This window comes from Eubalaena glacialis, chromosome 1, assembly GCF_028564815.1.
Source record: "Eubalaena glacialis isolate mEubGla1 chromosome 1, mEubGla1.1.hap2.+ XY, whole genome shotgun sequence".
Lineage (NCBI taxonomy): Eukaryota > Metazoa > Chordata > Mammalia > Artiodactyla > Balaenidae > Eubalaena > Eubalaena glacialis.
In genome coordinates this window covers 237,516,004-237,804,361 of record NC_083716.1, presented here as the reverse complement: position 1 = coordinate 237,804,361, position 288,358 = coordinate 237,516,004, and the positions used below count along the sequence as shown (strand labels likewise).

The window sequence follows — 288,358 nt, the reverse complement described above, 5'->3', positions numbered from 1 at the left end:
CACAACTACTGAGGCCTGCACGCCTAGAGCCCGTGCTCCACAACAAGAGAAGTCACCGCAGTGAGAAGGCCGCGCACCGCAACGAGGAGTAGCCCCCGCTCGCCGCAACTAGAGCAGCAACGAAGACCCAGCACAGCCAAAAATAAATAAATTAAATAAATAAAAAAATAAAACATTGGGACCCATTGTCAAAAGATAAAGCAATCAACAGAAGCAGACTCAGAGATGACCCAGATATGGTAACTATCGTACAGGGACTTAAAAAATATTAATACGATAAAGGGACTGGTTGAGAAGGTAGAAAATATGCATGAACAGATAGAGAATTTCAGCAGAGAGATGGAAACTGTAAGAAAGTCAAAGAGAAATGCTGGGGGGGCGGGGGGAACCCCACAGTATCAGAGAGTCCATCTTTGATGAGCTCGTCATCAGACTTGACATCTGAGGAAAGAATTAGCGAATGTGAAGGTGGGCAGTAGAATTACCCAAACTGAAACAAAAAGAAAAACATAGAGCATCCACGAGCTGTGGTAAATTAACAGCACTGTCAATGATGTCAACTCCAGCTTGTAATTTGAGTTCCAAAAGGAGAAGGAATTGGGCAGAAGAAATATTTAAGAGATAATAGCTGAGAATTTTCCAAAAATAATGAGATGAAAAATCACAAATCCAAGAAGGCCAGAGAAACCCCCCCCGCAAAAAAAAAAAGCAGGATAAAAAAACAAAGCAACAGCAACAACAAACAGCCACCTAGACATTAAAGTCAAACTGCTGAAAAATGAAGATGATGAAAAAAATCCAAGAAAAAAAGTCTTGGAGTCATTCAGGAAGAAAGACACCTACACAGGAACGGGTGATGTGAGCTACAGCAGACTTCTTACTGAGACTATGCAAGCTGGAAGACAACGTGTGGCATTTTTCAAGTACTAGGGGGTGGGGCCCCAAACCCCTGTCTGCCCAGAATCCCCTACTCAGCAAAAACATCTTTCAAATATGAGCTTGCAATAAAGACCTTTCCAGAAAAAATGCTTATAGAATTCATTGCCACCAGACCTGTGCTTCATGAAATGTTAAAGAAAGTTCTTCAGTCAAAGGAATATAACAGAAGGAATTCTGGACCCATACAAAGAAATGAAGAGCTCCCTAAACCGTATAAATGAAGATATATAAAATATACTTTTCCTTATTTTATCCAGGAAGTGAGTACATGGAACAGAAGCCATAAGTTAACATTGAAGAGATGCTCAGAGAGGTATTGAAAGGCTGTAGAATGGAAGAGTTTGGGGCCTCTCCAGCACCCAAGCACCCCTCTACTCCAGCACCTATCATACGGTCTCTCAATCGCTAGGTCACTGTTTTTTCTGCCCTGGCTGCCCTCTGGGTCGTGACCCCAAGTGCACAGGGCACACAGGGCCTCCCTCAGTCCACGTGAGCAGCTAAGTGGATGGGGCACAAGGGGGGAGAGAGTGGGCAGAGGCAGTGGAGGGTGTGCAGGACCCGTGCCCACAGGGGTGCATGGTTTTTCTAAGTGAACGAGGACTCATGTTCCAAGTAGAAAACAGAAGTGGAAAAAGCCACAGGAAGTCAGGACAGACTGGGTCCCATTGTGAAAAAAATGAATTAGCACACGTCAAGGGCCTGGCACAAGGTAAGTGCAAGTGTGTCAGGTATTATTAAAAACCAAAGTCCAGACTTTTGAGCTGGTCGTCCATCAACCACAGGGCTGCATGTTACAAACACTAGCTTGAATGGTCGTCTTTTTCCCCACCTCAGACCCACTGAATCAACGTGTAGTTTTAGGTGTTCTGCAGACGCAGTGACACACAGTCAGTCCTAAATGTTGTTCCCTACGCTCTGCCTGAGGAGTGAAGCTGGGATGTCCCTAGAAGGAGGTGGTGCCACCTCTGGGCTGGCCAGCCAGGATGGGAAGGACCCCTGACCCAGGGACCCGTGACAGCAGGGACCCCACGCTGAGGCCACGCTGAGGCTGAGCCGGTGGTGGGCTATTCTGGGACGAGGCACTCTCTCCTTGAAATATCCTTCCAGTCTGCAAAGCCATCCCCGTCTAAAAATATCCCTAATGTGCAGTCGGCTGCCCACTTCATCCTGTTTATTTATACTGAAGTAACAGCTGAAACTTTCAATAAATATTGTGAGCCCTGTCAGCAAGGATGTGATAAAAGAATTTCCTCCAGAGTACAGACATTCTTCTGTTCAAAAGAACATTGTACTGACGGAAGGGGCCAAAATAATCATGAAAAAATATGCTTGCTTTCACCCTCTATTTTCAGTTCTCATGTAATGGAATGATTATCCTTTTTTTTGGCCAGGATTTTCTATTCTGGGCCCCTAAGTGAACTTTGCTTGGAATGTTCCTGAACACTGTGGTGGGAGTATTTCCAATATATCTGGGTCCCAAGTCAAGGCTTCTGGTACCACGCTTCATGGTTGTTTTACTTGTTTGACAAGAAGGTGCCCACTGATGCCCACAGGGGAGTCGTCTGCTTTGGGGACACCAACTAGCCCTGTCTGGCCCTGACGTGGAGTATGTGTGAGTCTGGGCCCTGGTGCCCTGCAGAACTGGGTTCAAATCCAGCTCCACCTCTTATGCTGAGGGATCCCAAGGGCCGCATCTCACCCATCCAAACCTTGGTCTCTTTATATTCAATGAAGAGACAGGTACCCACCTGACAGGGTTACTGGGCAGATCAAGTTAAACAAGGTCAAGGGCCTGATGTATAACAGGTGCCCAGTAAGTGGACAGCTTCCTGACAACTGGTGTGTGGCCCCTTAAGGGTCCATTTCTTATTCCATAAACTCGTGTAAACGTTGACCAGGCAATGTGTGTCTAAGCCCTCAGAATATCTGAGGAGGAACCACTATTTTGGTTCACTTTCTCTGGACCAGTATTTGCTTCCATCAGCCCAGGACAATTCACAACCTGGTGGCTTCCAGCAGCTTTAAATACCTGCTGGGAGGAGGGGAGGTGGCACCCCCGGCACCCTGGCAGCCGGAGCAGGTGAAGGTGAACAGGGCCCATTTGAAGCCGGCCTGGGGAGCCTAATAAGCAGCTGACAAAAATGTCTAACCTCACTTTTAAGGAAAAAAGAAGCAAACATCCAAATAGAATCCATTTTCAAATGGAGAATACTCAGGACTTCCCTGGTGGTCCATTGGGTAAGACTCTTCACTCCCAATGCAGGGGGCCCAGGTTCCATCCCTGGTCCGGGAAATAGATGCTGCATGCATGCCACAACTAAGACCTGGCACAGCCAAAATAAATAAATAAATATTAAAATAATAATAATGAAAGAACAAGGTAATTTAAAAAATGAGAATACTCAGTGCTGGTGAAGGTATAGTGAAATGAGGCGGGTGCTTGCATCATTGCTAATAGAAGATAAACTGGTAAAATTTTTCCGAAAAGCAGTTTGGCAATTATGTATCGAACTTCAAAATCACGGACAGCCTTTGAGCCAGTAATTCTATTTCTGGGAATTATCCTAAGTTAATAACATGAAATGTAGTCAAAAATAATGTAAGAAAATGAACATTACAGATTTATAATTACGAAAAAGAGCAAAACAATAGGACAGTGATGAAAAAAATTGCTTATAAGAGCCTCGGCTATGTAGCTATTAAAATGATATTTAGGAGGAAAATATTTACGTTACAACGTTGAACAAAAGAAAAAGCAGTTGAGACCAACTTATACAAACAATGTGGTTTCAGCATAAAATGGTCCAGGTAGGAGGGGAAGAGCTCAGAATGTTAGGAGGACTTGTCACCACTAGAGGGTAGTGAGATGAATGGCTTCTATTCTCCTGTCTCCGCTTTGGGGGCATTTTCCAAGTTTTCCTCAGTGAGCATACATTAGTTTTATATTTTTAAACAGCTCACTGAGGAAAAGGCCTGCAGAAAACTGGACACTGTGGTCCCTGAATCTGCAGCCGTGGGGCGCACATTTCCTCATTTCTGGGGCAGCGGGGGCCTTCGGCGCAGGGGACTCGTGTGCGGCTCGAACTCCCCAGCAGCTGGGAGGACCGGGTGGGAGGACCGGGTGGGAGGACCGGGTGGGAGACGGGCTGAGACGGGCTTGCTGGGGGCCCGCAGGCCCGGCTGCCTGGGGGGTTGCACCTTGCCGGAGGCGCGGCTCCTCCACGTCTGGCGCCGCCCAGGGCTCAGAGGGCTGCGGTGGCCCCTGCCCGCCTCCCCGGCCTGGGGAGCCCAGTCCTGCAGACCCCGGCCCTGCTGAGCCAGCAGCCAGCGCGCGGCCTTTCTTCCCTCCGCCCACCTACCTCTGCTCGAGTTGCGTGGGGTAAACCCCGTCCCGGGCAGGGCAGCGTCCCCACCACGGGGACACCCTCTCTCCCAGCCTCTGCTTCCAGCACGAGGGGTTCTCCCCCGGCCACTCCAGTGGAAGGAGCTCTGGGACCCCCCTCCTAGGGGGCACCGGGCTGGCAGCCCTGCTCCAGGCGGCAGTGCTGGGGCCTGGGCCCCGCCAAGCGACATAATGCGGCAGTTCGGTGGCTCACCCGCCAGCGGGCCCTCGCACACCTTCAAGGCGGCAGAACTCCGGATGTCCGCTCACTCCCCGAATGTCCCCAGGGCCTCGGCGGGCCGGCGGCTTCCCTCCATCGCTCGCCTCCTCCCGGGTCTGGGTGGCCTCCGGGGTGGAACGGACCTCCCTGCCGTCCCCGCACGGATGCTGCGGGGATTAGATGCCCGGTCCCGAGGGGCGTCCGGACCTGGGGGCAGGGAGGGCCCTGAGGGTAGGTGGGGGGCTCCGAGGGCAGGACCCCCTTTCGCACCCATCCCCGCCGGCTCCCCGCCCCAGGCGCCCAAGGACTCTCGGCTCCCAGGAGCGGCCCCCGGCCTCCTTGCAGGAAGGGCGAGGCTACCAGACGGCGCCCCCTTCCCGGGGACCTCCGCTCCTTGGTTCCTCCTCCCCTGATCCCTTTCCTAGGGACCCTAGGGACTCCGCCTTACCTCGCCCCTCGCAGTCAGCACCCCGCTCCCTCCCTCCCCCCGGGCTCTCGAGTCTTCTCCCTCTTCAGCAGCCCGGCGCATCTGCCCCCGCCCTGCCCGCCAGGTGAGGGGCGTTGCCGCTCTGCAGCCCTCGCTCCTTCCCTCCTCCGCCGGCGCCCAGAGACTGCAACGTCCGACACCCGTGACCTCCCCACCCCCATCTGAAGCCTTGGTCCTGTGCACAACGGGCGTCCACACCTGACTCTCGGGATGCCCCCCACCCCAGCCCCATCTCTCATGCCTGGGAAGCCTTGCCCCCTCTGAGTTGCCACGAATCCCCCCATTTCCGGGGGTCCCCTCCCCTCCTCCAGCCGTGTCACTGTGACCAGGAGTAGGCAGAGTGACTAGCCTTGGTGGGTTATTAACAACCACATTTCTAATACCAGCTTCCACTTCTCTGCACTGAGCATGGGCCGGGGCCTGGGCATCTCTGCACCCCTTCTCCTCCCCCAACCCAGCTTAGTGAGGGCAGCCATCAACCCCCTCCCCTGCTTTCCTCTTCTCTGAAGCCCTGGGCTCCATCCACCATTGGCTCTTGGGGCCACAGCCCTGGCCTCTGCCTTCCGCCTCCCCCAGACCACTGTCCACAGACTCACCCTTGCTTCAGGCCTTCAATGCTCCCTGCTGCACCTGTGCTGGATTCAAAAGCCCTCATGTGGCCCCCACCTCTCCACTCTCAACTGTACCCCCTCCCTCTCACTGGCCACCCTGGCTGATACTTCTGCCTCAGGACCTTTGCACAAGCTGCACTTTCTACTTGTAAGGCTCTTAACCCCATCTTTACAAGGCCGACATCTGTGTATCCCTCAAATGTCACCTCCTCAAACAGGTGTTTTTTAATGCTTCAACCTCATTTGGATCCCCCGGCAAAGGGGGGTTTTCCATCATAGTTGTGCCTTACTTTGTACCTGTACTTTAACTGTTGATTATTCACTCACTGTTGGTCTCAACAACTTGACTGCAAACACCATAAGGGCAGGGAGAGTGTAGGAAGAAAAACCCCACTCAACCTGTTCACAGCAGCATCTCAAAGGCAAGAGAAACAAAGGCAGAAGGGACAGAATGAGACAGATCTGCCTGGAGATGTGAGTAGGACAGCAGGAGTGGTGGTCTTAGCAAACACAGCACATTCCAGCGCAAAAGACAGTAAACCGGAAGAGGGGGCGTTTCACACTGGGAAGAGTGTTATCGTAGCTTCATAGGACGAAGACAGCCTGCCGCTGTGAGTAATCGCGACGGACTCAACAAAATCTTCAGGTTAGGTGCATAGAAACTAGTATAAAAATGAAAAATAAAGTTAATAAGCCTGACTCAGTGACTATATGATGAAGTTTCTATCCTACAGAGAATCAACAATCTTTTCAAAAGTCCCTGGATCCTATTTAGGTCCAAATAAAACTTGACAAATTCTCAAAGTGGAGATTTTAAGTCAGTATTCTTTGCCATAATATTAGAAACTAGAAATTAGTGAGAAAAGGATAAATTAAAAAAAGATGGGATCCCTAGAAATGGAAGATCACTCATATAATTTTAGGGTCAAACAAAGATTTAAAAATTCAACGATAGGCTGTTAAGAAAAAATAATGGCAATACTGAACGTGAAAATCAGTGAAATATAGGTAAAACTGAATTCTGAGAAAAATCTGCAGCTGTAAATTATCTTATTACTAACCAAAAATAAATGAAAATAAATGAAGAATCCAAATCAAGACATTTAAAAAAAGAACCACAAAATAAATCTCTCCAAAGGGCAAATAATTTAAATGCATTAATAATTATTAAAAAATAATATTTATTGATATTTTAAAAAACATAAAAATGAAAAAGTAAATTCAACAGTTGATTCTTTAGAAAAATAGCTACAATGAAATAGTCACATTTCTGGATAGTCTAAGCCAGAAAAAAAGCAGAGAAAACACCACCATACAAAACCTCAGACAAAAGATTAGAAAAAGTATGAGATTAACATGCAAAACATGTATGTTAAAAGTTGGAAAATCCTTGATGAATTGGGATGCTTTTTGGGGAAACAATAAATTATCAAATCTTGATTTAAAAAGTAGAAAATCTGAGAAGAAAAAACAGAAAAAGTTGTTAAAGAATTACTTTCACAAGAGGTGCTAGGCCCAGGTAGTTCTTTCAAATTCTTCAGATCACACCTAGGGGCAGGACAGGAATAAAGACCCAGATGTAGAGAATGGACTTGAGGACACAGGGAGAGGGAAGGGTAAGCTGGGACGAAGTGAGAGAGTGGCAAGGACGTATACACACTACCAAATGTTAAATAGCTAGCTAGTGGGAAGCAGCCACATAGCACAGGGAGATCAGCTCGGTGCTTTGTGACCACCTAGAGGGGTGGGATAGGGAGGATGGGAGGGAGACGCAAGAGGGAGGAGATACGGGGACATATGTATATGTATAGCTGATTCACTTTGTTATAAAGCAGAAACTAACAAACACACCATTGTAAAGCAATTATACTCCAATAAAGATGTTAAAAAAAAATTCTTAAGATCACAGAAAAAGATGTCAAGCTTCCCAGTTCTTTGAAAAAGTTAACAAAACCCTGATCCCAAACCTCTTAAGATGGCCTGCCCATGTGCCTTAGAACACTCAGGAACAAGCAACAGATGTTCACTTTCACTTATAAATAGACAAAGAAGTCCTATTTAAACTGCTAGCAATTTTAAGCTAGCCATATACAATAGAATGAAGTAGGTTTATTTCAGGAATGCTTTAATGCTATTACAATAAAATCACACTTCAACTTGTCAAAGGAAAATAACATATAATCATTTCAATACATGTTGAGAAGGCATTTGATAAAACTGAACATTCGTTTCTGATTTTAAAAAACCCCAACCTTGTAAAGCACAAAGAAGTTCTTCTTAATGTGATTTAAAAAATCTCTCTCAAGCCAATAGCAAACACCACATTTGCTACTGAGGCATTTTCATCACAGTCAGGAATCCATTTATTTAATTTTTAGGTGGCCAGGTCTGTCTTCTCCCTTGTGGTTTCCACCTTTGGTATCAGGGCTCCCACCCAAGGCTTCATAAATAGTCACTGCAGAGGCCTTCCAAAGTGGGGAGGGGCTGCCCGCGCATCGGGCTACTTCCTCTGGGGACAGAAAGCCACAGAGTGGCCTGGCCTATGTCAGGCTCGGAGCGAGCCTGCCCCGCCAGCTCATCTCTGCAAAGGGCCTCTGACCACAGACAGGAGGGCCGAGTGGCCTTCAGGGTGGGTAACCAAGCCCACGTGGGGCACTTTTCCCACAACCCACGGTGGGCACACGGGAGCTGCCCGGAGGCAGTGCAGGACAGGGCACTTTTTGTTTTTCTTGACGCTGCGGGGAGCATATAAGGAAGTCTTGTTAATGGTTTGATTCAAAACATTTCACTTCCAACCCCGGTGTCGTCTGGGAACGCGTGCTGGGCCGGCAGGACCCAAGCCAGCGGTGCACCTGGAGCTCACCCGCACCTCCGGGACTTGCAGTGGGGGTCTGTACCATGAAGCCCTTCCTAAACCAGGCAGATCAGAGAGGTCCCATCAAGCTGGGAAAGTCCAACGAGACCAAGTGACAGGAGTCGTCATGCATTTCTGCCGGCCCAGGGCTGACCTACAGGACACCTCGCCAGGAATGTTTTGAAATCAGTGTGACCACAGCGTGCAAACTCACACTTGCAGAGGAATGTTTCCAAGGTTCTGACTATGTCGTAGAACAGGGACTCCTGGCATCTGGGCCACCCCGTTTTCCCTGGGAGCACTGGGAATTGCCAGCCCCACCCCTGTCCAGGAATGACAGCATTGGTGAGCCCACGTCAGGAGGTGTCCACTAAGACTCTCGGATCAGTAAATAAACAAAACGACACTACAGGCTTCATACAAAGCCTGCTGAATGGCGGAGGTAAATCCCATCTCCCATCTCCGTGACCAGCTCCCTGGCTAAACTGTACCACCCCGACTGCGGGCACTGGCTGAGCAAGGTGGACGGATGCCATCCTCTCGGAAAATGAATGATACGAATAAAGCGGAGAAAAGAGAACCTTGGAGGGGGTTTCCAAGGCAAGAAGAGGAAGACATGGAAATGGGCCGGTTTTTTCTCCGCTGGGTAGGAGACAACAATCCCTCCGGAAACACTCCCAGCCCATCTGGAGGTACCATCAGCTGAACAATGGTGGAAGCAAGGTGGTCGGGGAGGACGGTGGGACCCCACCGTTGGACAAGCTCTCTTTGGCCCCATCCTCGCCATGTCCCCTCCCACCCCGGGCCTTTGGCTTCACCCCTTCTGTCTTTAGCTCTTTCAGTCTCTCTTCTCCTGGCCTGGAGCTAGCCTGGCTGGCCCACCCCTGAGACGTTCCACCAAGGAAAATGCGTCAGTGGAGTTCGGGAGATGCTGCACAGAGGGGGTTCCCCCTCACACAGTACAGACAGGCCCTGAGGGGCTTCGGGAACCCAGGGCTCCCAAAGGCACTTCACCCCAGTCCTCGTTTCCCTTAGAACCGATTCCTTCTCCACCTGCCCCCCCAGGATCCCCCCACCCTGCAGACATGGAGGAGTGCGAGCCTGTCTCCTCTCACACGGTCTTGTTTCCGGCTGCTTCTCAGGGCCCCGTGTAGGAATGACCTGCTCCCTGACCCTCAGGCCGAACGGATTTCACACGCCTCCTCTTCCGGAGGGGTGTGGTTCTCCCAGCCCTGCTTCTACAGCCGGGAGGCGGGAGAGTCCTCTCGCCCGCTGCCCCCAGTCCTCCCACCCCCCGCCTGCGGACATCCCCTTTCTCCAACCTCCAACCCAGTACTCTGGGGATACGCCTCCTGAATGCCACCTCTGCGCCCCGCGGCTCCCCCACCCCGTATCTCGCCCATCCCTCTGCACGTGCTGCAGCTGCCCATTTGCTGCCCGTCCTCCCCGGACTGTGACCTCAGGGAGGGCAGAGCTCAGTTCCCTGCTGTACTCCGGGCCCCGGGACAGGCGCGCCCTAAGGCTCGGTGCACGATGGTCAACGGATGCTGTGTCTGCAGCTCCAGGAGCCGCTCGGAGCCCTTGCTCCCCGAGCCTGGGCTGGGAGGGAGGGGGTGTTGGGGGTCACCGTCCCTTCCAGCCTGGGCTGTCCTGGGGCCCCAATGTGGGCAGAGGAGCCCTGGGGGCATCTGGGGTTCCTGCCTGGATAGGGGGTCTGCCGTGGGGAGTCCAAGGCCCCCAGTACACACACCTCTCAGAAGCACAGGCTGCAGCCCCTACATTCAGAGCAGTCAGTGTTCCCAGGGCAGCCACACAACCCGCCCTCGGACGCTGCCCGTAAGCTGGAGGCGCATTTTGGGGAAGGAGCGGGGGAATGCCCTGAGCAGATTCTTCAGCTGGGCATCCAGACTGGTAGGTCGGGGCCACCTGGAAGCAGTGAGGGCAGTCACATGGGGCTGGGCTGTGGGAGGGGCCATGTGGGGCCCTGTGGGGAGTGGGAAGGGTGCCCCCTCCTCCAGGCAGGGCGCGTGGCTTGGGCAGAGGAGCACAGGCTGGATATCAGCTTCTACCTTGGCTCGCTGCCCTGTGAAGCTGCTGTGTGTCCTTGGGCAAGAAACTCAGGGTCTCTGAGCTGTGGTATCTCCATCTGGGCAGACAGCCCAGGGCTGAGATGGAGGCCAGGGAACCCATGCATGTGGGAGTGGTCCCCGCTCCCCGACCCCCGTAGGGAGAAGCGCCCAACCAAGGCAACTGCTATCAACTGAGGACGCCAGTGTTTTCCTATGTTTCTGGAAGATTTCAGCAGAGTTTGGTGGATAACCCAGAGCTTTGCCACCGCACGGGGCAGCTCGTGACCCAGCCCTGGTGTCCTGAGCTTGGCCCTGGTCAGGCCACGGCACCTGCTCCCTCTCCAGGGTCTTCAGACAGAGCACCAGCTCCTTGCTGGCCCCCAGGCTTCATCAGCCGGGCCCAGCCTGCGAGACGCACCCACGGGGGAGGAGCAGGAAGGCCTAGAGGGCGCGAAGGGGCTGCCGGGCACCGGGCTGGGAGATCGGGTTCTAGGGACCCAAGGCTGCAGACACCGAGCGAGGCAGGTACCCGGACGGGGCGGGTGGAGCTCACCCTTCCGCGTCTCCAGACGCCCTACTGCAGTTGTGGGGCTGGTCGGACATCCACAAGGGGTTCTGGGCTCCTGCTGGGAGCACGTGCACGCTGGGCCCTGGGACAGGCCAGGCCCAGTTCTCACCCCCCTGGGCGATGGACACCCCGTAAATAAGAGGGAGCTGTGGGCATGCAGAACGGGGACCCGCTCAGGCTGGGGTACGCAGCCCACATACCCCCCGCAGCCGGCTGTGACCCCTGATGGCAACACGCCGCACCCCCGTGACAGTGAAAGGCCTGGCCCTCTGCCATCCAGAGGACAGGACACACTACGGCTATTTACGTGGAGACTCCTCACAACTGCTCCCCTCCTTACAGACCAGGGAGCTGGGGAGGTGACCGAGTGACTGGCCCCAGGTGGCAGCGAGGTGGTGGCCCAGGGGTCTGACTCGGCTCTGCTTGGCTCCTCCACGCAGGCCGCTGTCCCCTGCTCCCCACTGAAGCCCCTCTTGGGGAGGGGGCATCCTGGCCACCCCGCCCCCTCCCGGGGCCTGGCCTCCTTGGCCTCCTCCATTGCGCCTGTTCTGTGGGCCCCGCTCCGGGCAGGAAGGAATCTGGGCGCCTCTGCTCAGGCTGGCAGGAAGCGAGAGGTTTCTAAATCCATCCCTGGCTTCACATGCAGCTCGCTCTGGCACCAGGCACAGCCTGGGAGCTGCCAAGCCAGGCTCTCCACAGGCGGCGGGGCACGATGCCTCCTCGGAGAACAGGCCGCTGCAGGAACCAGACTCCAGGCTCATGGAGACGAAGCCACAGTTTTGAAATTCAGTGGGTGTCCTCCGAGGCCTGGCAGGTGGGGCGAGACTGAGCCCGCAGTGATCCTGCCCTGGGCTCTGAGAACACTGGGGGCTATGCCCACTGTGGGCCCGGCCACACGTGACCCCCTCTGACCCGCTGCAACCCTGGGATCTCCTGGGACCCCCGGGCGGACACCTGGGTCTAGCAAGGTGAAGTCACCGGCCGGCCGCACCCGGGCCCGCCAGGGCCTCAGGGCTCCCACCCTCACCAGGACAGGGGTGAACACACGTGTCCGGGTGCCAGCATTAGGTAGGACAGCCGGGCGCTATATTTGGATACTAACCCCCGGGGACGTTATCCTTGTGAAGCAACGCTGGCGGCTGGAGGGTAGGGCTTTCTCCTCCATCCCCTCTCGGCCCTGCCACCAGGGCTGTGCGGAGCACCGCTCTCTGTCCGCCCTGCCCAAGAGGCCCTTTGTCTCCCTGAGGCACTGGATTCTCCTGGGACCCCCGAGAGCTTCCCAAAGCCTTGAAGGACCCACCCACATATCCCACTAGCTTGCTGCCTCTGTCCAGGTGGCCCCCTTCCCTCTGTGCCCCTCCTGCCCCATCCCCCTTGTTCGGAGCTCAGGGCAACACTGAGTGTCGGGGAAGGGCCGTGGAACATTCTACACCACGGAACATCGACCAGTGGTGGACTTTGAGTACTGAGCCTCGGTGCTTCCACCTTTAAAACGGATACAGTGGTCCCGGGCTCACAGCAAGGGGGAGTGAGTCCCCCCTCCCCCGCCCAGTAGGAGGCAGTCATGAGGCTAAGAAGCCCCCACTGAGGTGCCCACCACGCCCCGCACATGGGTAGCTGGCCATCCCTGACCCACAGCTGTGGAGGAGCCTCTGCCTCTGAAGGAAAGCCCCCGAGGGCCAGCACCATTTGTCTCCCAGCCCGGCCCCGAGTGGGCATGGAGGAGGGAAGGAAGGGAGCATGGCCTCTCCTAACTCGATGGAGCCACTGAGACCTGCCAGCAGGTGGGACATTCACGTGGAACTCCGCACGGGCCTGGCATGGGACACGCTGTCAGGAAACGTGAAACGGCCCGCCTGTCTGGTCAGGTGTGCAGACGCCAGGCTGGCGGAAGGGGAACACAAAGAAATGCCCTACCCTGGGCTGCTTCCAGGAAAGCACGGAAGCATCAGTGGTCACGCTGGCACGGCATGGCAGCCTGAATCCCCCAGGGTCCCATGAAGATGACCTCTGGGCAGGGTGGCACTATCCCAGGCCAGGTCACTGTGCCACCAGGACAGGGGACAGTGGCTGTGGCTTCTCTGTACCCTGACAGCTTCTTGTCCTATCCTCGCCCTGGGCAGAAGGCCATGCCGGCTGGCAGGGTGACCTCTCACCAGGTTCCTGCAGGGCGGCCTTGACACCCAGTGGGGGGTTGGAGCTGGGGGCCATCCCTTCCTACTGCTGGGGTTCACCCCGAGGGAGCGTGAGGGGCTCCCCAGCAGCCAGGGTGCTGGCAGGAGGTGTGTCCAGGTCCCGAAGCCTAAACCCACAGGGCTGTGGCTCCAGGAAAGGGAACCTGCCCCCCCGAGTCCCCAGCCCCTGCTCAGTCCTCAGCCAACAGCTGCTGAGCCGAATTAAATATCTGGTTCTGAACCCCTTCACGGCACCAAGGTGCTCTCACCTGACTTTATAAAGGAGAAGAACCATAACCAAGTAGGGTAGGAGCAGGCCACCCCTGGCCCCCTGGCCTGGCAACACTCTGTCCCACCTCCCCGGGAACATGTGCCCGTGCAGGAGGGCAAGCCACTGTCACCCCCAGCAAGGGTAAAGCTCCCAGTCATCCTCAGGGGCTTCTTCGTGACCCCAAATCACCCTGGGACACAAGCTTGGACCATGAGCAGCCCCAGAGCACCAGGAGGATGAAGACACATGGAAATAAGTGTCACAGGGACCCTGTAGACCCCTCTGGCTTCTGGGAGGAGGTCTCAAAACTCCCCCACCTGCTCTGGGACCAACTGGAGAGGGGGTGTCAGGCACTGGGGCTGCCCATCGACTCACGGCCCCAGTGGTCCTGGCTGCCAGGGTATGAGGACATGTGTCTTGAGAGCTGCCCCCAGGCAGCCCTGACACAGTCACGGGGGCTCCAGGCACACGTCCTGCATGCCTGCCCTATGCCTCTGCCATCTCTTCCTAGTCCCATAGTTCTAGCAACCCATGAGCAACCACGCCCGAAAAAAGGAGTTCATATTTAAAAGACAAACCAAAATCTCTTCTGCCTTCTCTGATAACATAATGAAAACCCAGAGACAATGGGACAACAGCTACGTGAACTTCAAAAAACAAGGCTGTTCATCGTAGGTTTATTATCCTGTCAAGCTGTCACTCGAGTACAAAGCCAGCGAAAAGCTCCTCGGAAATTTCTGAGGTCTGAGAATGTACTAATTACATGGCTTATTTCTAGGATCTACTTCAAATAGTTGCCAGAATTGAAAAGAGGCATATGAAAGGGAATGATGATGTCAAAATAATAAGCCATGTTTGAGTTAACAGTCTATTTGCACAGATAAGGAACCAAGAGCCCTGCCAGATCAACAGTTATTGCTGATAAAAGTCAGAACAACAAAGAGTACCAAAAAAACCGAAATAGAGGGCAGAGAGAAAGAAGTAGGTTTTAGAACATTAGCTGAAATCAATGAGGAGAGGCAGAGAGGAAGAGATAGGTAGATAGACAGATAGATGGACTGAAGGATGGATAGATAGACAGGTAGGTAGGTAGACAGAGGTAGATAGATAGATAGATAGGATAGGTAGGTAGGTAGATGGATACAGATAAGTAGATAGAGGGATAGATAGATAGAGGGATAGATGGATAGAGGGATAGATGGATAGAGGGGTAGATAGATAAGTAGATAGATGGATAGATAGGTAGATAGATAGATAGGTAGGTAGGTAGATAGATAGATAGAATAGGTAGGTAGGTAGGTAGATGGATACAGATAAGTAGATAGAAGGATAGATGGATAGATGGATAGAGGGATAGATGGATAGAGGGGTAGATAGATAAGTAGATAGAGGGATAGATAGGTAGATAGATAGATAGATAGATAGACAGATAGATAGAATAGGTAGGTACGTAGGTAGATGGATACAGATAAGTAGATAGAGGGATAGATGGATAGAGGGTAGATAGATAAGTAGATAGATGGATAGATAGACAGACAGATATGGAGGAAGCCAAAACCCCAGAGACTCCTGCTCTTTCATCAAGTAGAAGCCAAAGTATGTTGTTTGATAATGTAAGAAAATCAATACAGGAATAAGAACATCTGTGTTTCACATTTCATGGCTGGTTGAGTGAAAAATAGCTTGCCAATATTTCCACCTCATTTAAAAGGTAAAAGAAAATACATCATGTTTCAACAATAGGGAGAAGAGGAAAGAAATCAGCAACAAAAAATGGAGTGCCTGAAAATAGAACAAAAAGGACAAATATGATGTAATTTTCTTTGCTTCAAGGCTTGTCGCTCTCCAGATGGAAAAAATAAAAGCCAGCAATAAGCTGTCTGCAAGCGAGATAATAAAAACAGAATTAGACTGGAAGCCTGAGAAGAGCTACTGGTAAACTTCAAGCAGTTGGAATACTAGGGTTTTGATGTTAATATGAAGCCAAAGATCATTAAAGCAAAAACTATTAAGTATGATGAGGAGACATATAATGATATTTCATGGTTGATAACGGGTGCATAATAACATGGAATCTCAATGTTATAAAAACAGAGTGAAATATAGACATCAGACCTGCTAGAAAAATAAAATAGAAACAATAACAATATGATTAGAATGGAAGAATCGAATACTCCATCATCAAGCACGTAAAAAATTCAGAAACGCACAAAGGGCTGGATAACACAACGACACAGAATTAATGATTGTTTTGGTGGGAATTAAACAGAATGAACAGAACATGCTTCATTTTTGAGTATTCATGGTATGTTCACAGAAGGTCATCATATACCAGATCTCAAAGAAAATCTCAATAAAAATACAAGAGCAGAAATGATTTGAGCTATGTTCTCTCACTACATCAAGAAGAGATTAAGAACCAAATAGAAATAAAACATATGAGAATTAAAATACACTTGCTTAGAAATAGAGACACAGATGCAGAGAACAAACGTATGGACACCAAGGGGGGAAAGTGGTGGTGGGGTGGTGGTGGGATGAATTGGGAGATTGGGATTGACATGTATACACTAATATGTATAAAATAGATGACTAATAAGAACCTGCTGTATAAAAAATAAATAAAATAAAATTCAAAAAAAAAAGAAAGAAAATACACTTGCCTAAAGAAAAAGCTGTAAACAAAACAAAAAGACAACACTCACAATGGGAGAAAATATTTCCAAACGAAGGGACCAACAAAGGTTTAATCTCCAAAGTATACAAACAGCTCATTCAGCTCAATATCAAAAAAAACCCAAACAACCCAATCAAAAAATGGGCAGAAGATCTAAACAGACATTTCTCCAAAGAAGACACACAGATGGCCAAAAAAGCACATGAAAAGATGCTCAACATCACTAATTATTAGAGGAATGCAAATCAAAACTGCAATGAGGTATCACATCACACAGGTCAGAATGGCCATCATCAAAAAATCTACAAACAATAAATGCTGGAGAGGGTGTGGAGAAAAGGGAACCCTCCTACACTGTTGGCGGGAATGTAAATTGATACAACCATTATGAAGAACAGTATGGAGGTTCCTTAAAAAACTAAATATAGAATTACCATGTAGTCCAGCAATCCCACTCCTGGGCTTATATCTGGAAAAACTATAATTCGAAAAGATACATGCACCCCAGTGTTCATTGCAGCACTTTATACAATAGCCAAGACATGGAAGCAACCTAAATGTCCATTGACAGAAGAGTGGATAAAGAAGATGTGGTATATATATGCAATGCAACATTACTCAGCCATAAAAAAGAATGAAATGATGCCATTTGCAGCAACATGGATGGACCTAGAGATTGTCACACTGAGTGAAGTAAGTCAGACAGACAAAAATCATATGATATTGCTTATATGTGGAATCTAAAAAAATGACACAAATGAACTTATTTACAAAACAGAAATACAGTCACAGATGTAGAAAACAAACTTATGGTTACCAGGAGGGAAAGAGGGGGGAGGGATAAATTGGGAGATTGGGATTGACACTTACATACTACTATATATAAAATGGATAATTAATAAGGACCTACTGTACAGCACAGGGAACTCTACTCAGTACTCTGTAATGACCTATATGGGAAAAGAATCTAAAAAGGAGTGGATATATGTACATGTATAACTGATTCACTTTGCTGTACACCTGAAACTAACACAACATTGTAAATCAGCTATAATCCAATAAAAATTTTTTATAAAAAGAAAAAAAAAGAAAAAGCTGTCTGAAGAAGAATGTTAAGAAGATAATGCCTGTCTATTAAGAAAAAAGGATGGAAAAATGGACATATCAAAATCTACAGAAAGTGACGAAGGAGGTCCTTAGGAAGAAACATCACAGGTTTAAATGCTTTTATTATGTTAAAAAAAAGTGAGAAAAAATGATGAACTAAGCATCTAAATGATATCTTAGGAAAGAAGTATATATTTTTTAAAAGAGGCGAGAATGAATGCTGAGTTAATGCCAAAAATTTAAAAAAGACATTGTTACGTAAAACCTAGTCTATTCTCTAAAGACTATAAAAGTGGGCACAGTTAATGAGAAAGTGGGTCTCCTGATTTCCCTTTGATGAGTGAGGTGGCATCTACCCAAAGGAAAAATGGGGAAGAGAAACATGAAGATAAAACAAAACTTGGATATAGAGGATAGTAAACATTTAAGGGGATACTACGCATCATTGTGTTTTAGTGAGAAATCTGGAGGATATGGCCCAAATAAATATAGCTGAAATACAAAGAGGAAATAAGAAACAGCCAAAATTAATCCATAGTGGAGGAAGAAACTGGAGAAAGGAACTCCCCAAACCACCCAGAGCTGACGGCTTCGATGATGAATTCATTCAAACTTCCGAGGAACAAATCGTTCTCGGGGCACATCAATTATTTCCTACCCTTGACCCCAATCGTCAGCTAAACACATATATTCCATTAGGCAAATAGGAGTCTAATCCTAAAACCCGGTTAAGGAAACTCGAACAGAGGGAAATCAGGAACTGTCAATCAAGAAAATGCCATTATGGGACTTCCCCGGAGGTCCAGTGGTTAGGACTCCACGCTTCCATTGCAGGGGGCGCCGGTTCCATCCCTGGTAGGGGAACTGAGATCCCGCGTGCCACACAGCGCAGCCAAAAAAATAAAGAAAAAGAAAATGCTATTATACTATTTTCACTGGGGAGAAAACAGAGGCCCACAGAGAGTTTAAGCAGTGACAGAATCAGCAGGATTCATGCCCAGGTGGGTCCTATCGGAGCTCCACACTTTTTTTCCCCCACGCTTGCTTTTTGTACTAATTGCTAAAAGACAGCACCCAAAGGTAACAAGTGGTCAATCCAAGTAGGCCAGCTGCCAATCCTCGGGACGTTTGGGGGCCTGCGGGGCTCCCCATGGGAAGGACTCTTGCAAACAGGTGATGCTTCCTGAGTTGACTGATTGATACTGGCTGTCTCAATTAGGATCTCAATAGGACTTTTTATGGAATTTGGCAAAATGGTTCTCCAGTTCTTTCAGAAAAATAGGTGGAAAATATATCAAAGAGAGCACAACACAATGTGAAATATAACAAAAATGAACACACTAGTTTCGGAGGAGCTCTTCTAAATTGTAGAAAATATCATAAAGCCATGATAATTTAAGTGGTGGAATATGGCCCCAAAACATAGGTAAAAATTAACTGAAATAGACTCTAATGTGTACAATAAGGTATTAAATGTGTTAAACTAAGAAGAACCGAACAAATGAGGTAGGAAAAACTATTTAACAAATTACGTTAGGATAATCGAGATAGAAAGGATATAAATTTTAATTCATGCCTAATGTAACTGCGTTAAGAAGATAAACATTATTTCAAAATACAGAACAACTAAATAGAAACAGAATGTAATGTTGTGGCCACGTGACTCAACTGAATTTGTGGAACAGATAGGACCCCGCCAAAATCACAGAGCTCTGAGGAGAGAGTAGGGGCACACATGTTAACCGAATAACTAACTAAAACATAGAAAATAAACATCACCAGGATAAACACAAATGAAACATGAAGAGAAGATATTTAGAACAAAATGACAGAGAGCTAATCTCTACCATAGTCAAGAGTTTGTAAAAGCAAATTAAAAATACCCCCAATGACTCAAGTATAAATAGCAAAGGTTAAGGTCAGATAATCTGCGTTTGAGAAAAAGCAAATTGCAAACAACTGAGGGAGAATAGCTCAATCCTCCTAAGAGCCAAAGATGGGCAAATTGAAACCAAAAAGGAAATCTCATTTAAGCCTGCAAAGATAGTCTCTACAAACTCAATACTCAGGAACCTATGAGGAAATACATATTTTCCCATACGTTGCTGGTAATGTAAATTAGTGAAATTCTTTAAAAGGGCAACCGGGCCAAACCTATCAAGAACCACAGAATGTTCATGTCATGTGTTGTAGCAAGCCCACGTGCAAGAATTCTTAAAGAAATTAGTCAAAAAAGAAGTAAGGCTCCGCGTACAAAAGTTCTTATAGCAGCATCATTTATAATATCAAAACCCTGGAAATGGCTCAACACAAGTAGGATTGGAAATATCAGGACATGTTAGTTTGGCCTTCCTGCCATTGACCTAGGCTGCCTCCCCTGCCCTGGCAGTGAGGGTCAACTCACCTTCTCTGCTACCCCAAAGGAGCGTATTTTTAACAAAGTGGGGTCTCCATTTCTAAGACAAGGAGCTGCAGAAGAGGGCTCTCAGACCTAAGGCCTGTCCCGAGCGTGTCCTGCAGGGCACCCTGCGCGTACGTGTCCAGGGCTTAAGTCCTGTACGAAGCCTGGGGAGAAAGGTGACCTCCAAAGATGCCTGGGGCGTGGGCTGCTGTGCTGTGCCTCGGCTCCCAGACCCCTCCCACAGAGGACGCGGAGTGTGCTTGGGAGAGGACCACCACCTGGATGACTGATGAGTGGATGGGTCCTGGGAGACCCTGTCACCGGGCTTGGGGTGGGGGCTCTGGTGCGCAGGGTGAGCGCTGGGGTAAAGACAGCATTACGAAGGGACATCTGCTAGGATCCCCCCACCCAGCCTCCCCTGCCCACCAGCGCACACCCCAGCCTCATCTCCCATCACGAGCCCGCCCTGCCCCCTTCCGTGTGCACGCAGCTCCCCGGACAGAGAAGTCCCATCTGCCTGGACGGTTCTGGGTTTCCCGGGCTGTGGGGAAGGGGGTGCAGCAGTGTGTCCTGTGGGAGGCGGGGATGAAGGTGCAGAGCGGGGAGGCCCCGTCACCGGATGAGTCCCGTCTGCCTGTCCTTCCGCTCAGGCCGGGATCTGCTGAGTGTCATCTGCTTCTGACCTTATGTTCTGACACTGGCCTGATTTGATGCCCAACTGTGGAGATTGTGAAACAGGGCGGTTAATGGTTTGATGGAAAAAGACATCACGGCAGGCCGGGTGCCAGGGCCCAGCGGTCGGTTAGCCCCGCATCTGGGGATGTGCGTTCGTCCTCTCCCAGGGGAGCAGTGGAGAGACCCCGAGGTCGACGCGGCAGCCCTGGGCGTGGACGGTGAGGGCCAGGGCCCTCCTCCCCAGCTTCGGGCTCCTCGGCTGTGGGCCTGCAGGCGCACCGTCTGGGAGCTTTCTGAGACCCTCCCGCCCCTCACCCTCACCTCCAGGAGCCCAGCTCGGGTGCACGAAGCCCCAGACGGCGCCTGCTTGCCTTCTCCAACATGCCTCGCCCCCGGCATCGGTCCCGTCGCCCCAGCCCTGGATCTGTCCCCCAGGCCAGCTGTGGCTGAGCTCCCCGGCCGGGGCGGAGGGGTCTGGCAGGCCTCCTGAGAGCCCCCGGCCCGCCAGCAACAGGCCTGTGCTGGCGCTGCAGGGTCTCGGGGCGCACGGCGCACTCCTCCCCCGTGAGCTGGCATTCCCGAAGGCTCTGTTGCGATGCCATCTGGGTGCGGGCTTCAGGAAGCCGCCTTGGAGAGCGCGGGGCAAAGGGCGCCCGTTTCCTCTGCCCGCCCAGCAAACCTGAGCACGTGCTGCCTCCTTGTCACAGCTGGGGCCTGACGCACGCGGGGTGGCTGCGGGGAGCCCGGGGTCTCCTGCCCCACGGCCCACAGGCAGCAGCAAGTAGCGGCGTCGCCCGCCCACTCCCACGCACCCGAAGAGCCAGCGGGAGGTGAAATGAAGCAGCAAAGAGTCCGGGAAGGGCTGGGGAGGCCCGCGGCCCCGTCCTCGGCCCGCCTTCTGGAAAGCCGTGCCTCCACCTCTTCCCCGAGCGCAGGAGCCCCAGCTGAGGCGGGGCCAGGGGATGGACCGAGGCCTGAGCAGAGCCGGCTTGGCTTCCCAGGGCGGTTTGGGGGGTGCTCCTGGCACGGTCCCTCCTCTAAGGCCCCCAGAGGTCCAAGATCGGCCACCAGCTGTCCGCATTCCTGGGCTTGAGGGGGCGGCTGTGCTGTGGGACACCTGGAGGGTCCCCCGCATGCAGGTGGGCAGAGGGTGTGGGAGGGGCGTCTGTGCCAGGTCGTCCCGACGAGCATGTGGCCCGAGCATGGGCGAGTATCAGGGCAGATCCTTGACAGACAACCCACGAGGGCCCCGGGCCCAGCTCCGAAAGCTCCCGGCTGTGAGGGGCGCGCAGGTGGGCCGGCCTCCAGGCCAGGCGTCCTGCAGGGCTCCGGTGAGAGGCTTGCCCAGCACCCTGGGCGTGGGCCCCCCTGAGCCCCGGGCGGGATGGGCCGAGCACAGCAGGAACCCCAAGAGGGTGACGGCCTCTGCCCCAGAGAGACCTCCGTGGTTAAGGAAGATGCCTGCTCTCAGTTCCCGTTGGGATCAAAACCAAAGCAGCTGTTCCAATGCTGCTGCTGAGCTGGGAAGAATTTCCTGACTTGACTCTTTTCACGGGACACACAAAGAAGGTCCTTTGTTCCAACAGCAGGCCGGGGATCACGGCAGGCCCAGGAAAGACCCCGCGGTGGGTCAGCGCACCAGGCCTAAACCAACAGGCACCTGGAACCGGAGGGCTAGGCTTGGAGCCCACGGCTGCAGGAGCAGCTCCGCGAGCCCTCTGCACCCTGCTTCTGGGTCCTTCACTTAACTCACTGGGCAGCTCCTCCGCTCGCAGGCCAGAGACCCAGCCTCATAGCTGGGCTGCGGCTCAGGCCAGGCTGGAGGGCTCTCACGGCCCAGCACGGGGCCAGCGTGGCAGGGAGGGGTTCCCGGGAGCAGGCCACGGGGACCCAGGTCCCTTGGACCCCGAAGCCGCCGTGCGCCGAGGCGGACACGGTCAGGGTTTACAAACCTGGAGGCTTTGGGGCAGAGAGACTGGGATGAAGGTGAAGTTGGGTTCTCTGATGACCAGCTCGGAAGGCGGTGCCCCGTGCCCCTGGGCCACCTCTGACCACCTTTGATACCTTCCCCGGCCCAGGTGACACCTTAGAGCCTGAAGCTGTGCAGGAAGTGGGGGAGCAGGGCTGCCCCCTGGTCTCCTAAATCCACCCAGCATTTCTTGTCTGGGGGAGAAAATCGATATGCAGTCACTTTAAAACCAGCCGTTTTCTGGTTGAGTTCTGCACGTTCCAGATTCCTCTCCCTCCCCAAACAACACCAACAGGAAGGTCTCTGGGAATGAGAGTTTCTGATGACACATTTCCCCACGTCCTCTATAGCTTCCCCAATTAGATTACGTTCCCAGTTAATATGTTAAATCACGTTAAATTTCCATTAGTGAACCAGGCCTGCACTTTAACGAGCTGACCTCTGGCACACGGTGGACTTGGTCTGGCGCACAGGGGGAGCCTGCCCTGCTGGGCTCACTGGCCCTGCAGGGACCCAGAGCGGGGATGGGTCAGACCCCTGTGGAATCTGAGGCCCCCAAAGCATCCTCAAACACGGGAGGACTCAGGAGTAACCCCCGAGCCATTCTCACGACGGAGGAGCCAGGGGTCCCGGTCCAGGGCTGCTGGAGAGAGGTGCCTGCATTGGCTCAAACACAGAATCTCGCTGTGTAGCTATGGTCCCAGGGTGAGCTCTAACTGTTACAAACCTTGAAATGCAAAAACGGAGCAGGTCCACATGCCAGGGCAGGTCACTCAAGAATGTCCACTGTCCTCCTGTTAGAACAAGTCATCAGCCCTTTGCTTTCCCTCGAGAAATTCCTATCCGTGAGCAGCGGCGCACGGCGCTGCTGAGAGCCGGCCAGCAGGGGCAGGCCCCGACGTACCCATGGTGGACTTTACCCCCAAGTGTTCTGGAGTGTGCGTCCTATGGAAGACTGTCTGGCTCGCGTGTGTCTGTGTCACTTAGTGCGAAGGTGATCTCCTCTGACCTGCAGCTGTTTTGAACTGGAGTCTTTTCTGATTTCGGGAGAGCCCAGAAGGTTCCCTCTGCCAGATCAGAGCCGCCCTGACCTCAGGCGGCAGGCACCAGGTGGCTCTGGCCCTAGGTGCGCCTGCTTTAGGGGCTTCCCACCCTCAGCTGCAGCCTGACCCTGAACCCCAGACCCCAACAACTGCCCAGTGCTGCTTGCGGGGCTGTGGCCTTTGCCTCACCCACAGGCCTTAGCTACACTTGGCTTGGACAGGGGTCCTTCCCAACACCCGTGCCCTTTGCCAGACGCCCACCTGGCTTATAGTCCTCCAGCTCCAGCAGGACTCCCTGAGCCAGCCCGCTGTCCGGCTCTCTGCCTGCTGGTCCCCCACCTTGGGTCCCTGCTCTCCCGCTGGACACTGTGCTCTGGTCATGGTGATGGCCCTCCTGCTTACACCCTCACTATGCCTAGCCTTCTCTCTGGGTCCCTCTTCTTTTCTCCTTCCACCCAATCATTTGGACAAGTTTGTCCACCCCAAGACCCCCCAGACCTCCACTGTTCCAGGAGACCCTGGAAAGTCTGCCCTTGGCTTGAGCACCAGGCTTGGTATTGAAACTGAGCAGGACCCTGTGGGGCTCCTGGGCACGGAAGCCTTTCTGTGTCCCCTGTTTCTTGTTTGTAGGGAATAGACTCCAGCCCCCATGACCTTCCCTGAGTTCCAGAGGGCAGATTCGAACAGTTGCTAATCAGGGAAGGGAGGGGACGCAGAGACAAGGGAGGAGCAGCCAGGAAACAATAGTGCAGCCTTGGGGCAGGGGCCTGGTTCCTCCTCAAGGGATACACATAACAATATCTTTGAGCTCTTCCACAGAACTAAAACCCAACAAATGGAAGATGTTGGCATTCTTCATTCCAGAGAAGACCAACTGAGGTCAGATTAAAGGAACCAGAGAAGCTCATCAAGAGATTACCGTGAGACCAGATTAAAGGCGCGCAGGCCCTGCGCACACCCTAATCTTACCAGCAACCCCACCCTTGAACTATTGCTATAAAACTCCTCACCAAATCCTCCCGGGTTGGGACACACAGTGTTTGAGGGCAGAAGCCTGCTGTGTCCCGCTCTGCCTGGCAAAGCAATAAAGCTATTCTTTTCTACTTCACCCAAAACTCTGTCTCCGAGATTCTATTTGGCACCTGTGCACAGAGGCCAAGCTTTCGGCATCATTATCCAATGCAAAGGAACTTCACCAGGCCCACTGGATGTTGGCGGGGGCAGAGATGGCCACTGAAGGCCAGCATCCACCTCCCGGGGAGCCACACTTACACAAAGAGCATCCCCACACTGCCCCCTGAGATTCAGGAAGCGGCCACCTCGTGCCCTTGGGGAGTGTTAAGAGCTGGGACTTTGACTCAAAGAGACCTTCCTTACTAGCTGTGACCCTGGGCAGCTACAGTGGGAATTACAACAGTTCTGCCCCTTCCTGAGTCGCTGCCTACTTAAATGAGATAGTGAACGTTCAGGGCTCAGCACAATGCCCGGCTCATAGTAAGTGCTCAGTAACTGTGAGCTATAATAATAAACTCTTTTCTTGGACTGAGGGAAGTGACAACTAAGTAAGCATTCAGTAGGCAGTGAGCACCCATTGATGGTTCTGGAGGAGAAATTAATGTTGTAGATGCAATATTAATGAAATTAATGTTGTAGATGTAATATGGGGAAGGCTTGAAAAGGGACCATTTATAAAAGTATGAGCAAAATGCACAGGGAAACTTAGTAAAGGACAAAGTGGCATCTCAAATCACTGGGGGCAAAGATGGGTTCATTAATAAACAGGACAACTGGGCAGCTCATCTGGAAGAAGACAAAATTTGCTTCATAATTCACACCACAAACCACAATTAACTCCAGGTAGACCAGGGGTTTAGACGTTGCCACTGAAACCATATATGAGCTCGAGAAGAAAACATGGGTGGATTCCTCTTGAATCTTGGTATAGGGAAAGGCTTTCCAACTATGACTCAGATCCAGAGGTGAAAAAAGATCAACTCTCATGTGACTACTTTAAAAAAATATTACGCGGCACCAAAAATGCTGAAAACAAGTCAAAAGACAACTAACAAACTAGGAGAAAATATCTAACATGTATCACACACAAAGGGCTACTCTCTGTTCTGACTTATAAAGAACTCTTTAAAAAGGACCAGAAATGGTCTTGATAGAAAATGGGAAAAGACATGAACAAACAACTCACAAAAAAGATTTGAGGATGGCCCTTAAACGTAGGAAAGATGTTCAGATTCACTTGTAACTGGACACTGCAAATTAACACTCCACTGAGACACCAGTTCTCATTCATCCAACGGGGAACATTCAACGTCTGATGACAGTCTGCTGGCGAGGCTTGGGGAAATGGGCCCTCCACTGCTGGCGGGGTGCAAACCGGTGCACACTCAGGAGAGCGATGGGCAGTACTTAATAAAACCACGTGTGCTCTTACTGTTGACTCTGAAGATACAGCTCCAACAACATGAAAATGCATCTGCACAAGGTCATTCACTTCAACACTACCTGAAATTGGAAACTACTGGGAAAACCTAAATGCCTCTTCATAGGAATGCGATGGAAACACTATGCATGGTGGAGTATTATCCAGCTGTAAAAATGAATGGGAACATTCTCTGTGCACTGATAAGGACTGCTTTCCAGGATATACTGCTCAGCGAAAAAAGAAAACCCCAAGTGCAAAAAGAATATCTATAGTGTAGTATAAGAATATCTATAGTATAGGATGAGTATCTGTATTATAGTATAGTATATTTATAGTATAGTATGAGAATATCTATAGTATATTATTGTACAGTATGGTATAAAGATATCTATAGTATAGTATAAGAATATCTATATTATGGTATAGTACAGCATAAGAGTATTGATAGCATAGTGTACTATAAGAATATCTATAGTAAAAGACTATCCATAGTATAGTACAGTACATTATAGTATAAGACAATCTATGGAATAGTATAGTATAGGAATATCTGTAGTACAGTACAGTATATTAGGTTGGCCAAAAGGTTCTTTTGGTTTTTTTCTGTAAGATGGCTCTAGTAGCACTTAGTTGTCTTTAATGTCATTGGAAACAATTTTGTTAGATTGTATGTGACAGCTGTCATATCAGCGTGCATTTAAAAAAAGACGTCAAATTGGTGAATTTTTGTGTAGCCATTTTAATATTGAAGATGGAAGAAAAAAGCAACATTTTCGGCATATTATGCTTTATTATTTCAAGAAAGGTAAAAATGCAACTGAAATGCAAAAAAAGATTTGTGCAGCGTATGGAGAAGGTGCTGTGACTGATCGAACGTGTCAAAAGTGGTTTGCGAAGTTTTGTGCTGGAGATTTCTCACCGGACAATGCTTCACGGTCAGGTAGACCAACTGAAGTTGATAGCGATCAAATTGAAACATTAATTGAGAACAATCAACGTTATACCATGCAGGAGATAGCCGACGTACTCGAAATATCCAAATCAAGCGTTGAAAATCATTTGCACCAGCTTGGTTATGTTCATCGCTTTGATGTTTGGGTTCCACATAAGTTAAGCGAAAAAAACCTTCTTGACCGTATTTCCGCATGCAATTCTCTGCTTAAATGTAATGAAAACGTTGTTTTAAAAACAAATTGTGATGGGTGATGAAAAGTGGATACCGTACAATAATGTGGAACGGAAGAGATCGTGGGGCAAGCGAAATGAACCACCACCAACCACACCAAGGGCTGGTCTTCATCCAAAAAAGGTGATGTTGTGTATATGGTGGGATTGGAAGGGAGTCTGCTATTATGAGCTCCTTCTGGAAAACCAAACGATTAATTCCAACAAGTACTGCTCCCAATTAGACCAACTGGAAGCAGCACTCGACGAAAAGCATCCAGAATTAGTCAACAGAAAATGCATAATCTTCCATCAGGATAAGGCAAGATCTCATGTTTCTTTCATGACCAGGCAAAAGCTGTTACAGCTTGGCTGGGAAGTTCTGATTCATCCGGCATATTCACCAGACATTGCACCTTCAGATTTCCATTTATTTAGGTCTTTACAAAATTTTCTTAATGGAAAAAATGTCAATTCCCTGGAAGACTGTAAAAGGTACCTGGAACAGTTCTTTGCTCAAAAAGATAAAAAGTTTTGGGAAGATAGAATTATGAAGTTGCCTGAAAAATGGCAGAAGGTAGTGGAACAAAAGGGTGAATACGTTGTTCAATAAAGTTCTTGGTGAAAATGAAATATGTGGCTTTTATTTTTACTTAAAAACCGAAGGCACTTTTTGGCCAACCCAATACTTCATGTAAGAAAGAAGAGGATATAAGAAAAAAAATACGTCCACCTGCCCATTTGTACAAAGGAATACAAGAAGGAAAAACCGGAAGCTAATGAGACTGGTACCCACAGGGTGTGGGTGGGAATGGGGTGAAAAGGATGGAGAAATGCGGTGGGGGGAAATGACACTTCTCAGAAGCTAACTTTGAGGACAGCTCTGACTCAGAGCCCCAGCGTGATGGGCAGCTCTCTGCATCAACCTGCCCAGGCTTTAGTTCCCGGTTACTCAACCAAACACCAACCTAGGTGTTGCTGGGGCAGTTCTGAGATGTGGTTCACCTCTACAACTAGTTGGCTTTAAGTAGAGAGATCCTCCCTGATCATGTTGGGTGGGCTTCAGCCTCCAGTTGAAAGGCCTTAAGAGCAAGTTAAGAAATTCTGCCTCAAGGCTGCAGCCTTGGCTCCGCCCAAGAGTCTCCAGCCTTGGCCTGCTCTACAGATTTGAATTTGTCACACCCATGATTGCAAGCCAGTTCCTTGAAATAAATATCGTTATATATAGCCTTTCCCTACACCAAGGTTAAAGGGGGGTTCTCCCGTGTTATTTTTCTTCTTGTGCTTGGGTGGTCTCATTGGTCACATCTAAATCCCTGGTAGGAATACATGTGTATGTTTATCTTGGCTTCTGAGCATCATTCTTTAATCAAAGGAACCGGGGCTCCTTGGAAAAATGGCTGATTCCAGGGCTGGGGCAGAAAATGCACAAAATAAGCCTGGAGAATCTCATGGTGCCAGAAAGTAAGGAACTGCCCCCAAAAGGATGTGGGGTGAGGGGGGGATGTCAAAAGAACACAAAAGCCAATTTGAGGGTGCTGTAACTGCCAAAGCTGGGACAATTTAAGGACCCTTGTGATGGTGTTGGACCCACCCAGATAATCCATATAATCCCCCCATCTCAGGGTCACCTGGTTAGCAACCTTAGTTCCATGTGCAATTTTCCTCCCCTTCACCATGTAATGTAACATATTCCCAGGTTCCAGGATTAGGATTAGGTTCCCAGGATTAGGATGTGGTCATCTCTAGGGGCTGTTATTCTGCTGACCACAGACCCCGGGGCTGGCTGGCCCCAGCTGATTTGCTGAGATGCTGTTATGATGAGGACTTCTCCTTCCTCCTCCCACAATTATCTTGATTTTCTTTTTAAATAAAGAAATTTCCTAGCAACCTCACCTCCACCCCCGGCTTCTATTTTCAGCTGTATCACCACACGGCTCAGCTCGGATGATGGCAAACTCTGGGGCCCGGGTGATAATTACTCCTGTTTGCACTCTAAGCAGAGTTGGAAACCGTCTGCGGTGGCTTCGTTTCTAGCAACATGTCACCACTGCTTCGTTCAGAACGTCACTTGCCAATTGCGTTACCTCTTCTGCGAGGCCACCTGTTTGGAATATTTCTACACAAATCACTTGCACAGAGCTAGGGGGGAGAGGCGGGGGTGGGGGGAATGTTGTTCCCCAGGGACCCTCGTGGTGTCTTCTCTGCTTCATAATAATGTGCACTCTCTAATTTAAACACAAATCACTCAGCGGAGGCAGAAAGCCAATTAGCCTAAAGAACAGGCTCTGCTGATTTTTAACATCCTGCCCCTCCCCCCTTTGATTGCTAACTCATGATTGATTTCTCAGCTCAGAAAAGGAGACCCTGAAGTCTGGGAAGAGGCAGCGGAGAAGGAGGAGGGTGAGGAGACCCCACCTGGCCCGGGTCCCACTCAGCCTCTGCTCAGACCCTGGAGGGCCGCGCCGGCTCCATGTTAATTGCAGGGGCAGGAAGCAAGCATCCCCGCGCCCAGCTCCTGTGTGTCCCGCACTGTGCTGTAAACCGAGGTGCAGGTCTTTGTACAGAGGACATCGGAGCCCAGGCTGGAAACCCGCAGACATGCTGCGGACCCTGCTTGCCTGGCAGGGTCGGCCGCCCACCTGTGATCTCGGCATCTGGGGGGTATTTCTCTTTGCCTTTACTCGCCCACTGGAGCCCTCAGATGCCCCCGGGCCCTGAACGCTGAAGCAGAAACAACCTGGGATAGTGACTGCAGACACGCCAAGTTCTGATCTTTGCTCCATTAGACGGAGGGGACGGGGCCTGGGCGGGGAGAGAGGCCGACCCCGCTGAGCGGCCGAGGGGCCAGGGATGAGCCCTGTGGGGCAGGAAGAAGGACGTCTTGGCAGAAGGACTGAGTCAGGAAGGGGAAGGGGCTCAGCTCGAGCTGGGCCGCCCATGGTTCCAGGAAGCTCTGAGCCCCGAGCAGGCAGGAAGGACAGCCCTGGCCGGACCATGGGGATGGAGGGAAGCTGCGGGTACAGCCCTGCCCTCGGGGTCTCCTGTCACAGGGACTCGGCCTGGCCGCTAGAACTTGCTCCCGGCTACCGGCCTCCCAGACTGGACAAGGTCCAAACGGAACTCTCGGCCGCCTGCCACGCTGGCGCCCGCCACCCACCGTGACCCCAGGTCGCCGCGCTCAGGCCTCCTCCACGCCACCGTCCACGCTCACGTGGCAGGGGCGCCCTTCTTCGCCCTCACCCTGGACCCGGCCCGTGGCGCATCCACACCCTGGACTTTGGTGAAGCACCGCAACCGTGGCCTTGAGGGAAACCCTCTCACGGGGCCCGCGGCCCCGCCCCCCGACACGCCCCACACGCCGGAGATGCGGACTCACCTGATGGTCTTGCCCCAGTCGCACCACAGCGGCCTCCCGACGGCCTCCATGTCCACCTGGAACTGGGCGAGGCAGAGCTCGTGGAGGAGGGTGCTGAAGGTGGCGTCCTGGCAGGCGGTGGCCATGAAGAGGTGGCTCACTGCAACGACAGCCCCCAGACGACGGTCACCCTCCGGCCTCGCCGGGCCCGCCTGCCCCCAATGCGGGTCAGGGACTCTTCTGTCCACAGCCCACATCCATCGGGGCTCCCAGCCCAGGGCCCGCCGGGGAGCCCCGTCTGACTCTGAGGCCACCAGGATGCCCTGGGGTCCCCGTGATCCCCAGAGGGGGCGTCTAGGCTCCAACTGGATCATTTCTTCATCAGTTGTTTCGGGGCTGAGCAAAGGCCCTGCCTGCTAATAGCGGGTCTGATGACGATGTCTCCCTGGGCGACAGCGACAGAATGGGGACCGCACTTCCTCTTGTCTGGGGCACAGGGTCTGACTCTCACACCACTCCCGACATGGTTCCCAAGGCCTGCACTTCACAGACATGGAAACTGCGGCCACGAGAACAGCTTGCTGGGACCGGACCCTGGTTCATCACCCGCGAGGCCACGAGGCCTCTGCCCGGGAGTGAGGAGGAGGAATCCGCCCGCCCCAGGGAGGGCCAGCGGCACAGGGTCCTGGAGACCGCTGCCCGCCCCTCTTCCTCTGGCTCGTGTGGGCTGGGCCGCAGCACCCAGCACCGAGCTCACATCCTCTGTGTGTGGATGTTCAGCAGTTAGAAACCACCCAGCAGACAAACTGTCACGTGAAATGTTTCTACCCTCCCGCCTTGATGAAGGTACAGTCAGAAATTACAAATGGTCGAGCAGTGCCCTGCACAAAGCAAGATTCACTCATTTCCCCCAAGCCCAAGACTGGCTCCCGTGCATGCCAGGCAGGTGAGGAAGCTTCTCCCCTGGGTCCTCCCCCCGCCAGGCCTCCTCCCCCTCCCGTCTTCAGGCTGAATGTCCACTGTCCACCTTCTTGCCCCTCTTAGGGGTGGGGTCGGGGTCTTTGCATTCCCTGCTTGGGCTCTGCCTGCAGGCACCCAACCGTCCCCCAGGCCCTGCTGTGTCCTCTGCCTGCAGGCACCCACCCGCCCCCAGGCCCTGCTGCGTCCTCTGCCTGCAGGGCACCCACCCTGCAGGGCACCCACCCGCCCCCAGGCCCTGCTGCGTCCTCTGCCTGCAGGGCACCCACCCTGCAGAGCACCCACCCGCCCCCCAGGCCCTGCTGCGTCCTCTGCCTGCAGGGCACCCACCCTGCAGGGCACCCACCCGCCCCCAGGCCCTGCTGCGTCCTCGGCCTGCAGGGCACCCACCCGCCCCCAGGCCCTGCTGCGTCCTCGGCCTGCAGGGCACCCACCCGCCCCCAGGCCCTGCTGCGTCCTCGGCCTGCAGAGCACCCACCCGCCCCCAGGCCCTGCTGCGTCCTCGGCCTGCAGAGCACCCACCCGCCCCCAGGCCCTGCTGCGTCCTCGGCCTGCAGAGCACCCACCCGCCCCCCAGGCCCTGCTGCGTCCTCGGCCTGCAGAGCACCCACCCGCCCCCAGGCCCTGCTGCGTCCTCGGCCTGCAGAGCACCCACCCGCCCCCAGGCCCTGCTGCGTCCTCGGCCTGCAGGCACCCACCCGCCCCGCCCCACCCGCCCCCAGGCCCTGCTGCGTCCTCGGCCTGCAGGCACCCACCCTGCAGAGCACCCACCCGCCCCCAGGCCCTGCTGCGTCCTCGGCCTGCAGGCACCCACCCGCCCCCAGGCCCTGCTGCGTCCTCGGCCTGCAGGCACCCACCCGCCCCCAGGCCCTGCTGCGTCCTCGGCCTGCAGGCACCCACCCTGCAGGGCACCCACCCGCCCCCAGGCCCTGCTGCGTCCTCTGCCTGCAGGGCACCCACCCTGCAGAGCACCCACCCGCCCCCCAGGCCCTGCTGCGTCCTCGGCCTGCAGAGCACCCACCCGCCCCCAGGCCCTGCTGCGTCCTCTGCCTGCAGGGCACCCACCCTGCAGGGCACCCACCCGCCTCCCAGGCCCTGCTGCGTCCTCGGCCTGCAGAGCACCCACCCGCCCCCAGGCCCTGCTGCGTCCTCTGCCTGCAGGGCACCCACCCTGCAGAGCACCCACCCGCCCCCCAGGCCCTGCTGCGTCCTCGGCCTGCAGGGCACCCACCCGCCTCCCAGGCCCTGCTGCGTCCTCGGCCTGCAGGCACCCACCCGCCCCCAGGCCCTGCTGCGTCCTCGGCCTGCAGGCACCCACCCTGCAGGGCACCCACCCGCCCCCAGGCCCTGCTGCGTCCTCTGCCTGCAGGGCACCCACCCTGCAGGGCACCCACCCGCCCCCAGGCCCTGCTGCGTCCTCGGCCTGCAGGCACCCACCCGCCCCCAGGCCCTGCTGCGTCCTCGGCCTGCAGGCACCCACCCGCCCCGCCCCACCGGCAGGCCCTTCCAATCCCGGGGAGGAAGGGCTGCGCTGGGAATTCTTGGACCCGGGGACATGGGCGGACGGCGAGCTGCCACTTGAGGCGCTTAGGCCAGGTAGGGGTGTGCGCTCAGGTGGGAGCCCCTGGCCCCTCGGACTCCTCCCCCTCGGCCTCTGTCTTCCCATAGTAAAATGCAGAGGAGCTGGTACTCCAGTCCCTAGAATATTCGGGCGCCGCTCAAAGCTCTTTACGACTGCCCTGAGGTGGGGTCCTGTGGTGATCATCGACTTGCAGATGGGAACTGGGGATTCGGGGCTCAGAAACAGGCCCAAGGTCCGAGCACTGGAAGCGATGTAGACTAGACTGAACTAGCCTTGCCTCCTTCGGGGCCTGCACCCAGCCAACTCCCAGACCGCGAGGCTCGGGACCAGGCCGGAAGCAGGAAGTGGGGCAGAAGGCCTGACCTGTCCTCTGCTGCAGATCTCGGGGAGGGGGTAGGTGAGGAAGGTGGGGCGTGGTCAGAGAGGTGGTGATGGCAGGGGGCTGGGAAGAGCCATTCTAGTGTGCGACTCTGGGGGCTCAAGAGTTAGTGCATGGGGGGACGAGGTGGGGGGATGGGTAGGTAGGTGGATGGATGGATGGGTAAATGGGTGGGTGGATGGCTGAGCGGCTGGGCAGGTGGACAGTAGGGTAGATGAAGGAGTTCACACACCCCAGACGGGGCTCTGACCGGCCCACGGTGGGCAGAACGGAGAGCCGAACGGGAAGCTGAAGGCCCGGCCGGGGCGGAGGGGCGGACGGGCTCTCAGAGGAAGCCTGTGGACTTGGGAGAGGAGCATGTGGACGCTGGTGCTGGTGACGGGTAACAGAGCCGACGGGCTGCCTTAGACAGAAGCGAAGGGCAGGCTGCCCCTGGGGGCCGGGAGGGCAGGCCGGGCACAGGGGCCCCTCGCAGGCAGGAGGACGATGCTCTGCCGCCGCCCCGCCAAGAGTCTGAGGCGAGACGGCTGGCGGGGGGCCCCGGGGCCTCTGCAGGGCACTCACCTCCTGCCAGAGCCTGTGCCCCTGGACGCCGGGCCAGAGTGCGCAAGAGCCGTCCCCTCCCAGCACCGCTGGTTCTCAGCATGGCGGGGACTGGTGGCCAGTGACAAGCACGCCGGGTCCGGGCAGAGTCGGAGGCTTGGGGTCGGGGAGGGCTGCGGTCGGAGGGAGCCACGACGAGGCCTCTCTGCTCTCCCAGGGGACGCGATGGCGGGGGCTCCACGCGCCTCTCCAGGATCCCCGTGACGACCCTGCGCCCCTGGATTCCACGTCCCCTGACACGTGACGGGGTGGGAGGCTAACGAGCCCATTTACCTAATTTCGGTGACAGACTCCAGGCTGGACACATCTCGGCAGGGGGGCCAAGCTAACAAAGTGACATTTCATAGCAGTAAAAGTACAACTCTGTGATTAGTTACAAATAAAACCCCGAACGCAGGGAACCCACGGCACACGGAAGTGGAGGTGAGGCCAGCGGCCCAAGCTGGAAGCAGCCTCGGGCTGCACCTGCCTGCGCGCTGAGGTGCCTCCTCCCGTACCCGCCGCCTGGAGGGTCCCACCGTCCCCCAGGCCTGAACAGGCAGGCTGGGTGCCTGGAAGCCGGTCAGATGGGGAGGACCCCCGGGGTTTTTAGCTCGAGAAGCCGGGAGTAACAGGGGGGAAACGGGGAAGATGAAAGGCTGGCAAGAGGGAAAGCCCTTCGGAGGACCCGCCCTCGACACCCTGGGAAGGGGCGCCTGGCTGGGGGTGAAGGAGTGAGGCTCCCGGGGCGCTCAGGGGGCCGGGGAGGGAGAAGCGGGAGCCTCTGAAAGCCCCTGAGTTCACGCCGCTTCCCAACAGCCCGGGTGTGGCCCCCTCAGGGTCCACACAGCATGGCACGTGCACCCGAGGGCCAGCCGCGGGGAAGGGGCTGCTCCCCACCCCTGCCCTCTCAAGACACCCCGAGGAAGCCCACCTGCTTGGAGAGGAAGCGCCAGGGGCCGCAGGTAGCTCGGGAAGGCTTAGACACAGACTCACGGGGGAGCTGCAGCCTCACTCTGAAGGCCGGTCGCCCCTCCGTGTGTCGCCCCCCCCCCCCTCACTGCTCCTGGCATCCGCTCTGCGCTCCCCACCTGGACCGCCCTTCCTGGCAAAGCTCAGGCTCAAATGTCGCCCGTCCTCCTCCCTAAGGTCCCAGCACCCCACCCCCCCCACCTCTGCATCTAGTGCCTTGTTTAGGGCGGGCGGACGGTTCTTTCCTTTCTCAGAACCACTTTGCTGTCCTCTCCTCGCCCACTCTTTCTGACTCACGCGGATGTCCTCCCTGGTACCCAGCGGCTCTGCATGTTAATATTTGTCAGGTGAACCAGATGGTGACGCCCAGTTTATCAGTGGACATTCTGCGTGGGAGTGAAGCATGGTGCCTCGGACCATCCCAAAGAGGGTCAGGAAGCGCGGCGGGCTCCCCTCCTGCTCTGAAAGGGCTGGTTTACGGCTAACGCGCATCTCAGGGCGCTGGGTGCTCGCGACAGAAAGCCATGGGCTGATGTGGGCACTGGAGAGATCTGATCTAGGGGAGCTGGGTGGCTCCCGAGTCCCTGGAAGGTCAGGGAAGCAGGGGCCCACAAGCCCCAGAGTTAGTGCGGGGGGTGGGTGGAGGGCCAGAGGCCGAGGGCCTGGTTGGAATGGGCTCCGAGGGACGTGTCCTCAGGCCACAGCTCCCCCCGTGAGGGGGTCCCTCCCTGACGCTCGGGTCGGCCTCCTCCTGCTGCCCCCTCCTCTGGGCTGCACACATCCAGCAGCCACCTGGCCCGGCCCGGCTGGCTCAGGCCCTGAGTGGCCACCCTGCCCTTCGGCCTCAGGGGTCACACTCTAGCCCGCACCATCTGTGCGCCGCCCTACCCTGGGCTGGCTGCAGGGCCTGCCCTGTGGCCTTGACCGGCCTGGCTCTGGGCTGGTCCCTGGGCAGCAGCTCCCACCTCTCTGTGAGCCACTGTCTGCCTCCCGAGGGCGGGACCTCTGCTCTTCGGAAACAGACACCCACACCCGCTGCCCTTGCTCTCCTGCCCTGGGGGAGCCCAGAGCCTGGCTGCTCTCTTTGCCGTCGTTCCTGCAACTGGCACGAGGCTGGGCAAGCTGTCTGCGTGAATCTGGAAACCAGTTTCGTTTTTAAGTAGAGGAGAATGACACTTAGATTTAAAAAAAAAAAAAAGAGCCTGATGTGGTTTCTTTCATTGGAAAGAGAGGAAACTTTATGGTTTCAACACTGAATAAAATTGCCCAAAGTTTTAAAACCAGCTGTTTGGGGCCAGATGGGTTCCAATCCTGTGTGACTGCAAATTTAATCATTCATAACTCATGTCTTTAAAAGGCCGAGTGCAAGGCTGCCAGGCAGACAGCAGCGAGTCGAGGCAGGACTTTCCCCGGCGTCGGCATCGTTCAGTTCAGTGAGCCTGGGGGCGCCTAGAGAAACAGCTGGAAAATGTCCCTGACAGGAGGAGAAATGGCAGTGAGATCCCTACGGCCATGTGCCCGGGGCCAGAAAGATGGGGCGGCAGGCTCCCCACGGGGCACCTCGGGGCTCTGGGGCATTTGGGTTTTCTACCGAGAGATGAGGGCCCAGAAGTGAGGACCTGATAGGTCTCATTTCATGCCTGTGCCCTTGGCCTGTGGCTGCACGTCTGCAGGACGGGCCCATCCTGCTGCCACTCATCCCACCCCACGTTTGCAGAGATGGAGCCGCAGACTCACACGGTCCTCCCAGAGCTGGGGTGACCGGTGGGAGGTGAGCCGAGGGAAGGGCACCTGCTGGGGGGCCTGCTCGTCAGAGTGACCGGCTGGGGCCTGAATTCAGAGCCCGTGAGCCTCCAGGGCCCCCAGCACACTGCCCACCCCCACCCCCAGGCCAGGCCCAGAGGAGGCCTCGCCACCTCTTGGCCACAGTTTCTTTCTCTGTGAAATGGGAACATCCCACACCAGGTGGGCAAACAGGCCTGGCTTCCAGAAGACGTGTTCACGGAATCAACCCCACCTCAAGACGAGTGGCCCTCCCTGTGGATTTGCAAACTGAGTGGCCCTTAGCGACTCACAGGAAGTGCCAGCCTGACCCCAGGGCCCAGCAGGGGTGATGGGAGGGGGCAGGAGGGGGAGGGGACAAAGGCATGGGACACTTCTGGAGGTGACGGATATACATGCTCACTGTCTTGAGTCCACGTGGGTGTATACATATGCCAGAACCTTCCAAATGATACACTTTAAACATATTCAGTTTATTCTATGTCAATTAGACCTCAATAAAAACAATAAATCTGAAGGGAATGTCAACAGTGGGTTATCTCTGAGTGGTGTAATTACAGATGATCTTTATTTTCTGCTTTATGCTTTTCTACATTTTCCACAGGTTAAAAGTATAATTTCTAAAATATTCTCTCTGTATTCTGTCCAGACCTTTTCCTAATAGCTATCGGAAAAATCCTTGCTCGGCATGTTCTTGCTGAATCACTTTTTACTCACCCAGCTAGGGCCAGCAGGGTGAAAACCATTCACTTCTAGGACTCTCCTGGGTACAGCCACTTGGGAACCAAATGCCCAGGCAGCTACATGCCTGGCCTGCCACTGAATGCCCCAGAGGATGATGTAAACAGAACTTGGTTTGAACATGTTACCTTCAGCCTTTCTCAGTCTACTCTGGAAAAAGAAAACAAAAACCCAAACGACAAAATGAAAAAACAAGAACTCTGTGTGTCCAGTAAAAACTCCTACTCAACCCTCAAGGCCCAGTGAACCATCACCTCCTCTGCCCTGCTCAGCACAGATCCCTCTCTGACCGTGCATCGCGCTGTCTCCTAACCCTTGGTTAGCCACTGCGGCGCCTCGGAGACTGCGTCTCCTGCACACCCAGCGCCGGCCCTCAGCAGGCTTCTGGCTGACGGCACACTCACTGAAGGAGCAGATGTGCTGGGGCGCACCGCACTCCTGGCCAGGGACAGCTCTCTTAACTTTCCAGGTCTGTTCTGGCTTCTAGAAAGCTCAGAGTGGTTTGGCCTCAACCTGTCCTCAGCCAGCATCTTGTGAGATGCTTCTCTCTCCTCCTTGCTTAAATACTCTGTTGATTTCATCCCGTTCTGGAGGGTTTTGGGGGCTGCGTAATGTGATACCAGGTCATATTTTGGTGCCTTAAGGTGCCTGTGTGTCTATCAAGAGCCACTGTCTGTATTCTCTTTGGAAGCAAGTTGGTATAAATGGATAGAATGCAGATCAGGCTCTAGATCGGTTACACATCAATTGCAAAAGGCCTGCTACTTCCCCTCCCACTGCCACATGCTGGGAAAGCCCCATCGAAGGTGGTGACAACTGCAGCTCACGTGGCCAGCTCCTGTCCTAAGCCCTCTACGGGCATTAGCTTATTTAATCCTTGCAAGTCACCAACAGGGCAGGTGTTATTCTCCCATTTTACACATGGAGACAGAGGGGCCCTGAGAGGTTAGATAACCTGCTCAGAGTCACACAGCCCAGGAGTGGTGGAGCTGGGGTGCAACCCCTGGCATGCTCATCTCAGACCACGTGGGAGAGATGGTGAGGGTGGCCACCTCAGTGCCAGAGACCCTGAAAGCAGCCCCAAAGGCTACAGATGATCGATGTCTGCTGAGGCTTTGAGAGCCTCGAACCAAGTCACCTCTGCAGGCTGGCTTCCCCAGGGCCACCTCCCCATGAGCGGCCTGGAGGGGTCTCACTGGAGAGGTGGGAGTCCCACGAGATAGATGCCTGTCCGTGTGTAGGTGCCCCGAAGAACACGAGGTCAAGCCAAGAGCCAATGGCCGAGCTGCCTCTCCTCCCGGCACCGGGGCCTCCTAGTCCCAGGGGACCAGCACTTTCTATCTGAGCAGGTACAGCCGACTCAAGCCCATTGCTCCCACTAAAATCACTGGTGTCCTTAAGGAACACGTGGTGCCCTCAGAGGAAAACAAAAGGATTTTCATGATTTTAGAAACTAATTTCATCATCCTGTTAAGGGAGTCTATCTTTGCATGATTTTCTGACACGCAGATGAATCGCTGCACAGCAACTGGAGAAGCACATCTCAGGGACCTTACCGACAGGGGCTGGGCCAAGAGAGCCTGGAGACGACCTCTCCAGAGGATGGAGAGCCTGGGGCCCAAGCGAGGAGCTCCCCAGCCCATCCAAGTGCCCATTCCTGCCGCCCGCGAGTCAGGTTCTCCTGAACCGGCTCCATCGGTCACCACGCTCCATCGTTGGTGGGCCGGAGGGCCCCTGTGCCAACCCCTGAGTGGGTGCCGTGGTCCCTCCAGCATTCCCCACATGGCCCCTGGGCATCTCCCCACTGCCAGGTTCCGTCACACTGAACTTCCTCTAGAGCGAAAGCACCTCAGCTTCCCCTGAGCTCTTCCTCTCCTGTCTCTGTTCCACCTAACGCCCTCTCTCTGCAGGAGGTCAGCTGGTCCAGCTCGCCCCCTGTCCCAGGATGCTCTCCATGCCTGGCAAGAGGAATTCCCGCCCTTGCCACCCTCTGAGGAGCCAATCAGGGGCTGAGAGAGAGGAGGGCCAGGGGCCCTTCCATTTCCCCCTCAAGCAGCAACTTGCTCCAACGAAGCCCTCACCTAGAAGATTCTCCTGACTGTCACCTGATTTTGATCCTTGTGGTCAGCCTGCAGACCCACTGTCTCCTTGCTCTGGCCCAGGGATGCTGCTTCTCCTCCTCCCTCCCCTCCTTGAAGTGCCTGCTCTCTGCTGGATGTGGGAGGACCTGTCAATGTGTCCCCTGAATCCACGAGAAAATAGGATGCTAAATCAGATCAAACACCTAAGCGATGCAGAATAACATCCAAAAGGTGGGCAGTGGAGTCACACAAATGTAAGACCAAAAAATAATAAAGCACAGTATCATCCCTGACAAAGTTAAATTCCACCTGGAAAGAAAGAAAGGGCATCCCACACCCATCAGGACAGCTACCATCAAAAAACCAGGAAAGAACAAGTGCTGGTGAGGATGTGGAGAAATCGGAACCCTTGTGCACTGTTGGTGGGAATGTAAAATGGTGCAGTTACTGTGGAAAACAGTATAGCAGTTCCTCAAAATAGTAAACATAGAACTACCATATGATCCAGCAATTCCACTTCTGGGTATTTACTCACGAAAATTGAAAACAGGGTCTCTAAGAGATACTTGCACACCTGTGTTCATAGCAGCGTTATTCACAATAGCCAGAAGGTGGACGCAATCCAGGTGTCGTCGATAGATGAATGGATAAACAAAATGTGGTATATACGTAGGAGGGAACATTATTCAGCCTTAAAAAAGAAGGACATTGTGACACATGCCATAGCATGAATGAACCTTGAAGACACTATGCTAAGTGAAATAAGCCAGTCACAAAAAGACAAACACTATATGATTCCAATTCATGTGAGGTACTTACAGGAGTCAGAATAAAAGAGACAGAAAGTAGAAAGGTGGTTGCCAGGGGCTGGGGGAAGGGGATGGGGAGTTAGTGCTTCATGGGCAGAGTAACGTTTTGGGAAGATGTAAAAGTTCTGGAGGTGGATGGTGCCAATGATTGCAGGACAATGTGAATAGCCTCAGTGCCACAGAACTGTAACTTAAAATGGTTAAGATGGTCAATTTTATATGTATTCTACCACAATTAAAAGTAAAAAAATAAAATTAGAAAAACAATAAAGAGGACACAGAAGGTTATGCTATAAGAACCCCTCACGTGGATGTGGCTGGCAGGGATTAGGTGTGTGAATTCCCCACTGTCCCAGGGGCACAGAGCGTGCGGGAACTCAGCGGCAGAAAACTGAATCAGAGAAGCAGCGTGGGGCTGAAGCACAGCTCTCACAGCCCTGACACAGCTGGGCGGCTACGATAAGGAAGGATACGTACGTAATATAGTTTAAGATGATGACTAGAATCAACACATAAAAACCCCACACTCGGGAATTCCCTGGCGGTCCAGTGGTTAGGACTCGGTGCTTGCACTGCTGAGGGCCCGGGGTTTGATGCCTGGTCGGGGAACTAGGATCCTGCAAGCTGCTCAGCACAGCCAAAAAACAAACAAACAAACAAAACTCCACACTCTTGTTGTGGGTTTAGGGACCTTTTACAAAAGGGAAATTCTGCAAGGCCCAGAAGGATGCCTTCACGCACACTAAGCTGTGGTGGTGGTCTACGACTGCTCCCTGACCACAGTGTGTCGGGGGAGAAACCAAAAGGCCGAGTCACTGGGATTGTTAAAAACTTGCTTCCAAATAAGTCATATTTTAAGAGGATATAAAACCCACAAAGACAGAAAGTCAAGAAAATATTAACAACGGGCACAAGACAGAAAGAAATTCAGGGGATGCAGCCATGATGCCAAAGAACAAGTTTCATTCCTGAAAAAGAGAGAACAAAAACAAATGGATTTGGCATTCAAGGGAAATGAACTGGTTCTTCTGGGGGTAGGGGAGGGGTCTAATAACAGAGATAAATCACTGTCTCTTCTGATCGAGAAATGACAGGAAAATGCCAATTCACAAAACTGGACCAGAAATGGCAAACATATGTCCACAGATACAGTGGGAAATAGAAAAATAAGATACTTACCTATATTAATGATATATTGGATAAAATGGACAAGTTCACAGGAAAATGTGAAACATTATCACCATAAGAAATAGGAAACCCAAGAGGACCAAGACCCATGAAAGACACTGAAAACGTTCTCAGTTATCTTCCCTGCCAAACAGGGCCCCACTCGATGGTTCTGCAAGTGAAAATGAAGATCCTTCAGGTCCTGGAGGACCTCTTTTGGGAAGAAACCCCAGTGCTGTTAATAAAACCCACCAGAGAAAGTGCAGAGCAATCTCACTTAGGAATAGCAAAGCATAACTCAGAATAAGCAGTGGGCAACAGACTCCCAAGTCTGCTGAAAGGCAGCACAGGGACCCAAGGAACACTCCATTCATCCCAGAAATGCAGGAAGATTCACACTGGCGAACCCCCTCTCCACCTGGGGCCCCATTTCCCCAGTGCCAGCAGCCCGCCCCTCAAGGAGGGAATTCAGAGCTCTGCATGCTGCCAAGGAAGAAATGATTCTTCCTTAACATCATAAAAGAGTATTTCACACATGGAAAGAAGACTCATTCTCTATCCCTTCCCCTCCCCATCCCTAGCAAAGATAAAATAAAATTAAAAAAGCATCTTGCCCAAAGGAGAAAGACTGAAGGTTCGAGGCACTGTTGCCCTCAGCCAGGAATGAAGGACGGCAGCTGCGGCCACACCCCCTGCTCAGCAGAGAGTCACCCTCCAACCAGCTGGAGCAGGGAACCAGGAGTGTCAACATGGGGAGGAGGTGATCACCCCTCCTTACGGATGATCTAATGATCTATCTGAAAAAGCCAAGGGGGAGAAGAACGAAAACAAAACAAGAAGCTGGCACTGTTAGAAACCACCATGCGCACAAAGACGGCCAAGCGTAAAACAAATGCACAAAAAAGGAGCTTATGTTCCAGCAACGACCAGATAGAAGATAAATTGGGGGAGATATCCCAGTCATAGTAGCAGCCAAAAAACACAAGATTTCTAGAAATTGAACAAGTAATCTGCAGGAGAAAAGGAATCCTGTGGGTGGGGTGGAGGACAGACTGCTGTTTCCTGAACAGGTGGTCTTGTTAAAATCCTCCCAGATCAATCAACAAATCAGGGCAATCACCATTCAAATCCCAACAGCCATTTAGCTAGAAAATCAGCAGACATTCCAGATGAATCAAAGATCTGCATATCTAAAACCCTGGCACGCCGGAGGAAACCCTCAGTAGGCACGCACTCTGGTTGAGCCCTCTCTGCATCTTCTCAGAGGACCTGACCTTCTCCAGGTTGCACTAGCTGTCACCTCTTCCACACTCGCCCCCGCCAACTGCCCTCCCCAGTCTCTGTCTCAGCCTCTCCTCGGCCTCGGCCTCCCCTCCCCGGCCTCCCTCGGGAGCCTGCGCCCCACCTGCATCCACACCCCCGGGGCTATCCCTTCTATCCGAGGCTCTCACACCATCTTGACACGGATGCCGCCCCAGACGTCTCTCCCAGCCACACTTCTTCTGTGCCCTGCAGACACCTGCCTACTTGCCACCATCCCTCCCTGAGTGTCCAAGGGGACGTGTCACCCAACGTGGCTGCTGTGGATAGGGCCACCAGCTTTAGCAAATAAAACTACAGGACGCCCAGTTAAACTTGAATGGCAGGTAAACGAGTTCTTTTTAGTATAAGTATGTCCCAAATATTGCTTGAGACACTCATACTAAAACGCTTTGTCGCTTCACTGACACGGAATTTAACCGGGGGCCCTGTGACTTCCTGGAAGCCTCGGCTGTGATGCTCCAGCTGTCCGGCCTCTGCCCGCTAGGTGCCCAGCTGTTCTGCATTCCTCGCTGCTTCCTCCCTTCCCAGGCCCGAGCCCTCTGTCCACCTGTGGAACCCTCTGGAGCCTCGCCAGTCCTTCCAGCTCAGCCCCACCTTCCCTCGCCCTGTCTCCCACGCCCAGCCCCCACCCAGCCCCCGCTGGGCTCCGGCACAGCAGCCCAGGGCTCTTTAAACCATGTGTTCCATCTCGTCACCGCATTTAATATCCTCCAGGTCTGCCCGTTGCCCTTGCAATGAAATCTGAACTGCTCCCCTTGGCCCAGAGGATTGGGTCCTCCTGTAGCTTGGCTCAAAGCCCTCTTCCCCTCATGCTTCCATCACAAAGGTTTCTGGAAAGTTCCAAGAACCAAGGCCTTTGCGTAACTGTTCTTGTGCTCTGGAGCACTCTTCCCGACTCCCTGAGGCTTGAGATCAGGGGCCCCGCTGCCCGCGGCTTACTTCTTTCTGCATAGATGGCACCCTTCGCGTACGTGGCTCAACGGAAGCACGGCTTCTCAGCCTTGGCACCATGGGCGTTTTGTGCTGGACCCTTCTTCGTGTGGGGCTGCAGCGGGCAGCCCCCAGCAGTAGGCTGTGTAGCGGCACCCCTGGCTTCTACCTACTAGAAGCCCCTTCCAGGCCTGACACCCTGGGGCCCACTTGTGTTCTGTACCAGGTAGAAGTTACCAGGAGAAATTAGTGCCTCCCCGGTGCTCCCTTACCTGCTCCTCCGCCCAGCCCGCAGCCATCCTTCCTCTCGCAAATGGACCCTGGAATCTTCTGGAGGCAATAAAGGCACATGCAGAGAGGACCAACCTGGGGTGTCAGTGTCACCAAGTTTCTGTTACTTGACTACGCCTTTCAGGCCTCTTCCCCCGTAACACGGGTTTGCTATGTGATACGTGAACTGCTTTCATTCTAGCCGACAATTGGCCTGAGTCTGTGACAGTAAGGCAGGCGTTATCATTCAGTCATTTGCTGGGTAAATTGCTGCCTTTGGGCCTCCCAGGTGAGGTCTGGCTCAGGAGAACCCTTCCTGGTGAGCCTGTCGGGTGTCGGGGTGCAGAGCCCCAGGGAGCAGGGTGGGTGCCACCCAGCTTGGCCGCGGAGGGCAGAGGGATGCGGGCCAGGTCTCTGGTCCCACAGAATCAACCGTGGGAACTGCACCCGGGAAGGAGGGCGCAATCGTGGAGGGAAATAAAAGAGACACTGTGAGGCCTAATGAGGAATAAATAAGAACGGCTTGGCTGTGATGCGACGCTCGGGCCCACAGGGTCCCCTGCTCCCCTGCCGAGACTTGGCAGTAGACCCTGCTCCAATGAAGCTGCTTAGAGTCTGTGTTTTGAATGATGACTGAAGTGATGTCTTTCGATGTCAAAGAAAATACTAAAATAAAACAATCTTAGGGAAAAACCTTTTTTCTCCACCGACAACAATACCGTCATTATGTTACAAAGAATAAGTTCTTGTTTAGGTTGGGAGCCTCCTCTTGCCGCTGTGTTGACATAACCCTCCTCGCTAAGAACAAACACGTTCTCTAGAAATGTTACCCAGACCCAAGGTCATCCATCCTGGAGCAGGGAGGGCTGGTGCCAAGGACATCCCTGTAGGGGCTCTGTGTGTGTTGTGTGTGTGTGTGTGTGTGTGTAGGGCTGGTGGCTGGGGCCTGGGGACAGGACCGAGCCCCATCAGCATCGTGTTTTTCTCCATTTGCCAGGAAGAAAGTGAAGAGCAGGGGCGGGCGGGCACAGGGCCAGGGTAGGTGCTGAGGCCACAGCAGCTGCCCCATCTCCCCTTCACCCCTCCTAAGGCTGCAGCGTCTCCTCCTCGGGTCTTCCCGGAGTCCCCAGCAGAGCAAGAGGCTCTTGGGCAGGGATCCCACAGCCCTCAGGCGTGTGCCCTTCTCAGAGCCCCGTGAGCCTCTGCCACATATCAGGCACTGTTCTGCAAGGGACACGCCTGGCTCAGATGTGATGGGGTTACAGGATTGAAAAGTTCACCTCTCGGGGCTCAATCTAGCCTCAGTCAGGCTCAATCAGGAGAGGTCTTGTCTGCCTCTGTCGGCTTGGACAGGTGCCCTACTCCCAGTCCCCCGAGGTTCCTGGGATGGGATCTGGCACCCGGCACTCACACCCAGCCGAGAGGAGAGAGTCAGAAGGCTCCAGGAGAAGACGGATTGTTCAGCCTGGGTCCCGTGCTCCTCCCTGAGATGATCCTGGGGGGCGGGCTGGGGCCAGGGCCCACTGAGTGGGGAGCCCTCCGTGCCAGGTGGACCTCGGGAAAGACGGGCTCTGTGCCCAAAGGAGTGGGATGCTGGTGGCCAAACCCGCGGGGCTGCAGGGTCGGCAGCTCAGCATCTTCACTGGAATTCACACCACATGGGGCACCCACATCGCACACTCTGCCAGACAGCACTTCTGAGTAGAAGCTGTGAAACTGCTTCATTCTGGGAGAAAAAAATTAGGAGGAACAGACTTTCCGAACTAGCTATTTGCCTTAAGTAAGGATTCCACCTACAACGTTTCCTTGACGTGTTGCTGCCGCCACTTCCAATGAGGGCGCAAACATCTCTCAACAGCCCTGGCCCGGCACTGACACTACACACGCCGACTGGCATGCGCCTGTGGAAGGAAGACAAAACCCAGAAACTTCTCCCTGCACCGAAACAGAACAGAGAGGGTAAGAAACAAACACACCAGGTCGATTAGCAAAAAGAATCCTTCCTATTTGGATTCCAGGATTAGAACCGCCTCCAGACGTAAAACAGCATGGTAATCTGCAGTAGTCACGTCGACTGCATTTCCTGTGATGCCCCGGTCGGTTCCAAACAGTTATACTTCCATTTATACAGACTCACATATTTCAATAAATATAGCAGCCTTGCAAGAAAACCCCCAACCGCCTCCAGCATGCCAGGGAAGGTGCGTGTTTCCCAGGACAGATGACAGATGAGTTCGTAGAGGACAGTGTCAGCCAGCCCTCCTGAGTAAAGGTGGACTCATAAAAACAGCTTACAATGAAGTCATCATAGACTAACTCTGGGTCCTCTGGAAATGCCCTTCCTTTCTGATTGATGAAAAATAAGAAATGCCACCTTGCTTTTCTGGGTAGCAAAATCTTCATCACCAAGGAGATCTAGCTCACGTCACCACTTGGGAAGAAAACTGTGTGCTCCTGTAATTCTTCTAATTACCGCTGGGCTCCAATGACACTAATTAACGGATAACCTCATAAAGTTGTGTTTCTTTTTCCAAGATATAACATCAGCCAGACCTCTCAGAATAATGTTAAGATTCTAGCATTTGGAACTTCCACCAGAACATGTATTATTTTCTTGGTAAACAAGGAAGGTCTTTATATGTGACCGTGAAAGAGTGTTTTATTTATACAAGTTGTAGAGGGTGCAGTTTCTGGACAGCAGTAAAGAACATGTATTTGTTTATTTATGTTTAAGAAATGAGCCAACCTGGCTCTCTAACTTGCTAAAACAGAAATGTTCATTTCTTAGGAAACTAAAACAGTAAGTTCCACATCAAGCCCATAGATCCTAATGCAAAAGAAGAGAATAATATTATTATAAGACTGGGCTGGGCTTCCCTGGTGGCACAGTGGTTGAGAATCCGCCTGCCAATGCAGGGGACATGGGTTTGAGCCCTGGTCCGGGAAGATCCCACATGCCACGGAGCAACTAAGCCTGTGCACCACAACTACTGAGCCTGAGCTCTAGAGCCCGTGAGCCACAACTACTGAGGCTGCATGCTGCAACTACTGAAGCCCGCGCGCCTAGATCCTGTGCTCTGCAACAAAAAGCCACAGCAATGAGAAGCCCGCGCACCGCAACGAAGAGTAGCCCCCGCTCGCCACAACTAGAGAAAGCCCGCGCGCAGCAACGAAGACCCAACACGGCCAAAAATAAATAAAATTATTTAAAAAAAAAAAAAAAAGACTGGGCTTTTCACATAGCTTCAGCCAAAACACTAATGTGGCAAGATCAGCTTTCAGATTACACTCTACTGAAGCAGATACTAAGGGTTTTAGGCAGATCCAACACTCCCTGGCGAATAGGGAGATTGGAATTGCAGCCCCTCTCGTCCCAGACAAGCCCCACGGCCCCAAGCTGCTTCTCCAGCAGCTACAAAGCAGTGTGGTGTCATCCCTTCACCGAGGGGCACCTCGCAGCAGGTGCTTCAGACCAGCATCATCTGTTCAGCAGCCAGGACACAGGTTTCCCAGGGCTACTGGATTCTTTCACTTTAAAAGACCTATTTAGTTTTTATTAAAAGGTAACTAACTAAATACACGAAATGAGTCCAGCAATTAAAGCAGTTTAGGAAGGTTGCTTAGCATTTTGTGAAAACATTGTGGACAGGGAAGTGAAGATGACAATTTCTCGTGAAATTTTGCTAAGGCTGGTGCAGGTTCCTGTCACCACTGGGTTTCCATCTACAGTCTCTCAAAACAGAAAGCCGAGCGTGTCCCACCACCTCACCAACGGTCCCTCTTTGAACTTCTATTAGCCAGAAGTGACAAGTCAACAACAAACAACAACAAGTTGTGGAGATGTCCCCGAAGAGGACAAAGAACATCTGCGAAGGAGGCGTATTGGCACATCAGCAACTGCTGGCTGTGACAGAGTCAGATTTTCAGTTTTAACTAATTTTCTAGGTAAACGGCCCGTGGTCTGATTCCGAAACCCTGAAACGGCCGCACCCGCAGCGCAGAGCCGGGAGCAGAGGTGCGGCAAGGGGGCCGCGCGGCCGCCGTTTCCTCCTGAGCCGAGCGCTCCCGTGGGGCCGGGGTGGGGGGGAAGCGCCCGCCGCTCCAGAGCCCGCGACGCCTCCGAAGCCGCCCCTTCCCCCGAGGGAGGCGCCGCCCGCGGCCCCGTCCCGAGCCGGAGCCGGGGTGGCCGGGACCCCCGCCCTACTCACCCAGGAGCAGCCAGAGGCCGCGCCGCGGGACGCCGCGCAGGCCCCGGGCCATGTCCGCAGCCGAGTCCGCCCGCCGCGCGCCCCGCCGAGGACTGAGCCCGCCGGGCGACGCGCCGGCGGCGGGGGCGGGAGCGGAGCGGGCGGGAGGCGGCGGCAGTGCGGCCCGCCGGGGATGGGGGGCGCCGGGACCCAAAGGGACGGCCGACAGCGGGGGAGCCGGGCTGGCCAGCACCTGCCGGCCGGGGCGCCGGGGCCGAGGCTGAACCTGCGAGGCGACCCGGCCTTCGGCGAGTAGCCCTGAGAGCGCGGAGCGAGCGCGGGGCCGGGACCCTTCCCGGGCGAGCGCACACTCGGGCTCCGGGGGACCCTCCTGAAGTGTTTGACAAACAAACAAGACACTTGTTTAGCTAGGGCGGCTCTTCTAGACAGGGCATCTCCACGTCAACCCGGGCACCATCCCTCCTCCTCTCCCTGGGTTACAACCGCCCACTCCTACCTCGGGGGTCTGCTTTGCAAAAGGCCAAGGCCACCCTTGCCCATCCACCTCTCCCAAGGTGCAGGCACTGGGGATCCTGAGAGAACAAAACCAGTCCCGGGGCCTGGGGAGACTCAGAGTAACCAAAAAAGGACCCATAGATCCAATGAGGAAGTGGAAAGACAAGATGAGGAACAGGGTGCCGGCGCAGGGGAGGAGGTGCACGGAGGCCCCGGGGCTGGAGGGAAGAGGGCTCCTGGGGGGACAGAAAGGTGGCCCTGGTGGACTTGCTGCCTAGAATGGGTGGTGAGAGGCAGAGGAGGCTGGGAAGGCCTCGTTCTGACTCCGAACTTGTGTAAAAAGAGAAGGGCTCCCTAGGGTGACATATGAGAGCCCCGGGAAGCCTGAGGAAGCGCAGATTTCCCCAGCTTGCTTGCTCAGACCTGACCTGGGAGGCATCAGCCCAGCATAGCTGAGCTGACCTGGGCTCTCTAAGCTCTTCTGGTGGCTGGAATTCACCTTGCAGTGGTTCCTTCTTGTAACAAACTATTCCAAGAACTCTGAGCAATTGAGTAAACTTATGCTCATGAAAAGGAATCAGCCACTGCCCTAGGGAGGAGGAAGAATCACTACCCCGAGAGCAACTCACATCTTTGTGACTGAAGCTTCATACACGTAGCAGAGTGCCTAGTGCAGGGTTCTGTGGTCAGCCCACGTGGGCTGACTCAGCACTTCCCTCTGCTGAATGAAAGGGAACAGGGCCACCTGCTGTCAGCTCAGAGAACAGGCAGCAGCTGACAGCCAGGTGGTTGGGAGGACACTCAGGGCCAGCATGCCTACAACCTGGGGGTTCCAAGTGTCCTGATAGGGGTCTGTGTCAGATGGTGGCGGAGGCCACATGCGCTCTTGACTTGAGTAGCCCCTCTTCCCAGACCTTAGGAAGACACACCCCAGTGGATGGCCTGGCCTCTCTCACTTTATTCATTTAAGAAACATCTGAGTCCCAACTGTATGCAAGACTGTGCTGCGTAAACAAGGCAGGCCCTGCGCTTCAGTTGGTGGATCTAGTGAGGAATGTCCAGAAAATCTAAGTAACATGAATGCTGTGATACAGGAACCACACGTATGGGGCCTGGTGTGCCTGGCTCAGCTGCAGTGTTAAGAAGCCTTGAGGGCTGGGTGGAGGAGTGTGTGAGGGGCTGCAGGCCAGAGTAAAGAGCCAGTGACCGGGGACCAGGCCAGGTGGGAAAGGAGTGGTTACGGGAGATGAGTGGGGCCCAGCCCAACCCTGTTAACCCTATACTGGGGACAGCCAGTCACTGGTTAGGGAGAAGAGCGGGCATCTCTGCTGCTCTCAGACTCGCCCTCCACTCACCCTTTTGAGTCACCCTTTCCACCCTTGGTCTGTGGGCCTCTCTGCATCTTCTTATGGTCAGCTCCTTCTTCATTACCCCAGGCACCTTCATTAACCTGGGACCCCACTGGGGTCAGCAGGAGCCATTCTTTGCAACATGTTCTCTGAGGCTCAACTGCAACAGGAGGCATGGTCTGAGCAGGGGAAGCCCTCTGCCATTTCTCCTCCATTTTCTCACACTCACCACCCTAACAGACACATGTACCTAGCAAGACAAAGTGTATTTCTCAAGTTCATGTACTTAGGAAGTTCACAGTTCTCTTGGGAATGCCAAAGTCAAGAGGTATACACACCATGGCACTTTCTCCCCTAATGGTTTTCTTTTCTGCACCTTGGGTCTGGGTAAGAGATGCCCCAGTAATTATGATGGGTTTTCCCTTCTGCAGAGGTAGGAAAGTGGCACAAACTCTTTAACACTTGTTCTTATAGCTGTGACACATATCTAAGAGTTGACAATTTTGCCCTGGCTAGATTTTGTCCGATGTATCTGTATTTCTAGCTGGTAGCATGCAAAATCATTCCTCTCCCTGGGCACCTCCATCTACATGGATGCTAGGTTAAACAATGGAAGAGTTGAGAAAATGGCCAAGTGCTTTACTGTATGCACAGTAGGGTTAAAGACACAATCTAGACAGTTCAACAAGACCTGGTCAACTTTACTAAAAATTCAAAATTAAAAGAAGACTTCTGTTTCCAGCCATGATGAAATAAGAGGGACTGGATTTACCCTCCCCACTTCAACTAAAAAACTGGACAAAACAGATCAACAACACTTGTCACACTGGACCACAGGAGAAGGATCCCTAAGAGACAGGAAACAGCTCTATTACAAATACATAACACAACCACACTGAAGGCGATCAGGAATAAAAGACAGAACCTAAGTAAATTTAGAGAATGATATTCTGACTGCACACTGTAAGGATAAAGACAAAAAGAACTTTACACAAATGCTGTACTCCAGGTAGTAAATGTTTCTCCCAGGGGTCTGTTTTAGCAATGCTGTCATGACTTGATGTGTATGCTAGGTCTGAATAAACAACTACAGGTGTGTCTGGGTGCACAGATTGACAGAAATGCATACATTTCCTAGTTCTCTCTGCTGAGAGGGCCTACGACCAACTCCAACAGCAGTGGGCACATCTACTGACCAGATCTTGGTTTCTAAACATCATTCTCAAAGAAAAGGAAACACAGCTTGTTGGAGAAGTGGCTGATTCCAGGGCTGGTGCAGGGAACATATAAGATGAGCCTAAAATATTCTGTGGTGCCAGAAAATAAGCAAGTACTTGAAAAAGGATGGTGATTTTCAAAGACAAAGAACCCAACCCAAAGAAGCTCCTAATCCCTACAGCTGGAATAATCTGAGCGACAAAATAAGCAATGATAGTGTTATAACTCACAGAACAGAATGAACATCACTGAGTCCATATTGAAATAAATAAGTGAATAAATACATGGGGGAGAAAGGACAGCTTTTCCTTACGGGACAGCTTTTCCTTACTTACCACAAGTAGTAAATGTAGAAGGAAAGAAAGACATACAAAATCATCATTAGACAAACACCACAAGAATAACTGTTTCAGGCAAGATTTGCTGATGGATGCTAAACCAGTGAGCAAAAGTTTTAGGAGAAACAGGTATTTACATACTATCAAAGATCTCCCTCAATTACGAAGGAAAAATAGTAATACAAATAAAATACAGTGGAGGAACCCAACAGAGGCCGCCATAACCAAGTGATGAAGGATAATATCACCTGTAGGAGATGGATCATGTATCCCAGATATGAAGTACTGAAGACCTCTTCTGTGGTATTCTTTATCAAAAAATGCATAACCTCAATCTCATCAGGAGAAAACAGCTGATAAAATAAAAATTGAGAGGCATTTTATAAAAATAGCTAATCAAATACTCATCAGAAGTGTCAAGGTCATGGAAGACAGGAAAATAACTTAGGAACTGTCCCAGACTGGAGGGGATGGAGAAAACACAGTAACTAAATACAATGTGGGACACTGGAGTGGGCCCTGAAGCAGAAAAAGAACATTAGGGGTTAAAATTAGTGAAATCTTAATAAGATCTGTGGTCAGTAGTACTGCACCAATGTTAATTTCCCAGTTTTGATAATTTTACTGTGGTTATGTAAACTGTTAACATTACAGGAAGCCCAACCAAGGGCATACATGAACTCTCTGTACTATTTTTGCAACTTTTCTGTATTGGCTCTCAGCTTCCTCGCAGGAAAACCGAAGTTGTTTATAACAATGTCCATAATATACATAATAATGACATTCTCTGATCTGTCAGGGGACTATCACTATCAACCCTAAGTATCATGATGTTATTAAAAGTTCTATATAAATACTAAGAGGTGGCGGTTTATTTAATACTCATAGCTCACACCTACTTTATCCCCAAGAATCAAAATTCAGGCAAAGATACACAGAACCTATAAGCAATCTTATATTGTTCCTAGCAGTTCTCTAGAGGTAACAATTATAGCTGTATTAGTTTTCTATTGCTGATGTAACACATTACCACAAGCTTGGTGGCTTAAACAATACAGATTTATTATCTCATACTTCTGTTAAGTCAGAAGTCGGAGACAGGTTTCACCAGGCTAAAATCAAGATGTTGGCAGGGCTGCATTGCTGCTGGTAGCTCTAGGGGACAATGTTTCCTTGCCTTTTCCAGCTTCTAGAGTCCACTTGCAATCCTTGGCTCCTAGCCACCTTCCTCCATCTTCAAAGTCAGTAACAGTGGGTGAAGCCCTTCTCGAAATGCCATTTCTCTGGTTCTCTCTTCTGCCCAACCAGATAATTCAGGATCATCTTTCCATCTCAAGGTCAGCTGATTAGCAACCTTACTTGCTTCTGTACCCTTAACTCCCTTTTGCCATGTGACGCATTCACAGGTTTGGGCATGAAGACTGGTCAGCTTGGAGGGCCACTGCTTCGCTGACCACAGGAGCTAACACTTATTAAACGTTTTACTATATGCCAGATAGATACTTTGCAATAAGTAACAATGATCAATAATGAAAAAAAGTTAAGTCAATATATGCAGAACTCTGGCTGAAGAACTATTTTTTAAAAAAGAAACTACCTGTAATATTGAGCTTCTCAGTTATACATATTATCTCCTTGGACTAGAATTAACATTGGCATTAGGCAGAGCCAACTGGGAATTTTTAGTCCCACTTTTTTGGTGATAGTCTCAGGGTATTTTACAACATCCGAGGCCTCTGGTGATCTCCAAACATAACTACCTGTATATTCTATGTGGTACAGCTAAAGTGCTCTTTGGTGTCCCAGTAATACAGTATGAAAGAAAAATGCTTCTGAGCAATAATTAAGTCTGCTAAAATTATCTGCAACTTTGCTGGTTGAAGATATTTGGAAACCTGGATAATTTGACCAGTCTTTTAAATTCTATAACAATTTAATATAATTAACCAATGTCAAATTAGAGATCTTAGAGAATAAGATAAATATTGCTTTTTCACTTGCAGTTCCAAAGATTCATGAATTTCTCCAGTTTCTACACTTTACTTGGGAAGCTTAATAACAGTGATCAATTTACATGGTCATGGCTAAAAGCCTTTTGATCTAAAAGTTGCCTGATCTTTATACCTTTAGGTTTTGAAGAGGACATCTTTATTTCAAAAAACCTCAAAGTTATCATTTCAAATGATCCTTTCTATATTTTCAATTACTAAATTGAATTCAGTAATTTGGTCTCTATGTATTCTAAAAGAGAATTCCACTGAATTAAATCCTTCTAGAAACAAACGACTAGAGGTATACTTCTCATGGCTGCTAGTATGTTAAAAATAATGTCTAATCCATGTTTCAACTTTATTAAAAAAGGTTACTCTGAATGTAGCCTTTTAATAAAAATAACCATATGATTTAACAGATAGGAAGAAATCTCCATAATTCTAGGATTCTACTAACTTGATGTATGGCCAAAACTAGAGAATCATCTACTAATTTGATGATTCTCAAGTTTCATTTAATCGAGTCCTTTAAAAAAAATTTTTTTTTAATTAATTAATTTATTTTTGGCTGCGTTGGGTCTTCGTTGCTGCACACAGGCTTTCCCTAGTTGTGGTGAGTGGGGACTACTCGTCGTTGTGGTGCGCGGGCTTCTCATTGCGGTAGCTTCTCTTGTTGTGGAGCACGGGCTCTAGGCGCACGTGCTCAGTAGTTGTGGTGCACGGGCTTAGTTGCTCCGCGGCATGTGGGATCTTCCCGGACCAGGGCTCGAACCCATGTTCCCTGCATTGGCAGGCGGATTCTTAACCACTGCGCCACCAGGGAAGTCCCCCCCAATTTTTTTTTAACATCCTGGAACCCAATTTCTGGTAGACGTTTGGACTGGGTCTGGTAATAACCGGAGACAAATTAATATACGAAATAAGCCCAAAAAGTCCATGAAAGAGGAAAAATTTGAAATCCAATAGTTTGATCTATAGCCTTACTGTCCATTTGTATTCCATATAAACACTGGTAGGTAATTTACACTTGGAAAATGCCACCAAACCTGCAGAAAGTATTAAATTTTACTATAGAGTCTACCTTTATTAAATATAAGTACACCAAATATAAATGTTAAATGGGTAACTTTTAATCAAGCAATACCAACTAAATATTGAATGCTCTAAACATTGTAAACTGAAGAAGAAAATGCATATTTGTTCATCTTACTACTAGTAAAACTCCAACTTTAAACAGTATGTTACTTTTAAAAGTAAGCAATTAAAGAAATTTATGTTATCAGATAAAGCATAAAACTAGGTCTTGAAAAGTGTTCCAATTTACACTCTAACTTAATGTAACAGAACTTATTACAAAATGAACATAATATGGTGACCATTTAAATTTAAGTACTTTACCAAAGTTCACTCTTCCTAGTGAAAGCAGGGAAAATACATCTAAATGTTTAATACTAAAGTCATAAAAATGCATTAAATGTATACAACAGTAATTTAACTATCTTGGAAACTTAAAAATATACATATTCCAAAATGTATATCTATAGACTCAGTTTATTTGCTATCCTATGGTCCAATATAAGAGTCTTAAAGACAACTGAAAAGTGGAACTAAGGACTTCAGGTAAATTATATTTTTCATGTATGAAATAATAATAAACCTTTTCTTGGTCAACATTTAAAAAACTGATTTAACACAGAGTTTTAAAAATGACACCATTTCTGTTTCTGATCCAAAACATACAGCTTCAAGTCTCTAAGTAACAAGTTTGAAATATAAAGTTTATAAACATTAAAAATTATCTTTTAATTTTATATAGAGAGATCTTTATATTGTAGAAACAACAGTTGCTAGATTTTAAGAGAGGGCTATATAAAGTAGAATATTATAAACAGCTAAACCCATTTACCAAGCCTATTTAATTGCATCGTTTTGCTGTTACCACAATTTTTTCCTAAGTGCTGTAGAATATTCTCTGCAGGAGGGAACTCATGCTTTCCAAAGAAATTCTATAGGTCAAGAAAAGAAGGAAGAAATCAACAATAAAATGTGCTATGATAAATCTAAATTCCAGAAAAGTATATAGTTATCAGTACACTCTACTAAACCAATCATTGTAATTAAACTGATTTATCATATAAACGAATATCATATATACTTATTTACCATTAAGTTCTACCCCTTGACTAAGCATATCACTAAACTCAGTAAATACTCAGAAGTGGAACTGTTGGATCATGTGATAATTCTAGTTAATATTTTGAGGAAGTGTCATACCACTTTCCACAGTGGCTGCACTATTTTACATTCCCATTAGCAATGCACAAAGTTTCCAATTTCTCCATATCCTCACCAACATTTGTTATTTTCTGGTTTTTTGGGGGGATACCAGCCATCCTAATGGGTATGAAGTGGGTATCCCATTGTGGGTTTTTTGGGTTTTTTTAATAAATTTATTTTTGGCTGTGTTGGGTCTTCGTTGTTGCGCGCGGGCTTTCTCTAGTTGTGGTGAGCAGGGGCTACTCTTCGTTGCGGTGCATGGGCTTCTCATTGCAGTGGATTCTCTTGTTGCAGAGCACGGGCTCTAGGCACGCAGGCTTCAGTAGTTGTGGCACGTGGGCTCAGTAGTTGTGGCTTGCAGGCTCTAGAGTGCAGGCTCAGTAGTTGTGGTGCACAGGCGTAGTTGCTCCGCGGCACGTAGGATCTTCCCGGACCTGGGCTCGAACCCGTGTCCCCTGCCTTTGCAGGTGGATTCTCAACCACTGCGCCACCAGGGAAGTCCCCCCCACCACCCCCTGCCCACCATTGTGATTTTGATTGCATTTCCTTAGTGACTAGTGATAATGAGCCTATTTTCATGTGCTTATTGGCCATTTGCATATCTTCTTTGGAGAAATGTCTATTCAAATCCTTTGTCCATTTTTAAATTGGGTTTTTGTTTTTGTTGTTGAGTTGTAAGTATTCTTTATATATCTATATAGATTATATAGATAGGTAGATATAGATATATAAGATAGATATAGATATAGCTATATTCTTTATATCCTTATCAGATAATATGGTTTACAAATATTTCCTCTTATTCTGTGGGTTGCCTTTTCACTGCTGATAATGTCCTTTAATGCACAAAAGTTTTAAATTTTGATGAAGTTTAATTTATCTATCTTTTCTTTTGTTGTCTCTGTTTTTGGTGTCATATCCAAGAAATCAATGCTGTGAAGCTTTTCCTCTGTGTTTTCTTCTAAGAGTTTTATACTTTTAGGTCTTACGTTTAGGTATTTGATCCATTTTGAGTTAGTTTTTGTATACAGTGTAAGGCAGGAGTCCCCAACCTTTCTGGCACCAGGGATTGGTTTCATGGAAGACAATTTTTCCACGGGGGGTGGGGTGGGGGAGGGAGCGGGATGGTTTAGCCGGTAATGCGAGTGATGGTTTAGGAAGTAATGCAAGCTACGCGGAGCAGCAGATGAAGCTTTGCTAAGCTAGCCCGAGGCTCACCTCCTGCTGTGCGGCCTGGCTCCTAACAGGCCATGGACCGACACTGGTCCCCGGGGGTTGGGGAACCCTGGTGTAAGATAAGGGTCCAACTCTACCCCAGAGATTACAACTATACTCTATTTATCAAAGTCTGATATCAACTGGTACATGTGTAGAAAAGAATTAACATAGCAGGCCTGAGATGACAGTCATCTGTAGAAAGACCTGCTTGCAAGACACCTCCCTGGTGTCTAGGAACTTAGATTTCAGGAGGGTTCCCACCAATCCTAGTAGTGATAAGGGTGGCTCACTGTGCCAAAACTGTATAAACAATGTAGTTTGTGCTGAACAGCTGCTTTCCTTCTGAGAGTCCGGAACTTTTGGTCCATGCTAGACGGTGGGTACCTATATGCCCAGCCTCCAACAAAAATATTAGGCACTGAACCTCTAATGAGGGTAGACAACATTTCATATGAGTTGTCATAACTCATTACTTGAGGAAAAAAGCATGTCTTATGTGACTCTACTCGGGGGAGGACTCTTTGAAGCTTGTGCCTGATTTCCTCCAGACATCACCCTATGTGCCTCCTCCCTTTGCTGGTTTTGCTCTGTATCCTTTCATTGCCATAAGTCATAGCCATGAGTACAACTATATACTGAGTCATGTGAGTTCTCCTAATGTATCACTAAGCCTTGGGGGTGGTACTGGGGACCCCCGACACAGGACATTTTACCCTCTTCCCAAGCTACAAGGTGCTCAGAATAGTTGCAGTACTTAATCCTCTCTCAATTTATATGCTACTATTGTCATACATGTTAATTATATTAGACCCTATAAAATACCATTATTCTTGTTTTATACAGTATTAGTTGATATAAACATTTTGATCTTCAGTACATCTGCATCTCTGACCTTTCATCTAAAATCAGTCCTTCTTCCTAGAAAACACTCTTTAGTATTTTCTTTAATACAATGGGTCTTCTAAGTAACAAATTATCTTAGTTTTTAATTGGGTAAAAATATATTTATTTCATTTATTCTTGAAGGCTCTTTTCCTGAGTGTAGAATCCTAGTTGGTAGAATTATTTGGTGGCTTCTGTTGAGAAGCAGATGTCAGTTTAATTATTGCACAATTAAGGTAAATTTTTTTCCCTCTAGCTGCTTTATAGATTTTCTTTTTGCTTTGAGTTTTCAAGAAGTTTTTCTGTGTGTGTGTGTGCATGTACTGCCTTTTATTTCTCTTGTGTATCCCTTATTCATAAAGCTCTGGGGCTCAATACATGGTTTTGATTGACTTTCAGCAGCTTTGCATGGTGGTCACAAGGACCATATTCAGGCAGTTTTTCGGATGCACTGAAGCCTTACTTTTCCTGCTTGGGATTTGAAAGGGCTTTACTACATTTCTGGCTTAATTTTTTTCATCATTTAAAAATTTTTTTCAAATATTGTATCTGCCCAATTTTCTCCCTCTTCTTTTTTGGTTAAAACTCCAGTTGCACAAATAATTAGGCTTTCTCGGTACGTCTTTATGTTTCTTACCTTCTCTTTTGTGTTTTCCATCCTTTTACCTGTGTGCGTCATTCCATAATTTTTCCGACCTTTCTAATTCTCTAATTTGTCTAATATGCTGTAGAACCTATTAACTGAGTTATTCATTTAAGTAATTCTATTTTTTATTAATGGAATTTCCATTTTAAAAGTATTTCCAGTTTTATACTAGCATTCTCAATGTCTTTTGTCTCCCTGAACATAATACATCTGAATTAATTAGCTTTTGCTGTGTAACAAATCACCTTCAAAACTTAATAGCTTGAAACAATGACCACCTATTTAGCCTCTAATTCTGCCAGTTAGCAATGGGCTGGACTCATTTTGGTGATTTGTCTTATCTTGGTTGGGCTCACTCATGCATCTTTGGACAGCTGCCAGGTTGGGTAGGTTATCTGCTCATCTATGCTAGATTCTGTCACATGTTTAAGGGCAGCTGGCTGTAGGCTGGAATGTCTTAGCTATCCTCCATGTACAATTGGTCCTCCATATCCGTGAGTTCTGCATCTGCAGATTCAACCAACCTTGGATTGAAAATATTTGAAAAAAAAAATTCCAAAAAGCAAAACTTGAATTTGCTGTGTTCTGGCAACTGTTTACAGCATTTATATTGTGTTTACAACTATTCACATAGTATTTACAATTGTATTAGGTATTACAAATAACCTAGAGATGATCTAAAGTATACGGGAGGATGTGTGTAGGTTATATGCAAATATTACGCCATACTACATAAGATATTTGGGCAACCTCAAATTTTGGTATCCGCAGTGGGTGGGTGTGGGGGGAGGTCCTGGAACCAATCCCCCATGGATGCTGAGGGGTGGCTGTGGCCTCTTGTCCTCTAGCAGGCGCCCGGGGTGTCTCTATGTGGCTGCAGCAAATTTCCGAGAGAGCAGAATGATCAAGGGCTCTTGAGGACCAGGCTTGGGAATGGCATAACTTGTCAAAGCAAGCGAAAAGGTCAGCCCAGATTCAGGGGGTGGGAAAACAGACTCCACTTCCTGATCAGAGGAGCTTCCAAGTCACACTGCAAAGGGGCCTGGTTATAGGGAAAGGAGTAATTGTGGCTGTTTTTGCAAACAATCTATCACATACAAGTATGGTTTTTAAAAGTGTGTCTGCGGGCTTCCCTGGTGGCGCAGTGGTTAAGAATCCGCCTGCCAATGCAGGGGACACGGGTTCGAGCCCTGGTCCGGGAAGATCCCACATGCTATGGAGCAACTAACCCCATGCGCCACAACTACTGAAGCCCGTGTGCCTAGAGCCCGTGCGCCACAACAAGAGAAGCCACCGCAATGAGAAGCCCGCGCACCACAACAAAAGAAAGCCCACGCGCAGCAACGAAGACCCAACGCGGCCAAAACTAACTAAATAAAATAAATAAATCTATTAAAAAAAAAAAGTTTGTCTGATAACTCAATTAGCTGGAGTCCCTGTGGGTAATTTCTGTTACCCGGTGTTCATGCTAGTTTTCATTCATGTGGTCTTATTTCATTTGTGATTAGTTGTTTTTGATTGTGTGCTCTTATTTACAAAGTTATTAGTATGTGCAACAATTCTGGTAGAAACACTTTGAGGGCTAAAATGATACTACCTCGTTCCAGAGGAGTTCTGCCTTCGCCCCTTCTAGGCGCACCTGGCAGAAGTGGTAACCCCAGATCGCCTCGGTCTAACTTGGGCTCTGGAGCTGAGTTACAGTTCCTCAGAGGAACTGCCTACTTCTGGTTCAGTCACTCCTGGAGGCGAGTAACCCACCGGTGTCCCAACTCTACTGCGGAGGCCCCACCCCCCTGGCTTCAGTGTTATCAGAAGGGTCCCTTAAACTCCTAGCTGCCCCACCTGCAAACAGTACTGGGGGAAAGTGGTCCCAAACAATGGGCATATTTCCCTGAGACTAATCTTCTCTTACACTGGCCAAATAATTTATAGTATCTTGACAGTTCTCCAGTGCCTTCAAGCAGATGTCTTTATATTTATTCAGCTTTTCTAACTGTTCTCCATGGAAAGTTGGCTTTACTCACCTGGACAACTATAACTGGTAACAAATCCCCAACCATTATTTTATAAACAGGGATTCTATGTTTGTGTGTGGTAATTTAAAAATACATACACAAATTCTTTGATACACCTTTCTTCAAAAGCGTGGACTGCACGTAGTGACTCGCATCTGATGGAATGTGGCAGAAACGACAGAGTGTGACTCCTGAAGTTAGGTCACAGAAGATACTGCAGCTTCCATCTTGCTCTCTCTCTCTCTGATGGCTCTTGCTCTGAAGAAGCCAGGTGTCATGTTGTAAAGACACTCAAGCAGCCCTATGGCAAGGCCCCTGTGGTGAGAGACAGTGGCCTCCTGCCAACAGCCATGGGAATGAGCCGTCTTACAAACAGGTCTTCCAGTCCCAATCAAGCCTCCTGATGACCACAGCCCAGGCCAACATCTTGACTGCAACAGCATGAGAATCGCTAAGCTAAAACCACCCAGCTACGCCATTCCTGAATCCTGACCTGTGAACTCTGAGATGATAAATGTTGTGTAAGCCAAATAATTTTGGGGTAATTTAACATTACCCCAAATAGTTTTGCATTAATAGTTTACAAATACAGTATGCTTGTTTTTAGCTTTTATGTTATTTTATTATTTTCAATATAATATTATTTTTATTTGAAAAGAAAATGGAATCCATAGCTTAAAATGTTTACTATTTAAATACGAAAGGTATGACTGACTTACCTCTTATTGCTTCTTTTATACCTAACCGGAAGCAGAGTTTTCCAAAACAGAGGAAGTCATCCTCACAATAGCATTAACAGACAGGCCACTGAGAGAGCCTTTATGATGCATTCTAACCTCCTGAAGAGCGTCTATAATGTGATCTCTGTGCCAAAGGAAGACACGCATGAGCATCTGCCCTCTCCAAAGCAGCACATTCTAGATATGGCTAAGGTACTGAAAGGAACGGTAGTTTACATACAACTTATAAAACCACTTAAAATGTAATTGTAGTCACTACCTGCCAGCTTTCGGATGTAGTTCAGCCAGTCTCTTCATGATCTTGGTAAAGCTACCCAGGTTCAATGTATTTGGAGGTACAAATTGAATAGGTGCATCAGGTAGTAATTTAGTGGATTCAATCTGCCTACAATTCTTCTTGATACCCTAAATAAACATTTTTAAAGTTTTATTTAAGTCAGTAACGATTACATAGAGATAATCCAGCTTATTCTAAATTTAAAAATTACAAATAGTAAAATCAAAATTCCTAAGATATTTACTTTGATTTGGGATTATTTTTTATACCAAGTAAATTTACTTGAGATGTATTCAGGGCTATTTATTTAAAAAATGCCAAATACATGATGAAGTATAATATACGGGCTATGTCAAAATCAGCTTTTCTCAAACAGGATTCTCATCTGATCCACGGAACACAAAAAATGATGTTAACTATTTTCTCAATTTTCCCTAAGATAGGACATAACTATTCCATTCTAGATGCATAGGAGAGAGAGTCATTTGCTATATACAATGGATATCTTAGGCTTAGGGCATGAAGGCTGAATTCTCTTACCCAACCTGACAGAGAAAGGCTGGCCTACAAGGTAATTATATGTACATATTTATATCGTATATTCTATATCTTATTTACTAAATGTTTAATGTACACAAACTATATGCCCAGAACATGCTGGAGTCGGGGTGGGGAAACTAGTGCTATAAAAAAGAACCTCCGTCACTTATGTATCTTATAATTCAACTGAAGAGACAAAATTAAAATGATCAATTAATTACTATTAACCATGCAAGTAGGATATAAATTATATGAAACCACTGTACATCCCATAAAAGTTCAACAAAGGAGGAGGTGCTACTTGCAAACCTAGATGAAAAGTCAGGGTAAGATATACAAAATATTACATCTGTCACATCAGAATATTACATATTTTACTTATTTGCTTATTGCCTTATCTCCTTCATTAGATTTAAGCTCTGTAACAGCACAGATTTTTGTGTTTTGTTCATTGCTACATTCCCAGTGCCTAAAATAGTGTACACAGTTGGTGTACTGTTTACTGAATAAATAAATTTTGGGATACAATAGTTTAAATAGTAGTTGAAACCACAGAGAGGATGGGTTTCCCAAGAAAGAGCCAAACTGCTAGTAAATAACAGTAGCTACTATTTACGGAGTACATTCTCCATGACAGGCACTGTTCCAAAGAATTTTCTGAATTAAACTCATTTAAAGCTCACAACATTTGTGAGGCAGGAACACTTATCCCCATTTTATTTTTTATTCTTTTTTAATAAATTTATTTATTTATTTATTTTATTTATTTATGGCTGCATTGGGTCTTTGTTGCTGCATGTGGGCTTTCTCTAGTTGTGGCGAGCGGGGGCTACTCTTCGTTGCGGAGCATGGGCTTCTCATTGTGGTGGCTTCTCTTGTTGCAGAGCACAGGCTCTAGGAGCGCGGGCTTCAGTAGTTGTGGCACTCAGGCTCAGTAGTTGTGGCTCGCGGGCTCTAGAGCGCAGGCTCAGTAGTTGTGGCGCACAGGCTTAGTTGCTCCGTGGCATGTGGGATCCTCCTGGATCAAGGCTCGAACCCGTGTCCCCTGCATTGGCAGGCAGGTTCTTAACCACTGCGCCACCAGGGAAGTGCCTATCCCCATTTTAAAATAAGGAAGCTCAGACACAGAGGGCAGTAACTCGCCCAGCCCATGAGTAGGTAGCAAAGCCAAGTTATGAATCTGTTGTTCTTAATCATCACTACCTCTTATTATAGACAATAAATATTTTCTAAATGAATGAATATAATGAAAAAATGTTGAGAATCTGAGAAGAAAGGTGACAAAAAACTGCTAGAAAAGTAAGAGTATAGTTTAACAAAGACAGCAGTAAGAGCTGCCCTGTCCACACACTCTAAGACAACATACTCCTACCCTAGCCCACGGTGCCCTATTTATTTATGACACATAACCTTCCCTCTACCAACTCCATGACCTGCTTCCTCAGCTAACAAGACCAAGAGTGGTGTTACCTGAACTCATGAACACCAAAATCATGGGCTGGATCAGATTCCCTGTCTAAAGAATGTGGAATTGGAACACAGAGCAAATGAGTTAGTCAAATGATAACAGGAGCTTGAACTGAAAAGTACTGTAGAGTTAGAATTAAGCAAAATAAAGCCTAATGGAGGAAAAGAGAAGTCATGAGCAGACAGAGAAAGCCAGTGTGCAGAGAGAAACAGGAGGATGGAGCTTACAGGGATGCAGAGGCAAGAAACCAGGGGCACTACCTGAGAGAGGCAGGGAGGAGCCATAGCTCCCAAATCTCCAGCTCAAGCGCCCTTGTAGCCTGACTGCAGTTTGTTTCCTTCCTTCCTATTGTGGATTGAGGTTATGCACCAAAAAACCCATCCTAAACACGAAGTGTCACTGAGACGAAAGGAAAAGAGTTGAAAGAAAGGAATGACCGGCACCAAATAGACTAAGTGGTCAAAAAGAAGGTAGATAGGGAGAAAGACCAATAAAAACATCACTAGTGACTACAGAAAGAGCACTGTAAATAAAATTTTAGAGACTGGGGTCAGATTATTAGGATGAAGAAACAATCAAAGAAACCCAGACATTGGGTATAAACTACTTGTTTGGGAAGTTTGGCAGGAAAAACACAGAACAAATAAGGACGGTAACTTCAAAAGAATGAAGTCAAGTGAAAACGTTGTTCGGATTAAGAAGAGTTGTGCATAACTGTGAGTGGAGAAAGGTCTGTGAGTAAAGAAATGGTACTAATGGTACAGAAAAATAATGGGATAACTCCAGGAATTAGGAAAGGACGGGGTAAAGGACATAGGGAGAAGAGATCCCTTTATCTTATTCTTAAGGAAAAAAACAAAATTCATTTATTCAACAAATATTTATTCTTTCATCCATTTATTAAAAAGGAATTTTCTCTGATCTGTAGAGTCAAACTAATTCCAGTAAAAATCCAAGGACTTTTTTAATAGATAGTGACAAGCAGAATTATGAAATTTATACAGAAAGGCAAAGAGACTAGAATAGCCAAAATAAATTTTGAAAAAGAATGAAGTTGGACTTACTATTAAGCTATTATGATCAAGACAGTGTAGTACTGGTGGAAAGTTTAAGAGATAGAAGAGAACAGAGAGTCTAGAAATAGATCCACACAAATATGGTCAACTGATTTTTGACAGAGGCACAAAGATAATTCAGTGGAGACAGGATAGGCTTTTCAACAATGATGCTGGAACAATTCCATACACAAAACAAAACACAACCAAAAAACCAAAACCACCTCAATTCATATCCCACACATTATAAAATTGACTCAAAATCTTTGTGACAATGGGTTATGCAAAGATTTCTTAGACACAACATTAAAAACACAAGTTAAGGGACTTCCCTGGTGGTGTGGTGGTTAAGAATCCGCCTGCCAATGCAGGAGACATGGGTTCGATCCCTGGTCCAGGAAGATCCCACATGCTGCAGAGCAACTAAGCCCGTGTGCCACAACTACTGAACATGTGCTCTAGAGCCCGCGAGCCACGACTACTGAAGCCTGTGCACTGTAATTACCAAGCCCATGCGCTGCAGCTACTGAAGCCCACGCGCTCTAGGGTCCTCATGCCGCCAACTACTGAGCCGGCATGCTGCAACTACTGAAGCCCGCACGCCTAGAGCCCGTGCTCCACAATGAGAAGCCACCGCAACGAGAAGCCCACGCACTGCAACAAAGAGTAGCCCCCACTCGCCACAACTAGAGAAAGCCCGTGCGCAGCAACGAAGACCCAACACAGCCAAAAAAACCACAACAAACAAACAAAAAAACCCCCACAAGTTAAAAAACAAAAAATCAACAAATTGCAATTGGTTAAAAATTAAAGCTCCTGCTCTGAGAATGACACTATTAAAAGAATGAAAAGACAAAGTACAGGCTGGGAAAACGTATTTGCAAATTATATACCTATCTGATAAATGATTTATATTCAGAATATAAAAAACTCTCAAGAACTCAGTAAGAAAATGCATAAAGCTAAGTGAAAGAAGCCAGACTAATAAGGCTATATAATATTCTACTCACAGGAGATTCTGGAAAAGGTAAAATTATAAGAACAGAGCACAAGAGAATGTTGTGGAAAGATGGAACTGTTCTATACCTTGATTGTGATGGTGGTTACATGCCTGTGGCATATGTCTAAACTCATAGACAGCAAAAAGAGTGAATTTTACTATATGTAAACTTAAAAAAATCTATGGAATGCCTATAGGATGCCAGGCATTTTGCTGAACAGTGGAGAGACAAGAGTGAATAAGTCAACTTTATCACCTGCCATGTGGCGTTTAAAACCTCAATGTGGTAAAGATGAGAGCATGCATAATAAAATGACTATATTTTATGGTTTAAATAATTATGAGATGAGGTTAGCTGTGAAAAAAAGAATGATGAAAGTGTTAAGTAGCTACTTATAGAGTAACACTATCCAAGAATAAAGAGATACAAAGACTGAAAAGCATTGGCAGAGAGCCTAGTTACAGAGAAACGTTGTCTCTCTGCGGCTACGCCTGTAAAGATCTGTGCTTCCTCCAGGGACGACTGGGGTTGTACAAGAGCAGGTTAGGGCGGATCCACTGTTAGAAACAATTCAGACTAATGTCCTTATTCCCACTTCAAGGCTGCTGTCCTAGAGTTATTTGTCCTACAAAGCTACTTATCGCAGTATAGTGTATATATGAAGACCATTTAAGGGCTTGATCAAGAAAACTAACCTTTTGGTCGAAAGGGAAAAACTCACTGTCTTGCTCAGATCCCAGCTGCTGCCTCGGCCTAGTTCTAGGCAATCTAGAAACAGAGGAGGCTGAGTTGATTTCTTTGCTGATGTTTTTCTCCAAATTATTGAAACTAACTTTATTTCCATTTTTGGACGAAAGTGGTGATGTGTATTCTCCAGGAGTTTTGACAAGCCGCACATTTACTGATTTCCCATTTATTTCTATACCATTCATTTCTTTCACAGCCAGCTTTGCATCACTGTTTTTTTTTAAAGCAAGAGATGCATATCTAAAATATAAAAGCAGAAAACCAAAAGGTTCTTTGTTAATGACTTTAAATGGCCTCAAACTTAATTGTGTAACTACTGGCTAGCATGTATCTTTTATAAGAATAACTGCTCTTAAAAATAAAAGTTACTATACTTACCTTGGGATCAGGAAGAATATTAAGATAACTAAATACAAAAAATTAAAGATGGGAAATAAAAGGTAGTTAGTATTTCTTCTGAATTATCACCTGTTAATTTTATATTAAAATGTAATGTAACATTTGCAAAGCTGATATATGACAGTTGCACAGATTAGTGTTCTCGGGACAACTGGTTTAGCCATACCAAAAAATTAAAATTACTCCCTATACACAAACATAACCTCCAGATACAGCGAAGGCGTAAAGGTGAAAGGCAAAATTTAAAAACATTTAGCAGAACACAGAAGAGAATGTCCTTATGGCCTTGTAGTGAAAAAATACGCAGTCCAAACAGAGTTGGACAATCTAACCAGAATTTTGGCCATAAAATTGAGAGAGCTGGGCAAGAGCCATCCTTCTCAAAGTGCCAGCTCCAGATGGTGTCTGTCAATGGAAGGATATATACCAAATCTGAAGAGCAGTTGCCTTCAAAAGATGGGACTATGGATAAATTTTTATAACCTCCTTACACTTTTGTATTTAACTGTACTTCCTAAATTTCCACACAGAATGTATAATATTTCAAAGTAATAAAAAACCATAAAGTTTCTTTTTTTCCAAAGGATTCAACAAGACGCTAAAAGAATCTTTCACATCAAGTAATACTCCTGGGAGTACAACACTACTTTAATATAATGAAATATATTAACAATATATTAATTAATAGGTCCAAAAAAAGCATATGATCTTAAGTGAATCCATTTAAGACAAAATTAAACACTTATTTTTAATAAATTTCAACCCAACTACAAATAGGATCCTTTTTTAATTTATAAAGATTTTCATATCTGAAATAAAGAGCTATCATTTTTTGTGATAAAATAGTAAAGGCATTTCCATTAAGCTATCACCATTCTTATTTGATACTTTTGAATGTTCTGATAATGTCACAAAACAGGAAGTAACAACACACATACTGGAAATGACTATATGTAGATGATATAGCCATCTACCTAAAAAATAAAAAAGCATCAACTAAAAAGTAATTAAAATAAAAAAATAATAAAATTAAATATAATTTTCTGAGTACCTACTATATGCCAGCCTTTATTTCTACTGGTTTACTTATTTATCTCATAATAGTTCCACAGTAATGCTATGTAGGTACTACTATTATCCTCACTTTATAGATAGAGCCTCAGATGCAGAAAGGTTAAGTAACTTGCCCAAATGTATTCATCACGTTACTGACAAAGCTGAGACGTGAACCCAAGCCATCTGCTATAGAGCCCGTTCTCTTAACTAATGCACTCGACTGCCCCCATGAAATGGTATGAAACAAGATAACTGCAGAAAAATCAATAACTCTCCTATATCTCATTAGTAACAAGTTAAAAAGTACAATGAAAGAAAGATTTGATTAAGAACAGCACCAATTAATGACTGTAGCTATTTGTCAACGTGTATCCCTCTACTAGGCTGGGAAACGCTTGCGGGAATGGCGCCTGGCTTAATCACCACTGTGGTTCATGTTCGGTACAGAACAGACCTCTGTTAGAACCTAGGGCATACCCAGTAAATGTACATTCATTGAATCTGGGAAACATACCTGTAATTAGGAGAAGAATCATAAATTGAAATGTCAGAAATTTCATATTTCTGGAAATGAGACCTTAAATCAACCTAAAACAAGATAAATAGAAGTTTGTGAAAGGTAGAAAAACAATCAAAATATGAACAATTAATAGATTTGAAAGTGAAGCTCAAAAAATAAATCATGGCATACCTCAGACACTGAAGGGCAGAGACCACCAACATGTATCAAGTAACCTTTATCTCTTCGTAAGGGTTCAACATTCTTCATTTCTGCTTGAAGATAAACATACAACAGAAGATAATCATTATTTTATCAATATTTTTAAGAGAAAATGTGAAAATTGTTAAGTATTTTATTTTTTATTATCAAAAAGATTATTATAAAGTTATTAGCAAATATCAGCACTAGGCTGAAGATTAAGAGCTTGGAGTATAGTTTCAAGATTTCTGGGCTTTAATCATATGTTAAAAACAAAGAGGTTGGACTGATTGATATTGTCTCTTGTGGCTCAAAAATGGATCAATAAATAGGTAGTCCTGGCTGCCTGATGGAAACTGAGAAGCTTTTTCTGTTCACTATGTACCCCACACCTGCAAAGTGCCTGATGAGGGTTTAGAGGAAAAGAACGCCTGAAGGAATACTGATGTTGGACTAGAGTACGGAGAGAGAATGGTGGGCCTCTATCTACTAACTAAATCTTGGATTTAAGCTTTTAGCAGACAGTTTTCTGAAAAAGAAATGAACATTTTAAACTGATTTACTCTTAAAAAAAATGACATCCAAATGGCCAATTTTCTCATTTTTCATATTTATAAAGAAATACAAACAGGAATAAAATATTAAAACAGTGCAATCCCCCAAAATAATACAGAAGAAGACAAGCGCTATTTTATAAATGAGCTAGGTTAGGATTTCTTGTTAAATTGTTAAGAACCAACCTAGTGTAAACTTCGGATCCCCTTTGTCTTGTACTATTTGATTTTCTTGTATTCCTGAGAAGTCAGCTCCTGTCAGGTTCTCTTTAGCATCAAACCAGTCTTCACTTACTTCTCGGTGATTTTTGGAGTCTGAGAAATTGAACACACTTAGCAAGGAACTATGTACAATGTTTAACCGTGAGAAATTATCTGAGTGATCTGCTTCCCAGTTTTACTTTAATTAACACTGATTCCCAGCTTATTAAAAGCCTTACTTTTCTGATTTTTAATTATCCTTTATTGAAGAAGAGATTTATCTTTATAGACAGAATAACAGTGAACATCTTTAAAAACGGGTTAAGCCGTGCTGCAAGTCTTTATTTCACTAAAAAAGGAGCTTTCTCTTCTCATTGAGGACAAAACTAAAGAAAAAACCAAAAAACCCATACAATTTACAGAGATACAAATTGGACAGAAAAAAGAATTTTCAAAATGGAAAACATGAACCAGAAGAACAAAAGTCTGTATTATTATTTGGCATTATCAGATATATTAAGTAACCTTAAAGATATCAAGTAGATGTAATAAGAACATACTTCACATTTATAATCTGAATGATGCCATTCAATTAAAAATATTTAACTTAATAGATGGGCACGAGGGATATTTTAAATCTTATTATCTGCTTTCTGGCAATGACACAAGACAAACATTTTTATACTGACCTTTATCATCAAGTTTTAGTTGACTAAAGTCTATATCTACGTCACCATTTTTTAAACCATCCTCCTTGGGTGATGTATCTTGTTTAGGATGAATGTTGTCAGGTAATAGAGACATCTGAGGATTAAAATAATAAAAACAACAATAATAAATAAGGAGTAACAGTTGCTGCACTCTATGTGACAAGCATGCCTCACTGGCATTATTTACCCTCACAACAACAAAGGCTATGAGACAAAATCATTATTGACCCAGTTTATGGGTGAGCAAACTGAATCTAAGTAACCTGTTGCTTTATGTCTGTCACACAATGAGAATTATGATTTGAAACTAGTCTATGTATAGTGACTGTATGCTAACACCACCATTATTTAGCAAAGTGTGGCATCCACACACTAGAAGTACCTGAGATGATTTTTGGAGCTGCACATATAAGTATTTTTCACATTAACATCAACAGTTATATATTTAACGTGTGGTTATATGTACCTTTCATTTATGGGGAGTGATATTTCTTTCTCATACATAATAATAAGTTACTCTTCACAGATAAATTTTTTAAAAGAGGAGAATCATTTAAAAAATACAAAGCAAATAACACTATAGGTAATACCTGGCTATGAAAAATTGTGAAGGTGGTACATAAATAGCTGAAATTTAGAAACACTAGACTATACGATGCTGGCTTTCATGCATAACTTAATTTAGTAGGGTGGGTATTAAAGCGTAATCCTAACAAAGTAGATATTGTTTTAGAGCCAAAATCAAGATTATAAAAATGTTATATCTGCATCTTGTACTTTTAAAAAGATTTATTGTTCTGCCCAAATAAGCAGGTTACACCATTGCTACCTTTACAATGATGAAAAAAATAAAAAAGTAAAAAACAAAACCCCTCCAGAACATTATATATCATTAAATGGACAAGCTGTTTAAGCAAACTATGTAAGAAATTTGAAGATATAAAAATCTGGTTTTAGACCTGTTAATTCTTTGTGGATAACTGAGATTTTCTTTTCTTAAAGAGTAGAACAATGGAATAAATGATTTGCTAAAGTAATTTACTTTTAATCATTTATCTTAATAGAAAGGAATATAAATCAATCAAATATTTATTTCACTTTTGGCTTTGGGATGCATCTTATTGTTTAAGACTACCCAAATAATAATATAACCTCAGGGTTAAGACTAAAGTCAGAAAGCAGAAACAAACTTCAGGGGACTTCCCTGGTGGTGGCGCAGTGGTTAAGAATCCGCCTACCAATGCAGGGGACATGGGTTCGAGCCCTGGTCCGGGAAGATCCCACACGCCGCGGAGCAACTAAGCCTGTGAGCCACAACTACCGAGCCTGCGCTCTAGAGCCCGTGAGCCACAACTACTGAAGCCCATGTGCCTAGAGCCCGTGCTCTGCAACGAGAAGCCACCGCAATGAGAAGCCCGCACACTGCAACGAAGAGTAGCCCCCGCTCGCCACAACTAGAGAAAGCCCGCGCACAGCAATGAAGACCCAACGCAGCCATAAATAAAAATTAAAAAAAAAAAAAAAGAAACAACCTTCAGTTTTCCTACTCCATTGATAATGGAATATAACTCATGTTTCTCTATCACTTCACAGTTTGCAGAGTGCTCTTACACAGACTGTCATCTGACAAACATTTCCTTGGGGGAACAAGAGAGATTAAGAAAGCCTATGAAAGGCACTTAAAAATTATTTTCATCATTTCAGCAAAGGAGGAATGAAAACTTTGCCCTGTCTAAAATAAATGGGGAAAAAAAAATAAATGGGACATTATTATTTTAACTAATTAATTAATTATTTTTGGCTGCGTTGGGTCTTCGTTGCTGTGCGCGGGCTTTCTTACCCAACATATACTACTGACATCCGTTTGATCAGGACATTATGCTCCTTCTAATCAGTTATATCCCTCAAATGGTAGTACACAAAATAAGCCAGCTGAGTGAAAAGAAGGATGTGAGAGCTTCTAAAAATTATAGTTTACTTTGTGCAAGCCATAAGATTAAAGATTTACACTTGATGAACTACTCTAAAAAAATCTCACTTGAGAGAGTGTCTTTTTCAGGCTCGAAGAACCATCAACATCACGGGTACTTTGATTATCTAGTTCAGAATCTGCCCCTGAAAAGCTAAACAGATAAACATTTCATTAAAGCATTTATCAATGTTCTGAATAAGGACCAAAACACAAAACAAAGTTAGCTGAATTAGCAATGTTTAAGATCTAATGAATTCTAAATTAGATAAAAACATAACTTACGTATGTGATTCTTCTTTCATTAGCTGGAAAGAAAGAGAAGGGAAGAAAAAGCTTTTAGCTTAAAATGTTTTCTGTCTAAATGAAGTAAAATTTTATTCCTAAAACATAAATACATACCCTGGAAGCAAAAGCAGAGAAGGTAGATAATAATTTTGATTCTACCGACAGTGGAGGCAGCTCTTCCAGTGGTATACCCTTGTTTATCTTTTCTTTCAAATTCACATATCTAACTTTCAAGTCTTCTAAAACTGACAGTAGAGCTGATCCTAATTCCTTCTTAGTAGAATTACTTGATAAATTCCTGTTCAAAAGTTAAGTTCACAAAACTAAATTATTTAGGCCCAAGCCACCCATTTAAAACTAATGTCAAATTATACACTTAATTCTAACTCTATTAGACCCCTGAAATTTTTTCTTTTAAATGTTTAGTAAAAGAAAATGAATCACAGAAGATGTGTTTTTCCAGGGGCAAGATAAGCAATCCTCAGTATACATATAAGCCAGACAGAATGTGGTCGAACGTCACAAAAAACCCTCCAACTGACTTCATCCGAACTTGGACTTTATAAAGAAACCCTGAATCTGTCTTTTTACTGGATTCATCATTCCAACATGCACTGTTGCCTCTCCATGAAATTAAAATGTACTACTTTTTAAAGTCTGTTACCCCTAGGCCAGTTAACAAACCCAGTTATAATCCACCCCTCTTCTGCCCTTTAAAAATGAAAACTAAAGAAATTTTCTAGAATAAACTTAAAGTTAGTGATAAATTTCTAGGAAGATACAGATTTAAAATTAACAATCACCTATAACTATAAATAGAGAATAACCTTTAAAAATTGTGAATCACTATGATGTACACCTGAAACATATAACACTGTAAATCAACTGTACCTCAATAAAAAAGCAGATAATAAACAAACAAACCCTAACAATCACCTATTTAATCCTTCTCTATTTTCCATTACAAGTTTGTAAATATCACTGCAATGGTGATGACACATTTGATAGTGAACATTTAAAAGGTGCAACTCTGCTTTGATGGCTCTCTGCATTATTTGCTGACAGCACTTTGATGGCAAATTCTTCTCCATCTCTTTAGAAAGTTGAGGTTCCCTTTGAAATAAAAAAATTGGATTAGGTAAGATTCCAAATATTTTTCTGTGTTAATGACATACCTCCAGAAACAGATTTAAAATTTCTTACATTTCTCTGTCAAGTTTAAATCAATTTCTACTAAAGATGGAAAGGCTGCAGAAAACAAGGATGTCAAGAGTCAATGCTAAATATATTCCTTTTAGGAGTTCTCTGGTGGAACAGTGGTTAAGAATCCGCCTGCCAATGCAGGGGACACGGGTTCGAGCCCTGGTCCGGGAAGATCCCGCACGCCACGGAGCAACTAAGCCCGTGCGCCACAACTACTGAGCCTGCGTTCTAGAGCCCACGAGCCACAACTACTGAGCCTGCGTGCTGCAACTACTGAAGCCCGCGTGCCTAGAACCCGTGTTCTGCAACGAGAAGCCACCACAATGAGAAGCCCGCGCACCACAACGAAGAGTAGCCCCTGCTCGCCGCAACTAGAGAAAGCCCATGTGCAGCAACGAAGACCCAACGCAGCCAAAAATAAATAAATAAATAAATAAATTTATAAAAAAAATAAATATACTCTTTTTAGAATTCAAGAGAGTAAATAAGTCTCAAATTCATACTTTATTTTACCAAGAAAAGAATTCTAAAGTAAAGTACTAATTTATCCAGAATCAACAGATTTTTCAACCTAAATCAAGCACTGGCCAGCATTTTTAAAAGTTATAAACATTCTGGAGGAAAACTGTTTTTAAATGTTATCTTTTAAACAGAAAACATAATTTACATTTTTCTTAATAATAATAATGCTTATGTTATTATAAGCAAATATTTTGCTGTTATAACAAAAAGCTCCAAAATCACTATTTCTTTGAATGTTAATAGTTCTTCCCTTGCTAATACCTGCCACTTCTAACTATTCTCGATACATCTGCCTCTGGAAACCAACTCTTCTATTTAATTTTATAGGACTGGATACCAGATCAAACTCATTAGAAGAATAAAGGATGAATGAAGGAAAAAGCAAATGATCTCAGAGCATGAAAACCAATTTGACTTCTCAGAGACTTCTCCCTTTCCTCTCCCCCACCACCTGGTTCTCCATGGATGCAAAGTAAATTATACAACGAATTAAAATCAAGATTAAAATATCCCAGTAAAAGTATTTGTTTACTTCTTCAAATATATGATGTTTTCCAAATGTGCTATTTTGTTTTGGACTACAGGGGATCAAATGAAAGAAAACGAAAGTAATTAAATCAGTGTGGGTTTGGGTTGGATAAATATAAGATGCCATGAGTTTTTCTGAAGGAATTATTCAGACTGAAATCTCAGTAAGTGGAAAGCTTTAACATTCTACATTGTTCTAATATTTATTTCTTTCAAGGCAAATGGCTGAAGCAGACAATCTCTTTAAGTCCCTCCTGGCTATTATTCTATATGGTTAAGTACCTACACAAAAAGCAAATTACTATTTTGATTATTTCCTCATACGTATCTGCAAGCTTGTATGTCTGACTTACCTTTCAGAATGTTTCTTTAAGTCTGTGAAATCAAATGTTTTCCTTAATTCCAGGGAATCCTGAAAACATGATTTAAAATCAAATTAGACATATACGACAAAACAATAATACATGTTGTATCTGGTAAGATGTAAAATCCAACTTCTAACTGACTTTGTGGCAATAGCTGCCAACAGAGAAGAACAGAGTTGGTAGCAATCTATTCACCTTTTTCCTTCATCCAGCATTTTCTCACAAAAGCCTCAGAAACCCCTGATATAATTCAATAAACCAAAACATTTACATTAGCCTACAGTGCCTCTTTATAAAGTCAAATAAATTTTTATTATTAATCATATTGGTTTTACCTTATTCAGGAAATCTCCCTTAGGTTTTAAACTGTCAACGGAGAGAGATTTCCCCAAAGATCCTTTTGTCATAGCCATCTGTGGATCTTCATTATCTTGACTGTATGCCCAATCTGTGTTACATGCCACACTTCGTTTCTCACTTTGCCACTCACCAGGCCATTTTTTATTCATCATTGTTATCTCTGTGTTGCTTGATGTAGATATTACAGAAGATCTTGCACTCGTCGCCCTGCTTGTTGTGAAACAAGCCCTAAAATCAGTGCTAACATCCACTGTTTGATTAACTGTGACTGTACAACTTGGTACATCTGTCACTGATTTGGGACATGGTCCTTCCATATGGTGAAAGCATGCTTTATTTGTGGTATTGCCATTAGCAGCTTTTAGGGCGCTACCTTCTTCTATTGCCTGGTTATCTCTGATTGCAGACCTTGGTAGAGTAACAGAAAAATCTAAGGCTGGGTTAGGGGTGTTTTGTAGGCTTTTATAACGTGAATACCCACAGGCAGAAATTACCGAATCATCAAAAATAGAGGTCCAGGAAGTTTGACAATCTTTACAGGGCTGGAGTAATGTCTCTAAATCTTTGTCTTGTGGTAATGTGCTTGGATTTTCAAGGTGCTGTAACATTTTTTTCTCAACAACCGAATTTCCACAAAAATCTTTACTTTTAGTTATTTGAGACTTCACTTTGCCAGTACAAATTTTAGTTTTTAATGCTTTTTGAGGGTTCAAGAAACCACTCTTAGATTGAGATTCCTGGTGTTCAAGAGGACTACTCTTTAGTACAATTTCATCAAATACTGTGTGGTACATTAAACTAGTGTCTTGTTCCATACACTTTCCATGTTTTGGTTCATGATATTCTCTTAACATAACAGAATTCTGAAATTTGGAGACATGAGGTGAACCTTCTTGTCCATAAACATCAGCTGAATCTAAACAGGTGCTAGAATTACTTTCTAATTTAACATGATTATCTTCTAGATTGCTAGCACAATTAACTCCATAACCTGAACTTCTTAGTCCCAAAACTTCCAGATTAGATATGTTTAATGTCTTCGTTTGGTCAAAAGATAAATGGTTATTTATATATTCTTGTTCTTCCACACTGTGATATTCCTGCTGTGAGTCATCATCTAGATCACGCTTTTGCACATCTTCAGGAGTTTCTTTATAATCATCATCTGAAATCTTGTAGATTCTTTCCGAGCCAACAGTCTTATTACCTCGATGATTCAAAATACCAAAAAACACCTCCTTTCTTTTCTGCATTTCATAATCTAATTCTGAATTTAAATGAATAAGACTTTCATTCTTCAGTTTTGACTCTGAATGATGTATACAGTAGGTTTCATTCAGGAAAGCGTTGTCAATACTACCTTCAAACTCACTTGACTGAGAGTGAGTACTCTCTATCTTAGTATTTGGACTCACAGTAAAAGATGGCTCCAATAACTCTATTTTGTCAATACTGCCGATTTCTTTGTCATTAGCTCTTTTTTCTAATGCCAAGGAATCCCAGTCATAATCAAGAAAAGTCAATTTGGCTTCTTTACAACCATTAGGAGATAACAAATCTTCTTCCTTACGATTAGAAGGCTCATCTGATTTAAAAAGAAAAAGGATGTTAGCAGAAACATTACAGAATTTAAACCCAAGACCTTAGATGTAATCTGGCCTAAGCTCTTCCCAATGTAGGAATATACTTATTACATTATCCATAACAAATATCCCTAAATAGTTGCTGCTATGGACTGAACTGTGCCCCCCTCAAAATTCATATGTGTTGAAACCCTAACTCCCCATGTGGAGACGGGGCCTCTGGGAGGTAATTAAGGCTAGATGAGGTCATGAGGGTGGCACCCTCAAAATGGGATCAGTGCACTTATGAGAGAAGAGACACCAGAGAGCTTGCTCTCTGTTTCTCGCCACCATGTGAGGACACTGCAAGAAGGCGGCCATCTACAAGCCAGGAAGAGAGCCCTTACAAGACCTGACCATGCTGGCACCCCCATTTGGACTTGCAGCTTCCAGAACTGTGGAAAAAACAAATATCTGTGTTTTAAGCCACCTCCATGGTATTGTGCTATAGTAGCCCCAGCTGACTAAGATAGGAGCTAAGATTCTTCTTGAACTCTTTCAGTGGCAAAGCATTTACTATTTAGAAGGCAGTCATTCCCTTTGTAATCTTTGGGTGCCTCCTAGTGTCCTAATATCAACCTTAGGCACTGCAGAAATAAAACGAAGACGACGTGGGTGCTGTACCATGCTGCTGATTAGCAGGTAAATGCTTAAGAAAGGAGAAGTAGACGTCAGAGAAAACTGTACATTTAAAAACTGTTTTGAAACAAAATAGTTATTTTAGGCAAATTAAACAGCACTACAAAATTAGCTGGGTGAAAAAACATGGCATTTTCAGGAAATTATAAGCCAGCTTGTGTCGAGTGAAATAGCTCTAAGGGAGTGAAAGGAGCTGTGAACAGAAAGAGGCCTTTTATGATGTGTTAAGGAGTCTGGTTCTTATCCTAACGCGGAGGACCACTGAAAGCTTCTTAAAAGGCTAGTCATGTGAATGCAATTGAGTTTAGACACCTCTGGCAACAGTAAGAATGAAGGCTTGAAGGGGGAGACTGAAGGGAGACAGACCAAGAGTACAGAAATGGGACTGGAAAAGAAGAGACTGGTAAAAAAGTTCCACAACTGACAAGACTTGGTGGTCAATTAGAAATGGTAGATAAGGGAGAGAGAGATTAGTGGCTTTCAAATACATATTTTTTTTCCTTAAGAACACAATCAGAAACACGTTTTATATCAAGATCTAGCATGTATGTGTCTGTATAAGTGAAACAAACATTTTACAAAACAGTAATTACTCCAATTATGTCCAAAGTATTCTGCTATTTTCTAGTCTATTTCATTTTATTAAAAAAAAAAAGCTGATTACAATCAGCTAAGCTGATTTCATGATTCATCAATTAGCTACCACCTGCTTAAATATCTTTCTAGGATAATGCTAAGGGTTACAGCTTGGTATTACAGATGAATGGGAATATCTGGTGCTAAAGAGATAGGAACTTCATGAACAGGAGATTTAGAAGATGAAGAGGAAAAGCAAGGGGCTGGGGAGGGAGGTGGAGGGAGAAGATAATGAATTGTTCCAGGCAAGTGGAGTTTAAGGTTAGAGATAAAACACCCAGATGTGAATGTCTAATAAGCTGTTATAAATATGGGGTTGGAGCTAAGGAGAGTAGGGTCAGATACAATTATAAACTCATGTGCTGATTGTGTTTTTCTTAGAGATTTGTACAGGAGTTCATGATATATTCTGGATACTAGGTGTTTGTTTTTCACATTTATAATATAAGTGACTTTCCCCCAGTTTATTGGCTATCTTTTAACTTTTTAAAATATTTTGTCATGCCATGGGCTTTAAGATTATTTAGTTAAATGAATCAGTCTTTTCTTCTCTGACTTCTGGGTTTGTCTCTCTGGCCTCCCCTACCACATGATTATAAAAGTATTCTTCTATAATTTTCCAATTCTTTGTGTGGGTGTATGTGTGTAACACTTAGCCCTTTCACACTATGTAGAATTAATGCTTCTCTCTAGCATGAGGTAGGAATCTAACTTAATTTTTTTCCAAAAAGGATGGTCAGGTGTCCTAATACCATTTGCTGAAAAATCCACTGTTTCCCGTCTGACTTGAAATAGCATTTTTATCACATTCTAAAGTCCTCTTAATAGTTACAACTACATGTATTCATAAGCATATAAAGGTTAGTCAGCTTGCTTTTTATGCCCTTGTTGATTATTCTCTCTTCTACCATTATGACAGAAAGAGAAATTTTAGATCCATGTGAAGAAAAAACATACACAACTTCGGTAGCAGAGGTCAACCTGCCCACTTTCTACTTATTACCCTGAAGGCAACTGTACCTGTCAGTAGTTCCTGAAAGCCTGCCTGGACAGAAACCCTCTCCTCTGGCTCACCTTCTCTCTCCTAAATCTTCCATTTACCTGAGAGATCCTATGTAGGCTGCCCATATTTACCAAAAATCACCTGAGTCATCTGTCAAGATAAAAACATGCTGAATCTTACCTTACTGGTAGGAAGGCTTAAGATGTAGCAACACTGGAGAGGGAACTATCAAGACTAATTACATTTAATACCACCTTCCACCCAGAATAAAGCCAACTGGACTAGCTTCTCACCTTTCTGGATGTTTCCATTACCGTGGTAGCCTTTACCAGAAGCTGTCTCAACCACTGCAGTGGCCTGCATCACTCAAGGACATATATCCTAGAAAAAGTATAAATACTGAACTGTTATTATACTCAGCATTATATTTTAAAAACTATTAGAAAAACAAGAATCTGACAAAGTAGTAATTATAGTCAAATATTCTAATATCAAAGGCCTAATAAACAAAACTTGTAAGACATTTGAATAACTTTTTTTTTTTTTAATTTATTTTATGTATTTATCTTTGGCTGTGTTGGGTCTTCGTTGCAGTGCGCGGGCTTTCTCTAGCTGCGGCAAGCGGGGGCTACTCTGTTGCAGTGCGCGGGCTTCTCATTGCGGTGGCTTCTCTTGTTGCGGAGCATGCACTCCAGGCGCGCGGGCTTCAGTAGTTGTGGCGCACGCGTTCAGTAGTTGTGGCGCACGGGCTTAGTTGCTCCGCGGCATGTGGGATCTTCCCGGACCAGGGCTCAAACCTGTGTCCCCTGCAGTGGCAGGCAGATTCTTAACCACTGTGCCACCAGGGAAGCCCTGAGTAACTTTTTTAAAGGCATGAACAAACAGCTACATAAAAGACTGTATTATTTAAACAGACAAGACATATTCTTCTAAAATTTCCAAGGAACATTTAAAAAGTGTTAGGGGGCTTCCCTGGTGGCGCAGTGGTTGAGAATCTGCCTGCCAATGCAGGGGACACGGGTTCGAGCCCTGGTCTGGGAAGATCCCACATGCCGCGGAGCAACTAGGTCCGTGAGCCACAACTACTGAGCCTGCACATCTGGAGCCTGTGCCCTGCAACAAGAGAGGCCGCGATAGTGAAAGGCCCGCGCACCGCGATGAAGAGTGGCCCCCACTTGCCACAACTAGAGAAAGCCCTCGCATAGAAACGAAGACCCAACACAGCAAAAAAAGAAAGAAAGAAAGAAAGAAAGAAGTCAGGAGCTCTTTAAAACCAAAAAAAACCAAAAACCGTGTTAGGCTACCCAAAAAGTCTTAATCCAAAAAACAGAGTATTAAAGGCTACAATGTGACCCTATTTATGTCAAACCCAGAACAAAAATGTTTCCAAAACAAATTGTAGACTTACTAAAAACCAATGACATGATAAGTCCCTACAATGAAATATCTTTCAGCAACAAAAAGGAACAAACTACTGATATATGTACACTGGTGGATTAATCTCAAGAACATTATGCTGAATGAAAGAAGGCAGACAAGAGATCACATATTGTATGATTCCATTTAAATGAAATGTACAGAAAAAGCAAATTTATAGAGACAGAAAGTAGATTAGTGGCTTTGTGGGACAGGGGATGGGAAGGGGGGTTAATGGTATCATTTCAATTTTAACATATGTGCTGCTGAAGCGAGCACAGGAAGGGTTAACTGTAAATGGGCATAAGGGATTTTATCAGAGGAATTAAAACATTCTGAAACTGACTTATGGTGTGACGGTTGCACCACTTGATAAAGTGACTAAAATCACTGAATTGTACATTTGAAACGAGTGAGATATATTTCAATAAATCTGTTTTTAAAAAGTTAATGACAATGGTTCTTTGAACCCAGCTGCTACATGAGGAGGCCCAAGCTGGTCACCTGTCAGAAAACCAAGGCACCCTAATGGACACATGAGTGACCCCAGAGAAGACCAGCAGAAGAAATGTCCAGCCAACCCACAAAATCATTTTGAGCCTTCTGGCCTCTAGTTATCATCACTGTCTACACCCCTAAAAAGCTGAAGTACTTGTCAAGGGATTCTGGTGACCAGGTATTACAAAGGTTCCTGATGAGTTTGGAAAAAAAAAAAAAAACTGATTTTGTTCTAATTCTCAATGAACTATTTCAATCGATGATCCTGAACAAATCCCCAGGTTTACTCTCCCTGTTCTACAATGAGAAGACATTACAAAGCAGAAGAACTCACTCCTTGGAGACAGTATGTCTAGCTTTGAAACCTGATTTAGACACTTAATATTAACAGTGTGAAAAAAATTAATGACAATGAGAACACGGGACTTCCAAAATATATGGGACCTGCCCAAAGTTATAGCCAAAAGAAGTCACAGCTTTAGATTCTTATTATTCAATAAAACCAAAATAAATGATTTAATAAGCAGTCAAGAATCTAGAAAAGAACTAAAGTCTTTATTTCAAAAAGTTGAGGATAGAATTAGTTAAGACAAAAGAAAAAGTGACCAATTTAAAAACAATAAAAATGATAACTAACACCAAGAGCTATTCTTTGAAAAAATGAATTAAAGTAGATAATATCAGACAAATCTCACTGACAGTACTGAAACAAAAGCCAGCAATGAGAAAAGAAGCATTTTAACAAAACATAAAAATGTACTTTTAAAAATTGAAATTGCTATATACACCTTTGATGGATAATTTGCAAATTTAACCAAAATAGCCAATTTTCTAAGAAAATAGTTTTTAAAAAAACTTACAGAGGGCTTCCCTGGTGGTGCAGTGGTTAAGAACCCGCCTGCCAATGCAGGGGACACGGGTTTGAGCCCTGGTCCGGGAAGATCCCACATGCCGCAGAATGACTAATCCCATGCGCCACAACTACCGAGACTGCGCTCTAGAGCCTGTGAGCCACAACTACCGAGCCCGTGCGCCTACAGCCTGTGCTCTGCAACAAGAGAAGCCACCGCAATGAGAAGCCTGCGCACGGCAATGAAAGAGTAGCCCCCACTCGCCACAGCTAGAGAAAGCCCGCACACAGCAACAAAGACCCAACGCAGCCATAAATAAATAAATAAATAAATTTATTAAAAAAAAAAAAAACTTACAGAAAAAGCTAAACAGAGAATCAACAATAGAAAAAATTGAAAAGGCCATCAAAGTTTTATCCTATAACAATTCCTATCAAGCCTACTAAATTCTTAATTCATCTGTATAAACAAAAAAGTTCTAGGTCAAGTGAACCAAAACTCTAACCTGGTCATAAAAACAGAGTGACGGTCCCTCAATTAATTCCCAGACTTGTGTCAGTGTACAGACCTAGAAGCCCTTGAATGAAGGGGAGGCTGGGTCTTCTTCAGGAAGAATCCCAAATACACTACTAAAAATACTCTTCCCTAAATGGTCCCTAAAGCCTTTTACCAGGGTAATTGTACATTGGGGAAAAGAAAATAATCAGGGGACTCCGGGAGGGCTCACGCCAGAGAGTGCTTCCCACAGCTTCTGCTGCCAGTGTCCTTGTCCCCGTGGTGAGCCACAGCCACCCCCCACCTCTGCGGGAGACCATCTAACACTAGTAGGTTAACATTTTAGGCAGAAGAGAGATGTGAAAATGCCTCAAGATAGATAAAGTCTTGGCCTGCTGGAGAAATTCAAGAGTACTGTGTGATGGAAAATGAATATGGACATGATGGCTGGACCTGGAGCAGCTATCTTGAGCCAGCAGGTAACCTTGGTAATGGAGCTACATATGAATGAGCAATCTCACAGAAAGTGCTGGATCTCTGAGGACTTTGTGGAACAGACTTACCATATCAGCATTAAACTACTTATCTCTAAAACCTTTCCCTATCCAAGAAATAAATTTTCGTTTTACCTAAAAAAAAAAAAAAAAAAAAAAGAAAGAAAATAACCACACCTTTCAGGAACACTGGCTCTGAACTGACACTGATTTTAGGAGACCCAAAACATCACCGTGGCCTTCCAGTCAGAGTAGGGGCTTATGGAGGTCAGGTGATCAATGGAATTTTAGCTCAGGTTCATCTCACAGTGTGTCCAGTGGGTCCCTGAACCCATATTGTGGCTATTTTCCCACTTCCAGAACGCATAATTGGGAAAGACACTGAGCAGCTGGCAGAATCCCTGCAGTGGTTTTCTGACCTGTTGAGTGAGGGCTATTATGGTGGGAAAGGGCAAGTGGAACCATTAGAATTGCCTCTACCTAGGAAAATAGTAAATTAAAAGCAATGCCACATCCCTGGAGGGACTGCAGAGATTATCCAAAGATAACTCCTCTCCTTTTGAGAAACAGCTCTTGGTCTGCTACTGGGCCTTGGTGGAGACTGAACACATGGCCCAGGGCCACTGAGTTATCATGCAACCTGAGCTGCCTGTTATGAACTGTGTGTTATCTGACTCACCCAGTGTGCACAGCAACTTTCCATCATCAAGTGGATCTGGTACATATACATATGTGATCAGGCCCTAGCAGCCCTAAAGGCACAAATAAGTTACATGAAGAAGTGACCCAAATGCCCATGGCCCCCACTCCTGCTACACTGCCTTTTCTCTCCCAGGCTGCACCTATGGACTCATGGGGAGTTCCCTATGATCAGCTGACAGAGGAGACGACTTGGGCTTGGTTTACAGATGGTTCTGTGTGATACGCAGGCACTACCTAAAAGTGAGCAGCTGCAGCATTACCAGCCCCCACCCCTCAAGGACATCCCTGAAGGACACAGGCAAAGAGAAATTCTCCAGTGGGCAGAACTTTGGGCAGTGCACCTGACTGTTCACTTTGCTTGGAAGAAGAAATGGCCAGACATGAAATTATATACCAATTCATGGGCCGTGGCCAGTGGTTTGGCTGGATGGTCGGGAACCTGGAAAGAACATAACTGGAAAACTGGTGACAAAGAAATTTGGGTATGTAGACAGACCTCTCTGAATGGGCAAAAGACGTGAAAATATTTGTGTTCCATGCGAATGTTCACCAGAGAGTGTCCTCAACAGAGGAGGATTTTAATAATCAAATGGATAGCATAATCCAGTTTGTCGATGCCAGTCCGTCTCTTTCCCCAGCTACCATGTCAACACCCAGTGGGCTCACGAGCAGCAGCACCGTGGTGGCCCGGACGGAGATTCTGCACGCACTCAGCAGCAGGGACTTCCGCTCGCCAAGGCCAGTCTGGCAAACTGCCAGCAGCAGACACCAGTACTGAGTCCCCAGTACGGCACCGTTCCCCAGGGTGATCAGCCAGCTACCTGTTGGCAGGTTAATTACACTGGACTATTTTCACCATGGAAGAGAACAGTGTTTTGTCCTTACTGGAATCGATGCTTACTATGGATACAGATGTGCCTTCCCTGCACACAATGCTTCTGCCAAAACCACTATCCATCGACTTTGAGAATGCTTTATCCACTGCCATGGTATTCCACATGGTAACGCTTCTGACGAAGGAACTCACTTCACAGCAAAAAAAAGTGGGGCAGTGAGCCTGTGCTCAAGAAATTCATTGGTCTTACCATGTCCCCCACTATCCTGAAGCAACTGGCTTGACAGCAGAGTGGATGGCCCTTTGAAGGCTCAGTTTCAGTGCCAGCTAGGTGACAATACCTTGTAGGGCTGGGGCAAGGTTCTCCAGAAGGTGGCATATACTCTAAATCAGCATCCAATATACAGTACTGTTCCTCTGATAGCCCCAGGATTCATAGATCCAGGAATAAAGGGGCTGGAAATGGGAGTGGCATCTTTCAATATTACCCCCAGTAATCTACTAGCAAAATTTTTGTTTCCTGTTTCCACAACATTATGCTCTGCTGGCCTCAAGAGGAATGCTTCCACCAGGAGACACGACTCCACTGAATTAGACGTTCAGACTGCCACTTGGACACTTTGGGCTCCTCACGCCTCTGAATCAACAGGCAAAGAAGGGAGTAACAGTGTTGGCCAGGGTGACTAATCCTGACTACCAAGGGGAAACTGGATGACTACTTCACAATGGAGGTAAGGAAGAATATCTGTGGAATACAGGAGATTCCTTAGGGAGTCTCTTAGTATTACCATGCCCTGTGATTATAGTCAATGGAAAACTAAAACAACCCAATCTAGTCAGGACCACTAAGGCCCGGACCCTTCAGGAATGAAGGTTTGGGTCATCCCCCAGGTAAAAAGAATACACAACAGGTAGTAGAAGAACGCAGTTATAAACACCTGATACAACTATGTGACCGGCTGCAGAAATGAGGACTGTAATTGTAATGAGTATCTCCTCCTTATTCTGTTATGAATATATATATGTATACATACATCTATTAAGCAAATACCTTTGTTTCCTTTCCTCTCTTATTCCCTTATTATGTAACATAAAATGTACTGACCTTATCAGTATTTAAGTATTGTCAACTTTACATAACAGCATTTACGGAGAAGAGTAAAATCACTCAAAATTTTACCTCCTCTTCTGGGGCCAAGGGATTAGCACATTTTCAGTTGTATGCATGATAGCTGTATCATATTAGGTGAAATTATGATCTTGTAATTTTCTTTATTTGGAGATTAAGCATGGTTTAAGGAGATGCGTATGGGTGCCAAGTTGACAAGGGGTGAACTTGTGATTGTTAATTTAATGTGTCAACTTGAATGGGCTAAGGGATGCCCAGATAGCTGGTAAAAAATTATTTCTGGGTATGCCTGTGAGAGTGTTACTGGAAGAGATTAGCATTTGAATTGGTAAACTGAGTAGAGAAGACCACCCTCACCAATGCAAGTGGGCATCACCCAATAGGTTGAGGGCCTGAATGGAGCAAAGAGGTGGAATAAAGGTAAATTTGCTTGAAATGGGACATCCACCTTCTCCGGCCCTTGGAAAGGTGACCACTGCTTTGCTTGGAATCTCAAGCTCCTTGTTCCATGGTCTGCAATGTTCTTCTGGGCAGGAAGTCAGGCTACACCAGGGCTCATGTTGCAGGTTTCCTTTCTTTCAGAAATCACAGTCCTGTACTGTCCATTATCCATCTGAAAACAGTTGTTTCACACACGTGGCCTAGTTTTCAAGTTGTTTTATGGCAACATGGTAAAACCAGTCAATTACTTCATCATGGCCAGAAGCCTCATTATGCTTGAGAGTATGTTTTCTGACTACAGTACAATTAAGAATAACAAAAAGGACAATAACTTCCCAAATATTTGGAAATTAAACAACACACTTGTAAATAATTCATGGAGAAATGAATATATCAACAATGGAAGTCAGAAAATAATTCGAACTAAATGATTACGAAAATACAATACATCAAAATTTCTAAGATGCAGCTAAAGTAGTGCTTACAGAGTAATGTACAGCGTTAAGTGCTTATATTAGAAAAAAAGGTTTAAAATTAATGATCTACCTTAAGAAACTAGAAAAATTAGACGAAATTAAACCCTAAGAAAGTAGGATGGAAATAATAAAGAAAAGAGAGGTAAATAAAACAAAAATAGATTATAAAAAACACATCCAAAGTTTTTTAAAGAAATTAATAAAATTTATAAACCCTTCACAAAACTTATCTAAGAAAATGAGAAAACACAAACTACCAATATCATGCATGATAAAGAAAGGGGACATCACTACAGAACCTACAAATTTTAAAATGATAATAGGGTATATAATGAACAACATGATCTGATAAACTCTACAACCTGAACATACTTCCATGAAAATACAACCTGGATGCAAGAAGAAATAAACAATCTGAAGAGTCCCATATCTCTTAAGAAATTAAAACTGTAGTTAAAATCTTTTCCTCACAGAAAACTCCAGATGTAGATGGTTTCACTGATGAAGTCTACCAATCAATTGAGGCAGAAATAGAGTCAGAATTCAATCCTAACCAAAGTCCATTAGAGAAATATGGATGAGGGGCAACTTCCCAATGTTTTATAGGTCCAGTAATATCTTGATACCAAAATCTGAGGACACTGCAAGTAAAAAATAAAGAGACCAATACTTCTCATGTACAAAGACTCAGACATCCTAGAGTAATTTTTTGCAAAGCAAATCCAGCAACACATAAAAAGAATAATACATTCTAATCAAATGAAGTTTATCCCAGGAATACAAGGTTGGTTTAACATTTGAAAATCAACTGATGTTATTCACCACAGTAAGAGAATAAAAGAGAAAAATCACATGATTATCTCAATAGATGCAGAAAAAGAATTTGATAACATTTATTAAAACTTAGAACCAGGGATTTCCCTGGTGGTCCAGTGGTAAAGAATTCACCTTCCAAAGCAGGGGACACGGGTTTGATCCCTGGTCGGGGAACTAAGAGCCCACATGCTGCAGGGCAAGTAAGTCCGCACGCCACAACTACTGAGCCCGCAGGCTTCAACTAGAGAGCCTGCGTGCCGCAAACTACCGAGCCCACACGCTCTGGAGCCCATGTGCCACACTAGAGAGAAGCCCGCACACCACAACGAAGAGCACGCACACCGTAATGAAAGATCCCGCATGGCACAACAAAGATCCCGCAACTAAGACCCAACACAGGCAAAACAAACTAACTAAATAACTACATAAATATTAAAAAAAATTAAAAAAACAAAAAACCAAAACCCTTAGAACCAATTCATGGTAAAAAGCTCTCAGCAAACCAGAAACAGTAAAGATCTTTCTCAATCTAATAACAGGTATCTACATACAAAAAAGCCCCAATTAACCCTAAAGCTAAGATCATGCCTGATGGTGAAAAATTCAATAACTTCTGTCAAAAACAATACAGTTATTCTCTCACCACTTATATTTGATGTACTAGAGGTCCTAGCCAGTGCAATAAAGAAATAAGAAGCATACATATTGGAAAAAAAGAGGTAAAACTGTCTTTATTCAGACCATATGATAACATACAGGGAAAAACCAAAGGGATACTCAAAGAAACTACTAGAACTAATAGGTAAATTTAGCAAGATTGAAGAATACAAAATCAATATACAAAACACAAGTGCACTTCTGTATTCCAGCAAGAAACAACTGGAAAATGAAAACTCAAAAACAGTACCACTTACAAAAGCACAAAAAAACATGAAACAGTTGGTGGTTAAATGTAATGAAAGATATACAAGACTTTTATATTGAAAACTACAAAACAATGATGAGAGAAATTAAGGAGGAACTAAATAAATGGAGAGATATACCATATTGTCGGATCGAGACTCAGTATTGTTAAGATCTGTTCTCTACAAATTGAACTATAGATTCAACACAATTTCACTCAAAATCGCAAGATTTTTTGGTAGCAGTTGACAAGTTGATTGCAAACTTACATGGAAATGCAATGAACCTAGAATAGCCAAAACAATTCAGAAGAAGCAATTTGGATGACACATATTTCAAGACTTACAAAGCTACAGTATTGGCAGTGTAGTATGTTAAACTAATAGATTAAAGAACATATTATGAGAGGCAAGAAAGAGAGCCACTTGACTTTTAAGAAAGGCATTAATTCAATTCAATGTGGAAAGGAAGTTCTAAGGCATATCCTATAAATGGTACTGGCACAATTAGATTTCTGCAAGGGGAAAAAAATACTGGGATCCCTACCTCACATTATACCCAATAACAAAAGTGAGATGGCTCATATTTCTGAAGGTGAAAACCAAACCTATAAAGTTTGTCAAAGAAAACATAAGAGAACATATTCATGACGTTAGGGTAGGCAAAGATTTCTTAGAACACAAAAGGTGTTAATAAAAAAGTTGTTAATTTGAACTTCAGCAAAAAAATTTTTTTTGAATTTTTGAATTTTGTTTTATTTATATTTTTATACAGCAGGTTCTTATTAGTTATCTATTTTATATTCGTGTATATATGTCAATCCCAATCTCCCAATTCATCCCACCACCACCACCCGCCCCCTGCCACCTTCTCCCCTTGGTGTCCATATGCTTGTTCTCTACATCTGTGTCCCTATTTCTGCCAGGCAAACCGGTTCATCTGTACCATTTTTCTAGGTTCCACATATATGCGTTAATATACGATATTTGTTTTTCTCTTTCTGACATACTTCACTCTGTCTGACAGTCTCTAGATCCAGCCACGTCTCTACAAATGACCCAATTTCGTTCCTTTTTATGGCTGGAACTTCAACAAAATTTAAAAACTGCTCACTACTGAAAAGTGAAAAGACAAGCCAAAGACTGGAAGAAACTATTCACAATTTATATATCCAACAGAGGACTCTTGGATAGATTATGTAAAGAACCTGCATAAATAGAACCTTTTAAAAAAAGACAATCTAATAAAAAAAAAGGACAAAGTAGTTAGACACTTACTTCACATGTGCATAACACAAAGCATATGAATTGCTCTTAAGTGTATAAGCAACTGCTCAACATCATTAATCATCAGAGAAATGCAAATTCAAACCACCAAGATACCACTTCACACTCACTAGAATGGAAAAAAAAACAAAACCTGGTAACACCTAATATTGTGAGGATGTGAACAAACTGAAACTCATACATTGCTAAAGTGAATACAAATTGTTAAGACCACGTATCTTGGAAAACTGGCAGTTTCTAATGATGTTAACCACATAACTACCCTATTACCAAGAAATTACATTCTAGTTTCAGGAATAAATACCCTTCTCTAGAGAATCATTCTTTAATACCTATTCAATAATGACTGAACCCTTATTTGTTAAGTCATATGCTAAGTGTTGAAGACATGAGTTCTTGCCCTAACAGTTAATGATAAGCACACAATAAATAAGCAATTCCCAAAAGTCATGTGGGAAGATGGGAATGGAGCACATTTTATTATACAGTACCTTTTCTCAAACTTGCCTGACATATGAATCACTTGGGGTACTCTTTAAAAATACAGATTCCACAGCCTAATTTGGAGGCCAGAAATTTCTATAACCTGAAGATTTAGGGAAACATAAACAGACCTAACCTAATCTAAGGCCTTCATGAGAAAGTGTCCTTTAACCTTTAACCTGAGATCGGAAAGAAGAGCAAGGAGGTGTTAGCTGTAATACTGATTATCATATCAATTTAGTATTAGATTTTTATATAAAGGATATAGTGTCACACACAAAATGCATTTGGAGTTTTTAAAACTGAGAGTTGTATTTAAAAAGCAATTAAAAACTAAAATTTTGGATTTCACAGATAATTAAGTAGGAAATAATACAGCATGCTTGCGTTGATAAAGGTAAGGGAAAACCTATAAAGAAAGTGACATCTATCTAAGCTAAATCATGAAGATCACGTAGCGGCTGGCTAGACTAAGGAGCAGGGAAGTGAACAGAGCACCTCAACCTAAGGGGACAAATATGGGATGGCCCCAAGGTAAGAGAAGGGTAAGAAGAAGGGACAAGATAACTAGACTTATGTATAAAAGTGAACTCATTATTGTTGATGGTACACTCATTGAGCTAGGAAACTAGGAGGAAGAATACTTTTCTGTTCTTTATATTATCTTGATTTTGGGTAGGGAGCAGTGGTGATGATGAGTTCATTTTTATACATAGTAAGTTCAAGGGCCTATAACAATTTGAAATAGATATACAGATGTGAAGCTTAGGAATTATCTGGACTGGAAATATTCAACTTTCAACTAATGTTTCAGAAATTCTTTTTAGCTGGTAGCTGAAAAGATGTGGCCCAATATCAAGAGCTTAATAGCCTTTTATTTATTTTTTTACTGCGATAAAACTGGCTAGCAGTTGTTAACCGTTGGGGTTATGGACTTTCTGAAGATTTGATAAAAGTCTGAGAAAATGCACATACATACACATATAATTTAAAGGATTTATAGACTTCTATACTACATTTAAAAACTGCAACTTTGGACTTCCCTGATGGTGCAGTGGTTAAGAATCCGCCTGCCAATGCAGGGGACACAGGTTCGATCCCTGGTCCGGGAAGATCCCAAATGCCGTGGAGCAACTAAGCCCGTGTGCTACAACTACTGAGCCTACGCTCTAGAGCCCGCGAGCCACAGCTACTGAACACGCGTGCTGCAACTACTGAAGCCCACGCACCTAGAGCTCGCGCTCTGCAACGAGAGGCCACCGCAATGAGAAGCCGGTATACTGCAAAGAAGAGTAGCCCCCACTTGCTGCAACTAGAGAAAGCCCGCGCACAGCAACGAAGACTCAAAAGTAAAATTAAATAAATAAATTAATTAATTAAATAAAAATAAATTTTTGAAAAAAACTGCAAGTTTGTAACTCTTGGCTTAAGAGATTTTATTTAAGTCAGTAAAGATCCTACTCTAGGAATGCCAGGTAAATGTTTAAAATAAAGACTGGGTATAAAGAAAGCTAGTTTATCAAAATAATTAACATTAGGGCTCCCCTGGTGGTGCAGTGGTTGAGAATCTGCCTGCCAATGCAGGGGACACGGGTTTGAGCCCTGGTTTGGGAAGATCCCACATGTCGCGGAGCAACTGGGCCCGTGAGCCACAACTACTGAGCCTGCGCGTCTGGAGCCTGTGCTCCGCAACAAGAGAGTCCGCGATAGTGAGAGGCCTGCGCACCGCGATGAAGAGTGGCCCCCACTTGCCACAACTAGAGAAAGCCCTCACACAGAAACGAAGACCCAACACAGCTAAAAATAAATAAATAAATTTATTTTAAAAAAATAATAATAATTAACATTAAAATAGATAAGTGGTTTTCTTACTTTTTGGACTCAGGTACTCTTCACATTCTTAAAAAGTACTGAAAACCCCAAGGAGTATTTGTTTACGTGAGTAATATCTATTAATACTTATATTAGAAAGTAAAACAAAAATTTTAAGTATTTTGAATTTATTCATAAACCCATTACTTAATGTAAGTAACACTTTCAATTTAAAAAACGTATATTTTCCAAAAAATTAGCGAGAAGAACATATATATTTTGCAAATCTCTTTACTATATGCCTTTACAAGCTGGAGCCTCATTCACATCTGATTCTGCATTCAAATCTACCTTCAATGTTTTGCAAGCTTCATTCTTAAATATGAAGACACCCAAGTTCAAGAACTTTGACATGAGGAAAAATTTTAGTATAACAAAAATACTTGCAAATCATATATCTGATAAGGGTCTATCATCCAGCATATCCAAAGAAGTCTTACAAGTCCAACAAAAAGACAAACAACGCAATTTTTTAAATGATCAAAGGATCTGAATAAACACTTCTCCAAAGAGAATATACAAATGGCCAATAAACATATGAAAAGATGCTCAACGTATTAGGTAAATGCAAATCAAAACCAATGTATTAGGTAAATGCAAATCAAAACCACAGTGAGATACCACTTTACACCCACTAGGATGACTATTAAAATAGAGAGTAAGTACTGTCAAGGAAATGGAGAAATTGGAACCCTCTTACAGTGCTGGTGGGAATGTAAAACGGCACAGCCATTCTGGAAAACAATCTGGCAGTTCCTCAAAAAAAAAAAAAAACAGAATGACCATGTGATCCAGCAATTCCGCTCCCAGGCATATACCCCTTTTTATTCTGCTCTCCCAGCTCTCACTCATCAAACTATTCTCTCCTGTGTTTTCAATCCCGGAACCAAACCAGAAGCTGCTCTCCTCCCTCTGACACCTCCCTCATCCCTACCGGGTCTTGTCAGTTTTAACCCCTGACGCATCTTGGTCAAGAGACCACTGACTGTTAACATGGATCTGGGCAATAACCTCCTACCCAGCCAGAATAATCTTTCCAAAATGCAGATCTGGTCAGTTCACCCCACTGCTTAAAACTAAGCAACAGACTGTCACTGTTCTTTGGATAACGATTAAAGCTTTAGTACCGTCTACACGACCCCACCCCCCCAAGGGCCTGGGCTCTGCAGGAATCTTAGCACTTCGTGGGTTCCAGATGCACCGGCCACCGCGCTTCCTCACACAGGTTGGGCCACGTGCGTCCTCCGCCTGCCGCACCCCGGCCCCCCAACCACCTACAATTCCTGCTCAACCTTCAGACCTCACCCCCAATATCCGTTTCTTAGGGAAACCATCCTGGCCCTCCACACAACATCAGGAACGTCCGCCAGTTTGGAAAACATCCCACCCTTCTGCCGTCCGTCCCACATAGCAGGGTAATTAACTAATGTCCAGCGTCCGTTTCTCGCTCTGGACCGTGGCTGGTTGCTGCCGTACCCCGCGCCCGCTGCACAGGCCCCATTCGTATTTGTCGCAACGACACACGCGTGAGTGAATTCCCACCTTTCCCCGGAGAAATAAACGTCAGGTCCCGCAACGCAGCTCGATAGGCGCGCAAGTCCGCCTCGGCGCCCGCGAAGCGAGGCTGGGGGACCCGCTTGGAACCGAACGCAAAGGTACCACATTGGGGGATTCTGGAACTCCAAGGCCCCCCGACGAACGCGCAAACCCTGCGGACCACGGCGGCGCCCCCGGACCCTGCCCGCTTCCCCTTCCAGGACCCGCTGGAGGAGGCCTCGTTGGCCTCCTTCACGCCGCGCGGCCCTCGGCGGGCGCCGACGGCCCCTTGGCGGGGACTCGCCGCCACTGGGCTTCGCTGCCCGTCCCCCACACTCCCGGCCTCCGCCCTAGCCTGCCCGCAGCCGCCCGCCCCGCCAGCCCGACTCCCCGCTCCTCGCACCTCGGAACCGCGCTGTCGCCGTCGCCGTCCGTGAGACAACCCTTCTCGGCCGCCGCCTCAGAGGGAGTGCCGCTCCTCGTGCAGCCGCGCGTCCCGCCGGGTAACGGCCGTCCGCGGCCCGCCCACTGCCTGGCGGGGCGCTCCCATTGGCCGGCGCGCACAGGGGCGGCTCTGTGATTGGCCCGGCGTGCGGGCGCGAAGGCGGGAACGGAGTCGCCCGCTGGGATTTTGCACTTCCCGTGGGGCGTGGGGGGAGAGGTTTGGCCCGCGGGCTCAGCTCGCAGCGACGCCCGGAGAGGCCTTAACTGCTCTGCAGCCCGCGACCCGTGACCTTCGACTCTCGTCTGGACGGCGCGGCTGTGCAAAGACACTGGAGGAAAAAAGCTGGGCGGCGCTCCCCGCCACCGCCGTCAGGGGCCCAACTGGCCCCTGGTTCGGGCCCGGCGCCCGCCAGGTCCCGCGCCCACAGTGTCCGGACAGCCGGCCCTGGCTGTCCTTCTTGGACAGCTGTCCCCACCGACACGTGTCCCTTCTTCGTGTCTAACACAGCGTGTCCTCCCTCGGGCGGTCTTTTACAATATCATTAGCAGGGACGGGGCTAGGGTGAGAGAATGAGGCATTTACTTGCCTTGGGCGGAGAATTTAAGGGGGCGTCAAAAATCTCGATAATCAAGATAAGTGATATTTTAATGCAGTCGTTGAAGGCAATCAAAAATAATGAAAAATCCAAGATGGACAAAATAGCCCCATCAGCACTCCTAATTTTTCCTTCTGCCTCAGGCTCTAATATGGCTCCTCAAGGAACTGTTATCCTGTCTTCAAAAATGTTCATTCTTTTCATCATGAATTTTTTGCATGGATTTTGACTTTTGCTTAAATCATGTTGTTTAAAACCGTCTCAGGTTGCATTAAAATCTTAGTTTTTTGATGCCATCTCCAGATACTCCCCACTAGCCCTGTGGCAGTGGGGTCCTTGCTTCTGGTAGTTTCTGGTGTCTGTGTGTAGCCTGAAGCACTGCGTTTGCTGCCAGGCAGCTCTTACATAATTGATTTGGGGCTTACATAGTTCGGATGTGAAGTGTGACGTTTTTATGAAATCTGTCAATCTCTTTGTGATTTAATGCAGTGATTTTAACCCCATTTCAGGTTCAGAATAATGGTATTTACACAGTAGTTTTTACTTGTTTGTTTTTGTTTTTGTTTTTTTAAAGTCAGGACAGTGGTTACTTTTATTATTTTTTTGAAGTAGAGTTGATTTACAATGTTGTGTTAATTTCTGCTGTACAGCAAAGTGACTCAATTATACATATAATATTCTTTTCTTATGGCTTATCATAGGATATTGAATATAGTTCTCTGTGCGATACAGTAGGACCTTGTTGTTTATCCATTGTATATACAATAGCTTACATCTGCTAACCCCTTTACGTGCCTTTTATGATTTGATTATTTTAACATTTCCTTTTTTATAGCTTTTAAATATTTTAACATTATTAAAGTCACATGTATTTAATGTAGAAAATTCAGGAAAATGTAAAGAAGAAAATAGAAATTCCCTATAACCCTACTTCTCACAGAACCTCACTTTGGAGGCTACAAACTTGCCATTATTGTGCTGAATTAGTCTTTTACTGTGTTGTAGAATCTGACTTTTAAATTTTATTTATCATTTTCCATCTATGTTAAGATTGAGCTGTAGCAGGTAGTAGACCATGAAAACTGTCTGTATTCTCTGTTCTGCCCCCGTTCTCATAAACACTGTAATGAGTTTGGTCAAAAACATTATGAAGGCTGTGATCAAAGTAACATAACAAGAAACATATTTTCATTTATGAGAGGTTTAGAATCAGTCTTGTTAGTTCCCCAACCAATGATTTAACCCAGGCCCCCTGCAGTGGAAGTGTGTAGTCTTAACCACTGGACCGCCAGGCAATTCCCAATGTTACTCTCCTTTTGAAAGTTGGGAAAATCATCTGTTTTCATAAATTTGGATAACTGGCCTCTAGGGCTCTGAAAGAAACAGGAATGGTGGAACAAGGAAATTCTGATGAAGAAAAAAGTGAGTAGTGAGTGGTTCAGTGAATTAAGCTACGGTTTTGCTGATGGGCTTGTAACGTGGTGAACACGTTACACCTGAAGAACACATGAAGACCCTCGAGGTTGGTCCTCTCAAGCAGAGATGAGGCTTAAACACCCAAATTTGCAACTTCCAGGGCCTTCTGTAGTAGGGGAAGAACGGAATCTTTCTCTCTGGACTGTGAAGTGTCAAGATACTGAAGAGCATCATGGAAAGGGATGCTGGGCTGCATCTGGAGGCCGACTTAGGAGCAGGGGACTCAGGCCAGGAACCCACACACTTGTGCCTGACCCTGTGGCTACAACAGTGATTCCTAAATTGTGCTCTACAGAGTCCTGGTCCCAGAAGGCTCTGAAAAAAAAAAAACAACAGGTTCCATGATCCAACAGTTTGGGAAATTGTACCTAGTCCATTTCCCTCTTAAGGAATCCCAGTGACATTCACAAGTAAATACTCCCCAGCAAGCAAACCCACTGAATGTTATAACTGAGTGTTACCGAAGAATATTTATTTATAGAATCCTCTATACTAACATTCCTAGGAATCAGTGGTTACAGTTGGGGAACACTGGACTTATAGTAATAGTAGTAGTCAGAATAATGAAGAAGCAACATGTGCTGCCATTTCTTGAGTGCTGTGCAGCAGACACTGTTCTAAGCATTGAACCTCTGGTGCTGAACAAGACCTTGACCTCCCAGCAGAGCAGAATGGTTACAGGGGCGGGCTGGAATCCTATTGCTGGTTCTAATCTAGGGCCCTCCATTTCATAGTTGTGTCCCTTTAAGCAAGTCGCCTGATTTTTCTGTGCCTCAGTTACCTTATTTATAAAATGGAGGCAGTAGGAGTGCCCACGTCAATGGATTATTGCAAAGATTAAATATGATTATAGATGTAGGGGAGGTAGTGACATAATCAGATTTTTAAAAATTTTACTCTAATAGATTGGAGGTGTGAAGAACACTGCAACAGAGAAGACCAGGCAAGGGTAGTTTGCCAATGACAATGGCCTGGTCCAGCGGAATAGCTATGGTGTTGGTAAAAAGGATGGATTTGTGAGGTCTTTTGTAAGTAGAATTGATAGAGCTGTGTGCTTGAGATCAGAGTGGAGGTGGGTGAGGGAGAGGAGGGGATCAAAAATAACACGTGGGCTTCGGACTAGGCTGGTGGCATGGATGATGCTGCCTTTGTAGTGGTAAGGATCTGGGGAAGAGAAGCATGCAGCTGGGGCTGGGGAGTGGGAGGGGGACAAGGAATTCAGTTTCTATCAGAAGACTTGGCTTTGTAAGCCGAACTGGATTTTGTGTTTCTGTACTCTGCGTATTGTCTTTTGTAATCTCTCTTTTTTTTAAAATTTTATTTATTAATATTATTATGAATTTTTGGCTGTGTTGGGTCTTCGTTTCTGCGCAAGGGCCTTCTCCAGTTGTGGCAAGCCGAGGGCCACTCTTCATCGCGGTGCGCGGGCCTCTCACTATCGCGGCCTCTCTTGTTGCGGAGCACAGGCTCCAGATGCGCAGGCTCAGTAGTTGTGGCTCACGGGCCCAGTTGCTCCGCGGCATGTGGGATCTTCCCAGACCAGGGCTCGAACCCGTGTCCCCTGCATCGGCAGGCGGATTCTCAACCACTGCGCCACCAGGGAAGCCCTTTAATCTCTCATTAAGTAACCCTTTGCTGGCTCCTCCTCCTTCACCCAACCCCCGTCAGGTTGTTCTTGGCTCTTCCTGTGCCCTCTAATTATTTACACTTTCTCCCTAGGCAAGTCTAGTCCCAAGACTAGAGAATCCCCTCTTTGCTGATGACTCCTAAATCTACATCTCCAACCTGGGTCTCTTCGGCGAGTTCCACACTCGGTTCTCTGCCATCCTGGAGGGATGCAGGATGCCTTCCAGTGGAGGATGAGAGATGGTAAATAAAACAAAATCTCTTGTATGATAGACAGTGATAATTTGAGAAAAATGAATCAGAAAAGGGAAGGGGAATTGTTGAGGGCTGGCAATTTTAAATAGGGTGGTCGGGGAAGCACTCACTACTCCATGGCGTAGCTGTTTTTATGTTTCATTAGCTTCTCAAACTTGACGTGGCCTAAATGGAACTCCTAAGCACTCCTCTTTGACTTACTGTTTCTGTAGGACTACATTTCACTTTCACTCTTGCATCAGGTAAGATCTTACTGTTACGTTGTAGTGTGCATCTCAGGCATGGGGGTCGTTTCTATTATTACACATGAACCCATCTGCTTGGTGTCAAAGAGATTGATTCTGCACGAATGATTTTTTTCTAGGTACTCCTATAATATTTCAATGTGTTTATTTGACTATTTCACGCAGATAGCATAAGTTACGTTCATACATATTAAATCATATTTGGTAAGTAAATTGAAACGCTTAGGTTTTTTAAATTATTATTTTTTGGCCATACCATGTGGCATGTGGGATCTTAATTCCCTGAAGAGGGATCGAACCCGCGTGCCCTGCAGTGGAAGGGCAGAGTCTTAACCACTGGACCACCAGGGAAGTCCCGGTTTGTTTTAATTATACTTAAATTATTTTTCTAATTCTAAAATAAGTATGGACAAACTTAGATTTATAACAAAGACATGCTACTGATGCAGAATCGAGTGGACATGTAGAAGCTAGTACTATGACTGAAAAAGTAAAGAAAAAAAGGGACTGGGAGGAGGTGTGGTGTGAATTTCATGATGAATATTGATTTCAGTTTTCTGGGAAGAGCAAATTGAAAGCGTGCTTTTTTACATAAAAACTGTTTAAAGATAAAGCTGACAATATCAAGAGAAATTTTCAGCAAATACATAGTATGATGGTTTAAAAAATATGTCCACAAATCCTTTGATACTCTTTCCTTTAATATCTAGGGTTGCTGCTCTACATCCTACGATGCTCAGGACAGCCACCCAGCACCCAGCAGTGATCTGGCCCGGGACGTCAGTGGTGTGAGGCTGAGAAACGCTGGGTTACAGGGATGAAAAAAGCCAGCAACAAATTCCCAATAGCCACAGGAAAAGTTTTATTCTATGAAATAAATTTAAAAATTGTGTTCTCGCTTCCTCTGGATGAGGAAGTGTGTGCAACATGGACTTGCTGTGTCTGTAAGGATTGGCACAACAAGTACCAAACTAAAGGTTTGACTTCCTTCAGAGCCACTGATTTGAGAAACACCGTCTTCCCAGGTCTGGTGAGACAAGCAAGAGTCGCTTCTTCACCAACTGTGAGACTTCCCTAGGCTCTGGTTTCCTCATCGGTGATATGGATTTAATAACAGCATCTACCTCTCTAGGGTTTTCATGAAAATCAAATGAGTGAAAATATGTAAAAGCATCTAACTAACTGCCAGGCATGTCTAAATGATACATAAGTGTTTGCTGTCATTAGTGTTATTTGTGAGCCAGATGGATATTTTACTGGTTAAACATGTTTGTATTAAGATGTTGTGGAAGGAACATGAAAGATAAGACAATGAAGTGAACATTTCTCTCTTGCTGGCTGGAAGGACACTGCAGCAAGCAGGAACTCCTCTTTCTGGTTCCTTCTGCTGTGCTCTCTTCCTCCTTGTTCACGGGGCACCTGTGGTGAGCAATTCGGGTCACCCGGTGGTGCTACCCTCGACCAAAATTTCTCCCAGTCTCGGCCCAAGTTTTCCTGTCTCCTGATGTCAGCCCTCTGTCACCCTGTAACTTGTCTGCCCCTAGTGGGTAGTGGCCCCAACCCCTCCAGTGAGGTCTCAGTCCCAGTTTGTCGCATTCTCGGGTTCTTTAGATCCTCTTTCATCCGTAGTAGTTAATCCCCTATTACGAGTTAATCATTCTTTATATTACACTTTCCCTGTTCAAATTACTGGGTGGTTTCTGTTTTTGGAGCGGACCGATACACTGCATTCTTGAAACAACTTGGAACGTTTAATGCTCATTAAGTAGAATTTCAAACTAAGTCTTTTGAAACCGATCATCCTAAAATTTGTTCTAACACATCTTAGGTAAATACAGAAACCTGTGGGGAGTTGAAGCTGTCCTGGGATTAATGCAGAGTAGGTTTCCACATAAAAACATTGTTTTTTGAATATGCAGCAGCTATAGCAGGTCTGTGGCACTGACGTGTGGATTAGTGATTGGATAGTTTTATCTACGGAACGCTCAAGAAGAAGATCTGAATATCCTCGGCACAAGGAGGCCGAGTTTCTCTTACCCGGTGAAATGTAGCTTTGCGTATCCCACATCCAGCCAGTGTTGGGGGACGGAACTTCGTGACCTCCAGCACTCTCCTGGGAATGTTTTCTTAGTTATATATAATTAGGAAAAATGGAATAATTATATATTCCAATTCATGTCTAGCAGTCCACAATGGGTATAGTTATGGATGATGTTATCTTGGTTTGCACTTGCTAATATCCTGAAAAGCTGGCCTGCTGAACCAGCCTTATGTGAAACCCAACGTATACGAAAGAGTAACTGAAAATCAGCAAGTAGCCCAACGCCGTTTACTTTTGTCCTTGGAGTTACTGTCTCTACTCTGGTCTGTAACTTCTTCAGTTTACTTTTTATCCTAAGAGTACTGATTCTTGTAAGTGTTCTATTCTTATTCACTGTGAATACACCTTTTTTAAATAGAGAAAGAAAAGTGCATTGATTTGATACGCTAAAAAAATAAAAAGATGATCCAAAATATACAGAACAATTATTATGAAATAGTTAAAGATCTTCTTTCTCAGTGGGAAAAAATAAAAACCATATTGCTGAAGTCTTTCAACATTTCATTTTTTAATTTTTCCAATAGTACACTCTTTAAAAGAAGTTAACAACTTCAATTCCAAATGTAAGGATTCAATAATGCGAATGAAAAGCTGTCATTTTCGGTGAAGCTGTTGCCTAATTACCCTGGAAAAAAGTATTCTTTTGATTGAACCGATGGAAAAATCCCTTAGAAAAGCTTCATTGTTGCCTGTAAAGAGTCTTCTTAAGGTCACTTTTACTTCTAGACCATCCCCTTGTTTCTAGTGAAGGAGTTTTGCTTGGTAATGGCTTGTGGTTCCACAGTGTTTTGTGTATGAAAAGCATAGACTAAGAGATACTACTGAAGTCACTCAAATTGTAAATTCTGCCACAAAAGGAAGTCCCAACACTGAAACATTTCCCCTTAATGTTCAGCAAGACACATGAAAAGAAAACTCAAGTCCCACGTTCATCTTTACTTTGATCACCATTTTAAATGGCATGAAGAGGCTGCTGCACCGTCGGAAACAGAGCTCCACGGCCCAGTGTGCTTATTAAATGGCCTGCAGGTTCGGAGCGGCCGCCCCAGCCCGGGTTGCGGTCTGCAGACGGAGGCATCTGGTTGCTGCTGGGGGTGCCGGGGCTGAGCCGGGTGCTCCCCGGGGGTGTTCTCTCAGAAGCAGGGGAAGAAGCAGTGCTCCCAGACAGCAACAGAACAGCGTACGAAACAGTGCTCTCCATCCACCCGATCGTTTCCTGTTCAGAACTGGCCTTTACTGCTGGGACAAGAGGACACTCCTGTTGGCTTTCATTTTTTCCAGACGCTTCACTAAGTGGCCGTTGCTCACCTCAAGCTCTTCTGTTTTGTCCAATGCAGAGCGAAGCTGGAAATAAAGGCAAAAGGCAGTGAGCTTGGATTCCAAGCCTACTGAAAAACAAATTACGACCCAGACCCACCGAGATTCTAAAAATACGCATATACCTACACGTGTGTATATGTATATTTCTTAATTTAAAAAGGAACACAAGGCACAAGATTCTGGCCTCATGAGTAACTAGGGAACCTTCCTCCTCTGAAATAGCTAGACCCCAGACATGGCGCAGTCTTGGGGATCCTGATGGTCTCACAGAAGGTGAGGCAAACAAACAAACAAGAGCTGAGCCAGACCAGCTGGAGGAGGTGATCCCCACAGCCCTGGGCAGCTGGGTGCTAGGGCTCTGCAGCCAGAAACCAAAGTGGGAATGCCTGAGGCCAGGATGATCATCCCCGGGAGCCAGGGCCACAGAGCCTGGGGGTCACAGCAGGAGCCACATCAGCAGGGAGCTGCCTGGACCAGCAGGCAGTGAGGCAGAGTGGAGGTGCCCTAAGGCGGGGGTTCACAGCCCTGTGATTGTGGAGACGTGCATCATTAGAACAGAGTCTGCAGTTCTGCTTCTGATCCAAAACCCTCCAGGAGGGTGGGCGGGGTCCTGAGACAGGTTAAACGGCCCTGCCCTGCCTTTCACCAGCAGAGGCAGAAGCAGAAGCCCTCTTTGTAGAAATTTCCCCAAGTCAGGCCTGGAGTATAAATTCAAGTATATAAATTCAAATCAAGCACAATCTCCTAAAACACCAAACACACGATGGGACAAACCATCTGAGTCAACAGAAGCAATAAACAACAGAAACAGACCCCCAAGACTGAACGTGTTTCAGTCGTCAGTGTGGAAAACAGAACAGCTGTGTATGAAATCGTTAAAGAAATAAGGACACAATCAACAAAGGAAACATAAACAAGAAACAATCAGGAATGAGAATACGAAACAAAAGGAGGTGAAATGGAAGATCTACAAAAACTGTACATTATGCAGCGTTGGGAGGTAAGGAGAGGGGAAATGGAAAAGACAGATGGTAGAGAAATGCAGAGGGTCCGTGAGAAGATCTGGCATCCTCTGATCAAAGTCCCAGGGGGTAGGTGGAGTCTAGGGAAGAGGAGTTACTGAAGGAGATCGTGGTTGAAAATTTTCCAAAATTTATTTAGAAAAAAGACCTCACAGATCAAAGAAACACAACACATCCCAAGCAGAACAAATAGTAGTAAACCCACATATTAACACATTAGAGTGAAATGTAGAAAATCAAAGGCAAAGAGAATGGCAGAGCAGCTAGAGAGGGGAAAAAAAAAAGATCACCTAAAAAGAGTTAGAATGACAGATCTCTTAGCAGAAGCCAGAAGATGGTGGCATGATAGTTGCAATCACCATAGATAGAAAGACCACTGACAGGTGATTCTGGCCCTAAGCTCCTAATTGGCTGAACTACAATTTCCTTTATGGCGTGAGCACAGCCCTTCAGAGTGGTTTGGGCAGATATGACAATGAATGATTCGGCCGCACATTTCCCGCTCTCCCAACTAGAGTATCATTATCCGTTCTTTTCCTAGAAATAGCCTAGAAAATTTACCTCTCTTTGAAGTTTCCGTTTTTCAGCCTTAAGTTCATCTTCTATCTTTTCAGCATTTTCAGCAGCCAATTTATAACGTGATACTTGGCTTTCTAACCTTATGACCTGAAAGGAAAGGAAAAATCATGTGTATAAGTTGATAGGCCTGTTTTCTTTCCCCGATTGCTTTACTATATTTGAGATCAAAAGGTATAATTTAATAAAATGAGAGAAAACACCATGACAATAGTTATGATCTAGCATTTGGGACTATTACATAGGTTCTAGCCACGCAAGCTATTTGTTCATATTTATGAGCAAGCCAGTACTGACACCTATGAGGGACTCATTTCCTCCCTGACCCTTGTCCCAAGTGTGGTTCCCGTCGTGCAGACCCCATGACACCATCTCTCCCCGATGTGGGTCGATCCTGCAGAACCAGGCTGGTGAGGCAACGGCTCCACCAGGACCACCAGGACCTCAGCTCCAGTCTAATCTCTCCTGGGGGTGGGGGGGTGGGGAAGCAGGAAAGGGAGGAGAGAGGCAAGGGACTCAGAGAGTGAGGTGACGGAAGGCGGCTTTTGGGTGGCATCTGCGGCCAGAGACTCAGCCTGCCCTCAAAGGCATGCTTCCGAACACGCATCGCTTTCTAGGTGAGCTTCTCATTTTCGTCTCTACAAAAATTCCAAAAAGTTCCAGCCACATATACCCACAATGGAGGGGGCAAGAGTACCTGCTTTTATCTCTCCCTTCGGTTAGGACACAGTCTGTCCCAGGGCCCAGCACACTGGAGGCATGAGCACCCCAAATCTAGGGACCAGAGCGAGCCGCTGGGCTGGGAGGGAAAGAGGGAAAATCCAGGCAAAAGGGACATCCCTGCATGAAGCGTTTTGTAATTAACCGTTTTTTTTTTTTTTTTTTTTTTTTAAAGAACAAACTGTCAAAAAAAACCCTAACCACATTAGGTACTTTCTGCAACTAACTTTGTTTATAAAGGATTAGTATCGATTATAAGAGCCCAGATCCTAGTTATGACCTCTCCCTCCCCACATCCTCTCCTTGTAGGAAATACACGGAGAGACTTGCTGCCTTGTTTATCCCCCTTAGGACCTTTTTTGGTTCTAAAATTCTCTGCTTCTTTTTGTCCTCAGCCTTCAAGCCTTTCTAGCAAATAAAACGAGTTAATCCTCAGTTGGGCGGCCAGTGATCGCTTACAAGTGTGCACGTACATTTTGTTCTAATGCAGTTATCTCTTGCTCAGATTTTGCAAGTTTAAATTTAAGGTCGCTGATCTGTCTGTTGGCATCCCCTAAAGGTTGAAAGAGAAGGAAAATCTGTTAAGCTCTTGGGCTTTTGAAATGTTAAAACAATAGTTACCCACAACCAAGCCCTTACTTTATAATCGTTTTGCCAATCTGTAAGTCCTGGCCTGTGGCCTCACAACTCAGGAGGCGCTCTTTCTCCGCAGCAGGGGGAGTGCCCTTGAGCAAAGAAGGCAAAGAAATGGTAGGGGGAAGGGGGAAGGGGAGAGAGGCTGGGCCTGCTTTTGTCCTCGTAAGCCTCTTTCTAGTTTACTGGCACAGAAAAATACCTTCCGATTTCCCCATACAGTCAGCAGATCCAAAGACTGTATTCAGCGTAGTAAATGTGGTTTCTAGCAGCGCGTCAGCTGGTGGTACCTTGGTGCACGTTTTGGGGCACCTGTTCTGTTTCTTAGGCTCAGACAGAAACATCCTTGCTCTGCCCACCTGCCCCTCCTTGCTCTAGCCCACAAGGAAACATCTTTGTGCTTCTGTACTCAGGGCTTTTGGGGGGACGTTGGGAACACCGGCCGTTCCTTGCCACGATAGTTTTTCTCCTCCCGCATTAGTACAATAAAAATCGCGCATGGCAAAGGGATTTCTTCTACACGAGGATTGACATTTACTTTGTAGATCCATCACATGCACGTCCGTCCCGTTTTGTAAGGCCCCATCTTCCGGGTGCAGACTGTCTAATCTGATATTCCTCTGTCTCTCTTCCAGCTGCCCTTTGAGTTTCTTAATCTGAAAACATCCACCAATAAAGCACGTTAATTTCTCTATTCTAAATGAGACGAGAGCCTATCAGAAAGGAAGCTGCATGTAACGTAAAAGCCCACACCCCCTAAGTACAATCCGATGTTGCCTTGCCGTTATTTCGTGTGTCTCGAAGGGGCCAGAGAGACAAGGGTTCCATAATGAAGCAGGAGAGAAATGCAGTAAGACATTACAATCTACCAGGAAGATGGGGGAGTCTCTCCCGTTTCATAAAGGAACAAACCCAAATAAATAAATGAAAAACCTTGTGCCAGTTAGTCCTCTTCTTAGAAAGTAATAGTAGTATACAGGATGAAAATGGAATTATATTTACTGTAACAGGCATGCATTATTTTGTAACTCTGGGCGAGAAGTTATTTCTAAGGTTGAAGTTCCTCTCGAATTCAGGAGGAGATTTTCCATAAAACAGTTCTGAGTGTTTATCTATGAGTTCATAAATCAGTACACGATTCACCTTTGCTTTATTCACTAAAAAGCCAGGAAGGGCCACCTGGAGCCTTCCAGGCACAGCAGTGCTGTCCCCAACAGAACCCAAACAGGTTGTAGGTTTGCCACCTGCAGAGAGAGCTGGCCTCTACATAGCTTTCTTCCCTCTGAGAGAGACACACGACATAGAGTAGCTGGAATTGCAGTGAACAGCCGTGACTGTAGAATCTTCTGCTATGTAGTGGGGTGTCTCCCAGCCCTTGTTCTGTTAACCTCTAATCTCTGCGGACTTGTTGGAAGTCCCCCCACACACCGACAGGAGCAGAGCAGACCCCCAGTGACATACAAACCATCGGTGCATGCTGCTTTAAGAAAACAAGTACAGAATTACCATGGACACATGTTTTTAAAAGATCACAGGCACTTCATGAGAATCCTCCCACCACATTTAGTGCCTTACCCAATTTTGAGAGAAATCTTCAGATCTTGTAAAAAGCGAGGCAAATACCTTTGATTAGGCTTACGCGGGAAAATGAGAGAAATCGAGCTTCCTTAGAAAGTGACTGTGGAATAATTTAATACTACCCTGCATATGAAAAAGACCAAATAGGACAACTGTGTAGTATTTCTTGAGGTAGAAGAGATCAAGGAAGGTAAACTATAGTTAAAACAACTTGGATCAGCTGTAACAAAGAAATCCCTGCTGGACAGGGGTGCTGATCACTGAGAGATTACAAAACTGACTTTTACGGGCCAGTGGAAGAGGAAGGGTGTCGGAATGTCTGGGGAACACCCTTGCCTCTCAAGGCTTAATCGAGGCCTTCTACATAAATCTTTATTTTAAGCAGCAATTCATGTAGCTTGTACCAAATTCAGACCATGGCCTTGAATCTTTGGGACATCCTCTCTAAATCTGATATGATTTCTCATCTTTTACTTGGACAAGAACATTAAGAACACTGGTTGGCTTGCTAATTATTTTCAGCCACGATGCATCAGAGGGGTTTCCTGATGAAGCAAGAAGCTAGAATGGGAAGGTTCCCGGTTTCAGGTGCCCCGTGCCAGAACCCGTAAAGTAATAAAAAGATGGTTACCTGTTCCAATAAGCGTTCCCGCTCATCAACAAGCTTTTTCAACCTAATATCTAAAGAAAGCAGAAGGATACAGGTTTAGGTGACTCCACGGACTGCCCCTTTCGGCAGATTGCTAAACTGAAGAAGCAGCATTGGGGTTAGTGAAACTGACGATGAAGGTATTACACACGTACCACAGCGAATGAGGCCACACACAGGATGGGGGAGGAATTCAGCCAAGGGAGGTGAACCGCGTCAACCTCCCGCACATGCTTGTCTCGTCAGGGCAGCATCCGGCTGCATGCAAACAGGCTAATCTTCTACTCTGGGTTAGCATGCAAGAGCTCTCGGGCCAAACCACACTGCAACACAAGATCTCACAAGGCTTCACGGTTTAACATCATTAGCGAGGTACAAACACACTGAGAGTCGGGATCAAATATATATCACCAGCATTTTCGTTAGCCTTGACTTTCCAAGTTTCCATCCCACAAGGGCTGAGCTTCCTCATTTCTCTCAAAGACTCACCAATGTCAGAGTTCTGACTCTGCTTATGAACCCTAAGTGTGCCGACAACACATCCGGTAACCCACTTGTTGCTATTCTTTTGAGGAAGAACGCAGTAATAACTTAGGTTTCTGTCATTCTTCCCACCCCAGATACAGACATTTGCATATACGTAAGCACCTAGAAATCCCCCAAACATCTCTCTGAAGGGGCATTGAGTAAAACATTCTCCAGACTACAGAGAGGAAACCAAGACCCAGGGAGGATTTTAGGGGCAAAATCCTACACCAGTTTCAAGGCAAAATCAGGACGACGTGATGGTGGTGGGTGCTCAAGTGTGCTGTGCCCTCACTGTGTGCCAGGCACTGTGCCAGCCACTCACACCACCTCCCGCGAAGCCCTGCAGGTGGGCACTGCTGCCACATCCCTCTTCTACAGATGAGGACCCAGGCCCAGCAGCTTTCCTAAGGCCCCAGGGCTGCACCCCTAACCCCTGCACCCACTGTCTTCCTAAACACAGCCCTCTGAGTCAGACCGGACTCCTGGCCTGAGGCTCTTCTTCCCAGGTTTTGATTAGCTGTGTGAAATGGAAATAATTCACACAAAACGCACCTTTGTTTTCATTAAAAAAATCATCTATCCACATTCTAATCCAAGTTACGTGTTTTCGCTAATTGTTTTTCCAAACATCCTAAATTGCTATTTTGAAAGGCACAATAACAAAATAAATGAAAATAGAAAATGTTACATATAAGATACATTTATAATCCTTTTGAGTTCCATTTTAATTTACATACAAACTGCTTCTGACAGATGTTTTATTCTGTCCCTTCCATAAACGCACCCAACACTGAAACAAAAATTAAAAATAAATTAAAAACCTGGCTCTCTTATTCAATATCACTTTTCGTTTTATCTTGTATATTTTATATTCCTATATCCAAAAACCACAGGCATCATAAGAAACACTGAATATATCAGAAGGTGATTTGAGGCTCACACATCTATTTACAATTTTATTATTTTTTTTCTATTAGAAGACATCAAATATCTTAGACAGCGAGTAAAAAGAAAGTTAAAATGTAATAATAGTGCTAACAATAAAAAACAAGAGCAATCTGACCTTTAGTCTTATAGTGAAAGTATGAAAAATGGAGAAAGACAAATGGAAGTTTTAAGGAAGGGAAATTTTAAAGCAGAAGTGGAGAAGATTAAAACTAAATAGTTTCAGGAAACTGGAAAAAAGAAAGAAGCAAAATTGTGTGATATAAAGAAAATAAGTCAGGGAAAGACAGACAGTACATGTTATCACTTATATGTAGAATTTGAAAAATAAAACAAATGAATGAATATAACAAAATAGAAACAGACTCCCAGATGGTAACTAGTGGTTACCACTGGGGAGAGGGAAGGAGGGAGGGGCAAGATGGAGTAGAGCATTAAGAGGTACAAACTACTATGTATAAAATAAATAAGCTACAAGGGTATATTGTACAGCACAGGAAATATAGTCACTATATTATAATAACTTTAAATAGAGTGTAATCTATAAAAATATTGAAACACTATGTTATACACCTGAAACGAACATAATATTGTAAATCAACTATACTTCAATAAAAAAAATTCAAAAAAGAAATGAAAATGAGTACTGCTTTTTTTACAGTCTTAAAAGTCAACAAGTCTAACCTGTGAAGTGAACAGTAATGCATGACTGGTAATTACTGTGATACTGAGCAAGAGTGCTGCAAACCTATACGCACTAAGCAGCCTGGCTCATCATGGGTCTCTAACACCCAAACGATAAGCATTAAAGAAGATGAAGTCACACTGTCTCAAACCCAGAGTTTTCTTTTACACTGGGAAGTTAAAATCAATTGGCAATTAAAGTTATTTTAGTAACATTGTTAAAGGATTACATTTTTTAAAAATCTGGTCTTTATATATTAAATTCCACCACACTTTCTGGTGTGAACTTTAGAGACCCGGGAAACAAGAAACAAAGTGGCGAGGCCATACAGACAGTCACAGGGGCAGCAAGCGAGCACCGGGACCCCCAGCCCTGCTCCAGAGGGGCTTGCGTGCTGTGACCGCGTCTGTCCAGGCTGCGAAGGTCAACCACCAGCAACAACCATGGTCACTCGGCACTTACTCTCTAGCGCTTTACTGGGTCTGATCCTCACCACCACTCTAAAAGGCAGGTGCTAACCCCAGTTTCAGAGAGTAAAATGAGACACAGTAAGGGTAAGGAGCTTACTCATAATAATATATTATCAGGAGGATAATTTTCATTCTGTGGGTTAATTTCACCCAATCCGGGGGCTCAGGCCTCCTCTCCCCACGGCAGAGAAAGTCACCTCCCTCCATATTCGCAAAGATAATGATCACAAGACTGACATCTCAACAAATCCACTGAGTGTGGTCCTTTCTCCGCTCCCTCCTTGCCCTGACTTAATTTGATTACAATCCATGTGGTCAGTTTTCAACTTCCCCAGGGCTAGCCTCCCACGCCAGGATCGCCCCTCCTTCCTGTAAAAGGCAGAACAGGGCCAGGCTGCTGAAGAGGTCTGTACAGATGGCAACTCCCCACAGCAGCTGCTGCTTCAGTTCAGCCGAACAGCTGAAGCCTTTCACGTCTCAAAAAATTCGTTCGTCTTTGATGTAAGAGGGGCAGAGAGGGTGAAAGGGAGAACGCGAAAGGGTTTTTCCCCTGAAAGACTGTACTCCCTATATAAGATCAGCACACTGAATAAGCACGTATTCTGAATGTGGCACGCTCACAAACACCCCTTCCTTTCCTTCTGGAGCCCGGACATTTGGAATGAATCTTACTGTTGTGTTCCCTTGTTTCGATGGCCATGGTGGCATGTCATACAAGGTGGTCTCCTAGAAAAGGAATCTATCAATAGAAAACAGGAACCCTAAACTGTCTAAACACCCAGAAGCAGAACTCCAGGGTCCTAGTGACAGTGGAAATTTAAATGTTCAGGTCATTAGGTTTTCCATTAATTGGAAATACTCGATGTTATAGAAAGTAGTCAATGCAAGATATCCCATTCTTAAACACTCTTTTCAAAAATTCTACTGCTTCCCAACCTTTGTATGTTATAAAATAGCCTATAATTCAAAATTCTCAGTTACCTTTCCCTATTTTTTACAGAGACTCATAATTATACTTACATACTTTGGAAGGAAGATTAACATTTTACATACAGTAGCCATGTTCTGGTTTGGGGTTGAAAAATACCCCAGCTTTTTGATTTAAAGTATCAGTGATCGATGCTTTTCTCTATTCTGCCTTATAGTGAAACCTCAGTGGTCCAGGTTCCTCTGGGGTTGTGGCTGACAGGTCACCTTTTGATTCTTTTCTGAGTCTGAATTGTTTGACATTGCGATCTTTCCAAACTGCCTTATGTACTTCCACGCCTTCCTACACTTAATATACCAAAGGTAACCATTTCTTGATAATTCAGGGGCCTTCACGTGCACATTAATTACTGTGTGGGGCTGTAATATCATCTCGCCCTCGGAGCAGAGTAATTGATGTTCATAATGAAGGCTCTTAGATTATCAGGGATGGTTTGGCTCTTCAGAATCCTTATCTTCTTTTTTGCTGACTTTCCAATTCTCTGCTGCTTCCACTAGAGGTTGGGTCCTATGTGCTTGTTCATGGGCAGAGCACCTTCCATATAGGAAGTGATCTACATGTTTATCGATTAAATGAGGGATGAACACTTGAGACTGCTGGCTGGCTGGCTGGAGGGATGGGAAGCCTATAATAATGCCCTTAAATGTGCTGTTGAATAACATGGGAAAGAAAGGAAAGAACTTAAAATGGTTCGATGATCTCACCACTGAGTGAGTTTGGCTGTTGAATCACTTCCCCAGAGGCCTTTAAAAGTAGGAAGGAGAGCTGTTTCCCAATGTGCATTCCCGTATGAACGCAGCTTTGCTAAAGTTAGGGATACCAACTTTAAAGTCCTTGCAGCCCTTGGACTTGATTCTCTAGCAAGCCCCATAGTTTTCTATTTATATGGCACAGGTGGAGAGAATTGATCAGTCCCATTATCCTCTGCTTCAGGACACTTATGCAGAAATAGTCAACGTTTATTTGAAATTCTCATCATCCTCTTCAAAACATTCTAAGTATTGGCACCTGTAAGCAAGGCAACAACATGGAGACCTTTCTCAACTGGGCTCTTCATCAGAACCACAGACCACAGGAGATTCTATGAGGAAAGATCTTACTCAAGGATGGTCCAACACTAGTCCCAGTCTAGATGCCAGGAGAGACGCTATTCACTACTGACAATGGATATTACGTGTGAGTCCTCCATAGAACCCCAACTGGGAATTAGCAACCCAGAAGTAGATAAAAGTAGATTAAAGATGATATTATGTAGCCACAGTCAGAATTCAAGTAGCACAAGAGTGATCACAGGCTTGTAAAATTATAAAATGTTTTTATTTCAAATTTTGTTGAGGTATTGGTCATTTTTGCACTCAGTTATATCTTGTAACAATAATACGAAGTCATATGATCTCATAAAGTGTCAACAGCATTCAAACTGTACATTCCCCTGTAATTTTAATATTTTATAATGGTTTTTTATTTAACTTTACAATTATTTTTAAAATGTTTCTTTATATAGAAAATATATATCTTGTTCAGGAAGATCAAAACAAGAAATTTCCGGTAAGAATATACTGAAAAACAACAAATGAAAATATTTGTACCAAAATACCAAGTGATTCAACTATTTAAAATATCCTGTTAGAGTCTAATCAGAAGTTTGCACAAGAATAGCATCCTTTTGTCTTGCTCTACTGAATAATGATGAGACAAATACAAAGAGAAGTAATTTTAAGGTTAAAAAAATAAATTTTAGAAATGATTCTCCCTGCCCAAATACTGCAGTAGGAAATGCAATTACAACATGTATCTCTTCCAGAAAAAAATTAAAAAAAAAAAAAAAAGTCTTTGTATAAAATGACTTTGGTACATAATTGTCATTAAGTCAAAATCTACAAAATAAATTCAGGTATCCTCAAGAATGAGATCCAAAAGTATTGGTCTGAGATAAAATACTTATATGAGGTAAAAGCAAGTAAGCGATCCCTAGTGCTGTAAGATGTTTATTTGCTATCCCTAACATGATTAATTATTGTCCTAACATGCAAATCTCATCACTCAGTGACCTATAGGCTGTTTGGCCGTTTATGTACTTTTTAAATAAAATACCATACAGGTTATATTATACATATCAAGATCAAATATGAAAGCACATATATTTAAATGAGACACCTTCATTTAAATCATACTCATAATGTGGAAATCTCAGGATACTATTTGGTCACTTCAATTAGATGCTGATACTTTTGGTCAAGAATATGCACATTCATATCAGCTTAAGGCAAAAGCTAAATATTTTGATGCTGATTTTAAGCAGGAATAAAACAGTGTACATTATTGTTTGATGCTCTTGGAATGCTCTCCATTAGAACTAGCTCCGATAACAGAAGTGTCCTTCTCATCTGTGTGATAACCTTAGTGATGAAATAGAAATCTACAGGTAACAGTCTATAGCTTCAAGGATTAGATAACTTGGTGGTGGATTGTCATTCGGTGCGTCTATACCAATCTAGACCATTTTCTGAGTCTCACCGGTGGAGTCTCTCACAGTTGGACTTGCTGTGCAGTCCTGGCCCCTCCCTAAGACCCCGCCTCAACCTACGACAAGGTACAGTCCTCTTTGTTTCTGCCCTTCCTGTGTCCACCTGTCATCTCTTCCTTGCTTTCTGAATTAAAGTCCCCCACCTCGCCTGCTGGTGCCACGTCATCATTTTCTAGACTAATGCTATCTGAAACCTTCCTGATGGTCTGACCTAGATTTTCTGATGTCACATGCTCTTCTGTGCCTTCAGTTTGACAGGCATCGTTAATGTTCTTTGAGGGACCTCCGTCTTGGAGCAGGGTGCTGCCTGGCACTTCCTCATTGTCTGGACCTGGAGGACGGCTGGGAGCGGTGCCATCTTCTTCAGCATCATCTTTTATAGCACCTTCCTCTAATTCTTTATTACTGGCACTGGTGCCTGACGACTGAACTGTATTATCTTCAAAATCCAACGTGTCTCCATCAGCTACTGCTTTCCCTGTCTTAGTGTTTACACCAAAATCTTCTTGGTTAAGTCCTCCATCCAACTCAATTTTAGGATTTTCTGGACCATCGGCATTTTTACTGCTTCCTACCGCAGTGTTCTGTTTTGGGTTTTTAGTGACCTCATTTTGTGCTTCTACAACTGGTTTTTTGTCAGTAAATTTTACCTGCTCTTCTTTCACTTCACTTAAATCTGGGTTTTGAAATGTTAACTCTTTCTGAACATCTTTGGTTTCTACAGGTGCTGGTGATTTTTTCTTCTTGTTTTTCTTTTTCTTGTTCTTCGTTTTCTTGTGCGACGAATCCAGTGCCTCTCCCTGTTGGTCATTCTTTTCTTCATCGGGCTCTTTCACACCTAGGGGTTCACTTTCAGCATCTACCGTACTTGGACCTGTCACCTCCTGAGGACTGCTTTTGGCTTCTGGAGAACAAGGAATGGCTCGGACTTCCAGCTTGACTGGTTTCTCATCCCTTAATTTTCTTCCTTTACCCTCCTCTTCATTGTTCTCCCCACCTACCTCTGTGCTCTGAATTGGGACCTCCTTGGGCTCAGCTACTTCCTGGTTGGTGAGTTCTTTCTCTAAATCATGCCCTGAGCTTGGGTCCAAGCCTTCTGGAGCATCTACCTCCCATTTTTCATGGTGACTCACTGTGTCATCGATACCCCTTGGAGGACTTGAGGCTACTGTGCCCTCCTGCTCCCCCGATCCAGTGAGCCCTGCCTCTGGCACAGCCTCTGTGGGGTTCCCACTCTGCTCCCCAGTGTCTGCACTGCTCTCCCTTCCAACTTCAGATATTTGCAGAGGAGCAGATTCCTGACGTGGTTCTATGCTAATCTCTTCCAAGTTGGTTTCAAAATCTTCCTGTTTTTCTTTTTCCCACTCTTCTGCAGATTCTTTACTTTGGTTTTTGACATCCAAGGCATTACTGCTGCCCTGCCCAATCCTAGGACCTGGGATTTCACCATCTAGTTCACTGTTTATGACCTCACTTGACTCAACCTGCTGTGTGTTTTCAAAGAAGGAAGTGTTCTCCAGAATTTGGCTTTGAACCTGTTCCGCGTTCTCAGAATTTACTAATGTTCCTGGGGAGGGGGCACTGTCTTCAGAGGTTTTCTGGTCCTCGGCATTGTCACCAGGATGTAACACCTCTGTGTCCACACAGTCCTCTCCTGGGTCCTCTTTGTGCTGTCTTTGCTCAGTGTTCGGCAAGATTTCTCTTTTCCCCTCATTCTCCACCATTTCATTGTTCACCTCCACTTCATTGGCTCTGCCTAAAAGACCATTGAGAAAATTGAAGGGACCCCATGATGTGGCTGACCACACAACATATATTACAACGTAAACACATGTTCTCTTTCCCAGACAACCCCGCTCCTAAAGAGAGAGAGAGCCGTCAGAGCAGCACGCGGACAGAAGCCTTTGCCAGTTCCGTGCGGCAAAGCAGCCATCGCGTTAGCAAATGCTGGATCAGCGGAGGCCACTGCCACCGTGTCAAAGGCAAGAGTGGCTGCTGGTGCCACCTGGGGTGAACTGACTTTCAAAGGTGAAGTTAAGTTTTAACAAATAAGAAAGAGCTCTGGATCAGGCAGCCAAACTCTGCAAGATGAGGGGGTTCAGAAGGACTGAAGGTTCGTGGTCCCCATTCTCATTTCTGGATGCACACGGGGACCACTCCTACTCTTCCAGCTGTCAAACTGCACTGCATATCACGCAGCTCTAAGAGCAGCTTTCAAATAATTTTTAAAAGAAACATTCAGTTCACCTTAAGAAACTCAGCCTCAAGGTCAATCTCAAGGGAAGCCACTTTTGAAATAGCTCATGGAGGTAAAAAGAACTCCACCCTCCACCCCCTCATCACTGTCTTCCTGGGGAAGCAGCCCGTGCCCTCAACACCTTGCTCCTTTCCTGGAGGGAAGGGGGCCGGTTACAGCAGGAGGGGAACGCCTCAGATCAAGAGACCGCTTAATTAGACGTAAATCAATCAGCGATCAAAGAATTATGAATGAAAGAGCCTGTTGCTGCTTTGGAATGAACAGTTACATTTTGGATTCCCCACACAAACAACATCGCAGCATATGAGCTACCACCACGATGCTGAAAGTCAAAGCTCGGTAATTTACGACCAGCAGTCTCCAGGGAAGACGGAGAGCCCGGCAGGATTCTATTCAGAGTCAGCTTTTCCTCACCCCTTAAAAATCTCTGGTATTGCGTATGTTTTATAATGTACATTTTATATTAACTAAATATTACACAAATATAAATAAAAAATAAACATATATCTTGGGAAGTTCCTGCAATTCTTTACAGGGATATGTGATCAAAAAATACATGGAGACCACTTACAAAACCGACGTTTCTTGTTCTTTAAGAGTTCGTTACACAACAGTTATCAAGGATTTATAAAATGCATATTTGAACAAGAGCAGCATGATAAATTCTAGCTGCTCACGTAGGGAACATAAAGGTAGGATGGACATTCATCAATTTATCTTCCCTCAGCAACTCTGACACAACGAAAAGAGCTATGTTTCTTGACTAGTCATCAAGGTAATGAGGCACCTTCCCAGAAAGCCAGTGCTGGGAAGCTGGGGCCTACAGGTTTCTTCATGTCCATGAAGAACCTTCCAAATGGAAACTACAGCCATGGTCCCTGACCTTATCCCAGCCTCACTGTGAAAAGCTGGAAATGGTTGCGAGCGAGGCCTTATTTGCTGGCTACAACTTCAGGCGGCCCACCACATGCAGAAGGTTTATCCCAAAGCCAAGTATATTACGACAAATATTAATTGGTGAATCTTTTCAGATATTTGAAAACTGTGTAAAATATTCCTACAATATATTGGGTTTCCCAATTTACATTCTTTCAGAAGCAAAAATGTGACACACAAAGGAACATCACCTCTGACAAAGGGGCAGACGTTTTCAGACTCTTGTTGGTAAGGAAAGCCCTCCGCAATGACCACACTCACCACCCAGGGCTCCCCGTCCATCTCGCCTACACCCAGGGCTATTTGTCCATCTGCTGTCCACAGGCACTTCAGACTCTCAAAACGCTTAATGGTGCACAGGATTTGCAGCATTGGCTTGCAAATACAGTCAACTAACTTACTTTATGGCTCTGCTATTCTGATCTTTTGACAATTCTGTAACAGAATAAGTCAAAACGCCGTGTTTGGCACATAACTGAAGAAAACCAAATACAATAAAACTGTCAACACGGTCACTTAATTTTGAGATTATTTTCCTTGTATTCACAGTCTCACTGGCAGCTTTGAGAAGCAAAAGGAACGTATTCTTAAGCCATTGGTGGTGAGCACTGAACAGAGGTACATGCCAGACAACACATGTGGGTGATGGCATCGTTTGACAAGGAAGTTCCCATGAAGTGACAGAACGAAGGGCATGCTGGGTGATTGTTAATCGATCAGTGATGATTACGTCAACTCTACCAATGCATGGAAGGTGAACCAGTGCTGACTGGAAGAGGCAAGGATCGAAGGAAAACAAGTACTTACCTAGCGTCCCATCCCCCGTTGCCTTGAGGGCATTTAACTCTTCCTTTGTCATCTCTGTAGAACCTTGGTAGCCAACATTATTTAGAGAGTCTGAAGTCTCTCCATTGGTAGCTATTTCTGAATTTAGGATTACTCCATGTTTCTGGGAATAAAAACAGGCTCATTGTAATACGCACTAAGTGATATTAGGTCGAACTTTATTTTATAAATAATAATTTAAAAGACCCCTATTTTTCCCTAAGCCGAGGAAAACTCTACAGAGACAGAGGAGCGCTAGGCTCCACCCCTGTAAATATTCTATCAACACACACTGATCTGGGATGTCTTCCTCCAAGGGTCCTTCTTCCTTACATGTTCCCATCCACGTCTTGATGTGCTGGTGACAAAACACTTTCCTCGGGCATCCTTTTTCACTGTAGGCTGCCAGAAAGTGCAGCATCAAGCAAATCACTATAAAGTGGTCTTTACCTCTAAAACCCGGGCTGTGTTCTTTAAAAGGAGAGATAGAGATAAAGAAAGAAATATGTGCGTGTTCTGAAAGGAATGATGAAACTTGGCTGGAAGGTTTGTTATATTCAAAAGAAATACAATTCGTGCTCACTACACAGCAAAACACTTTAAACCCAGCGACGCTTCACAATGCCAGGATGCCCCCCTCACCCGGGATCACCCCCTCCCTTACCCCCTCCTGCCGCCCATCGCTCTTTCCCTTCTGCCTGGAGGAATTCCCAACCCTGTACTCACACCCTGGCGGGGAGCGGCACTGAGAATCTGAGCTCTAAGCCTGCTCCCTGCTGGCTTACTGCTCTGGCCTTGACCCTTCATTATAAGTAGCTGACATGGATGTTTCCATCGGCGATGCACGCGCCAGCCCGTGGCCATAGCCCCTAGACTCAGCACCACCTTCTACGGTGCCAAGAGTCCACCCAGAGCTCTGACCCCTGCCCGCGGCTGCCCGTTGGTTTATTCTACTCAGTTTCCAGCCAGCAGCTGAAGCCCCCTTGACGTGGCCCAGACAGAACTTTCCTACCATCCACGGGGTCTCCAAGTCTAACTAGCTTCAGTCACACCACTGTTCAGCTACAGAGGTCCTTATGTTCCAGACTTTAATATAAGAAAGAAATACATTCTCTAACTTGGAGGAATGTCCTGGAGAATTTACTGGCGAGTTTCAGAAAAAATGTAGACAGCCTATCAAAAAAATTCTTGGAAATCAGAGTTGCTTTCAAAATCAGATATGCCTATAAACATCTAAAGACAATCAGCACACCCCACGGAATCTACACTGACTTCACACGTCTCTTTGGGGTCAGTAAACCCACGATTTGCTTTTATTAACAGAACTAAAATCAACGACATAAAATTAATGAACCCCACAAACCACACACATTCATCCTTGAGAATCCTGGAATTTGCTGTTGTCGCCTGGATTTTTAAAAACTGTACTTTGGCTTCATACCTTTAATTCCTCTTTCAGCACGACTACTTCTTCTCTAAGATCGTCTCGTTCACTCCTTATGGAATCAAAGAACTCTTTCTGCCTCTCTAACGCCTGAGTGTGTAGCGGAGCAAAGAGAGAGAAGATTCGCACAGGTGAGCAGACGACTTCAGAAGCAGGACTAGGAGGGAGGCTTCTACTATGTAAAAGGCTAACATTGGCAGGGCATTCGACAGACTATGCTTAAAGATACAAACACAATGCAGTGTTAAGCGCTGCACTTAGTTTACGCCAGCCAAGACAGGTCACTGTGCGTGCTCCCTGAAAGACATTAATGTTCTGAAGGATGCTCTCTTTTTTACACCCTCTCCTGGCTTAGTCTGAGGTTTCACGGCATAGTTGGAGAAGGGACAGAAGCCATGCGCCCATTTAAATGAGGGATAAATAAAGGAAAAGAAGAAACGTTTACAAACCCCCAGTGACAACTATTTTAGTAATTTAGACTATTTTTGTAGGTTGATTCTCGGTGTTTGTTGTCACAGATAAACATAAAGTGGTCCTGAAGCAAACACAACGCACACACAGACATGCACACAAAATCTTAAATAAGCGTCGGTGAGCATATCAAAGTGAAGGCAAGGTGCAGCTTCACGATGCAAAGGTGCTGATGTTTGCTTCAGCATCTAGAGATTGTTATCAGAGCCGTGTGGAGTGAGTCGCCGTGTTTTGGAAGCCATTTGGCATCGCGGAGCACAGCTGTCACTTTATTAAGTGTGTTCTTTCTCCCTCCTCGTCACTCCTAAATGCAGATGGACTGCCTCTTCTTTCCCTGTGGAGGGAGAGGGGCTGACATCTCCCTGGGGAGGCTCAAGGTGGGGATGCGTGAGGCACAGCACCTGCCACCTTGCAGCTTCCTCAAAGCCCTTGGAGAAAAAGCCCAGGCAACACGGGACAGGGAATTCCAAGAGGTCTGAGCCTCCACGCGTGAACCCGCCCGGCGTGCTTTCCTCACTCCTCTGATTTCTGTGCCGCTGGCTGCTCACAGGCAGGCAGGGAGCCGGGAATGCTGACCAAAGGAGAATCTCCACGTTGGAAGTCCACTTCCAATTTGGAGTAGATGTCAATTTGGGTAAGTTCGTGTAGTCTCCCTTTTATTCGTTTTGTGTCCCACGGGGGTCCCATGCAAACTCATACAAGCCTTTTTGCAAACCAAAGATTCTGAAAGCACTCAATTTGCTAAGCAGACTGCCCACTTGAACAGATTTCAAAGACTTGAGAATCCTACCCCTATCTTTTTGTCTTTCCATTCTATCGTTTCCTGAAGATCAGAAATCTCCCTGATATAACTCGCCTGTTTCTGCTGTAGCTGTCGGATTTCCTGAAGAATAGGAACAGATAGAAAGAAAGCAGATACAGGGTTAAACGGGAAGAAACTCTGCAGTGTAGACAACCCCTGAGCCAGCAGGTGCCCTTGGAGGTCCCAGCACCATTTTTTCTCACTGATCCCGAGTTCGTTCTCAGGATGCTGGGACTTTATCCCTGTCCTTTTCCCCAGCTCCAAGTGTAGGAAGAAAACCAGCTGGAGTGAAATTCTCACTTACAGGCACTAGAGTTCTAACCAAATTAAAAAAGTAAAAACTCAAGCCTGTATTAGTTTCTTTTTGTCGCTGTAACAAATTAGCACAAATTCAGTGGCTTAGAACAACACAAATTTATTTTCTTACAGTTCGGGCGCTCAGAAGTTCAAAATGAGTCGTATGGTGTCCCCAAGGCATGGGCAGGCCTGGGCTCTTTTCTGGAGGCTCAGAGCAGGGGAGAATCTATTTCCCCCTTTCTTTAGCTCCTAGATGTGCCCACAAGTCCTTGCTTTGTGGCCCCTTCCTCACGTGGCTCTGACCTCTGCCCCCGTGGTCACATCTCCTATTCTGCCTTTGACTTTCCTGCCTCCTTCTTGCAAGGACCCTTTGGATCACTCTGGGTCCAAGCAGATGATACAGGATAATCTCCCATCACAAGGTCCTTAACTTAATCACATCTGCAAAGTCCCTCTGGCTGAGTAAGGTGACATAGTCACAGTTACAGGGATTAGGACATGGACATCTTAGGGGGGCATTATTCGGTCTGCCACACCTCCTCAAACAAACACAAAACCACCAAAGAATGAGAATCTTCACTAATAAAAGGAACTGTCTCCTCAAGCGAGGCATAGAGAATTCGCCTAAACTCAATTTTCAAGAAAACTGGTAGCTTTAGTAATGACCCAACAAGATGCTCCTAAGTCACACACAAAGAAAAAAAAAACACAGAAAAGAAAAACAGGAGAAACTACTCACCTCAAGCATTTCTTCTCTTTGCTTCAGGGCCTCTTTCACCTCAGCAAACTGAAACTGGAGGATACTGTGGGCATGCTTTTCCCTTTCAAATTCCTATAAAGGAGGAGAAGATCATTCAAGTTCCAGTGGAATCACATTTTTCTGTCACTCTAGTTCACGTTCTTATGATTTACCTTTACCTGGAACAAATTCCCTGTTACCATGTCATCAGTTTTCAAGGCCTTTTTTAAAAATAAATTTATTTATTTTTTTGTTTTTATTTTTGGCTGTGCTGGGTCTTTGTTGCTGCGCACGGGCTTTCTCTAGTTGTGGCGAGTGGGGGCTACTCTTCGTCGTGGTGCACGGGCCTCTCATTGCGGTGGCTTCTCTTGTTTCAGAGCACGGGCTCTAGGTGCACAGGCTCAGTAGTTGTGGCACGCGGGCTCAGTAGTTGTGGCTCGTGGGCTCTAGAGCGCAGGCTCAGTAGTTGTGGCGCACGGGCTTAGTTGCTCTGCTACACGTGGGATCTTCCTGGCCCAGGGCTTGAACCCATGTCCCCTGCATTGGCAGGTGGATTCTTACCCACTGTGCCACCAGGGAAGCCCTCAAGGCCTTTTTAACAACGTGAACCAGTTTCTCTGGATTTTCTAGAAGACACCCCTACGATCTACTGTAAAATTAACCTGAGGACAAACATATGGACACCAAGGGGGGAAAGGGGCGGGGGGGTGGTGGGATGAATTGGGAGACTGGGATTGACATGTATACACTAATATGTATAAAATGGATAACTAATAAGAACCTGCTGTATAAATAAATAAATAAAATAAAATTCAAAAATTCAAAAAAAAAAAAAATTAACCTGAGTTGATGCAGCTGACAGTATGACCCGATTTCTTTACAGGTAAGCCGTGCCCTGGGAAGGCCCCCCAGGCTGCCTGCTGAGGGCCTGGAGGAGGCAGCTTTGCAAAAGAGCGGTAATAAAATCATCCGTGAGTTTGAAATATGCCGATGAATACTCTTTGGGACAAAAAGGGATGGTCTACCTTGGCAAGTTTATCTCACTAACAGTAGGCGGCCAGCTCTGTACCTCAGAGACAAAACAGAAACAGGTGGGGGAAGCAAAGCCCTTGTCAGCACAAAGCCGCTCCCTCAGTCCAACCCTTCCCTGCATGAAACTCATCCCTGCAACCGGGCAACACGCTCTTCTGTCTCCCACTCAGCTCAGCACAGCAGCGCAGCCCCTAACGATGGTGTGGTGCCCACCTAGCTGCCAGCAGTTTAGGGAACAGCAGGGAACACCTTCCCTCGATCTGTTACTGGTTATTTTAGAAGGGATTTGACCTTAGCTCACCCTGGCATCATGTGCTCACCCACTTTCTGAAGTCTGGGGGTGACTGGACCCTCCTAGCTGTGACAAAGACATGTCTGTCGGGCTTTGCTTCGCCCATGGTCCCCACCTTGGGTCAGCGTTCCAGGATCACCCCATTTCTCTGGAATTAGATTCGGGGCTTCTTGGTCTACTTCCTGATGCCTAAATGAGGGCCTTCTAGGAGTATTTAGAATGCATTACGGTACTATTCCACCCAAGTGGGTTCAGAATATGCTCTCTGCTCCTAAACTATGAATTAGTTTCAAAGAAAGCTTTCATGACATCAGGTCTCATGAAAAGTTTCTCCTTTGTTTCACAGTTCAGTTATCAGGAACTTCATGGACAAAATTCTTCTTTAGCTTCTAACTCAAACACAGTAGTGAAAGAAGGAGGCCCTTGAGTTGTTATGGTATTTGGCTTTAACCCTTGGGATTTAGAGGATATAGCTAGTTAGAAAAAAAAAAAGATAATGACACTCACAAATTAAATTTTCTATGTATCTCAGCAACTCTGAAAAATTGGATAATATTCTAGGATTTGACAAACCAACTAATTCCTTAAAATATGAAAAACAAGTATTCCTTGCTCTCTGTCTCACAAAGAACAGCTAAGCCCATCCTTCACCAAATCAGCCTACCGTCATTAATTTCAACATATGCTCATGCTTTTTGTTGATATCATAAGTTAACATATTAATTCCAGTGGTTCTTAATGAAAGCCCAAATGAAATTCTACCCTTTTCTGAGGTTAATGAAGGTTTTTAATTCTCAAGTGGAGTAACCGTGTCTTTTCCCAATCAGCAGAAAACAAACGAATATAATTTTCTTAAAATCCTTGATACTTGCAACTATTTCTCTCTGGTGTTGAGATAACAAAATAAGAATGAAGAAATGTATATTGACAGGAAAATCTTGAAGCATCTAGTTGTGCTTTGTCCAAGCATGCTGGGTCTTTCGTAGGCAGGTTTTTTCATGGTTATGATTTTACCTTACATGCAAAACGCACAAATGTCCTCCTAGTAAAATTGTCTCTAGTTTACATATTGAAATTGTGCATATACCAATACTGCAGGTCCCTCAGCAAAGAGCATGGTGTTCTTATTCTTAGATGTTTGGGCTTCCAGGGCAAGTGGAGAACTATTGTTTTTAAAAAACCACACACACACAAATATATACATACACATGTATAACATGTATATACCATATATCAAATATATATACATACACACACACACATATTCTACCATTCTTACATATACCATATGTATATCCTCCCATCCTTACATATACCACTTATATAGTCTACTATAATTACATATACCATTTACATACATATGCCTGTGTATACATATATTCTCCCATTCTTACATATACCACTTACATGTATATTCTCCCATCCTTACATATACCATTTATATATCTATATATTCTCCTGTCCTTACACATAGCATTTACATTTATATATACTTCACCCTTCTTTCTCGTACTAGCACATACTTTGCTTTTCTCCTCGTACTGCCGTTTGGACTCAGCCAGCTGCTCTTCAAGCTCCAGCATCATGTCCTTTAGCATATCGACCTGGTACATAAAGTTTGTCTTCTCATTGTCTAGCTGAGCGTTGGAAACCATGGCCTTCTTATATTTTTCTTCAACTTCTGCTAGTGAGTCCTGCAGAAAATAGGTCATGTTTTTGAAATTGTAGTAAGGAAACAAAAACACAGATTAGTTCAGTATTTTTAACAAAACCTCCAAAAACGCAGCCCTGAATTTAGACTTTATTTCTTAGAGCAAATGAATCAGAAGAAGAAACACATGGCAATTTGAAATGCCCCAAAAGTCCGCCTTTTCAATTTGCTCCAATTCTCATGACTCAGGAAATTAGTTATTAACTGTGTCTAGGGATGAAGATAATTTACAGTCATTAGGACAAGGGGGACACTGGGTGGAAGGGGCTCTGGTCACAGAGGCAGCAGAGCCCTGGTTGTGGGAATCTGATTCTGTAGCCTGTTGTACAGGTGTCTGAAGTAACCACTCAAGACATGTGACCGGAACCTGGGACAGAGCCAGCGCTGGGGAGGGGGAGTAGAACACCTGCCACCAGCGGCCCACTGTCCCCAATGCGGCTTATGAACCAGGAAAGGCTTAAGTAGAAGTTCACATGTTCAACCCATAGGAAAACTCAACAAGGTACACAGGCCTCACTGGGTAGGTCCCGGAAAGACAAAGCTCATTCCTTTGAAAAGACAACCAGGGAAAGAGGCCTGCAAAGTAAACATGTCCCCCTCAACCCCGGGGCTCACACACCGGCAGGGCAGGCAACAGAGTACAGCAGCGTGTGGGTCCCGAAGCACAGGCCAGCGGGAGACGACTCTGGGAGAACAGAGAGCAGCATCCCAGGTGCAAAGGACCCTGAGTTACAGAAAGGCCGGCACTGGCGGGTCGGGCGTGTGTCAGGTGCTACCAGGAGGCTCTGCGGAGACCAGCGCTGCTCTCGCCTGCACTTGCAAACCAGGGCAAGGATTTCAGGTGGGACCAGTGATTCCTGTGCTGCTTCCATGGCTCTCTTTCCAACTCCAGCAGGAGTTGAAAGCCAGAATCTTAATTTTCCCCCCTTTTTAAAGAGCAGTGACAAATAGGAAACTGATTAATTAGTCATGTGATTTGGCGCCCCTGGGATACTGAACTCAGACTGGTTTGGGGTTACTTTCTCAGGAGCTGAAAAGGAAGGAAAAGATTTACCATCTCTTGCTAGACTCATGAGCTGCCCGAGCTGCCCTGTGAAGCCAGAGAATAAAGTCCCTGACGCCCCACCTCACTTCCAGGGAGCCTGGCAACTCAATTTCCTGGTCGGCACAATGCAGTAATTCCACTTTCTACAAGTACCGTGTATTTACTCAAATAAATCCAAGAAGATACACATTCAGACATTGCTTTGGTTAGTAAAATGGCACAGTATGCAAATAATTTGTGTGTTTCAAAAGCACAGAACTTCCTTATCGGGAGACATCAGGTGTTTTGAGAAGCAAATTAAGTTGAAGCACTCCTTGTATGTAAGGACTGCAGAAAGTGAAGAAAACCAAAAACCCTTCTTCAAGTGTAGGGTATGCTTCTGTGGGAAATGAGAAACTGTTTTTAAGCCAGGTGTGGTGGGGAGGTGAGTACAAGACATGCACCAGGAAACATGTTAGTAACATTTGCTAATGAGGAGTTACAATTTTCAAGTCTTGGTTTCAAAGCTGCCTTTGGGAGAACCATGAGCGCACACACCCATGCTACTAGCATTCCTGCCACTTTGGAGCCTCTTTAGAGCAAGCATGCAGTCTGAATGTCTTCTGTAGGATTTTTTAAAGTTAAGCTGGGTTAATATCATGAGTCCACACGTCCGTAAGCTGGTACCTTCATCTCTTTCAATCCCTGCATGTATTTGCCTTCTACATCCTGAATCTGGTCCTTTAACTCATTGAGTTCCTGGGGGAAATGGCAAAAAAGGCAAATGATGTCAAAGGGAAAAATGGACAGAGACCACAAAGAAGGAGAGGCGATTCTCTGATTCTTTTCTACTTCTGGGCGGTTTCCTTACTTGAGTAGCTGGAGCAGCAATCTTCTTTTAACTTTTTTAAGTGTTAAAAGGAAAATAAGATGAATTTCAACACTACAGAGATGAAAATTTAGGTGTATCTCATATGATATTGTCACACAATTTTATCAAAGGTATATGTCTTCATATGTTTTTACACAATTTTATAAAACAGGCAAATGAGCTTCTGAAAATGGAAGAGGGAACAGGTTAATTTACTCATATTTAACCGTTCATTCAAGCTCTTTGAGTCCTGCTCTGTGCTACATACAGTAAGATACTGAAGACAGAAATCAGCAAAGCCTTGTCCCTGCCCTTACAGAGCCCAAGGACTCTACTTTCCCGTCTTGTTCACCGCCACATTCCCAGGGGCTGGTGTCTGGCCTGAGCTGGAGTTGCAATAAATCCTTACTGAACGACTGAATCATGCTCACAACCCAAGACCAGACACAGCTTATGACTGCAGCGAACTCTACTTCAAGGCGGGAAAGGATGACCAAAGGGCTGCAGGAGGCCGAGGGACCACACAGGGAGGGACATTTCAGGAACAGAAGTCAAAACATTGTTCTTATAAAGCGCAGGAGTTGGAAGGCGTCTGCAGGGGAACCTAGTCCCACCGGATCTGATGCTTAAGCTCTTCTCTGGCCTCTCTGGCAAGTGTCATCCATCTGTTCAGGTAGCACCAATGGAGGCTGGTTCCCTTTCACCAGTTTTCATTACTAGAAAGCTCGTCCGTAAATGAAGCCAAATCTGACCCGGAAGAGCCTCCCTGGCCTTGGTGCTCTCTCCAGAGGACACGAGGTCTGGAGACTCAGCCTTCCCTCTGCACAGTCTCCTTTTCAGATGCAACGTCCCTAGTTACTTGAACAAGCAGAGGCCCATTTCTCTGTCACGCACTCAGCGTTGAGGATGTAACAGAGAACGGTGTCCGCAGACCAGTGGGAGAAGGAAAAATCACTAAGATACCACGATGGGGTCTACTGAAGGTATATTACGCATATTACAAAGGGAAAGGAAGGGCGCGCTGCAGGCAGAGGGCGGGGATGTGCGAAGGCAGGGTGATACCGTCGGGAGCAGCGGGTAATCTGTGTCCAGCACCTTCCAATGCTGTGGGCGGAATGTCCACTCCTGCTCTGTGTACAGAGGTGGCTGAGCACCTCAGGGCAGCGTGGTGAGGGGTCTCGCCCCGGTGTGCCCGGGGAGCTGAGGGATCCCAGCGCAGGTATGCTGGCCCTACCGGGGTGGGGAAGTCAGGGGCAGCTCCCTGCAGGAACCAGAACCGGGCCGGGCCCTACTGTTACTAGAACACCAAGCTTAATGGGAGGGAGGGGAGACCAGACCGAGAAGAAAGAGCTGGAACTTTACAAATTAAATCCTTTTTTACTTGAAGACTGATTTTCACAGAAGGTTGCTCTAGGTCATGCGTTAAGTAGAGAGCCTTACCTTGATTTCCCTAATGGAGGCCTCAGTGTCAATGGAGATGGAGGTGTCCCCGCTGTCCCTTCGAGAGGAAGTCCCACCCAGGGAGGCCAGTGTGGCTGCAGACAGGCCGGGCAGGCCACGAGACCCCTACAAAGTGGCAAAGAGCAAGTGGGATTTCAGCCAAAACCAAAATTATTTCTCAGTCTACTATGGTGGTACCTTTACTTGAATTCAGTTTCCAAATTGGAAAATCTTCGGTGGGTTTATGGTAAGCAACAAAAAGAGGTTCATCTCGAGGGGCCTCATGGATGCTCGGGGTTTGTCTGGATTAACTGTAAGCTCCATGGCTGGGCCCATCGTGAATTCCTTCACTGTTCTGCAGGTTTAACACACACACTGGAAGTGGCCCCCCGGGGACCCCAGAGTTTGTGTGTTGCCTGGTGAGCCAGCCACTAGTCCTGTTCACCCCATGGTGAAATTCTTTATTAAAGATCAAGCAATATATTTTCTTGTTAGTTTCATCCATAAATTTCGGGACCCTCGTGGTTTATAGATGACACAATATAAAGCGCTACAGAAATTCCCTACCTTCTCCGCGAAGTCTTTTTCTGGTCTCTCTTCAACCTGGAGAGGAAAATGGATAAATATTAAATACTTAAAAGCATTAAATGGAGAATCTGGATTTAGGGGGTAAGATAATAATAAAATAAAGCATCAGCTTCCTTTGTGATTTTAAACACTACTTTGCCATGAGACTCTCGGATACGCTGGTGTCACAGAGGTGGCCCACGGGCAGCTCAGTGAGCCTGGTTGAATTTCACCGTGTGGTTTTTCAACTTTCACAATTTCCACAGGAAGATGATTTGTGAATGAACTGAATCTGAACAGGATGACCTGACCAGTTTCTACATGTGTGCAGGACACAGTGTGGGACAGGACAGGCACCAGCCTCGTTCACCCACCACGATTACTATGATCGGAATGTGAGAATGTGACCAGGGTTCTGGGGGCTGGAAGATGCAACCACACAGAGTTTTAATTTTGACTATCACTAAACTTGGTCTCCAAAGCAAGAGGAAGCAGTGGAGCCAACTGCAGTTTTTCCACTGCTCCTGAGTAACTGAGTCAATGTGAAAATTCTAGTTTAAACATTTTGAGATAGACACCCAGATGTGGGGAGCTGGCTGGGGGTGGGTGACGGTACAGGAGAATTTGCTGGGTGAAAAGGGGGACCCCCAAGAATTTGGCTTTTCAAAATCTTTCCTGTTTGGACTGTCTCTGAATCCTCTCTTTTCCCTCCTGCAAGCAGGGGTCTCTGCGGGACCCCCAGCAGCCTGTGGAGCCCCAAGACAGCACATCTGCTTCAACCCTATGGGAGACTCCCGCCCTGTGAGGGTCTGTTGGGGTCAACAGTCTGAGGCTGCACTGGTGCTATTTCTTTCTTTGCTTAGCATCCAACGAAAGGCCAATTTTCTCTTCTTTTTTTCTTTTTTCCTTCTTTTTTTTTTGGCACATTGAGGGCTCCTTTCCGAAAGCCCATGGGAAAGGTCCCAGAGGGCGAGAGAACCCTGCACCAAGTTGTCTCCAGACTCTCTGGATTTTCCCAGCATGCCTCCAATCCCACCTCCTGTAGCTCAGAGGTTCTTAAATTTGATGGCCAGGGAGTCAACTGAAGATGCCCGTGACGGGTGGGATCACACCTTTGATTCAGGAGACCTCATGAGTGAGCTGGGACCCTGCAGTCACCCTTGACTGCTTAGGCCACAGACCACCCAGACTGCAGGTAGACAAATCCTAACGGGTCTGGGTCCAAGGCCACCGCAGAGCGGCTCACGAACAGGTCAACTGCCCACAACGCCGTCATGCACGGGGCGTGTGGGTGCAGGCGCTAAGCACAGGTCAGGATGCCGTAATGGCGGTGATTTCCTGTAAAGACGAGCACTTCCTGTCCTCTGCCCACCCTGGGCCCGTGCTGGGCTGGATGCCCACATCCTCACCATCCTGTTCCCCACCAAGAAGGCTCACTGACTGCCACCTTCTCTCCTTCACGCTCCTCGAACCTTCTTTCCAAGGGCAGGATGCCTGAAGTAACCGCTAGAATAACACAGCAAAGTGTGAGAGCTAATCAGCCGACCAAGGGCGTCAGATGGAATCGTACAAAATACTTGATTAATTCAAAAGAAGGCAACTTCTGAAACCAGCGCTGAGCTCAGGAGAGTCAAGCTCAAGGGTCTTCTGATCCAATTTTGCCCCCGGGTCTGGCCCCCAAATCCACCGCATCTGGTCTCACGCACCCAGCTCACATCTGGGTCTTCAGCAAGAACTTTCTACTCTCAGCTAACCAGTCTCCTTCTTGTCCTGAGGAGACGACATGAAGGAGCTGCAGCCCTCAGACCAGCGGGATGACCCGCGCTGGCCTCACTCCCAGCTTGCTAAATAAGCCCCTGGGCGGGTGGGGCTTTCGATTCTGGCGGTTCCCTCCGCCCAGAGGACTCTCCTCTCCACTGGGCCACAGCCGCTGGCCTCCAAGGACAGGAGATTTCCAGACACTCTTGGCCACGTGCATCCTTTTTCACTCTCGATGTGGCAGTCATAGCCTGTTAGATAAAGACAGCTCACTCACAACCATGTCGCACACCATCTGCCATTTGTTGGCACGTGCGTTTAGTATGTGTAAACTTATATATTTATATTTTTTCAGACGTGCATGTCACACCAGCCTAACTAGATATTCTGGAACATCTGTAGATGGCCTACAATTGAGATGGTTCTATCTCATCCTCCCTGGCAGAGCCCCAGGGAGCCCCGACCGATGTTCTGAGTCAGGAGGATGATTTTAGCATTTCAAGTGTGGGTCTCCTCTCCACTTGGGAATACAAATATTCCTGAAAATTTCAAATAATGAAGGAAAAGCTAACTGTCTAGCACTTGCTCTGCTGCAGAATCCATTCATTAGACCTCCTGGACACAAGGCCTTTATTCCCTAGAATAAGTTAGTTTGCAGAACAAATATTAATGAGATGAAAATAAAGAGGGCAATTTAACTGTTGGTGGAAAGGGAAGATTCAGTTGAACAGGCTATCAAGCTACCGTGAGAAGCTTGTTGCTGTTTTGCTCTGCAGTTTAAATGGTGTCTTTCCTGACTGTTCATCAGCAACAGATAAATATTGCCTAGAGAAATGAAGCTCCAGAAATCCGAAGTTCACCTACAAAGATATCCGTGCCCATAAAAGAAGGACCCCGCTTTCTTTTTTGTAGTACTTCTTGTGAGAAAGATGAGAAGAACTATACACCAGTCCCCAAAGCACTGGTTTCCTGGGGGCCTTTAGCATAGCTTTGTTCTGCATTGTTTCACCATAAACACAAACACTGCTTTTGTAATTTGCAAAACACCAAATAAGGGAGAAAAAACCCTAAAACCATAGCTTTCTCTTTAGTTTAAAAAAAGTTTAAAAGTAGTTTGAAAAAAGCCTTTGTTCTGAAATAGAGAACGAACTCAGAATGTGAAAATTCAGGACATGTTTTTAAGTAGAGACCACGGAGGGAAAAATTAAGCTCTCAATGAGAGTTAGAGCCAATCTATGCTTGACTAGTGTTTCCAATCTGTATTTTACGTATCAGAGTGACTGACGTTTGTCTGTTTTCTGAATGACAAGGGACACGTGTATTTGCCAGCCTTCCTGCAACCTAAGAAGTACGAGGAGCCCCATGGAAAGTGGTGCAGTTTCGGTTGGCGGAGGGATGGATTGGGAGTTTGGGATTAGCAGATGCAAACTATTATATATCAAATGGATAAACAACAAGGTCCTACTGTATATAGCACAGGGAAATGAACTATATTTAATATCCTGTGATAAACCATAATGGAAAAGAACATGAAAAAGAATATATATATGTATAACAATCACTTTTCTGTACAGCAGAAATTAACACAACATTGTAAATCAACTATATTTCAATAAAACAGAAGGAAGGAAGGACAGGAAAGAAGGAAGGCAAGGCAAGGAAGAGAAAGGGAGGGAGGGAGGGAGAAAAGCCGTGCAGCAGCATGGAACCACTGCAGCCCCACCGGATGCCACCAGATGGCAGCCTGCGTCGAGCGGAGTGGGACCGGCCCAGGGAGCCTTGGTCAGGCAGGGCACCCCTCACTGCCCCTAACAAAGGAACAGATAAGTAACCCTGACGGTGAGTTTAATTTGACATAAAGCATAGTACTTTATCTCTGAAAATAATATACAAAGAAACAGAATAGATGGAAGGGTTTTTAAACACTGGCGTTTCTGCTGTATGATGTGACCCAGGGCATGCCGTGGACCACACGTGCCCCAACACGCTGCAGCCCACGGCAGCACGGGACCCGGGACGAGCCACGGGACCTCGTGGACATCGCCTTCTTATCCGAGGAAGGGCGGCAGCACCACAGGTCTTGCAGCCTGTTAGCCTTCCTACTCTCATTTACTGAGCAATACTAAACGTTTTAGGTCAGTGTGAAAACTTTATAGTAACAGGCTTATGAAACATGCAAACCAGTATTTTATAATCACAATGGAGTGTATAAAAAGGCATCTTTTAAAATCTACGGGAGGTAGTCACTTCCAAAAAATTTCTGTGAACTTTTAAATTATGGCAACTCTTCCTTTCAAAAACAAACGCTTAACGTAGCACGTTAAATATTTTATTAATTCCAACCTTCTAAAATCGTGTCTAAATGAGCATACTATTTAGGCTCACTTAAATATAATGTCTCGTGAGGTTTCAAACTCCAAGTTTTCCATATCACCATCTGGCTTGCCCACCTTCCTCGAGACAGAGTACAGTAGGTGGGCGTGGGAAGACCCTAGCAAAGGGGCCAGGGACAAAGGGACTTTTCCTCGTGGTGCCCCAAGCCCCAGATGGGAAATGGGATCACGGAAGCAGTGTCATCACCAGGTCCCTCTCGAGAAACCAACTGACAGTACTGGACGCTGCTCAGAAAACACCCATTTTAAGGGTAATTTTCCTTCAGATATAAACAGCAGTGGAGGCTACCATTAGAATGGAAATTTCTGGTTTTAAATCCGATAATATTGACCTCATCCTGAATGACTGGTCCTTGAACTCTTACATTTATAATTCAAGACCTGTTTTTCCACCTGGTTCCTGCTTCCACCTCTTCACACGACACAAAACATGAGTCATTACAGTCTTTTGTTTTTCTAACTCAGATGGGGCTGAGATTCCTGTTCACCACCAATGCTTCTCTGAAAACACACTGGCACGTGAACCTGGGCGCCACGCAGGACACCCCTGACCGGTGCTTCCGTGACCCGGCAGATTCACTGGGTTCTGAGGCCTGGATGACACAGCTGCGTCGGCCCCTCCAGGCGAGGCCCTCTGCCGGGCTCTTCTTCGGGCCTGGATTACCCAAACTCCCGAGTCCAGCTCCCTGGAAGCATCCTGCCTTCTTCCCTCGAGCCCATGCTCTGAGTTCTATACTGTATTGTGCCCATTTGCTGAGGTCTGCCTCTCCAGCCTGTGGGTCTGTGAGGGGAGCAGGTGTGTTCCTTCACCACTGCAGCCCTGTGCCTAGAACATTCGATAAACACTGGCTGAATGAACGGACCCCAACTTCCTCAAGAGGAAGATTCTGGAGAAGAAGATAGGGCTCACCTACAGAACGTGAAAAATGAGATGCGGTCCACCAGTGTATGCCCTTCTGAGATGGGGCGGGCACCCCCTCTGTTCCCCACGAGGCTGGAGGACCCGGGGGGCGGGGCACACTTCGCGTCTTTGGATGCTGAGGTACCTTTATTTTCTCAAAGTGGGACAAGCTATCATTTCCCTCATTCTGGTTACTTTTGTTCTTGGACAGCGCTCCCCTCGCCCGCCCCCTGGGGCACCAGCCTACATCCCACACCCAGAGCCTCCCAGGGCTGCCCCTGCCCCAGCTCGTACTTCCTCCCCGGAGAGGCCCCTGCCCCCTGCCCTCACCCATACCACCCCCTGGAACCATATTCCTGATGCATCACCAGGCGGGATCGTTCTCCCCGAGCCATAGTGGACAACGCTCACAGCCCTGGAAAACTCGGCCAGGAGAAGCAGGTTATCAACCCAAATCTTTTCTTGTTTTTGTTTTTCAAGCATATCATTACTCGTCTTTCCAGGTGGAGTTCAGGAAGTCTACGTGCCTGGCCAGGTGTCCCCAGCCAGGAATGAGAGCTGTGACATCTTAACCTGGGTCTTGGAACTCCCTGCCCCCTTCCTGCTCTGCGTCCTTCTGAGAGGCCAGGCGGGGAGGGTCACTCACCCCGCGGGCCTCTCCCTGGGCACCGCCTGTCCCTGCAGCTCCTCCCTCCCAGGCAGGAGGACCAGGGGAGTCTGAACACAAGTTTCCTGGCCTCTTTCCAATCAACAAGGCCAAATGCATCCACTTACACTGTTCGTCTCGCAAGCCCAAAATGCAAACTCCCAGACCTTTCCAGTGGTGTGACTGTCCAGGCTCAGAAAATAGAAATGGGGCAGATTCCGTGGAAGAGGACTGAGGTTTGGAAGCACAGAGCAGAGGGTTCACTCAGCTCTGTCCTCCAGACTCTCTGCAAAGGCCAGGAATGCTGCCCATGCTCCATCCTTCAGATGACCGGGAGCCACCATAACCGCGTGGAAGTGCCCTGCGCGGTACACAGGTGTCTCTGCCTTCTGAGGGCCACACCCAGAGGCGTCCTCAGCTCTGACGCCCCACACCCGCGCGAGGTGCCTGGATGCTGACCTCTGCTCACTAACCGCGCCAACCTGAGTCAGTTGACCTTTGTAAATGAGCAGCTGACTCAGGGGAGAAAGGAGATGGAACCGATGACCTGTGTGTAATGGACTGAAAAATCAGCTCAGTCAAGTCCCTGAGAGTCTTGCAAACCCAGGGCTCTCAAGGGACCAAGGGACAGTGGGGAGGTCTTGCCGGGCCCCCCAGTTACCAAGAGACCCCCACCTCTCGTCCTCAGGCCCCAGGGACACGGGGACGATGCACGCTCACCTCTCTTGTGTCCACTAAACCCATTTTGTGGGAGTAAACTGTTGTCAGATTTAGGAAGGAGATGACAGAGGAATTCGTATCTGGTTTCAGTCTCTTCCGTCTGGGGAACTAGACTGCGTTGCTATGCTGTGACTTCATCCTGATGCCCGAATAAACCCAAAGACGTCAGACCATCACGGGCTCACAGTTTCCTGCTTCGCTTGAGCTGCGCCAGGCAGGGAGCCCAGGAGGGGTCAGGTCTCAGCTTCTTCTGACCACCGTGAACTTTCATGTTCCCCAAAGTGGGTGCCAGAGAGCGAGCATTACGCCTGAGGACGAGGGCTCTCCACGTCGGATCTATCGTGGGAAAACGCCGATGACTTGCGTCGGAAACACGCAAGCAAGGGCCTGAAGGCGGAGGCAGGCAGGCAGGGCCGCGCAGGCGGGGGCTGCTGACCTCGGAGCAGGGGTCCCTCAGCTCACAAACGCTGCGCTTCAGTCCCGTCTGCCACGTGCAGAAGAAGCGACTCGCCAGGTTTTGAACACTGAACGTACGTGATATGGAACAGCTGGATATCTTACTGCCCCTGCTTGACTGGTCCTGGCTGGAGCAGTAAGCAGTGGGCTTTGTGGGGTGTCCGTCACCCCACGTTTCCTGCCCCACCTGAGCGCGGTCAGCAAGCGGCTTCTCCTATTCCCCTCACTGCTGGGGGGCGAGGGGGGGCAGCTTTCAATTCCAAAGAGAAACAGGCTCTCCTGTTCTAATACTCGCCTGCCTCATCTATCTTTTGTTTTCTCACCCTCGATGTGTAAATGGCGGAGAGAACATTTCTCTACTAGCAGGAAAGCATCAGGGCAAGCCCAGTGACGAATGGCTCTGGCCTTGGCCTTGGAGTCAGGGAAAGCAGGGCAGGCGTGGGGGGGACTGAGGCCCCCGATTCAGCAATACGGGCTCAGTCTGCAAAAGGGATCCATCCCTTTGTTTGCGTTGCCTGAAGAAGCAGATGTCTGCATTTGGTGTGAAGCCTCCTGGCTTTAAAAGGCTGCATCTAATTTAAAAAACAAATCCGCAGCACCCCATGGGTGCACGAGTGCAAGTGGGCGACTCAGCCCCACGGCCTCTTCTCTGATGACCAGGAACACTTCCTGAATTTTAGACATCGATGCGTCTAACTGTGGTGTTGTGTAAGTGAGTTGCAAACCACAGTCAAGCTCCAAGTTCAACTTTGCCCATCTTCGCCGCCTTCTGCCCAGGGTCTATCAGGAGGGGTCCTGGCCCTCGGTGTGGCAGCCCCCGTGGTGCAGGGCTGGCATGCACACCGCTCGGCACACAGCCCAGGCCCTGTCCACTGAACGTCCTTCCCTGGTCATTGTGTCAGCCCCCCATCCCAAATGTCCCCCGGGCAGATGTGCCCTGCCAATCCCTTATGGTCAAGAGAACAATACAGTTGCCTCATACAAAGCATCAGATGCGGTGAAACTGTCTAAAATTCCAAAGACCATGGGAAAAACACACAATAATGAGACTTAAATGATGGAGACTAGGTAGCAGGACCCCTTGCTTTCTGAAGTAGAACTTGGGTCATCTCAGGCCAGGTGACAAACAGGAGAGCAGCTCTGTCGTTTGTTTCACAGGCACTGAACAGAGGACCAACGGGACAGTGGGGGATGGAATAGAGCTAGGGATGCTGTGGCACTCGCAGGCCAATACTTTATCCTAAAAAACTGTTGGGGTCCAATAACAGATAACGTTCCAAACAAAATGTTTAAAAGTGAACCCTTCAATCTAAAAGAACTGTACAAATGAACTTACTTACAAAACAGAAATCGAGTCACAGATGCAGAAAACAAACTTATGGTTACCGGGGGGAAAGCGGGGGGAGGAGGAGGAGGGATAAATTGGGAGATTGGGATTGACATATACACACTACTATATATAAAATAGATAACTAATAAGGACCTACTGTGTAGCACAGGGAACTCTTCTCAATACTCTGTAATGGCCTATATGGAAGAAGAATCTAAAAAAGAGTGGATACATGTATATGGATAACTGAGTCACTTTGCTGTACATCTAAAACACAACACTGTAAATCAACTATACCCCAATTAAAGAAAAATAAGTTAACTGGGACAAATACAAAAAAAGCCTTCAAATTTTTAAATCATAAAAACAACACATCCAGGCACATGGCTACATTTCTCCCGCACTGTGCGAAGTTCCCTCCTCCCAGTGAGACCTCCATCTCTTATGCGCTGTCAGCAGCTTCCTAGATGGTCCTTTACACACTGAGCAGTGCAATTCTGATCTCACTGAATAGTCATTTTCTAAATTTGGAAGCATCTTCCCCAATCCTGTTTTTGCTTAGACCTGAAATAAATCATGGAAAGCCTTCCTACTTTCTCCCGGTCCAGGCGTTTGGAGGTGGAGGGGTCTTCTTAGGCGACAGAGGAGTGAAGGGTCCAAGGGGAGGGGGAGGAAGGAAGGAAGTGGACAGCAGCAAGAGCGAGAGGCCCACTCACCACTGGGCTGGCCCGCGCCGAGCTGGCTCTCGAGGAGGTGCGGGAGCTGGACTTGAAGTGGCCGCCGTGCTCCGAGGGCTGCCCACCCAGCTGGCCGCGGGACACGCAGACAGAAACAAAGGAACAGGTCAGCGAAGATGCAAGGAGAACGGAGGCCACGAGACAAAGGCTCCGGTTAGCTGTGAGGTCAGCCAGGCGCAGCCCAGAAAGGAAGGAGAGGTTAGTGCGGCCGGTGGCCGGCCCTGGGAAAGGAGGCTGGGTCTTCCCAGCACATCCGACATGTGGCCACTCAGAACACAAAACTTAATCACACTATCAAAAGAACACAGAATTCTTGGTTAGTAGGAAGAAAGTAACACAGAGCATCTGTTCAGCTGGGGTGTGGAGGACACCTAGTTTCTGCGCAGAAAAGCCTCCACGATGTGGAAGAGACAGGTCTTGAGAACGTGAGCTGCCTGCCAGCACAGAAACTGAAGAGCGGGACAAGGCGGGGCTGGCTTCGGGGCAATGCAAAAGTTTGCTTCTCTACTATCTTTGCAAGTGAATACAAAATAAGATTTAGGGTTAACACAGAATCAGGCAAGGCTTTTTAAAGTGCCACAGGACCTTCTATCTGGGGGCCTGCGTGTATATCTGTCTGTCTACCCATCTACCTAAACTTTCTCTCTTCTAGTAAAGGAAAACACCAGCAACTCGTGTATCTGGAGGCTATGCCCTCTTAACTTTGATTTGTATTCACATTTGTTATAGCCCTAAATGCATGTTCAGTTTAACAACAATAACAACAACAAAATCTTACCTTCCTATATGTGTACATATAACCCGTATCCCCTCCCTCTTGCGTCTCCCTCCCACCCTCCCTATCCCACCCTTCTAGGTGGTCACAAAGCACCGAGCTGATCTCCCTGTGCTATGCGGCTGCTTCCCACTAGCTATCTATTTTTCATTTGGTAGTGTCTATATGTTCACACCACTCTCTCACTTCGTCCCAGCTTCCCCTTAAGCCTGCCCCGTGTCCTCAAGTCCATTCTCCACATCTGCGTCTTTATTCCTGTCCTGCCCCTAGGTTCATCAAAACCATTTTTTTTTTACATTCCATACATATGCGTTAGCATATGGTATTTGTTTTTCTCTTTCTGACTTACTTCACTCTGTATGATAGACTCTAAGTCCATCCACCTCACTACAAGTCACTTTGTTATACAGCAGAATCTAACACAACATTGTAAAGCAATTATACTCCAATAAAGATGTTTAAAAAAAAAGTATGTACATATCTGAAAAAAATCATAAAATAAAAGCACTTCATGAGACCTTAAAAAAAAAAAATCTTACCTTCCTCTTGAACAAGGCAGGGCGGGGGGAGGGTGGGAGGGGAGGCGGAACTTGAACACCATTTAGGACCACAGACACTGGCAGACTGAGAAGCTGGTCTGAGAGGCCTGTGCTGACCGTCCTCTCCCCGCCCCCAGGCCCCCTGGAGACCCGCAGGCATCATTCCTACTGCAAATTATACGGGGCCACAAAACTTCAGGGGCGCTCGTGATCCTTATCGTAAATACCATCGTTTAGTTTGCCTGTTTTTCCACCAGAGTGGAATTCCCCAGGGCAGAGTCTGTGTCTATTTTGTTCCCTGCTGAATCCCCAGCGACCAGACGAGGTCTGGCACACAGTAGGTACTTGAGAAATACTTGTTGAATGAACCATTTCAAGTTTAGGCTGTAAATAGCCTTGGTCAAGATGAGCAAATTCCCCAGACCCATCTTGCCTGGACTCATTCCTATGTTGGATAAATATTTACTGTGTATTTACACTTAGGTGCAAGATGCTATTTCAGATGCACAGATAATACAGCTGTACATACACTATGTGTAAGAATCACTGCCATGTATGGCACATACAAGAAATCTACCAGTATTACTAGCCTCACCTTTTAGCTTTACTGTTCAAAATAAAGGAAAACACCTAACGTCAGCACTTTAAAGCAGAAGTATTTTGCCTTTGGGTTTGCTGATACAAGAGAGAGGAAAACTTCCCCCTGTAGACAAATCCTACCGTATCCTATGTCATTCGAGTCCTGGTTTACGGTGCTGAGATATGACAGATTGTTGTTAATACGGTTTATCTCTGACCCAAGTTTCCCCAACTCCTGAGTCTCAAATCATCTGATCTGACTTGATCATGCGGAAAAGAATAAGCGTAAAGTCTGTGTCACTGTGGTCCATGTGGCACCTTTGGAGTCGCCCATACTTTGGAGTCAGCGTGGCTAATGTGGGCTGAAGTATGTTATTCAACAGCAAGATCCGAGTCCAGGGTCCATCTCTTATCGGCCATGAGACCTTGCGAAAGTTACATATCTTGTCATCTATGTCATGAAGTAGAGACACTGACCACACAGGTTCTGAGGATTATGCAAGAGAATACAAGCTGGGCTTTTCTCAAGCTGTCCCTTTCTGCTAGAAACAGCTTTCACGGCTCCTGGACCAGGTGGCATCGGTGGCGATGACCGCTTCCCAGAGGGTCAGAACTAAGAAGGTCACTTCACACACGGCCAAGAGTCCTTCCTACAACATGCACACAGCTTTCTAATGGTAAGGAAGGTACAGAATAGAAAGGTTTTGAAGCAAAACCGTTCTACTTTCAAGAACTAGTCATTTAATCATTTAACTGTAATTGTAATTAGTCCTTTAATTGTAAACACATACTGTGTCTGGGGCTAATTTCTTGGGAGAATGGAGATGGGGACAAGTCTTTGAAAGTGGGCTCAGGACTGTCTTGGGCAGGCCTGGGGTCAGCCTGGACTCAGCTCACAGTACTACAGGTCAGGACAGGAGGGACCCCCCAAGGCGCACTGTCCTCACATGTTTGTATGTGTATTTGTCAGTGGCCACAGCTCCTAGCTGCACAGAGAGCCTGGGGAGACAGCATTCCTGGGCGTGCGGAACTCCGCATCCCCGTGCAGGGCTACCCTGAGGGCTGGGGGTGGGGTGGAGATGGGAAAGGATGAGAGGTCAGTGAACCTTCCCTCCCACTAGGCCTGCTGATCTGTGGCTGGCACACAGCTGATGGCCCAGAGATCTCTTCTGAGGGATTTTACCCCGGGGTTCAATTTGTCCCATTTAATCCAGCAAACGCATGCCGTGCTCCTTCTGCAAGAGTGCAGTGTTAGGTGCAGAAAAAAAATGTCTTTTGATTCTCTTTTATTTCTTCGGCCTGGTGTGAGACCAGGGACGTGAGCCCTATTTTAGGCATTCTGCTGTCGGGACAAGAGGACCTTTTACTTCCTAACTCCCTAAAGCCATACCGCCCAGGCAGTTCCTACAGGAGGGTTTAAAGCACCAAATAACTGCTACACAAAAGAGCAATCAGCGATGCCTGTCACCGTGCCCCGAAGGTCAGGAATCAGCTACTTGAAAAAGTCCATCTACAGAGGCAACATGTAAAGAGAATCTATGAGACGTACATCCCGCCAGACATTAGAAGTTCTGCTTTGGTGCTTGGGAAGATCCATTCTCTTAAAGAATTAGGCTGCTGCCTCTTACTGATAAAAGAAAATCATTTAGTTGCATTTTATCCGTCCTATAGGCCTGAGCTATTTCATCCATTAGGTATTGTTTATGAGCTTTTTAAGGGCCTACAAAAATATTTAAGAACTGGGAAAAAGACTTAATATAGCAGGTTCCACTGCATTAAAATTTTATGCAATATAAAATTGTTCAATGCAAGTGTTTAATTAGATGTCAACAAAAACTCATGCTACGTGGGACTGACACATACACACCACTACGTATAAAAGAGATAACTAATAAGGACCTACTGTGTAGCACAGAGAACTCTGCTCAATACTCTGTAATGGCCTATATGGGAAAAGAATCTAAAAAAGAGTGGACATATGTATAACTGATTCACTTTGCTGTACACCTAAAACTAACACAACACTGTAAATCAACTATACCCCAATAAAAATTTTAAAAAACTCATGTTACATCAATTATTATAATTAATATTTATAAAAACTACATTCTGAAGAAAACTGTAGGCTACCCTGTCTTACTTCATAAGAATTCCTGAATATTCATGACTGGAGAAATATAATAAATCATAAAGCTGGATCATTTAGCCAATTAATTAAGTAGTCAATTACTTCCAAAAGCAAAACTATAAAAGCACTTTCAAGTATTTCTTAAGCCATCATAGTTCATGTGGGGCGTGGATGCATCTTTCCAGGATTTGTGCAGGAGCCTCAGGATGCAGAAGCATCTGGCCCTGGGGAGGGCTGATTGGGTCCAATGCCCAGTTTCAACTGGTCCTCAGGACAGGTCAACCAGTTTCCTCACTTCCATGGGCTGATCCCATTTTGTCTACCTTTATCCTTTACTCATTCACTCATCTTTTTCATTCAACAAGTATTTCTTGTACAACTACTACAACCTTTATTGAGAAACCCTATCACTTCAAATCCTTCAAAGAGGGGAAAAGACAACAAAATAAAAAAAGGAAATTCCTTATGTGTAATATTCTAATTCTTAAATTTGTTCATCTTCCTCGATCATCCAGAGGTGAGAATAATTTGTGGCCTGTTGAATTCCCTTTTGACTCTTTGACTCCTTTTATTATTATACGATCACTTCATCCCTTGTTGCAGGGAAAGAGCAGACGAAACTCAATTAAGATGAATCTTTCTCCCTTTGACCTCAACATAAACTGATGAGTGAGGACATTAAACTAACCACCAAAGGCTATATGACTTACGTTATCCATGACCCTTATTACTATGGAAAACTGGGATGAGACAGTGTTTCCTCCCTATGACTCTGGTTAGTTATCTCCCAGGGCTGAAGCTGTGCTGAGAGAGTCACCCCAGGGTCACGCAGCAGAAAGCTCGGGAAACACAGAAAGTGCCTTACAGCGTGGGAACCGCAGGCACTGCTCCGCCGAGCCCCACCGAGACTGCTCTCATCCGACACAGACGCCTGTGATGAAAACAGACTGTCAGGACAGGGCACCTTTCCTCTCTCCATCGGCACCCAGGAAACACTGAAATGTAAGCTAAGGAAGAGTGACACATGACAGGAACACGTCCTGAAAAACATCACGATGGAAGACATGCAGGAAAGGCTCAAAACCACCTCCACAGGCAAAGACCGTGCAGCAAAAAAACAGGGTCGTGCAAAAGTCCAAGAGAGAGAAGTTTTAGTTGCTGTCAACCAACTGGCATGCAATGGAATCTCCAATAGATCCTTTAAATCTATGACTCTGAAAAATATTCCTTGCTAAGTAAAAACTTGTTAATCTAGATTTAATACGAGCAGATAGTTCAAATATCCTGAATTTTCTCATGGCATCCTCATAGTTGATGCTTAGAAAGTTACTCCAATATGAAGTGACTTTGTAATAAAAATAGTATGTTGATTATAGCTCAATTATTTAAAAATTCTTTAAGAATTGCTAACTAGAGAACAAGACATTTCATTAACTTGAAAATCCTATGTAATTAATCACTGAGGGTAAACAGGAGCTTACAATACCATGAATGGAACTTTAATTTTCCCTATTTCTCCTTGAGGACACAGCGGGTTTGCTGGACCAGTTATACATCTAATTCATAAGTGTGCAATCTAATGGAAATTCAGAAAGTTATTAACAATAAGAGTATAGCTACTTTGAATACTTAAGTTTCCTGCAGGGCATAAGTACCTGGTATTTAAAACTGGAAATTTCCAAGATAATATAACATAATGGATTAATATCTGTTAAGGTTACCAAAGCAATAAAAAGCTATCTTTCTTTTTGCCAATAGATTGAGTAAATGTTGCCAATACTTTATTCCTGCCTAACAATCCTATACAAACACGTGTCTTCCCCAGCTATTGTCAACTGTCGGGAGAAATAAACCCCAGATCTGGCCAAAGGGGGCTGCAAGTGTAAGCTCCACATAAAGGGGTAATTCACCCCCAGAAGGGCTGCAAACGGTTAAGTCCACTGCACTCAGAGCAGGTGTTCGGTGGCGGAGGGGCAGGAGCGGGCAAGGGGTTGTGGGAAGCACACGCACCCAGTAACTCCCAGCCGGCCGGGCAGCGCCGTACACATAGGAGGGCTGGAGGATGAAAGCAAATGGCAGGTTTTTAAACCCTTGAAAAAACAGCAACAAATAATAGTGACAAGGTAATCATGATGCTTTTGGTGATCACGACAGCCAAGTTATTGTACGACTGTTAGAAGGAAAAGAAGTCCACAAAGGCACCATGCCTTCAATAACTCTGATAGATGGAAATCCACATTTACAAGAAAAATAAACATGAGATGATTTTTAACTTTAAAAATAGTGATCTTCCCCAGAACCTCTGAAATATGTCTATTTTCTAGGCATCTCTTTTCAGGCATTCCTAGAAGAAAGGGTCGGGGAGTGAGACAGAATGGTGACAACGTCAACGACACCAGCAAAAGCCCAAACCCACGACTCAAAATCCCAGGTGAAGAAAGCACTTGGGGGTGTTAATACACAGACTTCCCCACAGAACGGTGCGGCAGGAATAGCCTGTTTGCTTCTATCAGAGGATCCCAGCCAACAGTCTCCAAGATACAAAGGAGCTGTAGGGGGGCTTCAGCTGCCCAGGGCTGGCACGTCTCTGGCACAGGGGAACCCACACCCGAACAGAGACGGAGCCTGTGCGGGGGTGTGCTGGAACACAAGGGCAGCTCGCTGGTGTGACCTGAGCCTCACCTCCGAATAGCATCATAACCTGTTTACCGGCAGAGGCCACGGAGAGCCCAGGGCAGGGGGCCCACGAGCTGGTCAGGGAACATGCAGGAACAGGGATGAATCACTCAGCAACGCAAGGGACACGACGATGCAGGGAGGTGGCAGTTCAACCTCCATAACGTGATGTGTTCTTGGAGCTCGGCCTCCGACCTCCTCCTACGAGAACAGGACTCCTATACCTGGAGCTAAAAAGGCCAAGAACCTCAGGGATGGCCTTGTACAAACAGGAAACACAGCGGAGAGCGAGCCAGAGAAATAACGCCGTTCTCTCCACTTTCCAAGACGGAGGAGTTAGATTATGCACAAAAGCCTTCCAAATTGCTTCCTGGATACATTTACAGGAGAAAAATGTTTTTTTAAAAAAACAAAGGAAACCCCAAATGGGGAACAATTGCTGGAAAAGGAGGAGAGACCCAAGAGACCAATTTTTTGGACTTGAGCTTTTGAAAATATACATTTAATAGAGACTCCTTTTTCCTAAACTCTTTTTTAAAAAAATATGAGGTCTTAAATTATTTTTGATTTGCTTTAAACGGATGAGAAAAGTCTTAGCCAGTTAGTCAAGCCAACTGAAACATCTACTAAGCTTTGCTCTTTGGACTTCACATGGAAGAGGTTGAAGCATCCACGTCCACTTAATCAGCAATTCAAGTGACAGCAGAAGGAAAGAAGAGGGAAGAATGATGTGAAAAGGAGGAGGACAGACCCGGTTTCCATTCTGGGCAGACAGGGGTTTGGGAGCAAGGCCACGACTGAGAAGCCGGAAGTCGGAGCAGGAAAGTCCCTGTAATCAGAGAAAACGGGCCAGTGGGGAAAAAGGCTCACAGCTTCATTTCATCTCAAAGGCATCATCAATTCACACGAAACTGACTTCTGCAACAAGATCGGTAAAGGACATGCACTTGTGGAGAAGAGAGAATGAGGGGAAGGAAATAAAGACAGTCCAGTTAACTGACAAAACTATTACCTGGGACTAAATTAGGACTTGTGAGTCTACACACAGGCAAAAACAGGTTTCATTAATTTGAACTGATAGCAAGGTCAGTGGGGTTTTGAAGGACTTTCTAATGCAAATTCTAATTTTTACAGTTTGGTGGGAAAAACTCAAAATCAGGAATTTGCAGAGATAGTAACCTCTATTCTACGTAATAAAATATTTCACCGGAGATGATCTCGGGCTTGGTTAGGTATTTACACAATGCACATGTGTTCAGGATTCATAGAAGACATGATAGATTCAGTGGTACACTTCTGAAACCAACAGTCTATACGAGATTTCTGGGGAATACTACTATACAAATTAGCGGTTTCCCCAAATAAAATGTTCTAGCCACGTTAAAGGACCCTTGAAGAGGAGGCTAGCTGTTTCAGATTTCCATGTCAGCAATATTCTACTGATCACACAAACCCAGGGCAGCCCTTGAAGGGGATGAAGTAGTTCTGTTCAGGTTAACTTGGTGGCACCCTAAGACATTTCCCCAAGCTTTCGAGATCCCGTAACTTGTGTCTATCGTTCCTATGCCTTGGATCAGGTGCACCAGAATGACCTGAGGGGCAGGCAAGTGGAATCCTGGGGTGGGCAGGGAGAAAGTTTCTAATATTTGAACACAAACCCTGAAACTTGTTCCAGTGGTTGGGAGAATGCCCTGGGTAGAAGCCATTTTGTCAATTAATTTTGGTGAATAATTCACATCCAAGTATTAGATAACTAACACCATGTTCTATTTTACAGAAAGTATCTAAGCTTGGAAGTAAAGTTTTCTGAATGACAAAGTGCTCTTTTCAACAGCAAAATCTCCCGCTGAATTAAGAAAATGCACACGATCCACAAAAAACTCAAGGCGTCAAAACCCACCAATCCTTCGGTGCTTACAGTTGATCTTACATTCAGTCAGAATTCACACACTAGGGGAAGGAAGGGTTGGAGTGTTTGTTATTATGGGGGGCAGCGGTGGGAGTTTGGGAAGAGGGAGGAGCTTCGGCAATGTCTGGAACGCCCCCTTCCGCCCTCCCCACGCAGCAGCAGTAGAAAGTTGGCGGCGGGGATGAGGCACGACGGGGGTGAGGACGAAGGACGGACTAGGAGTTAGACTACTGTGGCTCTACCTGGTTAGTTTCTATTTATTCTTTCTTTTCCCCTACGTATTCTTTAAGATTCAGTTGACATTCTTTGTTATGACACTTCCTGGCAACATCAGTTTCTGCACTAGTGTAAGGGGCGAGGGGGTCTGTCTTCTGTTTTAGAAGTAAATGCTTCCAGAGGACCTAACTCACCTGCTTGTCTCTGTGACTTTCCTACCTAAACTAGTTCCCTAATGTTTGCTGAGTGAATACAAATCTCACCTAGGTAGGATAAACAAGCCTTACCTATTAGGGCTCTTAAATAATTGAGAAATATTTGCCTATCAAGATTGGTGTATGTTCTTAAAGTATGGGAAGGAAGGTTATTGTGTGGACGTTTGGATTTGATTTGATTTTCATTCCAAGTCTATTCCATCCTTGTGAAATTGCCCGAAGTATGCATGTACCCTGCAAAGTAATTCTGCTTTCAAGAATTCTCAAGGAAAGAATTTCAGGGCTTTCTTCTTTCCCTTTTGATTAATCCCAACTACTAGACAGCCACATACTTTCTTTCACCGTACCTAACTCAACACCACAATTTGTATTCAAACATTTGAATCTGAATTCAAATGCAAGAGCGTGGGCTAAATCCGAATTAAATATATCATGTTAATTACCACCCCAAAATGGACTTTAACAGTTATCCAAATGAAACTTCATAAAATAGACATTCAAAGAGAGAAGAGAGTGGAATTTACACATACAGGATTGCATGCTACAAAACCTGTAGTTTCTGCAGAGAGGATGTGAAAGATTTAAATGGAAACCAACCAAGGTGTTCTCTCTGGATGATGACAAAGTAGAGAATCTGCTGTCACCGCCGTAGCTGGAATTCTGAGCAGCAAAGAAGACAAGGTAAGTGATGAGCACTTCCTTACTCTCCCCAAAGCACCACCTGTCCCAGTCAAAAGGCAAATGTGGAATGACACAACCAAACCAGTATTAGTACTCCAGGAATGCCGAGGCAGCTAGAGAACTGATACCCTCTACTACAGCAGAAACTCTTAACCACTAGGGGTTCTAAGCTGTGTTTTACTTTTCAGTGTTTATATCTCAGTGAGGTCGTGTGATTTAACTATTATCATTATTTAACTATTTATATTTAAATTTAGCTATTATTATTTGTAATTCCTTACTAAATCTCATGATGGACCATCTATAACCTCTTAGTCTAGACTTCCCGTATGACATCTCTTCTTAGGTAACTAAAATTCCATTTATTGCACAATTTTCACTCTTTCCTCAGCCCAGCACGTCTGAGGGCTACAGCTCAGCCCCGAAGCTCCAGGGAGGAAACAGACTATCATCAGTCTGGCCATCTTGTCCCTGCCCACAGACTGGTACTTCTGACGTCTATGAAATTTCTCATTCCCATCCAATTTTTCTCCAAGCCCATCCTTACACTGTTCCTGGAGTTTTCTGCTCCTATATAAGATGCTACATTAGAAGTATGTTACTTGGTCCTTCAATCATTATACTGGGGTGGCCAAAAAGTTTGCTTGGGTTTTTGTAACCCGAACGAACTTTTTGGCCAACCCAGTATTTCTCGATTATTTATTAAATCAATTTTATATCCAATTTCACTCTGTGGTGAACAGTTTTATAATCAAATTCTTTTGTATCTGATTTCTAGAGGCATTACTTACTCTTAACTAAATCATAAGGCACACTTCTACCGTTACAACGTAAAAATCAAAGATTAAAATATATGGATATATGTACAACGTAGAGCTTGATGCCACCTTGTATGGTGGCAACTACATGTTTGGGATGTTCTAGAGAAGAATGTAATACTGGGTAGAAGTTGGACTAAAGGACTTCTAAAGTAACTTCCAACTCTGAACTATGATTCTTTGTGATCGATAAGGTAAAACTATGCATTTAGGGTGAAAAGTTACTAACTAGTCAATTTAACCCCAACAAGCAGTGGGGAGCCATCAGAGCTCCTGTCCTATAAAGCCAGCACTAAACAGCCCTCAGGGATGCTGAGCACAGGAAGCAAAACTGTCCACATCCTATAAGAACGGAATGGATGTTGCTTGCTTCTGTCCCCGGAGTGCCGTATCACCTTAAAGAAAAACATAACAGAGCTTGAGAAAGTCCAAAGGCTGTCAGTGCAAAAGGCAACATAAATAGGAAGACACAGCCTTTAAACTGGGAGGATTTTTTAGTTTGGAACGAGAAGAGCTTAGCTGAAACAGAAGTGTATGCAATCCTTAATAGGAACGAGAAGGTAAAACCGGACTAGCCAGTTTCAGAACGCTAAGAGGGTGTCCCGTTACCCCTTGGAAGCCTGAAAATATAATTTAAACGTATATATGATATTGCTTAATATAATTAAGGCAAATGAAAAGAAATACTGTTTTATACAGCTAGTAAAATTTATCACTACAAGAAAATAAATGAAGCAAATGCAGGAACAGGAAGATTTTAGATAATGTAATGTGTAAGAGATCTGCAGCAGGTCAGGAAACTGAATTAAAATGTATCTGGTTTAACCATCTGAAATCCCCAATGACCTCCTTGGTAAACCCTGAGACCTCCCCCGCTTCTTCCTGGCGGCCCTGCTATCGGTTCATTTCTTCTTCTCTCTCCCCCTGGACAGCGTCCCTCCGCTCCTCTTCTGCTTCCTGCCCTGGAGCTATGACCACTGCGAGCGTCAGCGTTCAGCAAAACACAGGCTCTAGGGGACGCGTCTTTGAAATTACAAATGGGAGAGGTGGACAACAGTGGAAATGTTGAATTTAGGTATATTTGAGAGTGGAAGACACTTCATATGCACATTACACACATCCACCCAGGGCAATAAAATAATGAAGGAGCTAGTACTTAATTCGACCTGTTAATACTTAAGAGATTCCTTTCAATGTCGATCTCTTACCTTAACAGTTAGAATGTTAGAAGACGAACAGTCTAAGATTGCTAGCCAACTGAAAAACATTAGCTTTCATTCTATCATGCACACACACACAGACACACACACACACACACACACACAGAGAGAACTACTATAACACAGAAAAGAACCAAAGAAGCTAAATGTAGCGATATTTTAAAAAAGCTTTGCAGCAGCCTGTTTGAATTTCATGTCATGCAAATTTACTAACCCTGCCAGATCTTCTATTCAGGGGCTGTGATCCATATAATTCTCCATCATAACCATTTGTCTGTTTCAGCGAAGAAAAGGAGAAAAACGGACATCAGTATACAAACGCAGACACAGGTACAGATCAGCAGGGAAGAATTAGCCGGGTATAAAGTGAGTTTCTGGAGTGGAGCGGATGGACACGGCCAGGGTAGCACACATCCCGGCAGGGCCCCCCGCTGCCTCCACGCTCCTGATCTGCTCGACTACACCTCGGGAGAAACCAGCCCCGTCGGCGGATCACATCACCCTCTTAGTGTCACTGGTGACTACGGGGCACTCACTTGGGGACGGGAGGAAATGCCAAGTCCCCATGGAGTGAGGCGCACGGGCCTGGGTGCACTTGCTTTCCTCGGCAGTTTTTGGTTCCAGTTTTGTGCTGGTGATGCGGGAATCCCAGCCTGTGAGGAGCCTGGATGCCAGGCAACGTGGGCTGATAACCTCCACCTGAGTCAATTCGTCTTTAGTTCTTGGTTCAGCAGGAAGTCCTTAAAAACCACGGCTCATTATGAAGCTGTATTCAGAAGATTCAGAGAGAGCTTCTACTCAATTTATAATTAAATGCAAACGTTCATCACGGAAAAAATGTCTATCATGGCAGTATATCCTCTCTATCAGTTTTTCATTCATCCAGTCCTCCTACTTTATTTTTCAAAGTGAAATCTGAGCACATATTTCATGATTTCATAATTTGTTCTCCAGACAAAAAGAGACTGATTAAGTTAAGCATATGCTTGTCTCCCTTCTCTTCCCAATTCCCAGCCAAAGCTCGGGCTCTAGAACTGCTGTCATTCATCTATAAGGAAATTTCTGCTGGTTCAAGATAAGAGCTGCCAAGTGTCAGGGACATAACCAGCTCCTGAGACAGAAAAAGGAGGAGCAGTCCCCACAACTGCTAAAAATGGAAGGAGATGCCAGGGGATCATGGACCTGAGTCCAGATTCCAAGTAGAAGCTTTGTCATATAACTTTAGGCAAGTTATTTAATCCACTGGAACCTCTACCTCCTTGGCTGTGAAAACGTGCATGGTAATAAATACTTTACAAGGCCATGGTGAGGATTAAAGCTGATTAAAATGAGTGCCCAGATCAGTGCCGACTGTATGGGTAAGTGCTTGGTGCTGAGGAAGGACAGGATACGTTTCCTTGTTAAAAGTTCGGGGGAGGGGAGACGGTTCAGCACATATTATGCAGCTGTGACGTTGATGAAGAATAAATATATGGATTTCCAGGCAGATTATAAATCCAGATTCATGAAACCCTGACTATAAAACTGTGTACTTACTTGTGTTACAATTCAAAAGCAAGTCTATTCGAAGTTTCTAAATGAAAAAGAGTATGTAGAAATCCTTCAAAATTAAAATTTAAAACTACGAGTGCATTAAAACATTTCTGAAATAAATTTGATAGTAAAAAACCTTTGGAGATTGGCAGGAATTTTATTCAGTCTAATTTCCTTTTTTTCTCTCTCTCTCGAGAGAAATAATCTTGCATGTCAAGGACTTGTATATTTCAGACCTCAGTCTTATTCCTTTGATATCTGTTTAGAAGCTAGTTTCTGGAAAAAATTAATATTGAAGGCTAACATCAATCAATTTTAGATGATTTTTATCTTGCTAATAAATAAGGAAGAAAAATGTATTACATATATAAACCCTCTGGCTTTCCACTGTTGCTTATAAAATACATACTGCTGTAGATGGATTTTTCCTTTTTGATCTTCTCATTCTCTTATTTAGCCTGCAGCGTAAAGCAGAGGGTGGGTGAAGGTTGGGAGAGCAAATGCCCTCCTTCAGTTGTCCCTTTCTCTTCTGGCCTTCCACGAAAATGCAAGGAAAAACCCTTCTTTTGAAGGCTTTGTGGAACATCCACACTTTTCTGTTGTAATGAAACTCTGTCATAGAGAATGTATCCCTACGACGTATTCCCAAATCTGTAGACCTCACCAACAACATCTCTGTAGTGAGAAGTACTTTGACCTTCTTAAAGAACACCCCATCTTTCTCCTCTTGGGTAGTTTTTCTGTGTTGAATTCAGATGGGTGGAGCTGTTTTTAGTGGCATAAGAGGGTAATAAGGAGAGTTGAAAATTAACTGTAACAACATTAGAATAAAAAGTCCACAGAAGGCATATATCACCTTCATCTTAAGTCAGGTCTCGGATGTTCACCTAGCTTTGTTTTACAGAATTTTTTTGCAACACTCCTCAGACCACCTGCATCCTGGGCACGGGGCGTGCTTCCCATCCTAGGACATCGGAATACCCAGAGGCCCGGGAATATGCATTTTAACAAGTTCCCCAGGTGAATCTTACATATAGTAACATTGAGAAGCACTGCTCTAAGAGAGAACAAAATAAAGACATTCACCAATCAGCATTGTCTAAAAGAGGATAAGCAAGATATAAGAATAAATGTCCCATCAAAACCAATTATTCTAATGGTAACTTGTGATTGGTCAGAATGCTAACGACTACATGCAGTGCTGTCAAAGCATAACCAACTTCATGCGTGACCATGCAAAAGGCAACTGTTATTATTTTAATGAATAGTTTTAGGTATTCTTCTACGGAGTCAAAAGACAGAGCACCTTCAAGGGCATTAGAGATGGGAAACAAAATAAGAAAGGCAAAATCACAGCTCTGAAGTGCAATCCTTGATGCACTCAATTTAGTTCTAAAGTGGAGGAGAGCAGCCTCACCGGGAGACTCCGGGGACCAGTGTGCTGTGCCGATGTATGGTCCTGTTAATTATCATCTTAAGGGTAAAAATATATTTTAAAAACCGGAGTTTGCTAGATACTTTTTCAATGCAATGGAATGAATGAAGCACAAAATCCTTTTGGAAAAAGTCCTTCAAGTGAAGAAGTGGATAATCCGCTATAATAATTTCAGTGCTGAGTCACTTTAATGCTGGGTGTGATTAATGCTGGTGAGATTACATTTTTCTTCCTTTTAGTGTAATTTAAGTTTACAGGTTTTCAGAAAGCATAAGGCGTACAAACTCTCCTAGATGGATGTAAGAAGGGAAATTCTGAATTTAAAGGCTTCGTTTTTGTTACTGGATTTGGGGTCTTTCTCAAAGAGCACTTTCTGGCCAAAGAGCCATCTGGGACATTCAATTTGAAAGGATACAGATTAGAAAATAATAAATATTTCATTAGATAAAATGACTTTAAATTCAATCTCTTAAAGGAAATGTAGAGGCTTGGGAATTCTTGATCTGATTTGAGTTCCCTGAAGAAGACACCATCTTTCCCATCTGGTGTCTGCAGCTGCTACCCCAGAGCCTGGCAGACAGCGGTGCTCACAGGCCGCCGGGTGAGGGAGATGGTCAAGCACCCACACCAGGGTTCCAGACCCGCCCATGAGGGTCAGAGCTGTACCCAGGAGGCTCTGGGAAGAAGAGAGCTCACTGTGCTGTGTGCACCTGCCCTCCAGCTCTCAGTCCCCAGGTAAGAACAGGTGCGTGGCACGTGTGTCTTTTCAAACAAAGGTGTACAAATGCTCATGAGATTAGTGGAAACGCCACAGGTTATTATCTCCCACGCAACACTATTAGGATCAGGCCACACGTCTGCCCAACCGTCTCACCCAAGCGTAGGGACCCCCGTACTCCAAGTCAGGCTGCGACTGTCAGAGGAGGGATGGAAGAGAAAAACAACAGAAAAGAGTTGCCCAAAATCAATTAAAAAGCTACGTAAGGCATAACAGAAACATAAAACAAAAGATAGGCAATCTTGAAAATCTTAATGAAATTAAATGTTTTTCATGACTTCTAGGATCTCATGTGTATTTACAAATGCAATTACATTAGCATCACCATAAAATCCATTAGCATTAAATAAAACTGCCATGGCAGATGTTGCTCTAATTCATGGAATCTGAAGCGTTCTGAGCAATCCTTTCTCCTCCTCGACCTGAAACATTCTGTTTATATTAGGCAAAAGGTCAACAGATGTGTCACTCTCAATTTTTAAGTAAAGAAAATTAAGTACTTATGGTATCTAAATCTAGGTTTTCTGAGAATGTCCATACAAACGCTAGAAAAAAAATTTCTTCCATTTTTAAGGGTTTATCATCACTGTCAGTGGAGTGAAGAAGGCCTGTATTTTGAGAAAGTCAAGAGATAAAAGATAGGGGCTTTGAACTTTGCAAACGAAAGATTTCCAAATATTAAAATATGAAAAACAGCAGAGATTGGCCCTAGGCAGAGATGGAATGAGATGAGCCCCCCTGGCGGGGGAGGCGCACTGGGGAACCCTGCTCGCCCACCGACCAGGAGAGGCCACTTCCGGGCCCCCGAGGGGCTTTGGGATTGATGCTGTCACAGAACCCTGGCCCTGGGCAGGCCTCCTCGCTGCTCTGGGCTTGTTCTACGTCTGTAAAAATTAGAAGGTTTGACTCTTATCCCCAGGATCCAAGTTCTCAAGGTCTGTGATTTTTAAAGAGAGTTATTTCTTTAGATCCAAGTGCATCACGGGAAAGAGTAGGGGAGCACGCCACCCGGCTAACGACGAAAACCCATCCACTGCTGACTTTCCACCTTCTCCCCGTCTCTTACTTAGCACCCTAATTGTGGAGCTCCTCCATAAACTTTTATATCCTAAAACAAATAGGCTTGTATCTTGGCAAAGAATGGTGTCCAGCACAGAAATTTAGCTCATTTCTGGTTAAAATCGTTGAAAATGAAATAAATGCTATAAACACCCAAACAACCACTAATAATACAATGGTTTTAAGCTCTTTGGGATCAGGAAACCCTCTGAGAATCTTAAGAAAGTGACAGATTATTTTCCCAGAAAAATGCAAGTACAAACAAAATCTTGAATACAATTTCAAGGAGGATCGCAGATGGAAAATGCTGTTTTGAAAGAGAGTTTGGGTTCTTTCTCCAGTCTCTCTCCTATTCTCTCTTGAGCCCAAAACAATCAGGTTTTGCCCTCACTATTTCCATCAAAAGTGCCCTTGTCAAGCTCACCGACGTCTTGGCCAATGGTCATGTGAGTCCTGTGCTCACATGATCACTCCCCTTCTCCTGGAAAAGGTATCTTCTTCACTTGGTTTCAAGGACCCGACCTTCTCCTGCGCCTGCTGGACAGCTATAATTTCTGACCCTTGTCTACAGATTCTGCAAACTGAGTTTTGCATTGATAATGTTTGGGTTACATAAATCTTACTTCCTCTCGCGTGAATCATGTCAGAGGGCATGTGAGGAAGTTACAACTACATGGCTAAGGAGAAAGTTTCAAATAGCAAGGAAGCTCTTTAACTGACTTCACCTTTGAACCGTAACTTTCCGGCAAAACCACGATGGATATGCTTTTGGCACTTTCAGGACAATGACAATTGTTAATGGCAAAGCAACAGTGTACAGCCATCCCTCGGTATCTGCGGGGGTTGGTTCCAGGACCCCCCCAGATACCAGAATCTGCAGATGCTCAAGTCCCTTATATAAAATGGCATAGTATTTGCATATAAACTACGCACACCCTCCTGTACACATTCAGTCATCTCTAGATTACTTGTAATACCTAATACGATGTAAATGCTACATGAATAGTTGTAAATACAATGTAAAATGCTATGTAAATAATTGCCAGTTCAAGTTTTGCTTTATGGAACTTTCTGGACTTTTTCCCTCCGAATATTTTTAATCCGTGATTGGTTGAATCACGCAGAACCTGGGTATATGGAAGGCTGACTGTATCACCTTTCTAGTTTATTGTTATAAACAGCTAAATTAAATGTACATTTGGTGCGTATATAAGAAGGCTAGGAGTTATATCACGATTTAATTGCCACGGTGATTAAGTCCTTCAGTAAAATGGAGTGGCTGCGTTGAGACCGAATTATTACCAGCAGAGAGATGCAGCTTTAATCCAGTGGTAAACTACACCGACACGCTCAGATTAATTCACTGACTTAAAGGACTAAGCAAAACACGTTTTTCTCTACTTCACTTCCCAAAGCATGCCATGTTTTCAGGTATAGTTATGAAGATTTTTGGAATGTTTAAGGAAAAATGTGTATTTGTGTTTATCAACCATCAGGCTGTCAGTGATGAAAAGATTTCATTATAGTTGATGAAAGGAAAGGCTCCTGAGGCCCCAGGCTGGATGGATTCAATGTGCTCCAATTTTCCACTGGCAGCCTACAGCAGCTTTCAAGGAGCTATAGGAAACATCACTGAATAATAGTTACTTTAACTTGTAGTTACTTTAACTGAGATTCCAACTTGCTGGGGAGCATGTGGTCTTCCATAAGGACAGAATGAGCCTTCATGCTCCCCTTCACCACGCTAGCAATGAGGCAACTTACTCTAAATGGGGCAGTTTTGTGATGTGGACCAACATGAAGAAATGAGGACGTCCACTCTGGGGAGGAAGACACAACAAAACTGCTTACACTTAGCAATAATCTCTCTACATCACAGAGAGACATCCCACCATTGAATAGACTTCAAATAAGCACCTTAGTTAGATACTGACTATAAGGCTACAGGGATAATGAACAAGAACTTTGAATGCAGGGATGGAAGGGCCAGGAACGTGGACGCAGACTGTACCATGCAAACTCAACCATCCTGGTTACTGACCCTCAGACTTCCGCGGCTACCCACTGACACGCGCTCATCTTCATCAGATGCCTAGGAAAAAGAAAGGATGAAAACAACCATGAGGAGATGATGTAACAGACACAGAGAAACCAGTGACCAGCTCTCAGAGGGAAGCGGCTGACCCGACACATGGCAGGGGGGCAGATCAGGCCCCTCTGAAAATCTCAGTGCACGTGAGCCTGGGTTTTCGCCAAAAGGGCTTTGTTTGTGCACCTCTGTTTAACAGAAGACTGGTTCTGGGTAACACGACTTTAATTTCATTACAGTGACGGCGTTCACTTTGCTGGTAACCTACAAACATGTAGCTTAACGCATATTACTCTGCAAATTATTCATGGGTATTCAATAGCGAAAAAAGCACTAAAACTGTCATGAATATATTAATACTCAGAAAATTTTCAAACACTCTCCCCTCACCAAAGTCAGGTCAAAATGCTAAAAGCTGAGTTCACAGTCTTTGTTTAGGTAACAGTATCAGGGTTAGTTAATTTCTTTCATAAGTATCATTAAGATATAGATATAGATACAGATCTATAGACAGATGTATATACATATAGATAGATGGATAGAGAGACAATTTATGTATTTCAGCCATTAACACTGCAAATCAGACTTCAGTCAAAACGCCGAGGTAATGAATGAACACAGTACTAACCGACGTGCTTCTTCTGGATCTACGGGAGTAGCGCTCACTGTCTTCCTACCAAAGCAACGGAGGAAACAGCACAGAAAGGTTAGGGGCAGACACAGGAGAAGGCTTAGATACTACATAATACAGTATTTCTGACATAAATGTCAAACAAATATTTTCTTTGCTTTTGCTTAAAGGCTTCAATTAAACCACTGGGGGAAAATGTTTTCTTCTAAAAGTGGGTGGGGGGCTTAAGCACACAAATAATCGGCATATTTCATTTTGGCTTTAAAAACAAGTGCGTGTTGGGTGAAAAGCAGGGTCTTAATTTTTTCTGAATCTAATGTGGTCCATTTAAATCAGCCTACTTTTCTTCTTACATTCAAAACCTTACTCACTTCTCTTCAGGAATCAGAAGAGAAATCATTTTCGTAAGAGATCCAATACGGATGCCACCCTATCTGCTATATCTTGTGCATTCTAAGGTGCTCCATTTTGCATTTGGACGTCTCTGAAGTCAGGGCATATCTTATCATCAAAGTTGCTCATGATTATAATTAGCAACTTTTTTTTTCTTTCTCAGTGGTATATAAAACACTGACACATCTTTTAACTGTGTCTTACGATTTGATAAACATACATCTGCCTGTGCCATATAAACTTAGAATGATGGTTTACACATAACAGAGGTTGAAGTTAATAATTTTTTAAATAGAGGAATTGTGTGTTCTTTATATTTCAACAACTGTTTTCTTTTATATTATACACAGATCTCTAAATGTTAGGTAATTTTATACTCCCTTAGATTATTTTATGTGTCAGGGACATCTAATAGGACTGTTCCATACTGGCCAGGTTCTCAAGTGCTTCAGGTATGTGATGATGTCCATGAGGCCAGTCAGCAAGGTGACAAGGACAGGAAGAGGTGGGGAGCGCTCAGGTGGATGAATTCATGAGAGGAGGCAGGAAGCCGTGCTCCCTCGGGACCAGTGGACAGCTCTTGGAATACCCCCTCTTCTAGAACCTCCCGCCAGGGGGCAAGATCTCCCCCGGGAGGGTCGTAAGGACAGGGGTATCGTGAGGGGCGGGCCAGCTCTTAACCGACTAAGGAGGATAGCTAAGTCGTGCCAGGAAACAGGGTGAGAAGGTAAAGGAATTTTCTCACCAGAGGACAGTGGTTTCTCAGGCACAGCGGACGAGGTTGGGGGGGGGGTACCCAGCAGCGAAGTATAGAGGTTGGAATGGGGTGACCGGGCAGCTGACTGCAATCGTGAGTGAAGGAAATGCAGCATCACGCATCCCCCTGGATTCCAACTAGAGCTGGCTGGACCGGATGCTCGTGGGAAGGTTCTCGTGCTGGGGGCACACGCCCAGCCTGAGTGTCCCCAGTGGGGAGTCCACTGCAGAGGAGATTGGGGTCATGGTCGGGGTGGAGACCCTCACAAACGCTGGCCTGGAAGCTCCAGGAGTCAGCTGCTACTGAACAGACCTGACACCAACGCCTGGCCAGGGCCCCTTCTAACCAGGCTTCACGTGGGATGTAAACAACCAGGCCAGATGCAAGCACGCCCAGCAGGAAATTGCTCAGTATTAAATTAGGGTGCAACAGGGATCTAGCCATGTAATTAAACTGTGGAAGAGTCCAATTACAAACCATTTAAGCTTTTAAAAATCAGATTCAAGGCCTACCATCCATTGCTCGATGTCGCCCCACTTTGTATCCAGCCCATAATATTTCTACAGACAGAAGGGAAAGAAAATTAGGCAAGAAGTGCAACGGTAATCGCATAGGACACTGTTCTGACATGCATTTCCAAACTGTTGCCTAGCCTCAGGGTCAAGGTAGCATGCCAAGGCAAAGCAGGGAAGCACATGGTCAGGCTCTGCCCCCCAGGCGGCCTGTGAGCCTGTGAAGACACACCCTCCCGACCCGCTCCCTCGGGGAAGACAAGAGAGCCCAGGACAAAGCAGTCCTGGGGCGAGGGGGTGGCCTCCGTAGAGACCAGGAATCCAAACTGAGCCCAGCAGCTTTCAAGCCCCTCTATAAAGCTGTCCATGCCTTCAGAGCAGGTGTACTGCAGGAATAAAGCACGATTTAAGAGAAGCCAAAGCCATTCCCGTGTTGCTACAACAGGAGTGAGAACACCAGAGGAAAGGGGGAGAAATGGTGTGCTGCCCCTAGATTTCTGGTACACTTGCTCCAGCTATCTGATAGCCATGCTAAATTTAGGCCCTAGAGAATTTCTGGGCTGTGGACGTCTTTGTAACATGCCACTGATGGCAAGATGACCAAGCAGGCTGTTGCAGAAGAGGTCTTGGCCCAGGGAAGAAAAGTTCTGCTTGGTGTTTTCTTTAGCCAACACCTCCATGTTTTCAGCTTGCCCGTCTAAACCGCAATGGCCCAAGTTAGAAACAGAAAAGCAGATTCAGGGTGGCTACTACTGTTACTAAATACAGCAATTCCAAATTCAGGTGGGAACCCAGGTAGACTCTCAAATAATGGGGCTTTGCTGTTCTCCTCACTTTTCCCTCAATTTCTAATAAGAAAAGCAGGAAACAACCATCCAAACCTCCCCTATCGTATGACACAGATGGGATTTTCCTCTTACACGTGAAAAGCTTATAATCAGAAGAAAAAAACTGGATGCTAGAGTACACGACAATTTTTGAAATTGTTTTACAATTACCAAAACAGGCTACTGCTATGTTTGGTTTAGTTTCCATTTATTTTGAAGGGCGGCCAGATTTAAAATATATGTGTGGCTCTTCGATGGTCTTGCCCCTTTCTCTTAGAGGTGGCAGCAAGTAGAAAATTGGAAGAAGAAAATCAGGAGGGAGAATTTAACAATGCTTTAAAAATTCAAACAATACAGAACCTTAATATCCAAAGCACATAAGCCAAATCTTTTTCTGTAAGTTCCTTTCCTTAGACTATAAATCGAGAAAGGAAATAAACGTAAACACTTCCTAAAGTCATGTTTTAACATCAGTTTAAGTGAAATGCAACGGCTTAAAGCTATTCTGCGTTCAATTCATGTTAGCCCCACTCTCACGGTGAAATTCCAGATGTGAAAATTTGATGCCATCAACCCTCCTTTATCTCATGGCTTAATTACAAAGACAGAAAGAAAATGTGGTTTTTAAAAAGGAGGGGGCCTATAGAAATTGACAAAAAGTAAATTCCAAAAGAAGTCTGTGTTATCCGATTTTCTATTTCCATATTTCCCTTTTTGGCCAATTCTATATACCCATATCAAATACTGCATTCTACCTATTGCTCTTTTTAGGACAAAAATAAGAATCAGTATTTAAAGTCTTTCCTCGAGTCCACAGGTGGCCTTATAAACAGCTGCTGTAACTCTACAGCTACATCTCCATGCCATTCCATGGAGGGAGGACACCCTTGGAAACAGTAAGTGCGGTTAACGAGTAGTCCTGGTGTTAGCTAGCAGTGGCAGCACAGCAAACTCTAGAAAGTGTACGATATTGCAAATGTAAACTGCTATGATTAGCCAGTGAGTCATGCAGAAGGAAGCAAAAGCCAGACGAATGAAGAAGTGCTTGACTTTCAGAAACAGCTTTGATTCCGCAGGAGAAAAACCGTGATGGATGTAGCTGATGGGCTGGAACAGAGCCTTACTGCTTCCTTTTCCGTTTCCTGAGTCTTAGTGACAAGGAAAGCCTTCCCCTCCCTTGGACACATCTTTATTATAAAAATGTGTATCTGTTTTCCCATGGAGGGCTTCCTGTTCTCCCTCTAGTTGTACTTTGTATACCAATGACCATCCTGACAAAGTTCTAAGGGTGCATCCCTGGTGAGTTGGTAAAAAGAAAATAATCTCGATCCAGCACCAGATGGGAATGAATCAAAGTGGAAATGACCAGATAGGAGTCCCTTGTCTAGGTTTTAGACAATTATGTCCTGCTCCATCGGATACTGTGATGGTTCCCAGCCTTGTCTTTTACCTATGAAATTCTTACCTAGGTTCTCTATGTACAGGTTGGAACTCTAGCTTCAGTATACATTTCCAAGTGGACCCTGCAAAAACTAACAAAGTCCAAAAAGATTCTGGCACCTACTTAACTGGTTTCTTAACACTCTGGGGGACAGTAGTTACGCAGAGTGAGGGGGGCAGGAAGGAAAGGCAATTTGGAACTGTAGCTGGTAAAGGAATCCAAAACCAGACTTTAAGTTTACTGATATAGGGTGTTTAAAGGGTCGGCACGTTCTAACCTATGAAATTAAGTCACCCTGTTTTGATTTTCTTAGTTGCTCTCAAAGACAAATATAGTTCTTCTTTATCTATAAACTAAATAAATTTGTAAACACGAAGCTATCACAGGTGTCGTAAGATCAGTATGTAATAATCTCCTAATGTGTGGTAATACGCCTTGATAGCTTAAACCCTTTCTAATAAAATTATATGAGAGGATAATCTTTCTTTTTAAATATCTGATTGCAAAAGGTTTTCCAAATTCTGAGGTGTGATTTTTATTTTGTCTTAGAGTTAATTTTTCTTCTTAAACAATTTTCTAATTTCTTGAGAAAAGGAAGATGGGAAAAGCTTTCAATACACAGAAATGTATGCTGACGGCTGCTTTGCGTGTGGGCTGAAGTGGGGACCTAAGCATTCTTTTTGAAACCGATTCATAAATAAAGCAGTAAAAGAAGCAGTAAGAACTTCAATGAGTTTTCAATCAAAGGTGTTATTTCTGAAAGGTGACCAGGTCCTTGGCAAGGGAAAAAGAGTACATGCAAATTAGGAAATAAAGAAGGAAGAGCCTACCTTTTGAACCTGATAGATCTATAGAGGAGGGCAAAAGAAATTGGGAAAGAAATATAAAATCCAGTTACAGAAGTATCAACATCAGAAAGAAAGGTTCTGTAAGTACCTAGAAATATGAATAAAAGCCATATTGGAAAAAAGGTGAAAACTGGTAAAATATGAATGAAAAAAACCTCTTGAAGTCTCATTGAAATAATCAGTAATTTCATAACAGATTTTACATTCTATTTTACATATGTTGGTGAAACATAGGCATGTCCACACAAGTCTACAAGAACCTGCTACTATTCTAATGCAGAAGTTTGTATAACCTGTTACCGTTAATGGGAAAAAGAACTTCATCTTCAATTTAAAATTTCTTTTCACCGTGATCAAAGTTTAACAAAAAAGTACAGAAATTTAATTGGAAAGTCAACTGGTCAAATTCACAAAGAGTGAAGAAAGAGGCTTTCACATTCTGATTCATGCAGAATACGTGGAAAATTCAACAGATACAAACAGAATACCAGGAAAATTCCAGCCAAATGGAGTGATCACTGGAATATAACTGAAAAAAATCTGAAAAGCTTATTATCATACCTTGACATATTAGTTTGCTCTAGAGCTTTCTCCTAATTTTGTAGTACTCTCTAGGTAAGACTGAGATGTCTACTCCACCCATCCGTTCATTCATTCATTCAACGAAACTTGGACTGAGTCAGGCATCGTCCAAGGCTCTGCCACAACTACAAGACTCGAGACTTCGTGCTTCTAGTCCTACGTGGGTGAGCACAGGTCAATATATTCAACACTATGACTATTAAACATTGTTCCTCCAACAGAAATGTTTATCAGGTCAGTAGCAACAAGAGATGCGCTCTGATCATCATCACATTACCTGGGCATCATACCACCATTTTTTTTTCCATTAGTGTACGTTCTCGAACAAAGTAAAAGGTTCACTCAGATTTCCCAAAGAATATCTACATATTCTCCCTAAGAAATCCATTAAAAAGGAGCTCATAATCCTTTGAAACAGCCCCCAAGCACAGCTAATGTAGTCGGTCCTCACCATCCGCACGGGTGAAAAGAACCACTCTGGAGGGTGCAGTGGGCGGCTTGGAGGGCTGGGGTGCCTGGGCCATCTGGACAGATCTGCAGCCGGCTCGAGGCCCCCATGTCCTCAGGGTCTGCTGGGGCTTGATGACAGGTCTACACTCCTCCAGCACTGGTGACACTTCTCACCTCTCCTCTGTGTGCACTCTCATGCTGGCCTTGGGGGGGGTCCCAGGCACTAGTGCGGCTTCAACCACAACCCATCTCTGACACCCCCCGGTGGTGATGCCAGCTTCCTGCTCTCCTGAGCCCCCAGCGACGGTCACTGCTCTCCAGGCATTCACAGCCTCCGTCTGCCTGCAGCCGAGCTGACCTCCTTGCTAAGGAAAGCCTTGGTCCTGCTCAGAAGCACCTGTGCAGAGGTGGGGTGGCTCGCCAGCCGGTGGAAACAGGGATTGTGTTTCTCAATTTTTACACCAAAATATCAACCCTACTAGTTAAACACGGGTCTTCCAAAGCATATTCATTTCCACTTAATCAACAACTTAAAATGCCAGTGCCCGGGCTACCAGGTTGTATAACCTCAGGTTGCGGTGCTATTTCTAATAATAGGCCCGGAGATGATGTGACATGCGGAGGGGAGACCGAGGGGTGTTGTCTGTACACCGTCCTCAGTCCTAAAAGCGCGTCCCCAAACCTGCAAGCTTGTCTGTCTCCTCTCTCTAGATGTGCACACGAACGCCCGTGCACACCCACGGGCCCACCCGTGCACACTCCCCCAGCCCGGGACACGGGTCACGTCAAGAATCAGCTAGACGAACAGCTGCTGTTCCCGTGTTCACAAAGCGTGTTCACGGCGGACACAGAGGTCCGTTCTGTGTTTATATGACGAGCCCTGAATCAGCACCAAGGAAAAAACTTGTTTTTCAAGGTGCACGTCTGCTTGCAAAACGCCGGGGACTACGTGGCGCTTCCCCCGCCTTGGTGGCGAGTGGCAGCGTGCTCCCTGCCAAGGTTAATCCCAAGGTTAACACACGGACGCCGCCCTTTGTTTTCACTGTTGGTTATGCACCTGATTTGGAGGCAGAGGATGCACTGGGAAGACTACAAGCTTTGCAGCTTTTCCAGGTCTGGATCTGAATCTTGGCCAGCCACTCGCTCAGCTTCTGGGAAAACTGTCTAATTAAGGTCCGTCTTCCTCACCTGTCAATAAAACCCGGACAGACCCCTCTCCAGACTGTGACAGCACCCAGTTCCGGCACCGCCACGCGCCAGGGGCTCCAGGAGGTCCCTGCCAGGCCCCCCGGCCCACCCCAGATCTCTCTGACTACGAATAAAAGATACGCGTATTTTATTTTAAACCTTTCAAATCCCTTTTTTGAGGAAGCAGACATACGCTTTAAATGGCAATGCGCTCCTGTCCCAAGCACACTGAATTTACGATAGCAAAACTGTCCTTTGTATGAGTCAGTGCTCCTGGGGTCACACATCGATACGAACCACGGGGCAGAGCCCGGGCCCTCTCTCCATCCTCCAGGCCTCCGCCATCTGACTCTCATCACCCACGAGGCCTTCTTGCCCGTCCTGGCTTTCCCCACCTGCAGCTTCTTCGTTCAGCGTCTGCACTCACCCACCGTGCTGCCCAGAGTTACTTTCTCTGCTTCCTGCCTGACAGATACAGGCCCCCCACCCAGGGTGTCATTCTGCACCCAGATAATTCACAGCATGGGGCTGGGCCATCAGGCACATGGCCTGATCCTGAGAAAGGTCCCTGGAAACGTGTTCCCACGTCTGAAAGCATCTCTGCGGTGGCTGAATGCTGAGGGCACCCAATTAGCAAACTGTTTTTGTGCGAGGCCTTCCGTGGAACTTGAATCACGACAAAACATTTTCATCCCTGTCAACCACCTAAGTGTCTTTACCGCAAGAATAAAGAATTTCAATGCAAACTATTATATAGAGAATGGATAAACAACAAGGAACTATGTTCAGTATCCTGTGATAAACCATAAGGGAAAAGAATATGAAAAAATGTTTGCATATGTGTAACCGAATCACTCTGCTGTACAGCAAAAACTAACACAACACTGTAAATCAACTATACCTCAATAAAATAAATTTTAAAAAAAGAATTTCAAGATTCTAATGCCATCTACTAACCAACGACACTGTGTGTCTGACCGAGTGAGGCAAACTGTGGCATTTTTAATCAGATTTCCCAGGTTTTAATCAAATTTTCTCTGCAAAGCCCGAGGTCCTTAGCAGGCACGAGACACCCCAGGGCAGGCCACGCTGCACAGGAGCTGGGCTTGAATCTCAGCTCCTGCCGGGCCAGGTTGCTTCAGTCCTCCGGGCTCCCCTGTCCTGAGAGCACAGTGGGGCTCCCAGGGCCTGGCGAGGCTGCTGTGAGGGGCAGTGCTGTGCCTGGCGTGGCAGGCGGCGGGGGACCCTCCACACGGTCCCCCCCTCCCCCCACCGACATCCAACGCCCATTTAATGATACCAAAATTAAATGGCCCTGACTTAGTTTCCCATCTTTGGGTAGCAACTGCAGTTTTGCGGCTTGAAATATTGCAACTGAAGTGCAGGAGTTCAGCAGATCACTTTGCAGAATTAAAATGGAATGGGAGGGGACTTTCTTTGACTCCAAGGGGGAAAAGGGTGCTTTGCTTTGAAAGGAGGCCCTTCAAATAAATGGTTTCTTACTTAGCCGAATTCCTCTTAACTTTCATTTTCTAAATCAAGAACTTATGCCAAAGAACTCTGTAACAGGCTGCTTATGTTATCAACTATATATTTAATTCAATTCTGCCCATAATTAAGGCTAGAATATATTATAATTTGGAAGATAGATATGTATGTATATATTATGTAATTCATTTTGGCCTTGATTTTGTAGAAATTTTACCTGAGAGTAACTTTCTCTCACTTGTGAGACAAATGATTAAATGATTATCATTGATAACACCACCAAGAAAACCAAAGGCAGGCCCCCTGACAGGTTCAAGGTCATCTTTCCCGAGTCCAATGGTCCAGCTCCAACAACAGAGCGGAGGGGACAGCCACAGGCCACCAGAAACACTACCAGGCGGCCACTCAGTCAAATGTGGGAAAACCTGGAGGGGCAACAATATATTTTGAAAAATTCTTCTTACAGCTCTTTCAAGACCTTAATATAAAAAAGACTGGGGGCTGGAGGGAAAGCAGGGGAAGCAGATGAACGAATGAGCCTCTGCTGGCGCTGGAGAATGCAGCCTCACCCCGCAAACTGTGATGAAGCCACTGCATTAACCGCCGAGCTTCCCTGCCAGTTGGTTTCCAAAGCAGAGGGGAGGGGCTGGCAGCGTCCTGCACACGGGGGCTTTGCAAGTAGCTACTGAATGGACAGGAATATTCTAAACAGATATCGATGCCAGGCAGTTTGAAAAATCAATTTGTTATTTGAAATCTCTAACTTAGAGAATTCCTTCCCTGGCGGTCCAGTGGTTAGGACTCGGCGCTTTCACTGCAGGGGCCCGGGTTTGATCCCTGGTCAGGGAACTAACATCTCGCAAGCTGCGTGGCTCAGCTCAATCAATCAATCAATCAATCAATCAAATCTCTAACTTAAAAACCAGTCCAGGCTAAGAGAACTATTCCATTAGGTGGCCTCCAAATGAGTACTCTTTATGTCAGAGTCTGGTGCCCGGCTGTTGGCTGCTGTCAGGGTGACTCCTAAAGCCCAGGCGACACTGTCTCAGACAGGTTAAGTGACAAAGGTCTACAAAACAACACCACCTGTCCCTTTTCTCCACCTTGCAGTCCAAATACTTCACCCATAGACTTTCCTGAAAATGCCTCTTTGAATGTCCTTTAATAATGACTCCTGGTCACGTTCAGACCCCAGAGTTCGTTTACAGACAAGTATGAATCAGGTTCCCATCCTCACCCTTAACTGAGCTAATGGCGGAGGGGAGGAGCTTCAGGTGACCCACCAGCCTCAGGAAGTTTCAGCTCAGTTGTAAAGTCCAAATAACTAACATGAAAATTCAGGAGTCTCTATTTCCAATTTTAAAATAATAAATGTGATTCTGGGTGGGGAAAGGCACTGAGAAAATGCGAACCCCGTGCTTCTCTGAGTAAATTAAGAGAAGAAAAGCACAAAAAATTAAAATACTAAACTAACTAGAGGCAAAATATCATAAAAACGAGAACTTAACGACTGTATTTGTATTTCCAACAGTGAGGGAGAATGTGGTGATCTACTTTCAAATATTTGTTTTGTCTTTGTTTACGGGTAATTACAGGACAAGTGATGCCTAAAATACGTTCGAGGTGTGGCTGCCCCTCTGCTCAGGCCACTTCCCAACATCACCGCTGGCGTGTTGTGTGGCCTTTCTCTCAGGGACATGTCCCCTCCATCCCCATCACTCCGGGGGCCACCTTGGTGGCCCCCACCCTCCCGTCATCAGGACCCAGGTATGACTCTCCTAACTAATCCCCTGGGCTTGAGTTTCTAGTAACCTTCAACCGATTCTTGGAGCCACGTGGGAGAGGTTTCCTCCTCAAGTTCAAGCCTGGCCACGCCCCTCCCCCCGAGTACACACGTCCACGCAGAGTGGCAAACCTCGCAGTCAGGCAGGGAATGACAGTGGGCACCTCGCCTCTACAGGGAACGTGACCTTGGGAACCCGGCAGAAACTGCAGTGGTTTTATGAGAAACTGGAAATCCAGAGTTTTATCGGAAACCTCACAAGTTTTAAGACACTGGTTCGACTTTGAAAATTTGGCTACATGAACCAAACCGGACTCTTGAGTATGAAAATCAGCCCTGGGGAAAGCAGCTGGCTGCCTCTCCAACACAATACATTCAAATCTTCCAAACAAGCAGAGCTGCCGGTGGGCCTGGCACGGCTGCTCCCCAGAACCCGCGAGGCCGAGGCCCAAGGGAGAAGGCGGAGACCATGGAGAGGGACTCGCTCATTCGCTGCGTGGGCTTCAAGGTCACAGGAAAGCCCACCCCTTAAACTGCGAGTGAAAGAGCCCTCACGCTGCCCACGTGGCTTCTGGCTCCGGCTCAAGGTGGTGAAAGAAAGTAGCAAACAGCATTTACAGGTGTGTAAACACATTACTATCCACCTTCCCAGGAGGGCAGTTTCTTTCCTGGTTATTTCATCCAGTGTGTATTCTGTTCTCTGTATCACACACGGGCTTCAGGCCTCATGAAACCTATGAAAAAGTGTAAAAACCACAGGGGAAGTATTTTTAAACGAGACTGGTTAGCCTCAACAAATAATAACCTGTTCTTCGTTCACATTTTAATTCAGAGGATGGGCATTCTAGCTCAACAGTTAGAACCTCAAGTCCAGAGCCAGCACCTCTTGGCTCCTTCCGGCCAGAAGGCTGGGCCGGGGAGAGCCACGTGGGCAAGCGCTCTGTGCGGAGGCTCGTCCCAGGATCCAACAGGTTGAGTGTCCAGGATGGGCCATCTGGCATCCGCGTGCTATGCCACGCCCTGGCCTGACCTCGAGCCAAAGTCACAGGCACAGGTGCCTTCAAACCAAGAGCGACAGCAGAGGGGCAGATGCCCCGCGCGGGCCCGCGCCGCCTGGAAGGAAGCCTCCCGCGAGAACCGACGAGCCGCCCGGCGTTACCTCCTGCTGCTGCCGCTCCAGCTCCTTCATCCGGATCTCTCGGGCCTCTGCTCGTGCCGCGCGCTTTGCCGCCAGCCTGGCCTCCGCCTGCAACAGACCCGGAGACGCTGTTAGGAGACAGACCAGCGGCTCCTGTCCAGGACACGGTTGACAATGATGCTCTTGTTCAGAGCTTAATAAATAGTAACACAGACTTGTAAGCATTAAAAGGGTCCAGGAATCACGGTCACCATAGTTACAGTAGTCACGACTGCTCCCGTGTATTGACCCCTTACTAAATGCCAATGGGTGCTATTCTGAGGGCTTCATGCATATTATGCCACGGACTCCTCGTAACAGCCCTATTGGGGAGATGGTGTTACCATACCCAGTTAATAGATAAGGGAACTAGGGCACAGAGAGGGTAGGGGGCCCACGGTCACACAGCCCGTAAGTGGCAGGGCTGGACGGTCTGCCTTCCTCTGGAGCGATGACAGATTAGTGCACGGAGCAAAGCACTAGAGCTGGACAAGACCCCAGGTCACTGGTTGAACCCCTCCCTTTACAGAGCAGGAAGCAGAGGCCTGGAGAGGCCACCAGACCTGTCCAAGGTCACAGGGCTGAGACTCTGGCCCTGCTTTCCAGAACTCCTGTCCAGTCACCCCTCACTACTACCCGCTGCCCCCCAGCTGCCCCTTCAGCACCTGAGCACTGGGAAGCCCATCTTTTCTCAAGCAAGACATCTTCAACCAGAGCAGAGTGGTTCCAGCTGTTACAAATGTTACATTAAAACAAAATCTGGGGCTTCCCTGGTGGCACAGTGGTTGAGTCTGCATGCCAATGCAGGGGACACGGGTTCGAGCCCTGGTCTGGGAGGATCCCACATGCCACAGGGCAGCTGGGCCCGTGAGCCACAATTACTGAGCCTGCGCGTCTGGAGCTTGTGCTCCGCAACAAGAGAGGCCGCGACAGTGAGAGGCCCGCGCACCGCAATGAAGAGTGGCCCCTGCTCGCCGCAACTAGGGAAAGCCCTTGCACAGAAACGAAGACCCAACACAGCCATAAATAAATAAGTGAATGAATGAATGAATGAATGAATAAATTAAAAAAAAAAGAAAATCAACAAAATCTGGCTCCATTTAACTACCTGTCAACTTGTAGCTGATTTGCCCTATTCTACTCAAGAGCATCTAAAACGCTTGACCAGGACCAACCAACACCGTCGGACCTGGCACTTGAACCCTGTTTCGCATTCTACAAATCTCGAGCTTATTCATTATCTCAGGTGATAAAACGGCCCGGTGAGATGAACGGTGCAAGGGTACCAGAATTCAGGTTTTCTGGTATCAAACAAATCCATCCTTTCCACTTAATTTTTTATGGGAATACACTTGTGATTCTTCCAACAGTTCTGACAGCTTTCGCTGTTCCCTAGGTCATCTTAAAACGGGGCCATCAGAGAAGGCCACGTGCTTCTGATGTGGTCATTGGGGCCAGCAAGCAGTGAGGTGGCCCAAATGTCCTGTTGTCCAGTTTCTTCCCAAAGGCCAGGCACCCTGTACCGCAGGCTCCCACCAGGACCGTGGGTCCTCATGTCAAGGACGTCCCTCGCCCTCACCCCACAATTACATTGCACAGAACTACACATTTGTCTTCTTTCTAAGTTGTAATCTAAGTTGAAAACTGACCACAGCTGATCTGTCAGAGATTAGCTAGCTAATGTCCTTATAAGGAATTTATTCTATAACCTGCTTCGTTCATGTGGTTTCTTTATCAACCCAAGCCCAGGTCCTTCAAATCAAGGATGTCAAAAATCACAACTGCATCAGAACTCTGATACCTCATTGCCATTTTCAATTTTCTAAACCATGTTACATTGTGTGATGAGCCACTCGCTCAGGGTCTATAAAAAGATCCAGCCAAAACGGAGGGGAGGAGAGGGGAGGGGAGGAGAGGGGAGGGGAGGGGAGGGGAGGGGAGGGGAGGGGAAGGGAGAGGAGGGGAAGGTTTGACAGACTGACATCTGGGTACACCGACTCCCTATAGCCCCATCAATGGGCCAGCAAGAGGTCTGCGTCCACGCTGAGTGCAGCTGCCTCTCCAGCCCTTCCTGGGCTCCCTGGCTGTTGGCTCAGGGTCTAAGCCGGTGTGGACCAGGCAGCCAGAGCCCATCAGCTTGGGGAGGGGGCGGTGAGGAACAGCGAGGGGATTTAGGAAAATAGAAGGGAGGGCATGGAGGAAGAAGAGGGGGGTGGAGGAGTGAGAATGTGAGAAAGAGGCTGGAAGAAGGAGGGGCTGCCAGAGGGGGACAGGGGAGAGAGGCGTGTGGCAGGCAGAATTCTAGGGTGGTCTCCGAGATTCCCATCACTGCTGTACATGCTCTACATGCTCTCCCCTTGAGTGTGGCCAGAACGGTGAGTATGACAGATGTCACTCCTGTGACTGGGTTACATTATACTGCAAAGAGAAATGCACTAGTAATGAAGGTCCCTCATCAACTGACTTTGAGTTCATCAAAACAGAGCTCCAGGGCGGGCCTGACCTCATCAGGTGAGCCCTGGAAAAGGGGGCCTGGAGGTCAGACAGAGACTCCTGCCGGCCTCGCAAAAGCAAGCTGCCACGTGCGAAAGGGCCTGTGAGGGGTCGCATGACAAAGAATGAGAGCGGCCCAGCTGACAGTCAGCAGGGAAATGGGACCTCAGTCCCACAACAGCAGGACGTGAATGCCACCCGCAACCACGTGAGCCGGGAACAGGGCTCTGAGCTCCAGAACGGACGCAGCCTGGCCGAGACCTTGACTGCAGCCTTGGGAGACCCTGAGCAGAGGGGCCCCGCAGGCTGTGCCCAGACCCCTGACCCATGGGAACTGTGAGGTAATCAACGTGTGCGGTTCTAAGCCGCCACATTTGTGAGTATCTGTCACGCAGCAGCAGACCACCGGCACGAGGCGGTGAGGTCTGGGATGACTCCTGCTCACCCAGCGTGGGTGCCCCTGTGACTAAGGAGCCCGAGCCCCGGCACGCCCACCTCCTCCCCAGCCTGTCCGTCCAGCCCCCTCCTCTGCTCGAACTCCTCTCGGGACCGGAGCAAAGATCCTCGAAGAGACCACCTCTCTGAGCAGGTGGTCCCTGCCACCCGAGACGGCCTCCCCACCAGACTGGCAGGCCTCCAAAATCATGTCCCATCAGACCCCAGCTACTCTGGTGGGCCTCTACCCACCAGCAAAGGGCTCCCGTCGTGGCCCACCTCCTCTCTGGTCCTCACGCCCACCCAGCGTGTCTGTCCTGTCCATGAGAACAACCCCCGACCTGAGGGACCTGGGCTTGGGTTGACAAAGGGACCACATGAATGAACCAAGTTACAGGACAAGCTCCCTGTGAGGACACGAGCTAGCCAACCTTGAAGACAGATCGATGTGGTCAAGCTTCACCTTAGATTAGAATGCGGAAAGGAGATAAATAATTCAGTACAGTTTCAAATGCTTGCAGTCACCGCCGTATGAAGCACCTACATCTCACAGGATTCTTCCATGACTCATATGCGGGGAACAAGGCTCTCATAACACAGGAAGTGGTAACAACCATGCTTGCTTCTGGGACTCTGGCTAAAAGCTAACGGATACACAAGCCAACGTCTGAAGGGGCACAAAACCTATGCACAGCCAACTTCATTAGCACAAAACCAGTATCAGCAGAATAACCCCGACACAGCCTGCGACGCCTAAAAGAAAAACCGCACAGAGCTCTGACAACACACTCCACTCTAAAACGCTGACATTGCCAAGAACACAAAACAGCTAGACACAGAGCATCACAGATGATGCTCATTTAAGACAGCATCAGAGGAAATGTCTGATAAGATCAGTCGTTCAACGAACAGAAAGTACAAAACAGCGATGGTCCACCCTGGTGACCTGCAGGCACGAGTTCATTCCCCCCAAAACTTCCAGGGTGGCCCCGCCCTGCCCTCCAGTTGCCGACCGTCAGGCGAGCAGTTCCAGGGGTCGGTGTGCCCCCGGCCAGGGCTTCGGTGATGCAGGACAAATCCTTTGCAGACCGACACTTTTGTAAAATATACACTCACATGCTTGAGGTCACAGCCGTGTCACACTGTTTGAGTCTCCAAATGCACACTTTCACTTTCTGTCCCTCGCCTGTAGGGGACTGCAGCTTCCTGGCCATCAGCACCCCAGCCCAGGCCTCGCAGCACTGCCGAGACTGCAGGGGAAGGACTTTCAATGTGCAGTTTGGGGCCCCAGTCTCAGGGGGTGCACACAAAGCTCTCGGGGACCATGTACAAGTGACAAGTGCTACGGTGGGTGAGAAACCGTGCTGGGGCTGCTCTGTAGGAGAACATAACCCGTCCGGGTGTCAGGAAGGCGTCCTGGAGGACGGGAGCCCGAAGCCAACGCCGAGGAGCAAAGAGGAGAAGGCCAGGCGAGGGGGCGGGCTGCAAGGGGCCAGCACAGGGCGGCGGAGTCCCGAGGGCCCGGCTGCCCGCGCTAGCCTCAGCCCTGGAACCTTACCTTGAAGGAACGCGGAACCACTGACGGGTCTGAAGAAGGCAGAGCACAGTGGGGTCTGACTCTCGCTTTAGAAACGTGGCTCTGGCTGAACGTGGGGAGCAGGACCGGGGTGAGGAGGGCGGCGTGAGACCCGGGAAGTGAGGAGAGGCTGCTTCTGAGCGGGGGGAGGGAGCCCGAGAACATGAACCACGTGCCAAGGACGAGCGGAGAGGCGAGAGGGCCCTGGAGGGAATGTCAGGAGCCCAGCGTCCCAAGGAGGCCCACATGGCCCCAGGAGCCAGCCCGTGCCACGTTGGACACCACTCACCCAAACCCGAACCCAGGCACACGGTCTGCTGACGCCTCCGGCCTTGGAGGTGGGGCATTTCTCCACCCTGACCCCCTCCCCACCGTGCTCCCAACCTCAAGGGAGACGACAATGGCCGAAGGGAAAGGATGGAGCAAAGGAGACGGACCTATGGCATTTAGGGTACAAATGATAAACTGCACAGGGCTGTAAAACAAGGTTTGGGAAACGAGACTTCCTAGGCTCCCCCTCCCCCCGCCCCCGATGGCTGTCAGCCATCGTCCTTCAGCTCCCACCGGAGGTCAAGGTCAGTGGGTCCTCCACTGGCTACTAAGCCCCAGGCCTGCTCACTGTGACCGCACGACACTGGCAGGGCCGCGCGCCCCCCGAGAGCTTGGTGGCCAGGCCGGTCCTGCTGCCCGTCCCTCAGTCCACTGTCCTCGAAAGGGGCTCTGGAACAGGCGTAGCTCCGGACCCCAGATCCTCCTTTTTTGGCCCAAGACCATCTTTGTTGAGATACACACTGAGACATTCAAGGATGACGTGATACGGCCTCGCTCAGGTGGGGAAAGTGGCCGTAGGCTGGCAGCTGTGGGGCTGGTGGCAGGAAGGGGGGCCCTTGTGCCCCAGCGGCAGCCCCTGGGGCTTGTGAAAGATGCAGAGTCTCCAGCCCCACCCCAGAGCCGCTGAGTCAGGGCCTCGGGTGCGGCCAGTCTGGGCTACCACCCGCCCCCAGGGAGCTGGCTGCTCCCTCCAGCGCGAGGACCTCTGCCTTCTGTTATCCCATCTCCGCTTGGGTATGTTTGACACTTTTCATAATAAATAGCAAACATTTTTTGAAGGAAGGAAGGGGGTGGGGGAAGGGAGCAGAGGCTGAAAGGGAGAGAAAGAGAGGGAAGGAAAGAAATGGAGAAGCTCCAAGGCCAAGCTCACTGCCGCGAGAAGGTCGCCTGGCGCCATCGCTAAAAACCCTTGTGGTGTTGACCCCCAGCCCTCACCATCGGGCCCCCCTCCCTGTTCCCGCGCACCTCCAGCATTAGGGAGGAGGGGAGGGAGGAGCTGACCCAGCCGGGCCTCCTCTGACGAGATCCAGGCTCCCTGGCTTTCTCAGGACCGCCCAGTGTTGGTGGGGAACGAACGCCAGAGTCCCAGCCCCCTCACAGGGGACACAGCCCCCCAGGATCCTACCGTCCTGACCTGGAACCTCATAAACAGAGCTTTACAGACACGGGGCTTTAAAGCAAGGCACCCTTTGATGGTGGAGATGGTTGGGAAGAGAAGATTCCTTTTATCACCAAAGTTGCCTCCTAATAATTCTAAAAAGCTGAACCCTTGATTCCAAAGTTCCACTTTTACATTTTATTTTGCCAGAGATAAATAAGACAACACTCCGATACTAAGGTGATATGTACGGTCTGAGAGATGCTAAAAACACACAAAGAAGCACAAGTCTGAGCCCCAGGGCCTCCTAAACAAATGGCTAAAAACAGCCAGGGGCACCCAGCCAGGGTCTGGGACACCAGCCCTACAGCACCCTGCAGGTCCAGGGGTGGAAGCACGGAGGCCACTGGCCAAGGGCCCGGCCCCAGGGGCGCACATGCTGGCTGAGGAGGTAGACAACCGAAGTGATGCTTCCCTCTGAAATGCCCTCTCTCGGCGGCCTAGACCCGGGCTGGGCTGGAGAAAGGCTGGAGGCTTATGTGAAAACGTCACCGGCAAAAACAGGAGTTACATTGGTGATGGGTCTCTGCACTAGGCTGAGGGCTTGGTCAGCTCTAGTTCTAGATCGGACCACAGAGCAGAAGTGGATTCTACCAGAGCGGGACACAAAAGTCAGCGGATAAACAGATGCACGCCTGTTCTACCAGTGATCCTGACAGGCCTCCTGCTCGGAGCACCAGAAACTCCCAGCTGCAATAAAACTGTCTTCCAGAGACAATGGCTGCTCCTTTCTTCAGAGTCAGGGAACTCAGGGACAGCCCCCTGCTTGGCCTGGGGACTGAGCAAAACTAAAAGAGAAGTTATGCACCAGGACGGGAGGAGAAAGCCCTGGGCGAGGCATGCCCTGCCCTCCGAGCCCGGCCCCTGCACAGCTTCCTTCCTCCCTGAACTCCTGTCTGTGCTGGAGGTTTTGTAAGCAGTGGCGGACACTGCCCGAGGGTGCGGCAGCCACACACCGCCCCCAGTACCCTGCACCCCAATTCCAGTGACGTCGGGGGCTCTAAGAGCTCTGATAATATCTGTATCCTTTTGTGGCTCCTACCCGTTCAACCCCACATCATGATCTTCGAAAAGCAGAAACACGATAAACATTGGTGGAACCGAAGTCTTGCCTGCTTGGAGAGGACAGAGGTGCCCAGGACGTAGTCTCAATAGCCTTCTAAAAAGCCCCACACGACTTCCGGAGTCCTGACTCTGTCTGCATACTTCCTGAGCTTCGAAGCTTTCCTGGGATTCAAGCGTGGTGTGGAATTCTAGATCCCAAGACCTCTCACCCCGCAGTCCCAGAAAAAGTTCTTATTCTGTTCTTAAATTCTCCTAGGGTTCCAGAATTCTACATGGAAGCTGGAAGGGGTTTATGAGCCATAACTCTAGGACGACTCTTGAGAAATGGGCCTGAGCGGCTTTCGTCATTTCCTCCACCTAGAAGAAGGAAGCCCTGGAGTCTGGAAAGGCACCGATGTGATGCTATGGGAGCTGCTCCCAGTCTGCCCCGCAGAGCCCGGGGAGACTTTCTGCTCATTACTGGCGTGCGAATCAGTGACCCTAATGCTCTGTGATGGCAGAATTTTCTTCAGGCCACGTGATATGTTACCACTGTAGTTTATAACCTCTTGGGAAAAGTTTAAGGATGAATTTAAGGTTCACTCATGTGAATATAATAGGAATATCATGCAGTTGAAGCCTGCAGTGTGACAAAGAACTGGTTCTGTTTAGAAACAAGCAGGGGTCCTCTGTCTCCACGTGTGACTGTTCCTGGGAATGAGGAAGGACTACAGCTCCTGTTGGGCAAGGCTGAAATCTCAGAGTCGCTGGTGGACACACACAGCCCCGTGTTAAAGTGATTTACAACATGTTGCAGACAGCGCAAAGGAACCATGAGGCTGTGATACAGAATCCTTTTCCTGACTTGCCATTTTTTTCTTGAAGTAGAACTGAGTTACAATGTTGTGTTAGTTTCAGGTATACAGCAAAGTGGTTCAGTTATTTTTTTCATATCATATTCTATTATAGGTTATTACAAGATATTAAATATAATTCCCTGTGCTGTAAGATATATCCTTGTTGCTTATCTATCTTATATACAGTAGTTAGTATCTGTTAATCCCAAACTCCTCATTTGTTCTGCCTCCCTCCCTCCCTCCCCTTCCCTTTTGGTAACCATAAGTTTGCTTTCTAAGTCTGTGAGTCTGTTTCTGTTTCATACATAGATTCATTTGTATTATTTTTAGATTCCACATACAGGTGACATCACATGGTATTTGTCTTTCTCTGACTTCACTAAGTATGACAATATCTAGGTCCCTCCATGTTGCTGCAAATGGCATTATTTCATTCTTTTTTTATGGCTGAGTAATATTCCATTGTGTATATGTACCACATCTTCTATCCATTCCTCTGTCCATGGACATTTAGGTTGGTTCATATCTTGGCTACTGTAAATAGCGATGCTATGAACATTGGGGTGCATGTATCTTTTTGAATGAGAATTTTTGTCTTTTCTGGATATATGCCCAGGAATGGGATTGCTGGATCATATGACAACTCTATTTTTGGTTTTTAAAGGAACCTCCATACTGTTCTCCATAGTGGCTGCACCAACTTACATCCCCACCAGCAGTGCAGGAGGGCTCCCCTTTCTCCACAGCCCCTCCAGCATTTACTATTTGTAGACTTTTTAAAGATGGCCATTCTGACTGGTGTGAGGTGATACCCCATTGTGCTTTTAATTTGCATTTCTCTAATAATTAGCAATGTTGAGCACCTTTTCATGTGCCTGTCAGCCATCTGTATGTCTTCTTTGAAGAAATGTCTATTTAGGTCTTCTGTCCATATTTTGATTGGGTTGTTTGTTTTATTGAGTTGTATGCACTGTGTGTATATTTTGGATATTAAGCCCTTGTCGGTCGCATCCTTTGCATGTATTTTCTCCCAGTCCGTAGGTTGTCTTTTCCTTTTGTTTATGGTTTCCTTTGCTGTGCAAAAGCTTTTGAGTTTAATTAGTTCCCATTTGTTTATTTTTGCTTTTATTTCTTTTGCCTTGGGAGACTGCTTTTGGGAGATCTAAGAAAATATCGCTATAATCTGTCAGAGAATATTTTGCCTATGTTCTCTTCCAGTTGTTTTATGGTGTCATGTCCTATATTTAGATCTTTAAACCATTTTGAGTTTATTGTTGTATACGGTGTGAGGGAGTGTTCTAATTTCACTGATTTACATGCAGCTGTCCAGTTTTCCCAGCACACTTGTTGGAGACTGTCTTTTCTCCACTGTATATTCTTGCCTCCTCTGTTGTAGATTAATTGACCGTAAGTGTGTGGGTTTATTTATGGGCTCTCTATTCTGTTCCATTGGTCTATATGTTTGTTTTTGTGCCAATATCACGCTGTTCTGATTACTGTAGTTTTGTAGTACTGTCTGAAGTCTGGTAAGGTTATGCCTCCAGCTTTGTTCTTTTTCCTCAGAAGTGCTTTGGCAATTCTGGGCCTTCTTTGGTTCCATATAAATTTTAGGATTATTTGTTCTAGTTCTATGGGTATTCTGTCATGGGTATTTTGATAGGGATTGCATTAAATCTGTAGATTGCTTTGGGTAGTATGGCCATTTTAACAATATTAATTCTTCCAGTCCAAGAGCATGGGATATCTTTCCATTTCTTTGAATCATCTTCAGTTTCCTTAATCAACATTTTATAATTTTCAGCAGATAGCTTTTATTACCACCTTAGTTTAAGTTTATTCCTAGGTATTTTTTTTTTCACCTTTACATTCATTTATTTTTTTCAACAAGTATTTTTTTTTTTTAAGGAATTCCGTTATTTTTATTATTTATTTATTTGTTTGTTTTTGGCTGTGTTGGGTCTTCGTTTCTGTGCGAGGGCTTTCTCTAGTTGTGGCAAGCGGGGCCACTCTTCATCGCGGTGCGCGGGCCTCTCACTATCGCGGCCTCTCTTGTTGCGGAGCACAGGCTCCAGACGCGCAGGCTCAGTAATTGTGGCTTACCGGCCCAGTTGCTCCGCGGCATGTGGGATCCTCCCAGACCAGGGCTCGAACCCGTGTCCCCTGCACTGGCAGGCAGATTCTCAACCACTGCGCCACCAGGGAAGCCCAGGTATTTTTTTTTGATGTGATTTTAAACAAGATTGTTTTTTTACTTTATCTTCCTGATACTTCCTTATTAGTGTAAAGAAATGCAATAGATTTCTGTATATTAATCTTGTATCCTGCTGCTTTGCTGAATTCATTTATTAGTTCTAACAGTTTCTGTGTGGAGACTTTAGGGTTCTTCATCTCATCTACAAATAGTGACAATTTTACCTCTTCTCTTCCAATTTGGATACCTTGTATTTCTTTTTCTTGTCTGGTTGCTATGACTAGGACTTCCAATACTATGTTGAATAGAAGTGGTGAGAGTGGGCATCCTTATCTTGTTCCTGAATTTAGCGGGAAGGCTTTCAGCTTTTCACCACTGAGTGAAAACCCACTGGCTGTGGGTTTGTCGTAAATGGCTTTTATTATGTTGAGACATGTCCCCTCTGTAACCACTTTGGTGAGAGTTTCTGTCATGAATGGAATGTTGAATTTTGTCATATGCTTTTTCTGCATCTATTGAGATGATCATGTGGTTTCTGTCTTTCCTTTTGTTGATGTGGTGTATCACATTGATTGATTTGCGTATGTCGAACCATCCTTGCAACCCTGGAATGAATCCAACTTGATTATGTGTATGATCCTTTTTATGTATTGTTGTATTTAGTTTGCTAATATTTTGTTGAGGATTTTTGCATCTATATTCATCAAAGATATAGGCTTGCAATTTTGTTTTTTTTTGTAGTGTCTTTGTCTGGTTTTGGTGTCAGGGTGGTGGTGGCTTCATAGAATGAATTTGGGAGTGTTCCCTCTTCCTTTCAGTTTTTTTGGAATAGTCTGAGAAGGATACCTATCATAAGTTCTTCCTTGTATGTTTGGTAGAATTCCCAAGTGAAGCCATCTAGTCCTGGACTTTTGTTTGCAGGGAGGTTTTTTGTTTGTTTGTTTTTAATTACAGATTCTATTTCACTTCTAGTAATCAGTCTGTTCAAATTAGCTGTTTCTTCCTGACTCAGTTTTGGCAGGCTGTTATGTTTCTAGAAACTTGTCTATGTCTTCTAGGCTGTCCAATTCGTTGGCATATAACTGTTCATAGTATTCTCTTATAATTCTTTGTATTTCTGTGGTCTCAGTTGCTATTTCTCCTCTTTCATTTCTTATTTTGTTTATTTGGGTCCTCCCTCTTTTTCTTCTTGGTGAGCCTGCCTAGAGGTCTGTTGATTTTGTTTATCTTTTTAAAAAACCAGCTCTTGGTTTTATAGATCTTTTCTGTTTTTTAAACTCTATTTTATTTATTTCCTCTCCGGTCTTTATGATTTTCCTGAGTTGACTTTGCTACAGGAAGTGGCAACAGCTACCAACTTTTGTTTTCTATGTAAACCCCCAACTCCTCATATGCAGTAGATTCTAAAAATAGTTTGCTATTCAAAGCAACCAAGCAGACTGGGCAATGCGTTCTCCTGCACAGGCAGGAACAGGAGAGGGAGCGTATACAGCTGGCAGCTCAGAAACAGTGGCGATCCTGGCCTCTGTACCACATGTGTCCACTGTCCCCGCGTCCCTCAGCTGCCACGTGCATTTTACTCCACTCTCAACATCTCATCTTTCCAAACCCCTCGCTCAGGCAATCACGGTAAGTTCCCCCACAAGGGGGCCTGCTCTTTTCAGCCATGACCGTAATTATGATGGCCACGGAGAAGAAGGCACTGTGGGATGACAGTTGTCAATGGGGGAAGGGCCAACGCTTGAGAGGGCATTCTGGAACTGTTGGGGGGGGCTGCTGGGAACTCACAGTGATTGGAGGAGGGGACTAATGGCATTTAGCGGGCAGGGCATGGTAATGTCAACCATCCTGTACTCAGGCCCGCACAATGAGGAACTTTCCCATTGGCTACTCAAGCAGATAGAAAAACCACATTATAACTTTCAGACCTACAAATTCATTCCAACCCACTTATAAATTCAAAATACATTCTGAGTAGTTTTAACATACACTGAATATTCCAGGAATGCAATCTGCATGGAAATCAAGGGAAGATCACACATGGCTTTGTTCAGAACCTTCCCAAGAGTTACTCTCAATATTCACATTCTGTCACTGTGATTTACTTTCATTTTATTTTTTTTTAATGTTACAGTTAAAACATTATATTGACTTGAAATTATGTGTGAAGGGAGATTTTACCACCTAGGAACTTCATTTCAGGTTAGTAATAAGGATGTTAAAAACTTGTTATAAAAAAGGGGCATTGGGTCTGACAGAGCTGCAAACCACAGTTTTAAAACTTCGGGGTGGGATGGGGGGGAATGAACCCCTCTACTGCACGGCCATGCTTGTTGAAACAGCCCAGCCACAGGTTCAGGGCACAGGTCTGGGGGCCAGTGCTTAAGCCACAAAATAAACAAGACACGTTATCAATTTTACTTGATGATTTGGAGGACATAAAGTTAAGGACTAAAGTTTAACTGGTTATTTAAAACACTATGTTTCCATCAAAATCAAATCAGATGAGTTATGGACTGTAAAATGATTACGGAATTTTATGATAAAACAGCAGCCTTCAAAGAAGCCTCTACCTCGCAAGGCCACTTTACGTCACTGCTTGTTAGGAGCCGGCTCGTCGGGGACCAGGTGGAAAAGCCACCTCTCGCGGCTGTGACTGTGGTGTTCTCAGCAGGGCCCTGAGTTTCCGAAGACAGAGACTGTCCAGAGAGGGGTCTCAAGACCAAGCTACCAGCGCTGGCTCTGTTGCTGACCCATTATGTGAACTTGGACAAACTGCATCACTTTTGAACACTAGCCCTCAATACCGGGGGGCAAGGGGACCAGGTGACGTGATCTCTGGGTGCTCCCTTTGCCTCTGAAATGCTATGTCTCTACACTGGGGTGAATTCTTTGCACCCTGAGACTGTCCATAGAGTTCTCTTTCCTCATTTTGCTACTGGAAATCTCCTGACTTTGCTTCTCAGAAAAACATACCAGAATAACAAACATTTTAATCAGGAACAAAATTATTCATGTTCCTTTATCGAGAGCAGACTAATAACATTTACCTATTCAAACTTCGCAACACAATCTTTGGCTTAACAATGACCCACACTCAAGCTGATGAATAAAAACAGTGCACAGGGCTTCCCTGGTGGCGCAGTGGTTGAGAATCTGCCTGCCAATGCGGGGGACACGGGTTCGAGCGCTGGTCTGGGAAGATCCCACATGCCGCGGAGCGACTAGGCCCGTGAGCCACAATTGCTGAGCCTGCGCGTCTGGAGCCTGTGCTCCGCAACAAGAGAGGCCGCGACAGTGAGAGGCCCGCGCACCGCGATGAAGAGTGGCCCCCGCTTGCCGCAACTGGAGAAAGCCCTCGCACAGAAACAAAGACCCAACACAGCCATAAATAAATAAATAAATAAATAAAATTTTAAAAAAACAACAAAAAAACAGTGCACAGGACTTCCCTGGTGGCACAGTGGTTAAGAATCCGCCTGCCAATGCAGGCGACGCGGGTTCGAGCCCTGGTCTGGGAAGATCCCACATGCCGCGGAGCAACGAAGCCCGTGTGCCACAACTACTGAGCCTGCACTCTAGAGCCCGCGAGCCACAACTACTGAGCCCGCGTGCCACAACTACTGAAGCCTGCGTGCCTAGAGCCCGTGCTCTGCAACAAAGAGAAGCCACCACAACGAGAAGCCCGCACACCGCAACGAAGACCCAATGGAGCCGAAAATAAATAAAATTAATTAATTAAAACAAAAAACAGTGCACAGCAGCTCCCATGCAAATAAAGGTCTCTTGTTGTTAATACATTTAAAATTTTTTTCTGAGATGGGTGATGCTCACACTTCCTTCAACAGTCTCAACATATTGGAGTTACAAGCGAGGGCGTGATGGCCACAAATAACCTTGTGTGTGACCGGCAGGACCGACGGGTGACAGGTAAGAGCGGCCTGGCCTCACCTGTGCAGCTCTCCAGGTGACAGGTGCCCTCCAGCCAATGCCTCCGGGCTCCATACCCTTCACTTCACCTGCTCCACTCAGGGTCTTCCCTGCAAACTCCGCACCTTTCAGGTGACACAAAACACGAACACTGTTCCTTCTCAGAATAAGGCTGGACCCTCCGGCAGCTCCACACTTTCCCATGTAGGCCGCACACAACTACTGACAGCCTTTCCCATGCTCCAGTGATTCTCCTGGAACCAGCTAGGAAAGAGCCAGAAGCCGTCATTTCCATCCTCAACAAGCTTGTCTGTTTGGATGGCAGGGAGGAGCTATACAGCACGCAGGAATGAGGCTGGTGCCCAGCAGCTCCCAGCACGGCTTGACACAAGTGACAGCTAAAAAGGTGGTACAGTATGAAAAACAGAAAAATAAAAATTTCTGCAGCTCTGTCATTTCTACGATTCCTTTCCTTATTTAGAAAAAATACAGTTCATTGAGTGTTCTTTTGTCTGAAAAACTACCAGAAATAGAAAGGAAACGTTCATCAAATGAAGGCTTCTCAGTACGCACTCCAGAGCAAGGTCTTGTGTCCTAACAGGCTGCCTTAGTAAAAAGAAACCCTTCAGCCCTGATACTGGGGTTGTGAGGCCCCAGGGCTGCAAAAGAGAGCCTGACAAGAGCAATGATGCTCGCTGACTGCCTGCCAGACCCTGCCCGAGCATCGTGTATGGTGCTGACATCATCAGCACCAGCTCTGAAGCAGCAGGGCTGGGTCTGAACTGGCCCCACTGCCTGCTGGCTGTGTGGCCTTGGGAAAGTCCCCTGAACTTTCTGAGCCCGTTTTCTCTTTACGTCTAAGTGGAGATAACGAAACCACCTCTGAGGTTATGCAAGGCGAAGGGAAGACTTCTACAGAAAACACTTAACAGGGCTGACACGGCAGGGGTTTGGGAGATGCTACCTACTGTTACTACCTACACAGTGTCTTCTACAACGACAGTATGAATTCAGCTCACAGGAGGTTTAAAAGCACCAGGAGAAGACAAGCATGCTGAAGCACTCACCAGGAGAAAGAGTGCTGGGGAAATTTCAGAGGAGGTAGGTGGAGATTCCCCACCCACACCAAAAGCCCACTCCTATTTCTCTTCCCACAGGAAGACTACACACCCACTGGCCAGAGATAATAAAACAGATGTGAGGATCAGAAACGATGGTGCTTTGATAAGCTCTATTACACAAACATATAAATGAAACATTTTAGTTAAAACGAAAAGTAAATCTTCCTTATAGTAATTTAAACTACAACTAGAGTAGTTGTACTTTAGCGTCCAAACAAAACTATTTATACGGCTTTAAAGTTGTCAAGTTACAGTATTAAGGAGAAAACCACTTGAAACTCTGGCCCTCCCCCAAAAGAATACATGAGGCACAGAAAGGGGATTTTAGTGGTAGTCTGCAATCAAACACATGGCAATCCTGAATCACTTAATCTTGGATGTAGTCAAAATAGTGCTTTTTTAACTTAGAAGAAAGAAGTTCATTTACTTAATTTTATCTAGACTGTCTGAATAATGAAAGTTCTGGTAAATCCATTCCATGAAAATATGGAAATAAGCTGCTTTAAAACACACACACACAGAGTAAAATTTGGGTGGCCCAGAGTAAAAGCAGTAAAGTAATAAATATTCCTCTTCTCCCTGACCCACGTCTAACATATAGTGAGATGTAACAGGCTTACTGCCTTAACAGGTTAGTATTTCGAACCTTATGGCCAATGGAGCTCCAAGATTAAAACTTTTAAAATATGATCAGATATTTTGGAAACACTGGCATATGAGTAACTAGTCATAAACATTTCCTTTCAATAAAGATGTTTAATAAATAAATAAATAAATAAATAAAGTCTGTGGGTTCTGGGGAAAAAAAAAACAAAACACATTTCCTTTGCTGAGTCACACAGCCTGATTTTTCAGGGATAAGAATTTCCTCTTGAACATTGCCTTTTGAGGAGCAAACACAGCGCACCAACATGTGGCCTCATAATTCTGTAGAAACTAGATAAGAACCAAACTCTAATCAGGTAATACACCAATCAACTTTGCCTGAAAACACTTCAGCCGCTATAAATAACTCGATTTCCTGTGCTCACTGTAAGTGGCAGTTTAGACGGCAGGGTTGACAAAAAGTTTGCTAAGGAGGCTTCCACTACTTTGATATTAGTTCAGGCTGAACAGAAACTAACCCTTAAAGAAAAAGGGAAGTTGAGTCTCCATCTTTGCCCTAGTGGGACACTCTTGCTACTATGAGAAAAGACCTAACTTACTGTTTTTATACCTTAACTGTTTGGGCAAATGATTCATCTAAAGCAAACCATGATTCCAATGCTCAAAGGTCTCCTGTTGAGCCCAGCAGGGTCAGCCCCCCAGCACTGTGTTAACCTCCCCGCCCCGTTCATCCACATGTCCCCTCGCCACCAGGACCTGGGGACCTGCGCACTGGTACCTACAGTAAGATGAGACTTGGGGGTCCACGTTCTACCCTGACAGCCTCTCTCAGAATGGGGCTGGTCGTCTGTGAGGACTTAGTGCTAATCAGTATGTGGAAAACGACCAGAGGTGACACAACCCGGCACGAACATGGGGAAGTTACAAAAGTTAAAGAAACATGGTTTCTACACTGTCCTCTCCTGCAAGGAGCCTGGACTTCCTGCTCGGATCCTGCTTTTTTCTTGGCCCCGTGAGATGGAGCTGGACGAATCCATCTCCTCCTGCCAACCCCAGCTCTGGCCTCACACCCAGGTGGCCCCGGCCCTCCTCCTCCCCGGAGACCCCTGATCCCGGGACACAGGGTCTCTGGACGCAGAACACAAGCCAGCACAAGCCAGTCTGAAATGCCCACCGTTCTCCCGCTGGAACACTACCGCCCAGGGTGGCTGCTGGGCGACTCCTTCTGACACATCCCACCCCACCCCACTGGCCCTTCAGCAACGGTTTCCTTTTCAACCATTAACCTCAGTAAACAGTTCTGCTCTAAAAAATTTTTGCTGCTATTTACTTAAGCAAGTTCACAATTGATTACTGAAAACCCCTAGGACCAAATGTGTTTCAGAATTCAACATTTTTGGATTTTAGAAAGGTAACAAGATGCATACACCATATATTCTGTAACAACCCAGAGTAACAGCCCTTAGTCAAGAACCTTAACATGCCTGCAGAGAAATGTATGAATATTCACACTAAGAAGAATAAAGACTGAAAATAGCCTCCCATCAGCCAAATGGGACCTGGGGACCTTGGCACAGATACCTGCAATAAGATGAGACTTGGGGGCCGCGAATAGCCTCCCATCACTGCCAAATGAATCCTGCTAACAACTTACAAAAAAGAGAAACAACTTCTTATTTTCAGAGCTTACTGGATCCTGGAACTGGGGGTAGGAGAAGGTGGGCTGTGCCCACCGAGCACCTCCTCAATCAGCAGCTGTTCCGGTCTCTCCTGTCACCAACTCCCAGCAGCATCTCTGTGAAGCATGCATCTCAACCAGATCCAGTCCCAGGGTTAAGTTAAGGGTTAATGAGACGGTGCAGCCAGCGCCTTCGGGTGACAGGTGTTATTTCTACTCCTGCCTCTGACGGCCTGGCGCTCCCTTCCTCACATCCTGTCCTCCATGGTCACTCTTTTCTTCTCCTTGCCCAGCAGTTCATTCCTCTGAGCTCAAATCTTGCCCAGGATTAACATCAGCCTGTTCTTGCCATCTATGGTTTGCCTAGGCGGCTCCTTGGGAGCTTGGGCATCTCTCAGAGGCATTCCCATCCTTCTTTCTTCCAAGGGCCCTTCCCTGACGGTGATTCAAGGATCTCTCTGTAGGTTCCCAACTCGGTTAAGGGGTAGGAACCAGCTCCAAAGGTCTGGTCCGGGGGTGGAACGTTAAGTCAGGTCAGAGGAGCACGCTAACGAGAACCTTAAAAATATCCACCTGACTGTCCTCAGCAAGGAATGTAATTTTCAAGTGTGTATTCATCAGAATCCGTTTCTACACCCCTCTCTGGTGTTGACCGGGAAGCTCAGGGCAGGGCAGTCTTACTCATCTTGAATCTTCCACAAACACTCAGTAGGTGATTAATTCCTACCTGGTGAAGGAGTGATTATTTGGGGTTCACACTGTTATCAAGGTTCCACACAGGCCGGATAAAGTGGAAATCTAGGGTCTCTCTCCTGTCTGCAGTACTAACTTAATGACGTGCTTCTTTTCCAAACTGCGCCCTTTCACCTTTAAATATTCCCATTCATCATCAACCACAAGCCACATGAAAACGGGTAGTTACAAACCTTCCCCACCTCACCCCCTGCCCGATTTTAACACCAAACTACTCCCACATCCATGGTTCCAACGCTGGCTGTTGAGCCGGATAACTGCAAAATCCCCCAGAGGGAGGATCCCCTCCGGACCCGGAGACCCCAGGAGACCAGCCAAAGTGGATCTGGGAACTGGGGTCCTTGGGGGAACTAGAGAAACCGGGTGCAACCCATTGGTTCTAAGGCCCAGCGCAGGGTAAGTGCTCCAAGCCACCCAGCCACTGGGGGTGCCAGCCTGAGTGAGGGCACCGCCTCTGGGCAGCAGTTCCTAGGTGCTGTATTTTGTAAAACATCAAACTAGCAGTTCTGGGCGAAACTCTAGACCACGCGCAGGTCTCACACCTCGGCTGGATCCGCGGCCGAGTCACGCAGCTGGGCAGAGCCCGTCAAAAGGCCGTAACTGCGGGCAGAGGGGACCACACGAAGTCCCTTTCCGTCCGGCTGAGGGGCGCTGCCCAGGTAAATGTGCTTTCCAGGGCGCAAGGGAGGGACAGTGCACACCGAGCCGCGAACTGAACCGAGAGCAGGCCACCCCTCCGCTCATGCTCGCGTGGGGACGTTCGTTTAAGGGGGGGTCCCCGGCCAGCGAGGCAGCCCCACACCTCCCCGGGCACAGATGATTGCGGCGGAAGGTGCCGCCTGCCCTTGGCCCCTAGAACATCAACAAGGACCAAACACTGGCAATCAGAACCAAAAGTTTCGAAAATGTGTTTTCTTCTTACCAGTCTCTGAGCTTCTGGGCTCAGACAGTCTATTTCCTGGTTCTGCGCGGCCGCAGGATTGGTCATCCTGCCGGCTGCAGGTCCACCTTCTCACACAGCAGGCAAAGGGAGCCAACGCCCGGCTCCCCGGATCCGCGGGCGGGCCGGCTCTCAGCGCAGCCGCATGCCGAGAACGGCGGGGCTACTGCCCGGAGACAAATCCGCGCGTCGGGACGGGAACCTCGCCCTTCCCGAGGCGGGGGCGCGCCTCCGCGGTTCCGGGGCTGGGGCGCGGCCGCAGGGGCGGGGCGCAGGTGGCCGGAGCCCGGGAGCCCGCGGGCCTGGGGTGGCGGCGCCCGGGAGAAGAGAAGCTGGGGCCGCCCCCAGCCCTCCACCCACGAGGGTCCCGCCGGCGCTCCACCACGCACCACGCCCGCCCCGTTCTCAGCGCGCGCTCCTCCCCGCGCCCCAGCGCCGCGGTTATTAACCACCCCCCAGCCTTCCTCCGCCCCCCACCCGAAAGGCGGTGGGGAAAAAGGACCCGAGCCGGCCCCGCCCACAGCCCCGTCGGCCGCCCACCCAGCCGCCGAAAGAAGGCGAGCTGAGAGGCCTTGGAGGACTTGAGGGGGAGTGGGGAGGCGCCCGCGCGTGGCCTGGGTCGCCCTGGGGAGGAGCCTGCGCGGGGGCGGGTTCTGCGCGAGGGGCGGGGTCCTCTGGGGGAGGAGCCAGAGCGGGGCGGGGTCCCCGGGGCGGGGCCCGCGCGGGGGCGGGGCGGAGTGCCCCGCCAGACCCCGACCCCGCCCCCCTCGCCGTCGGTGCTGGGCTCCCGCCCCAAGGTGTTCTCCAAATTCAGGCCGAAATGAGCTTCTGCGGACGCGTCTACCTGGCCCGAGCTCCGCAGCACCTGCTGGTCGGGGTACCCAGCTAACGCGTCACCCGGAGAAAGGGCCGGCTTCCAGGGCGACCACACCGCGCGGCCCGCGGGGGTGAGAGCAAGCATCCGAGGGCCGGGTGCGGCCCCGCCCGCCTCCCCCTCCGCAAGCGGCGGCGAAGAACGCGGTTTGGCGCGGATGCGGCGTCTCAGAGCCGGGGGGCTGCACCGGCCAGGGATCCGGCGGGAGGTCGTGCGGGGCAGGGGCCGATCCGAGGTCCCCGCCGGGCGCCGCGCGGGAAGGGCGCGGAGAGGAGCGTCCAGCGGCGGGACGGGGCCCCGGCCGCCCAGCACGCGCCTCCTGCAGCCGCAGAACTCGAGTCGCTCGTTCTTTAGAAGTCCTACATGCAAAGCAACGAAACGTCTCCTGACCTCGCGAGGCCGAAGCAGAAGCGACGGGCAGGAAGCGACGCAGATTTTCATCGGAATGCCAACCTGCCCCGGCCCAGCCCGCTGCCTGTGGCGCCTGGAAGCTTCCCGCCCCCCCCCCACCGCCCCCTACCCTGCGTCCAGGCGGCCCCGGGCCCTTCCTGCCCATGCCCGGGGGGCACGTTTTCGGAGGTCGTTCTCAGAAAGACCACCTCCCCGCCCCCGAAACGAGAACTTCAGAATAGAGCGGCTGGGCCTAATTCTCTGCAAAGGCGGCTCCAGCGAAAGCCTCGACAGACCGCAAATATACATTTAAATGTTACAGTCCCCCAGTTCCGCACTCTCTGCCCCACTCACCTCCTTCTCGGTAACACGTTAGCGCAAGGCTTGAGTGCACTCGCCTTCCCGCTCTGGCTTCAGGGCAGGGGGCTCTGGAAGGAACGGTGTATGTGTCGGGGGGCGTAGGGGGGGTGGGGAACAGACAAGGTTCTGAGGGACCGAGGTCCTAACCTAGGAGAGAGTAGGGACAGCAGAAAAGCAAGGCCGAGTAAAGACCCAAAGTGGCCTCTGCGGGAGAAACAGCAGGTTTCCACTCTGATGAGCGGGAACACAGCGCCGAGCCTTGTTGGATAGCAGCGTTAGGTTGGCAAGAATAACTTTCAGAGAGATTGAAATGCATACCTTTAATACCTTGTTTTCTTGCTATGACACTTTTAAAATATGTCAGTGCGTTACAGTTCTTGATTCTATAGAGTTAAACTAGTTGGCAAAAATAATTTTAAGCTGTTCTACATAAACAAGTACAGGACTTAGGGAATCTGTGGTGGAAAGCAAAGATGATTTTAGTTAAGAGCTCCACAGATGAGAATGATAGCCAGTTAATAAAATCGCCTTCTGGGCGTCTTCAGTTTGAATATTCTGATCTAGATAAGCAAATTCTAGAGCTACTTGCCACCTGGAACCTTATGACCACATCTCCCTGAGCAGGGCACAGGGAACAGGCTTCTTTTGTCCTGACTGTCACAGGGCAATGCCTGTAGACACCTGCACCCTCCCCAGCTCCCAGGTGGCCGTCCAATGGCTACTTATCAGTTTTATGAAAACCACATAGGGAAGGGGTTGAGTGGCTCTGGAATTAAACCATCTGGCTCAGTTCTTGGCTCTGCCACTTACTGTGGGATCATGACTAAGTCATGTAGCCCCTGTGTCTCGAGTCTCATCTGAAACATGACAGTGATAATGAAAGTGCCCAGGGCGGAGGGGAGGACCCCCACTGAGCACAGTCAGGGGAGCCGCCTTGCTGCCCCTCAGCCCGCTTCTCTTCTCCTGGCCTCCAGGCGCCCAGGCCTTCCTGCCCTTCTCCGCAGCAGGAAGGAAGCTGGGCAACGACAGGTTTAAATGGCTGAGAACCGGGAGATATTGTGGGTAGCCCCAGAGAAGACAACAAACCCACAGCCTCCACAAAAGCTGTGAGAGGGCCTGGCTGCAGGTCACTATCATGGGGGAAGAAGCGACTGGTTGACTAGTTTTATCCTCAGGAACAAACTAACAATACCAACAATAAAATAATGATAGTAAAGGCACAAGAGATTTCTGATTCTACTAAGCAGTAGCAAATTAGAGAAAACTGCTTTGCTAACATCCTTCTAGATGAGAGGCCTCTATGTTCTGACATGTGTTCCAGCCCAGCCATACCATGAAGATGGCTCAGACCTGTCCCAGCTGTAGGGAAATGTCAGTCTATATTTTAAGTGGTGCTGAATTCACACTTCTTGGTGTTACTTAGACCCCGGGGCCCCAGAACAAAGGGTAGAGGGTCTAGTTGCCTTCTGTTCATTTTGACATAAGTAGCTCTCTAGTGAAAAGGGCCCCTTAGGAAGCCCCTTCCCAGGCAGTCTCCATCCCCTTTTTTTAAACTCAGCAAGGCCACTTGGGAGGATGATTACTGAGTGACTGGAGCCTACAAACGTGGTGCTGGGAAAGTCCACGTGGAAGTCAAAGAAAGTGACATTTTATAGAACGGAAACCATGGACGTGCACTGGTATATTTTTACCCCAGTGCTCACAGCTCTAAAGGCCACTCGGCCGAATAATCTAAATCCTTTAGCTTGAGGAAGACAAAACTAAAACCACCTAAGAGTGTCAGGTGAGAAGAAATCAGACAAGAAGCCCCAGGTTTTAAGTGTCCATCGACAGATGAAAGGATAAAGAAGATGTGGCACATATATACAATGGAATATTACTCAGCCATAAAAAGAAACGAAATTGAGTTATTTGTAGTGAGGTGGATGGACCTAGAGTCTGTCATACAGAGTGAAGTAAGTCAGAAAGAGAAAAACAACAAGTACGCTAACACATATATGTGGAATCTAAAGAAAAAAAAATGGTTATGAAGAACTAGGGGCAGGACAGGAATAAAGATGCAGATGTAGAGAATGGACTTGAGGACACGTGGAGGGGGAAGGGTAAGCTGGGACCAAGTGAGAGAGTGGCATGGACTTATATACACTACCAAATGTAAAACAGATAGCTAGTGGGACGCAGCCTCATAGCACAGCGAGATCAGCTCGGTGCTTTGTGACCACCTAGGGGGGTGGGATAGGGAGGGTGGGAGGGAGACGCAAGAGGGAGGGGATATGGGGATATATGTATATGTATAGCTGATTCACTTTGTTAAAAAGGAGAAACTAACACACCATTGTAAAACAATTATACTCCAGTAAAGATGTTAAAAAAAAAAAAAAAAAAAAAAAGAAGCCCCAGGTTTCCATCCTCAGAGAGGTTGGCGGAGAAACCCAGGGCGCCTTTGAATGGTCTGAGCAGCAGGCGGGCTGGGGAGGGGTAAGGAAGCGGGTGGCCATCCATCCGGACTGCACCAGTGTGGGCCCAGGGTCTTTATATAAAGAGCTGTGAGGTCAATGACAGGTTCAGTTTTCCCTTCTTTAGGTCAAGATCCCACTTCTAGCAGGTGGACTCTATTCCCAGCCCCTTCCAAGCTGCTGGGCAGTCACTGACCTGCAAGCACCTAGTCACTGTTTAAACCCAGGGAGTCTATCCTGAGAGGGACCTTAGGTTTTGTGGAAGCTCTGACTGTCTCGGGCATTCCTAAAAGCCACCATGGATGTGGTGCTCTGAGCCCTCTCCACAAAAGTGTAATGTCCAAAATCTCAAAAGCAGTTCTCTGATGTGCAATAAGATTACGTGCAGGAACTTAATTTCTTAAGGGACCCCTAGAAGAGAACAAAAGGTAAGTAGAATGATCTAATTTTGCTCTAGGAACCTCAGACTCATAGCTAACCAGGAAATGCCACAACATTTAACCACTTTGGGGTCACACCCAAACTTGGCTTACTGGTCTTCATGGTGTTGGGCTGCTTCTGGGTTCACTAGCTTTGCCTCCTGCTGTGGTTGGTGTTAAGTGCTAGGGCAACGGAGACAAACCCTTCCAGGATGCAGCACAAGGCAGAGGGCAGGCAGGGGAGGGCAGAGTGGTTCCTGGCTTCACCCCTAGTTAATAACCCACACAAAGCCATTTTCCAAGTCACAGCCATAACAGCTGTTTTTCATGAACATGAATCCCTAGCCATACTGATTACAGCAGAATAAACATCTCTATATTACTTCTACAAACAGTGAGCTTACATGTATGTTATAACCTTATATGGATCCTTCTGACTAATATAAAAACCGCTTCATATTATCAAGCTGGTTCATGAAGTGATTACCCAGATTTGCATGGCACCTTTCAGTTTACAAAGCATTTTACACAGGCACACCTCAGAGACATTGTGGGCTCGGTTCCAGACCACTGCAGTAAAGTGAATATCACAATAAAGGGAGTCACACGAGTTTTATGGCATCCCAGAGCATATAAAAGTTATGTCTGCACTACACTGTAGTCTTTTAAGCATGCCAGAGCATTGTGTCTCAAAAACAATGTACATACCTTAATTTTAAAATACTTTATTGCTAAAAAATGCTAATCATCATCTGAGCCTTCAGCAAGCCATAATCTTTTTGCGGGTGGAGGGTCTTGCCTCTGTGTTGGTGGCTGCTGACTGATCAGGGTGGTGGGCACTGAACGCTGGGGCGGCTGCGGCGATTTCCTAAAATAAGACAATGAAGTTCGCTGCATCGAGTGACTCCTCCTTTCACGAACGATGTCTCTGTAGCACGCAATGCCGTTTGATAACATTTTACCCCCAGTAGCACTTCTTTCAAGATGTGGAGTCCATCCTCTCATACCCTGCCGCTGCTTTATCAACTCAGTTTATGAAATATTCTAAATCCTTTGTTGACATTTCAACAATCTTCACAGCATCTTCACAGGAGCAGATTCCATCTCAAGAAACCACTTGCATAGCAAATCCACAAGAAGCAATCCCTCAGTCATTAGCTTTATCATGAGATTGCAGCAATTCAGTCCCATCTTCAGGCTCCACTTCTAATTCTAGCTCTCTTGCTGTGTCCACCACATCTGCAGTTATTTCCTCCACTGAAGTCTTGAGCCCCTCAGAGTCACCCATGAGAGTTGGAATCAACTTCCCCCCAACTTCTGTTAATGCTGATACTTTGACCTCTTCTGGTGAATCACAAATGTTCTTAATGGTGTGTAGAATGGTGACTCATTTTTAGAAGGCTTTTAATTGACTTTGCCCAGACCCATCAGAGGAATCACTATCTATGGCACCTATAGCCTTATGAAACATATTTCTTAAATACAAGGTTGCTACAAACCTTCTATTTGTAAAAAAAACACAGTATCTTTGAAACACAATAAAGTGAAGTACAATAAAACGAGGTCTAGGCAGGTGTACACACACGGAGGCCCACAAAGGTTGTATAACTTGCCCACAGAGGCACATTGGCAGAGTGAAGTCAGGTTTTTAACCCAAGTCCCTGCTAAAAGTCCAAGCCCTTAGCATCCGGCGCACTGCCTGACACAGAGGTGCCCCCTCGCCCCAGCCACCCAGGGATCCTCACTGGGAACAGACAGTCACCAGACAGGCTGTCTCCCTGGGCTGAGCCTGGACCAATAACCCCATCTCCTGCTCCAAGGGTGTTGGCAAAGCAGTGCGCGTACCCAGGTCCAGGCCGTAGCTCGCTCTCCTGGTAAGACCCAGGGCACTGGTAGAAACATCAAATAAGGGAGCCAGTCCCTGCCTGCCATTCACAGAGAAAACTGTACCCCACAGTCAGCTGGCCCAGATCAGGCCCACGGTGAACTTGACACTTGTGCCTGGGTCCTGACTGCCTCCAGTGGATGGAAATATTGGGGGCAAGAGTGGCTAGAAAGCAAGAGAGCTCGTTTCTAGCATACAAACAGCCCCTGCTTACTGAGCACCCGCCCTGTGTTGGGTGTCCTACAACCACACACTTCATACTCACCGCTGCCTGTGACTCAGTCCTCACTCTCCCCAGAGATGATGAGTGGGCTCTTCCAGAATGGGAGCAGGTGCCCACCTCACAGATGGATGGATGGATGGATGGATGATTCTCCCAGGAAAATGGAGGACTTTGATAGTTTATCATTAACTCTCATTGATCTTAAGTATTTTATATTTTTGGTAGCAACTGAGAATAGAAACTCTCTTTTTAAAACGGCATGACTTTTGGATTTTTTTTTTTTTTTTGGCATAACTACCTGGCACGCAGCAATTCACCACACTTTTTTTCATCTAGTATATATTTTGAAAATCCCTTTGGATTTTCTAAGGAAGGTGATGAGCTTGAGTTTTGGTTGGACTGAACTTGAAGTGGGGCAGAAAGCCTTGAGGAAGGTGTCCAACAGGCGCTTTGGCACCAGAAGTATGGACCGGTTTAAGGTGGTGATAAAAATGGTAGCATGCATATAACAGAAAAGAGGCTGAAGGAAGGAATCTGGGGACTCCTACATTTAATGAATAAGAGAGTGTCAAGAACAAGCCAAGACAGACAACGGGTAGTTAGGGAAACAGAAAGTTAGAGGCCCCTTCTGGAAGCCACTATTCAGAAGGCTGGCGTGAATACTGGTGTTAAGGTAGATGGAGTGAAGAGGACAGGGTCGAGAAAGCTTTTAATTTGCAACTAGAAAAACACCGGCTATTGTATCCTCTTACTGAAATTCTACATTTAAACATTTTCAATGGTTCATGCACACAAAATAAATGGCACGTTACAGCCTCGGAGGAAGACAGAATCAAGAAGGTTTTGGGTGGGGACAGATTTGTTCATGTGTTCATCTGTTTTTAAGGATGGAAGAGACTTGAGCCAGTTTGGAGGCTGGAAAGTGGGAGTTAAAGGAGATTGAGCCAAAACAGGGTCGGCGTGTGGGAGACTGTTGACTAAGGGACAGTGGTGAAGGCGTTTCTGGACTTTCAGGATTTGGCCCGATTCTGAGCTAAACGGGGATGAGAAAACCAAAGTGGCCAGGAGAGGACAGATAACAAGAAGCACAGTCCTGGTGCAGAGACTGTGGACACAGAACTGAGGGACGAGGAAGGGTGGGAGTAGCAGAGATTGAAGGACCCGCCCGAGAGCCGCCTCTGGTCCAGCCAGGGTGATGCTGTTTTCAGTACCTGAGCCCAGAGCCCTTCCACGGGGCTCCAGAAGGCCCAATAATGCTGCCGCAGGGTAAAATCTGTCCACATTTAAAATAATTTCTAACTTATTTTACTCTGGAATTAAGTTCATCTCCAAAAGTGTCCAGCAATAAGTCCATAGCAATCTTGGAGGGGGGAGGGATGTATCCATTTTTTCAATCCATTCCTCAGAACTGTTGACCCTTAAGACCAGACCAGATGATCACAGAACCACCCCCCCCCCATATATTGTGACTAAGGAAATGGCCACAAACACCTCCAATAAAGCACCTCTTAGGAAAAACAATTCTGTTTTTCATGAACACAACACACTGCAAATACCACCCAATTATTTTCTAAAAATATTGAGAACAAAACAACTCAAATCCATTACGTATTTCTCAATCACATAGGAAAAGACTTTGAAAAGTCCCTGTAAGTCAACCCTAATGCAAAGAAAAAATATCTATATATGCACTCAGAATAGTCCATTTAAGAAACTTTTGATCAGAATAGATAGTAAAATAGGGAAAATAGGCTTTACTTTCAACAATTGTATTCACTAGCTAACAGAACACCCCACTGATAAGAAATAAATGAAATGCTTCAAAATATATTTAGGAATATAAAATGATGGTTAAAAAAATAGAAGCAAAATTTCTTCTAGATGCTCACTGATTTATTTGGTTCTGGCCTCAGTAATCTTGCCTATGAGTTTAACATTCTAGGAGAGAGAGAATGTGCCTAACAATCAGAGCCATGAAACAAATCTTTACCCTGCTAGCTGAAAAATCCAGAAATCAATCAGGCTACAAATGTGATTGACAAATGTCAGTCACAGAAAGGAAGCGCGGGGAACACAGGAGTTTATAATCTAAATTTAAACAGTACCCATAGCAAATAGGGAAATTCGAGGGCACATAGGATGAATTCAAAGGTTTAAAATCCAGGCACTCCTACTAAACAGCTTGACTTGAAGACAACCTGACTTCAGGACAGACAAAAATATCAGAAGTAAGCAACCTTCCAACCTAAGGTACAGAAATTTCTAAAACAGCATCCCTAAAATAATCTTTCTAAGAAAATGAATTTTCCTAAAGGAAAATAAAGACTGTAACACACTTTAGCACAGCACTAAAAACACATGCCCCCACCCTAAAATAAGGGTTTTCCCCTCTGCATTTTAGCCCCTGAAACAAAGGGCAAAGAAAAGTCATCAACTGTTAGCCTCCAGGAAAGTACCAGATTATGGGCACCTTTTTTATCATCAATCCGTATGAACCAGATATCTTTCCAGCAGACTTAACATAGAACATAAAAGCCTCACCTTTGAAATATGAAGATTTTAGATGAACTTCAAGAGAAGTTTAAGGAAGAGCGAAGGACAGCCATCTGGAGAGACATGTTTAGCATGAGAGTGGAAATTCTGGAATAACAGGAGATCAAATAACCACTCCTGACCACGTCACCTCTGAGTGCCAGCCGAGAGGTCAATGAAAGGCACCTTTATACCCGCCACCTCACTGGGCAGCTTCGACCCGCCTACCTTAATGGAAGGGCGTGGTTCCCTAAGCCCATTGTAGATTTTCCAAATGCCTCTTCTGACCCGTGGGTTTGACTTTAGTTACTCAGATTACACTGAAGCCCCTTCCTCTTATCCCCACTTCTGTTGAGGCATTTGTATTAAATATGGGGTGAGACTTTATGCGGAAACTCTAATATGAATATAGAGCAGGGTTTCTTAATAGCGGCACTATTGACATTTTGGGTGAAATAATTCTTTGTTGGGGTGCCGTCCTGTGCGTCAGAGGGTTTGAGCCTTCATCCAAGGTACCCACACCGTAGAAGGACACTGACTTATCAACTTACATAGACAAGTCACCTCAACAAATACACAGCTAAACATGCACAGAAATAATGAGCAAGACAGAAATATTTCAACACGTTCTCTAATGTCTGTAGCCCTCTTTTTCTTCAAGTAAGAACTTAAAAGCAGGGCTGGGTGCTGTAGTCAGGAAGAGCAAGAAAGTCAGCACCGGACACTGAAAGGTAGGCACTGGGAGCCACAGGGTGGGAAGTTTGAGGCTGAGATTTCAGACGTGGTACAGTCATGCCAAGACCAAGGGTGTAATGGTGGAGGTGGGCTGGAAGGAAGAACATGGTGAGTGAGAAGGTCGAAGAACTGAGTTTTGCCTCTTGACCCTTTGGGAAGGCCCAATCAAAAAGGGGCAAGTGATGGAGCGCAAAGCCAGAGCGGGGCCGCCAGCAGCCGGCACAGTCAACACAGCACAAAAGCCCTCAAACCTCCAAAGCAGAGGTTTGGGAGAAAAGCTGGTTGGAATCCCCGCTCTGTCACTTACTAGGTCGTAGTTTCCGTCAACTCCTGTGACCTCTTCAGCTTCCCATGTGACACAGGAGAGACGCAGCCACCGGGGAGGTGGCAGATAAATGGTGGGACCCCAGGCTGGCACCTGCCAACACACTCTGCCTGTTATTCTAAGGAACACAGATTAGTTTTCCTGCAGATAAGAGACTCTGGAATTACAATTTACATACAGGTTTAGAGAAGCCATAGGTAGAGTCCCGAGTCACTTAATTGGCTCGGATTAGGTTTAAGGCTTTAGTGTCAGCATTTTTGAGCCCTTGGAGCTCTGCCCTCTTTCTGGAACGTCTCCCCTCCAAGCCCAGAATTTTGGGCTTATTGCTCTCCCCAGAGCCAAGCTTTTGGCATCGTTGGTCCTTAGATAAGTGCATTGTGAATACAACTCTGTACAAATGTACGAATGTAGACAAAGACTGGAAGGAAACGCAGTAAACAAAAGAGCTGCTCTATTTAAGTGATGGATTCGTGGGAATTTTATTGCTTTTCAGAATACCCTTAGATATTGTTTGAATGCTCTTTTTTTATATAATAGTTTAAGGAACTTGAACTTTATTCAAGCGGCAGTAAAGGACCCACTGAAAGTGTTTGAACAGGGAAGTAGGATTTTGTTGGAACAAAGAACCCGTAGGCTACAAAAAAGTTAAAAATCACCCTCATATCTCTTTTGCAAAAATTTCTTGGCTGGTCTCACTATTTATTCTTCCAGATTAGCTTCAGAGTCTACTTTTTAACTTTAAGCCAACCTTGTCCCCTAAACTGGGATTTTATTTGAATTACATTATACTTATAAATTATTTGGGATGGATTAACATCTTTTTAATACCGAGTCTTCTAATTCAGAAACAAGGTATCTCTCGCTCCATTTTTTAATCTATGTCCTTCAGTGTATTGTTATACTTTCTTTCATATAGGTCCTACATATTTCTTTATTCCTAAATGCTCTTTTGAATGGGATCTTATCTTCTTGCCATTATTTAAAAACATTATTGTGGCATATGGGAATGCTATGGATTTTTTTTTTTTTTGGAAGTAGGGAAACTTGTTCCCTGAACATATTTTTTAATTAATTAATTAATTAATTTTACCTTTTTATTTTGTATTGGAGTATAGTTGATTAACAATGTGTTAGTTTCAGGTGTACAGCAAAGTGATTCAGTTATACATATACATGTATCTATTCTTTTTCAAATTCTTTTCCCATTTAGGTTGCTACATAATATTGAGCGGAGTCCCCTGTGCTATACAGTAGGTCCTTGTTGGTTATCCATTTTAAATACAGCCATGTGTACACGTCAATTCCAAACTCCCTAACTATCCCTTTCCCTCACCCTTCCCCCTGCTATGGATTTTTGTTTATATCATTACAAATTATTTCATTGAACTCTCAGTTTTAGACTGATTTTTTTGGATTAGCTATGTATATAATCTGCAAGTAGTTACAAATTGTATCTATTCCTTTTCAGTAGTTATACTGCCGATTTCTTTATCCTGTCTGAACAACAGAGCTCCCATCATTATCATGTTACACTAGCCCTGGTCTGCCATCTCTTCTTAAATTGGATACTCTGACATTAGGGAAGTAATAAGGACTCAGCAGCTTTGTGGGTTTGTGCTTGTACTGTAATAATACAGGACAGGACACCAGCCTTATTAGCATTTAAACAGCATTAAAGTTGCCTATAAAGTAAACAGAGAATGTGTTGTCAGTCACCTGATAAAGCCCCTGAAAGGAAAGAAATTGTAAGTCTCAGAACAAGACACTCTTGCCTAAAGGCCACAATCTAATTTTGACCAGTAAAAGATAAACAGGCAAAGCGACTTGAAGAAAGATTAGTACCGAAGTCAGTGAAAAGTTTATTACTGTGAGTGTTACCATACAATTGTTTTCTGCAGGGAGAGGCCCTGTGGAGGGATGACACTCAGATTCCGGGGCCAACGCTGCGTGGGCGGGAAGCCGCACCTCTGCCTGGAACTTGCTGTTGGTCTTGGGCCAGTTATATAACCTCTCTCTATGCCTCGGTTTCCTCATCTGTCAAATAGGAGTAACAATGGCACCTAGTTCATACCGTTTATAAGGATTAAATGAGTGATTATTCATAATCAGTATTTAAATAAATAAAATGCTGGCTGTGAGCATAGTGCTTGGTTTACAACATGCACAATGTTACAAAGTACTTCAAGGCGCATTTCACCTAAATCTAATGTAACCAGTCACCGTTTACAAAGGGATGTGGGAATTAACTTTTGTCCCAGACCAAGGGCCCCTCCCTCTTGCCTTCCGGCCCCACCCCACTGTGGCTTCTATCTCAGCCTGCATCTCTGCGGGCCCGGAACCCACAGCCTGCAGGGTACACCCTGGTGCAGGGGAAATATATGAACTTGTTAAGCCCATGGAAGTGGAAGACTAACTGGAATTCTAAGTCGTGAGGCTCTAGTAGGAGCAGCCATTATTACTTTTCTAGAACAAGTGGCCTGAACTTTGGGACAGTTATTGTCTTTCAGGCACCCAGTCACTTCCTAGTTGAGAGTTCTGCTCCAGATGGCTGGACTTGACTGTGTCTGCAAAGAATGGTATTAGGCAATAGGAGCCCAAGAACTTCTCTTTTTTGGGCAAAGAGACTCTCTTACGGTACAATTTTTGAAAAAGAAGAAATTGTTCCACAGTGAAGCAACTAAGAGTTTTGAATAAAAATATTCAAAGTTTTCAGTTCTAATATTCTACGGTTATTTAAAATACTTGTCCTACATTTAAAATAAAATGTAATAGAACTATCTCTATCTTTCAGCATCTTTATCTCTGGAAGGAGGCAAAGGGGAGTAGGCAGTGACGAAGGGGAGAAATCAGGGAGAAACAGATACACTTGGGAGCGGGGTCGAACTCCAGTGGCTGCCTCCTGGTGGTCACTGGTAAGCATTCCCGAGGGGCCTGCGCTAAAGGTTTCATGTTGGCTTAATAATGTCAGACAACCCAAGTGTCCACTGAATGGATAAATACATGTAGTGTATCCATACAATGGAATATTACTGGGCCTTAAAAAAAGGAAATTCCGATACATGCTGCAATGTGGATGAAGCCTTGTAAACATTATGCAAAGTGAAATAAGCCAGATGCAAAAGGACAAATATTGTATGATTTCACTCACATGAGATACCTAGAATTGTCAAATTTATACAGAAAGTAGAAGGTGGTTGCCAGGGGCTGGAGGGGACATAGGAATGAGATTTAGTGTTTAATGGATTCGGTTCCATTTGGGAAGATGAGAAGAGCTCTGGAGATGGATGGTGGTGATGGTTGCATAACAGTGTGAATGCACTTAATCCTACTGAATTGTACACTTAAAAATAGCTAAGATGGTGAATTTTATGTTACGTGTATTTTACCACAATAAAAAATAATTTATATTAAAAGTTTTACACTGTTAAGAAAGTGGCCAAATCGACCTTGGGATATCTACTTTATGGCATCCCTTCTGGCTATAAAAATGGTGTCTATGATGAGTATGTAATAGAATGCAAAATGCTTATGACAACGTTGAGTGCACACACACTCAATACACACACACACCAATAACATCTATGAAAAAATAAACAACAACAAAGACCTTAAGGAAATAAATCAAACTAGAGCCATAGTTGTCTTTATGTTATAATGCTTTTTGTTTCCTTCTATTTTCCAACGATTATTTTGATACGCATGTACTACTTTTAAAGGGGGAAAATAACACAGAATTTCATTTTTCTCTGTAACTTTATTTGAAAAGAAAGGAAGAATGAAAAGAAAAACCTTTATGCCTTTTGTTCCTAGAGGCTTTTAAACCTAAAAGGAAACTGCAATTAATTAGGTTGCCCACCACTTTCACTGCTTTCCTAATTTTGTACCATGGATGCCCCTGGCAGGCTGGTGAAGCCTGTGGCCATTCTCAGAATGGTATTTTTTAAAATTAATTAATTTTTGGCTGCGTTGGGTCTTTGTTGTTGTGCACGGGCTTTCTCTAGTTGTGGCGAGCGGGGGCTACTCTGCATTGTGGTGCGCAGGCTTCTCATTGCGGTGGCTTCTCTTGTTGCGGAGCCTGGGCTCTAGGCAGGCGGGCTCAGTAGTTGTGGCACGCGGGCTCAGTAGTTGTGGCGCACGGGCTTAGTTGCTCCGCGGCATGTGGGATCTTCCCAGACCAGGGCTCAAACCCGCATCCCCTGCATTGGCAGGCGGATTCCCAACCACTGAGCCACCAGGGAAGTCCCAGAATGGTATTTTTAAGTGCTTAAAACAAAGTATATAGGGTTACAAAGGAAAGTGATTATTCTGAAATATATTATCAAAATATATTTTTAAATTGTGATATATTGTATCAATCACAGTCCAGACAGGAAAAAAGGAAATTACACCAGTTCTATTAATAGGAGCAATTTAATACAGGTGTTGGATGACTGAGACGGCAAAGGGGACTCGGGTAACACAGAGGTAATACTTTGTGGAACAGCTAGGGCTGGGGGAACAAAGGGCTGGGTTAGCGTACCCCAAAGGCTCGGAAGGCACCGTGCTCCAGAATCTCCTACAGGGCTCCATGACGGTGGTTTCTGAGAGCATGAAAAATACTAGAAATGGAACCGACCGCGGCTGCCTGGGTGAAGGCCGTTGCTGGGGTGATGCTCACAGAAACAGGAGGCAGACAGGGAGGAGCAGGTCCTGTCTCCTTCCTTGGCCTCACAGTCGCCCTCTAGGGCCTGGGCAGAGCCCGGGGAGATGAGGTGTGCAGGGCTCCAGCCCCAGCATCACAGGGCTGGGAAGAAGCGGGGTTTGGAGCAGAGAGGCAACAGCTTAATAACCAGCCCAGATACGAGCTTCTTTCTTAGTGTACTGAGTGACAAGAGCTCATATCCACCATAATATCGACACAGCCTTGTACATTTCCACAGCTGTCTGCAACCACCGAAAAGTGACACAAAAATAGTTGGTCCTTGGTGATGAAATCACACACACTTCTAAAGTTTTGGGCCTACATTCATAATTGGAGGTAACGCTGCTCTTTTTTTCCGATCCAATTTCAGGGATCCTTTGAAATCTAAACAAAGACCCTTGGAGGATGATTGGACCCAAAGTTAAGAATCCTTCTGGGTGTTTCAAGATGTCGAATACAGTTCTTTTTCTTCCTTAATTTTGGCTTAAAAAAGTCACATGACTGATCACATGTCACATGATTGATCATTGATACCATGTTTCTTTTTATGCTTTGAAAGGGAAAATAATACTACCGCAAATTCATGCCTTGGTGCATCTCTCTAACTGATATTATCAACCATCCTGCAAATAGTAAATAGTAATTTTTGCATTTTATTGATCATATTATGCCTATTTCTGAATGCCACAGAAAGTAGACACACAACTGTGCTTACATCCTCACCCGCTCTCCTGGGGTACACGGATTCCTGGGTGGTCTTCAGAGCTCTTTCCTGTAAGGTCCCCTGTCAGCCCCACCACTTTGACTGTGACCCAGATGTCCCCCAACACCTGGTCTCTATTTCTTTTCTCTTGACTTACCCAAGTTTCAGCCCACCTGCCAGGTGGACATCTCTACCCGGAGGTCCCAAAGTCACCTCAAGCTCGAGACGTATTCAAAATGGAACTTGTGTCGCCTCCAAGGGTCTTTCCTCTGCATTTCCTCCTCCGAGGGGGCGCTACCAGCCAGTGTCCCCTAAGAAGGCTTTCTCTAATGTCTCTGGGCTTCAGTTCACTCATCAGTGAAGGAGAGGCAGTAACAGTCACAATCTCCTGGGCTGTTGTGAGGACTAAATGTGCTGCCAGGTCTTGACATCAGTAAACGCCCGCCCCTGCGAGGTTGGTGCTCTCCCCCCTCCGCCGGCAGTGCATCACCAAGTCGGCTTCCTCTCCTAATGTCACTTCAATGTGCCCCCAGGGCCACTGCCTTAACCCGGCCTCAGCGTGACTCCTCAGAATGATCAGAACTGTCCCCAATGCCCACCCCCCCCATACTGCTGCAGAGTCTTCTCATGCACTCATTCAGCCAGTCATCACGTGTGGGTGAGGGCTGCCACGGGTCAGAGACCACGGATGTAACAGTGAGCAAGTTGCAGCCACACCTCCGGGAGAAAGACTGATGTTAAATAATTGCCAAATAAGTAATGAATTGTCATGATAAGTGCCATGACATTCAATGAAAATATCCCCAGATGCAGACAGAAAACACAACTTTGTGTTTCTAAGGAAACAAGAAGTGATTCCAAGCGGGGAGGGGTGGGGAAGGAGAGCCCTCCTGTGAGACCTGTGAGGCTTCCCTCTGAGAGCCGGGCAAAGGGCAAACTCCCAGACATCACCAAGCCTTCTAGATGCCGGCCTGGCGTCCTGCCACCAGCCACTCAGCCATCGCCCTTAAATCCCGCAGACCAGCGACAGAAGACTGCCTCCTGGTGCTGACTTCAAACCTTTGAGACTGAATCCCCATGTTTCTTTTTTTCCACGAAGACAATTTATAAAAACGTAACGGTAATTGTAATAAAAGAGGACCCAACCCTCAGCTGAGGAACTTTGGTAACAAGCTCATTTATGTCAGAGTTTTATTTAATATAGAAACAAGATCACTCTTCTGTCCCCCAGATGGAATACACATGCATTGATAAGTCTACTCTTAATCTATAAAGTTTGAACAATTCCACCGACTGTAAAAGCATTTCATCATGCTCTATGAAGAAATGAAAAACTGTAACTATTTACTAGAGACACTGAAAGTCAGTATTTTGTGGCTTATCTATAGCAATACTTGAAAATACAAGGTAAATCACATTGCAAGGTTTTGTTTAGAGTTTCAAGCTAAGGGAGATATTTTAAAATATATATCATCAATTCTAAGATATTTGTAAGGTCTTATTTCAATATATGATGAAGTAGGTACTCTCTTAGAATAACCAGAATAATAAACCAAATATAAAACGAACTTAAATTTAGGTCAATTTTTTTTTAAGGGCAAGATAAAATTTGTGTTATGCAGGTGCAGAAAATTTTCTGCTTTCCAGTTTGAACAAGTAATATGATCATAATGGACACCTAAGAATTTTTAAATCTTTGATTTCTATTCAATTTTTAATTTTTCAAATCTTAAATTTCTCATTGAACACAAAAGTCTAACTCTCTTGCCTAAGAACCACATTTTCCATTTCTATTTTAAGAAGTTTTATGTTGTCTACCACATTTAAAAAGTACACTAACAAAACAAGAAATGGAGGACACTGACCCTTCCTCTGTAAAGGGTCCATCAGTGACTATATGTGCTGAGACTGAGCTGCTTGTTGTGGGCTTCTGTAGACTTCTAGAAACTGTGAGGACCTAATACAGTACCGTTCATACCGCTGCAGAGATTAGAATGAGGAAAAGAAACTCTCAACCTGGTGAACAGTGCAAAAGCCTTAAGAAAAATGTTGCCAGACTGGTCATTCATGTCACTTTAACTGGAATTTACTTAGAGAGGTGGTCTAAGATATTTCACAAGGGAAACACGCACACGCATGCCCAGACACATGTAAAGCCTGTACTGACCAGGGGCCCTAGCCCCTGGCCAGCTGGCCAGCTTCTCCGAGGGGACCACGGAAGTGGGGAGAAGGAGCAAGGATCTGGTGGGCGGCCCACTGCAGCCCCTGAGCCTTGGCAGGGCCCCCTGAACCGGCTCCTTCCCCTGCCCCCAGCTCTTCCTGCTGCATTTCTCTGTGGTTGTCGTGAGAATACAAAAGACTCAACACAAATGTCATTGCAGTGGTTCACCTCTGATTGGAAAGTGTCCAACTTAAGTGTCCAATAGCGAGAGAGAATCTATTCTGTGCCATCCTGGGTTTCTGACATGTGACAAAAAAATAGCTTTCGTGGGACCGTGGGCGGTGCCTGGTTTGTTTTCATAGGTTGAGGCTAAGTGTTTCAGAGCCTGAATTGATGTGAGAAGTCTCCGGCTCTTGGATTTGCACCTCCATGGCAGCTTAGAACCGCCCACTGCCACTTGCAGGGTATGTGAGCAGTGCACGTTGTTACACGGCCCTCGGCTGACACCACGAGCCGACACAAGTTCACTGCTCATCACTTGCAAAGGGGGGATACCGGTGTTACAGCAATAACTGCCACGTGAACCAGAAGAGGTTTGCCTAGTTCAGGATCCCGGGACCCTTTTCGGATGCAATGGACTGGTTCTCCACATACGACCTGAAGATACTGTGAGTCTCTTCAGATAAAACAAGGGGGTGGACGGGAACCTTGGAAGGGGAAGGTTCGCTGTAAGCACCCCCCTGGCCCCCGTGTGCTATGCTCAGCACCTCCGCTGGACTCTCAAAGGAAACATTTCTCCACGAGGCTGATGACAAAAACAAGCGCTAACACTGGGCACCAGATGCTATTGAAATGCCTGACATGCTTTATTCTGCTCTTTCTCACAACAGCCCCATCAGGAGAAAGGATCCCACTCTCCGATATGAGACCAAGGCAGAGGCTGGGTGAGTGGCTCGTCAAGGTCCTGTAACCAGGGGGCAGTGCAGCCAGATGTAGCCCAGGACGCAGAACCGGCAGGAACGTGGTCCCCAAACCTTCACCAGGTGGTCACTGAACACTGTGTCAGATGCTGCGTTGGCACTTTATGGGTTTATCTCATTTAAGCCTCAACAGCCCTGAAAGGTGGGCATTATTATTCCCGGGCATCTGAGAGGAAACCGTGGCTGGGGGTTGAGTGATGGACTCCAGCTGACACAGGTTCAAGACCGCACGGCCGCTCCAGGAGCTCAGCTGTGCTGCCCTCCCCATAGTCCTGGCTCTTTCCTACCCCATCCCTGCCTCCATCAGACAAATGTTTTTTCTCTTTCTTCAAACCACAGCTGGAAGGGGCCTCCAGACATGATCTGGCCTGGTCGCTGCTCCCAGCAGATGTCACTATTCCAGTCTTGACAAGTGACCTGTCCAAGGTCACACGGCCAAGCAGCCACACCTAGAGCAGAGCAATCTCCGTTTCAACAATACCGCTTTCTGCCGTGCCAGTTGTGTTATAACAACGGCAAATAGCTTTACTGGGGACATTTCAGACTTTTTCCTCTCGGTGAAAAAACCCAGTTGACAAATCATCCTTAGATAATGCGTTATTTTTTCCCTTTTGGAATTACAACCATCTACCACCATTTGTCAAACGTCCAAGAACACAGGAAATGTACTCCTCCCAGCTGGTTTTTGTTAATGGCTCGGTGTCTAACATTCAGATTTGTCCAGACTCTCGTGATCTCCTGCCAGCAGCTGACTCAAGCCCACTCTCCAGGCAGTGGTGAGCGAGGCTTTGTGTCCAGCAGACACATCTCACACAGGGGTGGAGGTTGAGGAGAACTTGTAGGCTTCTGCTCGTCAGCAACTGTTTCCTAGGGAACAGTGTGATGGAACAGCCAGTCGGTGTTTAAGGGGATTGTGTTACCAGAGGCGGAATCATCTTTTTGGTCCCACTTAAGTCCAACCTCTTGCTCTCATTCATCTGATCAAAGTACTGTAACAGCTTCAACATCTTATAAGATAAGCCCAGCGGAGAACCTATTTTAGGGCTATCAAGCACCTGGGTAGGCATGTTTCTTTCAGGCAATGAGGAAGATGTTCAACTCCTAATCTCAACTGTGAAAACATATTTGCAATAGCTATGAAACGGGTTAGTAAGCAATCTACAAATCACCACACACACAAAAAAAATTAAATAAATACTAACACTCCAAGACATGTTTTGGCAATTTGAAAAAGAACTTCCAAAAACGAAGAATCAAAGAGCCACCAGCTTTGAGCTCTCAAATTTACAAAGGCTAAGAATAATCACAGCACTTAATCTTGTGGTGAGGAAGACACTTTCTTTCAGACAACACAGATGCCAACGTAAACTGATACAGCCTTTCAGGAAAGCAGCTTGGAACCAAAGATCAGGGTTCTCACACATGTTTTCACTTTTAAAATCTATATTTGCACTTCTAATATTCTAATTTAAGGAAATCATTTGAAGTACAAAACATTATTTACTCTTAAGGATATTCACTGCAATGTTATTCACAACTGAGAGAAAAAAAAAACCTTTCCAAGTCCAACAACAGGAAAACGAAGACATGATGGAACATCCTCAGTGCCATATTCTGTGGCCGTTAAAACGTTTTTCAGAGCATTCGATACCAAGGTTGCCCTAATTTCTTTCCTTAAGAAAGACAAAAAAGAATGCAGTACTTCCAAATATACAATTGAGACTATGTTCAAAAACATCCATAGATAAAAGAACGGAGGGGAATAAAACCAAACGTTATTCTTGGTCACAGTATGGGGCAAAATTTTTATATTCTATAATTGTCTGAATTTTCCTTATTATTTTCTATAATAAACATGTATTACAGTTAATGTAATAAATTAAACATTTCCTTTCATCAGCAACTATTAGCTTTGTTGGTAATTTCTTCATTTATTCAGCCAAAAACCTGCTGTAAACCAAACTTCAGGATAAATGCTGTCAGGAGAATATGCAGTGAGTGTGAATGCTCCCACCCTAGCCTGGGGAAGTCAGAGAGGGCTTCCTGGAGGAAGGGCGAACTGAGTCTGGAAGGATGGAAAGGGATGGGAGACACTGTTCGGCAGCTCAGTACGTTTGCAGAGCAAGGTGCTGGGGGAGAGAGACGGGAGATGCGGGAGGGGAGGGGAGAGGAGGCTGAGAGGCCCCTGGTGTCAGCTAGGCCGTGTTCACAACTTCACAGTGGGAGGAACATTGCGGGGGGCGGTCCTGGCTCAGGTGGCCGTGAGCGGGTAGGGACGGGAGACACTGAAGGGGCAGCGGCTGGTTGGAGATGAAGAGCCTCAGTGTTGGGGGTCGGGGATGTCGGGTCGTCAGGCCGAGTTCAAAGGGGGGTCAGGCCGGGACGTGGAGACGTCGTGAGGGGTGTTAACGCCGTGAGTGTGGCCGGAGTGGCACAGAGAACAGCCTGGGACAGGGCAGAGGAGAAGGACCGGGGCGGGGGGGCGCGAAACACACGGTCGGAGGGTGAAACGGCAGGAGGGGAGGCTGAGAGGCCAGTCCGGTGTCACGCACACGGCTCCCCGGCTGCTGGTTAGGTGGTTTCAGGTCCGTGTCAATCCCAGGTGGAAACCGTGGGTACCACACAGCGGGCGGTGACGGGCGCGTGAATGAATCGTGCTCCCGTGTGTGACGTCAGGAAGACAGCTTCTCCGCCCTCTCTGTGGCCTCCGCAGAGCAGCCGGGCTTGCCTCCCGCCCCCTGGCCTCCTCCCCATCCTCCCCCCCCCACCCCGCCCCATCTCCAGACGAGAGAAAATTCCCAGCGCCCGAGAGGAGGGGCCGGAGGCATAAAGTGCCAATCAGCAGGGACTGCCCAGTACCTGTACAGCAGTAACGACGGCTGTGCCTGCTGGCCCTGCTTCCCGGGCGCTGGCGATGTCCTTACACAGCCAGCCTGCCCGTGTGCTCGACGTGGGGCACAGGAGTCCGACTCCAGAGCTTGTCGCGTGCCTGGGTTCTCTTATTTAATTTTTACCACAGCCCCTGAATTACAGCCATTTTCCAAGTAAGGTCGTGGAGGCAAAAAAAGGCGAAATACCTTGCCCCAAGTCATGTGGCTGGTCAGTGGTGTGGCCGGACCCTGGGGGCTCCTCCACCAGGAAGGCCCCGGCGGCGCCTGGGTGTTTTGAACCAGAGACACACGAGGTCAGGGGCCACGGGAGCAGCAGGGGAGTTGCCATGGAAACCCTGTGTCAGAGGCAGTCCTGTAAATCAAGCCCCATGGGAAGAACGGGCCCCAAGGCCCCGAGAGTTGACCGCTGTCCCAGCCCTTCTGGACAGTAAGGATTGCCTGCCCCCCTTGCCGCAGGGAGATGGTGTCACCTACCCAGGCCTGGGGGCTTCTCTCTGCTGCACCAGCCAACTCAGCCGTGCTGAAGGATGTCGAACAACCCCCACACAAGATCGCTTCTACAGAGTTTTAATACTAACAAAGTTTATAAAGAGCATATATCTGTTGCCGTACACCTGAAACTAAGACAACATTGTAAATCAACTATAGTCCAATATAAAAGAAAAGTTTTTAAAAAAGAGCGTATGTTTGCTTTGTTTTTGTAGTACCTTTTGGCAGTTTCATGGCAGGAAATGAGTTACTCAGAATAAAAACCCTCCTTTAAATGTTGTGCTGATAATCAGTAAAGCATCAGATTAAGATATTTTGAGTTGCAGCTATCTCTGGGAACCAACTCATTCTTATCAGAAGAGTGGATTCCCATGATGACTCTGAAATCTGGGAGAAACGTCAGGATCCCTATGTTTTGTAGATTACAGATTACTTTATTTATATGTTTTATTCAAAATCACAGGCTCTTAAAATTATTTCAAAATATAAAGACATCAGGAGAACAATTCACTCCAGTAAATAAGAAAATTAGCATTTCTTTCTTTTTAAACTAAATTAGTATTGTATTTTACCTTAATGTTTATTTGAAACCCTTAGACTTTAGTTTCGTTAACTTCAAAAAGCATCAGTAAATAGTTTATTCCACAATAAGAAATGCTGCATTATTTAACAGTAAGAAGCTTATTTAAATGTTTCATGAATAATTAAAATTGTACGTGTTCTTTATGATACGTGAGAAACTTAAAAATCTTTCAGCGTCAGCACAGTGCAGTGGGCTGATAATGACCCTGAAGTCGTTTATTAGTTTCCAGAAAAAACCCTACATGCAATTTTATGAATGGAAATTCTTGGCTGTCATGAAACTCTGCAAGGTAATAGAAAACTAAATCAAGAGGGCATGAAAATCAGTATGCTCCAAAATTCTTCACAAATGCTCACATCCTTTGAACCCAGTGATTTCACTTCCAGCCACGACCAGAGATGCAGGCAAAGATGATTAAATGTGAATGTTTGTCTCCATATTATTTATAGCAGAGGGAAATAGGGGCGGAAGGAAATAAACTGTGGTAAATATAGATAGAACACTATGAAGCCACTGGGTAGAAAAAGTGCATTTAGAAGGATTATTTTATAAAATGATATTTTATCAAATTCTAGAATTTATCAATTTTAAAATTCTATAAAATGCTCAAAATTCTAGAATTCAAACAAAAAAGTTCAAAGAAGGCAGCAAAACACACTCCCAGAGACCAGACCTTCACACCTTCAAGGAAGTCCATTCAGTTTTTGAGCAGCATTACTTGCTAGAAAGTTCCTTTTTATATAGAATGAAGCCCAGCTTCCTTGGAGCTTCTGAACCTTGTACAGAATGCAGCTTGTTTCTCCCAAGGGTGGCACTGATGCCCTTGAACATGCTGTCTCATCACCGGACCCCTGGCCCCTGGACATCTGCTCCTACAGGGCTGTCTGTTAGTGGAAGAGGGGTGCCCACCCTCTGGCCAGTGACCTGTCAGTCTCTGTTTTCTTTTCCCCTGGCCACACCTATTCACAGCATTGTCAGGAAGGTGATTTAAAAGGCCTGGTTTGTAACAAGCACTTGGTAAAGTCCAGTCATGATTTTTATCAAGATTTTCAGGAGGGGCTTTCCTGGTGGCGCAGTGGTTAAGAATCCGCCTGCTAATGTAGGGGACACGGGTTTGAGCCCTGGTCCGGGAAGATCCCACATGCCGCGGAGCAACTAAGCCCGTGTGCCACAACTACTGAGCCTGCGTGACACAACTACTGAAGCCCACGTGCCTAGAGCCTGTGCTCCGCAACAAGAGAAGCCACCGCAATGAGAAGCCCGCCCACCACAAGGAAGAGTAGCCCCTGCTCGCCGCAACTAGAGAAAGCCCGCGCGCAACAACAAAGAGCCAACACAGCCAAAAATAAATCAATAAATTAAATAAATTAAAAAAAAAAAAAAGATTTTCAGGGGCTTCCCTGGTGGCGCAGTGGTTGAGAATCTGCCTGCCAATGCAGGGGACACGGGTTCGAGCCCTGGTCTGGGAAGATCCCACATGCCGCAGAGCAACTGGGCCCGTGAGCCACAACTACTGAGCCTGCGCGTCTGGAGCCTGTGCTCCGCAACAAGAGAGGCCGCGACAGTGAGAGGCCCGCGCACCACGATGAAGAGTGGCCCCCGCTCGCCGCAACTAGAGAAAGCCCTCGCACAGAAACGAAGACCCAACACAGCCAAAAATAAATAAATAAGTAAATAAAAATTAAAAAAAAAAAAATGATTTTCAGCTCCTAGAACAGCCTTTTGCCTCGAAGTGATCCTTGTGGGGACAGTAGGTCTGAGTATCCAACAGGAGATGCAGGGGATGCTGCCTGAAGCAGCAAACTGGTCTGAAAACCAAGATGCTTTCAGAGCTCGGGGCAGAACCATCGTAACTGGACTAGGGGATTAGCAGTGGAGTCAGGGACTGAAGAGCAGCCATCAGCAAAGCCTTGGGCGGGCGAATGGCAGGGACACGCGGGGACAGAACCATGCAGGATAGGAATCCAGGGTCCCCGCCACGAGCCCGACCCTGATCCCTGCCCCTCCATCTCCACTCCTGGCCCCCTGAGGCTCAGTCCACCGTGGTCCTTCACTGAACCCTCAGGCTCAGATCACCAGGGAACTCCCTACCGCAAGGTCCCAGTGACCTTCTTCTACTTGTGCCCCTTTGGGTCTTCCTGCAGCATGAGACACTGCCAGTTTCCCTCCCGAGTCTGGATGACTCTCCTCTGGCCCTGGCTCCTGGTGCGTGCCAGGTGAAACTTCTGCTTCCCTTTGTCCGTCCCAGGCCCCCAGCGCTTCATCCTCAGCCCCCCACTCTCCTGATCTCCTTAGGAGACCTCATGGGCCCATGTGGCTCCGACCATCCCTGAACGAGATGACTCCCAACTGCAGGCCAATGTGTCTGAACGTTTGCTAGATCTTTCCATTTGGGCAGCCCTCAGCTACCTCAAACACAACACTTTCAGAAGGCAACTTAACTCTTCCCTGTTCCCCACCCTGCCCCACCAACCCACTGGCTCCCCAGTCTGAATAAATGGTACCATGACAGTGCACCATCCTCCCCCAAGCCCGGAAGTCAAGCTGTTCACCTCTTTCCCTCCTCGTCTTACAGAATGGCCACAATCTTTATCAATCATGTTGTAAAGCCAAAAATTCTAGTCATTTTCGTTAAACCAGTTCCAGGTGTTAATGGTAACCAGTGCATTTTAATTCAGAGAAAATAGGTTTCACTATAAATAGCCAGATCGAGAAAGGGGGCATAAAACTGTCCTAGTTATAAGGTATTATTAATGGATTTTACTGCAGAACAAACAAGTATTTCAGGTCAGTTTATGACCTATGGTTATACATCTTCAAGTCCCAAGAGAAAGGAAAAAAATACTTTCAGTAGTTGGGCCTGAAAAAAAATGTCTTTCCTTATCTTGTTGAAGGCCTTAAGAGCACAGGACACACACCACACACTTCAACCCCGAAGAACAAAATCATACATGTGGCACTTAAGGACACTGTCCCAGGTTGCATACTCTCCTCCAAAAATTCACGTCCACCCAGAACCTGTGACCGCGACCTTATTCGGAAATGGGCTAAGATGCAATCAAGCTAAGACGAAGTCATCCTGGATACGGATGGGCCCTCATCCGATGACTGGTGTCCTTATAACGAAGAGAGAAGCCTGAACACAGAGACACAGACAGACAGGGAGAAAGCTCTGTGAAGACGGAGGCAGAGGTTGGAGGGATGTGTGTACAAGCCAAGGCACCCCAAGGTTCCGGTGACCCCCAGAAGCTGGAGAGAGGCAATGAACAGACACTCCCTCAGAGCCTCCGGAAGAAACTAACCTTACTGACACCTTGATTTCAGGCTTCTGGCCTCCAGAACTGTGAGAGAATAAATTTACGCTGTCTTAAGCCACCCACTTTGTGGCAGTTACGGCAGCCCCAGGACACTAATACAAACACACTGTCATATGTTGCCCTGGGCACACCAGTCTTCAGACAGATTTTATATTTTGCCCAAAGGAATCTTGGTGACTCCTCTTCTGGGGACTCACAGGTACCTGGGTCGGGAGAGCCTTTGCCAGACAGCCTGGCCATATAACTGCAGATGGTGGACTCAGAAAACAGAGAAACACTGCCATCTGTCTTTCTGCAGCTGTCCCTGGGCAGGGCACGCTGGATGTACTCACCAAGACTGGTATGTCTCTGTCACAGACCTTAGCTTCATTTTAAAATCCCACTGACGGCGACAAGGCCATCGGTATCGTCATCACTCTTCTGCTTCAGCCCGAGAGGATCAGCAGTAAGGACAAAGACGGCACCATGGGTGAGGACAGAGGCACCCATACAGCAGCGTCCCCTGGGCAGGGACTGCAGGTGGACCAGGGGCCCAGAGCAAGACAGAGGGGTAAGGAAGAGTGAGCGGCCGAGTCCCCGATTCAACTAGGATCCAGAAGGAGAGAGGGGGTGCTGGGGAGGGCAGCCCGACAGCTGAAGACCAACCCTCCTTTATACCAGGGCGCCAGGGCCATGCCTGGGCTGGGGATGCAACAGAAAGGGTCCAACCCCACAACACGAGCTGGGTGTCTGACTTCCAGAAAGATGGAGACAGGGGTTCTCTCTCGGGAGTGGCCTCGATTTCTTGTGCTTATTCTTCTCTTGTATTGTTGGTCTTTACAACTTCTCGGAGTTCTTTTTGTATCAGGAAAATCAGCCTTAGTGATACAAGTGGCAAATATTTTTTTCTGTTGTTTGACTTTCTTTTGACCTATTTTTAATGTTGGCTTTCACCATAATGAATACACGTAAACATTCACATTTACATAAGACAAATGTAAACATCCTTTCTTCTGTAACTCCTATGCTCTGTATCTTACTTTGAAAGGTTTTCCAATATTATTTCAAAATTCTCTCATTATTTCTTCTTGTAATTTTATGGTTTCATTTTTTTACATTTAAATCTTTGATTTTCTTATTTTAAGTTGTGAAGCATTAGCTGACTTAATCTTATGCCACATAATTTGCCATCTGTGCCCAAGCAATTATTTAATAATCTATCTTTCCCCAATGGTTTGAAATGCTCCTTTTGCCATATATTTCTTTATTTACTTCTGCATTTCCTATTTCGTACCTCACCTGCCTGCCTGTTCTGAGATGTATGGCCAGGACCATACAGTTTTATTTATTATAGATTTAAAATGTGTTTAATATCTTAAGGCTAATCCCCCTAGGAATTTTACTTTTTTGGAATTTCCTGGTTATTATTGCTTGCTAATTTTTCTGTACATATCTTAGAATCAGGTTGTCTAGTTCCAAAAGAAATCCTATTGCTATTTTGATTGGAACTGGCATTATGTAGATTAATGTGGGAGGCTTGATCTTTTTCTGAAGTTAAGTCATCCCATTGAAGAACACAGTATGCCTGTCCTGCTATTGAAATCCTTGGCATCTCTAAGTAATGTTTTAAAGATGACTTCACATAAACTGTGCTGGTGTTAACCTTATTCCTTGGTATTTTATGTACTTTGCAGCTATTAAATGAGGCTTTTTCTTCCATTATAGCTTCTAACTGGTCATTGCATGATTATATGGAGGCTACTGATTTCGGTGCAGTACTTTACAGCCAGCTAACCTACTGGATTCTTGCATGGTTTGTAATCTCTTTTCAGGTGGTCCTGTTGGTCACAGCATTTCCACACTGGTTTTAACCTTAGTCCTACAGCTCAGTGGGTACAGTGTTCACTGCCAGTTCTTTTGTGTAGTGTTTTACTTATTTCTTGGTTGCACTGATTCTCGAACTTGGGGTTTCAAAAAATACCGGTAACTCGGTGGCAACAGCAGAGCACCTGACTTAATTAGTATGGGGTGTGGCCTGGGCACAGGGATTTGTAAAGGATCTCCAGGTGGTTCCATTGAGCAACATTACATGCAAGACATTGTCTTTAATAGTTTATTCAAGAAGGGCTTATGGGAGTGATATTCCTGAATTCTTGCATTTTCAAAAATGGGATTTTATTTCCGTACACACCCTTTCAGAGAAACTCTATGCATATATAAACAAATACGACATTTTTCCTCCTCAAATTTGAATGACAGTTTGGGGTATACCATTCTTGGTCGTCCTTCCTTTTCTTAGCTTTGTGGCCATTACTCCAACTGTCTTTCACTTTGGCTTTTTTTGTTTTTTTTTAATTTTTTTTTTGGCTGCGTTGGGTCTTCGTTGCTGTGCACGGGCTTTCTCTAGTTGCAGCGAGCGGGGGCTACTCTTCGTTGCGGTGCACGGGCTTCTCATTGCAGTGGCTTCTCTTGTTGCAGAGCACAGGCTCTAGGCGTGCAGGCTTCAGTAGTTGAGGCACGTGGGGTCAGTAGTTGTGGCTCGCGGGCTCTAGAGCGCAGGCTCAGTAGTAGTGGCGCACGGGCTTAGTTGCTCTGTGGCATGTAGGATCTTCCCAGACTAGGGATCGAACCTGTGTCCCCTGCATTGGCAGGTGGATTCCTAACCACTGAGCCACCAGGGAAGTCCCCTGTCTTTTCCTTTATTGTTACCATGGAGAGGTCTGAGGCCAGCATGAATATTTTTCCCCTCATGTGTGACTTGATCTTTTTGCCTAGTTTCCTGTGGAAATCTTTATTATGGCTGTCTAGAAACTTTATTAGACTATGTCTTGGTATTGACTGTACTATGACTCTATTTTCTGGGTCACAGTGTAAATTTAAATCTTCTTTCTGAGATGTTTTATTAATTTATATTTTGAAATATTTATGCTGTTCTGTTTATTTTGGCTCCTTCAGAGACTCTAATTTTGCATGTTAAATCTCCTTTGCCTGTCTTACTAATCACAGGAGCACCTACAAATGCTTAAAAAGTACAAGTCTGTACAAGTATAAGGCATATTTATTTTTGTCCTATAGGCCTACTTCTCCAAAGTGAAATGTATAGTCTTCTCATTATATTTTTTCTCATCCTTTTTTAGTTTCTATTTTTATTTGTACTGTACAATGAATTTACTTTCACTGTGGTAGTGCATGTATAATTTATGAATAAGTAACCATACGTGTGTTGGATGGATATTCCATCAGAAATCTGCTGCTGTCCTCCACAATGCTTGGTGTCGATACAGAAGTACTGAGCACTGTGGCTTTGAGGTGTCTGAGGCCCAGAGCCAAGAACCACTGCTTTCAAAATCTAGCCAAAGTCTTGTACATATAGTTGCTCAATAAATATTAGTCGTTTTACTGACCTTGGAAGGTAATATTTCCGTAATATAATAAACCATGTATCTCAACTTGGTCCCCCAAAAAGGGCATAAATGTAATTTGAGTAAATCTATTCAAAGATTTCAAAATCCACGCCACCCCCCCAAAAAAAAATCCATGCCTCACTCCTGCCCGGTATAATAGCTAGTACCTTTTCTTTAATTATTCTTACTTTAACCCTTAACTGCATAAAAAAGAAGGCTGTGATCTCAAAGCAAAAGGGAAAATTATGTAGGTAGCACTGATTTGCTTAGGCAATTTTTGCTTTATTTGGTTTTTAATATATAATACAATTGCCACCAAAAATTGGTCTTTTTTTTTTTTTTAAGGCTACATAGGTAATTCGTGCCAGGTAGATCTCCCTCCTCCCCATCTTCCCAATCCCTACACACAAATTACAGGTCCAGGGAGTCAAGGTCAAAAACCAAAGGAAACAAGAGAGAAACAACCTTAATAACAAAACTGACAGTCTACTGCATGAATAAATCTCAGACTGGGAACCAAGAGCTTACATTTCAGAAAATAAGAAGAGACCAGAAAGAGATGCCTGCCCTGTTGGAATTATGGTTTTTTTCAATAATAATCTGAGGAGAGAAAAAGTAGTCTTTCTCTTGTTTTGTCTTTTATTATTTCAACTGAGGGTTTGGATATTTTGGGATATAAAAAGATATAAAAATATCTTTGGATACTTTTCCTTTTGTTCATATGATTGGGTCTCAATCAACACTGAGCTGGTATGTTTTCTACAGGGAATACACAGAACTGTCTTTGGTTAAATCATATTATGAGGTTAAAAAGATGAACTATATACATCCAATCACAACACAAGCAAGCAGATCAGCTTCTGTGGATTTAGGAGATTTAGACAACCTGCCCCATGTGCTTTGGTGGCCTGGAGAGTCTTCTAAAATCACTGTAACCTTGCTAGGCAGTTGTGATTTCAAAAAATTATTTTTGATTGTTGTGCCCTAGAATAGCAGTTCCTAAGTCAATCTGGGCACAAGAATAGTTTTTTCAGTCGTCCGAGATGTCCACGCCCCACCCCAGGCTCGCCCCCAGCTCTGAGCACCCCTGGCTAAGTGACCCTCCCAGAGGGGCCACGTCTCAAGCCACCACGTGCTGGTTTCCAAGCTACTGACTCACATGGTAAAAGAATAACTAACAGTTTAAAATGCCTTTCATGTGCCAGACACCCTTAACACTGAAAAAAAGTCACTTGTAAACTGAAACCAACTAAATATTATAAATACCGAAATAAATTGAAAACATTAAGATCATGTGGATAACAACTCGATCCACTGTTGGGGCCGATCTAAAGTTTGATCTGAAGTAATTTCATTCCAGATTAAGATTTTACTGCCACTGCAAGTCACAGCCATTTGTCCATTTCCTAAAATTGTCAGGTTGCTCTAATGATGAACGTGTAAGTGATCTCCTCCCTGAACAGACAGGCCTTGTAGGGGCTAAAGAACTGTAAGCACCTCCTCACTGAAGCATTTAAATATAGTAAGAAGGGGACATCAGGCCTGATGGAGTGAGGTCAGCCCTGCCCGGGAGAGCTGCCAGGAAACACGGCAGCAAGTCTGGGTCCTGAGAGCGAATCAATGTGTATCTCTGGGCGAGTCCTAGGCCCTCTGAGTCTTGTTTTTCAAATGAAGGAGACGGGATAGAAATAAATAATCTCCAAGACCCCTTCCAGCTCTAAGTTATTATGGTGGCTTGATTTAATGCCATGCATCTAGGAGAGCACTTATCACCTGGCCCTGTTTGATCTGAGCGGAGAGCTTGGTGATGCTTTATGCACCGTTTATAGAGCCAGAACTTTGGCGGGAACAGCTGCTCTCCACCGAGTCACCGAGCCCAAGTGCCTCCCCGCTAAGAAGCACGTCCAGTTCGGCCCACCCTCGTGGCATCCGCAGGCCGGGTGACAGAATGGAAAGGAATGAGGTGATGAATGGCTCTCAAACAAAAAGCTGGGCTCAGAGCTATTTGCAGACAGACAGAGACTCAGGAAAGCCTGAGGTCACCGGACCGGCTTTCCTATCTGCTGACCCAGCTGCTGCTTCCTGGGCAGATGACAGCAGAGTGCCAGGCCGAGTGACAGGCCGGAGGCGTGGAGAAGCCGGGCGCACCCTCAAGCCTCCCCAAAGGCTGCCCATCCCACGGCCCGTGAGCGTGGCTGACACCCGAGAGCTGTCATCTGCTGGCGTCGTTCTGATGGTCCCCGACTGCGGGGAAGCCTTGACCGTGGGTGCCCCGAAGTGGAGCAGACTTGCCAGGTCCCCAGGGAGCCGCCTCTGATGAGGTCACACATCTAGATCAGAACGCTTTCCAGTCCTAAGACTGTGAAGGGACCCGGACAGAAGGGGAGGCTCACTGCCCACAACCACCTTCCCTTCCTGGTGAAATGGGGGCGACAGACAGGGTGCCTGTGGATAAGGCACAAGGGCGGGTTACAGGGAAGCATGATCATTTCTATGTGTGTGTGTGTGTATGTGTGTGTGTGTGTGTTTTAACAGCTTTACTGGGGTATAATTCACACACCAGTCATCTCCTTTGGGTGTACAATTCAAGGATTTTCGGTACATTTACAGAGCAGTGCAACCATCGCCGCACTAATTTTAGAACATTTCCATCACCCCAGAGATATCTGTTTTATATAATCTGTTTGGTATGATCTGTTTGTAGACACACTCCCTGGAAGCATATTTAGTCTGGTCTGAAAATTATACCAAATCAAGAGTTTACTGGATTTTTTGCTGCCTCCAAGGTCACCATGGAGAAGTGGCCCAAAGTGATTGCTTTCTCTCCTTAACTTTGTACATTTTTAATGTATTGCCCTCGATCTTCTATACCGCTAAACTCCTTCACAGAATGACCCCCATTTTCTCTTTTTTAATTCCTTTCTCATCCCCACCTCCCATCTGGCACTCCCACTCCCACTCCCCACCTCGCCCCTGCAGTCCGACCCTGCCTCAACTTCCCTCTCTCCCTACACCCTTTTCTTTTACAGTAAAATACACATAACATAAAATTTACCATCTTAACCATTTTTAGGTGTACACTTCGGTGGCATTAAGTACATTCACGTTGCTGTACAACCATCACCACCACCCATTTCCAGAACTATTTTCATCTTCCTCAACTGAAAGTCTCTTCCCATTAAAGACCAACTCCCCCTCGCCCTCCCCCAACCCCTGGCCCCCACCATCTACTTCCTATCTTTAGATTCCACCTCATATAAGTGGAATCATGCAGTCTTTGTCCTTTTGTGACTGGCTTACATCACTTAGCATAATGTCTTCAGGGTTCATCCATGATGTAGCATGTGACAGAACTTCCTTCCTTTTTTCCAAACTTAAGACTATATTCCCCACACTGTACATTTCATCCCCATGACTCATTTACTTTCTGAGAGTTGGTACCTCTTAATTTCCCTCCCCTATTTCACTTGTCCCCCATCCCCCTCCCCTCTGGTGACCACCTGTTTGTTCTCTGTATCTATGACTCTGTTTCTATTTTGTTACGTTTGTTCAGTTGTTTTGGGTTTTAGATTCCACATTTAACTGAAATCACACAGGATTTGTCTTCCTCTACTTATTTAGCATAATACCCTCTAGATCCATCCATATTGTCGCAAATGGCAAGATTTCATTCTTTTTTATGGCTGAGTGGTATTCCATTGTGTGTATATGTATGTGTGTATACATATATACATATATATATATGTATATATGTATACACACACACCGCCTCTTCTTTATTCATTTGTCTATCCATGGAAACTTAGGTTTCTTCCGTACCTTGGCCATTGTAAATGATGCTGCAAAGAGCACTGGTGTGCATATGTCTTTTTTTTTTTTTGGCTGTGCCACATGGCATGCGGGATCCCGACCAGGGATCCAACCCCTGCCCCTTGTGTTGGGAGTGCAGAGTCTTAACCACTGGACCTCCAGGGAAGTCCCACATATGTCTTTTTGAATTAGTGTTTTGGTTTTCTTTGGAAAAATACCCAGAAGTGGAATTGCTGGATTGTACGGTAGTTTTATTTTTAATTTTTTGAGGAAACTCCAGATTGCTTTCCACAGTAGCTGCACCAATTTACACTCCCACCAACAGTGCACAAAGCTTCCTTTTTCTCCACATCCTTGCCAGCCCTTGTTATTTGTTGTCTTTTTTTATAATAGCCATTATGACAGGTGTGAGGTGGTATCTCATTGTGGTTTTGACTTTCATTTCCCTGATTAGTGATGTTTCTCATGTGTCTGGAGCTATCTGTATGTATTCTTTGGAAAAATGTCTATTCAGGTCCTCTATTGTTTAACTGGGTTGTTTGTTTTTTGGATATTAGTTTTATGAGTTCTTTATATATTTTGGATATTAACCACTTACGTATTGGACATACCATTTGCAAATATTTTCTCCCATTCAGTATGTGGCTTTTGTTTTGTTGATAGTTTCCTTAGCTATGCAAGAGCTTTTCAGTTTCAAGTGGTCCCATTTGTTTATTTTTGGTTTTGGCTTTTGTTTCCCTTGCCTGAGGAGACAGATCCATAAAACTACTGCTAAGTCTGATGTCAAAGAGAGTACTGCCTATGTTTTCTTCTATGAGTTTTATGGTTTCAGGTCTTATATTTAAGCCTTTAGTCCATTTTGAGTTTATTTTTGCATATGGTGTGAGAAAGTAGTCCATTTTAATATTTTTGCATGTCGCTGCTGGTGTTCCTGACACCATTTATTGAAGAAGTTGTTTTTTCCCAACTGTATATTTTTGTCTGCTTTGTTGTAGATTAATTGACCATATAAGTGTGGGTTAATTTCTGGACTCTCTATTCTGTTCCATTGATCTATGTACCTGTTCTTGTGCTAATACCATACTGTTTTGATTACTGTAGCTTTGTGGTATAGTTAGAAACCAGGGAGCATGGTTCAGGGAGCAAGGTTAGGTTGTTTATTTGAGATTTTTCTTGTTTCCTGAAAAAGGTTTGTACTGTTTTAAACTTTCATCTTAGAACTGCTTTGGCTGTGTCTCATAGATTTTGGGTTGTTGTGTTTCCATTTTCATTTGTCTCCAGGTATTTTTTAATTTCCTCTTTGATTTCTTCCAGTGACCCATTGGCTGTTCAGTAGCATATTTTTTAGCCTGCATGTGTTTGTGTTTTTTACAGGTTTTTTTCTTATAGTTGATTTCTAGTCTCATGGTATTATAGTTGGAAAAGATGCTTGGTATGATTTCAATCTTCTTAAATTTATTGAGACTTCTTTTGTGGCGTAGCATGTGATCTATCCTGGAGAATGTTCCATGAGCACTTGAAAGGAATGTGTATTCTGCTGCTTTTGGATGGAATATTCTATATATATCTATTAAGTCCATCTGGTCTAATGTATTGTTTAAGGCCAGTGTTTCTTTATTGATTTTTCTGTCTGGATGACCTGAGAAGAATTTCCTTCTTTTTAAAGGATGTATAATATTCCCTTGTAAATATATATCACACTTTGTTTATCCATTTCATACTTTGATGAAAACTTGGGTTGCTTCCACCTTTTAGCTATTGTGAATAATGCTCCTATGAACAAGGGTGTACAGATATCTGTTCCAGATCCTGATTTCAATTCTTTTGGATATGTACCCAGAAGTGGAATTGCTGGATCATATAGTAATTCTATGTTAAGTTTTTTAAGGAACGCTTTTCTCTTGAAACTACTCCAATCGGGTGTCCACCCCTACTACTCCACCGAACCAGCTCTCATCAAGGTCACTTCCAAATCCAATGGGCACTTCTCAGCCCTAGCCTTCCCCAACCCATGGGTGTTACCTGACACAGCTGATCCCTTCTTTCTATAGATAGTTTCCTCACTTGGCTTCTGGGATAGCATTCAGCCTGCCTTGCTGGTTCCTTACCTTAGTGACCTCTCAACACTGGCCCTTGTTCCCTTAGTGATGTCATCTATACTCACACCATCAATACATTGGTGACTCCCAAGTTTACATCCCCAGCGGAGATCTTGCTCTTGAGTTCCAAGCTCACATCCAACTGCCTCGTTTACTTTCCCATTGTATGTCAAATAGGATTTTCAGATGTTACATGTGCAAAAATCAACTTCTGACTCCCTGATTTCTCAGTCTTCCCCATCTCAGAAAGTGAAAGCCCCATAGCTTTTTGGATGGGCAAGTTTGCAGTGGAAGGACCTGCACCCACAGATCACTAAAAGCGGGACCACCACTGAGGAACTCCCGATGTGACACAACAGGAAGCACACAGTGCCACCTATGAGGGAAAGGTTTGCCAGAATCTGGAGGAGCCCCTTGAGTTACGCTGCCCAATGCACCTCGCCACAGGTGGCTCCTGGGCAGGTGAGCTACCAAACAAGTGTGCCGCCAGTGCAAAATGCACTGGATTTCAAGGCTCAGTGCCTTAGAAAGAATGTAAATCTAGACTGTAGGACAGGCTAATGGTCGAGTGACTTGGTTTCTGAAAGAACATGGTGGGGAGAAGGGAGCTTCCATGGATTAAAAGATGCTTAGGGGCAGCCCTTGATGTTGGACTATGTGTAGATCCTGATTTGAAGAAACTAATTGTAAGATGATATTCTTGACATAATAAAAATCATAAATTTTTACTATGTTTGGGTATTAGGTGATACAATGAATTAATGTCAGTTTTGCCATGTGTGAAAGCATTGTGGTTACATAAGAAAGTGTTCCTGCTGTTAAGTTATGCATACTGACCTGTGTAAGAGTAAGGCAACACAGTATCTGGAATTTGCTTATTATGAGCAAAGGAAAAAAGAAAAAGAGAGCTGGATGAAGCAAATACGGTGAAATCTTATTGAATCTAGATGATGGATGGATGGGTGCTCATTGTACTAGTCTCCCTAATTTGGGGTACGTTTGAAATTTTTTACAATAAAATTCATTTTTATAAACCTCCAACTTAAAGAGTGTGATACAACTTGTAGAAATGAACGCCAATGTACCCCTTAGGGACCATGAGTTAGCCTCTGGGTTCCCTGCATCAAAAATCCACACCCCAGAGGGACCCGGGAAGTATTTCAGAGGAGCATTGGGGGAGAGCAGAGTTGTCAAAAGAGGTAACTAGGTCTTCCCCCCTAAAACTGACATGTACTCAACTCCCAGACTGGCTTCTGTCAGACCTCAGCATCCCTCTTCCGGTCGCTCAGGGCAAAACCCCTGGGGTCTTCTTTGGTGTCTCTTTTCCTCTCCTATCCCATGGCTAATCTGGGCTGCACAGGCATGTGGAATCCAACCACCTCTCACCACCCCCACTGCTCCTCTCTGGTCCAGCGACCATCACCTCTCACCCTGGGTCACTGCATCCAGCCTGGTCCCTGCTTCTGCCCTCATGTCCTCCTGTCTGCTCCTCATGCAGGGCTAGCTCTGCTCAGGTGGGTGATGGCCATGCATACAAGAGTCGGTCTGCAGGGTGTGCTCTGGGGTTCCGCGGTGCGCAAACTGCACGGCCATCCACGGTGGTCCTGCATGTGGCGCCATGAAGAATCCTCTTAAGACACAGGCCAGAGCAGGCCGTCTTCCACTGGAGCTGTCCAACAGCCACCCATCTCACGAGGAGAGAAGACTCAAGTCTCACGACGGCCTGGAAGGCCCCACAGGAGGTAGCCCCCAGCTGTCTCTCTCCCTGGGCGCACTAGGCTCAGCGCCACAGCCTCCCCGCTCAGGCCTGCTCTCAACCTGTGCCCTTCGCACCTGCTGTTCCCTCTACCTGGGATAGCGCCTTGTCAGGGAGCCCCCCCACAGATAACCCATCACAAGGGCAACCCCATTTCCCTCCTTACACCTCTCCCCCTGCTTTTCTGCAAAGCCCTTTCAACCCCTGACATGTTGCAGAGCTGCCCGTTCAGAAGTTTACCTTTAGGGTTACAGGGGGTGGGGACTTTGCCTGAGCACTGCTGTGTCCCCAGCACAGTGGACGTGATCAGTAAAATCGGCCCAGTGGCCGGAGGGCTATTTGGAAGTGAGGTTGTTGAGATAAGCACCGCATCTTCTCCTTCTGTGGCCCCAGCACACTGTACCTGTAGGGGCTAGTCAAGACGTGTTTGTCAGGTCAGAGAAGGAGTGAATACCTGAGGCAACAGCGACATGAACAAAAAGACAACCCAGGGTTCATACCAGCCCCGTGGCTGTTCCACGGGGGGAGAAAGGAGACAATGAACAGAGGAATAAATAAAATGAAAAGTGAAAAATGTCAAGCTCCTTTGCAGTCCGCTATCAACAGTGGCCTGAAAAATACCATCTTCCTTTTGAAAATAAAATCTAAAAATACATGGAGAATGCCCTCAGGTTGACCTATAATTGCATCTATCATCACCGTGCTCTCAGCTGAGTACAGCTAATTAAATAGCGCTCATTCCGTGGGTGGGGAGAGAGGGACCTGGTCCGGGGCCGGGCTGTCTACCACCAGCTCTGAGCTAAGTGGGGGTCCCCAGTGGGGGCCATGGATGCTCCCAGACTGTGGCCCTGGCTCTCCCCTCCAGCTCCTGCAGAAGCCACGGGCCCGGCAGCCACACCGCTGACCACGGAAGTGAGGCAACGGATGAGAGCCTCCTCTCTGTTTTCAGTCCTAGCTGTTCTGAGAATCCCTTTGGGGCAGCCAGAATGGCGGAACGGATGTATCTCACAGCAATGTGGCACCCAGAAGGGAGAAAGAAAAAAAAATCCTTGAAAGATGTGAGTCTTTCAGGAATTTGAGAAAATGAGGGGAGAGGTAATAAACTGCTTGATGTCAGTGCTTTTTCCTTCCTTTCCATGGCAGCCTGCCATCGCTTCCTGCTTGGAGGGGACCCTCTCCAGATAATTCCTCCCTGGGTCTACACAGCTGGGGTGGTGATGGGGGCACAGGTGGTTTCTAGGAAAAATGGTTTCAGTTGCTCATCACCAGAAAGCATGAGAGGCGAAGAAAAGTTGGAGTCATGTGACTTGTCCAAGTTCACAAAGCACATATCCTGAGAGGCGAGATTAAACTTCAGGTCTTCTGAACTGAAGGTGTCTTTTTTTTTTTTTTTTTTTGTCTGAGCCTGGTGGCATTGGGATCCTAGTTCCCCGACCAGGGATAGAACCCACGCCCCCTGCATTGGAAGCGCAGAGTCTTAACCACTGGACCGCCAGGGAAGTACCTGAAAGGTATCTTTTATACCAGCCTGTGGTGGGCACTCTGGACACCGTTGGTGAGCTGCCCCATGCTTTCAGAAAAGAAAATCCCTAAAGTAGGGAAAGAGGAGAATTATGGCATCAGGAAAGAGCCAGCAGGTGCCAGGAAGATGTGCCGGACAGTTGCGGCCGCTCCCAGGCTCCTGCAATCTTAAAACACAAATGCCACGTGGGACATGCAGGAAAAGGTCAGGCTGAGGGCTTGCCTCCACCCACATTAAGTCATTCAAATGTAACTTTAACACGGGAACAAAGTGAAGGGTAATGTTAGAATCCAAACAAAGAAAGCAAAACAAAGCAAAAAGACCAGTGTCCTCAGATACTGCCTCAATTTGAGGTTGGGACGCTGCTGTAGTCAGGAGCAGCCCTCAGGGCTTCAGAATATCAAGGAAAAGAGTAAGTGCTTCCCCCAGGTTCTGGAACATTCAACAAGCAGAGGTGGCTCCTACATCAAGAAGAGTCTGAAAGGCAGCCTCGGCAGCAGCCCCGACTGCTCCTAACAATTCCTGTGAAGGCTGAGAAGAGGCCAAGGCCCATCCCATCTCAGCGGAGACGCAGCCCAGGGCCGGGACCCGGGGGCCCTCCCGCTAACTAAACGCTGGCTGAGGGCACTAGAAGCAGCTCCCCTCGTGGTGCTCCCAGGCGCTGTCTTAAGGGACAGAACATGCTCAGAACCAGGGCCCCACGCAGCCCCTGCCCCCCCACCCAGCCACACACCCTGGGGGCTGCCCCACCTAAGGGGAGGGCCCCTCTCCTGTCCCAGCAGCGCACCTGTGGGGCGGGTCTTCCCTCCTTTTCTGCTTTGCACAGAGGCCGTCCCATCAGCCAGGGGAGCCATTCAGCACGCTCCCTGCCTCCTGTGCCTGAAACATGTGCCATTTCAGGGCAGAGGTGTTAAGAGCCAGTGAATAAGTCGCTGTGGCCTCCGCCCGCTGCTGTGATGACAGCAGAAGCCCTTGGGAAGGAAGTCACTATCGGGCAGTGTCCCTGCAAGGCCACAGTGAGCCCCTCAGACCTGTGATGGGCGTCTACTGTGGGCAGGAGAGAAACTTCTGTCGTTTCAGACCTCTCAGGCTTGGGGTGTTTGTTACCACATCGAAACCTAGCCTATCCTGATGACACAAGGGTTTCAAATATTAACACTAAAGAAAAGAGAATTCAATGTGAAAAAAGTCAAACATGGAAAATACTAGTATACTATAACTGGGTAGGTTTACAATTAAGCTAATAACTGTTGAGAACCTTTATAAAATGAAGATTTCACCAAATGCATAAAGCAAAATGATGAGAAGTAAAGGAAAAACCAACAGATGGATAAGGCAAGTCATTTCTCCTTTCTACGACTGTCTCTTCACTTTTGATATGGGAATGATATTACCAACCTTAGTCTGCTCCGGCTGCTATAACAAAAAGCCACATAAACGACTTAAACAACAGTTTAAACAACAGTTCTGGAGGCTACAAGTCCAAGATCAAGGTGCCAGCAAGCGTGGCTAATGGTGAGGGCTCTCCTCCTGGCTTGTGGACGGCCGCCCTCTCCGGTGTGCTCACGTGGCCTCTTCTTTGTGTGCACGTGGAGAGTGAGCTCTTCATACAAGGACACCAGTCCTATAGGATCAGGGGCTCACCTTTTTGGCCTCATTTAATCTTAATTACTTCCTTTGAGGCCTCATCTCCAAATACAGCTATACTGGGGATTAGGGCTTCAACATATGAATTTGGGGCAGGGGTTGGGGTGGGGACAGACATTCAGTCTATACACGGCCGTATAGTGTCACCCTGAAGATCTAGTGAGTTAATCAAGGGGTATTAACCACTCAGTAAATGCTGCTACCACTCCCTCTGTTGTTGTTATTCTGATCTTACTACCAAGGGTGCCCGCAATGAGTAATCAACCTCAGGAAAAGAAAAAAAGAACCGTATCACAGGATGAAGGGCTAGGCCAGAGCTTAGGGAGAATTGCAATTCCGAACGCTCCCTAGAATCCGATGAATGCTGATTTGTGTGGATTTCACATTGACATTTTCTAGGGAAAGGTTTATAATTCTCTGCAATTTAGACATTTCGTCTTTAACAGTCTGGTCTGCATTTTTTTCTCTGATTTTTCTCACATTCTATGGCTCACTGTTATTTAAGATAATTTCTAAAAGACAGGTACTGTATTTTCCCTTCTTTCCACTAGACTCTTCCCCTCAAGTCTTTGCTCACTTTAACAGTAGAAAAGCAGGGAACAAAATTAGCAAAAAACATGTCCACCGAACCGCAGGTATTTAGGTTTAACTGCAAAATGAGCTTCAGCTGACCGAAGGTGATTGTTTTCCGCATATAGATTTCTTTACAATGTCACATGCTCAAGAGCACTTCTAAGCCAGACTTGTGCTTTTAAAAACTGAGATCTCATCTCAAACTAGGCAATAAATGACTCGACTATGAAAAGTGACAGTGAGTTGAGATGAAAAAATCATTATTCTTTCTATTCATCGTGTAAGACCTCCATTCAATAATGATCCACTCTTTAGTCTCCCCCTACCCCCTCCAAAAAAGAAAGAGAGAATTATCTTCCCAAGCATATCTCATCCCCACTGGGGAGGGAGCAAGGCCTCTCCTGGCTGCACCGTGAGAAAACTGGAAGATGGAGATGAAAACTGGAAAACATCCCTTCTGGTGGAAGGTGGGAGAAGGGGGACCAGGTGTGGGGCAGGGAGGTGTTGGCGTATCCAGGTCACAGCAGTGAGTGAGTAGAACACTCAAAGGGGCGGGAGACCCAAAGACCCACCCGGCTGGCATCCCCACAGCGAGGAGAAGCAGAAAAGCCCATAGGGTCTGGCCAGGAAGAGGCCAGGTCAGGTGCCACAACACACAGGGCTTCCCAATCCCTACTCTCAAGTTCACCGGATACACCAAATAACTCGTTTTTTGTATTCACACTTAAAAAAGAATGACGTACCCACCGATGAGCTTTAGGGTGACCCAGGATATCTGCATAGCCTCAAAGTATTGCTCTCCAAATCTGCTAATGACTGTGATGGTTTCAACCTAGGACCACACATTCTTTGATACCCCTCCCTCCAGGACGTGGAACAGAAGTCCCCTGCCCTGAGATGGACTGGATTTAGGGACTTGCTTCCTGAGGACAGAGCAGGGAAAGGGAAAACAGTAACTCTGCAGCGGAGGAACCTGGCAGACCCCACCTTAGGTCAGCGGTCAGGGTTGACGTCGTCAGGGATGTCATGCTGATATCATGTGCCCCTGATGTGATATGAGCAAAAGGGCACCTCCGAATTCTTCCCCAAATCCACAACCTCAGTCTAATCAGGCAAATCCAAACTGAGGAACATTCTACTGAATGCATAGCTGACACTCCTCAAAAGTGCCTGGAAACCATCACAGATTGGAAGAGACAAAGGCAACACAATGACAAAATGCAATGTGGGATCCTGGAATGGATCCTGGAACAGAAAGAAGACTTTAGTCAAAAAACAACAGGGAAATCTGTACAAAGTCTGTAGTTTAGTAAACAAAAAATTGCTTAGAACAGGTTATGCCTTCTTTTAATGCTCAGTCTAGCTAAGCTTTCTGGTTTACAAGGCACATCTCCAACATTTAATCGTTTTAATTTCCATCTGCATGCCCAACCCGCCTCCGACATGTTACACCAGCATCACTCTCCTCCTAACGTTTTCAGTTCCTCCTGGTGTGTGCTAGGCTTTTTAGAACCACAGCACTTAGGTGAGGTTAAGGTCAGGCAAAGACAGCTATTTATTGCACCTGGCAGGGTATATGAATACACCTAAATTCCTCTAGTCCAAACCCTGCTCCCCAACAGGGAAACCGCACAGGAGAATGTTCTACAAACCTGCTCCAAGTTACTTCAGCCCCTGGTAGAGTGCCATCAACCTTAGCAGAGCTTCCCTGGACACAATGAATGTCTTTTTAGGGAGCGCAAGCTCGGGGCACTGGCAACGTGCAATGGAACCCGATGGCCCACGTGCTGTCCAAAGGCCCACCACTAGGGTCATTCAAAGATTACGTCCAAGTGCCAACATCACTAAACAAGTCAATGGAGAAACATGAGGGGGAAAAGTCTAAAAAGGAGGAGTTGGAAGAGGGAACGATTGTAAGCATGGTCAGGAAAGGATTGAAAGTTCTGCTTTATTTCTCCTTCCAACTCCTATTACATGAACGGTGGATAAGGTCACTGACCAAACCGGCCAAGGTGGAGGTGGGGGGAATCAGAACGGACACTTCAGGAGTCAACACCTTGCCAGATTAGATCCTGCTAGCAACAGCTTTCTGGAAAATCTTCATTGACACCCAAGCGACCATCAAAGATATTTAATAATCTTGTTCTAGTTTCAAAAGAATCTGTATTTTCAAATGTTACTGTGAAGTAGGGCTAATTCCACCCATCCATCCATCCATCCAACCATTCATCCATCCATCCATCCATTCAATCATTCATTCATTCATCCATCCATTCATTTGTTCACTCACTCACTCACCATTAACCCCAGTAACTGAGCATCTGCTGTGTGCCAGGAGGCTGACCCTCAGGGCTGGCGGCCACGGCCAGGCTCTTATGAGGAGGGGAGATGGGAGGGGAGCCTGTGAGAGGGGGCAGCTCCTCAACAAGCAGGTTCACCCAGCCTGAAGGTTATGATAATATTCACATTTGTTACTGAAACAAGCCATTGACTCCTCAAGCATTTGAGCAGGAAAAGGCCCTACTATTCTAATCGGGAATATTAGTGTAAAGGTCGTTCTTCACCTCTCTAATCAGACTCACTAATTGCATCGTTTTATCGAAGGCAGAGCTTCTCAAACTTTGGGGTGTATCAGAACCACCCAGACGGCTCTCAGGACAGAGAGCGGGGCCCCACCCCAAGGCTCGGACTCAGTCGGCTGTGGGAGGCCCCAAGAAGCAGCACTGCTAACGGGTCCGAGGGGTGAGGATACTGCGTCTGGAGGCCACATTTTGAGAACCGCTGATCCAAGGTACAATCAGCCACCCTCAATTCCAGCCCGGCGCGCTCCATTCACTCAGAGTAGGTTTGAATAACTTAACAGCTACTGTTTCAGAGAAGCTCTGTGAACGTCCTCGAGGGACCAGAACCCATCTGGGTGACAGGTTGACCTGATGCCACCCCATGAGGACCAGTGGTCCTTGCTGGTTTCCTGGACAGGTAACTCGGCAAAATGCAAGAGCGGGCACACAGCCAAAGAGACACCACTTAACTGCAAAGTCCAAGTAAAGGTTGAAGAGTCCAGGGCCCTCCTTTGTCCTTGAGAAAAGGCTTGATTCGGTAACACTGTGTAAGTGACAGGACCCTGCGTGTGCAGAGAACAGGGGCTGCTCTCATATACGAGACGGGGTCTTCTAACACTTATTTCCCTCCTATACTATGCAGACTGCACACGGGGCCAGACCATAGGGAATTAAGGCATAAAGAGATTTCAGTGAAGACTAGAAAAGGTTGTGGAGGACCCCCTTGCCGGCCCCTCTGAGGCCCCTCCCTGACGAGCCTGGCCTGGTGGGGACCTGTGGTCATCATGGTGACAGCGATTCTAGTCTTTTTCCTCGTCATCTCCCCATGGACCTGAAAGGACCAGGGGCCTCGAAGGCCAGAGCAGGGCTGCGTGTGGACAGCTTCTGGGCCACGGGCTCCTGCATCTTCCCTCTACCCCTCCGCCTCCCATCTTTCCTGATGGACACGCCAGGCTCACAGGGCTCCCACCTCCAATTTTAGAAGAAAGCAACATCACCACCAATAGAGGCAGAGAGTGCCCTGCGTGAATAAAAACGCACGACTCTCGGGGCCAGTGGACACGCTGCACCCAGTCCGGGAGCCACAGTCCCAGGCACTCCCAGTCCGGGCTGCAGACATCCAGGTGTTACGAATTTACTTCCAGCTTTTCTGACAAGGATACCACCGACTTATATTTGCAAAGCCCTTTAGGGCTTGTGTGCATGATCTCACATGTTTTCTCATCTGGGCCTCACGTGAACTCTGTGAGGCTGGCCGGTGGGTGTCACCCCTCCTTAGAGTTAAGGAGGCCAAAGCTGAGCAAGACTTGGTCCCGGGCCCTCCCCCCATGGGCCCGCCTGCTCCGCCCCCCACTGCCCCGCCGCTTCCCCAGTCAGGCAGCCTGGGTCAGAGCCCGGAGCTGTGGACAGGAGCCAGGCCTTTGTCTCTCAGTCCAAATCTCACTTACGGCGGGTGGCAGGCAGGGGGCCGCTGTACACACCTGGTCTGTGGCCAGCATGATCCCCTACCTGGTTTCAGAGGGTGTGTGTGTGTGAGGAGACCTGGATGCCCCGATGAACGGCAGGGGCTCTCTGTCCTAAGCATCACGTCTGGATCCCCTCACCTGGTCCTCCCAACCATGAATTATCACCCCACCTTACAGGTGGGAACACAGAGAGGCCATGTGGCTTGTCCGAGGTGGCAAAGCCAGTAAATGGTACCCTGGGGCCTCAGACCCAGGTCTTCTGTGCTGCACCTTCTCCGTCGGTTTCCTAAAGATTTTCTTATATCTCTAATCATGGGAACTAGGAGAAAATTGCATTTCACTGGTTTCCGTTTCCCACAGTGCTGTCCACCACACTAAAAGTATTGTACATGCCAAGAGGAACTAACACAGACCCGGCCTTGGTGGCAGAGTTCAGTGTGGTTTCTGGGTGGTGCTGGCCTCTCTCTGATGAATTCTGATGAAGTTACCAATATGAGGATAGAACAACGCTATCTCCTGACCTATTCTGGTAACTGATGAGGTCGTCAGGACTTGGAATGAGTTACCAACGAAATCCACTCCATATAATTAAGGTAGTTTAAACTATTGATACTTAGAAGAAAAATACCACATTCGAAGGCTTTCATTTTAATAAGAAGATATGAGTCACCACCAAACCGCAGAGAAATTCCCATTTATGCTTTGACTCACATTCATCCACCAGGTGGTCCTTGAGGGCCTCCTGTGTGCCAGGGGCAGGGTTCACTAGCAACTGGACCAGGCGCGGCCCCCAGAGAGCAAGCAGTCTGCCGGGGAGGAGAGAGCCGAGAAAAGGACATAGCAACCCAGCCGACAGGTGAGACAGGAGGAGCTGGGGACGCTGGGAAGGATGCACGTCTCAGGCCCGGGGTGGGAGACGGGCGGGCCTGAGCCTTCCCAGAGGAAGTGACCTCTGTGGGGAGGGAGGCCCAGACCTCGGCTGCTGATGGGCATATTCTCGTGAGTTCTCCCAACCACCACCGTCCTCATCCTACAGCTGAGGAACTGAAGCTTCAAGACAGAGAAGGACCCACGTCCCAGATCCAGTTGGCGGCAGAGTTGGGCCTGCTTATACGTCTCTGGAAGAAATGAATCATCCACCACGGAACGCGGCCAGGGCCTGAGACAGGGAGCACGATGACCATCTAAACAATGCCCATGAAATCCTCCAACGGGTCAGGTGTATCTTCACCCGGCAGAATTCAAAATTTAAAAAGTTGAATACAGAACAGCATAAACAGAATTAATTATAACTGTACAATATATGATGTATATTATATGTTGTGCTTTTTACCTGTTACATTTTTCTATATTAAATCGTATTTAAAAAGCAGGCTAGTATAGAGCACAACGCTGAACTGCAAGGCAACTCCCCACTCTATCCTGTATTCAGGTTAATTTATTATCTGCCTCATGCTGTTTAGGGAAAGTTGGAAAAGATGTTTAGGAAAGAAAAAATAGATTAAAATTGTGACACTATTCACAAAACAAAAGTCTAAGTAAAAAAGATGTATTAAACTCAAAGGAATCCTAAAGCTGAATTTTCAAAGAATGAGAGGGATCCTGTATGTGCGTGTTTTCCTTTGCAAACTGTACATAAACACAGAAGCACGAGGCTTCCCTGGTGGCTCAGTGGTTAAGAATCCGCCTGCCACTGCATGGGACACGGGTTTGAGCCCTGGTCCGGGAAGATCCCACATGCCGCGGAGCAACTAAGTCCCTGCGCCACGACTACTGAGCCTGCGCTCTAGAGCCCGCGAGCCACAACTACTGAGCCCGTGTGCCACAACTACTGAAGCCCGCGTGCCTAGAGCCCGTGGACCACAACGAAGAGTAGCCCCCGCTCACCGCAACCAAAGAAAAGCCCGCGTGCAGCAACGAAGACCCAACGCAGCCAAAAATAAAATAAATAAAATAAAAAATAATAAATAAATAAAACCCCAGATGCGGGAGGTCTAAACGTCGGAGGGGAATATGATGGAACACAGAACATCAGCGTGGTTAACAGTCTCTTCCTGTCTCATCCCTGCAGCCTCAGCGGTGACTCACAGGCCTTCGGGCCAAGGGAATCCAGAGGGAACAGAGCCCTGGGATAGGCGAGGGCGTGGGGGGGGAGGGGGAGGTGGTGAGCCACTGGGATGGCTGATTTTTCCGGTTCTTTCCCTGGGAACAGGAAGAACGGGGAGATGGAGGCTGCACAGAACTCTCTAAAGAGCAAGCCGCAAGGAGAGGCAGGTGTCCTGCTGAGCGTGAGCCGCAAAGACCCTGGCACGCAGCGGGGTCCTCACAGGGCCCAGGTCTGGTCATCTATTTTAACAAGTTCAGCTACGAATGACAAAAGCAACATGTCTCTTAGGAGACACGGGCACAATTTGAACCCTATGGAATTGTGCTGGTCACTGGTCTTCGTGTTGCTCGACACCCAGCCCCCTTGTGATCTGGGGGGCCTCTCCAGGGGGTCTGGAGTTTTCATGCGCTGCCAGCACGCCCCCAGCGGTGAGGCTGAAGTGGGGTCCTCCCTGTTCCCCCACCTGCAGCACACCTGGGATTCTGCATGAGCAGGTGATGCAGGCGGGTGCGCTGGGGTCATGCCCGGCCTCAGAGACCTCCTGGCTCTTAACGAACAAGGTGGCAGCTTGGACCCCCTCCCTTGGCTGTGGGGGGCTGCCCTGTCCCTGCCCTTTGGGGCACGTCAAGTCCACCAGAAGCATCATCCCAGGCCTGGCCACTTACTGGCCTGACGTTTCTCCCAGGCTGCTCCCCTTCTCCCAGGCGGTGGGCGTCCCTATGGAAATGCCACCCTCAGGGTTACAGGATGGCGGGGTCACAGGCGGATGTGCTTAGCTGAGTCCAGGCAGCGCCCGGCAGCGTCTCTCCTTCCTCGGTCTCTTGCTGAGTCCCCAGCATGAAGCTGGCAGGCACTAGGCAGAGCCCGCGGGCTGTGGGGACTGGACCCTAGCTGGCTCGGAAGGTCAAGCCTGTGGCCCCCTGACCTCTTGGCAGAGCTGGCTCTCGGCAGTGCTCACGGGGGGGCCAAGTGAACGATGCCACCATGGCCCTGTTATCCCTGGAGCACGCCTGAGCCGTCGGCCTGGGGCCTTTCCTAGAGAGAAAGACAACACAGAACTGACACAGCCTGGTGGCCTGCATCATCGCTCTGTGGTCCCAGCGGAATCGGGCCTGACGCTGGCCTGGCTGGCCTCGAGCACACCCATGATCGGGGGGAAACGGGTGTCTCCAACGGGCAGAAGGGATCCACGAGGGCCCATAGGATGTCACGCAAAAGACCCCCTCTCACCAGCCCCCACCTTCATGCCAGTCCATCTTCCGTAGGCCTGCCGTTCAGGGTCCATTCCATCCCCCCACTTTTTAGCCTCTCCCCACGCTGCTCCCACGCCACCATCAACTCAAGCGCCCTCTGGCACACAGCAAAGTGTAATCAAATTTGCAGCTGAAGTCCCAACCTCCTGAGTCTGCACAGCTTTTCCTAAAACAGCTCCACCATAGCCTTCCAGAGTACGCAGGCCCTTCCTACTAATTTCCGGGAGGGTTACGTGGGGAAGCTCCAAGGAGAATGTGGTTTGATCAGCTGGTGCTTTTTGCCCTCCTGGGGAGCAGCCACTGACAAGAGTTGAAAGCAAAGGATCCAGGTTTCTGGAGATGAGGCGTGCAGTTCAGAGCTAAGGTACGAACCCAGTGGAGATGGGGAACGTACAACAAGGGTTCTCCATGGGGCCATTTTGCCCCCTGGGATGCTGTTAAATATCCCACTATGTACAGAAACCTCCCTGGCACCCGGCCCAATGTCAGTAATCCCGAGGCTGAGAAACCCCGACTTAAAAGTAAGAGGAAAAGCCTGAGAAACTGGAACGAAGATTTGGAAGGCTGCGTGGCCACCACCTCATCCCAGCTCATGTGGCCATTTCATTCTGGAGCTGGCTCCAGGCATGGGTTAAAAATAGGCAGGTAACTTAGTAGCTTCTGAGAGGTCAGATAAGCCCAAAGATAAATGGTGCAGGACACGGCCTGGGTGAAATGGCCCGTTATCTGCAGGAAGGTAACCAGAGGCACGACAGCAAGGCTTGGCTGCCTGACAATGAAGAAGCTTGAAAAATCTGATGGCATCTTACCACTGGTTCTTCAATTCAAGGCCAAGAAGCAAAACTACTGTTGAAAACAGAGGGTCCTTTCCATCTAAATGCCAAAGAATTGTAATAAGCTCTAACCTATAAGAAAGTCCACAGGAGTCTGACACTAAAGAATACTTATCTACTGAGTGTATTTAAAGCAGCAGCCGTTAGCGCTTTTACTCTGAGTTCACTGAACCAGTCCCAAGGGCCGCCTGTATCCTCCTGACACACAGGAGGTTGTCTTTCCTGTATTTTTCTCACAACTTTTGTACAGACTGCTCTCTTTTCACTCCCCTTGACCCCCACCTCTCATTCCAGCCCTCATCTTATGAGGGAGGGATTCACCCCTGCCTCTGCATCAGTAGTTCCTGAGGCACACCCTGGCCAGTCCAGCAGGACTGCTGTCCCTTGGTAGAGATGAAGGGAGAAAATAACTACCGTTGGGTTAGCACCTACTAGGTACCCGGTAGATGCTCTGCATTTCCCAGCACGGCTCATTACTACAACCACCGGATAATGTTTTTCCTCTGTCACAGACAAAGGAAAGGAGGCTCGGATACGCTAACTTGCCTACAGACACACGACTTCAAAAGGCTGACTGTGCTTCTCCCACTGCCCTGAACCTTCTCCCCACGCTGGACTGACTTCTGGCCTGTGGGACGCCAGCCCTCTCCACCTGCATTCCCATTTCACTCCTCTCCTATCATGAGACTCAATACCTTCTGCACTACAGAGCACACCTCTATGACAGCAAATTTCAACGAGGAATAAATCATTGCGCTAGAGCTGTGCTGTCCAATATGGCAGCCACCAACCACAGGTGGCTATTTAACTTTAAAGGAATTAAAATTAAGTACAATTTAAAATGCACTTTGTCAGCTGCACTAGCCACATTTCAAGGGCTCAATTACTACACAGGGCTAGTGGCTGCCGTGACACACAGCACAGAGACAGAACATCTCCAGCAACACAGGAAGCCCTACTGGCCATCACTGCTCTGGATGATTTAAAAGTACATCTGGGTGATTTCAAGCAATATCTTAGGGCATCCAGGGTGGAGTCATATTAGTTGTTCAATCAACATGGAAATTCCATCTCTCCGAGTGTCAACTTGGAAAATGCCACATCTTCCCATGTGCCTAAGGGACATCACAAAAGAAGGTGAAAAGTAAAAAGCAATCAAGGGTAAGGGTGGAAAAGCTGATAAACTTATGTGAGGGAGGTTAAAAGCATAACGAGCAACTGTAGATCTCCTGGTTTCTTTATGCTGAAATATTATCATGACCACCGTGTGATTTTTCATTCACTCCCCCAAGCCAAGAAGTGGGTGGAAACATTGCAACATAATACGCCAGTGGAGGTTCTGGACAGTTCTGGCGCTTCCATACTTGCTGATCCAGGGGTTTACCCATTGCCAAGACCATATCACATTCTGCCTACCTAAACTCTCCAGGTATTTTGTATTTGTTTTATGGAAAGTATACCTCACATCTTAGAGAATTTTCCAAACAAATAAATGAATTATCCTTGATGCCTGAAGCTATGAACATCTTATTTTTTTATAACTTTCTTTGTTTCCTCACCTAATTTGACATTGATTCCACTCTCGGTAAAAGAGCACTGTGATGCCTAGTTCTCTTGTTTGGGCTGTACGGACATTACCTCTTCCTTGGTATGTCTCAGATTATTTTTCAAGTTTCTTCTCAATCCCGTCTACCCCCTTAATCAAAAACAAAACTCTATCTGTAATTACCAAATTAGAGAGGTTTGGCTTGCTAGCATTAAGCAGCATTTCCTCCCAACACTGACCCTGGCCTTGAAGGCACTGGCCTTGAAGACAAGGGGGCTCGGATTCAAGTCCAGGCTGTGTGCCAGTGTCCTGAGGGACGACTTAACGTCTGGTGCCAACACTTCAGCCACCCCACTGCACCTCAGGTGGTGTCCTGGTCACATCTTGTGGCATCTCCCCTCCTGGCCTTTGCTCAAATTGTTCTCACAGTTTTTTAGTGCCTCATTCTCACATCTGAATGGATCCAAGGATCACCACCCATCTGGGAAAGGCTCCAAGATGAAAGACAGAGGCCACAGCACACAAAGGACAAAAAGAAAGAGATCATAATGTAGGGAACAAAAGAAATTTTCAGGAAAAACCAGAAAACCAAAAATGAATATTCCTCAGAATGACAAGAAAAGGTACTGCATTAGTGAATCAAAAAGGATGCTATAAAAATGGAACAAAGACCCAAAACAAACAAACAAACAAAAATCTTAGAAATTAAATACAGAACAGGTAAGTTTAGTAGAAGGAGTGGAAGATAAAGTTGAGTTATCACCCATAAAGTATCACCAAAAGACAAAAAGCTAGAAAATGAGGGGGAAAGGGAAGTTATTTCCAACAACAGGAGTTCCTTTAAAAGAGAACAGAGAAAATGGTGGGAAGGGGACAATTTCCAGAAAATTTTCCAGAATTTTAGGATACAAATTTCCAGATTGAATGAACCCAGTGAATGCTTAATAAGTGGAAAAATAAGATCTAGAATACTGAGGATCAAGGGAAGACCCTAAAAGCTCATAGAGTGTAAAAACAGATATTACACAAGATACTGAAAATATATCAGGCATCAAATTCTCAAAGCAATCCTGAAAGCTAGAATAAAATGGAAAAAAGTCTTCAAAATTGTGGTAGAAAATAGTTTGTTAATTATACTTTTTGATATTTATTATTTTATTTTATCAAATAGGTAACACCGTCGCATGGTTCAAATATCAAAAGAGTATGAAAAGTTACACTTAACAAATCTGCTTCCACTTACATCTCCAGGTTTCTTTTACTATACTTTCTGCCAGTGTTTCTTTCTGTAAATGCAGGCAAATTACAGCTTTTCTCACATAAGGGACAGCATGCTATCTACACTTTCCGCACATTGCTTTTTTTAGTTAACAGTACATGCTGGAAATCATTTCAAAGAATACATAGAAATCTCTGTCATTCTTTGGAAAATTATTTTTAACCTAAAACTCTATACTCAGACAAACTATCAAGTATTAAGGTAGAATAAAGACATTTTCAGACATGCAAGCACTTAGAAAAGGCATTCTCTCTCAGAAAGCTACTGAAGGATGTGCTCCAGGCAAAATGAGTTAGTATGGATCCAGCAACAACAACAAAGGAGTGACAAAAGGAGTTCTCAGAATGGCGGCAAAGGGAACGGCTGCTGAAGCAAATCCTGAGAGCACTCAGAGCAGACTGGGTCTAGAGGACAGAGCTCTCCAGGGAGTAGATTTCCAGGAGGGAATAAAATGGAACTGATAGATTTGTTTAATCACATAGAAAATAATATTGTGAGGGGTTCTATTGAAAAGTTTGTGAGGAATTAGGTATGATAGGTATTTAGAGAGATGAGCAGTTGGGAAGAAAAAAAAAGAAAGAACCCCAGAAAAAGCAGAAAGTTGTGCAAGGAAAAATGTTGTAGTATACTACTTGGCTCTGCAGTTAACACTATCATGTTACATCATCATCACCACTAGTGTTTACTGAGCGTGTGTCAGTCATCATTCTGAGGTCTTTTCATGGAATACCTCATTTACCCGTATAACCACCTTGCGAGAAGTATACTGTTAAAATTTTCCCATCTTACATACGAGGGAACGGAAGCACGAAGTGGTTAAGTGTCTTGCCCTAGGTCATGGAATAAGTGGAGGGATCAGGAACTGAACCCAGGAAACCTGACTCTAGCACCCATACTCTTAACCAGCCTATTGTTCTGCCAGCGACCATTTATCTAACCTAAAAGTACAACGTAACTATGGTGTGAAGATAAGGAGAAAGAAAGGTGGGGAGAGGACCTGAGCTAGACCTACAGATCCCAAGTCCTCATCCTCAAAGCAGGGGGCCAGCAGATAGTACCTAAAATTGAAAAATCAATAAATAGTGCATATGCATATTATTTACAAACATGGAGCTACTTACCAGATCATTTAGGGTCTTGTAAGGCCATTAAGAGCTTGGCTTTTACTGAGGGATATGAAAAGCCATTATGACACGATCTGACGTATTTTAAAAGGACCACCAGCTGCTGTGTGGAGAATGGCCTGGAGTACGGGACCAGGGTGAAAACATATATTACTTTAATTCAATAAAAATTAAATTTTAAAGATGAAAGGATGACAAAAAGAAGAGGAGAGACACAGTAAGGCAGAGAAGAATATGGGACTCTCCCATGAAATGTTATGCCCGATGGCTCAGAGGTCAGTTGGGGATGACAGTCCCCGAGATGGGAAGCAAGTCAGCTTGACTTCAGGGCGCCACCTGGAATAGAGCCTTGGCTGGAGCCAAGACACTGATCCCAGGAAACAGCCTGGATGACGAACTGGCACCTCTTAGTTAGCAGATGACCTTAGCATCTTGGATCCTTTTTCTCTATGTCAAATAGAGATACTCTCAACTCTTCTGATGGGATATCATATAATTACGGGGGTGAAGTTTCTGGGAGTACCTGGCACACCTTAGGCCTTAAAAGCAACCTCAGTCCCCATCTCTCCCCTTTCCCCTCCTGAACCCTGACAAGGCTCACAGGTAACAGGCTCCACTAGAATCCAGGTCTTCTGATTTCCATTCTACCGAGCGGACTCTTCAGGTCCTCCACGTGCATGCACAGTCCTGACTACGGACCCATGAGTCACTAAAGATTCACCCAGAAAAGGGGGAGGGAGACAGCTGGCCCTATGACAGAAATAGCTGTGGGGTGGGGCCCACAAGCCATCGGGGACCAGTGGGACTGTCCACCCCTGAGCTTCCAATTCCAACTCCATCCAGAACCATCTTGTCGGCAATCACGGAAACAGCCCAAGGTCACAGGCATGGTGCTTGCCATTCCCCGGACAGCTCAGACTGTGATAAAAATCCGCCTGGAACGCTTGTCTTGTCACATTCCTAATGCTTGTTATTGATCCACCAAGATGTGTGTGGCTGTCTTAGGAAGATCAACTAGGCAAGGGCCCGGTAGTTGTGTTAGAGTCTGGGGCAGGGCGGTGTGTGCAGTGCCAGGTGCTGAATGCCCCTCACCTGTTCCCGACCTGGAAGGTGGGGCCCTGATACCACCCCCAGTCCCAAACCACTGGCCACGCCAGATTTCACCCTCCAGTCAGTGTCCGACAGGTTTGCATCCACCAGCCAGCCTCAGAAAAGCAAATTCATTGTGAAAAAAGGTATGAAGGTGATGGTTCAAATGAAGTGAAACTGGCTGCAGCAACAAGCCTGTGTTGTAAACGCCGGTGTGATCTCACCTGAGGTCAGGGACTGCACCAGGGTACCAGCAGCGTGTGTCACACCAGCTGGGCTCCCTCCCGGACTGCGTGACCCCAGAGGGGCCAGACCTGCTGAGAGTCGGACAAAGATGAAGCAGAGGCCCAAGCTGAACCAGATTTCCAGGCCACTCTGCAAAAGGACTTGTGCACCCAACCCCCAGACTGGCCCTCGAATGGCCTTGAGGCTTGAGGAGAAAAGGAGTCAGGGTCCCTCGAGACAGGGTGATCTGTGGGCACTATTTGGGAAGGACGGGAGGTGGGGGCACAGCAAGTGAAAGGGGGCTTTAGGATTAGAATGTTCTTTATTCATGGGACCACCCAGAATGAGACATGGAGACTGTCCTAAGTTGGGGTGCCCAGAAGCAGAGCCTGAGGCAGGGATTTGGATGTGAGTGATCTACCAGGGAGCACGGCCAGCAGCGGGGTGTGAGGGGGCAGATGGGGCAGGGAAGGAGGTGGACTCAGTCTGCCCTCGGGCCCTCCCACGGGGAGCCCTGGAGTGTGAACTGCACCACAGAGTTGGTTCCACTGGGAGGCAAGTGGGCTGGGGGTGGAGCTTTTTGTGTCCTCACATCCCGGAGTCAATCGCTGTGGGCCACCCCTGGGGTGGGAGGTCTTACCCCCTCCCCTGCAAAGCGACCCCCCCCCCAGTGGCCACGGGCACTTCTCTAGTGAAGGGGGGCCATGAGCCCAGAACAGCCACACTCACAGGCCAGGGGTCGACACCCTCCAACAGGGGGGATCTGGGAGGTGCACCAGCGCCCCCGGGGGGATCATGGGCCCAGAGGGCAGCGTCCCAGTGGGACCACCTAAGAGAGGAGGCCACGGGAAACAGTCATGGGGGAGGTCTCCGTGCTGTGAGCGAGGAAGGGAAACCGACCAGCGTTCACGGCCGCAGAGAGGATGCTAGGCTCGCCGCGAGGACCGTCTAATGCCGCCTGCACAGTTGCACAGCCGACTTCCTTTGTGCTGGAAAGGCCTTCTCCACTGGAGAGGAATACTTTGAATGGCCTCAGTCATTGTGAGAGCAAGGTCATTTCACTCAGCAGCAGAGCGCTGAATGAGAGGTTTGGGATGCTACCAAAGATCATTAGCAGAATGTTCAAGGCGGTGGGAGGGAAAGACATATCTGCTTTCAAAACACGTCTCCCTGGGATGTGAGAAACGCTGCTCGAGCTTCGCAAAGCGCTTACTGGACCTCCTTCCTGAAAACATCTTGCCTGAATCCCGCCTCAGACAAGACAGTGAGAAACAAGCTACTCGCGCTAACGCAGCTGCAGTGTTTTAAAGTTACAACTCCATTTACTATAAACTTGCCCGGAGTGAAACCATAAACTAACTGCAGAAATATAAATGCAGCGCTTCCACTGGGTTCCTGCTTCCCGCTCCTGCCCAGAGAGTCCAAAGCCCTCAGCAGGGAAGCCAGCTCTCCAGCAGGGCCCTGCCTCGGCCGCTCCGGGCTCCCCGCCCCAGACTCCATCACCTCTGCCTGGAACTCTCCACTTATCCTCTGCGTGCACATTCCCGGGGCCCTGACCCGAGTCCACCCCACCCCCTGCCACTTTCTCAAGGCCTCCTGGTTTTCATCCAGGCCCCCATACCTCCCCAAGTGCTTCGGGGGAGGCCAACTCCCCCCATTTCCAGGATGGGCCTGACCGATCACAGGGTAAACCCCTCCGCCCCACTGCCATGCCGCTGAGTCCACCGTCCTGGTCACAGAGCTTGGCTCAGGGGCGGCCTGGGAGATGCTTCTAGCTCTCAGGACAGAGCCACCGGAAGAGACGGGGTGTGGGCTCAGGAGGGGCAGCCTGGGAACGCGGCAGCCAGTCTGCCGAAAGCAAGGCGGCCTGAGGATGAGGCCACCCGCAGAGGACGGCCCAGCAGAGCCAGCTGCAGAGGAGCCATGGAGAAAGGGGGCCACCGTGCTGGTGAGGCTGCCCGGGAGTCCGTCCTCCTGCCAAATCATTTCCCCTTGTGGAGGCCAGTCCAGGTCAGGGTTTCTGTCACTTCAAGACTAACTCAAAATGCCACTTCCCCCGGGGGGCCTCCTCTGATTGCCTTTCTTAGTCCCATCAATAAATTGTAACTCTCTCATTTCGAAACCTTCAGGGAACAATATCCTTTAAATCTCAGATCTCTTCCTGTTTTCTATTTTTGTTATTGATCTGTGTCAGACCCCAGCTCCTGGAGGGCGGATGCTCTTCAGGTCCATCCCTGAATCCCAGTCTCCCTAGGACGGGGCTTCGGAGAGCATGTATATGCTGAATCAACGAGCAAACACGAAAGCACGCAACTTAAGACGATTTTGTTAATTTTTATAAGAACTCTCGAGAACTTCATGGTGAATAGATATTTGCCATTTGAATAGTGATTCTAAAAGTTTCACAGTTGGGAAATAGAATTCAATTTGTAGTAAAACATAAAGTGTTGCACCAGCTCCTTCCAACACTACAGATTCGTGCCATTCAGCACTTGGAACAACTACATCTATGGTTGGTTTTATTGGGAGGATGTGTGTGTGAATAGCCCTCGCATTTAGCTAGTTACTCACTTTATGTCTGCTACTCACTTTCCTTAATCCTGACAGCCTCGGGGGATTTCTTCTTCCCCATTTTCGAGGTGAGAAAATGGAAGCTGGGAGGCGGCTGAGTAGGACCGCACAGCTCGCGAGGAGCTCTGTATAGTTTCGAGCCCAGGTCTGATGCCCACGTCTGAATTTGTCACCGCCAACTGCGTCCCCTGGCTGGGAGGCAGGACCGCGGGTTCCCAGTTACTCAGGACCTCAAGGCTGTCCACCCAGGAGCAGCCCCTGGCCTTCCTTTTCCGTCTGTTTTTATAAAATCCAGCAGATATGAGGTGGACTTAGGGAACCCTCATTCTCCTTCCTTTGACCGTAACCACCGCCAGAAAGACAAGGCTCACGGATCGTGTCACCTCAGGCCTCCCAGAGAACACCTGTTTGGTCTTATGTTTAAATACATACTTAAAGGACCGTCTTCACAGGGGGTGGGGATTATGTTCAAGCTACTACATTTAGCAAATGTCTATATTTAGCCAAATGTACTGTAAGTGCCTTGTACCTCTTTTGTTTTTCAGGCAATGCAACAGAGACGTAGGAGCACCTACTATGTGCCTGGCTCTGTGTTGAGCTCTGGGGATACGAAAGTAAGACATTGCCTGCCTGGTGGTCACCTTCTACGGGGGACAGACCAGTGAACAAATAATGCTGAGGCCACGTGACTACCACAGCAGGCGTAGGGAGTGAGAGCTAGTGGAACCCGAGTGAAGGCAGGGAGACTTCTGCCCCAGGGTGATGTAGGTCTCACAGAGGACACAAATCTACCGTGGGCTTTAAGGGATGAATAGGAGTTTTCCTGGAAAGCCTTTCTCTTCGCATAGGGAGAAAAACAAAAGTGTTCATTCATTCAGTAGTCAACAAATACTGTGACAACCATGTGTCCATAAAAGCAAAATCACCTAAGAACTGGTTACAGAGTAGACCTCCATAAATAGCTGACTGAGGCAACCAGACGCCTCAGCCTAAATCGCCTGGAAGTTTTCCCAGGTGATAATAATGACATGCAGACAAACTCCATCACACTCCAACACCTGGAGGAGAGGGTATCAGGAAGGTGGCACTGCCTCTGCATATACATTCTCTATAGTTAGCACACTGGGTACACAATTCAAAAGGTACAAAAGGGTATACTGTAAAAAAACAAGCTTGCCCACTGTGGGCCCAAGGAATCACGCCCCTTCCCAGGGAAGCTACTGCCACCAATCTGCTGGGCATCTTTGCCCACGTCACCGTTTGTTTAACCTGAAGGCTGAATCCTCGTGGGAGAAAAAGGCACTTGTACAGCTAGGCGGGTGGTGCACCTTTTGTTCGCCGCACTTGAAGATCATCACCGACCACTATAATCAACTCTGCCCGGGAAACCGTGAGGAGAACCTCTCGGCGTGCCTGAACCCGTCTGTACGCTCGGTCCAGAAACAAGATTCACGGGGACCCCGGTTCGTGCCCAAGCCGCACCTTGTGTGTCAATCGAGACGACAACTGGTTATCGACAGGAGCGGGTCATTTCGCCAGGGCCATGTGGCCTCCGGGGACTGTCCTCGGGCCTCCAGGGTCGGGCCTACATCACCCTCACCATGCGGCGCAACAGAGCGGGGCGCTCGCTCGCCCCCCACCCGGCCGGCCCGAGGCCACCTTGCGCGGGGCGGGGGGGGGGCGGCCAAAGGGAGCTGGCGACATGGGGGGAGGGGTCGCTGCCGCCGGCCTGTCCCCGCGGCGGAGGACCGGCGCCCGGCCCACCGAGGTCCCGGCCTGGCCCGCGCCCCGTCCGCGGCGCCGGCGGAGCGACGGACAGCGGACGGACGGACGCCTGACAGCTACGGCGGCGCCCCCAGCGCCCGCGCCCCGGCCCGGCCGCGCCGCTCACCTCGCGCGCGATCTGGTTCAGCGCGTCGTCCTCCGCCGTCAGCCGCTCGCGGTTGGGGAGCCGCTTGCGCCCCGAGCCCTGGGTGCCCATGTCCATCGGCCGCGTCGCCCGCTGCGCCGCGGGACCGTGGCTCCCGCCGCCCACGCCCCTCTCGGTCCGGCCCGGCCCCGCTCCGCCCCTCCCTCCGCCGCGGCGTCATGGCGTCAGCGGGCGCGGGCCGGGGACGCGGGGACGCGGGGACGCGGGGACGCGGGGACGCGGGGACGCGGGGACGCGGGGACGCGGGGACGCGGGGACGCGGGGACGCGGGGGACAGGGGCTGGGGGCGCCGGTGGGAGGAGCGCGGGAACTCGGGCGCCGGGGACCGCAGGGACGCGGGGACGCGCCGGAGAGGGGACCGGGAGCCGGGTGCGCTGGGACTCCGGGGGCCAGGGACGCGGGCGCTGGGGGCTGGGGGCGCGGGGACGCGGGGGGACCGTGACCATACAGATGGCGGGACGTTTGGGATGGCTGGGGGTCGGGGGCGCGGGGACGCGTGGGGCAAGGACACTGGGAGTGCCGGTGGAAACTGGGGCTGGGGGCGCGAGGTCACGCCGGAGCGGCGGGACACGGGGACCAGGACGCCGGCGACCCGCGGGGACGACAAGGGCTGGGGATGCGAGTGGGGAGCGTGGAAACGGCAGCAGACTTGGGATGGCTGGGGGTCGGGGGCGCGTGGGCGCAGGGGACGGGGTGATGAAGGCTTGGGGTGCCGGTGGAGACAGGGGGCAAGGGACCACGGAGGGTTCGGAGGCGGGAGGGGCGGGAGGCTGGAGCTCGAGATGCCTGGAGGGGTCTGGGCCGGCGGGGCGGGGGACACTGCAGGGTGGACTCCCCTGGTAATCGTGGGCTGACCTCACCAGGGCAGCGGTCACTTCATCGGGGGCGCTGGAGGGCTCGCAGGGAGGGACTGGGCTGCAGAGAGGGGTTTGCACCCAGGGGTGGGTGCAGGGACGTGGTTCAAACCTGCGCCCCAGGTGAAGTGGGGTCTGGCCTCACAGAAGGGTGAAAGCTGGGTTCTAGGGTCAGGCTCAGGGGAGGTCAGATCCCGCTCTGTGGGAATTCGCCAGCCCCCTGAGCCTTACAGCACGTTCAGAAGCCCCGTGTTGATGTGGGCGTTTCCTTCTTCACCGGCGTGTTTTCTGGGACCTGCCACTTTACTCCTGTGTCCCCAGCTTCTAGGAAAAGGTCTGAAACATCAGCTGCTCTCAAGAAGTAGATATTGAAAAGGGAATGACTGCTTGAGCCTCACCTTCCACTCTCTAAAGGTGGATTTAAGATTGAATAGGGGGATCAGATGAGGTTTACAAAGCCATTACCTTCTCTTCCAGGGTGAGGACCCAAGTGACAGTTAGCTGTCTGTACTGAATTAGGGAAGAAGAAATGCGCTGGCAGAAGCACAGTGACCAAAAGTTACTGGTATATTTGGGGTATGGGGAGATCTTTAATGCGGCTGGGGAAGAATGGAAGGGCAGGGCCATCCTGAAGTCACCTGTGATTTTCCCCCTAGAGACGAGTACAGTTAACATTTTGGTATATTTCTAACCAAGTGACATGACCGGGTTGGTTTGGGTTCTTAGAAAGTAACCTGGGAGCTGGATGGAGGAGGGAACAGAAAGGGGACCCGGCAGTGGCAGAGAAGGATGCTGGAGGTTTACTGCACGGAAAAGATGGTGGGGGAGTGACACAGGAGGGAGGAACCAGGTTCCATTGCTCAGGACACCCGAGTGGACTTCAGTGGGGTGGGTCCACAGGGCAGATGGTATTAGGGCTGTGACCTTGTTCATTACTGTACTCCTGGAGCTTGCATACACCTGACACAGCGGAGGGACTGAGGAAATACCTGTTGATTGAGTCTTCTATGTCACATTACACCACTTAGGACCCCATACTCCTTAGGTGACATGGTCCTGGTTGGAGGACCATCTCTTGCTCTGCCCTCAGCCCTGCTGGAGGCTCGCTGCTCCCTTAGCCCGTGATGCCTGGTGAAGACTCTGTCTTTGCTCAGGCTCGTTCCCATGGCTTCACTCATTCATTCCCCCACGCCTGCTGCCTGGCAGGTGCTGCGCCGGAAGCTGGGGTAGAACTGCAAAGGACACAGACAGAGCCGCTGTTCTCTCAGGACTTAACCTGCGATACCTGGAACTCCTCATCCAAAGCCACATCCAAGCTCCAACATCTCCTTTCTTTTTTGATTGACATATAGACACTAATATGTATAAAATAGATAACTAATAAGAACCTGCTGTATAAAAAAATAAATTAAATAAAATTCAAAAAAATTAAAAAAATTTTTTTTTGGCTGCGCTGCGTGGCATGCAGGATCTTAGTTCCCTGACCAGGGATCAAACCCATGCCCCGTGCAGTGGAAGTGCAGAGTCTTAACCGCTCTTAACCCATCTCCATTCTGGAGGAAGTCTTCCCAACTCTCCAAGGCTGCTCCTTACTTTCCTCACTGGTCTTCCTCAGAACATCAAGTGACTCTTTGTTCTGGCACTTGAATTCTTCTGTGCTGATCTGATGATGGGAGGAGGGCAGGAACTGACCTTTTCTTGCTCATCTTTCTGCCCTCACTGGGGACTGAATGTGCCCCTGCTTCAATCATAATGAGAGCGTCTGGCTGAATGTGGGGACTGAATCCAGGTCCCAGCCCCCTCCTCACCATCCCAATTGGGTTTTGTACAGAGACAGGGGACTGACTGCCTCAGGGACTGACTGGAGGTATTTCTGAATAGTTCGGTCCCTACACAGTGTTCTCAGACACTAGGGTGAATTCTGTCTCCCATCTCTCCCCCATCAACCACCCACATCTGGGAAAGGCCAACCTTTTGGGAATCATCAGAACCAACGTTGCTGGCCCTCAGGGGGTCCCAGGATGTCGTGACCTCCTGAACCACCATCCGCATGCTTCCTCCTTCTTTGGTGATGTGATCTACAACTGTCTGCTTCTCCCTTTGGAATCAGTTCTTGCCTTTAAGTGGAAATATGATACCTGCATTGTCAGGGTGGGGGCAGTCCATGTAAAGATGTATCTCAGGGCTTGACACACAGGCAATCAATAAGTGGTCCTCCAGCTCCTCTCTCCAAAGGCCTGGGTCTGGAATGAATAGGGCAGCAGCTCCTGCTGGGGCGTGGGGAGGTGGGCAAGGACATTAGGCAGCTTTGTGGCTGTCACCTGTTCTTGGGGTGCCCCTTGAGGGCTACAGAAACCTGCAAGACCCCATCCATCAGGCTGAGCCACGGGCTTACCAAGAAGCTGTGGCTTTCTATTTGCTCTGGACTCTCAGCCTCTCCTGCATGGTAGTCCACGAACTTGCTTCTACCTAGAAGACTGTATTGTGCCACCAGCACTACCTAGCCCCTCCCATGTGGCCCTTTTCTTATTCCAGGTGATTATACTACCCACGAGGTGTTACTTCAGAGAAGCCGCATCAGGAGTCTGATGTCCCAGGCAAGAGAATCAATATATTCATCTCCAAGCCTGGTACTGAGGCTCTTCACAAAGATACAGATGCCCTTCAGGAAGGGTCCATGAATACGTGAAGGCAGCCTCGGTGTGGGGCACCACACAGGGGACCCCCACGTGGACTTTCCACTCCCGACACAGTGTTCCTTTTGTTTGGGACCTCATTAGGCAAGCCTGTGAGCCGGCTGGGGGAAGAAGTTAACGGGCATCTCTGGAGGAGTCATCCAGGCTGGAGGGTGATGCAGAGCTGCTCTGATAGGGCCCTCTGAAGGACAGTCGCATGGGCCGTGAGCTGACTCACTCGGGTCCATTGAGAAAGCCTTCCATGTGGTTCAAACATCATTCACTCGTGTTCCAGCCTTGCTCTTCCAATTAACAGAGGATGGAAAAACCTCCCTTGGATTACAGCTGGAGAAAGGCTAGGGAGAATCACAGCCACTCACAAGGATGGCTTGAAAGGCAGTGGACAGAACATGGAGCCAAAATCATGCTCAGAGGGGAGCTGGCTGAGGTCAGGGTCTCCACCACGCCTGGGAGGTTAATGGTTTGTCTCCAGTGGCCTGCTGGTCTTTGTCTCTTTCCTCTCTCAGCATCTCAGAGCAGAAAATTGGACTGATCCTTCACCCAACCCAATCTTGTCATTCTAAATGCCTCTTCTCTCCCAGGATACCACCACTTCCAGTTATGTTTTCATGTCTCTTGGAGTTAAAACTTTGGAATCATGTTGGATTTTTAAATTTATCTTATCCTTCATCTCTGATTGATTCTATCCCTATCCCCCTTCCGCATCTTTGCTGACTCCATGATGGTCTGTACCTGGTTCACCTTGCCACACCTGTGGGTGACTTGCAGTAAATCATCTTCTGAACTTGAGGTCTCCAGGGTGGGGTGCATGAGACAATACACTGGGGTGCAGGAGAAACATACTAGAACTTCCATTAATATGTATTTTAAACTAAAAATAAGAATGTTATAGATCAAATGTTAATGTATGATCTATAACCTCACTTTAAGTGGTCACAGGTCATGTCATAATGATACACAAGGTATTCCCAGGGGCTGCTAATGGCATTCTCTCTCATTAGACCATTTTCAGAATATTTTGATGTATTTGCATGAACAAGAAATGGATTTATGGGTTATATAATCTAGTTTTAACTAAAACTCAAAGGGTAGATAAATGGTTTCAAAGGACTTAAAAGATTCTCAAGAAAATATTTCCCCCAAATCACAGACAAACAAGAGAATGAGACCTATTTCTAACTCAGGAGGAACTCTTCATTGGTCTCAATATCAGGTTATTAGATATGATGAGAACAATGAATAATCATCCCAAACAATTTGAAACACAAATTTACATTTCCTATTATTAATGATTAACCTCATTTTTAGTGGATATTGTGCCCTGATATAACAGATGAAAATAGCTTATGAACATAATTTACACATAAATAAATGTATAAAATTTGGGGTGTATTTTAAAATATTTGGTGATTGAGTTCATGATAAAAAAAAGTCTGGTTTCTAGATCAATAATTCTTAAATTTGGGGGGATTGTGAACTCCTTTGACAATCTGATAAAGGCTGGATTCCTCTCACCCACCACAAAAAAAAAAAGAAGGAAGAAAGTAAAGGGCACCTAAACAGGAAATTGAGCACAATTTTAAAGGGTGATACTTTGAAGTCCATCCGTGGGCCATCAGAGCTCCCGTTCTGTGCTGTCCCTATTTGAGCCTTTCTAACTACCAAAGCCAGAATAACCTTCCGAAGTACACTTCCAACACGTTGCACACTCCAAACTTCAGAATGGCTCCATCGTAGCCTTTGCAGTAATTCTGGAGATTCCCAATAGGTGTCAAATGTGTTACTGGTAATTCATGACTAGTGATAGTTAAAATGCTGAAGTTTGTGAAATTATTAGCGATAAGTGTTATTACCATAATAATTTTACCTCCACTGAGTGCTACCGAGTGGCAGGAATTTTGCACAAATGAGGTGCTTTGGCAGGAGGATGTCACATTCAGGATAATTACATGCCATGCCTGTCTCCAGGGAGAAAAGCTGAGAGTGGCTGTCCTCTTGCACACAGAACCAGCTCCTTAGCCAACCCCTTCAGGCAGCTCTCTGCAGCACTCTCGGAATAGCGTTCCTGAGCCCCAAACCCAGGATTGTCTTTTCATCCCCCAAGAGAGCCTTATTAAGGGTCATGGGTCCATGGGTGTTTAGAAAATGTTCGTGGCTTGACTGAATAAAGAGCCCTTTCACATGGTGCTATATAAAATAGGACGTGAAGACCAATTTTCTTTTTATTTGTGCAGGAGAAATGCTACAAATACTCACTGACTGGCAGTGATACCAATTTTCTCCTCGCATGGGATTTATTAACTATTAATTCAATTGGTTTTAAAAATAAGGAGTTTTCACTTCTAGTGATGGAGAGGAAGCTTACCTCAAACTAATCCTCCTGTCAATAATAATTATAAACCTCAAACAAAATATAAAAGTGCCCACTGAAGAGTAATCAAAGCAGATAGAGACTGGAGTGGCTACAACCTTTGAATTAAGGGAAGTAAAAGGCGACATCCGCTTCCCCGGAGGATATTCTCCAGTCCTCAAGGTGCACTGGCAATAGAATTCAAGAGTTATTGGATTGGGAATAGATGTTAGGGTCTGAGACTACAAGTACAGCTGGCAATTTAGTGAGGAAATCCCAGAAAAAGGGATGCAGAGAGGGTTAAGCCTCAAGATCTGCATATTAACTTATGTAGAAGCCATGGCTGAGTCCTGAACAATGCGTGTGTGGAGTGAAACTCCAGGAAATTCACATGGAAGCTGGAAGCCTGGAAGAACTGAGCAGAGATTTCAGCAGCTGTCCCATGCTAGGAAGACAAAGTTAGGAATTCAAGTCCTATCAAGTTAGAGGGCTTGGCAAACACCTTGAGCCTTTCATGGAAACCACAGAAGGACTATGCCTTAATAGTAAGATGACATTAGAGGACTAAGGGCTATGACAGGAAAATCAAAATACACATGCTGTAGCAAAGCCTAGAACCAAGTGTCTACAAGATCAAGGTGCTATGAAGGGTTGAGGTAACTTCCCTCCCTGATAGAACCAAATTCAGCACTCTTCAAAAGAAGGCAATAGAATCCAGAGTCTCTGAAATGCAATGTCCTCTATGTCCAGTATACAATAAAGAATTACTAGACACAAGAAGAATCAAGAAAATGAGGCTCACAGTCAAGAAAAAAATAATCGGTTGGAAAAGATTCACAGATGACCTCGATGTGGAAATTAGCAGAGGAGTACTATAAAATAACTATGAGAAAGATGGATATAATGGAAGAAGACATAGGGAGTTTAAGGAAAGATTTGGGGACTCTAAAAATGAACCAAATGGAAATTGTAGAACTGAAAAATACAATGCTTTCCAATTTAAAAAATCTTTGAATAGTATTAGCAATAGATTGGATAATGTAGAAGAAAGGATCAGTGAACCTGAGGAATGGTCAGTAAAATTACCCAAACTGAAGGACAGAGAGAAAAAGACATTTAAAAAAACAGGTTACAGGGATTCAGGCTACCACAGTGGTCATTTGATTTTAACAAGGCACCAAGAAAATTCAGCGAAGAAAGGAAAGTCTTTTTTTGGTAAGTGGAGCCAAAACCGCTGGATATCTATAGAGAAAATAAAGTTTGACCCTTAACTAACACCTTACACAATAATTAAATCATGAAATATTTTCAACCTAAACTTAAAAGCTAAAGCTGTAAAATTTCTAGAAGAAAATCTAGGAGAATGTTTTTGAAAACTTGGGGTAGGCAAAGATTTCCTGGACAGTTTTTAAACAGCACTAATCATCAAATCCAAAATTGATAAATTGGATTTTGTCTCAATTAAAAATTTCTGCTTATATAAAAACTTCAGTAAGAAAATGAAAACACAAGCCACAGACTGGGAGAAAATATCTTCAGTATGTAAACGTGACAAAACACTTCTATCCAGAATGTAGAAAGACTTCCTACAAATCAATAGGAAAAAGATAAATAAGTCATTTAAATAACAGGCAAGAGATTTGAATACTTAAACAGACACTTTATATAAGAAGATATACAGAGAGTGTGGAGAAAAGGGAACCCTCTTACACTGTTCATGGGAATGTAAATTCGTGCAGCCACTGTGGAGAACAGTATGGAGGTTCCTTTAAAAAATTAAAAATAGAGTTACCATATGATCCAGCAATCCCACTCCTGGGCATATATTCCAGAAAAGATGAAAACTCTAATTTGAAAAGATACATGCGCCCCAGTGTTCATAGCATCACTATTTACAATAGCCAAGACATGGAAGTAACCTAAATGTCTATCGACAGATGAATGGATAAAGAAGATGTGGTATATATATACCATGGAATATTACTCAGCCATAAAAAGGAATGAAATAATACCATTTGCAGCAACTTGGATGGATCTAGAGATTATCATACTAAGTGAAGTAAGTCAGAGAAATACAAATACCATATGATACCACTTATATGTGGAATCTTAAAAAATGATACAAATGAACTTATTTACGACACAGAAACAGACTCACAAACATAGAGAATAAATTCATGGTTACTGAAAGGGAAAGGGAAGTAGAGGGATAAATTAGCAGTTTGGGATTAATAGATACACACTACTATATATAAAATAAATAAACAACAAGGACCTACTGTATGGTACAGGGAACTATATTCAATATCTTGTAATAACCTATAATGGAAAAGAATTGGAAAAAGAATATATATATGTATATGTATAACTGAATTACTTTGCTGTACACGTGAAACTAACACAACACTGTAAATTAACTACACTTCAATAAAAAATTGTTTGTTTAAAAAAAAAAAAGAAGATATACAAATGACCAAAAAGTATAGGAAAAGTGTTGAACATGCTTATCATGCAAAATGAAACCACAGTGAGATACCACTTCACATCCGCTGGAATGTCTACCATTGGAAAGACTGACAAGACCATGTGGGTGAGAATGTCAAGCAACTGGGACTCTCACTCGTTGCCGGTGGGAGTATGAAATTGTATCGCTGCTCTGGAATGCTGTTTGGAAGTTTCTTAGAAACATAACTTACCCTGTAACCCGGTCATTCAAGTCATTGGTATTTACCCAAGAGACATGAAAACATGTCCACAAAAAGACATGCGCAAGAATGTTCATAATAGCCCAAAGCTGAAAACAACCCAATGTCCATCAACAGGTGAACAGATAAGCAAATTATAGTTATAGATGTACTACTACTCAGCAATATAAACTAACAAACCCCTAATACAGGCAACAATGTGGATGAAGCTCCAAAACATGATGTTGAGTGAAAGAAGCCAGACACAAAAAAGTATATATTGAATGGTTCTCTTTATATGAAATTCTGGAACAGGCAACACTAAGCTATGGTGATAGAAATTAGAATAGTGGTTGCCTTTGCAGGGTGAGTGGATTGACTACAGAGGGGCACAAGGAAACTTTTTGGGGTGATGGAAATATTCTATATCTTCAGTGAGGTGTTTGCTGCGTAGAGAGACGAACTGTCCAATTTTATCTGGGGATAAGGGGCTTCCTGAGATGTGGGACTTTCAGATTTCAAACAGGGATAGTCCCAGGAAAACTGGAACCAGTTGGTCACCTTACGTATGTGCCTGTAAGCATTTGTCACAACTCGTAGAATTTTTGCATGCATGTCTACATGCATGTCCAAGAGCATGCACACTTAAAATTTGTGCATCTTATTATGCGTTGATTATACAATTTTAAAAAAAGAGTATTTAAAGAAATGATGGTGGGAAAACAACCAAACCAATGAAAACATAAGCAGGCAACAGAAGAGAGCATTTGTCCTTTAGGCATCGTATTAAACTCATGGTTTTAATGTAATGACTTTTGGAAAGACCATAATCTAACACATCGCTGACTACCCATCACTGACTACGCATCACTTCCTCCAGGATGTGGAGATGCTGGATAAAAAGAGATGCTGTGAAGGGATATTTGGTGTCAGCCTATTTGACACCTGTCTCCTGGGAGGGTTTAGGAGGTTGGGGCTGGTTCCATCTATTTCTCCCCTATTACTTGTTGTAGGGTCTCAGATACCCACTGGCGTGCTGTTTTCCTGCAGAAGGACCACAGGTAACATCAAGACACGGAAACAAAAAGGTGATTTTCTCACAGGCCAGTTCGGCTCATTGTGGCAGCTGTGAAAGGAATCGTGAAGCTCACTCCTTTTTTTCCTCTCCTGCCCATTCATCCCATTTCCCATGGTCCTTTCTCCCTGTGAGCTTTTCTGTTCTCGTGGTCACTGAGCATCTATAACCTGGAGGGCAGAGCCATGGAATCCCAGGCTGTGTTTGATCTGCCCTGTTTTCTGTTTGGTACCGCACAGGTGATCATACTCGTGGGCTGGTACCTGTGCAGTGTTTGACAGCTTGTATACATCTGTACATCTGGCGAGGCCTTTTTTTTCTTCTGCTTTGCAACCAAGCCTAATTATTTTTTAATTGAAGTATAGTTGATTTACAATATTATATTAGTTTCAGGTGTACAACATAGTGATTCAATATTTTTATAGATTATACTCCATTTAAAGTTATTATAACGTATTGGCTACATACTCCATGCTGTACAATATATCCTAGTAGCTTATTTATTGGTGAGGCATCTTGAGTAGGAAGTCACCGAGTTTCTCCACTACGTACATGGACCAGTTAGTGACTGTAGCTTTTCTCCTTGAGGAATCGCTGTATTTACGAGCAAAACAGCATCCTTTATCAACTACTCAACTCCAGTCCTCCAAAGCGGAAATTGAGCACAGATGTTTCAGATCTTTTTCATTATCATAGGAAGATGCTCGCCATATTTTTGGCAGTAGCTTTTAAGAGTACACTGTATGCTGGCTTTGCCAATTTTTAAATAGGACAAACATTTCACCAGGTTTTGGTTATACTGAATAGTACTCTGAAGACTTTCTTGTGAGGAATTCACTGGAAATTTCTCTACATGAAGATAACGCCGAACAATTGAAAACACTCCGGAGGGTCCCGAGCTTTACCTTGTTTTACTCTCCGCCATAACAGCGCTCAAGGGTTCTGGGCCAAGATGAAGCTCTCTGTGCCGGCACCCGGGCTATTTTAGGAACATAAGAGAAAAATAGTTTACCACTTACTCATTTGCAGTCTGTGCTCAAGTTAAGTTCTTTATATCTTTCTAACCCAGACAAAGAACAGTTTATAAAATTTGCTACAAACAGTTTGTAAAATTTAGCTTTGCCTCAAGCAGAGCAAAGGTTGTATGGTTTTCTTCTTAGGAAATTTTTTTTTTTTTTCTCACAGTAAAATCTAATCACAATGCAAGTTAGCCTCTCTGGGATGATTAAATGAAATCACAACCCTGCAAAGTGCCTGGCAGAGTCCAGCACGCTGGAAATGTACATGAGGGCACCTACTGTGTGCAGTAGAGAGAGGCTGGAGAAAGAGGGGGATGAGCAAGACCCCCATTCCTGTCTCCAGTGGGTCTCAAGGAGGCAAAAGGAGGGATAAAATCACTCTGCTCCAACAGAGCACCTCGCTGGGAAAATCAGGAAGGAGCACTTGCTTCGTGGATGGATAGGATTTATTCCCACAGGAAGAAGCTGTATCCAAGGAAAGCCCAGGCAGGGAGGCTGTGAGCTGCGTCCTTGCTTTTACACGGGCCTCGCGGGCCATGGTTTCACTGCCTGAAGGGGAAAATTTTGTCTGAAATCTCGAAGGGTAGCAGGATGCGCTATCCCCAAATACGCCTTTTTGGCTTGAGGCTTGTTCTGAGCTGATTATTTTGAGAAGCAGCAGACACAGGGAAAGCTCAGCAAACAGAGTAGAAGTTGCCCTTTTGTAAGTGAAATCTACATGTGTAAAGGGTACCTCCATGTACAAGGGGGTCTCCCTCCCTGTACCAGGAATAGAGGATGACTCTAAATCACAGGAAACTCTCATCCACGGCGAAGGCACCGCTTAGAGCTGCATAACCACCTCACCTGTTTACCTGCTCACCTCCTGTATGAACCTCCTGCCTTTTCTCTTTTGTCATTAGCTGAAGATGGTATTTAAGCCGGTGGCTGAGGCCCCCTGAAGAGTTACTCATTTTTCCCCTGGGGATCTCCCACGTATACATGAGGTAAATGTGTTAATAAACTTCTATTTGTTTTTCTCTTGTTACTGTTTTATTTTAGGGATCTCAGCCAAGAACTCAGAAGGGTAAAGGGAAAATTGTTTTTTCTGCCCTGCAACCATCTCTGTCTCTCTCCAGGGACCCCTGTCTTGTTACTCTGAGAAGGGGACTCAGGATCCTTGCTCAGCACCAGACCTTAGCTGTTGACCAAAGCCGCTGGCTGCCCTGATGGGACAGAGAGGAGAAGCCAGCTCCCCAGAAGGAAGGCCTCTGGCCATGGGGAGGAGGGGCAGGGCCAGAGGAGGCAGGGACAGGGCTGAGGATTGGGTCGGGGCCAATCGCTGAAGGAGGGAAGGCCTCCAGAACAGGCCCAGATAAGGGGACAAAGACGTGGCCGTGCGAAGCCGAGAGAGGACAAAGAAGAGACCAGCAGGGCCACGTGTCCACAGGTCTGCTTGTGTGAGTATGAGTGTGTGTGTGTGTGTGTGTGTGAGTGTGTAAGGTACATCATTAACTTCCCGCTTCCCAGTCTTGAGCAAGAACTTGCATTTGTCTTTCTGGGTAGACTGGGGGGGAAACCATCCATTCAAATTATTTCAAACTATCAAAATGTATTCCATATTCAAATTATTTCATTTCCTAAAGGAAATGGGGCATTCATTCATTCATTTATTCATTCATTCACATGGCCCTTTAATTCTGTTTGGCCTTGCTTCAGGTGGGAAGCCTGACATTTGTGTTCTTGTGGTTTTCATTTACCCACCATTCACTCCATCACTCACCAATTGGATAAGTATTTATTGAATGTCCCCTGGGAACAAGGCAAGCGGGAACTCTCCATCCTTTGGTGGAGCCCAGGGTGAGGCAGAGCCTTTTCCGGTGTCCTTGAGAGACCCCCTTTCTCACTCTCGATCACAGAATTTCCTGTGGTTATCAGGGTTTCCACAGCTACCATTCCTGGTGGAAAGAACCGTCTGCTGTGGAGTCTCACCGCAGCCTCTGCTCTCCGTCCTGCCTTCTGGGAAGGTGTCTTCCACACTCTGCCATGTTCTGGGGAGACTAACCGTGTCCTCAGGCCGCAGTATTTAGGGAGAAGAATCCTTCACAGCAAACCTGGAGAGGAAGAAAGAGAAACGGAGTCAGATCAGACATCTGCCTTCCCCTGCCTGACTTTCCGTGTTGGCATCCGTTCCAATGTATCTGCTGCACTTTTCTTGGGGGGGGTGGGGTGGGGGGTGGGGAAGGGGGCACTGCATGCTTTTGATGATTCTGATTATCTTTTATACTCTTGGAGGCCTTACCCGTCTATTCTTTTTTTTTTTTTAATCTTTATTAGAGTATAATTGCTTTACAATGTTGTGTTAGTTTCTGCTGTATAACAAAGTGAATCAGCTATAATGTATACATATATCCCCATATCCCCTCCCTCTTGTGTCTCCCTCCCACCCTCCCTATCCCACCCCTCTAGGTGATCATAAAGCACCAAGCTGATCTCCCTGCGCTATGCGGCTGCTTCCCACTAGCTATCTATCTTACATTTGGTAGTGTCTATATGCCCATGCCACTCTCTCACTTCGTCCCAGCTTACCCTTCCCCCTCCCCGTGTCCTCAAGGACCTAGGGGCAGGACAGGAATACCCGTCTATTCTTATTGCAACATTTATTGTACTGCTGACATGAATAATTTACTTTTGATATTGTTGTTGAGCTTTGTGAGGTTTTCTTTGGCCTCCTCAGTACACAGGAAGCTCCCCAAGGGTATTTCTAGGTGGCCCTGTAGGCTTCTGACACAGTTCTGGGGCCTCGGGAAGGTTTTTGATAAGCACTGAACGAAGGATAAGTTTTGAGATCTACTGTGGAAGAGAAGAGATGTGTCCGCTCCATGCCGCGTTGGTCGGACTGCTCTCGGGAGTTCGGTCTAGTTCAGGAAGTAAACTTGGGTGGGACACAGGCAAAGCGTCCAGAGGGCAACTGGGAGAACGTAGTGATGGGAGGCAGCTGAGCAGAGTGGACTGTCTGGGGTGAGCGGGCCGAGGAGCAGGCGTGGCTGCAATGCAGTGGAAGGAAGGACCTCCTCAGCATCAGGCCCCAAGCGAGGACAGGGACGCCTTGGCCAGCACGGAGAGCCTCCAAAGGATGCCTCTCCCCCCCGCCCCCCCCCCCGAGGAGGGGCTGGTATCAGGCTGGGCGAGTTTTCCCCCACGTGTGTTTCCTGGACCACTAATTCCGGGGCATGGTAATAGGTGGTCCATGAAAAATGTGTTTGGGCTCCAGTAAATGTGGGAAATGCTGGCTTAAACAAAGTTGAACAGGTTGCAATACAGGGGCTTCTCGGGGTCTTCTGTGTACAGATGGGCATTGAGTCTCCGAGAAGGGATTGCAAGGAATAGTCTTTCCAAACCCATCTGACCTCGGGCCCTTGCCCTGGAGACACATCACAGGTCTAGAATTCACAGAGCCCACTTTGGGGATAACAGAGTACAGTCTGACAAGACCGAGGCCAAGGGCTCTTCCAGTTGCGAGTTTGCAACAGAGAGGTTCATCCACTGAGCTGGGTGCCTCACTGGAGCTTTCTGTGACTGCCTCCATCCATTCGGGCTGTAAGAGAACACCACAGACTGGGTGACTTATAAACAACAGCCATTTATTTCTCACTGTCTTGGAGGCTGGGAAGTCTAAGATCATGGTGCTGGCAGATTTAGTGTCTGGTGGGGTCCGCTTCCTGGTTCAAAGACCGTCATCTTCTCACTGTGTCCTCACAGGGTGGAGGGGATGGGAGCTCTCTCTGGGGTCTCTTTTATAAGGACACTAATCCTCTACCCTCATGACCTAATCCCTCCCCAAAGGCCCCACCGCCCAATACCATCACCCTGGGGATTAGGTCTCAACACATGAATTTTTCACGGGTACAGATACTTAGTCCATAGCAGCGGCTTTCCGAACAGGCTCGGGCATCTTTCCTCTCTGGAATCAGGATGCATTTTAGGTACCCCTGCCCTGAGGAGTTGAAACAATATGAGACCAGATGGGTTGTTGTGCTCTGGAGTTTGTAGGCCATGTGTGGCAGTTTAACGGTAGTTATTAATGTGACAGCCATCACTCTGCAGGGGACCCGTCCTCCTCATGAGGCCCCCTTCTGCTCAGAGCTTCCTCCTTCCACCATGTTTGTTCACGGTCCCCCACTCTCATCCACCTCCTCCAGCTTCCTCAACCGTTGATGGGCTCTGGGTGACCGTGTGGGACTTTGGGAAGAGGAGGGGGAGGGACTGACGGTCAGGCAGGGCTGGTCCCTTGTCAATTCCAGAACCGCGGGCTGCTGCGAGTACAGAGAAGCAGACAAGAGATGGGGGACGCAGAGAGGACCCCCTGGGGGTGACAGTTCTTCACTCACTAGTTCCAGGCCTGGCTGCCCTCTGCTTCCATGAACAACCTCAGTAGATATCTAATAAAATCCCTTTTACTCCAGCTAGCTTGGATTGGTTTGGTAACTTGCAACCAAAAAAACTGTTTTCAAAATCCCCTTTCGGGACTTCCCTGGTGGCGCAGTGGTTAAGAAGCCGCCTGCCAATGCAGGGGACACGGGTTCGAGCCCTGGTCTGGGAAGATCCCACATGCCGCGGAGCAACTAAGCCCGTGCGCCACAACTACTGAGCCTGCGCTCTAGAGCCTGCGAGCCGCAACTACCGAGCCTGCACGCCTAGAGCCCGTGCTCTGCAACAAGAGAAGCCACTGCAATGAGAAGTCCGTGCACCGCAACGAAGAGTAGCCCCCGCTCACCACAACTAGAGAAAGCCCATGCACAGCAACGAAGACCCAACACAGCCAAAAATAATAAATAAATAAAATAAAATAAATTTATTTAAAAAAAAAGAAATATAAAAATATAATCCCCTTTTGAGTGCATTTTTTAGGCTCTGTGCTGGGTCTTATCCATACCTGATATTTCAGTACTCACAAGTTCCTGTGACTACGGCCCAACTTTATTCTTTTTTTTTTTTTTTAAAGAATAATCACTTTGGGGCTTCCCTGGTGGCGCAGTGGTTGAGAGTCTGCCTGCCGATGCGGGGGACGCAGGTTTGAGCCCTGGTCTGGGGGGATCCCACATGCCGCGGAGCGACTGGGCCCGTGAACCACAGCTGCTGAGCCTGCGTGTCTGGAGCCTGTGCTCCGCGGCAAGAGAGGCCGCGATAGTGAGAGGCCCGCGCATCGCGATGAGGAGTGGCCCCCACTCGCCGCGACTGCAGGGGACCCTCGCACAGAAAAGAAGACCCAACACAGCCAAAAATAAATAAATAAATAAATTCTTTTAAAAAAAGAATAATCACTTTAATTAATTAATTAATTTATGGCCGCAGCGCACGGCATGTGGGATCTTAGTTCCCCGACCAGGGTTTGAAATCTTGCCCCCTGCATTGGAAGCAAGGTCACACACCAGCAAAGGTCAGGGCAGTCTCCAACCCCAGTCTGTCAGACACCAAGGCCATGCCCTGAACCTCTCTCTGTGCTTGCCGAGCTGTACTTTTCTCTCCGCAGTGGGGAGGGCCAGGCGGAGGCCAGGTGGGCCCTAGACTGGCCTCTACTGGGGGGAGGTTGCAGCTTCAGGGGTGACAGGTGAGCGCCCCACTGCTCCGAGGGTTCCCCTGTCCGCAGAGTGGGTGGAGGGAGCTGGGCGACCGTGAGGAGCCCTGCCCCTGCTGGATGTTGGGGAGGTGATCTCCAGGTGAGGACTCCTGCCTGGCGCCTGGTGCCCTGTCACCCACGGGGCTTTGCGGCACCAGCTCAGCCTCCACCCCCGCCCGCCACCCTGTGTTCAGCCAGCAGGGCAGGGACTCTCTGTTGCCAATTCTTTAGCTGTTAAGAGTGACGAAGATGTCAGTGGCAGGGAATGCTGGCCACACAGCAGATCTCATGGGAGCAGGACTGAAGTGATTCAGGGCTCTCTGCAGTTCCAGGGACCAAATTATAATCTGCCACCTCTCTGGAGTGCCACGCTGTCACAACTCCACTGCCCTCTTCCTTCTCTCCGCCTGCCTTCTTGGTTTCTGCTGTTGTGGCCAAATGCTTAACCAGAGACTAAACTGTCTTAGTCACTTGGAGCTAACAAGTGACATAGTGAGTGTGCACTCGTGTTACCAGCATTACCTCTGCTGGGTAAACTTTGCGCACAGCCTCTGTCACCTGGGGCCCAGGTGGGGGTGTAACGGGGGGCTAGCATCACGGAGTGTGACCTGTGGAGACACGCAGGGCTGTGCTCCAGAAGACTCCAGGATTGGCCTGATGTTCTGTGTCGGGCTATTAACCTCCCAAAGGGCACGGGTTGGGCTAAGTTCTGTACTGGTGTCCTGGGGCTGATGTAACAAACCTCCACAGACTGGAGGGCTTAAAACAACAGAAATTTGTGGTCTCACAGTCCTGGAGGCTTGGAGGTCAAGGTGTGGGTAGGGTTGGTTCCTTCTGGAAGCTCTGAGGACAATCTGTTCCATGCCACTCTCCTGGCTTCCGGTGGTTACTGGCAATCCTTGATGTTCCTTGGACACGAATTTGGGGGACACTCTTCAACGCAATGCAGTCGTCTGGAGTCCAAAGGCCTCCTCTTGATTCAGGAACTCCCAAAGGACCAGGCCTGGGGCAAATGCCCGAGTTCCTTTTCACAGAGACAGACCTACACAAAAGCATGTTGGTTGAAGTATTTATGACGTCCAAGGTGTTATGAGTTGAATCGTGTCCCTCGAGAATTCATATATTGAAGTCCTAAGCCCCAGCGCCTCAAAATGTGACCTTATTTGGAGAGAGGGTCTTTACAGAAGTCATCAGGTTGCGGTGAGTTCGTTAGGGTGGGCCATGGGCCCATATGACAGGTGTCCTTATCAAAGGGGAAGTTTGGACACAGACACACACAATCACGGGGAGAAGGCCTCCTGAGGATGGAGCAGAGATGGAGGTGATGCTTCTATAACACAAGCCAAAGAATGGCGAAGGTTGCAGCACGCCCCCCGAGGCAGGGGCGAGGCCTGAAACAGCTTCCTTCTCTCAGCCTCAGAGGGAACCGACCGGCCGACACAATGGTTGGGTGGACAAAGTGCTATTTCTCCACTTTTTATGGGAGATGCATTTTCCCGATGTCTGGATCTTCCTTTACTCCTGCCTGGCTGCCTCTGGACATGACCAAGAGCATCCTGGCTGAGTCCCCCTTGCCTCGCCCGCTCGCTTGCCCTGGCTGAGTACGTGGGCACAGCAGCCTGTGGCCTCTGCTGTTGGTCACGCCACCCAAGGCTCCTCAGGAGTGGAATGTGACCCCTCCAATGAGCCTCTGAGCTTGGGAGGGTCAGGGGTGGGTGGGTGCTGGAGAAGGTCTTTTCCAGAGCCTCTTCCTTAGGGAGGTCAGCCAGGGAATCTCAGTGAAAGCTGAGGAACCACCAGAAAAGGAAAGGAAACCCAACAGCCTGGGGCTCAGACAACCCTTAGATATAAGGAGCTCACGTCTCAGACGTGTATCTAAATCAAGCTGAATTCCTGCCCCTCCTCCACCTTCCTACACTGTCAGCTTTGCGTTTTCCCAAGGCTGCCTTGTGTGCATCACAGCCGGCTGGGCAGGAGGGTGAGTAATTTTACTGTCAGCAGGAAGTGTAGCTAAAATCAGCCGATGAACTAAAGAACTGAATCATTTCCTCGATTCTGCCCTCCGGGTCCTAGGTGCTTTCTGCGTGTGGGGAAGCAGCTGAGTCAAAGGCTGTATTATTGTCCAGCCCATAGGTACATATTCCCAGTCTCCCCTCCAGAAAAACGTACGTTCTCAGTGGCAGTTTCTGGGAGTGTCTCGACTCTCCTTCAGTGAAGGAGTCTGTGTATGGAGCCAGTCTCCCAACTGATAAATAGGTGTTGAACCTACATAAGTCCCAGCACCCCATGGCCCAATCACAGCTTGGTTTCCCCCTTAAACAAATACAATCCAAAAACTAAAGGTAATTTAAAAAGTGATTCCAGGGGGAATTCCAGTTCTAGTAACTGTGCAGGAGATTGTACTGGACTAATCTCCCCACAAAGAACAATGATAAACTCTGGATAAAATGTAAAACACTGTTTCAGGACACTGGAGAATGATATGAGAAGTAAAAACTGGAGGGGATTTGACCCTAGAAAGAAGGGAACTGATCTGGGTGAGATCCATGTGAATGGGATGTTCGTCAGAGGGGGAGGGCCCTTCCTGGTCTGCTCAGGGAGGGGCAGCTAGAACTTACAGGTCTGAGAAGTCGGAGGATGGAGTTTGGCTGCCTGAGTGGCTGGAAAATGAGAGGTGAAATCTTGGTTTACTGAGAGTTTTTGTCCTGAATGGGAGTTGGATTTTGTAAATGCTTTTTCTGCATCTACTGATATGATCATGTGATTTTTCTTTTTTAGCGTCTTGATGTGATGGATTGCATTAACTGATTCTTGAATGTTGAACCAGCCTTGCACACCTGGGATAAATCCCACTTGGTCGTGGTGTATAATTGTTTTTATCATTGTTGGATTTGATTTGAGAATGTTTTGTTGAGGATTTTTGCATCTATGTTCAGAAGAGATATTGGTCTGTAGTTTTCTTGTAATATCTTAGGTTTTGGTATTAGGATAATGCTGGCCTCATAGGATGAATTAGGATGTACTTCCTCTGATTCTATCCTCTGAAAGAGATTGTAGAGAATTGGTATAATTTCTTCCTTAAATGCTTGGTAGAATTTACAAGTGAACGCATCTGGGCCTGGAGCTTTCTGTTTTGCAAGATTATTAATTATTGATTCAACTTCTTTATAATAACTATAGGCCTATTTAGATTGTTTATTTCTTCTTGTGTGAGTTTTGGCACACTGGGTCTTTCAAGGAATTGGTCCATTTCATCTAGGTTACCAAATTTGTGAGCATAGAGTTGTTCATAGCACTCTTTTATTATCATTAAATATCCATGGGATCTGAGTGATGTCCCCTCTTTCATTTCCAATATTAGTGACATTTATTCTTTCCGTTTTTCTCAGCCTGGCTAGAGGCTTTTGGTTTCTTTGACTTTTTTCTATTGATTTCTTATTTTCAATTTCATTGATTTCTGCTCTCATTCTTATTATTTCTTCTGCTAACTTTGTATTCAATTTGCTCTTCTTTTTCTGGTCTCTAAGGTGGAAACTTAGATTATCGATTTTCGATCTTCTTTTCTAATATATGCATTCAATGCTATAAATTTCCCTCTAAGCACTGCTTTCACTGCACCCCACAATTTTGATAAGCTGTGTTTTCATTTTCATCTTGTTAAATATCTTTTGAAATTTCTCTTGTGATTTCTTCTTTGACTCATGTGTTATTTAGCAGTGTGTTGTTTAATCTCTATGAATTTGGAGATTTTCCAGTTATTGATTTCTATTTTAATTCCACTGTGGTCTGAGAGCAGACATTGTATGAATTCTATTATTTTAAATTTGTTAGGGTGTGTTTTATGACCCAGAATGTGGTCTATCTCCGTGAACGTTCCATGTGAGCTTGAGAAATATGTGTATTCTGCTGTTGTTGGATGCAGAGGTGAAATCTTAAAAAGAAGGAAGGTCCCAAATATTGCATATTAATGCTCCTCAAATCCTTAACTGACCCCTCAAGAGCTCATACACAGGTGAGGCTTCAAGAAACCCAGAGGAAAGCAATGCCTGTAAGGTTTAAAGAGCTGAGCAGAGATTTCAGCTGCTGCCCCCTTGCTGCAGGGGAGAGTGAGTTTGGAGTTTAAGTTCTGCAGAGTAGAGGGGCCTGGTGGACCCCTCAGACTTTCCACTGAAACCCCAGAAGGGCCTCAGCTTAGGAACAAAGACTATGTGCCAGGAATAAGATTCACCCTAGGATTAAAGGCAAACCAAGCTCCCCAACAAGGTGTAAAGCAAAGTTTCCACAAGTTCAAGATGATCCACAGTAATTTAACTGGCTTCTAGAATCAGCTCAACACTTTTCAAAGGAAAAGAATCCAGAATCTCAGCAACACATCATTCACAATATCTGATACACTATGACAATTCCCAGACATATGGAGAATCAGGAAAATGTGACCCACGGTCAAGAAAAACACAAAACAACCAATCAGTAGGAAAAGACCCACAAACTAACCAGATGTTGGAATTAGTAGATAAGGAGTCTAAAATACTATGGTGAACACTGTAAAGAATCTGTAGGGAAGGATGCATATAGCGAGCGAAGAAGTGGCGAATTTCAGGAGGGATTTAGAGATTCTAGAAAAGAACCAAATGGAAACCATAGAACTGAAAAATACAATCTAATGTACTTAAAAAACCAGTAAAGAAGATAGAATAGAATACTAAAAGTACTTGATTAAATCAAAAGGAGAAGGACAGAGGAACAAAGAACAGAGGGAACAAACAGAAAACAAACAGCAAGATGGCAGACTTAAGCAGAACCCTGTCAATAATTATATTAAAGGTAGACAGACCAGACGCTAAATTGGAAGGCAGACAGGATCAAAAAGTTAATACTCAACTCCGTATACTGTTTGTAAGAGATGTCCATTAAGCATGAAGACAGGCTGAAAATCAAAGTATGGAAAAGATATATTGGCTCACTTTGCCCTGCAGGGGGGGTCCCTACCTCTTTCCTTCCTCACCAGTCCCATGCCTCACTATCCACTTTCCCAAGTCAGCCCCGTAAGGCCTGGGGTCAGGCTGGCCTGGAAATATGCTCCATGGAAGGCAGGGTGATGGGAGGAAGCAGAGAAGGCAAAGACGGAATTCCCTCTAAGGGAGGGGTCCCCAATCCCCGGGCCGCGGACCAGTACTGGTCCATGGTCTTGGGAACCAGGCCGCACAGCAGGTGAGCGGCGGGTGAGCGAGAGAAGCTTCATCTGTATTTACAGCCGCTCCCCATCCCTCCGCACTGCTCCCCACTGCTCCCCATTGCTCCCCATCGCTCCCCATTGCTCCCCATTGCTCCCCAGCGCTCCCCACTGATCCCTACCACTCCCCAGCGCTCCCCACCACTTCCCATTGCTCCCCAGCGCTCCCCATTGCTCCCCACCAATCCCCACTGCTCCCCATTGCTCCCCATCGCTCGCATTACCGCCTGAACCATCCCCCCCACACCCCCCCGCCATCCATGGAAAAATTGTCTTCCATGAAACGAGTCCCTGGTGCCAAAAAGTTTGGGGACCGCTGCTCTGAGGTATACAGTGGGAAAGATGGGATGGGAAATGTGTTCACACTAATAAATGTTCCCCCCATTGGCAGCTGCACTCAAAACATTTATTTACAAGTGGTGTACTTGGAAGTTAAAACATAGTGTCCCCCTGAGACAAGAAATGAGGCCTAGGTTCTTAAGCCCCAGGCTATGGTGTACAGGTAGATTGTTACATGTTTTATCAAGCATATTCAGGAAATGGTAACTCATTGAACTGAACGAGGTGGGGTTAAGGGCAGTGTCAGCTTCAGGATGTCAGTCTCTGATCTGGGAGCAGACGGAGTTCTTCATGGATCAAGTCTTTCTGCGTCTCCAACCACTCTGCCCACCGGCCACTGCCTCCTGGCCTGGGTGCACACACCGGTGGTGTGGTTTGCTTTGGGGGGGGCAGACCCAGCCCAGAGGCCTGCAGGGAAGTGGGCTTAGGTCTACTAGGGAATTCTGCCATCTCAGAATCTAGAAGTCAGGGGCACGGGTTTTAAGTAGTCACGTCCCTTGATTCCATGGACTCCTCTCCCATGAGGAAGGCACGGCTGGAAGAAGGCCAGCAGAGGGCCCTCTGGGGAGTGGCCCACAGGCTGGGGTTGCTGTGAGGATGAGGATGAAATCAGAGGCTCTGAGTTAGGGAATTAGCACAGCGCTTGGTGCATGGTCTGTGCTCAGTAAAGAGTACCTACGTTGGTTTGCTATGTTTCTAGTCTTTATGGAATTGGACAAGGCCTCTCCACCCTCACCCCGGCTACCCACCCACGACTGCACTCGCTGGCGGTCTCCCCTAGCGCCCCCTAGTGCGCGGTTCCAGGGCTCGCGCTGTGCTCACTCTACCTCTGGGGCTGGGAAAGCCCTTCTTTCTCTGGGCCAGTGCATAAGTTTCTCATCCGTCTGTCCATCTGTGTGTCAGTATTTCCCCCTGGAAATACCCATCTCTCTTCCCTCCGGCCAAGGGAGGTGTCTCCTCTGCCTGCGCCCTCTGCCCCTTTTGGACCGTGTCTGAACCAGGGCAGCCCCCTTGCTCGGTGTGGTCCTTGTCCCATCCCTGCAGCCCTGGGCACCCCGGGGCAGGACTTTGCTTCGTTTGCTTTCCTCCCCTCTGCTCTGCCCGGTCTGGCTGGCAGCCATGCACCGAACTGATTGTTGAGCTGAGGAATTTCACTTGGTGTTCAGAAACCCCTGCTGGAATTTTCCATTGAGATAAGCGAGGGTGAAGGTTTCGGGGCAAGGCTGGAGGTCATTCCTGCTTATCTCAAAGGCCGTAGGAGATAAGAACGTTCTGGAAGATCTGCACCTCAGATATCTATCGCACTATGAGATTGATCCTTAACTACAGCCCAGCAAGGAAGTCTCAAGGAGGAAGGGGAGGCTCCTCTTCCCCCCACATCCCTAGAGTGGGTCACTGGGCACATCTACTGGAAAGCTGTGTTGATCATCTGAGCCATGGGGGGTCCTTTCACAAGGAGGTCTGGGCGGGCAGCTGGCAGTGTTGGTTACAAGCCCTGATAACAGCTTCAGAAATCTCAGAAATGTTTATGCAGCAGTGGGTCGGGCGTTCACCAAGTGACCCCAGGAGGACAAACGGGTGGGAAGTTACAAAAGGCTGATGTTTGAACCGTCTCAGGTTTTCAAATCCTAGAATCTAGAATCCGCCGTGGATATTTGAGCAGGGGCTGGGACATGAGTCAGCAGGGTTGATGCTGGGCTCTTCAGCCACTGGGTGCTCAGGCCAGATAGTCCCCAGGGGCCCCTTCAGCTCCAACATTCTGTAATTTTGCATTTCTTTTGAAGGGGGAATATGCCCATGAGTGTACGTGTCTGAATCTGTGGCCTGATTCATTAGTGCGGTGGAAATTCTTCCTGTTAATGTCAATACAGGAAAGTTGACAAATGCCAAGAGAGAAAGTTAAAAGTTGGTACGGCCATATAAAAATAATATTAATTATGGTCACGTAAGCAAATTGCTTATGTACTGTCTTTGATTAGTTTCCACCATAAGCAGTGATAGTTCTGGGGTGCAGGTCTCAGCGGGGTTAGAAGGTCTGTGTTCTAAGTCTCCATCCTCCCCACCAGGGACTTTATTTGTCCCCGAGCCTGACACACACAACCTCACGGGAAAGCCTCCTCTGATTTAAGCATGAGTGCCCCTGGCTTTGCTCTCTGTGCCGTGAGACCAAATCACAGAGGCCAGAGGTGAAGGGAACCCCCTCACCTTAGAGGTGAGGAAACAGGTGTCGAGAGGGGAGTGACTTGCCAAGGTCTCTGCAGGAGGAACCCACAGGTTTCAGGGAAAAGACCCACCCAAATGACAGCTGTGCAGGGTGACCCTAAGACCATAGAAGCAATCAGCCCCCAGGCCCTCCTGAGTATCTGAGTCCTGGCCTCTCATGGTGCCCCTGGGCCTTTCGAGGTGAGAAGAGGTCGGCTGTTTGGGACTGGCCTGAGTCCAGGCCCCGGGGGTGGTTCTTGCCACCTGCCAGTGGTGCGCTTTCCCTCTGTGTCACCTGGTCGGGGGAGGGGTGCCCTCCCTCTGTGTGCTTTGGCTCGGGTCCCGAGGCAGGCAGGATTCTAGATGGCTCCCGAGATTCCCACCCCAGGTGTCCACACGCTGGATAATCCCCTCCCTTTGAGGGTGCCCAGGTGCATGGATACAATGATGGCACTCTTGAGATTAGGTCATAGTACATGTCAAAGGGGAAGAGTTCTTTGCAGATGTAACTAAGGTCCCTCATCAGCTGACTCTGAGTTAAGGAAAGGGAGATTGTGCCCGGTGGGCCTGACCTAATCAGGTGAGGCCTGTGATGGTGGGTCTGGAAGTCAGAGGGAGACCCTGATGGCCTCGAGGAAGCAAGCTGCCGTGTGGGAGAGGGCCTGGGGGCTTGTCGCTTTTATGGGGGCCTGTAAGAGCTGAGAGTGCCCTCTGACTGGCAGCCAGTAGCAAAACGGGACTTCAGTCCTACAACAGCAAAGGACTGGGTTCCACCAAGATGACATGAACTTGCAGTGGACCTCGGGCTCCAGAAAGGATGCAGCCCTGCCGACACCTTGACCGCAGCTTGTGAGACCCTGAGCACAGGACTCATTAGGCTGTGCCCAGATTCCTGACCCACGGGAACTGTGAGATAATAAGCGTGTGTTGTAGGCGACCGTGTTGGTGGTTGCTTGTCACAGGCTGACAGACAAGTACACAGGCCCCGAGCCCCTATCCACTCAGAGGCTGTCAGAGGGCTGTGTTGGCTCTGCTCCAGGCTGTGGTGGGAGCATCATGAACTTGGGGCTCTTTCCTTTGCGCTCGGGAGTGACACGCCCTCCCCTGGGGCAGTCACTGAGGGTTCTGGGGCCACAGGTCACAGAATTCTTAATGCAGTTTTATTTCATAGCGATCAACCAGAACTTCTCTGCGAGGCCTCTTCCGCTGGAAAATTGAGGGAGGGGTTCTCAACTTGAGTCCAGTCCAGGGACCTTGGTCTCCCGCAGTCACAGGAAGGATTTGGGTGAAATGCCTGTTCTCTCAGGTGCCTTCTTTCTACTCCTGCTCCTCTGCCAGATGGACGCTGGGGACCTAGGTGGGCAGGGTGGCCGGAGACCTCACGGCAGCGTCGGGATGGGGAGGGGACGGAGAAGACTGGCAAAAGTGGCTCTTTTAGGGGTTTCCAGCTGCCCCCCTGGTGTATCTGGGCTCCCCAGACCTCTCCAGGATCTTTGCAAGCCCCTGCCCTCGAGGGTGGGCAGGAAAGGCGTGTGCGCAGCTGTGAGCAGGGGGCCTCTGCGTCCCCGTTCCTCCCCCATCTCCTCCTCTGCCCGCCAGTTGGGACCCTCCCTAACATGATCCATGGCGGCTGGAGAGTCACATGGGAGCTTTTTAAAGGACCCCAAAATCTCTTCTTTGGACAGGGTCTGGCTTTCAAACCTACTGTCTGACTGCGGGCGCAAAACTCCCATTTGGGGTGTTAGACGCTGGTTATTAACTATTTTGTCTCTTGCATTCCTGCCACAAAACTGATCTTTACAACTCCCTCCCATTTTGTGCCCCTATCAACCTGCAGGAAGGTGGATGCTTCACGATAACTGGGGAGAGGCCCATCCCCGTTAGAGAAAAGCACCTTCACCTGCATCAGAGCTGGACCCTCTGTCACACGGGTTCTCTGGGCAGAGCAGTGGGTCAGCACCCAGACCTTTGGCTCCCGGTCTGCGGGTCGGGGATGAGGACATCATTCAAAAGGGGAGAGAGGTTCTGAGTCTCCAAAGTGACAGGACAATTATGCGGTGGCACCCAGGGAGGTGGCTGCACCCCGGATGAAATGATTGTGTGGGGGAAGAACCTCTGTCCCCAGGGTGATGTGGGTGCAGCCCAGAGAGGCTGGCCCAGGAGAGGTGGTGGGAGTCCCCACTGGAACCTACACAGGTGTCCCCTCCAACAGAAGACCCCAGGACCCCGAAGGGCGCAGGGGAACCACGGAGCTGACAGAGCGTGTCTCACTGAAATTAAGGTGAGTTATGAGAACATAAAGAAAGCCAGCTTTCTGCACACTGTGTCTGCAGACAGATTCGTGGCCGACAAATTTCTACCTTTCTCAGCATCTGGCTCCCCCTACCTCAGTGCTCGGAGACTCTGAAAATCTTATCTCAGAGAGGCTATTCCATCATTGCTGAGGCAGGAAATTCCGCAACTAGAGTCGTGTGAAGAATTTGGGAGGACCAGGAAAAAGTCCCCTGCCCTCCGTCTTGTGCCCAGACCCTCCCACCTCCGGGGAGATGCAGTCAGGTTGCTGGGAGAAGGCATCAGGGAAATACAGCCCCCCAGAGGCATCCAGGCAGGATGGGGTGGTCTGACCCCAGGACCAGCACACCCTGCCTTGCCCCTGGTTCCAGGCTCAGGGCCCCCCCAGAGCTGGCGCCCAGCTGTTTGTGGCAGGAATGAATTCATTTGACCCAAATACTTCCTTCTTTTCTGGGCTACTAGTTTCAAGCGCAACAAAGAGCCCCACAGCTCGAGGGAGGAGCAGAGGGAAATAAATCAGCATTGAAATGCGACTTGTAACAAAACTGAGAAACTCAGGCGGAGCTGGGTGAGCGGATGGGAGCGTGACTTCCGGCAGGTGCCCAGGTGCACTCGCAGCGCCTGCATTAAGGTCCAGCCTCCCACTGCCCCAGGTGACCACCTGACCACGGCGGACCTTGCCCTGAGAGCCTCTCCAGAAGGGAGGAGGCCTGACCTTGGGGGAGGGGGCTGGGCATCGCCTTGGCCCGAGGCTGCTGCCTCTCACCTGTTTTCTGTGAGCCTCTGCCTGGCCCCGGGGCCACGGCCACGCCCCAGCCCGCCTGTTGAGGGAACAAAACTTTCCCCTGGCCAGAAGTGGGGAGAAAGGGGACACACGTAGGGGCCCTTTGGGACCCGGTGATGACAGGGTGTCAGGCTCACTGGAAGTGACCAGGCCTGGGGAAGAGGTGAGTCGTTGTTTAAACTTCTGCGTGCTTTGTCGAGTGTGTGTGTGTGTGTGTGTGTGTATCTGTGTGCGAATATCGATGTGTGTCTGTATCTGTGTGTCTGTCTGTGTGTATTTGTGTCTGTGTGCATGTATGTGGGTGGGAGTGTATCCGTGGGTGTCATGCGTGCATGCACCTTGGTGTCTGACGTGTGTCTGTGCACGAGCCCCCGTGCACAGAAGGGCGAAGTGAGCCAGGAGTGAGCTCTCCTGAGCGCCAGCGGTGTCCCTGCTCGTCCCCGAGGGCTTGCTAGGTCAGGGTCCTGGAAGGAGATTCCTATTTAAAGGGTGGCTTCTGGGAAAATCCAGTTAAAGCCTTGAAAGTAATGAATAGGAGCCCTTACAGGAATCCATTTCAAACGGATCACTATGCCCAAGTGCTACCGGCTGACCTCAGAGTAAACAACTGCTCAGTAATCCCTGCGTTCCTTACACGCCTGGGCGGGGAGAGCTGGAGGAGGACGTGCTCGCTGGCGACAGACTCTCGGCAGATCAGACGCTTCCCTGGAGCGACCCTCCCCCAGGAAGGCTGGTTTGGACTTGCAATCTCTCCTTTTTCCCTTGGTGCAAGGAGATGAGCTTGTCAGAAATGAAAAGCCCGAAACCGAAACGCTCCGGAGGGTGTCCGTGTTGGCCCCGATCACGAACGTGGCATTCTTGAGAACGTCTCTGCGTTTAGAGACACTTCAGTAACCCTGACTTCATGAAATTCCAGGGGCCGAGTCAGGAGTCACATTTTTCAATTGGAGCCCTCTCTGAACAGAGGGCTTCAACCTCTAATCAACGTGTAATCACACGAAAACTCATACATGAAAATGCTTACTGCAGTCTTATTTACTACAGAGAAAAAACAATTAAAGCCAAGTAAAAATCCAGTAACAGAGATATAGTTCAGGAAATTGGAATCGTTGTAGGGGTATTATGTGGTCATTAAACATACATAGGTCGAATGCATCTACAACATATGCAGTAATGTGGAAAACCGCCCTTGATATGTCTTACTTTTTTTTTTTTTAATGTAGGATGCATAATTTTATGTTAAAATGATGGTTTGTTTGTTTTTAAGATTCTTATAAAAAAAATCTAGAAGAAAGTAGGCAAAATACCATCCCTCGTTGTATTAAGGGTGTGGGATTACGGGTAATTTCATTTTTTTCATATTGACAATTATGTGTTTATATTTATTGAAAAATAATGTTTTTAGATAAAGAGATGTGTCACCTGTATGTGATATCATAGTAATGGCATGTTTATTCATACTCCACCGATTTTGGTTAATTCGGAATGTTTGGGGCTAAAGATTTTCTTGACTTAAGGAGAGTTTTATTAATTAGTGCACATAAATAGCAAGGAAAACTTGAAGGGGTATCTTTAAATACTTGAGAATTGCTGTAGGTGTCTTAGAACTTTCTCTTTATGTAAAATTACAGCACAAATCAGTGGAATATCTGCTTCTAAGCAGGTGCTTTAAGTACTTTAGCAAAAAACAAGGTTTTAGCCTGGGGTGGCACAGAAACCTGGGGAATTCCATTCTTAAAAGCGTTCCTTTTTTCCAGCTTTATTGAGACAATTGACATATATATAACATTGGGTAAATTTAAGGTATGTTACGTGTTGATTGGGTACATTTACATATTGCAAAAATACCTCCACCCTGTCACATAATTACCATTTCTTTTTGTGGTGAGAACACTTAAGGTCTACTCTCTTAACACTTTTCGAGTGTATAATACCACATTAGCGCTAATCATCACGCTGTACATGAGATCCCCAGAACTTGTGAATCTTACAACTGAAGTTTGCACCCTTTTACCAATATCACCCCATTTCCCACACACACCCCAGCCTCTGGTCACCACCACTCTACTCTCTGTTTCTCTACATTAGGCCAAAAAAAAAAAAAAAAGTGGTTTATAAGTGAGGGCTTGCTACTGAGCTGACCGTCTTTTGGACAATGAGGTCAGGCCAGCGGCTCCCCGGCAGACTCATTGCACCAGCGGTTCTTGATGTGGGTGGAGCGCAGGTCCTGCTGCCTCTGTAAGTGACTGAAATGATGCTCGTGCCTGGTGAATCCAGAGTGGACGTGAAGGCAGCCTGTTCTGGCTTTAAAAAAAAAATTTTTTTTTAAATTTGTTTTATTGAGGTATAGTTGATTTACAATGTTGTGTGAATCTCTGCTGTACAGCAAAGTGATTCAATTATACATATATATACATTCCTTTTCATACTCTTTTCCATTATGGTTTATCCCGGGATAGTGAATATAATTCTCTGTGCTATACAGTAGGACCTTGTTGTTTATCCATCCGATATATAAGAGTTTGCATCTGCTAATCCCAAACTCCCAATCCATCTCTCCCCCGCCCCCCCCCCCATCCTCCTCCTTGAGCCTGCTCTGGCTTGGACTCCTGCATCTTTCTCTTAGAAAAGCTGCTGGGCCTCTCTGTAAGGCGGGGTAACGCCAGGACCCCCGGAGGCTTCTTGCTCAGCTTCAGGAGAAACCTGTGTGCAGCCGAGCCGGGCAGGGGCCCTGAGCACGGTCGCCCTGCTCCTCAGTGGAGATGGCGGGTCCATTAGCCTTGGTCCCCTCCTCCCCCGAAGTGTTGTAGGGCAAGGGCTCCCTGCCCAACAAGCACAGAAGCCAACACTATGGCACTGGCTTTTGAGAAAAGACAGAGCTTTAATTCGAGGTCAACCGGCAAGGCTCTCAAATGTGTCTCTGCAATCCAGGTTTGGGGCAAAATTTAGGGGCTTCGGGGAATTTTAAACTTGGAAGCCAACTGGCTAGTCTTGAATCAGTCCCTATAAGCTACGCCACTCCTGGAAGCCAGATTTTCCTTATTAAAGGACCTGTCCTTCGTAAAGGGCTCTGGTGGCAACATTTCTATTCTCTGAGTTCCCTAGTCTGGATGTTCTTGTTTCGGGGGTCATCCTGGAGACGTGGGGGGGGGGGGTGTGTCCCGCCTTGCGCATGCGCAATGCTGTCTCTTTACAGTAACTCCGGGTTTGATTCGTCAACCCACCTCTTTAAGGAGACAAAACCACTTTAAGTTGGTCAAGGTTTTACGTGCTGTTACAGCAGCCTCATCTGAATACCTTGTCTGAATCTGTGAATGCGGGGTTGCCTTTAAACCTGTAACTTTCTGCTTTTCTTGGTCACTCGGGCTGAGCTGCCTGGAGGAAGCTGGTCTCAGCACCCGCTGGATGCCCCTCCTCTGGTCTCTCTTTCTGCAGAGATCCCAGCCCACTTTTTGACAAGCTCCCTGGGGTTGGACTGGCCGTGCAAACTATGCGGTAGAAACAGCACGTCTGTCTAATTATGACTTGCTAAGCCATCCCCACGGATATGCACAAGACATTTTTTGAGCACCTACTGTAATCTCAGTGAATACCATCTTTGCTTTCGTGAGCAGTTATGGCTCGGCGAGAGAGAGAACCAAGAAAAAAATAATTCTACGAATTAAGGTAGAGTTGGAAACAGATCATTTCCATCAAGGAGAGGAACAGGGAGCTGTAGGCCCCACGATGGCAGAGACTTTTCCCTCTTTTATGAACTGCTATTTATGGGGACTGGACACATGATCGGGGATGAGGGGGTGGGGTAAGGGTGGCAGCTGTGAGACCAGACAGGAGGCTGTGGCGGGAGAGGCATTTGCATCAAGGTGAACAGAGAGAAGAGAGCAGATGTAGCAGCTTCACCGTAAGGCAAATTCCCCAGATGATTAGGCAGTGGGGTTGACAGATAAGCAGCTCTAGCAGCCTCTGAACTTCTAGCCGACATCTTGTTGTTATCTTTCCTGGGGCTTCAGTCCTCATTCCGGACTGTGATGTGCCCTTTGGTCTGTAGAGCTGCATTATAGGCTGTCATTTTATCCCTGGAGGGCCAGCCACTTTGGGGGGCGCCCCCATTTGTTCCTGGTGTTTATTTTATTTTGCCTTTGAGTTTAATGTCTACCAGTGGATCAGAAATCCGTAGAAGGACTGCTTTGAATTCCTGCATGGGTGGTGGGTTCTGGAGAGAGGACTGGCCCCTGCAGGACCCCATCCCCCACCCCCGGGGCAGCTGTGGGTCTGCGGGATGCAGAGGAAGTTGCAGGGTGCCCTGGAGGGATGTTATCCGTTGACACAATTCAGCATCATCCCCGATGGTGAAACTTGAGAGCATCCCATTGAAGATGGGGTTCCAGACATGCTTTCCAATAACCATTCAGCTCTGCTGTGTCCCTTTCCCCAGGGAGTGGATGGGCCTGTGACCCCTTCTCTGCCAGACCCTGTAACTCCAGTCACTTTCTGTTTAGAAAGTCTTGTTGGTATTTAGGACTCAGTCCTGTTTGTTTTGAAACTTTGATCCCAAACTCGATTCTTTTCCTTTTGTCCCCACAGGCAGACCAGACCAGTCTGTGGCTGTGGCTGCTCGTTGGGGACAGCAAGGGAACAGGGTCTGCTTCCTACTGCGCTCTCTTTCCTCCCTCCCTCTTCAAAATTCCTTCCCTTCCTCCATTCCCACCCACTGCAATGAGGTGGGAGAGGCTCTGTTCACTAGACGGGCTGGCTCTGAGGTGGGTTTGGGTATTTTTCAGGGGACGCTTTTCTCTAGATGCAATCCAGATAATAGACGAAGACAAAATGATAACAGTAGAATGCCACCAGTTTGCAGCCCCCTAATGAAACAGTGGGCATAGGGGCAGTTTTCAATGTCTGCTAACATCACAAAGAGACCACCGGACATTATTTGCCTCCTGAGGAAATGCACACCACACTCACGACAGTATTCTTGGCAAAAGATAGCCTATATCCAATCAGATTTCTGTTCTGAGCCACCAAGCTACAGAAAATCAGGGTTCAAGGGAACACATTCAGTGACAACAAAGGGATGCAATCAGCAAAATCCAGACTGGAAACTACAGGGCAATCTGATTTCTTCAACAAATAAATTACAGAGAAAAAGAGGATGCATGTACATATACTGAGGTTTGCAGGAGAATTAATAGGATGTCTAGGAATTCCCTCAAACTAATCTTCGGAGGGAGGGGGGTTTGGAGATGTGGGTGAAACAAGATTGGCTACAGCTGATTCTTGTGGAGGTGGATGATGGAGGCCTGAGGCCCACCAGAACAACCTCCATCCTCTCTGTTCTGGTACATGGCTGAAATTTTCTACAATGAAAACATATGCAGGGTTTGCCCAAATTAATTTTGATCACAGAGCCGTTTTTCTCCGGGGCGTATCACTGTGGGTTCTGAGGCTTTCAATACAGTGGGAAGGACTACAATGTTTTGAGATCCTTGAAACACCAAGCTTTTTTGTAAATAGATTTTCTTGAAACACCAGTTTTAATCCATGAACCACAACTGAGAGAGTGCTATACCTTTTAGGTATTTCAGAACCCTTTTGGAATAAGTCATAGGTGAGAGGTGATAGAAAGAGGACGATGAGCCAGTATGATGACTAGCACACAGTCACTACTTTGCAGGGTACGAAGCCGTTCATATGCATTGGCCCCTGCTGGGCACCGTGGACACGCTTTCCGAGCACCTCACAACACTTTCACCCTGTCTGGGGGTGAAAACTCCTACTTCCCACCTAAAATAGAGAAACCAAGTGTGTGCTTTGTGCCAGTCCTCTCGGGAGGCAGTCGTAATGGTGGAGGACACACCTCACTGGGAACGAAAGCTTCGGTATGAAATTTGGACTCCGCTATGGATAAGCCTTCCGTTTCTCTGTGTCCACTCATTCATTCATTCAGTCACTCATCCATTCATTCAGTCACTCATCCATTCATTCAGTCACTCATCCATTCACTCAGTCACTCATCCATTCATTCACTCATCCATTCATTCGCTCATCCATTCATTCGCTCACTCAGCAAGTATCTGTTGGGTGTGGCCTCTGTCCCAGGCCCACGTTAGATGTGGAGGATTCTCTAAGATGCCAAGCAGACACACCAACATAGAAACAGAGCACAAAATTCAGCAAACGGTATTAACTACTTGGGGGCCCTCAATCTTCTCAGAAGGGTGGTTCCTGAGTCCCTGAGGAATATGGGGCCCGAAGGGATCTGCCAGGGCCAGGCCCCCAGAAATAGTGGTGAGAAGGGCAGAAGCAGGGTGAAGGGCTGGCCCCAGGACGGGAACACGGGGAGAGCTGGTAAAGACCGTGGATTCAGGCCGGATGAGGGGCACGTAGGGCCACCTCTTCTCCATCAGCAAGAAAGTTGACACCGCTCACCCGTGATATCAGACTGGGCTTTAAAAAAATACAACAAAGTGCCAAGTCTGGCTTCAAGGTGGGTTTCGTTGAGAGCAGAGACCACAGAAGGGGGCCAGGCCGAGCTGGGATATTGAGGGCTGTGTGCCTGGGTGTGAACCTGGATTCCAATTCGGGGGAGGGAGACAGCAGGGGCCAGACTGGGCGGCTTGTCGGGTTGGATCTCACTCTAAGACCGAGGTCTGAGGCCACGGCTCACAGGGCCCTGCTTGTTTTTGCAAATAAGGTTCTATGGGGACACAGCCCCACTCATGCCTGTGTATCCTCTGTGGCTGCTTTCCCTCTGGAAGGGCGGCTTTGAGTTGATTGCTGGCAATGGTGACAGTACATCCCTCGAAGCCTAAAATGTTTACTACAGGGAACTTCCCCCCAAAAGTTTAGGACCCCTGCTCGAGAGCCAGTATCCCGAGAGGCAGTGGGCGGCCAGGGGGTGGGCTCCAGCGGGCATGCAGTGGCCCTGGGGACTCACTGTGAGCCGAGAACTTAGCTCAGTGGGCCCAGGGAGGCCTGCAACTCTGACCTACCTTGTGGGGCAGAAGAGGCCCCATAAACACAGAGCCAGGCCGAGCCTGCGGGTGGTGCTGGCGTTCTGTATTTCCGGGGAGGGAAAGTGGAGCGCAGACAAGTTCGCTAACTCTCCCAAGCGAGAAACCCGCAGGTCCAGCGTGCTGCAGCTCGTGGACGGTGGGTGGGGTGCCCTGTCTCCCCGACCCCAGCCACCTCCACCGCTTCCTTTAGTTCCAGCAAGTCGGGGACCAAGCTGTCACCCTCCCCAGGCTGTCCAAGTCACCCCGCTTTCTTCAGGGGTCCTACGAGGGTCAGGAGGGTACACAGAGCCTGGGCTCGGGTCAGGGTGGGGGGGCCTTTGCTTGGGTGGCAGGCCGGGGTGCGCCCTCTCCACTCCTGGTCCTCTGCCTGGCCCCGGCTGTCCTCCTCCTGCCCGTGCCCCTCCCCCAGGCCCAGGCTCATCTCCCCAGGACCCCGCCTCTGCCCTGGGACTGGTGCCCTGAGCCTTGGCTTCCACTCCGGCTTCCTGGGCTTCGGGTGGGAGGGTGTGGATCAGTGTTGTGGCCCACAGCCCTCTAGGTGAGTTTAGCGGTCCTTTATTCAATCAGCCACCAGCCTATTTATTGAGCACCTACTAGGTGCCAGCCACTGAGCTGGGTGTAAGGGACGTAGAGAAGAGTACTCCGTCCTTTGCTTTGAGGAGCTAAATCCCCTGTAGGAATGACCGTCTCCGCCACGTACATCTCTGGGCCTACTTCACATGGCTTGTACACCTTGTGACCTTTGCAGGTGGATATTATGAGGATTATTACGTTATTATAGAAATAAATAAATAATATTATTTATTATAATATGATATTTAGTCACGTATTATATTCTATGTGATTTTATTAATTATTATGCTATGATAATTATTATATTATTATAAAAGCAGACATCCCCCCTTTTTTTGTTTTTTTTGTTTTGGCCACGCCGCGCAGCATGTGGGATTTTAGTTCCCTGACCAGGGATCGAAACTGCGCCCCCTGCTTTGGAAGTGCGGAGTCTTAACCACTGGACTGCCAGGGAAGTTCCCTCAATTTTCAGAGGAGGCAATGGACCACGAACATCCCTTTAATCTAAGGGAGACAGTCTGTGTTGTACAGAAACCCTTTGAAGGCAGACATGCCCATTGCTTTCCCCCTACGGCTTGGCTTTATGGGGGATAAGAAGAGGAGCAGAGCCATAGGGAGAGGATGTGGGCCCTCACCTCCTCCCCGGGGGCAGCTGGGGGAATGAGGTGGTGGTGCCTTGCCCAGGGCTTGGCCTGCAGGAAGCCTTTGGTAAATATGAGCTGAACTTACAAACGAGGGGACAGGGGACGGCCGAGGGCAAGGGCTTAGGCTCTCAGCGCCATGCTTTCATCTGTAAAATGGGATGTACAGTCCTCTCTATGGGGGGGAGGGCTTCGTGAAAGGTCGACCAAGTATGTCAAGTCACGGATCACCACGTTATGACTTAGGGTTGGGATGCTGAAAACTCGGCCTCTGTGCACTGGTGCTGAATTGTATCTCAGAGACAGAGTTTTGGGTAAAGCAGAAAAGAATAGCTTTATTGCTTTGCCAGGCAAAGGGGGAGACAGCAGGCTCCTGCCCTCGAAAACTGTGGGTCCCAACCCGGGAGGATTTAGTGAGGAGTTTTATAACAATGGTTCAAGGCCAGGGTTGCTGATAAGGATCAGGGTGTATGCAGGGCCTGCACTCTAATCTGGCCTCAGGTGGTCTCTTGATGAGGTTATCAAACCATGATCTTCTCTGGAATGAAGAATGCTGACATCTATTTGTTGGGGGTTTTAGTTCTGTAAGGAGCTCAAAGATATTGTTATATGTATCCCTGTTTTAAAAAAATAAATTTATTTATTTTATTTTAGTTATTTTTGGCTGCATTGGGTCTTCGTTGCCGCACACGGGCTTTCTCTAGTTGTGGCGAGCGGGGCCTCCTCTTCGTTGCGGTGCGTGTGCTTCTCATTGCGGTGGCTCTCTTGTTGCGGAGCGTGGGCTCTAGGCCCATGGGCTTCAGTAGTTGTGGCACGTGGGCTCAGTAGTTGTGGCACGCGGGCTCAGTAGTTGTAGCTCGCGGGCTCTAGAGCACAGGCTCAGTAGCTGTGGCGCACGGGCTTAGTTGCTCCGCGGCATGTGGGATCTTCCCGGACCAGGGCTTGAACCCATGTCCCCTGCATTGGCAGGTGGAGTCTTAACCACTGTGCCACCAGGGAAATCCCTATGTGTATCCCTTGAGGCAGAACCAGGACCCTGCCCCAAGGCTACACTATTGTTTCTTGGCTGCTCCTGCCTTGTCTCTGCATGCCCTCCCTTCCTTGATTAGCAACGGTTCCAATCTGCCCTCTGGAACTCAGGGAAGGTCATGGAGGCTGGAGTCTTGTCCCTACAAACAAGAAGTGGGGGGCATGGAAAGGCGTCCGTGCCCAGGAGCCCCACAGGGTCCTGCTCGGTTTCAGTTGTCACCCTTTCCTGCTGCCCCCTTTCCTCAGACGCCCACCCTCACACTCCCGAGGGCAGGGGTGGGACCAGGGCCTGGCATGTCTTTAGTGGTGCTGCCTTCAGGGCAGGCCAGCTGCAAGATACTCCAGCCCTGGGGAAGAGCGGGGGTCCCTGGGCCCCTCCAGAGGGTCTGGATCTGTCGGTGAGTGTGTGGGGTGGCCCCGCAGTGGAGGGTTACACAAGCACTGGGCACAGCTCTGCAGAACAGCGCCTGGGCCAAGACAGGGTTGCAGCCGCCCTGCGGCAAGACCTGTCCATCCAGAGGAAGCCGGAGCCGTAACTGTGACAGGCGGTGACAGACTCTTGTACCCAAAGCAGAGCCAGAGTAGAATTGAGCACAGCCTCCCGAGGGCTTGGCCTGCTGGGAGGAGACCAGAACCCCCTGAACTCCTGGCCGCCCCAGCACCACAAAGCCCGCCAGGCCCACCTGAGAGAGGGGCTGGCAGGGGAGGTGGGCAGCTTCCAAAAGTGTTTATGGTGGCTGGGGTCTTGGAGCACCAAGAGGTTCCGAAGATCCCACTGAGCTCCCACAGACCCCTCATTCTGGAATCCTGAAGGGCAGCAGCAGGGGAAATTCTGGCCCACTTCCCGACGCTGCACGTTTTAGTGACATCTTTGGAGGGGTGGTGACATCTAGTGCTTGTGTTCGGATTTGCTGGCAGAAGCCAGTTTGGACCAGCTGGGCCTTGCCTGGGGCAGGGAAGGTGCGAAAGGTACTGGATTTCGCTCCACCTCCCTTCCCTGCGGAATGAAACATTGCTGGAGCCCAGGTGACCCTGAGAAGTCACCCATGTCGTGTTCCCTTCCACCAGGAAGCAGCTCGTGACTTTTACAGAAAAGAGAACGCTGCAGAGAGGGCTTCAGTGAGCAGGGTCGGCTGTTTATTTAAACTAAAAGGTCAAAAAGCAAAACCTTTCCTTGTGTTAACGTTTAGTTGAGACACCTTTTAATTGGGGGCAACAAAATGCAAGTTGAACAACAACCCCCAGTGAATTCTCTTGTCTTTCGTTGCCCACTGGGGGTCCATTCAGCTCAGCAAGTGGAAGGCATGCCCACTTCCAGAGGCTGGGGAGGGGGCCGGAAGCATCCCCAAGTGTCCCCACCGCTGGGGCTCCTGTGTTGAGGTCTGTGCTGGGGCCAGAGGAGGCTGGAGCCCTGCTTTGTGTCACCATATAAAGCAGTGCCAGGTGGCCCCGGTTCAGAGTATCGTCTGGTAAAAATGTGTCGGTGTGTTATCTCCACCAGCGTATTCTAGAAACGTGGACAATTCCGGGTTCTGGGCCCGATCCTGCCCCCCACGCCCCAGCTTGTTGCCGACATCATTTCAGGAAAAATCTCCCAGTTTGTTTGAATATCTCGGAAGTTTATTTTTTAATCACTTTTTGGCTTTAGCTGTGAACAGGTAGAAAATATGGTCAGTCGGTTTCTGAACAAGGAAGGTAATACATGTGGGCTCTTTTGTGGGTTGGAGCCAGGAGTTCACGGGGCAGGGGGTGGAAGTTTGCTTCGGATACCAGCCCAGGGGCCCACCTGCGGGGTCTGTGTCTCTCTCCAGGGGAGACGAGGTGCTGTGGTCTGTGAATATCCAACAGCCACTCATGCCACGTCATTGCTCGGTGTGAAAACCCTGTGCTCCTTGGAAATCGGTTGGGATTTTACATTGATTTAAACTCAACCACCAGCCATCGTGTTCAGAGTAGAAAAGGAAAATATCAGAAGCTAAGATTGTTAAGCAAAGGAGGCAAACCTGAATTTTATGCCCACCTGTAACCTGGCAGTGATGACTTTTAGGATGAAACCAAAATCGCACGCAGAAGTGTGATTTGACCTGATAGCAAACAGACAAAGGGTGTGGATAAAAGGCTGCTGTTCCCAGACAATGAGCCGGGAGAGCGGAGAGGGAGGGGAGGAAGGGGCGTCAGGTGCCACACCCTGCACCTCCTCTCTTTTCTCCTGGGTTTGACAACCGCCCTGGGAAGAGGGCACTGTTGACTCTTGGTAAAGGAGGAAGCTGGTATCTCTAAGGTTGAAGCAAGTGGACAGAGTTTGTTGCAGCTGATAGACTTCCCTCCAAGGCCCAGGCACGGCCCTCACCCTCATGACCTCATCAGTCTTAATGGAGCTTCTGTCCTGCTCAGTCCTGACAGTAGCCCTGTATGAGCTGGGAGCTGTCAGTCCAACCGTTGAGCTTTGTTTGACCTGGTGTCGTGTTCTGCTGGGCTGTCATAACAAACACCACAGACTGGGTGCCTTAAATAACAGAGGTTTATTCTCATAGTTCTGGGGGCTGGAAGTCCAAAAGCGAGGTGTTGGCAAAGTAGGTTTCATCCTGAGCCCTCTTTTCTTGGCTTATGGGTAGCTGCCATCTAGGTAACTGGCTGTGTGCTTACATGACCTCTTCTTTGTGTTTGCATGGAAGGGAGGGGAGAGAAAGAGAGAGCAGACAGACAGACAGAGACAGAGAGACAGAGAGAGGAGACAGAGGGAAGAAGACAGAGGGAGAGACAGCGAGAGAGAGGGAGTGCATTCTTACAGAGGCACTAATCCCATCCTGAGGGCCCCACCCTCACGACCTCATGTAACCCTAATCGCCTCCCAAAGGCTCCATCTCCAAATACTATCATGCTGAGGGTTAGGGCTTCTAAAAGTGAATTTTGGGAGGATACAGTCATTCAGTCCATAACACCTAGGAAGTGTATCTGACTTCAAGTTTGCGGACAAGCAGAAAAATGCAGGATGTGCAGGCAGAGGGTGGATCGGCGGTTTCCATTTAGGAGTCGCCCCAAACTAGATTCTCATGAGAGAGAATCATGATCTTACCCTTTCTATGCTAAAAATCTCAGCCCAGACTTGTCTCTTATTCTCTGCCTGTAGCAGATTGAATTGTGTCCCCCAAAAGATTCGTCCTCCTCCTAATCCCCAGTGCCTGTGAATGTGGCTTTATTTGGAAAAAGGGTGTTTGCAGATGTAACTAGTTAAGGATATTCCTGGATTTCAGGTGAGCCCTGAATCCCATGACAAGTGTCTCTATAACAGGAGAACACAAAGATGCAGAGGGGGTGGCCATGTGAAGACAGAGGCAGAGATGGGAGAGATGCATCTACAAGCCAGGGACCACCGATGGTTGCTGGTCCCCAACAGGAGCCGGGAGGGGGCGTGGAACAGGTTCCCTCTCAGAACTTCTGGAAGGAACCAACACTGGAGACACCTTGATTTTGGACCTCTGGCCCCCAGAACTGAAAGAATAAATTTCTGCTGTTTTTAGCCACCCATTTTGTGGTTATTTGTTATGACAACCCCAGGACACTAACACACTGGCCTTGGAGTGAAAAATTTAACTTCAAGCATGCGGCTACATTTACCAGAATCTCCCAACAAGCTTCCAACCCAGCCCGGGTCTGGGCAGGGCAGAAGCTTTGCCTGGAGTCCCACCCCTGGCCCCTCCCAGTCCCTGGTCTAGTTCTGTATATGACATACCCCATACGCTATGGGGGCAGAACACCTTTTTTTGTTTTTAAATTTATTTTATTGAAGTATAGTTGATTTCTGCTGTACAGCAAATGACCCAGGTATACATATGTATATTCTTTTTCATTCTTTTCCATTATGGTTTATCACAGGATATTGAATATAGTTCCCTGTGCTATACAGTAGGACCTTGTTGTTTATCCATACTATATATACTAGTTTGCATCCATCCCTCCCTCACCTCCTCTCCCCCTTGGCAACCACAAGTCTGTTCTCTATGTCTGTGAGTCTGTTTCTGTTTTGTAAATAGTTCATTTGTGTCATGTTTTAGATTCCACATGTAAGTGATATCATATGGTATCTGTCTTTCTCTTTCTGGCCTACTTCATTTAGTATGATCATCTGTAGGTCCATCCATGTTGCTGCAAATGACATTATTTCATTCTTTTTATGACTGAGTAATATTCCATTGTATATATGTACCACATCTTTATCCATTCATCTGTCGATGAACATTAGGTTCAGTTTCCACGTCTTGGCTATTGTGAATAGTGCTGCTGTGAACATTGGGGTGCATGTATCTTTTTGAATTATAGTTTTGTTCAGATATATGCCTAGGAGTGGGATTGCTGGATCATATGGCAACTCTTACTAGTTCTTTGAGGAACCTTCATACTGTTTTCCATAGTGGCTGCACCAATTTACATTCTGGGGACAGAACATCCTGGTGTTAGTAAATAACCATCTTAAAGTCACAACACTTTGGAAAGCTATGCTAAGGGGAAAACAGTCTTCAGATGAAAGGTGGATTGCCCAATATGTCGAGTGAACGGCTTGGGGGTAGATCTTTCGCTGTGTGTACTTATCAAGCAGGGATAAGAAGGCATGAACGTCCTTGCCCTCCAGGGGCTCACTGTCCTCAGGGGTGACAGGTGAGAACACAGAAGTCTACCTGTGCAGTGGGTGAGTGATGAGCACCGGGGGCTCCTATAGACCACTCCCGGGGAAGGGGGCCCCAGCACTGCCCCAAGCGCTCCCACTCGAAGACCCGCTGGACGTGTAGGGAGGTGGGGAAGAGGAAGGATTCCAAGCAGAGAGGTCCGTGGAGAAGGGAGGTCAGCAGGGAGAGGTGTGCATCAGGCCGGGAGGTTAGCAGGAGGCCAGGAAGGATACGGGGGAGGAGCTGGTGTGACGTCAGCATGCCAGCTGCCTCGCTGGACACCCACGGGGCCATATTGGACCTCTGGTGGTCAGAGACCCTTCCATGCCGCACATAGTCCAGAGGATTTGAATAGGACCCTGAGAGTCTATCTTCCCACCCAAAGCCTCTGTGGAATCTGGAAAGGTCTGCAGCAAATTCCTTGCAACTCTTTGCTTTTTCTGAAAACTGCCATCTTCTAGAAGAGGTGTTTGCTGAGCCTTCCCCACTGAGGGTGACAGGAAGCACAGGGCTGGCTGTCTCTGGCTGGTTTGCTGAGGCCAGGGCTTGCGCTGGTCCAGGCTGAGCCATGGATAAAGACCTCGTCCTCCATGTAAAGCTCCTTCTGGGCTTCTGTTTCAGGTGCGTTCTTCACAAAGGTGGTGGATTTGGGGACTGCGTCTCTGAAGTTTGAGATCTGGGACACGGCTGGCCAGGAGAAGTACCACAGCGTCTGCCACCTCTACTTCAGGGGTGCCAATGCTGCGCTTTTGGTGTATGACGTCACCAGGAAGGTGAGGCTCACCTGGGTGTGTCCCCGCCCTCCCAGGCACATGGACGCAACCTTCTGGAGGCATTATGTGACTGACCTGTGCTGGTGCTTTATGTTAAAATTGTGAGCACCAGTGGAGAATCCTTCAGTGAAAGTCAGTCACCTCCTCCAGGAAGCCCTCCCTGACAACCCTTCTTCCTGCTGCACAGTTAGGTTTGCGCCCCTCCGTGGTCCTCTTGGAGTACCCAGAACAGAGCACCCCCATCCATCACTCACGATTCCTTGGGTGCCCACTGAGCTGGTGAGGGGGGTGTTATGAAAACAGGGTACAGCCCCTGGCTGCATATCCACTCTACAGAATATCATCGGGCCAAACAGAAGTGAGCAGATACTTAGTGCACCAGCAGGGAAGGGTGGGGTTCTATGGGAGTTGACAGGAGGGGCACCATACTTCCTGCAGGAAGGCTCTAGCTGAGAGGTTGGGAGAAGCAGAATTAGCCCTGTTGGGCAGGGCCGGGCAGGGAGGTGGCGGTGGGCATGTGAGCGGCGGGGGGGAAGGGAGTTCTGGTCAGAGGGCAGCGCTGGTGGAATTAAGGAGGTTGAGTGCCGTGCATGGAGCCCCTGCAGTGCTGAGAGCAGGCCTACTGGGTCAGCATGGCTGCTGGGGAGAGGGGCTGCGTGGGACCCAGGGCAGAGGCCCCGTTCCCGGGTCTGTGGGGCGCTGCAGTTAGGATCAGGGTTTGGGGTGACAGCCACTTCCCCACAAAGTGGTCCTTGAGGGCATCCTGGAGCGGAGGCCTCTAGAGCTCCAGGTCTGACTCGGAACCTCCTGCAGCCCCCAGCCTCCTGTTGGCCGGGTGGGGACAGAGCTGCCTTCGGCCCAGACCACCCGAAGCCAGAGAAAAACCACCCAGCCCTGCTCAAGGGGCACAACAGCCCTTGGGGCCCGACATAAGGCCAGTTGGATCATGTGCCATTTTATGTTAAAATCGTGACAACCAGTAGATTCCTTCAGTGAAAGTTGGTCACCTCCTCCAGGAAGCCCTCCCTGACAGCCCCTCTTCCTGCTGCACGGTTGGGTTTGCGCCCTTCCATGGTCCTCCCGGAGTACCCAGAACAGAGCACCCCCATCCATCACTCACGATTCCTTGGGTGGGTCACTTGGATCCTGTGTTTCATGCAGGGTAGCCACCGACACTTGCCTTGTCTTTCCTGGGACGGCTGAGGAAGACCACCGGGTTTGCCTGACAGTCCTGTTTTCCTTTCTCAGGATTCCTTCTGCAAGGCGCAGCAGTGGCTGAAGGACCTGGAGGAGGAGTTCCACCCGGGAGAAGTCGTGGTGGTGCTGGTGGGCAACAAGACGGACCTCCACCAGGAGCGGCAGGTGACCTTTGAGGTGGGCCTGGAGACTGTCATTATGTCCCCGGTGCGGGAGGGGGGAGGGACCCCAA

General features: G+C 46.9%; 4 protein-coding genes across 15 annotated transcripts in view; 1 reads left to right on the top strand and 3 right to left on the bottom strand.

Moving 5' to 3' along the window:
* Window positions 1-48,303, bottom strand: part of RAMP1 (receptor activity modifying protein 1) — a 51,770-nt gene extending 3,467 nt beyond the window's left edge. Inside the window, exons 1-2 of the mRNA XM_061206212.1 lie at window positions 48,211-48,303; window positions 30,428-30,566 (exon numbers count right to left, since the gene is read on the bottom strand). Of these exons, the coding sequence (XP_061062195.1) occupies window positions 30,428-30,566; window positions 48,211-48,262 (191 nt within the window). The 5' untranslated portion in view covers window positions 48,263-48,303. The remainder of the gene's footprint in view (window positions 1-30,427; window positions 30,567-48,210) is intronic.
* A 1,153-nt stretch (window positions 48,304-49,456) lies between these two features.
* On the bottom strand, window positions 49,457-79,597 carry RBM44 (RNA binding motif protein 44). Its single transcript, XM_061191408.1, has 16 exons — window positions 79,516-79,597; window positions 75,298-76,907; window positions 74,951-75,009; window positions 73,281-73,457; window positions 72,459-72,642; window positions 72,342-72,364; window positions 72,126-72,210; window positions 70,067-70,181; window positions 69,363-69,491; window positions 68,614-68,693; window positions 68,437-68,510; window positions 66,416-66,707; window positions 61,639-61,784; window positions 61,385-61,503; window positions 50,061-50,214; window positions 49,457-49,619 (listed from the first exon to the last, which is right to left on the bottom strand). The coding sequence occupies exons 1-16, from the start codon at window positions 79,583-79,585 to the stop codon at window positions 49,457-49,459; spliced, it is 3,480 nt and encodes a 1,159-aa protein (XP_061047391.1). The 5' UTR covers window positions 79,586-79,597.
* A 21,132-nt stretch (window positions 79,598-100,729) lies between these two features.
* LRRFIP1 (LRR binding FLII interacting protein 1) lies at window positions 100,730-245,222 on the bottom strand. Of its 12 annotated transcripts, XM_061188935.1 has the most exons (14): window positions 245,068-245,222; window positions 167,198-167,284; window positions 155,091-155,141; window positions 127,548-127,583; window positions 126,981-127,106; window positions 125,357-125,428; window positions 123,458-123,628; window positions 120,611-120,703; window positions 116,840-116,981; window positions 106,679-106,728; window positions 105,008-105,125; window positions 104,310-104,389; window positions 103,102-103,206; window positions 100,730-101,542 (listed from the first exon to the last, which is right to left on the bottom strand). In XM_061188935.1, the coding sequence occupies exons 1-14, from the start codon at window positions 245,161-245,163 to the stop codon at window positions 101,432-101,434; spliced, it is 1,338 nt and encodes a 445-aa protein (XP_061044918.1). In that variant the 5' UTR covers window positions 245,164-245,222; the 3' UTR covers window positions 100,730-101,431. The 12 variants fall into 12 exon arrangements, with proteins under 12 accessions (XP_061044918.1, XP_061044925.1, XP_061044929.1 ...); XM_061188942.1 differs by lacking the exon at window positions 155,091-155,141; XM_061188946.1 differs by lacking the exons at window positions 125,357-125,428; window positions 155,091-155,141.
* Window positions 245,223-245,264: 42 nt separating this feature from the next.
* LOC133092161 (uncharacterized PE-PGRS family protein PE_PGRS20-like) lies at window positions 245,265-245,960 on the top strand. Its single transcript, XM_061191399.1, has one exon. The coding sequence runs from the start codon at window positions 245,265-245,267 to the stop codon at window positions 245,958-245,960; it is 696 nt and encodes a 231-aa protein (XP_061047382.1).
* The last annotated feature ends 42,398 nt before the right edge of the window (window positions 245,961-288,358 follow it).

Coding starts and splice junctions, on each gene's coding strand:
- RBM44 (XM_061191408.1), bottom strand. CDS start 79,585: ATGCAGGCCACTGCAGTGGTTGAGACAGCTTCTGGTAAAGGCTACCAC. Junction 72,211..72,341: donor ATGAAAGAAGAATCACATAC/GTAAGTTATGTT, acceptor TTATCTGTTTAG/CTTTTCAGGGGCAGATTCTG. Junction 61,504..61,638: donor CTACATCCGAAAGCTGGCAG/GTAGTGACTACA, acceptor CCTTTGGCACAG/AGATCACATTATAGACGCTC.
- LRRFIP1 (XM_061188898.1), bottom strand. CDS start 245,163: ATGGACATGGGCACCCAGGGCTCGGGGCGCAAGCGGCTCCCCAACCGC. Junction 127,584..155,090: donor GTAGCCGCGGAAGTCTGAGG/GTCAGTAACCAG, acceptor TTTCCTCTCCAG/GTTGAAGAGAGACCAGAAAA. Junction 116,982..120,610: donor AAAGAGAAGAAATGCTTGAG/GTGAGTAGTTTC, acceptor TTTTATTCCCAG/AAACATGGAGTAATCCTAAA.
- LOC133092161 (XM_061191399.1), top strand. CDS start 245,265: ATGGCGTCAGCGGGCGCGGGCCGGGGACGCGGGGACGCGGGGACGCGG.